Genomic DNA, 257,197 nt, shown 5'->3' on the forward strand with positions numbered 1-257,197 from the left:
AGCAGAGAGGTGAGGGGCAGATAGATCAGAGAGGTGAGGGGCGGACAGAGTGAGCAGAGAGGTGAGGGGCAGATTGACCAGAGAGGTGAAGGGCGGACAGAGCGAGCAGAGAGGTGAAGAGCGGGGGCAGAGCGAGCACAAAGGCGAGGGGCGGGGGCAGAGCAAGCACAGAGGCGAGGGGCGGGGGCAGAGCGAGCAGAGAGTTGAGGGGCAGATAGACCAGAGAGGTGAGGGGTGGACACAGCGAGCAGAGAGGTAAGGGGCGGACAGAGCGAGCAGAGAGGTGAGGGACAGACAGAACGAGCATAGAGGTGAGGGGCAGATAGACCAGAGAGGTGAGGGACAGACAGAGCGAGCAGAGAGGTGAGGGACGGACAGAGAGCAGAGAGGTGAGGGGCGCACAGAGCAAGCAGAGAGGTGAGGGACGGACAGAGCGAGCAGAGAGGTGAGGGGCGGACAGAGCGAGCAGAGAGGTGAGGAGCGGACAGAGCGAGCAGAGAGGTGAGGGGCGGACAGAGCGAGCAGAGAGGTGAGGGGCAGATAGACCAGAGAGGTGAGGGGCGGACAGAGCGAGCAGAGAGGTGAGGGGCGGACAGAGCGAGCAGAGAGGTGAGGGGCAGACAGAGCGAGCAGAGAGGTGAGGGGCAGTTAGACAAAAGAGGTGAGGGGCGGACAGAGCGAGCAGAGAGGTGAGGGGCGGACAGAGCGAGCAGAGAGGTGAGGGGCAGATAGACCAGAGAGCTGAGTGGCGGACAGAGCGAGCAGAGAGGTGAGGGGCAGATTGACCAGAGAGGTGTGGGACGGACAGAGCGAGCAGAGAGGTGAGGGGCGGACAGAGCGAGCAGAGAGGTGAGGAGCGGGGGCAGAGCGAGCACAGAGGCGAGGGGCGGGGCAGAGCAAGCACAGAGGCGAGAGGCGGGGGCAGAGCGAGCAGAGATTTGAGGGGCAGATAGACCAGAGAGGTGAGGGGCGGACACAGGGAGCAGAGAGGTAAGGGGCGGACAGAGCGAGCAGAGAGGTGAGGGACAGACAGAGCGAGCATAGAGGTGAGGGGCAGATAGACCAGAGAGGTGAGGGACGGACAGAGCGAGCAAAGAGGTGAGGGACGGACAGAGAGAGCAGAGAGGTGAGGGGCGCACAGAGCAAGCAGAGAAGTGAGGGACGGACAGAGCGAGCAGAGAGGTGAGGGGCGGACAGAGAAAGCAGAGAGGTGAGGGACGGATAGAGCGAGCAGAGAGGTGAGGGACGGACAGAACGAACAGAGAGGTGAGGGACGGACAGAGCGAGCAGAGAGTTGAGGGACGAGCAGAGCGAGCACAGAGGCGAGGGGCGGGGGCAGAGCAAGCACAGAGGCGAGGGGCGGGGGCAGAGTGAGCACAGAGGCGAGGGGCGGGGGCAGAGCGAGCAGAGAGGTGAGGGGCAGATAGACCAGAGAGGTGAGGGGCGGACACAGCGAGCAGAGAGGTAAGGGGCGGACAGAGCGAGCAGAGAGGTGAGGGACGGACAGTGCGAGCATAGAGGTGAGGGGCAGATAGACCAGAGAGGTGAGGGACGGACAGAGCGAGCATAGAGGTGAGGGACGGACAGAGAGAGCAGAGAGGTGAGGGGCGCACAGAGCAAGCAGAGAGGTGAGGGACGGACAGAGCGAGCAGAGAGGTGAGGGGCGGACAGAGAGAGCAGAGAGGTGAGGGACGGACAGAGCGAGCAGAGAGGTGAGGGGCGGACAGAGCGAGCAGAGAGGTGAGGGGCAGATAGACCAGAGAGGTGAGGAGCGGACAGAGCGAGCAGAGAGGTGAGGGGCGGACAGAGCGAGCAGAGAGGTGAGGGGCAGACAGAGCGAGCAGAGAGGTGAGTTGCAGATAGACAAGAGAGGTGAGGGGCGGACAGAGCGAGCAGAGAGGTGAGGGGTGGACAGAGCGAGCAGAGAGGTGAGGGGCAGATAGACAAGAGAGGTGAGGGGCAGACAGAGCGAGCAGAGAGGTGAGGGGCAGATTGACCAGAGAGGTGTGGGACGGACAGAGCGAGCAGAGAGGTGAGGAGCGGGGGCAGAGCGAGCACAGAGGCGAGGGGCGGGGGCAGATCAAGCACAGAGGCGAGGGGCGGGGGCAGAGCGAGCAGAGAGGTGAGGGGCAGATAGACCAGAGAGGTGAGGGACGGACAGAGCGAGCAGAGAGGCAAGGGAAGGACAGAGCGAGCAGAGAGGTGAGGGGCGCACAGAGCAAGCAGAGAGGTGAGGGACGGACAGAGCGAGCAGAGAGGTGAGGGGCAGACAGAGCGAGCAGAGAGGTGAGGGACGGACAGACAGAGCAGAGAGGTGAGGGGCGGACAGAGCAAGCAGAGAGGTGAGGGGCGGACAGAGCGAGCAGAGAGGTGAGGAGCGGGGGCAGAGCGAGCACAGAGGCGAGGGGCGGGGGCAGAGCAAGCACAGAGGCGAGGGGCGGGGCAGAGCGAGCAGAGATTTGAGGGGCAGATAGACCAGAGAGGTGAGGGGCGGACACAGCGAGCAGAGAGGTAAGGGGCGGACAGAGCGAGCAGAGAGGTGAGGGACAGACAGAACGAGCATACAGGTGAGGGGCAGATAGACCAGAGAGGTGAGGGAGGGACAGAGCGAGCAGAGAGGTGAGGGACGGACAGAGAGAGCAGAGAAGTGAGGGACGCACAGAGCAAGCAGAGAGGTGAGGGACGGACAAAGCGAGCAGAGAGGTGAGGGGCGGACAGAGCGAGCAGAGAGGTGAGGGACGGACAGAGCGAGCAGAGAGGTGAGGGACGGACAGAACGAACAGAGAGGTGAGGGACGGACAGAGCGAGCAGAGAGGTGAGGGACGGACAGAGCGAGCACAGAGGCGAGGGGCGGGGGCAGAGCGAGCACAGAGGCGAGGGGCGGGGGCAGAGTGAGCACAGAGGCGAGGGGCGGGGGCAGAGCGAGCAGAGAGGTGAGGGGCAGATAGACCAGAGAGGTGAGGGGCGGACACAGCGAGCAGAGAGGTAAGGGGCGGACAGAGCGAGCAGAGAGGTGAGGGACAGACAGAGCGAGCATAGAGGTGAGGGGCAGATAGACCAGGGAGGTGAGGGACGGACAGAGCGAGCAGAGAGGTGAGGGACGGACAGAGAAAGCAGAGAGGTGAGGGGCGCACAGAGCAAGCAGAGAGGTGAGGGACGGACAGAGCGAGCAGAGAGGTGAGGGGCAGACAGAGCGAGCAGAGAGGTGAGGGGCAGATAGACAAGAGAGGTGAGGGGCGGACAGAGCGAGCAGAGAGGTGAGGGCTGGACAGAGCGAGCAGAGAGGTGAGGGGCAGATAGACAAGAGAGGTGAGGGGCGGACAGAGCGAGCAGAGAGGTGAGGGGCAGATTGACCAGAGAGGTGTGGGACGGACAGAGCGAGCAGAGAGGTGAGGGGCGGACAGAGCGAGCAGAGAGGTGAGGAGCGGGGGCAGATCGAGCACAGAGGCGAGGGGCGGGGGCAGAGCGAGCAGAGAGGTGAGGGGCAGATAGACCAGAGAGGTGAGGGGCGGACAGAGCGAGCAGAGAGGTGAGGGGCGGACAGAGCGAGCAGAGAGGTGAGGGACAGACAGAGCGAGCAGAGAGGTGAGGGGCAGATAGACCAGAGAGGTGAGGGACGGACAGAGCGAGCAGAGAGGCGAGGGACGGACAGAGCGAGCAGAGAGGTGAGGGGCGGACAGAGCGAGCAGAGAGGTGAGGGACGGACAGACAGAGCAGAGAGGTGAGGGGCGGACAGAGCAAGCAGAGAGGTGAGGGGCGGACAGAGCGAGCAGAGAGGTGAGGAGCGGGGGCAGAGCGAGCACAGAGGCGAGGGGCGGGGGCAGAGCAAGCACAGAGGCGAGGGGCGGGGCAGAGCAAGCAGAGATTTGACGGGCAGATAGACCAGAGAGGTGAGGGGCGGACACAGCGAGCAGAGAGGTAAGGGGCGGACAGAGCGAGCAGAGAGGTGAGGGACAGACAGAGCGAGCATAGAGGTGAGGGGCAGATAGACCAGAGAGGTGAGGGAGGGACAGAGCGAGCAGAGAGGTGAGGGACGGACAGAGAGAGCAGAGAGGTGAGGGGCGCACAGAGCAAGCAGAGAGGTGAGGGACGGACAGAGCGAGCAGAGAGGTGAGGGGCGGACAGAGCGAGCAGAGAGGTGAGGGACGGACAGAGCGAGCAGAGAGGTGAGGGACGGACAGAACGAACAGAGAGGTGAGGGACGGACAGAGCGAGCAGAGAGGTGAGGGACGGACAGAGCGAGCACAGAGGCGAGGGACGGGGGCAGAGCGAGCACAGAGGCGAGGGGCGGGGGCAGAGTGAGCACAGAGGCAAGGGGCGGGGGCAGAGCGAGCAGAGAGGTGAGGGGCAGATAGACCAGAGAGGTGAGGGGCGGACACAGCGAGCAAAGAGGTAAGGGGCGGACAGAGCGAGCAGAGAGGTGAGGGACAGACAGAGCGAGCATAGAGGTGAGGGGCAGATAGACCAGAGAGGTGAGGGACGGACAGAGTGAGCAGAGAGGTGAGGGACGGACAGAGAGAGCAGAGAGGTGAGGGGCACACAGAGCAAGCAGAGAGGTGAGGGACGGACAGAGCGAGCAGAGAGGTGAGGGGCGGACAGAGCGAGCAGAGAGGTGAGGGACGGACAGAGCGAGCAGAGAGGTGAGGGGCGGACAGAGCGAGCAGAGAGGTGAGGGGCAGATAGACCAGAGAGGTGAGGAGCGGACAGAGAGAGCAGAGAGGTGAGGGGCGGACAGAGCGAGCAGAGAGGTGAGGGGCAGACAGAGCGAGCAGAGAGGTGAGGGGCAGATAGACAAGAGAGGTGAGGGGCGGACAGAGCGAGCAGAGAGGTGAGGGGTGGACAGAGCGAGCAGAGAGGTGAGGGGCAGATAGACCAGAGAGGTGAGGGGCGGACAGAGCGAGCAGAGAGGTGAGGGGCAGATTGACCAGAGAGGTGTGGGACGGACAGAGCGAGCAGAGAGGTGAGGGGCGGACAGAGCGAGCAGAGAGGTGAGGAGCGGGGGCAGAGCGAGCACAGAGGCGAGGGGCGGGGGCAGATCAAGCACAGAGGCGAGGGGCGGGGGCAGAGCGAGCAGAGAGGTGAGGGGCAGATAGACCAGAGAGGTGAGGGGCGGACAGAGCGAGCAGAGAGGTAAGGGGCGGACAGAGCGAGCAGAGAGGTGAGGGACAGACAGAGTGAGCAGAGAGGTGAGGGGCAGATAGACCAGAGAGGTGAGGGACGGACAGAGCGAGCAGAGAGGCAAGGGATGGACAGAGCGAGCAGAGAGGTGAGGGGCGCACAGAGCAAGCAGAGAGGTAAGGGACGGACAGAGCGAGCAGAGAGGTGAGGGGCGGACAGAGCGAGCAGAGAGGTGAGGGACGGACAGAGCGAGCAGAGAGGTGAGGGGCGGACAGAGCAAGCAGAGAGGTGAGGGGCAGATACACCAGAGAGGTGAGGGGCGGAAAGAGCGAGCAGAGAGGTGAGGGGCAGATTGACCAGAGAGGTGTGGGACGGAAAGAGCGAGCAGAGAGGTGAGGGGCGGACAGAGCGAGCAGAGAGGTGAGGAGCGGGGGCAAAGCGAGCACAGAGGCGAGGGGCGGGGGCAGAGCAAGCACAGAGGCGAGGGGCGGGGGCAGAGCGAGCAGAGATTTGAGGGGCAGATAGACCAGAGAGGTGAGGGGCGAACAGAGCGAGCAGAGAGGTGAGGGGCAGACAGAGCGAGCAGAGAGGTGAGGGACGGACAGAGCGAGCAGAGAGGTGAGGGGCGGACAGAGCGAGCAGAGAGATGAGGGGCGGACAGAGCGAGCAGAGAGATGAGGGGCGGACAGAGCGAGTAGAGAGGTGAGGGACGGAAAGAGAGAGCAGAGAAGTGAGGGGCAGAAAGACCAGAGAGGTGAGGGGCGGACAGAGCGAGCAGAGAGGTGAGGGGCAGATAGACCTGAGAGGTGAGGGACGGACAGAGTGAGCAGAGAGGTGAGGGGCAGATAGACCAGAGAGGTGAGAGGCGGACAAAGCGAGCAGAGAGGTGAGGGGCGGACAGAGCGAGCAGGGAGGTGAGGGGCGGACAGAGCGAGCAGAGAGGTGAGGGGCGGACAGAGCGAGCAGAGAGGTGAGGGACGGACAGAGTGAGCAGAGAGGTGAGGGACGGACAGAGCGAGCAGAGAGGTGAGGGACGGACAGAGCGAGCAGAGAGGTGAGGGAAGGACAGAGCGAGCAGAGAGGTGAGGGACGGACAGAACGAGCAGAGAGGTGAGGGACGGACAGAGCGAGCAGAGAGGTGAGGGACGGACAGAGCGAGCAGAGAGGTGAGGGACGGACAGAGCGAGCAGAGAGGTGAGGGACAGACAGCGAGCAGAGAGGTGAGGGGCGGACAGAACGAGCAGAGAGGTGAGGGATGGACAGAGCGAGCAGAGAGGTGAGGGGCAGATAGACAAGAGAGGTGAGGGGCGGACAGAGCGAGCAGAGAGGTGAGGGGCGGACAGAGCGAGCAGAGAGGTGAGGGGCAGATAGACCAGAGAGGTGAGGGGCGGCAGAGCGAGCAGAGAGGTGAGGGGCAGATTGACCAGAGAGGTGTGGGACGGACAGAGCGAGCAGAGAGGTGAGGGGCGGACAGAGCGAGCAGAGAGGTGAGGGGCAGATAGACCAGAGAGGTGAGGGGCGGACAGAGAGAGCAGAGAGGTGAGGAGCATATAGACCAGAGAGGTGAGGGACGGACAGAGCGAGTTGAGAGGTGAGGGACGGACAGAGTGAGCAGAGAGTTGAGGGGCGCACAGAGCGGGCAGAGAGGTGAGGGACAGACAGAGCGAGCAGAGAGGTTAGGGGCAGATAGACCAGAGAGGTGAGGGGCAGACAGAGCGAGCACATAGGTGAGGGGAGATAGACCAGAGAGGTGAGGGTCGGACAGAGCGAGCAGAGAGGTGAGGGGCAGATAGACCAGAGAGGTGTGGGATGGACAGAGCGAGCAGAGAGGTAAGGGGCAGACAGAGCGAGCAGAGAGGTGAGGGGCAGATAGACCAGAGAGGTGAGGGGCAGATAGACCAGAGAGGTGAGGGATGAACAGAGTGAGCAGAGAGGTGAGGGGCGCACAGAGCAAGCAGAGAGGTGAGGGACGGACAGAGTGAGCAGAGAGGTTAGGGGCAGATAGACCAGAGAGGTGAGGGGCGGACAGAGCGAGCAGAGAGGTGAGGGGCGGACAGAGCGAGCAGAGAGGTGCGGGGCGGACAGAGCGAGCAGAGAGGTGAGGGGCGGACAGAGTGAGCAGAGAGGTGAGGGGCGGACAGAGCGAGCAGAGAGGTGAGGGACGGACAGAGTGAGCAGAGAGGTGAGGGGCAGACAGAGCGAGCAGAGAGGTGAGGGGCAGATAGACCAGAGAGGTGAGGGGGGGATAGAGCGAGCAGAGAGGTGAGGGGCAGACAGAGCGAGCAGAGAGGTGAGGGGCAGATAGACCAGAGTGGTGAGGGGCGGACAGAGCGAGCAGAGAGGTGAGGGGCAGATAGACCAGAGAGGTGTGGGACGGACAGAGCAAGCAGAGAGGTGAGGGGAGGACAGAGTGAGCAGAGAGGTAAGGGGCAGATAGACCAGAGAGGTGAGGGGCGGACAGAGCGAGCAGAGAGGTGAGGGGCAGATAGACCAGAGAGGTGAGGGATGCACAGAGCAAGCAGAGAGGTGAGGGACGGACAGAGCAAGCAGAGAGGTGAGGGTCGCACATAGCGAGCAGAGAGGTGAGGGACGGACATAGCGAGCAGAGAGGTTAGGGGCAGATAGACCAGAGAGGTGAGGGGCGGACAGAGCGAGCACAGAGGTGAGGGGCGGACAGAGCAAGCAGAGAGGTGAGGGGTGGACAGAGCGAGCAGAGAGGTGAGGGGCAGATAGACCAGAGAGGTGAGGGGCGGACAGAGCGAGCAGAGAGGTGAGGGGCGGACAGAGCGAGCAGAGAGGTGAGGGACGGACAGAGCGAGCAGAGAGGTGAGGGACGGACAGAGCGAGCAGAGAGGTGAGGGGCGGACAGAGCGAGCAGAGAGGTGAGGGGCAGATAGACCAGAGAGGTGAGGAGCGGACAGAGCGAGCAGAGAGGTGAGGGGCGGACAGAGCGAGCAGAGAGGTGAGGGGCAGACAGAGCGAGCAGAGAGGTGAGGGGCAGATAGACAAGAGAGGTGAGGGGCGGACAGAGCGAGCAGAGAGGTGAGGGGTGGACAGAGCGAGCAGAGAGGTGAGGGGCAGATAGACCAGAGAGGTGAGGAGCGGACAGAGCGAGCAGAGAGGTGAGGGGCGGACAGAGCGAGCAGAGAGGTGAGGGGCAGACAGAGCGAGCAGAGAGGTGAGGGGCAGATAGACCAGAGAGGTGAGGAGCGGACAGAGCGAGCAGAGAGGTGAGGGGCGGACAGAGCGAGCAGAGAGGTGAGGGGCAGACAGAGCGAGCAGAGAGGTGAGGGGCAGATAGACCAGAGAGGTGAGGGGCGGACACAGCGAGCAAAGAGGTAAGGGGCGGACAGAGCGAGCAGAGAGGTGAGGGACAGACAGAGCGAGCATAGAGGTGAGGGGCAGATAGACCAGAGAGGTGAGGGACGGACAGAGTGAGCAGAGAGGTGAGGGACGGACAGAGAGAGCAGAGAGGTGAGGGGCACACAGAGCAAGCAGAGAGGTGAGGGACGGACAGAGCGAGCAGAGAGGTGAGGGGCGGACAGAGCGAGCAGAGAGGTGAGGGACGGACAGAGCGAGCAGAGAGGTGAGGGGAGGACAGAGCGAGCAGAGAGGTGAGGGGCAGATAGACCAGAGAGGTGAGGAGCGGACAGAGCGAGCAGAGAGGTGAGGGGCGGACAGAGCGAGCAGAGAGGTGAGGGGCAGACAGAGCGAGCAGAGAGGTGAGGGGCAGATAGACAAGAGAGGTGAGGGGCGGACAGAGCGAGCAGAGAGGTGAGGGGTGGACAGAGCGAGCAGAGAGGTGAGGGGCAGATAGACCAGAGAGGTGAGGGGCGGACAGAGCGAGCAGAGAGGTGAGGGGCAGATTGACCAGAGAGGTGTGGGACGGACAGAGCGAGCAGAGAGGTGAGGGGCGGACAGAGCGAGCAGAGAGGTGAGGAGCGGGGGCAGAGTGAGCACAGAGGCGAGGGGCGGGGGCAGATCAAGCACAGAGGCGAGGGGCGGGGGCAGAGCGAGCAGAGAGGTGAGGGGCAGATAGACCAGAGAGGTGAGGGGCGGACAGAGCGAGCAGAGAGGTAAGGGGCGGACAGAGCGAGCAGAGAGGTGAGGGACAGACAGAGTGAGCAGAGAGGTGAGGGGCAGATAGACCAGAGAGGTGAGGGACGGACAGAGCGAGCAGAGAGGCAAGGGATGGACAGAGCGAGCAGAGAGGTGAGGGGCGCACAGAGCAAGCAGAGAGGTGAGGGACGGACAGAGCGAGCAGAGAGGTGAGGGGCGGACAGAGCGAGCAGAGAGGTGAGGGACGGACAGAGCGAGCAGAGAGGTGAGGGGCGGACAGAGCAAGCAGAGAGGTGAGGGGCAGATACACCAGAGAGGTGAGGGGCGGAAAGAGCGAGCAGAGAGGTGAGGGGCAGATTGACCAGAGAGGTGTGGGACGGAAAGAGCGAGCAGAGAGGTGAGGGGCGGACAGAGCGAGCAGAGAGGTGAGGAGCGGGGGCAAAGCGAGCACAGAGGCGAGGGGCGGGGGCAGAGCAAGCACAGAGGCGAGGGGCGGGGGCAGAGCGAGCAGAGATTTGAGGGGCAGATAGACCAGAGAGGTGAGGGGCGGACAGAGCGAGCAGAGAGGTGAGGGGCAGACAGAGCGAGCAGAGAGGTGAGGGACGGACAGAGCGAGCAGAGAGGTGAGGGGCGGACAGAGCGAGCAGAGAGATGAGGGGCGGACAGAGCGAGCAGAGAGATGAGGGGCGGACAGAGCGAGTAGAGAGGTGAGGGACGGAAAGAGAGAGCAGAGAGGTGAGGGGCAGAAAGACCAGAGAGGTGAGGGGCGGACAGAGCGAGCAGAGAGGTGAGGGGCAGATAGACCTGAGAGGTGAGGGACGGACAGAGTGAGCAGAGAGGTGAGGGGCAGATAGACCAGAGAGGTGAGAGGCGGACAAAGCGAGCAGAGAGGTGAGGGGCGGACAGAGCGAGCAGGGAGGTGAGGGGCGGACAGAGCGAGCAGAGAGGTGAGGGGCGGACAGAGCGAGCAGAGAGGTGAGGGACGGACAGAGTGAGCAGAGAGGTGAGGGACGGACAGAGCGAGCAGAGAGGTGAGGGACGGACAGAGCGAGCAGAGAGGTGAGGGAAGGACAGAGCGAGCAGAGAGGTGAGGGACGGACAGAACGAGCAGAGAGGTGAGGGACGGACAGAGCGAGCAGAGAGGTGAGGGACGGACAGAGCGAGCAGAGAGGTGAGGGACGGACAGAGCGAGCAGAGAGGTGAGGGACAGACAGCGAGCAGAGAGGTGAGGGGCGGACAGAACGAGCAGAGAGGTGAGGGATGGACAGAGCGAGCAGAGAGGTGAGGGGCAGATAGACAAGAGAGGTGAGGGGCGGACAGAGCGAGCAGAGAGGTGAGGGGCGGACAGAGCGAGCAGAGAGGTGAGGGGCAGATAGACCAGAGAGGTGAGGGGCGGCAGAGCGAGCAGAGAGGTGAGGGGCAGATTGACCAGAGAGGTGTGGGACGGACAGAGCGAGCAGAGAGGTGAGGGGCGGACAGAGCGAGCAGAGAGGTGAGGGGCAGATAGACCAGAGAGGTGAGGGGCGGACAGAGAGAGCAGAGAGGTGAGGAGCATATAGACCAGAGAGGTGAGGGACGGACAGAGCGAGCTGAGAGGTGAGGGATGGACAGAGTGAGCAGAGAGTTGAGGGGCGCACAGAGCGAGCAGAGAGGTGAGGGACAGACAGAGCGAGCAGAGAGGTGAGGGGCGGACAGAGCGAGCAGAGAGGTGAGGGACGGACAGAGTGAGCAGAGAGGTGAGGGACGGACAGAGCGAGCAGAGAGGTGAGGGACGGACAGAGCGAGCAGAGAGGTGAGGGAAGGACAGAGCGAGCAGAGAGGTGAGGGACGGACAGAACGAGCAGAGAGGTGAGGGACGGACAGAGCGAGCAGAGAGGTGAGGGACGGACAGAGCGAGCAGAGAGGTGAGGGACGGACAGAGCGAGCAGAGAGGTGAGGGACAGACAGCGAGCAGAGAGGTGAGGGGCGGACAGAACGAGCAGAGAGGTGAGGGATGGACAGAGCGAGCAGAGAGGTGAGGGGCAGATAGACAAGAGAGGTGAGGGGCGGACAGAGCGAGCAGAGAGGTGAGGGGCGGACAGAGCGAGCAGAGAGGTGAGGGGCAGATAGACCAGAGAGGTGAGGGGCGGCAGAGCGAGCAGAGAGGTGAGGGGCAGATTGACCAGAGAGGTGTGGGACGGACAGAGCGAGCAGAGAGGTGAGGGGCGGACAGAGCGAGCAGAGAGGTGAGGGGCAGATAGACCAGAGAGGTGAGGGGCGGACAGAGAGAGCAGAGAGGTGAGGAGCATATAGACCAGAGAGGTGAGGGACGGACAGAGCGAGCTGAGAGGTGAGGGACGGACAGAGTGAGCAGAGAGTTGAGGGGCGCACAGAGCGAGCAGAGAGGTGAGGGACAGACAGAGCGAGCAGAGAGGTTAGGGGCAGATAGACCAGAGAGGTGAGGGGCGGACAGAGCGAGCACATAGGTGAGGGGAGATAGACCAGAGAGGTGAGGGTCGGACAGAGCGAGCAGAGAGGTGAGGGGCAGATAGACCAGAGAGGTGTGGGATGGACAGAGCGAGCAGAGAGGTGAGGGGCGGACAGAGCGAGCAGAGAGGTGAGGGGTAGATAGACCAGAGAGGTGAGGGGCAGATAGACCAGAGAGGTGAGGGATGAACAGAGTGAGCAGAGAGGTGAGGGGCGCACAGAGCAAGCAGAGAGGTGAGGGACGGACAGAGCGAGCAGAGAGGTTAGGGGCAGATAGACCAGAGAGGTGAGGGGCGGACAGAGCGAGCAGAGAGGTGAGGGGCGGACAGAGCGAGCAGAGAGGTGCGGGGCGGACAGAGCGAGCAGAGAGGTGAGGGGCGGACAGAGCGAGCAGAGAGGTGAGGGGCGGACAGAGCGAGCAGAGAGGTGAGGGACGGACAGAGTGAGCAGAGAGGTGAGGGGCAGACAGAGCGAGCAGAGAGGTGAGGGGCAGATAGACCAGAGAGGTGAGGGGCGGATAGAGCGAGCAGAGACGTGAGGGGCAGACAGAGCGAGCAGAGAGGTGAGGGGCAGATAGACCAGAGTGGTGAGGGGCGGACAGAGGGAGCAGAGAGGTGAGGGGCAGATAGACCAGAGAGGTGTGGGACGGACAGAGCAAGCAGAGAGGTGAGGGGAGGACAGAGTGAGCAGAGAGGTAAGGGGCAGATAGACCAGAGAGGTGAGGGGCGGACAGAGCGAGCAGAGAGGTGAGGGGCAGATAGACCAGAGAGGTGAGGGATGCACAGAGCAAGCAGAGAGGTGAGGGACGGACAGAGCAAGCAGAGAGGTGAGGGGCGCACATAGCGAGCAGAGAGGTGAGGGACGGACATAGCGAGCAGAGAGGTTAGGGGCAGATAGACCAGAGAGGTGAGGGGCGGACAGAGCGAGCACAGAGGTGAGGGGCGGACAGAGCAAGCAGAGAGGTGAGGGGTGGACAGAGCGAGCAGAGAGGTGAGGGGCGCACAGAGCGAGCAGAGAGGTGAGGGGCGGACAGAGCGAGCAGAGAGGTGAGGGACGGACAGAGCGTGCAGAGAGGTGAGGGGCGGACAGAGCGAGCAGAGAGATGAGGGGCGGACAGAGTGAGCAGAGAGGTGAGGGACGGACAGAGCGAGCAGAGAGGTGAGGGGCAGATAGACCAGAGAGGTGAGGGGCGGATAGACCACAGAGGTGAGGGACGGACAGAGTGAGCAGAGAGGTGAGGGGCAGATAGACCAGAGAGGTGAGAGGCGGAGAAAGCGAGCAGAGAGGTGAGGGGCGGACAGAGTGAGCAGAGAGGTGAGGGACGGACAGAGCGAGCAGAGAGGTGAGGGGCAGATAGACCAGAGAGGTGAGGGGCGGACAGAGCGAGCAGAGAGGTGAGGGGCGGACAGAGCGAGCAGAGAGGTGAGGGACGGACAGAGCGAGCAGAGAGGTGAGGGACAGACAGCGAGCAGAGAGGTGAGGGACGGACAGAGCGAGCAGAGAGGTGAGGGACGGAGAGAGCGAGCGGAGAGGTGAGGGACGGACAGAGCGAGCAGAGAGGTGAGGGACGGACAGAGCGAGCAGAGGCGAGGGGCGGGGGCAGAGCGAGCACAGAGGCGAGGGGCGGGGGCAGAGCGAGCACAGAGGCGAGGGGCGAGGGCAGAGCGAGCACAGAGGCGAGGGGCAGGGGCAGAGCGAGCACAGAGGCGAGGGGCGCACAGAGTGAGCAGAGAGGCGAGGGGCGGACAGAGCGAGCAGAGAGGTGTGTGGCAGATAGACCAGAGAGGTGAGGGGCGGACAGAGCGAGCAGAGAGGTGAGGGGCAGACAGAGCAAGCAGAGAGGTGAGGGACGGACAGAGCGAGCAGAGAGGTGAGGGACGGACAGAGCGAGCAGAGAGCAATGAGCACAGAGGCGAGGGGCGGGGCAGAGCGAGCACAGAGGCGAGGGGCGGGGGCAGAGCGAGCACAGAGGCGAGGGGCAGAGCGAGCACAGAGGCGAGGGGCGGAGGGTGCACAGAGGCGAGGGGCGGGGGCAGAGCGAGCACAGAGGCGAGGGGCGGGGGCAGAGCGAGCACAGAGGCGAGGGGCAGGGGCACAGCGAGCACAGAGGCGAGGGGCGGGGGCAGAGCAAGCACAGAGGCGAGGGGCGGGGGCAGAGCAAGCACAGAGGCGAGGGGCGGGGGCAGAGCGAGCACAGAGGCAGTGCTGCCACCAGGAATTTCAGGGCCTCATACTGGCAGAATTTTCAGGCCCCATTGAGACTTTGCTCAGACTCCACCCCAGCTCCGCCTTCACCCTGTGAACCTTCCACAGTCCTACCCCCCACTCTTGGAAAAACTCCACTTCTGCACCATGTCCTCACCAATGACACATTAACAGTTGCCATTGAATACCATATCACATACACAGCCCGCAGCTTTTGTTTTGGTCAAAAGATTTTTTAAGCCGCCACCATGACAAGGAGACTCTTCTGGCCGGGCCATACTCTACTCTAACCTAATAAACATTTCTATGATACACAATACTCTTTTTAGGTATATATATATATATATATATTTTTTTTAAGGGAATGTGTCACATACATTTTTTTAAATCACCAATAATACAAGGGAGAAATACAGTCACACTGTGACCAGACCGTCACATAGTAACCAGTAATACATACAAGAGACAAATACCGCCCACCATAACCAGAACACATATTACTGTGGGGGTCGTGATGACATTCCACTCGTCCTCCAGTCACTCCAAATTCAAACTATGAGCATGGGTCAACCATTCAAAGAATGAGTCAGACAACAAGCTGGTTCAAGCTCAGAGCATGCTCAGAAGACTACTACAGTCAACGTCCTCAGCAATGTTCTGAATTTATTTTTTACATGCACAAATCTAAATACACTACATAATGGGAGGGGAAAGAGGTTGTCCGGAGCGGGGTAAGCCATGAAAGTCCAATGTCTGGCCACTCCTGATTGGTCCACATCTCCTTATCTCAGTCTCTGGGCAGATATTGCAGCCGTCAGCTTATAATCTTGTTTCGTTTCTCTGAAATAAGTCTTGGCAACACTGGAACTGTCTTAGTTTAAGTTTCGATTTGAGTATTACGTAGCAAGGAAAGCTTATTGTTATAAGACACAAAATGGTGGTTAGTACTGTTCATCACGACCCCCACAGTACATTAGCAAAAAATCGTATAAAAGTTACAAAAGGATAAAAGTTACAAATATATATATTCTCTTTTACCCCGACATTCCCCCCTAAACACTAAGCTTTCCTTTGCTTCGGGGCCTTTGAGACTGTCCATGTGTGGGGAGAGGGGAGGTGGATTTCTTCACCCAATCATCTTAGAAGCTGCCCCCTTATGGGACGCCCCCAGACAATCGAGCCCTATCCTGAATGACACATGGAGTTCTCCCAACTGATCCTAAACTGAATCTTTCAATTGGACTTTATCATGGGGGGGGTCTGGTCAGGCTTGTTCAAAGGAGTATATTTCTCTATATAAGGGGACTATGCAGCACAGGACCACCAGGCCCAATACTAGTAGGCCTCCCATTACTAGACAAACTTGTTGGAGGAATCCCTTGAGCCCTCCCAACCAACCTGAGAAGAAGGAGGTATCTACCCCTGTGTGGTAGCTGTCCACCCTGGGACAGACAGTAAGCATATGGAAAGGATATAGAAGAAGGTAGTCATCTTTTATAGACTCGTTCTGTCTCTCGTGCAGTGGGAGGCGTGAATCCAGGTGCTCTTGCCCTCAAGCTTCAGAGCCGTCGGGGTGGTGAGAAGCACAGTGTACGGTCCCTCGAACCGCGGCTGGAGGCAGTCTTTCCGGACAAACTTCTTCACATACACTAGATCGCCTGGGGTGAAATCATGTACTGCATCACCTGTAGATTCTGGGAGAGAAGCAGATACTGGAGAGCGGGTGTTAGTCAATTCTCTAGACAAGGCAATCACAAATTTTACCACTCTATCATGTGTTTCAGACAACTCTTGGGGCCTAATCTCTCCTATCTTGGGTGGGGTCCCAAACAAAATTTTATAGGGAGTCAGCCCATGTTTGGCCTGAGGAGTGTGTGTGATATGATACAATACTATGGGGAGTAGGTCGGGCCAGGGGAGGGGATGATCTTGGGTCATTTTCAAGAGCTGGGTCTTGAGTGTGGAATTCATCCTTTCCACTTTGCCTGAACTGGCAGGATGGTATGGAGTGTGGAGGCCCAAATCTGTTCCCAACATGTTCCAGAGTTCTTTGTAGATATTTGCTGTGAAAGCTGGTCCTTGATCCGATTCTATGACTTGGGGAAACTCCAAATCTGCAGGCAATTTCGGTGATCAGTTTCTTGGCTGTGACTTTAGCAGTCATGTTGACAACCGGGTAGGCCTCGGGCCAGGCTGAGAACATATCCACGGCTACCAAAACGTACTCCTATTTTCCTGCTTTAGGCATTTGGATATGGTCGACTTGTATTCTCTGCCAAGGGTAGTCTGGTTTAGCCAGGTGTTGGAGAGGGACCCGTGCCATACACGTTGGGTTGCAGGTAGCGCAGACAGAGCAGGATTTTGAGTACGCAGTCACAGTGGAAGAGATTCCGGGTGCAAAGTACAGTTTCTTGATACATGCCAAGGCTTGATTCTTTCCTCTGTGTGTAGGCCCGTGAGCCCATGCTGCCACAGCTGAGTACATGCGTCTAGGCAAGCAAGGCTTCCCATCCACTTGGTAAAGAGTCGAGTTGACCTTTGAATCTTTGCAACCTGCCAGCACAGCTCCTGCCGCTTTCCATTGCTTGACTTCTTCAGTGGGGGGTCTTCCTTTGTTCTTCACAGAATTTTTCTTTAGGCATCCTGACCCCCCTGGATTCCACTCGTGTCTCCGCTGGACTTGTATGGTCTTCCGCCGGCTGTTCCTTGGCTCTTGCTCTAGTGAGCGCCACAGCTACGGTTTGCAGAGTCTCTCCCATCTCTTCTTCCTTTTCCTGCCACTTTGATGACACATTCTCCACTGCTGCTGTCTTGGCTGCTTGGTCAGCTAGGTGGTTGCCCCTGGCTTCTCTGGATTCTAGTCTTCCATGAGCCTTGACCTTGATAACAGCAACCTGAATGGGTAGTTCCAGGGCCTTCATTAGGGCCTTAATCCATGAGGCATGTTTCACTGGTGTACCTGCAGCTGTGATGAATCCTCTAGACTTCCACAAGAGTCCAAAATCATTGCAAATTCCATGTCCATACCTAGAATCGGTATATATGTTTGCCGTTGTTCCAGCTGCCAGGTGGCAGGCTTCTGTGAGAGCTACAAGTTCAGCTTCTTGTGCAGACATGTATGGTGGTAGAGCTTCAGCCTTGAGGACTGTTAGGTCCGTTGTAACAGCATATCCCGTGTGGAACTTCCCTTGAGGGTCTGCGAAACGGGATCCATCAGTCCATAGGTGCAAGGCAGGGTCTGCGAGCGGATGTGCCACCATATTCTCTGGAGCAGAAGTCTCTTCCTGCAAAATTTTTATACAATCATGAGGTTCCACCAATGGATCTTCACCCTCTTCACCTTCCCCCCTAGAAGGTGGAAGCAAAGTGGCAGGATTGATAGTCAGACATCTGGTAAATGTTATATTGGAGGGCAACAATAGGGAACACTGCAGCCGCAGGTGTCTTTGGTTGGTGAGATGTTTCGGAGATGTTTGTTGCAGAACAGCTGAGAGATCATGGCCAAGGACGATATCAGCTGACTTGTCAAGGAGAATGTGAGCAGCGTGGACCGCCTTAAGGCACATGGGGGCAGTTCGGGCGACAGGGTCCAGGCGGGCTGAGTAGTAGCCCAAAGGCCGATACTTATGATCATAGCGTTGTGCTAGAACTCCAGAGGCATGACCTTCCGATTTCGAGACAAAAAAGTGAAATGGCTGAGTATAGTCTGGTAAGCCCAAGGCCGGGGCAGAGACAACAGCCTGTTTAAGACGGTCAAAACATAGTCTGTGTTGATGAGAAACATGTGGATCTTCAGCATGAAGCCAAACTGAGCCTTCATTCTTGAGACAGTCGTACAGAGGTTGCATGAGCTTTGAGGCATCAGGGATCCATTGCCTGCAGTAAGTGATGAGGCCAAGGAAAGTCTGCATAGCGGGATAGGTGGTTGGGAAGGTGATATCCATGATGGATTGCTTTCTTTCTTCAGTCAGATGTCTAGCACCTTGTGATATACAATGTCCGAGGAAAATGACCTTGGGCAGACACCATTGGACTTCGCCTTTCGAGACTTTACAGTTAGCTGAGTGAAGAAACCAGAGAAGGGATACTGACATCTCTGGCAAATTTTCTTCAGTGCCACAGAGTAAAAGATCATCCACATACTGTAGAAGGGTGACCTGAGGGTTCTCTTGAACCCATGGCTCCAGAATAGACTTCATAGAATGAGTGAATTGGTTAGGAGAGTTCTGGGCTCCTTGCGGAGTCCTGGTCCATGTAAGCTGTGCTCCTTGAAAGGTGAAGGCAGAAAGAAACCACGAATCTTCATGTAAGGGTATACTGAAGAAGGCGTTGGCCAGATCTAACACCGTAAACAAAGTGGCCGTTGGAGGCAGCTGAGACAAGAGGGTGTTTGGGTTGGGTACCACTGGAGTTTCTAAAATGGTAGCTGCATTGACGGCTCTGAGATCCTGAACCAACCGGTATCTTGGAGGCTCTCCCGGAGCGGTTTTCTTTTTTACAGGAAAGAGGGGTGTATTGCATGGAGATACACATCTGACAAGGACTCCTGATTCCAGGAGGGAAGCGACTTGGGTACTCAAGCTTTGTTCTTGTGCAGCCTTGAGGGGGTATTGTGGCAACCGTGGGTACCTGTGTCCAGGCTTGAGGTGTACCTGGACCGGGGGAACCTGCAGGAGGCCAACGTCCTCTGGCCCGCTGGACCACAGAGAGTGAGGGAACTGTGAGGTTGTATGGTCATCATCATGAGAGGGAAGGCTTTAAGAACACCGCGGTCTTCAGTCCCTTGTTTGGAATGAGGGTCCCGCAAAAGAAGCTCCATACCATGGTTTCCGAAGGTAATTGTTGCCTTCATCCGCTCTAAGAGATCGGCTCCCAACAGGTTGACAGGGCAAGTTTCAGAGACCAAGAATCTTGTGAGTACTCCGGTGAACGGTCCTGCAGACACAGGGACTGTGAGTGGAGAAGAAATATGTTGGCCTTCTACCCCAACACAGGTGAGGGTATCCGGTGATAGGGATACAGAAGGAGGGAGCTGTGCAGAGGAAATGACAGATGTGGCCGCCCCAGTGTCCACCTGTAACTCCAGTGGTTGATGGTCCACCTGTAAAGTGACAGTCTCTGAGGATGTGGTCAAGGCTACCACACTCCCAACATAACATTCATCCTTCAGAATCACGAGATTGTCTTCTGTTTCTAGATGATCCCTTGTCATCTCTTCTGTCTTGTTTTCTATATGTGGGAGGAGTATCATCACCTGTGCCTTTAACCATTACCCACTTGATTCCATGTTGGTTGCCAGGGGGTGGGTAGCTTTCTTGAGCTTGATATAGCATGGCAGGTGCGGCTTTCTTCTTTGGCTTAGTATCTTTTTCCATTTTTAGCATTGATTTTTGGAAAGCTTTAACGATGTCCACCGCGTCGTTGAAAGAAGAAGAACGAATCTCGGGCCGTACTCTCAGGACTTCATCTCTGAGAGAGTCTTGTAGGCCATCTACTAGGGCCTGAACCAACAGGGCAGCCTGCGTCCTGACGTGAAGACTGTATCCGAGATGCTCAAAATGCATGCTGAGTCTTGCAGCATATCTTTCCACAGATTCATCAGGGTTTTGTTGAACATCTTGTACAGACCCAGCTTGATCTGACAAGCGATCCTGAGCCCAGGCTTTTAACTGTTTCATGTATTCTAGGCCGGATTCATACGTACTAAGGGGTCCTGCTTTTGTGGAAACCATGGCCTTTTGAAAGCTCTCCGTTTTCGGCTAAGTGAGCCTGGCATTCTGCAGCCAGAGTAGAACCAGCAGCAAGGGAAATTTTGCGAGCCAATCCTCCAACATGGCTCATACAGGTGTTTGCAGGGTTGACTATGGCCCCCACCCGATGTGTAAGGATGTCACCATAGCCTATTGACAGAGTGACAGGGCGTCCTGATGGGTCTACTAGATTACGGGAGCGGCAGGGGTCCCAGACTTCTGAGGGGCTGAGGGGTGGTGCTCTTTCAGCAGTTGCTTGGAGCAAGGGCCGGAGTACGGGTAATGGATATGGGGTGGAGGATGCCATAGGAGACGTATGGGGTAAAGGAGGGGGGGGGGGGCTGGAGTATCTTGAGCCCATCCCTCATCTGGCTCCGTATCGTCTTGAGTAACAGTATGTTGGCGGAGGGAGAGCAGTCTGGCCTGAAATTCTGGGGAGTTGAGGAGGATATCCCCAGGGTTGTGGGTGACTCCCATAGGAAACAGGGGAAGCGTCTCAGCATCGTGGACTGGAGCAGAGGGTGTCACATTAGTTTCAGATGGGTGCTCTGGGACTGCGGGCTTTTCCACCTGTGCTGGTGGCTGGTAATATGCACCGGACGGATCTAGTAGTGGATATAGGCCGGATTGGGGCTTTCCGGGCTTCTCACAACAAGTAAGAGGTGTAGCAAGATGGCCGTGGGAGGGAGGAGTTAGAGTGGAAGTGGGATTGTTCTTGGAGGCAGGAAAAAGGTGTAGTAACAGGCATCAACGGGGTTACGGCCAATTTAGGGTCACATAACAAATCACATTCTGCAGCTTTCATGTATCCGAACAAAGGCTCGGCATTCTCTGTTCCCCCCTGCACCATCTACTCTAAGATGTGCTTGAGTCTGGTGCAAAAATCCTCACCCAACTTTCCCAACTTCTGTATCACACATTCTTTCTACACTGAAAACTAAAGCCTGCCTGTACTGGATAAGCTTATCATATTCTACAAATTCCTAACATTCTTCTTGCCTTCTTGCCTTCCCGTAACTCCACTAATTGGCTTAACTCCTACAGCAGCATTCCACAACTTACGAGATCTTTCAAATTTAAATATACACAACATTTTCTTATAGAATGCAATGATCTGTCGCGACTCAGATCACTGGTGCAGTCTACAGGTCGCCACTCCTCAGCGTAGAGTACTCCTCAATACACTGATAAGACAGAGAGTACACCTCGATCCGTCCCTTCCCTAACCTTGAATGGCGACTTTACAGTACGACTCACCACGGCACCCTGACTGACAGCAGAACCCCTCCTTATGAGGTTTCTCTGTATAAGACGAAGAGTACACCTCAATTCGTCTTCCTTCCTACTACGGCACCACCCGTCAGTGTAGAGTACTCCTCAATACACTGTTTCCTAACCTTGACTTTACAGCAGTCTCTGTGTTAGACGAAGAGTACTCCTCAATTCGTCACAGATTCTGACAGCACAACACCTCCTTTACACTACAATTCAGGAATGCTTTGAAACTTCGACTATCAGTTACGGGAGGCAGCTATCTAAGAAAAGTACAGTGACCGGGGGAGGAGGAGCTGGTGTGCACACGAGCACGCGCAGGCATGCGACGTCACTCGTTTTAACACTTGCTGGTTCAGGACGTGGTGCGGGACGCCCAAGGTCTCACCACTCGACCGGTCACCCACCCAGATCCAACCTGACAATCCCACAGGAACCGCTGCGGCTGACACACAGGCAAGTGAGACATATAAAATACATCTCAACTTACCGTGTTCGATGGAGGTTGATCAGGCCTCAAATTCAGCCACCGCGGTCACCACCAGGGAAGTCAGCAATATGGGTCCGGGAGGGCGGCGTACCGCTAGCCACGCCGCACGTTGAGCGCCATTTGTGGGGGTCGTGATGACATTCCACTCGTCCTCCAGTCACTCCAAATTCAAACTATGAGCATGGGTCAACCATTCAAAGAATGAGTCAGACAACAAGCTGGTTCAAACTCAGAGCATGCTCAGAAGGCTACTACAGACAATGTCCTCAGCAATGTTCTGAATTTATTTTTTACATGCACAAATCTAAATACACTACATAATGGGAGGGGAAAGAGGTTGTCCGGAGCGGGGTAAGCCATGAAAGTCCAATGTCTGGCCACTCCTGATTGGTCCACATCTCCTTATCTCAGTCTCTGGGCAGATATTGCAGCCGTCAGCTTATAATCTTGTTTCGTTTCTCTGAAATAAGTCTTGGCAACACTGGAACTGTCTTAGTTTAAGTTTCGATTTGAGTATTACGTAGCAAGGAAAGCTTATTGTTATATGACACAAAATGGTGGTTAGTACATTAGCAAAAAATCGTATAAAAGTTACAAAAGTATAAAAGTTACAAATATATATATTCTCTTTTACCCCGACATTACCACCACATAGTGACCGAATAATACCACACACAAAGGATAAATACCACCACACCATGACCAGACCACATACTACAATACAGATCATTAATAAAAACCACAATACTAATATTACTATAAGTGCCATTATACACAGGATCTCTGTATATAGTGTACAGTGTATAGTGTCAGTGTACAGGTAATACAGTGATCACCAGTGACATTATACACAGGAGCTCTGTAGATAGTGTATAGTGTACAGGTAATACAGTGATCACCAGTGACATTATACACAGGAGCTCTGTATATAGTGTATAGTGTACAGGTAATACAGTGATCACCAGTGACATTATACACAGGAGCTCTGTATATAGTGTATAGTGTACAGGTAATACAGTGATCACCAGTGACATTATACACAGGAGCTCTGTATATAGTGTCAGTGTACAGGAAATACAGTGATCACCAGTGACATTACATACAGGAGCTCTATATATAGTGTCAGTGTACAGGTAATACAGGGATCACCAGTGAAATTATACACAGGAGCTCTCTACATAGTATACAGTGTATAGTGTCAGTGTACTGGTAATACAGGTATCACCAGTGACATTATACACAGGAGCTCTGTATATAGTGTATAGTGTACAGGTAATACAGTGGTCACCAGTGACATTATACACAGGAGCTCTGTATATAGTGTCAGTTTACAGGTAATACAGTGATCACCAGTGACATTATACACAGGAGCTCTGTATATAGTGTATAGTGTACAGGTAATACAGTGATCACCAGTGACATTATACACAGCAGCTCTGTAGATATGTGGAAGTGAGGTTCAAAAGACCCCAACTCTTTGCTTATCCCTTGCCAAATTAACTTATTCAAGTGTATACGTGAAGCTTTGATATCGGACAGACAGAGTGCAGGAAAGGTGTGTTTATTATTCCAGCATAACATATATACAGTGCTGGCTAAAAGTATTGGCACCCCTGCAATTCTGTCAAATAATACTCAGTTTCTTCCTGATAATGATTGCAATCACAAATTCTTTGGTATTATTCTCTTCATTTAATTTGTCTTCAATGAAAAAAACACAAAAAGAATTGTCCTAAAGCCAAATTGGATATAATTCCACATCAAAGCTAAAAAAGGGGGTGGACAAAAGTATTGGCACCCTTTGAAAAATCATGTGATGCTTCTGTAATTGGTGTAATTAACAGCACCTGTAACTTACCTGTGGCACCTAACAGGTGTTGGCAATAACTAAATCACACTTGCAGCCAGTTAACATGGATTAAAGTTGACTCAACCTCTGTCCTGTGTCCTTGTGTGACCACATTGAGCATGGAGAAAAGAAAGAAGACCAAAGAACTGTCTGAGGACTTGAGAAACTAAATTGTGAGGAAGCATGAGCAATCTCAAGGCTACAAGTCCATCTCCAAAGACCTGAATGTTCCTGTGTCTTCCGTGCGCAGTGTCATCAAGAAGTGTAAAGCCCATGGCACTGTGGCTAACCTCCCTAGATGTGGACGGAAAAGAAAACCTGATGAGAGATTTCAACGCAAGATTGTGCGGATGGTGGATAAAGAACCTCGACTAACATCCAAACAAATTCAAGCTGCCCTGCAGTCCAAGGGTACAACAGTGTCAACCCGTACTATCCGTCAGTGTCTGAATGAAAAGGGACTGTATGGTAGGATACCCAGGAAGACCACGAGACATAAAAAAGCCAGGCTGGAGTTTGCCAAAACTTACCTGAGAAAGCCTAAAACGTTTTGGAAGAATGTTCTCTGGTCAGATGAGACAAAAGTAGATGGGAAAAAGCATCAACATAGAGTGTACAGGAGAAAAAAAGAGGCATTCAAAGAAAAGAACACGGTTCCTACAGTCAAACATGGCGGAGGTTCCCTGATGTTTTGGGGTTGCTTTGCTGCCTCTGGCACTGGACTGCTTGACCGTGTGCATGGCATTATGAAGTCTGAAGACTACCAACACATTTTGCAGCATAATGTAGGGCCCAGTGTGAGAAAGCTGGGTCTCCCTCAGAGGTCATGGGTCTTCCAGCAGGACAATGACCCAAAACACACTTCCAAAAGCACTATAAAATGGTTCGAGAGAAAGCACTGGAGACTTCTAAGGTGGCCAGCAATGGGTCCAGACCTGAATCCCATAGAACACCTGTGGAGAGATCTCAAAATGGCAGTTTGGAGAAGGCGCCCTTCAAATATCAGGGACCTGGAGCAGTTTGCCAAAGAAGAATGGTCTACAATTCCAGCAGAGCATTGTAAGAAACTCATTGATGGTTACCGGAAGCGGTTGTTCACAGTTATTTCGGCTAAAGGTTGTGCAACCAAGTATTAGGCTGAGGGTGCCAATACTTTTGTCCGGCCCATTTTTGGAGTTTTGTGTGAAATGATCAATGATTTGATTTTTGCTTCATTCTCTTTTGAGTTTTTTCCTTGCAAACAAATTAAATGAAGAGAATAAGACCAAAGAACTTGTGATTGCAAGAAACGGAGCATTATCTGACAGAATGGCAGGGGTGCCAATACTTTTGGCCAGCAGTGTATCTACTCAGTATGGAGGAAGGTCCCAATAGGGTGTCGCCCTGAGGCAATTGAGCAATCACAGTGGTCTCTGGCCCATGGTATAGATAAGTCTCATTATCTTGTCCTATGGGGTTAAGTGTTTCCCCCCCAGATATTCTCCTCATTCCTCAGGATATTCTCTTGGGAGGTCTCATGTTGAATCCTTTTGTCTCGTCTCCTTCTTGTAAACAATTTGAAAGTCCACCTCTATAACCAGTTCCAACTAGTTCTTTCAGGGTATATATATATATATATATATATTAGTGACACACGAGTGCAGATATCTGATATATATATCAAGGTTTTCATAATATATATTAAAGTGAAGGGTATATATGACTAAATGATAACCAATATAACAGATATATGCAAAACAAGATTGATAACATGTAACAGAATATAAGTAGAGATATTTAGTATACATCAGTTTCATATAATGTTTTTTAGTAGATTTTAGAATCTTATCTTTAACAGCATCATCTTGTATATAGGCGTTTAATAGTCACACATGGTAACAGTATAATTGGCTCAGCTTATCTCTACACATGTGCTGGCATTAGCATACGTACATCTCATTGGCTAAAACTAACACTATTGACACCCAGCTTTTGGGTCAAGGAATCGCTCTACCTTCTAGCTTAGTTTCTTCCTTATCTCTAAGTCTGTAGACCACACATGTAAAACTCTGGCCCCCGACACCAGAACCACCACCCCTATCTGGGCCATTATACTGTATGGAGGACTATGTGGGGCCATTATACTGTATGGAGGACTATGCGGGGCCATTATTCTGTATGGAGGACTATGTGGGGCCCATTATACTGTATGGAGGACTATGTGATGCCCCATTATACTGTATGGAGGACTATGTGGGGCCCATTATACTGTATGGAGGACTATGTGAGGCCCATTATTCTGTATGGAGGACTATGTGGGGCCCATTATACTGTATGGAGGACTATGTGGGGTCATTATACTGTATGGAGGACTATGTGGGGCCATTATACTGTATGGAGGACTATGTGGGCCCATTATACTGTATGGAGGACTATGTGGTGCCCATTATACTGTATGGAGGACTATGTGGGCCCATTATTCTGTATGGAGGACTATGTGGGGCCCATTATACTGTATGGAGGACTATGTGGGGCCCATTATACTGTATGGAGGACTATGTGGGCCCATTATACTGTATGGAGGACTATGCGGGGCCATTATTCTGTATGGAGAACTATGTGGGGCCCATTATACTGTATGGAGGACTATGTGAGGCCCATTATTCTGTATGGAGGACTATGTGGGGTCATTATACTGTATGGAGGACTATGTGGGGCCATTATACTGTATGGAGGACTATGCGGGGCCATTATTCTGTATGGAGGACTATGTGGGGCCCATTATACTGTATGGAGGACTATGTGAGGCCCATTATACTGTATGGAGGACTATGCGGGGCCATTATTCTGTATGGAGGACTATGTGAGGCCCATTATACTGTATGGAGGACTATGCGGGGCCATTATACTGTATGGAGGACTATGTGGGGCCCATTATACTGTATGGAGGACTATGCGGGGCCATTATTCTGTATGGAGGACTATGTGGGGCCCATTATACTGTATGGAGGACTATGTGAGGCCCATTATTCTGTATGGAGGACTATGTGGGGCCCATTATACTGTATGGAGGACTATGTGGGGTCATTATACTGTATGGAGGACTATGTGGGGCCATTATACTGTATGGAGGACTATGTGGGCCCATTATACTGTATGGAGGACTATGTGGTGCCCATTATACTGTATGGAGGACTATGTGGGCCCATTATTCTGTATGGAGGACTATGTGGGGCCCATTATACTGTATGGAGGACTATGCGGGGCCATTATTCTGTATGGAGGACTATGTGGGGCCCATTATACTGTATGGAGGACTATGTGAGGCCCATTATTCTGTATGGAGGACTATGTGGGGCCCATTATACTGTATGGAGGACTATGTGGGGTCATTATACTGTATGGAGGACTATGTGGGGCCATTATACTGTATGGAGGACTATGTGGGCCCATTATACTGTATGGAGGACTATGTGGGCCCATTATACTGTATGGAGGACTATGTGGTGCCCATTATACTGTATGGAGGACTATGTGGGGACCATTATACTGTATGGAGGACTATGTGGGGCCCATTATACTGTATGGAGGACTATGTGGGGCCCATTATACTGTATGGAGGACTATGTGGGGCCCATTATACTGTATGGAGGACTATGTGGGGCCCATTATACTGTATGGAGGACTATGTGGGCCCATTATACTGTATGGAGGACTATGTGGGGCCATTATACTGTATGGAGGACTATGTGGTGCCCATTATACTGTATGGAGGACTATGTGGGGCCATTATACTGTATGGAGGACTATGTGATGCCCATAATACTGTATGGAGGACTATGTGGGGCCATTATACTGTATGGAGGACTATGTGGGACCATTATACTATATGGAGGACTATGTGGGACCATTATACTGTATGGAGGACTATGTGGGGCCATTATACTGTATGGAGGACTATGTGGGGCCCATTATACTGTATGGAGGACTATGTGGGGCCATTATACTGTATGGAGGACTATGTGGGGCCCATTATACCGTATGGAGGACTATGTGGGGCCCATTATACCGTATGGAGGACTATGTGGGGCCCATTATACCGTATGGAGGACTATGTGGGGCCCATTATACCGTATGGAGGACTATGTGGGGCCCATTATACCGTATGGAGGACTATGTGGGGCCCATTATACTGTATGGAGGACTGTGTGGGGCCCATTATACCGTATGGAGGACTATGTGGGGCCCATTATACCGTATGGAGGACTATGTGGGGCCCATTATACCGTATGGAGGACTATGAGGGGCCATTATACTATATGGAGGACTATGTGGGACCATTATACTGTATGGAGGACTATGTGGGGCCATTATACTGTATGGAGGACTATGTGGGGCCCATTATACCGTATGGAGGACTATGTGGGGCCCATTATACCGTATGGAGGACTATGTGGGGCCCATTATACCGTATGGAGGACTATGTGGGGCCCATTATACCGTATGGAGGACTATGTGGGGCCCATTATACCGTATGGAGGACTATGTGGGGCCCATTATACCGTATGGAGGACTATGTGGGGCCCATTATACCGTATGGAGGACTATGTGGGGCCATTATACTGTGAGGGTCGTGATGACATTCCACTCGTCCTCCAGTCACTCCAAATTCAAACTATGAGCATGGGTCAACCATTCAAAGAATGAGTCAGACAACAAGCTGGTTCAAACTCAGAGCATGCTCAGAAGGCTACTGGCAAGCCACGATCTCAGCAATATTCTGCGTTTATTTTTACATACACAAATCTAAATACACTACATAATGGGGAGGGGATAGGGGTTGTCCGGGGCGGGGTAAACCATGAAAGTCCAGTGTCTGGCCACTCCTGATTGGTCCACATCTCCTTATCTCAGTCTCTGGGCAGATATTGCAGCCGTCAGCTTATAATCTTGTTTCGTTTCTCTGAAATAAGTCCTGGCAACGCTGGAAATGTCTTAGTTTAAGTTTCGATTTGAGTAATAATAGCAAGGAAAGCTTATTGTTATAGGACACAAAATGGTGGTTAGTACATTAGCAAAATAGCGTATAAAAGTTACAAAAGTATAAAAGTTACAAGAAAATATATATATATATTCTCTTTTACCCTGACAATACCGTATGGAGGACTATGTGGGGCCCATCATACCGTATGGAGGACTATGTGGGGCCCATCATACCGTATGGAGGACTATGTGGTGCCCATCATACCGAATGGAGGACTATGTTCTGCCCATTATACCGTATGGAGGACTATGTTCTGCCCATTATACTGTATGGAGGACTATGTGGGGCCATTATACTGTATGGAGGACTATGTGGGGCCCATTATACTGTATGGAGGACTATGTGGGGCCATTATACTGTATGGCGGACGGTGTGGGGCCATTACTCTGTATGGAGCACTATGTGGGGCCCATTATACTGTATGGAGGACTATGTGGGGCCCATTATACTGTATGGAGGACTATGTGGGCCCATTATACTGTACGGAGGACTATGTGGGGCCATTATACTGTATGGAGGACTATGTGGGGCCATTACTCTGTATGGAGGACTATGTGGGGCCATTATACTGTATGGAGGACTATGTGGGGCCATTATACTGTATGGAGGACTATGTGGGGCCCATTATACTGTATGGAGGACTATGTGTGTGGGGGTCGTGATGACATTCCACTCGTCCTCCAGTCACTCCAAATTCAAACTATGAGCATGGGTCAACCATTCAAAGAATGAGTCAGACAACAAGCTGGTTCAAGCTCAGAGCACGCTCAGAAGGCTACTACAGACAACGTCCTCAGCAATGTTCTGAATTTATTTTTTACATGCACAAATCTAAATACACTACATAATGGGAGGGGAAAGAGGTTGTCCGGAGCGGGGTAAGCCATGAAAATCCAATGTCTGGCCACTCCTGATTGGTCCACATCTCCTTATCTCAGTCTCTGGGCAGATATTGCAGCCGTCAGCTTATAATCTTGTTTCGTTTCTCTGAAATAAGTCTTGGCAACACTGGAACTGTCTTAGTTTAAGTTTCGATTTGAATATTACATAGCAAGGAAAGCTTATTGTTATATGACACAAAATGGTGGTTAGTACATTAGCAAAAAAGCGTATAAAAGTTACAAAAAATATAAAAGTTACAAATATATATATTCTCTTTTACCCCGACATGTGGTGCCCATTATACTGTATGGAGGACTATGTGGTGCCCATTATACTGTATGGAGGACTATGTGGGGCCATTATACTGTATGGAAGACTATGTGGGGCCATTATACTGTATGGAGGACTATGCGGGGCCATTATTCTGTATGGAGGACTATGTGGGGCCCATTATACTGTATGGAGGACTATGTGAGGCCCATTATACTGTATGGAGGACTATGTGGGGCCTTTATACTGTATGGAGGACTATGTGGGGCCATTATACTGTATGGAGGACTATGTGGGCCCATTATAGTGTATGGAGGACTATGTGGGGGCCATTATACTGTATGGAGGACTATGTGGGGCCATTATACTGTTTGGAGGAGTATGTGGGGCCCATTATACTGTATGGAGGACTATGTGGGGCCCATTATTTAGTATGGAGGACTGTGTGGGGCCCATTATACTGTATGGAGGACTATGTGGGGCCCATTATTTAGTATGGAGGACTGTGTGGGGCCCATTATCCTATATACTGGTTGGCCCGCGGTTTTGTCCAAGTTTTTCATTTTGTCACTCTGTGTGTTTTGAGTTTGACTTTCCTGCTCTAGCCAAAGACATTCCTAAAATCCTCTCATCTGAACACACACATACTGGCTCAAACTCCATTTCAGAAAGCAAAAAGCTACACATACAAAAATCAAAATGAGTCAGGATAGATAAAGTACCTCCTGCTCTCACATTGGCATAAAGGCAATTTTGTCAGTCTCTTCAGAACAGAGCGGACATGACGACAATGAGAGTCTTAGTCTACGGAGAAGATCAGGATGTCGTCCCGATAGACTGGGATGTATTGGTTCATGACATCACGAAAGATCTCAAAGTACTGGAACAAAGCCATTCCAAGGTACACTCTGAAGGCATCACTAGACATTCACGGGGACCATCGCTGGTAACTAATTCCATCTTACACACATTGCCATCTATGATGCAGATAAGGTTAGAAGCTCCATGCAGTTCTAATTTGGTGATGACGATCACACCTTTAATCCTGACGAAGGGCAATGGAGAACGCTCTCAGTAACTCATCTTTTTAAACAAAGAAAAAGCCACAAGGCTGGTGAATAAGATTTTTTGAAGACTCCCTGATTCAGGTTCTCTTAAATGTGGGCAAATAAAGTCTCCTTCTGGGCTGTTCAGTACCCAAAATGTGTAAAGCTTTTATGGCAAACTAGAGGCAATAGATGAACAGAGTTTTAGAGGAGGTGGTTGTAGAAGAGCTTTGGGGTAAATTGGTAATTACAAGAACAAGACGATCTCCACTGGGCGATCTGGTCGGTCGGTCAATGACTGGATCATGAAGCAACAGAAGTCCCAATAGCTCTGGTGCATCAGGAAAAATAAAAATGAAATGTCCTTAGTGACGCGCCCCTGGGCCTGTGTCGCGCAGCGTTGCGCACGCGGGAGCTTACCCGGAGCCGGATCTCTTGAGGGTTGTAGTCTCGTGGCGGTGATCCGGTCCGTGCCCAGGGAGTCAGACTAAGTGGCGCTGTATCAGCGGTAGATGATGGACGACTACGCCACCCGTTGAATGCAGCTATGGAGCTGCCGCTGCAGGGCAGACCGCTGAGGCCGGTGGAAGGATGGTGCAGCGTGGATGGTATAACCCCCAACGGGAGGGGTATGGCCTCAGGGCAGCCGACGTGGATGATGGGGGTAGCAGGAACCACTCAGAGACGATGCAGTGTAGTTCAGGGTCTTTACTGGTGACAAGGATAGACCCTCCCGGAGTACTGGCTAGCGGTTGGGGCCTGGTCAGTCCTTGAGCAGATGGGATCTCCCCTGGCCAGGCGGAGTTGTAGGCCTCCCAAACTAACGATACTCTTCTGGCTACCTTGCTAGAAGCGAGTATAAGTAGCCCACGTTCCTGAGTGTACCGTGTGGTGCTCACCCGTATGGCCGGTGACTCGGGGCCTTCTAGTAGCTTCCGCTCCACGACGGCGGTGCTGGTCCCATGCGTGTGACCGTGCCTTCGGGTTTCTTGGCCAGAGGACCTGAAATCCCCTGCCTGACGGATTCTGCTGCTGGGTAGGAGTTAGTCCCCACAGCCTCGGACTCCGGGTCCGGTAAGAAATCTTCTCAGTCAGGGCGAGCTCTGCAGCTGCCAGCCCCTGACTCCTTGTAACACTGCTCCCACAGAGCTCCTGTTGTTTCTTCCCATAGCTGCTTCTCTTCTCTGTCTCTACTTCTGGCATGGCCCAGGAGCTGGGCCCAGCCGGAGCCACAGCTCCCTGTCAGCCCTCCTGGCTGCACTCTCCCTCTGAACTCTCTAACCCTGCCTCAGCCCCAGGTTTATATAGGGGAAGTCCTTCCCCTCCCAGGACTGGGCAGGAGGTGTGGCATGCATAGGATTCCTGACCAAGAGACCTCCCACCTGCTCTCAGACATAACACTGCCGTTACTGTGGAAACCAGACCCCTGGGGTGCCACATTCCCCCCTAGTGAAATTTAGTACTCCGGGACTAAACATATTTTTAGAAAAACATAACAAGGTATAAACAATAATAATACAATAAGAAAAACACATAAAGATGGTTACGGCGTGTCCGCAACCGGGTGCAGTCTTTGAAGAAAACAAAGGTGTCCATTTCACCAAAACAGGGAGACGTAACCAGGTAGGGGTCTGTCCTGCCCCGAGTCCTTAACAGTCTTTAGTCCGTCCTGGGTTACGCTCCAACTATACACAAAGGATTCCCGGTAAATCCACCAAGGACTCCTATAAATTACTAGAAACACATAATTATTTACAGGATATGGCCGCTCTCAGTCCTCGGCCAGTGGGGATAAGGAATGGCTGTTCACAGTCCTCAGCCTGTTAAGGGATAGGGACACACGGGTAACAGTTCACTAGTCCCAATGGGGACCATATTTTAATCAGCAGCAGTCCTTGTACCCTTACGGGTAACTATTTACAGCTCTTTATTCACGCTACTTCCCTTCAGTAGCTATGTCCTCTTTGTGCTCCCTCCTGAGGGTAGTCCTCAGACCCGTCCGGGTCCTCTTGGCTTTCCTCGTATTGGTAGTACTGCAGCTCCTCCTCGGTTAGCTGGGTTAGTATCTCTGCGACAGTCCTCCTCCCAGGTGGCCAGGACTTTACCTCCCTTTGGGCTGCCCCGGTTAATTGGGCCACCAGGGTGCTCACTTTTTGCTCCTCTGTGAGGGGATACACCTGGAAGAGGCTATCCAGCTTTTCTCTAAAGTCATGCAGGGTATGTGACTCCCCTGAGTACTGGGGTAGCCAAGCTGCCCCCGGGATATAGGGCATGGTGAAAGGCATGACCGCAACAGCGGTGGCGCTGGCGGGGGTTGAAGCGGTGAAGCTCTCCTCCGTATCCGACATCCTTCTCCCCCCTAGTGGACCGTGGCCTACCTTGCGATGATCCTCTTCCGTAGGCCGCGGCTCCGCAGTGGATCGTCAGGGTTGAGGACCTTCCGTCGCGCTCCTGTGACGTCGGCGTCTGCTGGGCTCCTTCCAGGACCTTACGCAACGTCCGGACGTGAGGCGGGGCTTCAGTTCTCGCGCGCTTTCGGAGTCCACGCCCCTCTTCTTCCCGCGCGGCGTCTTCAAGATGGCGTCCAACGGCGGGAAAACTCCACGGATGGCGGGAAGAAGGCAGAAGATGGCGCCGGATGGCGGGAAAACTTCGCGGATGGCGGGAAGAAGGTAGAAGATGGCGCCGGATGGCGGGAATCTTCACCACTGGTAAGTTTGAACAGTCTTTTTCAGGCACGCAGTACCCGGTGGTTGCGGGCACGAGATCCTGCCGACTACGCCAAAAGTTGACGCGCCCCTGGGCCTGTGTCGCGCAGCGTTGCGCACGCGGGAGCTTACCCGGAGCCGGATCTCTTGAGGGTTGTAGTCTCGTGGCGGTGATCCGGTCCGTGCCCAGGGAGTCAGACTAAGTGGCTCTGTATCAGCGGTAGATGATGGACGACTACGCCATCCGTTGAATGCAGCTATGGAGCTGCCGCTGCAGGGCAGACCGCTGAGGCCGGTGGAAGGATGGTGCAGCGTGGATGGTATAACCCCCAACGGGAGGGGTATGGCCTCAGGGCAGCCGACGTGGATGATGGGGGTAGCAGGAACCACTCAGAGACGATGCGGTGTAGTTCAGGGTCTTTACTGGTGACAAGGATAGACCCTCCCGGAGTACTGGCTAGCGGTTGGGGCCTGGTCAGTCCTTGAGCAGATGGGATCTCCCCTGGCCAGGCGGAGTTGTAGGCCTCCCAAACTAACGATACTCTTCTGGCTACCTTGCTAGAAGCGAGTATAAGTAGCCCACGTCCCTGAGTGTACCGTGTGGTGCTCACCCGTATGGCCGGTGACTCGGGGCCTTCTAGTAGCTTCCGCTCCACGATGGCGGTGCTGGTCCCATGCGTGTGACCGTGCCTTCGGGTTTCTTGGCCAGAGGACCTGAAATCCCCTGCCTGACGGATTCTGCTGCTGGGTAGGAGTTAGTCCCCACAGCCTCAGACTCCGGGTCCGGTAAGAAATCTTCTCAGTCAGGGCGAGCTCTGCAGCTGCCAGCCCCTGACTCCTTGTAACACTGCTCCCACAGAGCTCCTGTTGTTTCTTCCCATAGCTGCTTCTCTTCTCTGTCTCTACTTCTGGCATGGCCCAGGAGCTGGGCCCAGCCGGAGCCACAGCTCCCTGTCAGCCCTCCTGGCTGAACTCTCCCTCTGAACTCTCTAACCCTGCCTCAGCCCCAGGTTTATATAGGGGAAGTCCTTCCCCTCCCAGGACTGGGCAGGAGGTGTGGCATGCATAGGATTCCTGACCAAGAGACCTCCCACCTGCTCTCAGACATAACACTGCCGTTACTGTGGAAACCAGACCCCTAGGGTGCCACACTTAGCATGTAGTGCACCAATGTGAAGAGTGACCTTCTCAGTCTGGAATTGGATGTGATCAAGAGGAATTATGGAGCATTTCACATAACGGAGCAGGAGTCGTCAGCCCTTTGGCCTGATACAAGTTCATAAAATTCTCTGCTGCTCCTCAATCAATGAACACTCGTCCTGTGAACACAGTGAAAACGAAGCAAACAAACATAGGAGCGAACAATTTTGCTTTAGCGGAGGACTGGTGGATACCTCTCTCCTCGCCTAGGGGCTGACAGAGGACTGGTGGATACCTCTCTCCTCGCCTAGGGACAGACAGAGGACTGGTGGATACCTCTCTCCTCGCCTAGGGGCTGACGGAGGACTGGTGGATACCTCTCTCCTCGCCTAGGGGCTGACGGAGGACTGGTGGATACCTCTCTCCTCGCCTAGGGGCTGACGGAGGACTGGTGGATATGACGCGCCCCCTGGGACATATTCCTTTTTGAGGGGAATACCCGGCACCGGATCAGATGGGGGGTTGTAGTCTCCGAGCGGCTGTGACCCGGTCCCGTGCCCAGGGCGTCAAGCTCAGGGTTATGTGGCAGTCTTTACTGATGTTATTAAAGTTCGTTGTGTCGACTACGCCACCCGTTGTGATGCGGTCACTGTGGCCGCCGCTGCAGCAGGGTCCGCTGAGGCTGATGGTGGATGCGCAGCTTGGTGGGATAACCCCCAACGGGAGGGGTATAGCCTCAGAGGGGACAGGCGCAGAGGATGGGGGTTGTGGTGGTGCGGTGCAGCCGGTAATGATGACAGACTCGGGTAGTGCAGTTAAGGGTCTTTACTTACTGCAGATGTTCCTGGTCACTCTAGCTCCAAGTGACCTCCCGAGCCGTGCTGCGTCCACCAGGTCCTGGATCCGGCCAACCCCCAAACAAGTCCGGAGCGTGGCCCTGAGCTCTCCCTCTGTCCTTTCTTCAGCCGTCCCCACCAGTGATTCACCTAAATCCAGCTCCCTCGGGCCTTCTGTTGGGCAACCTTTGGCCTCAGGTTCCCTGACCCTCCATGTGGTGTGCCTTCAGGGTGAATGTAGTGGGTGACCGTGACAGACTCTGCCCACGGTCTCCGGTCTCTGGCTGGGGAATGTCTTTACCCCCACCAGCTTGGGTTCCGGTACCCTTCTGCTGACTCCTCACCCGGTGTTCTTATTTGGGTTCTTGGGTCCCTTCTTTGTCCCCCTCTGGGTCTCCTTCTTTACTCCACTCTCTCTCCAGGGCTGTTGTTTCTTTCTGCAGGCTTGTCCTCTGCATCTGACTTACTCTCTGCGTCTGACCCTGATCCTAGTTGGTGCCCTCCTTATATATCCCTCTATGTGTGAGCTCAGGTGACCAGCACCCAATGAGCTCCTACCACTACCCAGACTGCTCCCCCTATCTGCCCCTACACTACATGGGATGTTCCTCCCCCCTCCCACTCCAGCCAGGAACAGGCTCGGTCGCACCTGCACATTTCTAAGTGGGAGTGCCGTCGGCCTGCTCCTCTGGAATGGGATGTATGTAGTGCATGCAGTCTATCCGAGCTCAGTTCCACACTCCATCCTTACCCGGGAGTGGAATATCACACCTCTGGGTTGAGGTGCAATACCCCTGTAGCAGCCGAATCCTCAGGGTGCTACATTCCCCCCTGGTAAATCACAGCACGTCCTCGGGCTGCAAAGACAAAAACACCAAACATACAAATTTTTATAAACATATAAAACATATAAAATATTATATACATATAAACTTTTTCATATAAACATCATCATAACATTCTCGTCGTCTCTTTCTTTCTTCCTCCTCTGGTCACCGTGCAACTCGTGACCAGGTAAAGTGCGACAGTCTTTTGAAAAGCAGTTTCTCATAAAACCAGTAGGGGGCGCCTTAGGAAGCGCAACTATGTACAGGGAAGTTTTGGCCGTTCTCAGTCCCCGGCCAGGTAAAGGGAAAGGGATGGCTGCTCACAGTCCTCAGCCTGGTATGGAAGGGGTCACACAGGTAAACAGTTCACTGGTCCCAACGGGGACTAAACTTTAAAGCAGCCACGGTTACTTGGGTACCCCGACGGGTAACTATATACAGTTTTTCTTTACTACTGTTCTTAATCGTAGTACCTCCTAGCCTTGAACCCGTCCGGGTCTTCTGGCTCTTCCTCCCTACACCGCAACTCCTCCTCTGTCAGGCGATGCACGTGGAGGGCGTAAGGTCCCTTGGCACTCTTGTGCCGGGTGAACGTTACCTCGTCACCGACGTAGAGGTCACGGCCTTTGTGACCCTCTGGCAGGTGAGACTCGACATCCCGTCGGGTAACGAAGACGTCACCCATGGTGTTCTGGTCCTTTATGAAGCCCCACCCATGCTGCGCATTAAACTTTATTACCGTCCCGATGGTACGGGGACGATCTGCTGCACGGGGGTCCCTTCTGGTCCGGCTCTTTTGCTCCGCGCTGCGGGTCCGGGCCCATTGCTCTCTGGCCCGCCTCTCCTCCCGCTCTCTCTTGAACTCTGCCAGCTGTTGACGGCAACACTCGGTACGCTCTGCTGCAGCTGCCCGAGTCTCTCCGGTGAACCCCATCAAATCTTCTCCCGTGGGGTCCCACACGAACTGGGCTTCCTCGAGTGGAGGCGAGACCCGAGTCACGGGCTTTGGAGCCGGGATCAGGGGCTCACACAAGGGCCCTAGTCTTTGCTGCCGCTCTAGCTCAGGGTACCCTTCGGGCCAGATGAAGGGCCGCCCGTCCGGCCATGTGAGCTGGCCGAAGAGGTCCTCCCCCAGGTGTGGCACCCTTGGTATTACGGGCGCGGGCGCGGTGGTGATGGCGCCCGGGTTGCCCAGGCCTTGCGGCCAGGCCTGGGGCACCTGGAAGGTGAAGGGCACCGTTAGGACGGCGGCGCCCTGGGTTACCTGGCCTTGCGACCAGGCCGGAGGCTCCGCGGAGGTAGATGGCTCTGCTTTGGATGCGGCGCCCGGAAACGCTAGGCCCTGTGACCAGGCCGGAGGCCCTTCTTCCTGCGCCACGCTCCGGGTCACGACGCGTGACGTCACTGGGGTCGCGACGGCGGCTTCCGGTCGGGGCCTAGTCGGTGGCGGTGTCATGGCGGTCTCGGGTACGGCAGGGGGACTTTCGGGCTCTGCGACGGGGAGCTGGGGCAGGTGGGTGGTCTTCCGGTATGGGGTATAGGCATCCCCCTTACCTGCTGCCATACGTCTCGCTCCCTCTTCTGCGCCGTCTCCGGCCTTGGGTCCTCCCGCGTCATCCGCAGAGGTAGTCGGTGTCTTCTTCCAAGGGAGCGGGTTCCGTGGGCGGATTCCAGCTTGCTGGGCCATCTCCCGGCCCCACTCCGCCAGGATCTCCCTCTGCACTCGGGCCATCCTTCCCGCGAGGCCCTCCAGGGCACTCCGCGCGCACTCCCGATCTCGGGGAAGCTGCGCCAGGATCTCCGCTAAGCCTAGCGGGGTTGTTGACTCTAGCAGGCTCCTGACCATCGGGTCGGTGCTGCTCTGCTCTTCTTCCGGCAGGCTCCTGGCCAGCGGGCCGGTGCTGCTCTGCTCTCCTCCTTCTTCCTTCTGCAGGCTCCTGGCCAGCGGGCCGGTGCTGCTCTGCTGCCGCTCCATTCCCGGGTCTACTCTTTCTCTCCTCGACTCCGGGTGCTCTTGCTCTGGACACCTCGCCTCCGGGTGCGCTCGTTCTAGACTGCTCCAAGCGACACCCATCTTTTCTCTTCTCTTTCGTCTCCTCCCACTTCGAGGGCGGTCCCGGGGCAACTCGGTGACTGTCAGCTCCAGGGGGAGTTCTTTCACGCTGACAGACACCTCCAGCATCACAGTCTCTGTTGGTGGGGGCGGTTTCCACTTTTGGCGCCATTTTCTGTCCCGGCCCACGATGGGATGTGGCCTCTTGCCCTCCTTTGGCACGCCCATAATGGCGTCCGCTGCTCTTCCAAGGCGGGAAATCTGCGGTTTTGGCGGGAAGCGTCGCCCAGTGGCGGGAAACTCTGCAGATGGCGGGAACAAGCTGGAAATGGCGGACAATCGGCGGGAAACGACTGGTGATGGAGTCCGATGGCGTGGACCCTCCGGAACCGGCAGGAGTCTTCTTTCTGAGGTAAACTTGCACTTTTCTTCAGGCACGCAGTACCCGGGTGTTGCGGGCACGTAATCCTGCCGACTACGCCAAAGTTGACGCGCCCCCTGGGACATATTCCTTTTTGAGGGGAATACCCGGCACCGGATCAGATGGGGGGTTGTAGTCTCCGAGCGGCTGTGACCCGGTCCCGTGCCCAGGGCGTCAAGCTCAGGGTTATGTGGCAGTCTTTACTGATGTTATTAAAGTTCGTTGTGTCGACTACGCCACCCGTTGTGATGCGGTCACTGTGGCCGCCGCTGCAGCAGGGTCCGCTGAGGCTGATGGTGGATGCGCAGCTTGGTGGGATAACCCCCAACGGGAGGGGTATAGCCTCAGAGGGGACAGGCGCAGAGGATGGGGGTTGTGGTGGTGCGGTGCAGCCGGTAATGATGACAGACTCGGGTAGTGCAGTTAAGGGTCTTTACTTACTGCAGATGTTCCTGGTCACTCTAGCTCCAAGTGACCTCCCGAGCCGTGCTGCGTCCACCAGGTCCTGGATCCGGCCAACCCCCAAACAAGTCCGGAGCGTGGCCCTGAGCTCTCCCTCTGTCCTTTCTTCAGCCGTCCCCACCAGTGATTCACCTAAATCCAGCTCCCTCGGGCCTTCTGTTGGGCAACCTTTGGCCTCAGGTTCCCTGACCCTCCATGTGGTGTGCCTTCAGGGTGAATGTAGTGGGTGACCGTGACAGACTCTGCCCACGGTCTCCGGTCTCTGGCTGGGGAATGTCTTTACCCCCACCAGCTTGGGTTCCGGTACCCTTCTGCTGACTCCTCACCCGGTGTTCTTATTTGGGTTCTTGGGTCCCTTCTTTGTCCCCCTCTGGGTCTCCTTCTTTACTCCACTCTCTCTCCAGGGCTGTTGTTTCTTTCTGCAGGCTTGTCCTCTGCATCTGACTTACTCTCTGCGTCTGACCCTGATCCTAGTTGGTGCCCTCCTTATATATCCCTCTATGTGTGAGCTCAGGTGACCAGCACCCAATGAGCTCCTACCACTACCCAGACTGCTCCCCCTATCTGCCCCTACACTACATGGGATGTTCCTCCCCCCTCCCACTCCAGCCAGGAACAGGCTCGGTCGCACCTGCACATTTCTAAGTGGGAGTGCCGTCGGCCTGCTCCTCTGGAATGGGATGTATGTAGTGCATGCAGTCTATCCGAGCTCAGTTCCACACTCCATCCTTACCCGGGAGTGGAATATCACACCTCTGGGTTGAGGTGCAATACCCCTGTAGCAGCCGAATCCTCAGGGTGCTACAGATACCTCTCTCCTCGCCTAGGGACTGACGGAGGACTGGTGGATACCTCTCTCCTCGCCTAGGGGCTGACAGAGGACTGGTGGATACCTCTCTCCTCGCCTAGGGACAGACAGAGGACTGGTGGATACCTCCCTCCTCGCCTAGAGGCTGACGGAGGACTGGTGGATACCTCCCTCCTTGCCTAGGGGCTGACGGAGGACTGGTGGATACCTCTCTCCTCGCCTAGGGGCTGACAGAGGACTGGTGGATACCTCTCTCCTCGCCTAGGGGCTGACGGAGGACTGGTGGATACCTCTCTCCTCGCCTAGGGGCTGACGGAGGACTGGTGGATACCTCTCTCCTCGCCTAGGGGCTGACAGAGGACTGGTGGATACCTCTCTCCTCGCCTAGGGGCTGACAGAGGACTGGTGGATACCTCTCTCCTCGCCTAGGGGCTGACAGAGGACTAGTGGATACCTCTCTCCTCGCCTAGGGGCTGACAGAGGACTGGTGGATACCTCTCTCCTCGCCTAGGGGCTGACAGAGGACTGGTGGATACCTCTCTCCTCGCCTAGGGGTTGACGGAGGACTGGTGGATACCTCTCTCCTCGCCTAGGGGCTGACGGAGGACTGGTGGATACCTCTCTCCTCGCCTAGGGGCTGACGGAGGACTGGTGGATACCTCTCTCCTCGCCTAGGGGATGACAGAGGACTGGTGGATACCTCTCTCCTCGCCTAGGGGCTGAAGGAGGACTGGTGGATACCTCTCTCCTCGCCTAGGGGCTGACAGAGGACTGGTGGATACCTCTCTCCTCGCCTAGGGGCTGACGGAGGACTGGTGGATACCTCTCTCCTCGCCTAGGGGCTGAAGTTTCCTTGTTTGGCTTTTAGTTTAGATCAGTGATCCCATAATATAAGCAGAGTCCTTCTGTGAGGCGACGGGATCTTTCGGCCGGTGACCATCTCTTCTGACTGATTTGCAGAGGTTCTGGTGCGGCTGCTATCGTAGGAGATTTTGAAGATGCTCTGAGAAGTGAGACACAGGAATCCACTTTCTTGTCTTCAGAACCGTTCTGTAAAGCTAAGTGCACATGAGACGCCAGTGAAATGAAATCATCAAGTGAAGAAGGCAAATCTCTACCCACAAGTCCATCTTTAACAGGACTGGACAAGCTGGTGTAGAGGATAGCTAGGCGTGTGTCCTTGTTCCAGGCCAATTCAGCAACCAGGATAGGGAGCTGGATGTACACTGCTCAAAAAAATAAAGGGACCCCTGAAATCCCCCCTCCTAGATGTGAATGGATGAAATCTTCTCATTGAATACTTTGAAGCTGAATGTGCCGACAACAAAACCACCCAAAAATCATCAATGGAAATCACATTTATTACCCAATGGAGGCCTGGATGTGGAGTCACCCCCAAAATTACAGTGGAAAAACCCACTACAGGCCGATCCAACTCTGATGTAATGTCCTTAAAACAAGTCACAATGAAGCTGAGTATTGTGTGTGGCCTCCACGTGCCTGTATGACCTCCCTACAACGCCTGGGCATGCTCCTGATGAGGCTGAGTATTGTGTGTGGCCTCCACGTGCCTGTATGACCTCCCTACAACGCCTGGACATGCTCCTGATGAGGCTGAGTATTGTGTGTGGCCTCCACGTGTCTGTATGACCTCCCTACAACTCCTGGGCATGCTCCTGATGAGGCTGAGTATTGTGTGTGGCCTCCACGTGTCTGTATGACCTCCCTACAACGCCTGGACATGCTCCTGATGAGGCTGAGTATTGTGTGTGGCCTCCACGTGTCTGTATGACCTCCCTACAACTCCTGGACATGCTCCTGATGAGGCTGAGTATTGTGTGTGGCCTCCACGTGCCTGTATGACCTCCCTACAACTCCTGGGCATGCTCCTGATGAGGCTGAGTATTGTGTGTGGCCTCCACGTGCCTGTATGACCTCCCTACAACGCCTGGACATGCTCCTGATGAGGCTGAGTATTGTGTGTGGCCTCCACGTGCCTGTATGACCTCCCTACAACGCCTGGGCATGCTCCTGATGAGGCTGAGTATTGTGTGTGGCCTCCACGTGCCTGTATGACCTCCCTACAACGCCTGGACATGCTCCTGATGAGGCTGAGTATTGTGTGTGGCCTCCACGTGCCTGTATGACCTCCCTACAACGCCTGGACATGCTCCTGATGAGGCTGAGTATTGTGTGTGGCCTCCACGTGCCTGTATGACCTCCCTACAACGCCTGGGCATGCTCCTGATGAGGCTGAGTATTGTGTGTGGCCTCCACGTGCCTGTATGACCTCCCTACAATGCCTGGGCATGCTACTGATGAGGCTGAGCATTGTGTGTGGCCTCCACGTGCCTGTATGACCTCCCTACAACGCCTGGGCATGCTTCTGATGAGGCTGAATATTGTGTGTGGCCTCCAGGTGCCTGTATGACCTCCCTACAACGCCTGGGCATGCTCCTGATGAGGCTGAGTATTGTGTGTGGCCTCCACGTGCCGGTATGACCTCCCTACAACGCCTGGGCATGCTCCTGATGAGGCTGAGTATTGTGTGTGGTCTCCACGTGCCTGTATGACCTCCCTACAACGCCTGGGCATGCTCCTGATGAGGCTGAGTATTGTGTGTGGCCTCCAGGTGCCTATATGACCTCCCTACAACGCCTGGGCATGCTCCTGATGAGGCTGAGTATTGTGTGTGGCCTCCACACACCTGTAGGACCGCCCTACAACGCCTGGGCATGCTACTGATGAGGCGGAGTATTGTGTGTGGCCTCCACGTCTCTGTATGACCTCCCTACAACGCCTGGGCATGCTCCTGATGAGGCTGAGTATTGTGTGTGGTCTCCACGTGCCTGTATGACCTCCCTACAACACCTGGGCATGCTCCTGATGAGGCTGAGTATTGTGTGTGGCCTCCATGTGCCTGTATGACCTCCCTACAACGCCTGGGCATGCTCCTGATGAGGCTGAGTATTGTGTGTGGCCTCCACGTGCCTGTATGACCTCCCTACAACGCCTGGGCATGCTCCTGATGAGGCTGAGCATTGTGTGTGGCCTCCACACGCCTGTATGACCTCCCTACAATGCCTGGGCATGCTCCCGATGAGGCTGAGTATTGTGTGTGGCCTCCTCGTGCCTGTATGACCTCCCTACAACGCCTGGGCATGCTCCTGATGAGGCTGATTATTGTGTGTGGCCTCCACACGCCTGTATGACCTCCCTACAACGCCTGGGCATGCTCCTGATGAGCCTGAGCATTGTGTGTGGCCTCCACGTGCCTGTATGACCTCCCTACAATGCCTGGGCATGTTCCTGATGAGGCTGAGCATTGTGTGTGGCCTCCAGTTGCCTATATGACCTCCCTACAACGCCTGGGCATGCTCCTGATGAGGCTGAGTATTGTGTGGCCTCCACACGCCTGTATGACCTCCCTACAACGCCTGGGCATGTTCCTGATGAGGCTGAGCATTGTGTGTGGCCTCCACACGCCTGTATGACCTCCCTAAAACGCCTGGGCATGCTCCTGATGAGGCTGAGTATTGTGTGTGGCCTCCACGTGCCTGTATGACCTCCCTACAATGCCTGGGCATGCTCCTGATGAGGCTGAGTATTGTGTGTGGTCTCCACGTCTCTGTATGACCTCCCTACAACGCCTGGGCATGCTCTTGATGAGGCTGAGTATTGTGTGTGGCCTCCACGTGCCTGTATGACCTCCCTACAACGCCTGGGCATGCTCCTGATGAGGCTGAGTATTGTGTGTGGCCTCCACGTGCCTGTATGACCTCCCTACAACGCCTGGGCATGCTCCTGATGAGGCTGAGTATTGTGTGTGGCCTCCACGTGCCTGTATGACCTCCCTACAACGCCTGGGCATGCTCCTGATGAGGCTGAGCATTGTGTGTGGCCTCCACACGCCTGTATGACCTCCCTACACCGCCTGGGCATGCTCCTGATGAGGCTCAGTATTGTGTGTGGCCTCCACCTGCCTGAATGACCTCCTTACAACGCCTGGGCATGCTCCTGATGAGGCTGAGTATTGTGTGTGGCCTCCACGTGCCTGTATGACCTCCCTACAACGCCTGAGCATGCTCCTGATGAGGCTGAGCATTGTGTGTGGCCTCCACGTGCCTGTATGACCTCCCTACAACGCCTGGGCATGCTCCTGATGAGACTGAGCATTGTGTGTGGCCTCCACGTGCCTGTATGACCTCCCTACAACGCCTGGGCATGCTCCTGATGAGGCTGAGCATTGTGTGTGGCCTCCACGTGCCTGTATGACCTCCCTACAACGCCTGGGCATGCTCCTGATGAGGCTGAGTATTGTGTGTGGCCTCCACGTGCCTGTATGACCTCCCTACAACGCCTGGGCATGATCCTGATGAGGCTGAGTATTGTGTGTGGCCTCCACGTGCCTGTATGACCTCCCTACAACGCCTGGGCATGCTCCTGATGAGGCTGAGTATTGTGTGTGGTCTCCACACGCCTGTATAACCTCCCTACAACGCCTGGGCATGCTCCTGATGAGGCTGAGTATTGTGTGTGGCCTCCACGTGCCTGTGTGACCTCCCTACAATGCCTGGGCATGCTCCTGATGAGGCTGAGTATTGTGTGTGGCCCCCACGTCCCTGTATGACCTCCCTACAACGCCTGGGCATGCTCCTGATGAGGCTGAGTATTGTGTGTGGCCTCCATGTGCCTGTATTACATCCCTACAATGCCTGGGCATGCTCCTGATGAGGCTGAGTATTGTGTGTGGCCTCCACGTGCCTGTATGACCTCCCTACAACGCCTGGGCATGCTCCTGATGAGGCTGAGTATTGTGTGTGGCCTCCATGTGCCTGTATTACATCCCTACAATGCCTGGGCATGCTTCTGATGAGGCTGAGTATTGTGTGTGGCCTCCACGTGCCTGTATGACCTCTCTACAACGCCTGGGCATGCTCCTGATGAGGCTGAGTATTGTGTGTGGCCTCCACGTGCCTGTATGACCTCCCTACAACGCCTGGGCATGCTCCTGATGAGGCTGAGTATTGTGTGTGGTCTCCACACGCCTTTATAACCTCCCTACAACGCCTGGGCATGCTCCTGATGAGGCTGAGTATTGTGTGTGGCCTCCACGTGCCTGTGTGACCTCCCTACAATGCCTGGGCATGCTCCTGATGAGGCTGAGTATTGTGTGTGGCCTCCACGTGCCTGTATGACCTCCCTACAATGCCTGGGCATGCTCCTGATGAGGCTGAGTATTGTGTGTGGCCTCCACGTGCCTGTATGACCTCCCTACAATGCCTGGGCATGCTCCTGATGAGGCTGAGTATTGTGTGGCCTCCACGTGCCTGTATGACCTCCCTACAACGCCTGGGCATGCTCCTGATGAGGCTGAGTATTGTGTGTGGCCTCCACGTGCCTGTATGACCTCCCTACAATGCCTGGGCATGCTCCTGATGAGGCTGAGTATTGTGTGTGGCCTCCACGGGCCTGTATGACCTCCCTACAACGCCTGGGCATGCTCCTGATGAGGCTGAGTATTGTGTGTGGCCTCCACACGCCTGTATGACCTCCCTAAAACGCCTGGGCATGCTCCTGATGAGGCTGAGTATTGTGTGTGGCCTCCACGTGCCTGTATGACCTCCCTACAACGCCTGGACATACTCCTGATGAGGCTGAGTATTGTGTGTGGCCTCCACGTGCCTGTATGACCTCCCTACAACGCCTGGGCATGCTCCTGATGAGGCTGAGTATTGTGTGTGGCCTCCACACGCCTGTATGACCTCCCTACAACGCCTGGGCATGCTCCTGATGAGGCTGAGTATTGTGTGTGGCCTCCACGTGCCTGTATGACCTCCCTACAACGCCTGGGCATACTCCTGATGAGGCTGAGTATTGTGTGTGGCCTCCACGTGCCTGTATGATCTCCCTACAACGCCTGGGCATGATCCTGATGAGGCTGAGTATTGTGTGTGGCCTCCACGTGCCTGTATGACCTCCCTACAACGCCTTGGCATGCTCCTGATGAGGCTGAGTATTGTGTGTGGCCTCCACATGCCTGTATGACCTCCCTACAACGCCTGGGCATGCTCCTGATGAGGCTGAGCATTGTGTGTGGCCTCCAGGTGCCTATATGACCTCCCTACAACGCCTGGGCATGATCCTGATGAGGCTGAGTATTGTGTGTGGCCTCCAGGTGCCTATATGACCTCCCTACAACGCCTGGGCATGCTCCTGATGAGGCTGAGTATTGTGTGTGGCCTCCACGTGCCTGTATGACCTCCCTACAACGCCTGGGCATGCTCCTGATGAGGCTGAGTATTGTGTGTGGCCTCCACACGCCTGTATGACCTCCCTACAACGCCTGGGCATGCTCCTGATGAGGCTGAGCATTGTGTGTGGCCTCCACACGCCTGTATGACCTCCCTACAACGCCTGGGCATGCTCCTGATGAGGCTGAGTATTGTGTGTGGCCTCCTCGTGCCTGTATGACCTCCCTACAACGCCTGGGCATGCTCCTGATGAGGCTGAGTATTGTGTGTGGCCTCCACGTCTCTGTATGACCTCCCTACAACGCCTGGGCATGCTCTTGATGAGGCTGAGTATTGTGTGTGGCCTCCACGTGCCTGTATGACCTCCCTACAACGCCTGGGCATGCTCCTGATGAGGCTGAGTATTGTGTGTGGCCTCCACGTGCCTGTATGACCTCCCTACAACGCCTGGGCATGCTCCTGATGAGGCTGAGTATTGTGTGTGGCCTCCACGTGCCTGTATGACCTCCCTACAACGCCTGGGCATGCTCCTGATGAGGCTGAGCATTGTGTGTGGCCTCCACACGCCTGTATGACCTCCCTACACCGCCTGGGCATGCTCCTGATGAGGCTCAGTATTGTGTGTGGCCTCCACCTGCCTGTATGACCTCCTTACAACGCCTGGGCATGCTCCTGATGAGGCTGAGTATTGTGTGTGGCCTCCACGTGCCTGTATGACCTCCCTACAACGCCTGAGCATGCTCCTGATGAGGCTGAGCATTGTGTGTGGCCTCCACGTGCCTGTATGACCTCCCTACAACGCCTGGGCATGCTCCTGATGAGGCTGAGCATTGTGTGTGGCCTCCACGTGCCTGTATGACCTCCCTACAACGCCTGGGCATGCTCCTGATGAGGCTGAGCATTGTGTGTGGCCTCCACGTGCCTGTATGACCTCCCTACAACGCCTGGGCATGCTCCTGATGAGGCTGAGTATTGTGTGTGGCCTCCACGTGCCTGTATGACCTCCCTACAACGCCTGGGCATGATCCTGATGAGGCTGAGTATTGTGTGTGGCCTCCACGTGCCTGTATGACCTCCCTACAACGCCTGGGCATGCTCCTGATGAGGCTGAGTATTGTGTGTGGTCTCCACACGCCTGTATAACCTCCCTACAACGCCTGGGCATGCTCCTGATGAGGCTGAGTATTGTGTGTGGCCTCCACGTGCCTGTGTGACCTCCCTACAATGCCTGGGCATGCTCCTGATGAGGCTGAGTATTGTGTGTGGCCCCCACGTCCCTGTATGACCTCCCTACAACGCCTGGGCATGCTCCTGATGAGGCTGAGTATTGTGTGTGGCCTCCACGTGCCTGTATGACCTCCCTACAACGCCTGGGCATGCTCCTGATGAGGCTGAGTATTGTGTGTGGCCTCCATGTGCCTGTATTACATCCCTACAATGCCTGGGCATGCTTCTGATGAGGCTGAGTATTGTGTGTGGCCTCCAGGTGCCTGTATGACCTCTCTACAACGCCTGGGCATGCTCCTGATGAGGCTGAGTATTGTGTGTGGCCTCCACGTGCCTGTATGACCTCCCTACAACGCCTGGGCATGCTCCTGATGAGGCTGAGTATTGTGTGTGGTCTCCACACGCCTGTATAACCTCCCTACAACGCCTGGGCATGCTCCTGATGAGGCTGAGTATTGTGTGTGGCCTCCACGTGCCTGTGTGACCTCCCTACAATGCCTGGGCATGCTCCTGATGAGGCTGAGTATTGTGTGTGGCCTCCACGTGCCTGTATGACCTCCCTACAATGCCTGGGCATGCTCCTGATGAGGCTGAGTATTGTGTGTGGCCTCCACGTGCCTGTATGACCTCCCTACAATGCCTGGGCATGCTCCTGATGAGGCTGAGTATTGTGTGTGGCCTCCACGTGCCTGTATGACCTCCCTACAATGCCTGGGCATGCTCCTGATGAGGCTGAGTATTGTGTGTGGCCTCCATGTGCCTGTATGACCTCCCTACAACGCCTGGGCATGCTCCTGATGAGGCTGAGTATTGTGTGTGGCCTCCACGTGCCTGTATGACCTCCCTACAACGGCTGGGCATGCTCCTGATGAGGCTGAGTATTGTGTGGCCTCCACGTGCCTGTATGACCTCCCTACAACGCCTGGGCATGCTCCTGATGAGGCTGAGTATTGTGTGTGGCCTCCACGTGCCTGTATGACCTCCCTACAATGCCTGGGCATGCTCCTGATGAGGCTGAGTATTGTGTGTGGCCTCCACGGGCCTGTATGACCTCCCTACAACGCCTGGGCATGCTCCTGATGAGGCTGAGTATTGTGTGTGGCCTCCACACGCCTGTATGACCTCCCTAAAACGCCTGGGCATGCTCCTGATGAGGCTGAGTATTGTGTGTGGCCTCCACGTGCCTGTATGACCTCCCTACAACGCCTGGACATACTCCTGATGAGGCTGAGTATTGTGTGTGGCCTCCACGTGCCTGTATGACCTCCCTACAACGCCTGGGCATGCTCCTGATGAGGCTGAGTATTGTGTGTGGCCTCCACACGCCTGTATGACCTCCCTACAACGCCTGGGCATGCTCCTGATGAGGCTGAGTATTGTGTGTGGCCTCCACGTGCCTGTATGACCTCCCTACAACGCCTGGGCATACTCCTGATGAGGCTGAGTATTGTGTGTGGCCTCCACGTGCCTGTATGATCTCCCTACAACGCCTGGGCATGATCCTGATGAGGCTGAGTATTGTGTGTGGCCTCCACGTGCCGGTATGACCTCCCTACAACGCCTGGGCATGCTCCTGATGAGGCTGAGTATTGTGTGTGGCCTCCACGTGCCTGTATGACCTCCCTACAACACCTGGGCATGCTCCTGATGAGGCTGAGTATTGTGTGTGGCCTCCACGTGCCTGTATGACCTCCCTACAACGCCTGGGCATGCTCCTGATGAGGCTGAGTATTGTGTGTGGCCTCCACGTGCCGGTATGACCTCCCTACAACGCCTGGGCATGCTCCTGATGAGGCTGAGCATTGTGTGTGGCCTCCAGGTGCCTATATGACCTCCCTACAACGCCTGGGCATGCTCCTGATGAGGCTGAGTATTGTGTGTGGCCTCCACGTGCCTGTATGACCTCCCTACAACGCCTGGGCATGCTCCTGATGAGGCTGAGTATTGTGTGTGGCCTCCACACGCCTGTATGACCTCCCTACAACGCCTGGGCATGCTCCTGATGAGGCTGAGCATTGTGTGTGGCCTCCACACGCCTGTATGACCTCCCTACAACGCCTGGGCATGCTCCTGATGAGGCTGAGTATTGTGTGTGGCCTCCTCGTGCCTGTATGACCTCCCTACAACGCCTGGGCATGCTCCTGATGAGGCTGAGTATTGTGTGTGGCCTCCACGTGCCTGTATGACCTCCCTACAACGCCTGGACATACTCCTGATGAGGCTGAGTATTGTGTGTGGCCTCCACGTGCCTGTATGACCTCCCTACAACGCCTGGGCATGCTCCTGATGAGGCTGAGTATTGTGTGTGGCCTCCACACGCCTGTATGACCTCCCTACAACGCCTGGGCATGCTCCTGATGAGGCTGAGTATTGTGTGTGGCCTCCACGTGCCTGTATGACCTCCCTACAACGCCTGGGCATACTCCTGATGAGGCTGAGTATTGTGTGTGGCCTCCACGTGCCTGTATGATCTCCCTACAACGCCTGGGCATGCTCCTGATGAGGCTGAGAATTGTGTGTGGCCTCCACACGCCTGTATGACCTCCCTACAACGCCTGGGCATGCTCCTGATGAGGCTGAGCATTGTGTGTGGCCTCCAGGTGCCTATATGACCTCCCTACAACGCCTGGGCATGATCCTGATGAGGCTGAGTATTGTGTGTGGCCTCCAGGTGCCTATATGACCTCCCTACAACGCCTGGGCATGCTTCTGATGAGGCTGAGCATTGGGTATGGCCTCCAGGTGCCTATATGACCTCCCTACTACGCCTGGGCATGCTCCTGATGAGGCTGAGTATTGTGTGTGGCCTCCACGTGCCTGTATGACCTCCCTACAACGCCTGGGCATGCTCCTGATGAGGCTGAGTATTGTGTGTGGCCTCCACGTGCCTGTATGACCTCCCTACAACGCCTGGGCATGCTCCTGATGAGGCTGAGTATTGTGTGTGGCCTCCACACGCCTGTATGACCTCCCTACAATGCCTGGGCATGCTCCTGATGAGGCTGAGCATTGTGTGTGGCCTCCACACGCCTGTATGACCTCCCTACAACGCCTGGGCATGCTCCTGATGAGGCTGAGTATTGTGTGTGGCCTCCTCGTGCCTGTATGACCTCCCTACAACGCCTGGGCATGCTCCTGATGAGGCTGAGTATTGTGTGTGGCCTCCAGGTGCCTGTATGACCTCTCTACAACGCCTGGGCATGCTCCTGATGAGGCTGAGTATTGTGTGTGGCCTCCACGTGCCTGTATGACCTCCCTACAACGCCTGGGCATGCTCCTGATGAGGCTGAGTATTGTGTGTGGCCTCCATGTGCCTGTATTACATCCCTACAATGCCTGGGCATGCTTCTGATGAGGCTGAGTATTGTGTGTGGCCTCCAGGTGCCTGTATGACCTCTCTACAACGCCTGGGCATGCTCCTGATGAGGCTGAGTATTGTGTGTGGCCTCCACGTGCCTGTATGACCTCCCTACAACGCCTGGGCATGCTCCTGATGAGGCTGAGTATTGTGTGTGGTCTCCACACGCCTGTATAACCTCCCTACAACGCCTGGGCATGCTCCTGATGAGGCTGAGTATTGTGTGTGGCCTCCACGTGCCTGTGTGACCTCCCTACAATGCCTGGGCATGCTCCTGATGAGGCTGAGTATTGTGTGTGGCCTCCACGTGCCTGTATGACCTCCCTACAATGCCTGGGCATGCTCCTGATGAGGCTGAGTATTGTGTGTGGCCTCCACGTGCCTGTATGACCTCCCTACAATGCCTGGGCATGCTCCTGATGAGGCTGAGTATTGTGTGTGGCCTCCACGTGCCTGTATGACCTCCCTACAATGCCTGGGCATGCTCCTGATGAGGCTGAGTATTGTGTGTGGCCTCCATGTGCCTGTATGACCTCCCTACAACGCCTGGGCATGCTCCTGATGAGGCTGAGTATTGTGTGTGGCCTCCACGTGCCTGTATGACCTCCCTACAATGGCTGGGCATGCTCCTGATGAGGCTGAGTATTGTGTGGCCTCCACGTGCCTGTATGACCTCCCTACAACGCCTGGGCATGCTCCTGATGAGGCTGAGTATTGTGTGTGGCCTCCACGTGCCTGTATGACCTCCCTACAATGCCTGGGCATGCTCCTGATGAGGCTGAGTATTGTGTGTGGCCTCCACGGGCCTGTATGACCTCCCTACAACGCCTGGGCATGCTCCTGATGAGGCTGAGTATTGTGTGTGGCCTCCACACGCCTGTATGACCTCCCTAAAACGCCTGGGCATGCTCCTGATGAGGCTGAGTATTGTGTGTGGCCTCCACGTGCCTGTATGACCTCCCTACAACGCCTGGACATACTCCTGATGAGGCTGAGTATTGTGTGTGGCCTCCACGTGCCTGTATGACCTCCCTACAACGCCTGGGCATGCTCCTGATGAGGCTGAGTATTGTGTGTGGCCTCCACACGCCTGTATGACCTCCCTACAACGCCTGGGCATGCTCCTGATGAGGCTGAGTATTGTGTGTGGCCTCCACGTGCCTGTATGACCTCCCTACAACGCCTGGGCATACTCCTGATGAGGCTGAGTATTGTGTGTGGCCTCCACGTGCCTGTATGATCTCCCTACAACGCCTGGGCATGATCCTGATGAGGCTGAGTATTGTGTGTGGCCTCCACGTGCCGGTATGACCTCCCTACAACGCCTGGGCATGCTCCTGATGAGGCTGAGTATTGTGTGTGGCCTCCACGTGCCTGTATGACCTCCCTACAACACCTGGGCATGCTCCTGATGAGGCTGAGTATTGTGTGTGGCCTCCACGTGCCTGTATGACCTCCCTACAACGCCTGGGCATGCTCCTGATGAGGCTGAGTATTGTGTGTGGCCTCCACGTGCCGGTATGACCTCCCTACAACGCCTGGGCATGCTCCTGATGAGGCTGAGCATTGTGTGTGGCCTCCAGGTGCCTATATGACCTCCCTACAACGCCTGGGCATGCTCCTGATGAGGCTGAGTATTGTGTGTGGCCTCCATGTGCCTGTATGACCTCCCTACAACGCCTGGGCATGCTCCTGATGAGGCTGAGTATTGTGTGTGGCCTCCACACGCCTGTATGACCTCCCTACAACGCCTGGGCATGCTCCTGATGAGGCTGAGCATTGTGTGTGGCCTCCACACGCCTGTATGACCTCCCTACAACGCCTGGGCATGCTCCTGATGAGGCTGAGTATTGTGTGTGGCCTCCTCGTGCCTGTATGACCTCCCTACAACGCCTGGGCATGCTCCTGATGAGGCTGAGTATTGTGTGTGGCCTCCACGTGCCTGTATGACCTCCCTACAACGCCTGGACATACTCCTGATGAGGCTGAGTATTGTGTGTGGCCTCCACGTGCCTGTATGACCTCCCTACAACGCCTGGGCATGCTCCTGATGAGGCTGAGTATTGTGTGTGGCCTCCACACGCCTGTATGACCTCCCTACAACGCCTGGGCATGCTCCTGATGAGGCTGAGTATTGTGTGTGGCCTCCACGTGCCTGTATGACCTCCCTACAACGCCTGGGCATACTCCTGATGAGGCTGAGTATTGTGTGTGGCCTCCACGTGCCTGTATGATCTCCCTACAACGCCTGGGCATGCTCCTGATGAGGCTGAGAATTGTGTGTGGCCTCCACACGCCTGTATGACCTCCCTACAACGCCTGGGCATGCTCCTGATGAGGCTGAGCATTGTGTGTGGCCTCCAGGTGCCTATATGACCTCCCTACAACGCCTGGGCATGATCCTGATGAGGCTGAGTATTGTGTGTGGCCTCCAGGTGCCTATATGACCTCCCTACAACGCCTGGGCATGCTTCTGATGAGGCTGAGCATTGGGTATGGCCTCCAGGTGCCTATATGACCTCCCTACTACGCCTGGGCATGCTCCTGATGAGGCTGAGTATTGTGTGTGGCCTCCACGTGCCTGTATGACCTCCCTACAACGCCTGGGCATGCTCCTGATGAGGCTGAGTATTGTGTGTGGCCTCCACGTGCCTGTATGACCTCCCTACAACGCCTGGGCATGCTCCTGATGAGGCTGAGTATTGTGTGTGGCCTCCACACGCCTGTATGACCTCCCTACAATGCCTGGGCATGCTCCTGATGAGGCTGAGCATTGTGTGTGGCCTCCACACGCCTGTATGACCTCCCTACAACGCCTGGGCATGCTCCTGATGAGGCTGAGTATTGTGTGTGGCCTCCTCGTGCCTGTATGACCTCCCTACAACGCCTGGGCATGCTCCTGATGAGGCTGAGTATTGTGTGTGGCCTCCACACGCCTGTATGACCTCCCTACAACGCCTGGGCATGCTCCTGTTGAGGCTGAGTATTGTGTGTGGTCTCCACGTGCCTGTATGACCTCCCTACAATGCCTGGGCATGCTCCTGATGAGGCTGAGTATTGTGTGTGGCCTCCACGTGCCTGTATGACCTCCCTACAACGCCTGGGCATGCTCCTGATGAGGCTGAGTATTGTGTGTGGCCTCCACACGCCTGTATGACCTCCCTACAACGCCTTGGCATGCTCCTGATGAGGCTGAGTATTGTGTGTGGCCTCCACGTGCCTGTATGACCTCCCTACAACGCCTGGGCATGCTCCTGATGAGCCTGAGCATTGTGTGTGGCCTCCACGTGCCTGTATGACCTCCCTACAATGCCTGGGCATGCTCCTGATGAGGCTGAGCATTGTGTGTGGCCTCCAGTTGCCTATCTGACCTCCCTACAACGCCTGGGCATGCTCCTGATGAGGCTGAGTATTGTGTGTGGCCTCCACACGCCTGTATGACCTCTCTACAACGCCTGGGCATGTTCCTGATGAGGCTGAGCATTGTCTGTGGCCTCCACACGCCTGTATGACCTCCCTAAAACGCCTGGGCATGCTCCTGATGAGGCTGAGTATTGTGTGTGGCCTCCACGTGCCTGTATGACCTCCCTACAACGCCTGGGCATGCTCTTGATGAGGCTGAGTATTGTGTGTGGCCTCCACGTGCCTGTATGACCTCCCTACAACGCCTGGGCATGCTCCTGATGAGGCTGAGTTTTGTGTGTGGCCTCCACGTGCCTGTATGACCTCCCTACAACGCCTGGGCATGCTCCTGATGAGGCTGAGTATTGTGTGTGGCCTCCACGTGCCTGTATGACCTCCCTACAACGCCTGGGCATGCTCCTGATGAGGCTGAGCATTGTGTGTGGCCTCCACGTGCCTGTATGACCTCCCTACAACGCCTGGGCATGCTCTTGATGAGGCTGAGTATTGTGTGTGGCCTCCACGTGCCTGTATGACCTCCCTACAACGCCTGGGCATGCTCCTGATGAGGCTGAGTATTGTGTGTGGCCTCCACGTGCCTGTATGACCTCCCTACAACGCCTGGGCATGCTTCTGATGAGGCTGAGTATTGTGTGTGGCCTCCACGTGCCTGTATGACCTCCCTACAACGCCTGGGCATGCTCCTGATGAGGCTGAGTATTGTGTGTGTCCTCCATGTGCCTGTATGACCTCCCTACAACGCCTGGGCATGCTCCTGATGAGGCTGAGTATTGTGTGTGTCCTCCACGTGCCTGTATGACCTCCCTACAACGCCTGGGCATGCTCCTGATGAGGCTGAGTATTGTGTGTGGCCTCCACGTGCCTGTATGACCTCCCTACAACGCCTGGGCATGATCCTGATGAGGCTGAGTATTGTGTGTGGCCTCCACGTGCCTGTATGACCTCCCTACAACGCCTGGGCATGCTCCTGATGAGGCTGAGTATTGTGTGTGGCCTCCACACGCCTGTATGACCTCCCTACAACGCCTGGGCATGCTTCTGATGAGGCTGAGTATTGTGTGTGGCCTCCACGTGCCTGTATGACCTCTCTACAACGCCTGGGCATGCTCCTGATGAGGCTGAGTATTGTGTGTGGCCTCCACGTGCCTGTATGACCTCCCTACAACGCCTGGGCATGCTCCTGATGAGGCTGAGAATTGTGTGTGGCCTCCACACGCCTGTATGACCTCCCTACAACACCTGGGCATGCTCCTGATGAGGCTGAGTATTGTGTGTGTCCTCGACGTGCCTGTATGACCTCCCTACAACGCCTGGGCATGCTCCTGATGAGGCTGAGTATTGTGTGTGGCCTCCACGTGCCTGTATGACCTCCCTACAACGCCTGGGCATGCTCCTGATGAGGCTGAGTATTGTGTGTGGCCTCCACACGCCTGTATGACCTCCCTACAACGCCTGGGCATGCTCCTGATGAGGCTGAGTATTGTGTGTGGCCTCCACACGCCTGTATGACCTCCCTACAACGCCTGGGCATGCTCCTGATGAGGCTGAGTATTGTGTGTGGCCTCCACGTGCCTGTATGACCTCCCTACAACGCCTGGGCATGCTCCTGATGAGGCTGAGTATTGTGTGTGGCCTCCACGTGCCTGTATGACCTCCCTACAACGCCTGGGCATGCTCCTGATGAGGCTGAGTATTGTGTGTGGCCTCCACGTGCCTGTATGACCTCCCTACGACGCCTAGGCATGCTCCTGATGAGGCTGAGCATTGTGTGTGGCCTCCACGTGCCTGTATGACCTCCCTACGACGTCTGGGCATGCTCCTGATGAGGCTGAGTATTGTGTGTGGCCTCCACGTGCCTGTATGACCTCCCTACAACGCCTGGGCATGCTCCTGATGAGGCTGAGTATTGTGTGTGGCCTCCACGTGCCTGTATGACCTCCCTACAATGCCTGGGCATGCTCCTGATGAGGCTGAGTATTGTGTGTGGCCTCCACGTGCCTGTATGACCCCCCTACAACGCCTGGGCATGCTCCTGATGAGGCTGAGTATTGTGTGTGGCCTCCACGTGCCTGTATGACCTCCCTACAACGCCTGGGCATGCTCCTGATGAGCCTGAGTATTGTGTGTGGCCTCCACGTGCCTGTATGACCTCCCTACAACGCCTGGGCATGCTCCTGATGAGGCTGAGTATTGTGTGTGGCCTCCACGTGCCGGTATGACCTCACTACAACGCCTGGGCATACTCCTGATGAGGCTGAGTATTGTGTGTGGCCTCCACGTGCCGGTATGACCTCACTACAACGCCTGGACATGCTCCTGATGAGGCTGAGTATTGTGTGTGGCCTCCACGTGCCTGTATGACCTCCCTACAACGCCTGGGCATGCTCCTGATGAGGCTGAGTATTGTGTGTGGCCTCCACGTGCCTGTATGACCTCCCTACAACGCCTGGGCATACTCCTGATGAGGCTGAGTATTGTGTGTGGCCTCCACGTGCCTGTATGATCTCCCTACAACGCCTGGGCATGCTCCTGATGAGGCTGAGTATTGTGTGTGGCCTCCACACGCCTGTATGACCTCCCTACAACGCCTGGGCATGCTCCTGATGAGGCTGAGCATTGTGTGTGGCCTCCAGGTGCCTATATGACCTCCCTACAACGCCTGGGCATGATCCTGATGAGGCTGTGTATTGTGTGTGGCCTCCAGGTGCCTATATGACCTCCCTACAACGCCTGGGCATGCTCCTGATGAGGCTGAGTATTGTGTGTGGCCTCCACGTCTCTGTATGACCTCCCTACAACGCCTGGGCATGCTCCTGATGAGGCTGAGTATTGTGTGTGGCCTCCACGTGCCTGTATGACCTCCCTACAACACCTGGGCATGCTCCTGATGAGGCTGAGTATTGTGTGTGGCCTCCACGTGCCTGTATGACCTCCCTACAACGCCTGGGCATGCTCCTGATGAGGCTGAGTATTGTGTGTGGCCTCCACACGCCTGTATGACCTCCCTACAACGCCTGGGCATGCTCCTGATGAGGCTGAGCATTGTGTGTGGCCTCCACACGCCTGTATGACCTCCCTACAACGCCTGGGCATGCTCCTGATGAGGCTGAGTATTGTGTGTGGCCTCCTCGTGCCTGTATGACCTCCCTACAACGCCTGGGAATGCTCCTGATGAGGCTGAGTATTGTGTGTGGCCTCCACACGCCTGTATGACCTCCCTACAACGCCTGGGCATGCTCCTGTTGAGGCTGAGTATTGTGTGTGGCCTCCACACGCCTGTATGACCTCCCTACAACGCCTGGGCATGCTCCTGATGAGGCTGAGTATTGTGTGTGGCCTCCACGTGCCTGTATGACCTCCCTACAACGCCTGGGCATGCTCCTGATGAGCCTGAGCATTGTGTGTGGCCTCCACGTGCCTGTATGTCCTCCCTACAATGCCTGGGCATGCTCCTGATGAGGCTGAGCATTGTGTGTGGCCTCCAGTTGCCTATATGACCTCCCTACAACGCCTGGGCATGCTCCTGATGAGGCTGAGTATTGTGTGTGGCCTCCACGTGCCTATATGACCTCCCTACAACGCCTGGGCATGCTCCTGATGAGGCTGAGTATTGTGTGTGGCCTCCACGTGCCTGTATGACCTCCCTACAACGCCTGGGCATGCTCTTGATGAGGCTGAGTATTGTGTGTGGCCTCCACGTGCCTGTATGACCTCCCTACAATGCCTGGGCATGCTCCTGATGAGGCTGAGTATTGTGTGTGGCCTCCACGTGCCTGTATGACCTCCCTACAACGCCTGGGCATGCTCCTGATGAGGCTGAGTATTGTGTGTGGCCTCCACGTGCCTGTATGACCTCCCTACAACGCCTGGGCATGCTTCTGATGAGGCTGAGTATTGTGTGTGGCCTCCACGTGCCTGTATGACCTCCCTACAACGCCTGGGCATGCTCCTGATGAGGCTGAGCATTGTGTGTGGCCTCCACGTGCCTGTATGACCTCCCTACAACGCCTGGGCATGCTCTTGATGAGGCTGAGTATTGTGTGTGGCCTCCACATGCCTGTATGACCTCCCTACAACGCCTGGGCATGCTCCTGATGAGGCTGAGTATTGTGTGTGTCCTCCACGTGCCTGTATGACCTCCCTACAACGCCTGGGCATGCTCCTGATGAGGCTGAGTATTGTGTGTGGCCTCCACGTGCCTGTATGACCTCCCTACAACGCCTGGGCATGCTCCTGATGAGGCTGAGTATTGTGTGTGTCCTCCACGTGCCTGTATGACCTCCCTACAACGCCTGGGCATGCTCCTGATGAGGCTGAGTATTGTGTGTGGCCTCCACGTGCCTGTATGACCTCCCTAAAACGCCTGGGCATGCTCCTGATATCGCTGAGTATTGTGTGTGGCCTCCACGTGCCTGTATGACCTCCCTACAACGCCTGGGCATGCTCCTGATGAGGCTGAGTATTGTGTGTGGCCTCCACATGCCTGTATGACCTCCCTACAACGCCTGGGCATGATCCTGATGAGGCTGAGTATTGTGTGTGGCCTCCACGTGCCTGTATGACCTCCCTACAACGCCTGGGCACGCTCCTGATGAGGCTGAGTATTGTGTGTGGCCTCCACGTGCCTGTATGACCTCCCTACAACGCCTGGGCATGCTCCTGATGAGGCTGAGCATTGTGTGTGGCCTCCACGTGCCTGTATGACCTCCCTACAACGCCTGGGCATGCTCCTGATGAGGCTGAGTATTGTGTGTGGCCTCCACACGCCTGTATGACCTCCCTACAACGCCTGGGCATGCTTTTGATGAGGCTGAGTATTGTGTGTGGTCTCCACGTGCCTGTATGACCTCTCTACAACGCCTGGGCATGCTCCTGATGAGGCTGAGTATTGTGTGTGGCCTCCACGTGCCTGTATGACCTCCCTACAACGCCTGGGCATGCTCCTGATGAGGCTGAGTATTGTGTGTGGCCTCCACACGCCTGTATGACCTCCCTACAACACCTGGGCATGCTCCTGATGAGGCTGAGTATTGTGTGTGTCCTCCACGTGCCTGTATGACCTCCCTACAACGCCTGGGCATGCTCCTGATGAGGCTGAGTATTGTGTGTGGCCTCCACGTGCCTGTATGACCTCCCTACAACGCCTGGGCATGCTCCTGATGAGGCTGAGTATTGTGTGTGGCCTCCACACGCCTGTATGACCTCCCTACAATGCCTGGGCATGCTCCTGATGAGGCTGAGTATTGTGTGTGGCCTCCACACGCCTGTATGACCTCCCTACAACGCCTGGGCATGCTCCTGATGAGGCTGAGTATTGTGTGTGGCCTCCACACGCCTGTATGACCTCCCTACAACGCCTGGGCATGCTCCTGATGAGGCTGAGTATTGTGTGTGGCCTCCACGTGCCTGTATGACCTCCCTACAACGCCTGGGCATGCTCCTGATGAGCCTGAGCATTGTGTGTGGCCTCCACGTGCCTGTATGACCTCCCTACAATGCCTGGGCATGCTCCTGATGAGGCTGAGTATTGTGTGTGGCCTCCACGTGCCTGTATGACCTCCCTACAACGCCTGGGCATGCTCCTGATGAGGCTGAGTATTGTGTGTGGCCTCCACGTGCCTGTATGACCTCCCTACAACGCCTGGGCATGCTCCTGATGAGGCTGAGTATTGTGTGTGGCCTCCACGTGCCTGTATGACCTCCCTACGACGCCTAGGCATGCTCCTGATGAGGCTGAGCATTGTGTGTGGCCTCCACGTGCCTGTATGACCTCCCTACAACGCCTGGGCATGCTCCTGATGAGGCTGAGTATTGTGTGTGGCCTCCACGTGCCTGTATGACCTCCCTACAATGCCTGGGCATGCTCCTGATGAGGCTGAGTATTGTGTGTGGCCTCCACGTGCCTGTATGACCTCCCTACAATGCCTGGGCATGCTCCTGATGAGGCTGAGTATTGTGTGTGGCCTCCACGTGCCTGTATGACCCCCCTACAACGCCTGGGCATGCTCCTGATGAGGCTGAGTATTGTGTGTGGTCTCCACGTGCCTGTATGACCTCCCTACAACGCCTGGGCATGCTCCTGATGAGGCTGAGTATTGTGTGTGGCCTCCACGTGCCTGTATGACCTCCCTACAACGCCTGGGCATGCTCCTGATGAGGCTGAGTATTGTGTGTGGCCTCCACGTGCCGGTATGACCTCACTACAACGCCTGGGCATGCTCCTGATGAGGCTGAGTATTGTGTGTGGCCTCCACGTGCCTGTATGACCTCCCTACAATGCCTGGGCATGCTCCTGATGAGGCTGAGTATTGTGTGTGGCCTCCACGTGCCTGTATGACCTCCCTACAACGCCTGGGCATGCTCCTGATGAGGATGAGTATTGTGTGTGGCCTCCACGTGCCTGTATGACCTCCCTACAATGCCTGGGCATGCTCCTGATGAGGCTGAGTATTGTGTGTGGCCTCCACGTGCCTGTATGACCCCCCTACAACGCCTGGGCATGCTCCTGATGAGGCTGAGTATTGTGTGTGGCCTCCACGTGCCTGTATGACCTCCCTACAACGCCTGGGCATGCTCCTGATGAGGCTGAGTATTGTGTGTGGCCTCCACGTGCCTGTATGACCTCCCTACAACGCCTGGGCATGCTCCTGATGAGGCTGAGTATTGTGTGTGGCCTCCACGTGCCGGTATGACCTCACTACAACGCCTGGGCATGCTCCTGATGAGGCTGAGTATTGTGTGTGGCCTCCACGTGCCTGTATGACCTCCCTACAACGCCTGGGCATGCTCCTGATGAGCCTGAGCATTGTGTGTGGCCTCCACGTGCCTGTATGACCTCCCTACAATGCCTGGGCATGCTCCTGATGAGGCTGAGAATTGTGTGTGGCCTCCACGTGACTGTATGACCTCCCTACAACGCCTGGGCATGCTCCTGATGAGGCTGAGTATTGTGTGTGGCCTCCACGTCTCTGTATGACCTCCCTACAACGCCTGGGCATGCTCCTGATGAGGCTGAGTATTGTGTGTGGCCTCCAGGTGCCTATATGACCTCCCTACAACGCCTGGGCATGCTCCTGATGAGGCTGAGTATTGTGTGTGGCCTCCACACGCCTGAATGACCTCCCTACAACGCCTGGGCATGTTCCTGATGAGGCTGAGCATTGTGTGTGGCCTCCACACGCCTGTATGACCTCCCTACAAAGCCTGGGCATGTTCCTGATGAGGCTGAGCTTTGTGTGTGGCCTCCACACGCCTGTATGACCTCCCTACAACGCCTGGGCATGCTCCTGATGAGGCGGAGTATTGTGTGTGGCCTCCACGTCTCTGTATGACCTCCCTACAACGCCAGGGCATGCTCCTGATGAGGCTGAGTATTGTGTGTGGCCTCCACGTGCCTGTATGACCTCCCTACAACGCCTGGGCATGCTCCTGATGAGGCTGAGCATTGTGTGTGGCCTCCAGTTGCCTATATGACCTCCCTAAAACGCCTGGGCATGCTCCTGATGAGCCTGAGCATTGTGTGTGGCCTCCACGTGCCTGTATGACCTCCCTACAATGCCTGGGCATGCTCCTGATGAGGCTGAGCATTGTGTGTGGCCTCCAGTTGCCTATATGACCTCCCTACAACGCCTGGGCATGCTCCTGATGAGGCTGAGTATTGTGTGGCCTCCACACGCCTGTATGACCTCCCTACAACGCCTGGGCATGTTCCTGATGAGGCTGAGCATTGTGTGTGGCCTCCACATGCCTGTATGACCTCCCTAAAACGCCTGGGCATGCTCCTGATGAGGCTGAGTATTGTGTGTGGCCTCCACGTGCCTGTATGACCTCCCTACAACGTCTGGGCATACTCTTGATGAGGCTGAGTATTGTGTGTGGCCTCCACGTGCCTGTATGACCTCCCTACAACGCCTGGGCATGCTCCTGATGAGCCTGAGTATTGTGTGTGGCCTCCACGTGCCTGTATGACCTCCCAACAACGCCTGGGCATGCTCCTGATGAGGCTGAGTATTGTGTGTGGCCTCCACGTGCCTGTATGACCTCCCTACAACGCCTGGGCATGCTTCTGATGAGGCTGAGTATTGTGTGTGGCCTCCACGTGCCTGTATGACCTCCCTACAACGCCTGGGCATGCTCCTAATGAGGCTGAGTATTGTGTGTGGCCTCCACGTGCCTGTATGACCTCCCTACAACGCCTGGGCATGCTCCTGATGAGGCTGAGTATTGTGTGTGGCCTCCACGTGCCTGTATGACCTCCCTACAACGCCTGGGCATGCTCCTGATGAGGCTGAGTATTGTGTGTGGCCTCCACGTGCCTGTATGACCTCCCAATGTGACACCCCAGGGGTCTGGTTGCCACAGTGATAGAGATATTATGTCTGAGAGCAGGTGGGAGGTCCTTTGGTCAGGGATCCTGTGCATGCCACACCTCCTGCCCAGTCTTGGGAGGGGAAGAACTTCCCCTGTATAAACCCTGGGCTGAGGCAGGGTTAGTCAGTCAAGGAGAGTAGAGACAAGAAACAGCAGAAGCAATACTACTACGAGTCAGGGGCTGGCAGCTGCAGAGCTCGCCCTGACTGAGAAGCTTTCTTACCGGACCCGGCGTCCGAGGCTGTGGGGACTAACTCTTACCCAGCAGCAGAAGCCGACCGGCAGGGGATTTCAGGTCCTCAGGCCCAGAAACCCGAAGGCACGGTCACACGCGTGGGACCAGCACCGCCATCGTGGAGCGGAAGCCATTAGAAGGCCCCGAGTCACCGGCCATACGGGTGAGCACCACACGATACACTCAGGGACGTGGGCTACTTATATCCGCTTCTAGCAAGGTAGCCAGAAGAGTACAGTCAGTTTGGGAGGCCTACAACTCCGCCTGGCCAGGGGAGATCCCATCTGCTCAAGGACTGACCAGGCCCCGTTCACTAGCAAGTACTCCGGGAGGGTCTATCGTTGTTACCAGTAAAGACCCTGAATTACACCGCACCGTCTCTGAGTGGTTCCTGCTACCCCCATCATCCACATCTGCTGCCCTGAGGCCATACCCCTCCCGTTGGGGGTTATACCATCTACGCTGCACCATCCATCCACCGGCCTCAGCAGACTGTCCTGCAGCGGCAGCTCCATAGCTGCATTCAACGGGTGGCGTAGTCGTCCTACATCTAACGCTGTTACATCGCCGCTCAGTTTGACTCCCTGGGCACGGACCGGGTCACCGCCACGAGACTACAACCCTCAAGAGATCCGGCTCCGGGTAAGCTCCCGCGTGCGCAACGCAGCGCGACACAGGCCCAGGGGCGCGTCAACTTTGGCGTAGTCTGCAGGATCTCGTGCCCGCAACCACCGGGTACTGCGTGCCTGAAAAAGAGACTTTTCAAACTTACCTGTGGTGAAGATTCCCGCCATCCGGCGCCATCTTCAGCCTTCTTCCCGCCATCGGTGAAGTTTCCCGCCATCCGGCGCCATCTTCTGCCTTCTTCCCGCCATCCGTGGAGTTTTCCCGCCATTGGACGCCATCTTGAGGACGCCGCGCGGGAAGAAGAGGGGCGTGGACTCCGAAAGCGCGCGAGAACTGAAGCCCCGCCTCACGTCCGGACGTTGCGTAAGGTCCTGGAAGGAGCCCAGCAGACGCCGACGTCACAGGAGCGCGACGGAAGGTCCTCAACCCTGACGATCCACTGCGGAGCCGCGGCCTACGGAACAGGATCATCGCAAGGTAGGCCACGGTCCACTAGGGGGGAGGAAGATGTCGGATACGGAGGAGAGCTTCACTGCCTCAACCCCCGCCAGCGCTACCGCTGCTGCAGTTATGCCCTTCACCATGCCCTATATCCCGGGAGCAGCTTGGCTACCCCAGTACTCAGGGGAGTCACATACCCTGCATGACTTTAAAGAAAAGCTGGATAGCCTCTTCCAGGTGTACCCCCTCACAGAAGAGCAAAAAGTGAGCATCCTGGTGGCCCAACTAACCGGGGCAGCCAAAAGGGAAGTAAAATCCTGGCCACCTGGGAGGAAGACTGTCGCAGGGATACTAACCCGGCTGAAGGACACCTTTGATACCCGCACCTCAGCCGAGATTAAGCTTAGATTCTACGGGTGCAAGCAGCGAGCGCATGAGAGTATAAGGGACTATGCACTAAACCTACAAGAGGCCCTGAGGGCCATTAAGCAGACCGACCCTGATGGAGTGGGAAACGAGGACAGGCTGTTGACCGAACAGTTTATAGAGGGACTGTATTGTAATACCCACCGAACCCAGTTGCGGGCAATGGCCTTACAGGATCCCCATCTGGGCTTTGCACAGTTCAAGGACAGAGCCATCCGGGTGCTCCGAGAACCGGCACCGGGTGGCGTTGTGACCCACAAGCGCCCTGCTATCACTTACCACCAGGAGGCGGCGCCCTTGTCGGCAGGGCCTGTGGGAGCTGATGCGCAGGCTTTGGACAATGACCCGGCTCCAGACCTACACCATCAGGTCCAAGAGCTAGCTAAGAGCGTTGCTGCGCTAACCCGAACTGTGCAGTCTTTACAGGCTTCCACCCCAGGGAAGATCCAGCTGGCATCCGGACCGGAGGACATCCCGTGGCGTCGACCAAGGAGGACCCCACCGGCCAGAGGAAGACCCAGTGACCGATACAGCGAGGACGGACGACCCATCTGCCGCCGCTGCAATCAACCTGGACATATGGCAAGGTACTGTTCTTTAAACGGGCACAACCTGGGGTAGAGGGCCAACCCCCAGGAAAAAGATCACCAGGCCCATCGAACTGGCGCGACAGATATGTGGGAGGACGTCCAGTCTTGCCTGTGGTACTGGATGGCATTCCCATGAGTGCCCTACTTGACACCGGGTCACAGGTCACCACCATCCCGTACGTGCTCTTTAAGCAGTACTGGAATGACTCGGATATTACCCGCTACCCTGACGACGACTTGAGTATCATCGCCAGCAATGGCCAGCCCGTGCCACAGATCGGATTTAAAGAGGTGACCATCAAAATCGGTAGAGTCGAACTGGCAGCACAGGGACTGATCATTGTAGATATTGACAAACATGAGAGTCACCCAAAAATAACTCTAGGAACTAATGTAATTGAAAATTGTCTTGCAGAGGTGATTTTCCTTTTACAGCAGGTTGCCAAGAACGCCAGCTCCGGCGAGCAGCGGGTGCTCCAGAAAGAGATCCGGGCACTGATGCGACGGCAACAGGTGGAACTCTCCGGCGGTGAGATTGGTAGCGTAAGAATGTGTGACCCTTTTCCTATTGCCATGCCCCCAAAAAGTGAAATGATGATTTGGTGCCGGGCAGCTATTGGTCTGAGAGGTAGAGATTACCAGGCAATGGTAGAACCAGTTTACTCGGACAGTAGGCCCACCATTTTGACAGCACGGGGGGTGGTTGATGTACGCCATGGGAGGGTGCCCGTTCGCATAATAAATATCGGGGAGAGGGAAGTGTACCTGCCCCGGTATGCCACGCTAGCCAAATTATATACCATTAACCAAAATTCTATACAATCTGTGGAACCCTTGCCTCCATCTCACCCGGAGGAAGGTAACGGCTCTAAGAAAAACATGGAGGACTGGTGTCAGCAACTACATCTGGGTACTGACTCCACTCCCGCACACCAGAAACAAGGAGTCTATCGGGTGGTTCAGGAGTACGAGAGAGTGTTCAGTAAACACCCGTTAGACTTCGGGCGAGTCAAGGGGGTAGAACACCGCATCCCCACGGGAGATCATCCTCCCATAAAAGAGAGGTATCGACCCGTACCCCCTGCACATTACCAACACGCCAAGGGGATGCTTAGAGACATGAAGGAGGCTGGGGTAATCAGGGATAGCTGTAGCCCCTGGGCAGCCCCACTAGTTTTAGTCAAAAAGAAAGACAACACTATGAGGATGTGTGTAGATTACCGGAAAATCAACCGTATCACACACAAGGATGCGTACCCTTTACCAAGGATAGAGGAGTCTTTGGCTGCTTTAAGATCTGCTAACTTCTTCTCCACCTTGGATCTCACTAGCGGGTACTGGCAGGTTCCTGTAGCAGAGGCGGACCGGGAGAAGACCGCATTCACCACCCCGATGGGACTTAGCGAGTTCACCTGCATGCCGTTCGGACTCTGCAACGCTCCGGGAACCTTCCAACGACTAATGGAGTGTTGTCTGGGCCACAGAAACTTCGAGACGGTCCTGTTGTACCTGGACGATGTCATCGTATATTCCAAGACATATGAGGACCACCTGAAACACCTGGCGGAAGTGTTCGAAGCTCTGGCAAGTTACGGCCTAAAGGTGAAACCCTCCAAGTGTCACCTCCTGAAACCAAAGGTGCAGTACCTGGGACACGTGGTGAGCGCTGACGGAGTGGCTCCCGACCCTGATAAGATCACCGCAATTAAGGAATGGCCAAGCCCCTCCAGCGTAAAAGAAGTGCGGCAGTTCCTCGGGTTGGTAGGCTACTACCGAAGGTTTATTCCCGGTTTCACCAAAAAGGCAGCACCTATGCAGGACCTCCTGATAGGCCAGTCCCGGAAGGCCAAGAACCAGAAGCCGCCCTTCAAATGGGAGGAGCTGGAAGAAGAGTCCTTCCGCCAGCTGAAGATGGCCCTCACGGGGGACGAAATCCTGGCGTACCCGGATTATAGCCAGCCCTTTATTCTCTACACTGACGCCAGTAACATCGGGCTAGGAGCCGTACTGTCCCAGATCCAGCAGGGGAAGGAACGAGTAATCGCCTACGCCAGCCGAAAACTGCGACCCACCGAAAGGAACCCCGAGAATTACAGCTCATTTAAGTTAGAGTTCCTGGCCGTAGTATGGGCAGTCACCGAGCGCTTTAAGCATTACCTCGCTTCTTCCCGGTTCACCGTGTACACGGATAACAACCCGTTGACACACCTGGACACGGCAAGACTCGGTGCCCTGGAGCAGAGGTGGATGGCCCGTCTGTCCAACTACGAGTTCACAATCAAATACCGGGCAGGACGCTCCAATACCAACGCGGACGCCCTGTCCAGGATGCCCAACCTGCCGGACGGAGGAGAAGATCCGGAGGGACTGGAAGAAGTTGAACTCCCTGCGTTCCACCGTCATGGGACTATCCAGTATTCCCACCGGGTAAGGAGTAAGCAGGCTGCTACGTTGAACCCCTTACCCCACTACAACTGGGCGGAAACGCAAGACAGCGACCCTGCCGTCCGACTGGTGAAGGAGATGCTGACTCGGCCGGAGGCTCGCCTTGAACCAGACGCTCCGGAGGAAGCCAAACAACTATGGGCAGAGAAGAGTCGACTGTTCCTTTACAAAGGGAAGTTGTGCCGCAGAATGGTTAACTCCCGGACGCATGAATTACTCTGGCAAGTAGTGGTGCCACGAAGAGACGCAGCCATGGTGATGGAGGCATACCACGACGGAGCTGGACACTTCGGGTGGAAGAAGCTGGAGTTCCTGCTGCGCGAGCGGTTCCACTGGGTAGGCATGAGGGGAACCATCGAGAAGTGGTGCAGAGACTGTGGCCCGTGCAACCTGAGAAGGAAGGACCGTGCCAGCCAGAAGACTCCCCTGCAGTCCATCGTCACCCGGCAACCGTTGGAACTGGTAGCCTTGGATCATGTAAAACTGACCCCAAGCAGAAGTGGCTACGTCTACGCGTTAACCATCGTGGATCATTACTCCCGGTTTCTGGTTGTCGTCCCCGTCAAGGACTTAACGGCTCAAACAGCAGCTAGAGCCTTCCAGCAGCACTTTTGCCGTCCACACGGGTACCCGGACCAAGTGCTGACGGACCAGGGACCTGCCTTTGAAGCGGAGGTCTTCCAGGAATTCTGCAATCTGTATGGCTGCCGGAAGATAAGGACGACACCCTACCATCCGCAAACTAATGGACTTTGTGAGAAAATGAACCAGGTGGTAATGGATCTTCTAAAAACGTTGCCCCTGGAAGAACGCAGTCTGTGGCCTGAGAAGTTGCCCGATCTGGTGGACCTATACAACCACATCCCGGTAGGTTCCACCAATTGTACCCCGGCTTACCTAATGAGGGCAAGACCTGGTAAGTTACCTGTTGACCTGGAAATGGGAGTCCTGACACCCGAGGACACTTCACCAGAAACAGACTGGGACACAGAGAGGCAGCAGCAGTACCGGAGAGTACAGGAGAGCGTGGAGCGAAGTCTCTGTCAGGCTAGGGAAAGACAAGAGAAAACTTACAACCAGTATGCTCCCGCTGTTCCCCTGGTACCCGGAGAGCAGGTCTTGAAGAGGAAGAGACGGCTCCACAAGTTGGATGACCAGTGGGAGAAGGACCCGTACACCGTACTGCCCTCAAGCCACGAGAACCCGAAGGTTTGTACCATCAGTAAAGACGGAGGGGAAACCACAGCCATTGTATCCCGGGACCACCTGAAGAAGTGTCCCGAACAACTGAGGAACCCTGAAGAGGAACAAGAAGACCATCGACCCGTAGAGGAAAGGGAAGATATGGTTAGTACTGTGCTCGGGGACTTCCCTCGGTCTTGGACTCAAGTCAATGGTGCAGTTGTGGTACCCGTACTCACCTTCCTCCAACCAGCATCCCAAGCACCTACGGAGCAACAGGTAGAGCTGGAAGAACAGCCGGTCCAGGAGGCAGAAGACTCCACACAAGCAGGACAGGAGGATCAACCCTCTGCTTATAGTGAGCCTGCCGTACCCCTAGTGAGACAAAGAGCCGGTAGACAGCTGCCCAGTTTACCCTTGACAGCTCCTACACCCTGTAGTTCAGGGCCAGACAGTCAGCTCCGTAGGTCCACTAGGGCCACTAGAGGCCAGTTACCCGCACGCTGGAGGATTTGAAGTGTAGAAATTGTTTTATTTATGTTTATCTGTGTATTGTTGCTTGTGTATAATTTTGTGTTTCCAGTTATTTTTAGGAATCCTTGGTGGATTTACCGGGAATCCTTGTACATAGTTGGAGCGTAACCCAGGATGGACTAGAGACTGTTAAGGACTCGGGGTAGGACAGACCCCTACCTGGTTACGTCTCCATGTTTTGGTGAAATGGACACCTTGCTTTCTTCAAAGACTACACCCGGTTACGGACATGCCGTGACCACCTTTATGTGTTTCTTCTTATTGTACTATTATTGTTGTTATATCTTGTTATGTTTTTTCTAAAATATGTTTAGTCCCGGAGTACTAAATTTCACTAGGGGGGAATGTGACACCCCAGGGGTCTGGTTGCCACAGTGATAGAGATATTATGTCTGAGAGCAGGTGGGAGGTCCTTTGGTCAGGGATCCTGTGCATGCCACACCTCCTGCCCAGTCTTGGGAGGGGAAGAACTTCCCCTGTATAAACCCTGGGCTGAGGCAGGGTTAGTCAGTCAAGGAGAGTAGAGACAAGAAACAGCAGAAGCAATACTACTACGAGTCAGGGGCTGGCAGCTGCAGAGCTCGCCCTGACTGAGAAGCTTTCTTACCGGACCCGGCGTCCGAGGCTGTGGGGACTAACTCTTACCCAGCAGCAGAAGCCGACCGGCAGGGGATTTCAGGTCCTCAGGCCCAGAAACCCGAAGGCACGGTCACACGCGTGGGACCAGCACCGCCATCGTGGAGCGGAAGCCATTAGAAGGCCCCGAGTCACCGGCCATACGGGTGAGCACCACACGGTACACTCAGGGACGTGGGCTACTTATATCCGCTTCTAGCAAGGTAGCCAGAAGAGTACAGTCAGTTTGGGAGGCCTACAACTCCGCCTGGCCAGGGGAGATCCCATCTGCTCAAGGACTGACCAGGCCCCGTTCACTAGCAAGTACTCCGGGAGGGTCTATCGTTGTTACCAGTAAAGACCCTGAATTACACCGCACCGTCTCTGAGTGGTTCCTGCTACCCCCATCATCCACATCTGCTGCCCTGAGGCCATACCCCTCCCGTTGGGGGTTATACCATCTACGCTGCACCATCCATCCACCGGCCTCAGCGGACTGTCCTGCAGCGGCAGCTCCATAGCTGCATTCAACGGGTGGCGTAGTCGTCCTACATCTAACGCTGTTACATCGCCGCTCAGTTTGACTCCCTGGGCACGGACCGGGTCACCGCCACGAGACTACAACCCTCAAGAGATCCGGCTCCGGGTAAGCTCCCGCGTGCGCAACGCAGCGCGACACAGGCCCAGGGGCGCGTCACCTACAACGCCTGGGCATGCTCCTGATGAGGCTGAGTATTGTGTGTGGCCTCCACGTGCCTGTATGACCTCCCTACAACGCCTGGGCATGATCTTGATGAGGCTGAGTATTGTGTGTGGCCTCCACGTGCCTGTATGACCTCCCTACAACGCCTGTGTGACACCCCAGGGGTCTGGTTGCCACAGTGATAGAGATATTACGTCTGAGAGCAGGTGGGAGGTCCTTTGGTCAGGGATCCTATGCATGCCACACCTCCTGCCCAGTCTTGGGAGGGGAAGGACTTCCCCTATATAAACCTGGGGCTGAGGCAGGGTAGGGAGTTCTGAGAGGAGAAGACAGGGAGCAGAGCTGCTCTATGGGCTCTGCTCCACAGGCAGGCCCTGTCCTGGGGTCTGAGCCTGGAGTCAAGGAGAGTAGAGACAAGAAACAGCAGAAGCAATACTACTACGAGTCAGGGGCTGGCAGCTGCAGAGCTCGCCCTGACTGAGAAGCTTTCTTACCGGACCCGGCGTCCGAGGCTGTGGGGACTAACTCTTACCCAGCAGCAGAAGCCGACCGGCAGGGGATTTCAGGTCCTCAGGCCCAGAAACCCGAAGGCACGGTCACACGCGTGGGACCAGCACCGCCATCGTGGAGCGGAAGCCATTAGAAGGCCCCGAGTCACCGGCCATACGGGTGAGCACCACACGTTAATCTCAGGGACGTGGGCTACTTATATCCGCTTCTAGCAAGGTAGCCAGAAGAGTACAGTCAGTTTGGGAGGCCTACAACTCCGCCTGGCCAGGGGAGATCCCATCTGCTCAAGGATTGACCAGGCCCCGTTCACTAGCAAGTACTCCGGGAGGGTCTATCGTTGTTACCAGTAAAGACCCTGAATTACACCGCACCGTCTCTGAGTGGTTCCTGCTACCCCCATCATCCACATCTGCTGCCCTGAGGCCATACCCCTCCCGTTGGGGGTTATACCATCTACGCTGCACCATCCATCCACCGGCCTCAGCGGACTGTCCTGCAGCGGCAGCTCCATAGCTGCATTCAACGGGTGGCGTAGTCGTCCTACATCTACCGCTGTTACATCGCCGCTCAGTTTGACTCCCTGGGCACGGACCGGGTCACCGCCACGAGACTACAACCCTCAAGAGATCCGGCTCCGGGTAAGCTCCCGCGTGCGCAACGCAGCGCGACACAGGCCCAGGGGCGCGTCAACTTTGGCGTAGTCGGCAGGATTTCGTGCCCGCAACCACCGGGTACTGCGTGCCTGAAAAAGAGACTTTTCAAACTTACCAGTGGTGAAGATTCCCGCCATCTGTGAAGATTCCCGCCATCCGTGGAGTTTTCCCGCCATCCGGCGCCATCTTCTGCCTTCTTCCCGCCATCCGAGGAGTTTTCCCGCCATCCGGCGCCATCTTCTGCCTTCTTCCCGCCATCCGAGGAGTTTTCCCGCCATCCGGCGCCATCTTGGAGACGCCGCGCGGGAAGAAGAGGGGCGTGGACTCCGAAAGTGCGCGAGAACTGAAGCCCCGCCTCACGTCCGGACGTTGCGTAAGGTCCTGGAAGGAGCCCAGCAGACGCCGACGTCACAGGAGCGCGACGCCAGGTCCTCTACCCCGACGATTGACTGCGGAGCCGCGGCCTACGGAAGAGGATCTCCGGAAGGTAGGCCACGGTCCACTAGGGGGGAGGAGGACACCAGGAACGGACAGCAAGATGGCGGACCGGCAGCAGACTAAGCTGCCCAGCATCGGCAGTGCCCCAGTCGTCGCCGGCCCCGACCAGTGCCGGGAGAAGACGCGTGACGCAGGAGCGGTCGCGGGAGCAGGTAAGAGGAGTCTCCCTGTCCCGGACGCTGCCAGCGTCAGCCTGCTCCCGGGCCCCCTGGTGGAGCCGCCGATTCCGGGCGCTGCAGACACCGACCTGCTCCAGCCCCCGCAACAAGCCCTGCGGCCAAGCCCTCCAGCCCTGGGCACTACCACCACCAGCCCGCGCCCAGGCCCAAAGTCGCACTCTCTGACCCCGGGCGTCATCAACGGCGACCCTCTCCAGGCCCGGTCGCAAGGCCTAGTGAACCAGGGCGCCGCTGTTCCAACAGTGCCCTCTACTTCCAAAGCACCCCCGGCCTGGTCGCAAGGCCGAGTACCCCCGGGCGCTGCCGCCCCTACGGCGCCCTCAACCTCCACAGTGCCACCCCTGGGCGCAGATCTTTTCGCACAACATGCCAGCCCGGACGGGCACCGCAGACGTGATCTCTATCCGGGTGATGTGGTTACTTTCACCCGGCATAAGGGTGCCAAAGGACTGTACGCCCTCCATGTACACCGTCTGACTGAGGAGGAGCTGCAGTACTACCAATACGAGGAAGGCCAAGAGGACCCGGACGGGTCTGAAGCCTACACACAAGAAGGAGCAGGAGGATGCCGTTACTGAAGTACGGTAAAGTGGAACTGTACATAGTTACCCGTAGGGGTACTTGTGTTGCTAATTAAAATATGGTCCCCGTTGGGACAAGTGTGAACTGTTCCCGTGTGTCCCCTATCCTTAACCAGGCTGAGGACTGTGAGCAGCCATCCCATCTCCCCACAGGCTGAGGACTGTGAGCAGCCAATCCTTATCCCCACTGGCCGAGGACTGAGAGCGGCCATATCTTGTAAATATTATGTGTTTCCAGTTATTTATAGGAGTCCTTGGTGGATTTACCGGGAATCCTTTGTACAGTTAGTGGAGCGTAACCCAGGATGGACTAAAAGACTGTTAAGGACTCGGGGTAGGACAGACCCCTACCTGGTTACGTCTCCCTGTTTTGGTGAAATGGACACCTTGCTTTTCAAAACTGCACCCGGTTGCGGACACGCCGTAACCATCTTATGTGTTTTTCTTATTGTATTGTTATTGTTATACCTTGTTATGTTTTTCTAAAAAAATATGTTTAGTCCCGGAGTACTAAATTTCACTAGGGGGGAATGTGACACTCCAGGGGTCTGGTTGCCACAGTGATAGAGATATTACGTCTGAGAGCAGGTGGGAGGTCCTTTGGTCAGGGATCCTGTGCATGCCACACCTCCTGCCCAGTCTTGGGAGGGGAAGGACTTCCCCTATATAAACCTGGGGCTGAGGCAGGGTAGGGAGTTCTGAGAGGAGAAGACAGGGAGCAGAGCTGCTCTATGGGCTCTGCTCCACAGGCAGGCCCTGTCCTGGGGCCTGAGCCTGGAGTCAAGGAGAGTAGAGACAAGAAACAGCAGAAGCAATACTACTACGAGTCAGGGGCTGGCAGCTGCAGAGCTCGCCCTGACTGAGAAGCTTTCTTACCGGACCCGGCGTCCGAGGCTGTGGGGACTAACTCTTACCCAGCAGCAGAAGCCGACCGGCAGGGGATTTCAGGTCCTCAGGCCCAGAAACCCGAAGGCACGGTCACACGCGTGGGACCAGCACCGCCATCGTGGAGCGGAAGCCATTAGAAGGCCCCGAGTCACCGGCCATACGGGTGAGCACCACACGGTACACTCAGGGACGTGGGCTACTTATATCCGCTTCTAGCAAGGTAGCCAGAAGAGTACAGTCAGTTTGGGAGGCCTACAACTCCGCCTGGCCAGGGGAGATCCCATCTGCTCAAGGACTGACCAGGCCCCGTTCACTAGCAAGTACTCCGGGAGGGTCTATCGTTGTTACCAGTAAAGACCCTGAATTACACCGCACCGTCTCTGAGTGGTTCCTGCTACCCCCATCATCCACATCTGCTGCCCTGAGGCCATACCCCTCCCGTTGGGGGTTATACCATCTACGCTGCACCATCCATCCACCGGCCTCAGCGGACTGTCCTGCAGCGGCAGCTCCATAGCTGCATTCAACGGGTGGCGTAGTCGTCCTACATCTACCGCTGTTACATCGCCGCTCAGTTTGACTCCCTGGGCACGGACCGGGTCACCGCCACGAGACTACAACCCTCAAGAGATCCGGCTCCGGGTAAGCTCCCGCGTGCGCAACGCAGCGCGACACAGGCCCAGGGGCGCGTCACCTGGGCATGCTTCTGATGAGGCTGAGTATTGTGTGTGGCCTCCACGTGCCTGTATGACCTCTCTACAACGCCTGGGCATGCTCCTGATGAGGCTGAGTATTGTGTGTGGCCTCCACGTGCCTGTATGACCTCCCTACAACGCCTGGGCATGCTCCTGATGAGGCTGAGTATTGTGTGTGGCCTCCACACGCCTGTTTGACCTCCCTACAACGCCTGGGCATGCTCCTGATGAGGCTGAGTATTGTGTGTGGCCTCCACGTGCCTGTGTGACCTCCCTACAATGCCTGGGCATGCTCCTGATGAGGCTGAGTATTGTGTGTGGCCTCCACGTGCCTGTATGACCTCCCTACAATGCCTGGGCATGCTCCTGATGAGGCTGAGCATTGTGTGTGGCCTCCACACGCCTGTATGACCTCCCTACAACGCCTGGGCATGCTCCTGATGAGGCTGAGTATTGTGTGTGGCCTCCACATGCCTGTATGACCTCACTACAACACCTGGGCATGCTCCTGATGAGGCTGAGTATTGTGTGTGGCCTCCACGTGCCTGTATGACCTCCCTACAACGCCTGGGCATGCTCCTGATGAGGCTGAGTATTGTGTGTGGCCTCCATGTGCCTGTATGACCTCCCTACAACACCTGGGCATGCTCCTGATGAGGCTGAGCATTGTGTGTGGCCTCCACATGCCTGTATGACCTCCCTACAACACCTGGGCATGCTTCTGATGAGGCTGAGTATTGTGTGTGGCCTCCACGTGCCTGTATGACCCCTCTACAACGCCTGGGCATGCTCCTGATGAGGCTGAGTATTGTGTGTGGCCTCCACGTGCCTGTATGACCTCCCTACAACGCCTGGGCATGCTCCTGATGAGGCTGAGTATTGTGTGTGGCCTCCACACGCCTGTTTGACCTCCCTACAACGCCTGGGCATGCTCCTGATGAGGCTGAGTATTGTGTGTGGCCTCCACGTGCCTGTGTGACCTCCCTACAATGCCTGGGCATGCTCCTGATGAGGCTGAGTATTGTGTGTGGCCTCCACGTGCCTGTATGACCTCCCTACAATGCCTGGGCATGCTCCTGATGAGGCTGAGCATTGTGTGTGGCCTCCACACGCCTGTATGACCTCCCTACAACGCCTGGGCATGCTCCTGATGAGGCTGAGTATTGTGTGTGGCCTCCACATGCCTGTATGACCTCCCTACAACACCTGGGCATGCTCCTGATGAGGCTGAGTATTGTGTGTGGCCTCCACGTGCCTGTATGACCTCCCTACAACGCCTGGGCATGCTCCTGATGAGGCTGAGTATTGTGTGTGGCCTCCATGTGCCTGTATGACCTCCCTACAACACCTGGGCATGCTCCTGATGAGGCTGAGCATTGTGTGTGGCCTCCACACGCCTGTATGACCTCCCTACAACACCTGGGCATGCTCCTGATGAGGCTGAGTATTGTGTGTGGCCTCCACGTCTCTGTATGACCTCCCTACAACGCCTGGGCATGCTCCTGATGAGGCTGAGTATTGTGTGTGGCCTCCACGTGCCTGTATGACCTCCCTACAACACCTGGGCATGCTCCTGATGAGGCTGAGTATTGTGTGTGGCCTCCACGTGCCTGTATGACCTCCCTACAACACCTGGGCATGCTCCTGATGAGGCTGAGTATTGTGTGTGGCCTCCACGTGCCTGTATGACCTCCCTACAACGCCTGGGCATGCTCCTGATGAGGCTGAGTATTGTGTGTGGCCTCCACACGCCTGTATGACCTCCCTACAACGCCTGGGCATGCTCCTGATGAGGCTGAGCATTGTGTGTGGCCTCCACACGCCTGTATGACCTCCCTACAACGCCTGGGCATGCTCCTGATGAGGCTGAGTATTGTGTGTGGCCTCCTCGTGCCTGTATGACCTCCCTACAACGCCTGGGCATGCTCCTGATGAGGCTGAGTATTGTGTGTGGCCTCCACACGCCTGTATGACCTCCCTACAACGCCTGGGCATGCTCCTGATGAGGCTGAGTATTGTGTGTGGCCTCCACACGCCTGTATGACCTCCCTACAACGCCTGGGCATGCTCCTGATGAGGCTGAGTATTGTGTGTGGCCTCCACGTGCCTGTATGACCTCCCTACAACGCCTGGGCATGCTCCTGATGAGCCTGAGCATTGTGTGTGGCCTCCACGTGCCTGTATGACCTCCCTACAATGCCTGGGCATGCTCCTGATGAGGCTGAGCATTGTGTGTGGCCTCCAGTTGCCTATATGACCTCCCTACAACGCCTGGGCATGCTCCTGATGAGGCTGAGTATTGTGTGTGGCCTCCACACGCCTGTATGACCTCCCTACAACGCCTGGGCATGTTCCTGATGAGGCTGAGCATTGTGTGTGGCCTCCACACGCCTGTATGACCTCCCTACAACGCCTGGGCATGCTCCTGATGAGGCTGAGTATTGTGTGTGGCCTCCACGTGCCTGTATGACCTCCCTACAACGCCTGGGCATGCTCCTGATGAGGCTGAGTATTGTGTGTGGCCTCCACGTGCCTGTATAACCTCCCTACAACGCCTGGGCATGCTCCTGATGAGGCTGAGTATTGTGTGTGGCCTCCACGTGCCTGTATGACCTCCCTACAACGCCTGGGCATGCTCTTGATGAGGCTGAGTATTGTGTGTGGCCTCCACGTGCCTGTATGACCTCCCTACAACGCCTGGGCATGCTCCTGATGAGGCTGAGTATTGTGTGTGGCCTCCACGTGCCTGTATGACCTCCCTACAACGCCTGGGCATGATCCAGATGAGGCTGAGTATTGTGTGTGGCCTCCACGTGCCTGTATGACCTCCCTACAACGCCTGGGCATGCTTCTGATGAGGCTGAGTATTGTGTGTGGCCTCCACGTGCCTGTATGACCTCTCCACAACGCCTGGGCATGCTCCTGATGAGGCTGAGTATTGTGTGTGGCCTCCACGTGCCTGTGTGACCTCCCTACAATGCCTGGGCATGCTCCTGATGAGGCTGAGTATTGTGTGTGGCCTCCACGTGCCTGTATGACCTCCCTACAATGCCTGGGCATGCTCCTGATGAGGCTGAGTATTGTGTGTGGCCTCCATGTGCCTGTATGACCTCCCTACAACGCCTGGGCATGCTCCTGATGAGGCTGAGCATTGTGTGTGGCCTCCACACGCCTGTATGACCTCCCTACAACGCCTGGGCATGCTCCTGATGAGGCTGAGTATTGTGCGTGGCCTCCTCGTGCCTGTATGACCTCCCTACAACGCCTGGGCATGCTCCTGATGAGGCTGAGTATTGTGTGTGGCCTCCACGTGCCTGTATGACCTCTCCACAACGCCTGGGCATGCTCCTGATGAGGCTGAGTATTGTGTGTGGCCTCCACGTGCCTGTGTGACCTCCCTACAATGCCTGGGATGCTCCTGATGAGGCTGAGTATTGTGTGTGGCCTCCACGTGCCTGTATGACCTCCCTACAATGCCTGGGCATGCTCCTGATGAGGCTGAGTATTGTGTGTGGCCTCCATGTGCCTGTATGACCTCCCTACAACGCCTGGGCATGCTCCTGATGAGGCTGAGCATTGTGTGTGGCCTCCACACGCCTGTATGACCTCCCTACAACGCCTGGGCATGCTCCTGATGAGGCTGAGTATTGTGTGTGGCCTCCACGTGCCTGTATGACCTCCCTACAACGCCTGGGCATGCTCCTGATGAGGCTGAGTATTATGTGTGGCCTCCACGTGCCTGTATGACCTCCCTACAACGCCTGGGCATGCTCCTGATGAGGCTGAGTATTGTGTGTGGCCTCCACGTGCCTGTATGACCTCCCTACAACGCCTGGGCATGCTCCTGATGAGGCTGAGTATTGTGTGTGGCCTCCACGTGCCTGTATGACCTCCCTACAACGCCTGGCCATGCTCCTGATGAGGCTGAGTATTGTGTGTGGCCTCCACACGCCTGTATGACCTCCCTACAACGCCTGGGCATGCTCCTGATGAGGCTGAATATTGTGTGTGGCCTCCACACGCCTGTATGACCTCCCTACAACGCCTGGGCATGCTCCTGATGAGGCTGAGTATTGTGTGTGGCCTCCACGTGCCTGTATGACCTCCCTACAACGCCTGGGCATGCTCCTGATGAGCCTGAGCATTGTGTGTGGCCTCCACGTGCCTGTATGACCTCCCTACAATGCCTGGGCATGCTCCTGATGAGGCTGAGCATTGTGTGTGGCCTCCAGTTGCCTATATGACCTCCCTACAACGCCTGGGCATGCTCCTGATGAGGCTGAGTATTGTGTGTGGCCTCCACACGCCTGTATGACCTCCCTACAACGCCTGGGCATGTTCCTGATGAGGCTGAGCATTGTGTGTGGCCTCCACACGCCTGTATGACCTCCCTAAAATGCCTGGGCATGCTCCTGATGAGGCTGAGTATTGTGTGTGGCCTCCACGTGCCTGTATGACCTCCCTACAACGCCTGGGCATGCTCCTGATGAGGCTGAGTATTGTGTGTGGCCTCCACGTGCCTGTATGACCTCCCTACAACGCCTGGGCATGCTCTTGATGAGGCTGAGTATTGTGTGTGGCCTTCACGTGCCTGTATGACCTCCCTACAACGCCTGGGCATGCTCCTGATGAGGCTGAGTATTGTGTGTGGCCTCCACGTGCCTGTATAACCTCCCTACAACGCCTGGGCATGCTCCTGATGAGGCTGAGTATTGTTTGTGGCCTCCACGTGCCTGTATGACCTCCCTACAACGCCTGGGCATGCTTCTGATGAGGCTGAGTATTGTGTGTGGCCTCCACGTGCCTGTATGACCTCCCTACAACGCCTGGGCATGCTCTTGATGAGGCTGAGTATTGTGTGTGGCCTCCACGTGCCTGTATGACCTCCCTACAACGCCTGGGCATGCTCCTGATGAGGCTGAGTATTGTGTGTGGCCTCCACGTGCCTGTATGACCTCCCTACAACGCCTGGGCATGCTTCTGATGAGGCTGAGTATTGTGTGTGGCCTCCACGTGCCTGTATGACCTCCCTACAACGCCTGGGCATGCTCTTGATGAGGCTGAGTATTGTGTGTGGCCTCCACGTGCCTGTATGACCTCCCTACAACGCCTGGGCATGCTCCTGATGAGGCTGAGTATTGTGTGTGTCCTCCACGTGCCTGTATGACCTCCCTACAACGCCTGGGCATGCTCCTGATGAGGCTGAGTATTGTGTGTGGCCTCCACGTGCCTGTATGACCTCCCTACAACGCCTGGGCATGATCCTGATGAGGCTGAGTATTGTGTGTGGCCTCCACGTGCCTGTATGACCTCCCTACAACGCCTGGGCATGCTTCTGATGAGGCTGAGTATTGTGTGTGGCCTCCACGTGCCTGTATGACCTCTCCACAACGCCTGGGCATGCTCCTGATGAGGCTGAGTATTGTGTGTGGCCTCCACGTGCCTGTATGACCTCCCTACAACGCCTGGGGATGCTCCTGATGAGGCTGAGTATTGTGTGTGGCCTCCACGTGCCTGTGTGACCTCCCTACAATGCCTGGGCATGCTCCTGATGAGGCTGAGTATTGTGTGTGGCCTCCACGTGCCTGTATGACCTCCCTACAATGCCTGGGCATGCTCCTGATGAGGCTGAGTATTGTGTGTGGCCTCCATGTGCCTGTATGACCTCCCTACAACGCCTGGGCATGCTCCTGATGAGGCTGAGTATTGTGTGTGGCCTCCATGTGCCTGTATGACCTCCCTACAACGCCTGGGCATGCTCCTGATGAGGCTGAGCATTGTGTGTGGCCTCCACACGCCTGTATGACCTCCCTACAACGCCTGGGCATGCTCCTGATGAGGCTGAGTATTGTGCGTGGCCTCCTCGTGCCTGTATGACCTCCCTACAACGCCTGGGCATGCTCCTGATGAGGCTGAGTATTATGTGTGGCCTCCACGTGCCTGTATGACCTCCCTACAACGCCTGGGCATGCTCCTGATGAGGCTGAGTATTGTGTGTGGCCTCCACGTGCCTGTATGATCTCCCTACAACGCCTGGGCATGCTCCTGATGAGGCTGAGTATTGTGTGTGGCCTCCACGTGCCTGTATGACCTCCCTACAACGCCTGGGCATGCTCCTGATGAGGCTGAGTATTGTGTGTGGCCTCCACGTGCCTGTATGATCTCCCTACAACGCCTGGGCATGCTCCTGATGAGGCTGAGTATTGTGTGTGGCCTCCACACGCCTGTATGACCTCCCTACAACGCCTGGGCATGCTCCTGATGAGGCTGAGTATTGTGTGTGGCCTCCACACGCCTGTATGACCTCCCTACAACGCCTGGGCATGCTCCTGATGAGGCTGAGCATTGTGTGTGGCCTCCACACGCCTGTATGACCTCCCTACAACGCCTGGGCATGCTCCTGATGAGGCTGAGTATTGTGTGTGGCCTCCTCGTGCCTGTATGACCTCCCTACAACGCCTGGGCATGCTCCTGATGAGGCTGAGTATTGTGTGTGGCGTCCACGTGCCTGTATGACCTCCCTACAACGCCTGGGCATGATCATGATGAGGCTGAGTATTGTGTGTGGCCTCCACGTGCCTGTATGACCTCCCTACAATGCCTGGGCATGCTCCTGATGAGGCTGAGTATTGTGTGTGGCCTCCACGTGCCTGTATGACCTCCCTACAACGCCTGGGCATGCTCCTGATGAGGCTGAGTATTGTGTGTGGCCTCCACGTGCCTGTATGACCTCCCTACAATGCCTGAGCATGCTCCTGATGAGGCTGAGTATTGTGTGTGGCCTCCACGTGCCTGTATGACCTCACTACAACGCCTGGGCATGCTCCTGATGAGGCTGAGTATTGTGTGTGGCCTCCCCACGCCTGTATGACCTCCTTACAACGCCTGGGCATGCTCCTGATGAGGCTGAGCATTGTGTGTGGCCTCCACACGCCTGTATGACCTCCCTAAAATGCCTGGGCATGCTCCTGATGAGTCTGAGTATTGTGTGTGGCCTCCACGTGCCTGTATGACCTCCCTGCATTGCCTGGACATGCTCCTGATGAGGCTGAGTATTGTGTGTGGCCTCCACGTGCCTGTATGACCTCCCTACAACGCCTGGGCATGCTCCTGATGAGGCTGAGTATTGTGTGTGGCCTCCACGTGCCTGTATGACCTCCCTACAACGCCTGGACATGCTCCTGATGAGGCTGAGTATTGTCTGTGGCCTCCACGTGCCTGTATGACCTCCCTACAACGCCTGCGCATGCTCCTGATGAGGCTGAGTATTGTGTGTGGCCTCCACGTGCCTGTATGACCTCCCTACAACGCCTGGGCATGCTCCTGATGAGGCTGAGTATTGTGTGTGGCCTCCACGTGCCTGTATGTCCTCCCTACAACGCCTGGGCACGCTCTGATGAGGCTGAGTATTGTGTGTGGCCTCCACGTGCCTGTATGACCTCCCTACAACGCCTGGGCATTCTCCTGATGAGGCTGAGTATTGTGTGTGGCCTCCACGTGCCTGTATGACCTCCCTACAACGCCTGGGCATGCTCCTGATGAGGCTGAGTATTGTGTGTGGCCTCCACGTGCCTGTATGACCTCCCTACAACGCCTGGGCATGCTCCTGATGAGGCTCAGTATTGTGTGTGGCCTCCACGTGCCTGTATGACCTCCCTACAACGCCTGGGCATGCTCCTGATGAGGCTGAGTATTGTGTGTGGCCTCGACGTGCCTGTTTGACCTCCCTACAACGCCTGGGCATGCTCCTGATGAGGCTGAGTATTGTGTGTGGCCTCCACGTGCCTGTATGACCTCCCTACAATGCCTGGGCATGCTCCTGATGAGGTTGCGGATGGTATCTTGTGGGATCTCCTCCCAGACCTGGACTAAAGCATCCGCCAACTCCTGGACAGTCTGTGGTGCAACGTTGGTGGATGGAGCGAGACATGATATCCCAGATGTGCTCAATCGGATTCAGGTCTGGGCAACGGGCGGCCAGTCCATCAATGCCTTCATCTTGCAGGAACTGCTGCCACACTCCAGCCACATGAGGTCTGGCATTGTCCTGCATTAGGAGGAACCCAGGGCCAACCGCACCAGCATATGGTCTCACAAGGGGTCTGAGGATCTCATCTCAGTACCTAATGGCAGTCAGGCTACCTGTGGCGAGCACATGAAGGGCTGTGCGGCCCTCCATAGAAATGCCACCCCACACCATTACTGACCCACTGCCAAACCGGTCACGCAGAAGGATGTTGCAGGCAGCAGATCGCTCTCCACGGCGTCTCCAGACTCGGTCACGTCTGTCACATGTGCTCAGTGTGAACCTGCTTTCATCTGTGAAGAGCACAGGGCGCCAGAGGCCACTTTGTCAATCCTGGTGTTCTGTGGCAAATGCCAAGCGTCCTGCACGGTGTTGGGCTGTGAGCACAACCCCCATCTGTGGACGTCGGGCCCTCATACCACCCTCATGGAGTCGGTTTCTAACCGTTTGTGCAGACACGTGCACATTTGTGGCCTGCTGGAGGTCATTTTGCAGGGCTCTGGCAGTGCTCCTCCTGTTCCTCCTTGCACAAAGGCGGAGGCAGCGGTCCTGCTGCTGGGTTGTTGCCCTCTTATGGCCCCCTCCACATCTCCTGGTAGCGCCTCCAGCCTCTGGACACTACGCTGACAGACACAGCAAACCTTCTTGCCACAGCTCGCATTGATGTGCCATCCTGGATGAGCTGCACTACCTGAGCAACTTTTGTGGGTTGAACTGTAGACACCGCCTCATGCTACTGTACCCGTAGGGGTGAAAGCAATGACAAAATGAAAAAGTGACCAAAACAACAGCCAAAAAGGATGAGAACAGAGAAATGGTCTGTGGTCACCACCTGCAGAACCGCTCTTTTATCGGGGGTATCGTGCTAATCGCCGATCATTTCTACCAGTTGTCTGTTCCATTACACAACAGCAGGAGAAATGGATTCACAATCAGCGTCGCTTCATAACTGGACAGGTAGATTTCACAGACGTGTTATTGACTTGGAGTTACAGTGTTGTTTGTGTTCCCTTTATTTTTTTGAGCAGTGTATAATGTGCCACTGAGTTGTCTGTTTTCTGAGCCGCAGTATGGAATCAGCAGCCGGTTGAACGTGACAGGGATCATCAGACACTCGACAGACTGCGGTCAGGAAGGAGGGCAGAGAATGCATCATAGGGCCGTCCACTCCCCCAATAGCGCAGCCCATGCCAAGGGATCTCCAGGCAGCAAGGACAAAAACAGAGGCTACTACGGACCAGTCAGAAGAAAATAGCTCAGGACGTTACCCGTGTACAGATCATTGGTTCTCAAATCCTGGCCCGCTTCAGATCACCATCAAAACGGGGAGGAGGAGGAGGAGAAGGCGAATGTGGAGATGTTCCTCAAGAAAAATGTCCCAGGTGAGTACAAGGCTGTGGCAGGAGGAGCCGGTGGGGAAATGGCAGAGCATAGAGTCTCCATACAGGGAGAGCGTCCGTACCGGCACAGTCTCCATACAGGGAGAGCGTCCGTACCGGCACAGTCTCCATACAGGGAGAGCGTCCGTACCGGCACAGTCTCCATACAGGGAGAGCGTCCGTACCGGCACAGTCTCCATACAGGGAGAGCGTCCGTACCGGCACAGTCTCCATACAGGGAGAGCGTCCGTACCGGCACAGTCTCCATACAGGGAGAGCGTCCGTACCGGCACAGTCTCCATACAGGGAGAGCGTCCGTACCGGCACAGTCTCCATACAGGGAGAGCGTCCGTACCGGCACAGTCTCCATACAGGGAGAGCGTCCGTACCGGCACAGTCTCCATACAGGGAGAGCGTCCGTACCGGCACAGTCTCCATACAGGGAGAGCGTCCGTACCGGCACAGTCTCCATACAGGGAGAGCGACCATGTAGGGAGAGCGTCCATATAGGCAGAGCGTCCATATAGAGAGAGCGTCCATATAGAGAGAGAGCATCCATATAGGGAGAGTCTCCATATAGAGAGAGCAGCCACACAGGGAGAGCGTCCATGTAGGGAGAGCGTCCATGTAGGCAGAGTCTCCATATAGGGAGAGCGACCATACAGGCAGAGTCTCCATATAGAGAGAGCGTCCATATAGAGAGAGCGTCCATATAGGGAGAGCGTCCATATAGGGAGAGCAGCCACACAGGGAGAGCGTCCATATAGGCAGAGTCTCCATATAGGGAGAGCGACCATACAGGCAGAGTCTCCATATAGGCAGAGCGTCCATATAGAGAGAGCGTCCATATAGGGAGAGCGTCCATGTAGGGAAAGCATCCATACTGGCAGAGTCTCCATATAGGCAGAGCGTCCATGTAGGGAGAGTCTCCATATAGAGAGAGCATCCACACAGGGAGAGCGTCCATGTAGGGAAAGTGTCCATACAGGCAGAGCGTTCATACTGGCAGAGCGTCCATATACGGAGAGCATCCATATATGCAGAGCGTCCATGTAGGGAGAGCGTCCATACAGGTAGAGCAGTCCTGCTTGGCTCAGACAAGTTCACGTCGGCTCACAGCAGGTTACACAACCAGTCCAGACAAATCCTCCATATCCAGCAGCAATGCTGGTGTGGTCGCTGCTCCTCTGCCATCACGGCCTCAGTGCTCTGTTAGGGGCTCACCTTATGAGGAGGAACCACAAAGCCATAGGTCAGGGTGGACACACGGATCCACCTTGTCGGCACAAGGACTTGGATAACGGGCAACAGCCAACGCAGCACACATTGGAGGCCACAGAATCAGGAGATGTAGGAAATGAAAGGTGTGAAGAAGCACAGAGGTGAAGGTAATGTGAACACACTCCTATAACAGCTCAGAATGTTCACAGTACTCAATGGGTTAAACGACAACAGTTGTAGGTAATGTGAACAGTCTCCTGTAAGTGTTAACGAGGCTTAAGGAGGAGTTAGCCGGCAGGTATTGTGCAGAGGTCAGTCTGAGGAGGTATCAGCATCCCAGGATGTGGTCAGAGCAAACTCAGGTCAGTCACAAGAGTATTGTCACACAGGCATAAAAGGACTGGGGAAATTATGTCTGTCAGGAACGACACTGGCAGGACCATATAATATCCCACCGCTGCCACCAATTTGTCAGAATTGTCAGGGATTCGGCACATGCACGATCCCGATTACTCACTACGTAGCTATCAGCAAGCGGGCAGTGAGCGTATGGCGTACACACCTCCGGATTCCAATGCATGGAATATGTGTATATACCCCCGTATGGTCACTGCCAGCTTCACGATAGCCAAATACGATTATTTGCTGCCACCACCGAACAGTTTTAAAATATAATACAGGCCTGATCGGACGCCTGCTTTTTGATAGCATATGGCTTCGGGGAAGGAACACTTACAGAGTAAAAAAAAAAACTAGAACTATTAAATTTTATATTTAATCCTAGAGGGAGGTAGGGTTTATGAATGGTTTATCTCCCCCTCTTTGAGGTAGCAAAGGGGCCAATTTACAGATCGCCCCTCAACCCTTCCACGCGGCCCACCCTTCCTGCTAATCCGACAAGCCGTGGACCCAACTCGCCCACCACCCTGACCGACTGGGGATCCAGCTTTCCGATCATCCTGACCGGTTAAGTGTACATTTTTTCCCACCCCTCTGACAGGCTATGGCTACCTTCTTCCCATACTACTGACAGACAGTGGGACACACATTTCTTTTATCTTGCCCGTTTGTGGGACCTACTTTCCCACCCCTCATTGTTACCCGGGGAGCCGTGCTAACTATGGGGCAATTACGACCGGCCATGTCACAGTCTGTTGCGACACTGGTCAGTGGCACAGGACACTTTCCCTATGATCCCCATGTTTTTCCCTGTCCTTTCCTGTTACCTCTGGAGCCGTGCTAGTTATAGGGCAGCTACCACCGCCCTTGTGACCATCTGGAGTATCCCTGGTCAGCTGCACGGGACGACCTGCTCCCTGGTGTCCGTGCCTGCTCCCATCGCCCATATCACTTATACTGGCTCGTTTTAGGGGATCCTCAGCAGCATCACCTCGAGGGGTGGGGTGGCTGAGTTCCCCTCTACCACAAAACACATTTTTATTATGCATTATATTGACATTATTGACAGCGGCATTACATGACATATTAGATCTGGGAGGGCTGTCAGGGATGTATCGGGCAACCAACCGTCCCAGATCAGTTCCCAATAGCACATTAGTGGGGAGATTCTCCGACACCCCCACTTCCCTTAACCCCCTCCCCACACCCCAGTCCAGGAAAACTCGGGCCATCAGTATAGGATGGCGAACACCCCCAAACCCGGTGACAGTCAGGGTCTTCCCAGGAATGAGTTCCTCTGGTAACACAAACTCTGGGCGGATGAGGGTGTGTTCTGCGCCAGTGTCCTTAAGGCCAACAGTGACTGTGTTGCCTACAGCAACCGGTTGTAAGTTCTCACGGGTCCTGCCGACCGTCCCACCCACAAAAAGAATGGCTGCAGTAGGCCCTGGGGCCTCAGGTGAGGGGTTCATCTTCTGCCAGACAAGGCTGATGTGACCCGTTTGGTCACAAGTATAACACCTGCAGGAGTCAAAGGCCGGTCGGGTGCTGGAAGATGGAGCAGAACCCACTGAGGGCCGGCTGGCTGGAACACTGGGGGTGGCTGGTGGCTTACCCCCTCTCCAGCTGGCGGCGGCTGACTTCCGCACCTCTGGTGTGTGGTTGGCCTCATAGGTATCCGCGATCTGGGCTGCTTTGGCGGCCTCCTTTGGCTCCCGGTCCAGCACAAACTGTCTCACCTCCACAGGGTAAAGATGGAGAAACTGGTCCTTCACCTCAGATCCTTCAGGTCCTCGAAGGTGGTGACTGACAGTCCTTGGACCCACTGCTCAAAGTTGGTCCTGAGTGTGACAGCATTCCTTTGAAGCTTAAAGGGGCTGTTTCCTCTGTCTTTCCATCCCATATGCTCAGGTGTCTATTTATCACAGGCCTGTGCTACTAGGAACTACAAGTGTATGTTAATTAGAATGGACACTTGGTGGCTCCTGCTATTTGCATAGAAGCCACTTCTCTAGAGCATCAGCTCTTGTTCCCTTGACAGATAGTGTAGGGGAGGGGGTGGAGAATTTTTGAGGGGAAAGAGAAATTATTAATATAATATTTGACAATGCCATAGAGACAAGCCGGGCCATGTGTAAAACCTGACAGATCACAGCAAAGGGCAGCGGCCATAGTGGACGATGCGGGAACCATAGTGGACGGGGCAGAGCGCAGCCGAGACAGGAGCGTAACAGGTCTGGTAGTCGATATCGAAGGTTTGCCGACCCGGAAATAGACCTGCACACTGGCGGGGAGCAGGCACATGACGGGCTCGTCCAGAAGGCAGAGAATCCCTCATGACCTAGGCCTCGTTACAATAGATCTGTGCTGTGAAGAAACAATGAAAACTGAGACAATGAAACAAAAAATTCTTACAAATTTATTACAAAAACGCAACTCCTTCCCAACTGGAGAAAAAATCCGATGTGTAGTACAAAACAGGAGCGTCCATGTGACCGGTCACTCCGGGCTGGCCTCCTGCATTCGGCTGGATAACGTGGCCAGACACTGGAGGAGGCTCTCCCGGCCTCTGTAAACGCACTTCAAGCCCCGGGGGACATTACGACATGAGGAGAGGTCCAGGTGAGTGAGCGCCCGGCAGCCAGACAGCAAGTCTCTACAGGGTAAGAACAGTGTCAGCACCAGGTGTGGCGGCACAGAGCGCAACACAAGTAATGGTGCTCACCTGACAGTGGCCCCCGAGACTTTAGTTCCTGAGAGGACCAGGGACTTCAGGGTGTCATTGGTCCCGTTTCCAGAGAGGATGCCCAGGGCTTCGCTGAGTTCACTTGTGCTGAAGCGCAGTCCTGTCAGGTCCAGTTCCTGCAGACTGTGACGCCATCGTCTGGTGATGGTGGAACAGCCGGTATAGTACAGCACAGTGCTGGATGCGAAGCAGTACATTCCCAGATAAAGGCTCTCCAGATCTGCAAGGACACAACACATGGGGTCCGGAGACCCAACGGCACCTAGTAACGGAGGAACAAGAGCACTGTGCCCACCCAACGCCCATCCTCCTCCAGCAGGAACAAGAGTAGGCAGAGACTATATCAGCTGAAGAACACAGAGCGGATTCATTGTCAGGGGACCGCCATGTCACACAACAACCATGGGGGGTGTGAGACCGCACGCTGGTGTATGGGGGGCTGGGAGACGACATGCTGGTGTATGGGGGGGTGTAAGACCGCACACTGGTGTATGGGGGGCTGGGAGACCGCACACTGGTGTATGGGGGGCTGGGAGACCGCACACTGGTGTATGGGGGGCTGGGAGACCGCACACTGGTGTATGGGGGGGGGGGGTGAGACCGCACACTGGTGTATGGGGGGCTGGGAGAGCACATGCTGGTGTATGGGGGGGGGGGTGAGACCGCACACTGGTGTATGGGGGGCTGGGAGACGACATGCTGGTGTATGGGGGGGTGTGAGACCGCACACTGGTGTATGGGGGGCTGGGAGACCACATGCTGGTGTATGGGGGGGTGTGAGACCGCACACTGGTGTATGGGGGGCTGGGAGACCACATGCTGGTGTATGGGGGGGGGTGAGACCGCACACTGGTGTATGGGGGGCTGGGAGACCACATGCTGGTGTATGGGGGGGGGTGAGACCGCACACTGGTGTATGGGGGGCTGGGAGACGACATGCTGGTGTATGGGGGGGTGTGAGACCGCACACTGGTGTATGGGGGGCTGGGAGACCGCACACTGGTGTATGGGGGGGGGGGGGTGAGACCGCACACTGGTGTATGGGGGGCTGGGAGACCACATGCTGGTGTATGGGGGGGTGTGAGACCGCACACTGGTGTATGGGGGGGGGGGGTGAGACCGCACACTGGTGTATGGGGGGCTGGGAGACCGCACACTGGTGTATGGGGGGGGGGGGTGAGACCGCACACTGGTGTATGGGGGGCTGGGAGACCACATGCTGGTGTATGGGGGTGTGTGAGACCGCACACTGGTGTATGGGGGGCTGGGAGACCGCACACTGGTGTATGGGGGGAGGGGGTGAGACCGCACACTGGTGTATGGGGGGGGGGTGTAAGACCGCACACTGGTGTATGGGGGGGTGGTGAGACCGCACACTGGTGTATGGGGGGCTGGGAGACCGCACACTGGTGTATGGGGGGCTGGGAGACCGCACACTGGTGTATGTGGAGCGGTTATGGGGGGTGTAGACTGCACACTGGTGTATGAGGAGCGGTTATGGGGGGTGTGAGGCTGCACACTGGTGTATGAGGAGCGGTTATGGGGGGTGTAGACTGCACACTGGTGTATGGGGAGCGGTTATGGGGGGGTGTAGACTGCACACTGGTGTATGAGGAGCGGTTATGGGGGGTGTAGGCTGCACACTGGTGTATGAGGAGCGGTTATGGGGGGTGTAGACTGCACACTGGTGTATGTGGAGCGGTTATGGGGGGTGTAGACTGCACACTGGTGTATGGGGAGCGGTTATGGGGGGTGTAGACTGCACACTGGTGTATGAGGAGCGGTTATGGGGGGTGTAGACTGCACACTGGTGTATGAGGAGCGGTTATGGGGGGTGTAGACTGCACACTGGTGTATGGGGAGCGGTTATGGGGGGTGTAGACTGCACACTGGTGTATGAGGAGCGGTTATGGGGGGTGTGAGGCTGCACACTGGTGTATGAGGAGCGGTTATGGGGGGTGTAGACTGCACACTGGTGTATGGGGAGCGGTTATGGGGGGGTGTAGACTGCACACTGGTGTATGAGGAGCGGTTATGGGGGGTGTAGGCTGCACACTGGTGTATGAGGAGCGGTTATGGGGGGTGTAGACTGCACACTGGTGTATGGGGAGCGGTTATGGGGGGTGTAGACTGCACACTGGTGTATGAGGAGCGGTTATGGGGGGTGTAGACTGCACACTGGTGTATGTGGAGCGGTTATGGGGGGTGTAGACTGCACACTGGTGTATGGGGAGCGGTTATGGGGGGTGTAGACTGCACACTGGTGTATGGGGAGCGGTTATGGGGGGGTGTAGGCTGCACACTGGTGTATGGGGAGCGGTTATGGGGGGTGTAGACTGCACACTGGTGTATGGGGAGCGGTTATGGGGGGGTGTAGACTGCACACTGGTGTATGAGGAGCGGTTATGGGGGGTGTAGGCTGCACACTGGTGTATGAGGAGCGGTTATGGGGGGTGTAGACTGCACACTGGTGTATGAGGAGCGGTTATGGGGGGTGTAGACTGCACACTGGTGTATGGGGAGCGGTTATGGGGGGTGTAGACTGCACACTGGTGTATGAGGAGCGGTTATGGGGAGTGTAGACTGCACACTGGTGTATGGGGAGCGGTTATGGGGGGTGTAGACTGCACACTGGTGTATGAGGAGCGGTTATGGGGGGTGTGAGGCTGCACACTGGTGTATGAGGAGCGGTTATGGGGAGTGTGAGGCTGCACACTGGTGTATGTGGAGCGGTTATGGGGGGTGTAGGCTGCACACTGGTGTATGGGGAGCGGTTATGGGGGGTGTAGACTGCACACTGGTGTATGAGGAGCGGTTATGGGGGGTGTAGACTGCACACTGGTGTATGAGGAGCGGTTATGGGGGGTGTAGACTGCACACTGGTGTATGTGGAGCGGTTATGGGGGGTGTGAGGCTGCACACTGGTGTATGAGGAGCGGTTATGGGGGGTGTGAGGCTGCACGCTGGTGTATGAGGAGCGGTTATGGGGGGTGTAGGCTGCACACTGGTGTATGGGGAGCGGTTATGGGGGGTGTAGACTGCACACTGGTGTATGAGGAGCGGTTATGGGGGGTGTAGGCTGCACACTGGTGTATGTGGAGCGGTTATGGGGGGTGTAGACTGCACACTGGTGTATGTGGAGCGGTTATGGGGGGTGTAGACTGCACACTGGTGTATTGTCGGGGTAAAAGAGAATATATATTTGTAACTTTTATACTTTTGTAACTTTTATACGCTTTTTTGCTAATGTACTAACCACCATTTTGTATCATATAACAATAAGCTTTCCTTGCTACGTAATACTCAAATCGAAACTTAAACTAAGACATTTCCAGTGTTGCCAGGACTTATTTCAGAGAAACGAAACAAGATTATAAGCTGACGGCTGCAATATCTGCCCAGAGACTGAGATAAGGAGATGTGGACCAATCAGGAGTGGCCAGACACTGGACTTTCATGGTTTACCCCGCCCCGGACAACCCCTTTTCCCTCCCATTATGTAGTGTATTTAGATTTGTGTATGTAAAAATAAACGCAGAACAATGCTGAGGACGTTGACTGTAGTAGTCTTCTGAGCATGCTCTGAGCTTGAACCAGCTTGTTGTCTGACTCATTCTTTGAATGGTTGACCCATGCTCATAGTTTGAATTTGGAGTGACTGGAGGACGAGTGGAATGTCATCACGACCCCCACAAATGGCGCCCAACGTGGGGCGTGGCTAGCGGTACGCCGCCCTCCCGGACCCATATTGCTGACTTCCCTGGTGGTGACCGCGGTGGCTGAATTTGAGGCCTGATCAACCTCCATCGAACACGGTAAGTTGAGATGTATTTTATATGTCTCACTTGCCTGTGTGTCAGCCGCAGCGGTTTCTGTGGGATTGTCAGGTTGGATCTGGGTGGGTGACCGGTCGAGTGGTGAGACCTTGGGCGTCCCGCACCACGTCCTGAACCAGCAAGTGTTAAACCGAGTGACGTCGCATGCCTGCGCGTGCTCGTGTGCACACCACCTCCTCCTCCCCCGGTCACTGTACTTTTCTTAGATAGCTGCCTCCCGTAACTGATAGTCGAAGTTTCAAAGCATTCCTGAATTGTAGTGTAAGGTGTTGTGCTGTCAGAATCTGTGACGAATTGAGGAGTATTCTTCGTCTAATACAGAGACTGCTGTAAAGTCAAGGTTAGGAAACAGTGTATTGAGAGGTGACTCTACACTGACGGGTGATGCCGTGTTAGGAAAGGAGACAGATTGAGAGGTTACTCTCTGTCTTGTCAGTGTATTGAGAGGTGTACTCTACACTGACGGGTGGTGCCGTAGTAGGAAAGAAGACGAATTGAGAGGTGCTCTTCGTCTTATACAGAGAAACCTCATAAGGAGGGGTTCTGCTGTCAGGGTGCCGTGGTGAGTCGTACTGTAAAGTCGCCATTCAAGGTTAGGGAAGGGACAGATTGAGAGGTTACTCTCTGTCTTATCAGTGTATTGAGAGGTGTACTCTACACTGACGAGTGGCGACCTGTCGGCTGCACCAGTGATCTGAGTCGCGACAGATCATTGCATTCTATAAGAAAATGTTGTGTATATTCAAATTTGAAAGATCTCGTAAGTTGCGGAATGCTGCTGTAGGAGTTAAGCCAATTAGTGGAGTTACGGGAAGGCAAGAAGGCAAGAAGAATGTTAGGAATTTGTATAACATGATAAGCTTATCCAGTACAGGCAGGCTTTAGTCTTCAGTTTGGAAAGAATGTGTTACACAGAAGTTGGGAAAGTTGGGTGACGACTTTTGCATCAGGCTCAGGCACATCTTAGAGTAGATGGTGCAGGGGGGAACAGAGAATGCCGAGCCTTTGTTCGGATACATGAAAGCTGCAGATTGTGATTTGTTATGTGCCCTCAAATTGGCCGTAACCCCGTTGATGCCTGTTACTACACCTTTCCCTGCCCCCAAGAACAATCCCACCCCCACTCCCACCTCCTCCCTCCAACGGCCATCTTACTACACCTTTTCCTGCCTCCAAGAATAATCCCACTTCCATTTTAACTCCTCCCTCCCACGGCCATCTTGCTACACCTCTTACTTGTTGTGGGAGGCCCGGAAAGCCCCAATCCAGCCTATATCCACTACTAGATCCGTCCGGTGCATATTACCAGCCACCAGCACAGGTGGAAAAGCCCGTAGTCCCAGAGTACCCATCTGAAACTAATGTGATACCCTCTGCTCCAGTCCACGATGCTGAGACGCTTCCCCTGTTTCCTATGGGAGTCACCCACAACCCTGGGGATATCCTCCTCAACCCCCCCAGAATTTCAGGCCAGACTGCTCTCCCTCCGCCAACATACTGTTACTCAAGACGATACGGAGCCAGATGAGGGATGGGCTCAAGATACTCCAGCCCTCCCCCCTTTACCCCATATGTTTCCTATGGCATCCTCCGCCCCACATTCATTGCCCATACTCCGGCCCTTGCTCCAAGCAACTGCTGAAAGAGCACCACCCCCCCAGCCCCTCAGAAGTCTGGGACCCCTGCCGCTCCCGGAATCTAGTAGACCCATCAGGACGCCCTGTCACTCTGTCAATAGGCTATGGTGACATCCTTACACATCGGGTGGGGGCCATAGTCAACCCTGCAAACACCTGTATGAGCCATGCTGGAGGATTGGTTCGTAAAATTGCCTTGGCTGCTGGTTCTACTCTGGCTGCAGAATGCCAGGCTCACTTAGCCGAAAACGGAGAGCTTTCAAAAGGCTATGGATTCCACAAAAGCAGGACCCCTTAGTACGTATGAATCCGGCCTAGAATACATGAAACAGTTAAAAGTCTGGGCTCAGGATCGCTTGTCAGATCAAGCTGGGTCTGTACAAGATGTTCAAAAAGACCCTGATGAATCTGTGGAAAGATATGCTGCAAGACTCAGCATGCATTTTGAGGATCTCGGATACAGTCCTCACGTCAAGATGCAGGCCGCCCTGTTGGTTCAGGCCCTAGTAGATGGCCTACAAGACGCTCTCAGAGATGACGTTCTGAGGGTACGCCCCGAGATTCGTTCTTCTTCTTTTAACGACGTAGTGAACATTGTCAAAGCTTTCCAAAAAGCCATGCTAAAAATGGAAAAGGATACTAAGCCAAAGAAGAAAACCGCTCCTGCCATGCTATATCAAGCTCAAGAAAGCTACCCACCCCCTGGCAACCAACATGGAATCAAGTGGGTAATGGTTAAAGGCACAGGTGATGATACTCCTCCCACATATAGAAGACAAGACAGAAGAGATGACAAGGGATCATCTAGAAACAGAAGACAACCTCGTGATTCTGAAGGATGAATGTTATGTTGGGAGTGTGGTAGCCTTGACCACATCCTCAGAGACTGTCATTTTACAGGTGAACCATCAACCACTGGAGTTCCTGGTGGACACTGGGGCGGCCACATCTGTCATTTCCTCTGCACAGCTCCCTCCTTCTGTATCCCTATCACCGGATACCCTCACCTGTGTTGGGGTGGAAGGCCAACATATTTCCTCTCCACTCACAGTCCCTGTGTCTGCAGGACCGTTCACCGGAGTACTCACAAGATTCTTGGTCTCTGAAACTTGTCCTGTCAATCTGTTGGGAACCAATCTCCTAGAGCGGATGAAGGCAATAATTACCTTCGGAAACCATGGTATGGAGCTTCTTTTGCGGGACCCTCATTCCGAACAAGGGACTGAAGACCGCTGTGTTCTTAAAGCCTTCCCTCTCATGATGATGACCATACAACCTAACTCTCTGTGGTCCAGTGGGCCAGAGGACGTCGGCCTCCTGCAGGTTCCCCCGGTCCGAGTACACCTCAAGCCTGGACACAGGTATCCACGGTTGCCACAATACCCCCTCAAGGCTGCACAAGAACAACACTTGGGTACCCAAATCGTTTCCCTCCTGGAATCAGGAGTCCTTGTCAGATGTGTATCTCCATGCAATACACCCCTCTTTCCTGTAAAAAGGAAAACCGCTTCAGGAGAGCCTCCAAAATACCGGTTGGTTCAGGATCTCAGAGCCGTCAATGCAGCTACCATTTTAGAAACTCCAGTGGTACCCAACCCAAACACCCTCTTGTCTCAGCTGCCTCCAACGGCCACTTTGTTTACGGTGTTAGATCTGGCCAACGCCTTCTTCAGTATACCCTTACATGAAGATTCGTGGTTTCTTTTTGTTTTCACCTTTCAAAGAGCCCAGAACTCTCCTAACCAATTCACTCATTCTATAAAGTCTATTCTGGAGCCATGGGTTCAAGAGAACCCTCAGGTCACCCTTCTACAGTATGTGGATGATCTTTTACTCTGTGGCACTGAAGAAAATTTGCCAGAGATGTCAGTATCCCTTCTCTGGTTTCTTCACTCAGCTAACTGTAAAGTCTCGAAAGGCGAAGTCCAATGGTGTCTGCCCAAGGTCATTTTCCTCGGACATTGTATATCACAAGGTGCTAGACATCTGACTGAAGAAAGAAAACAAGCCATCATGGATATCACCTTCCCAACCACCTATTCCGCTATGCAGACTTTCCTTGGCCTCATCACTTACTGCAGACAATGGATCCCTGATGCCTCAAAGCTCATGCAACCTCTGTACGACTGTCTCAGGGATGAAGGCTCAGTTTGGTTTCATGCTGAAAATCCACGTGTTTCTCATCAACACAGACTATGTTTTGACCGCCTTAAACAGGCTGTTGTCTCTGCCCCGGCCTTGGGCTTACCAGACTATACTCAGACATTTCACCTTTTTGTCTCGGAATCGGAAGGTCATGCCTCTGGAGTTCTAGCATAACGCTATGATCATAAGTATCGGCCTTTGGGCTACTACTCAGCCCGCCTGGACCCTGTCGCCCGAACTGCCCCCACGTGCCTTAAGGCGGTCCACGCTGCTCACATCCTTTTTGACAAGTCAGCTGATATCGTCCTTGGACATGGTCTAGTTATACAGGCCGGCCATGATCTCTCAGCTGTTCTGCAACAAACATCTCCGAAACATCTAACCAACCAAAGACACCTGCGGCTGCAGTGTTCCCTATTGTTGCCCTCCAATATAACATTTACCAGATGTCTGACTATCAATCCTGCCACTTTGTTTCCACCTTCTAGGGGGGAAGGTGAAGAGGGTGAAGGTCCATTGGTGGAACCTCATGATTGTATAAAAATTTTGCAGGAAGAGACTTCTGCTCCAGAGAATATGGTGGCACATCCGCTCGCACACCCTGCCTTGCACCTATGGACTGATGGATCCCGTTTCGCAGACCCTCAAGGGAAGTTCCACACGGGATATGCTGTCACAACAGACCTAACAGTTCTGAAGGCTGAAGCTCTACCACCATACATGTCTGCACAAGAAGCTGAACTTGTGGCTCTCACAGAGGCCTGCCACCTGGCAGCAGGAACAAAGGCGAATATATATATATACCGATTCCAGGTATGAATATGGAATTTGCAATGATTCTGGACTCTTGTGGAAGTCTAGAGGATTCATCACAGCTGCAGGTACACCAGTGAAACATGTCTCATGGATTAAGGCCCTAATGAAGGCCCTGGAACTACCCATTCAGGTTGCTGTTATGAAGGTCAAGGTTCATGGAAGACTAGAATCCAGAGAAGCCAGGGGCAACCACCTAGCTGACCAAGCAGCCAAGACTGCAGCAGTGGAGAATGTGTCATCAAAGTGGCAGGAAAAGGAAGAAGAGATGGGAGAGACCCTGCAAACCGTAGCTGTGACGCTCACTAGAGCAAGGGCCAAAGAACAGCCGGCGGAAGACCATACAAGTCCAGCGGAGACACGAGTGGAATCCAGGGGGGTCAGGATGCCTGAAGAAAAATTGTGTGAGGAACAAAGGGAGACCCCCACTGAAGAAGTCAAGCAATGGAAAGCGGCAGGAACCGTGCTGGCAGGTCGCAAAGATTCAAAGGTCAACTCGACTCTTTACCAAGTGGATGGGAAGCCTTGCTTGCCTAGACGCATGTACTCAGCTGTGGCAGCATGGGCTCACGGGCCTACACACAGAGGAAAGAATCAAGCTTTGGCATGGATCAAGAAACTGTACTTTGCACCTGGAATCTCTTCCACTGTGACTGCGTACTCAAAATCCTGCTCTGTCTGCGCTACCTGCAACCCAACGTGTACGGCACGGGTCCCTCTCCAACACCTGGCTAAACCAGACTACCCTTGGCAGAGAATACAAGTCGACCATATCCAAATGTCTAAAGCAAGAAAATAGGAGTACGTTTTGGTAGCCGTGGATATGTTCTCAGCCTGGCCCGAGGCCTACCCGGTTGTCAACATGACTGCTAAAGTCACAGCCAAGAAACTGATCACCGAAATTGCCTGCAGATTTGGAGTTCCCCAAATCATAGAATCGGATCAAGGACCAGCTTTCACAACAAATATCTACGAAGAACTCTGGAACATGTTGGGAACAGATTTGGGCCTCCACACTCCATACCATCCTGCCAGTTCAGGCAAAGTGGAAAGGATGAATTCCACACTCAAGACCCAGCTCTTGAAAATGACCCAAGATCATCCCCTCCCCTGGCCCGACCTACTCCCTATAGTATTGTATCATATCACACACACTCCTCAGGCCAAACATGGGCTGACTCCCTATAAAATTCTGTTTAGGACCCCACCCAAGATAGGAGAGATTAGGCCCCAAGAGTTGTCTGAAACACATGATAGAGTAGTAAAATTTGTGATTGCCTTGTCTAAAGAATTGACTAACACCCGCTCTCCAGTATCTGCTTCTCTCCCAGAATCTACAGGTGATGCAGTACATGATTTCACCCCAGGCGATCTAGTGTATGTGAAGAAGTTTGTCCGGAAAGACTGCCTCCAGCCGCGGTTCGAGGGACCGTACACTGTGCTTCTCACCACCCCGACGGCCCTGAAGCTTGAGGGCAGGAGCACCTGGATTCACACCTCCCACTGCACGAGAGACAGAACGAGCCTATAAAAGATGACTACCTTCTTCTATATCCTTTCCATATGCTTACTGTCTGTCCCAGGGTGGACAGCTACCACACAGGGGTAGATACCTCCTTCTTCTCAGGTTGGTTGGGAGGGCTCAAGGGATTCCTCCAACAAGTTTGTCTAGTAATGGGAGGTCTACTAGTATTGGGCCTGGTGGTCCTGTGCTGCATAGTCCCCTTATATAGAGAAATACACTCCTTTGAACAAGTCTGACCAGACCCCCCCATAACAAAGTCCAATTGAAAGATTCAGTTTAGGATCAGTTGGGAGAACTCCATGTGTCATCCAGGATAGGGCTCGATTGTCTGGGGGCGTCCCATAAGGGGGCAGCTTCTAAGATGATTGGGTGAAGAAATCCACCTCCCCTCTCCCCACACATGGACAGTCTCAAAGGCCCCGAAGCAAGGGAAAGCTTAGTGTTTAGGGGGGAATGTCGGGGTAAAAGAGAATATATATTTGTAACTTTTATACTTTTGTAACTTTTATACGCTTTTTTGCTAATGTACTAACCACCATTTTGTATCATATAACAATAAGCTTTCCTTGCTACGTAATACTCAAATCGAAACTTAAACTAAGACATTTCCAGTGTTGCCAGGACTTATTTCAGAGAAACGAAACAAGATTATAAGCTGACGGCTGCAATATCTGCCCAGAGACTGAGATAAGGAGATGTGGACCAATCAGGAGTGGCCAGACACTGGACTTTCATGGTTTACCCCGCCCCGGACAACCCCTTTTCCCTCCCATTATGTAGTGTATTTAGATTTGTGTATGTAAAAATAAACGCAGAACAATGCTGAGGACGTTGACTGTAGTAGTCTTCTGAGCATGCTCTGAGCTTGAACCAGCTTGTTGTCTGACTCATTCTTTGAATGGTTGACCCATGCTCATAGCTTGAATTTGGAGTGACTGGAGGACGAGTGGAATGTCATCACGACCCCCACAGTATGAGGAGCGGTTATGGGGGGTGTGAGGCTGCACACTGGTGTATGAGGAGCGGTTATGGGGGGTGTAGGCTGCACACTGGTGTATGTGGAGCGGTTATGGGGGGTGTAGACTGCACACTGGTGTATGTGGAGCGGTTATGGGGGGTGTAGACTGCACACTGGTGTATGAGGAGCGGTTATGGGGGGTGTGAGGCTGCACACTGGTGTATGAGGAGCGGTTATGGGGGGTGTGAGGCTGCACACTGGTGTATGTGGAGCGGTTATGGGGGGGTGTAGGCTGCACGCTGGTGTATGAGGAGCGGTTATGGGGGGTGTAGACTGCACACTGGTGTATGAGGAGCGGTTATGGGGGGTGTAGGCTGCACACTGGTGTATGAGGAGCGGTTATGGGGGGTGTAGACTGCACACTGGTGTATGAGGAGCAGTTATGGGGGGTGTAGACTGCACACTGGTGTATGAGGAGCAGTTATGGGGGGTGTAGACTGCACACTGGTGTATGAGGAGCGGTTATGGGGGGTGTAGACTGCACACTGGTGTATGAGAAGCGGTTATGGGGGGTGTAGACTGCACACTGGTGTATGTGGAGCGGTTATGGGGGGTGTAGACTGCACACTGGTGTATGAGGAGCAGTTATGGGGGGTGTAGACTGCACACTGGTGTATGTGGAGCGGTTATGGGGGGTGTGAGGCTGCACACTGGTGTATGAGGAGCGGTTATGGGGGGTGTAGACTGCACACTGGTGTATGAGGAGCGGTTATGGGGGGTGTAGACTGCACACTGGTGTATGTGGAGCGGTTATGGGGGGTGTGAGGCTGCACACTGGTGTATGAGGAGCGGTTATGGGGGGTGTGAGGCTGCACACTGGTGTATGAGGAGCGGTTATGGGGGGTGTAGACTGCACACTGGTGTATGAGGAGCGGTTATGGGGGGTGTGAGGCTGCACACTGGTGTATGAGGAGCGGTTATGGGGGGTGTAGACTGCACACTGGTGTATGAGGAGCGGTTATGGGGGGTGTAGGCTGCACACTGGTGTATGTGGAGCGGTTATGGGGGGGTGTAGGCTGCACGCTGGTGTATGAGGAGCGGTTATGGGGGGTGTAGACTGCACACTGGTGTATGAGGAGCGGTTATGGGGGGTGTAGACTGCACACTGGTGTATGAGAAGCGGTTATGGGGGGTGTAGACTGCACACTGGTGTATGAGGAGCAGTTATGGGGGGTGTAGACTGCACACTGGTGTATGTGGAGCGGTTATGGGGGGTGTAGGCTGCACACTGGTGTATGTGGAGCGGTTATGGGGGGTGTAGACTGCACACTGGTGTATGAGGAGCGGTTATGGGGGGTGTGAGGCTGCACACTGGTGTATGTGGAGCGGTTATGGGGGGTGTAGACTGCACACTGGTGTATGTGGAGCGGTTATGGGGGGTGTAGACTGCACACTGGTGTATGTGGAGCGGTTATGGGGGGTGTAGACTGCACACTGGTGTATGAGGAGCGGTTATGGGGGGTGTAGACTGCACACTGGTGTATGAGGAGCGGTTATGGGGGGTGTAGACTGCACACTGGTGTATGAGGAGCGGTTATGGGGGGTGTGAGGCTGCACACTGGTGTATGAGGAGCGGTTATGGGGGGTGTAGACTGCACACTGGTGTATGAGGAGCGGTTATGGGGGGTGTAGACTGCACACTGGTGTATGAGGAGCGGTTATGGGGGGTGTAGGCTGCACACTGGTGTATGAGGAGCGGTTATGGGGGGTGTGAGGCTGCACACTGGTGTATGAGGAGCGGTTATGGGGGGTGTGAGGCTGCACACTGGTGTATGAGGAGCGGTTATGGGGGGTGTAGACTGCACACTGGTGTATGAGGAGCGGTTATGGGGGGTGTAGACTGCACACTGGTGTATGGGGAGCGGTTATGAGGGGTGTGAGGCTGCACACTGGTGTATGAGGAGCGGTTATGGGGGGGTGTAGGCTGCACACTGGTGTATGAGGAGCGGTTATGGGGAGTGTAGACTGCACACTGGTGTATGGGGAGCGGTTATGGGGGGTGTAGGCTGCACACTGGTGTATGTGGAGCGGTTATGGGGGGTGTAGACTGCACACTGGTGTATGAGGAGCGGTTATGGGGGGTGTAGGCTGCACACTGGTGTATGTGGAGCGGTTATGGGGGGTGTAGACTGCACACTGGTGTATGAGGAGCGGTTATGAGGGGTGTGAGGCTGCACACTGGTGTATGAGGAGCGGTTATGGGGGGGTGTAGGCTGCACACTGGTGTATGAGGAGCGGTTATGGGGAGTGTAGACTGCACACTGGTGTATGGGGAGCGGTTATGGGGGGTGTAGACTGCACACTGGTGTATGAGGAGCGGTTATGGGGGGTGTAGACTGCACACTGGTGTATGAGGAGCGGTTATGGGGGGTGTAGGCTGCACACTGGTGTATGAGGAGCGGTTATGGGGGGTGTAGACTGCACACTGGTGTATGTGGAGCGGTTATGGGGGGTGTGAGGCTGCACAGTGGTGTATGTGGAGCGGTTATGGGGGGTGTAGACTGCACACTGGTGTATGGGGAGCGGTTATGGGGGGTGTAGACTGCACACTGGTGTATGTGGAGCGGTTATGGGGGGTGTAGACTGCACACTGGTGTATGAGGAGCGGTTATGGGGGGTGTGAGGCTGCACACTGGTGTATGAGGAGCGGTTATGGGGGGTGTAGACTGCACACTGGTGTATGTGGAGCGGTTATGGGGGGTGTAGGCTGCACACTGGTGTATGTGGAGCGGTTATGGGGGGTGTAGACTGCACACTGGTGTATGAGGAGCGGTTATGGGGGGTGTAGACTGCACACTGGTGTATGTGGAGCGGTTATGGGGGGTGTAGACTGCACACTGGTGTATGAGGAGCGGTTATGGGGGGTGTGAGGCTGCACACTGGTGTATGTGGAGCGGTTATGGGGGGTGTGAGGCTGCACACTGGTGTATGTGGAGCGGTTATGGGGGGTGTAGACTGCACACTGGTGTATGTGGAGCGGTTATGGGGGGTGTAGACTGCACACTGGTGTATGGGGAGCGGTTATGGGGGGTGTAGACTGCACACTGGTGTATGAGGAGCAGTTATGGGGGGTGTAGGCTGCACACTGGTGTATGAGGAGCGGTTATGGGGGGTGTGAGGCTGCACACTGGTGTATGAGGAGCGGTTATGGGGGGTGTGAGGCTGCACACTGGTGTATGTGGAGCGGTTATGGGGGGTGTGAGGCTGCACACTGGTGTATGTGGAGCGGTTATGGGGGGTGTAGACTGCACACTGGTGTATGTGGAGCGGTTATGGGGGGTGTAGACTGCACACTGGTGTATGGGGAGCGGTTATGGGGGGTGTAGACTGCACACTGGTGTATGTGGAGCGGTTATGGGGGGTGTGAGGCTGCACACTGGTGTATGAGGAGCGGTTATGGGGGGTGTAGACTGCACACTGGTGTATGAGGAGCGGTTATGGGGGGTGTAGACTGCACACTGGTGTATGTGGAGCGGTTATGGGGGGTGTGAGGCTGCACACTGGTGTATGAGGAGCGGTTATGGGGGGTGTAGGCTGCACACTGGTGTATGAGGAGCGGTTATGGGGGGTGTAGGCTGCACACTGGTGTATGAGGAGCGGTTATGGGGGGTGTAGACTGCACACTGGTGTATGAGGAGCGGTTATGGGGGGTGTAGACTGCACACTGGTGTATGAGGAGCGGTTATGGGGGGTGTAGACTGCACACTGGTGTATGAGGAGCGGTTATGGGGGGTGTAGACTGCACACTGGTGTATGAGGAGCGGTTATGGGGAGTGTAGACTGCACACTGGTGTATGAGGAGCGGTTATGGGGGGTGTAGACTGCACACTGGTGTATGAGGAGCGGTTATGGGGGGTGTAGACTGCACACTGGTGTATGGGGAGCGGTTATGGGGGGTGTAGGCTGCACACTGGTGTATGAGGAGCGGTTATGGGGGGTGTAGACTGCACACTGGTGTATGAGGAGCGGTTATGGGGGGGTGTAGACTGCACACTGGTGTATGAGGAGCGGTTATGGGGGGTGTAGACTGCACACTGGTGTATGAGGAGCGGTTATGGGGGGTGTAGACTGCACACTGGTGTATGAGGAGCGGTTATGGGGGGTGTAGACTGCACACTGGTGTATGTGGAGCGGTTATGGGGGGTGTAGGCTGCACACTGGTGTATGAGGAGCGGTTATGGGGGGTGTAGGCTGCACACTGGTGTATGGGGAGCGGTTATGGGGGGTGTAGGCTGCACACTGGTGTATGTGGAGCGGTTATGGGGGGTGTAGACTGCACACTGGTGTATGAGGAGCGGTTATGGGGGGTGTAGACTGCACACTGGTGTATGAGGAGCGGTTATGGGGGGTGTAGACTGCACACTGGTGTATGAGGAGCGGTTATGGGGGGTGTGAGGCTGCACACTGGTGTATGAGGAGCGGTTATGGGGGGTGTAGGCTGCACACTGGTGTATGTGGAGCGGTTATGGGGGGTGTAGGCTGCACACTGGTGTATGTGGAGCGGTTATGGGGGGTGTAGACTGCACACTGGTGTATGAGGAGCGGTTATGGGGGGTGTAGACTGCACACTGGTGTATGAGGAGCGGTTATGGGGGGTGTAGACTGCACACTGGTGTATGAGGAGCGGTTATGGGGGGTGTAGACTGCACACTGGTGTATGTGGAGCGGTTATGGGGGGTGTAGGCTGCACACTGGTGTATGAGGAGCGGTTATGGGGGGTGTAGACTGCACACTGGTGTATGAGGAGCGGTTATGGGGGGTGTAGACTGCACACTGGTGTATGAGGAGCGGTTATGGGGGGTGTAGACTGCACACTGGTGTATGAGGAGCGGTTATGGGGGGTGTGAGGCTGCACACTGGTGTATGAGGAGCGGTTATGGGGGGTGTAGACTGCACACTGGTGTATGAGGAGCGGTTATGGGGGGTGTAGACTGCACACTGGTGTATGAGGAGCGGTTATGGGGGGTGTAGACTGCACACTGGTGTATGGGTAGCGGTTATGGGGGGTGTAGACTGCACACTGGTGTATGAGGAGCGGTTATGGGGGGTGTAGACTGCACACTGGTGTATGGGTAGCGGTTATGGGGGGTGTAGACTGCACACTGGTGTATGAGGAGCGGTTATGGGGGCTTTAGACTGCACACTGGTGTATGAGGAGCGGTTATGGGGGGTGTGAGGCTGCACACTGGTGTATGAGGAGCGGTTATGGGGGGTGTGAGGCTGCACACTGGTGTATGAGGAGCGGTTATGGGGGGTGTAGACTGCACACTGGTGTATGAGGAGCGGTTATGGGGGGTGTAGACTGCACACTGGTGTATGAGGAGCGGTTATGGGGGGTGTAGACTGCACACTGGTGTATGTGGAGCGGTTATGGGGGGTGTAGACTGCACACTGGTGTATGAGGAGCGGTTATGGGGGGTGTAGACTGCACACTGGTGTATGAGGAGCGGTTATGGGGGGTGTAGACTGCACACTGGTGTATGAGGAGCGGTTATGGGGGGTGTAGACTGCACACTGGTGTATGAGGAGCGGTTATGGGGGGTGTAGACTGCACACTGGTGTATGAGGAGCGGTTATGGGGGGTGTAGACTGCACACTGGTGTATGAGGAGCGGTTATGGGGGGTGTAGACTGCACACTGGTGTATGAGGAGCGGTTATGGGGGGTGTAGACTGCACACTGGTGTATGTGGAGCGGTTATGGGGGGTGTAGACTGCACACTGGTGTATGTGGAGCGGTTATGGGGGGTGTGAGGCTGCACACTGGTGTATGAGGAGCGGTTATGGGGGGTGTAGACTGCACACTTGTGTATGAGGAGCGGTTATGGGGGGTGTAGACTGCACACTGGTGTATGAGGAGCGGTTATGGGGGGGTGTAGACTGCACACTGGTGTATGTGGAGCGGTTATGGGGGGTGTAGACTGCACACTGGTGTATGAGGAGCGGTTATGGGGGGTGTGAGGCTGCACACTGGTGTATGAGGAGCGGTTATGGGGGGTGTAGGCTGCACACTGGTGTATGGGGAGCGGTTATGGGGGGTGTAGACTGCACACTGGTGTATGAGGAGCGGTTATGGGGGGTGTGAGGCTGCACACTGGTGTATGAGGAGCGGTTATGGGGGGTGTGAGGCTGCACACTGGTGTATGAGGAGCGGTTATGGGGGGTGTAGACTGCACACTGGTGTATGAGGAGCGGTTATGGGGGGTGTAGGCTGCACACTGGTGTATGAGGAGCGGTTATGGGGGGTGTAGACTGCACACTGGTGTATGAGGAGCGGTTATGGGGGGTGTGAGGCTGCACACTGGTGTATGAGGAGCGGTTATGGGGGGTGTAGACTGCACACTGGTGTATGAGGAGCGGTTATGGGGGGTGTAGGCTGCACACTGGTGTATGTGGAGCGGTTATGGGGGGTGTAGACTGCACACTGGTGTATGAGGAGCGGTTATGGGGGGTGTAGACTGCACACTGGTGTATGAGGAGCGGTTATGGGGGGTGTAGACTGCACACTGGTGTATGTGGAGCGGTTATGGGGGGTGTAGACTGCACACTGGTGTATGAGGAGCGGTTATGGGGGGTGTAGACTGCACACTGGTGTATGAGGAGCGGTTATGGGGGGTGTAGACTGCACACTGGTGTATGAGGAGCGGTTATGGGGGGTGTGAGACTGCACACTGGTGTATGAGGAGCGGTTATGGGGGGTGTAGGCTGCACGCTGGTGTATGAGGAGCGGTTATGGGGGGTGTAGACTGCACACTGGTGTATGTGGAGCGGTTATGGGGGGTGTGAGGCTGCACACTGGTGTATGTGGAGCGGTTATGGGGGGTGTAGACTGCACACTGGTGTATGAGGAGCGGTTATGGGGAGTGTAGACTGCACACTGGTGTATGAGGAGCGGTTATGGGGGGTGTGAGGCTGCACACTGGTGTATGGGGAGCGGTTATGGGGGGTGTAGACTGCACACTGGTGTATGAGGAGCGGTTATGGGGGGTGTAGACTGCACACTGGTGTATGGGGAGCGGTTATGGAGGGTGTAGACTGCACACTGGTGTATGAGGAGCGGTTATGGGGAGTGTAGACTGCACACTGGTGTATGGGGAGCGGTTATGGGGGGTGTAGACTGCACACTGGTGTATGAGGAGCGGTTATGGGGGGTGTAGACTGCACACTGGTGTATGGGGAGCGGTTATGGGGGGTGTAGACTGCACACTGGTGTATGAGGAGCGGTTATGGGGGGTGTAGACTGCACACTGGTGTATGAGGAGCGGTTATGGGGGGTGTAGGCTGCACACTGGTGTATGAGGAGCGGTTATGGGGGGTGTAGACTGCACACTGGTGTATGAGGAGCGGTTATGGGGGGTGTGAGGCTGCACACTGGTGTATGAGGAGCGGTTATGGGGGGTGTGAGGCTGCACACTGGTGTATGAGGAGCGGTTATGGGGGGTGTGAGGCTGCACACTGGTGTATGAGGAGCGGTTATGGGGGGTGTAGACTGCACACTGGTGTATGAGGAGCGGTTATGGGGGGTGTGAGGCTGCACACTGGTGTATGTGGAGCGGTTATGGGGGGTGTGAGGCTGCACACTGGTGTATGAGGAGCGGTTATGGGGGGTGTAGACTGCACACTGGTGTATGAGGAGCGGTTATGGGGGGTGTAGACTGCACACTGGTGTATGTGGAGCGGTTATGGGGGGTGTGAGGCTGCACACTGGTGTATGAGGAGCGGTTATGGGGGGTGTGAGGCTGCACACTGGTGTATGAGGAGCGGTTATGGGGGGTGTGAGGCTGCACACTGGTGTATGAGGAGCGGTTATGGGGGGTGTAGACTGCACACTGGTGTATGAGGAGCGGTTATGGGGGGTGTAGACTGCACACTGGTGTATGAGGAGCGGTTATGGGGGGTGTAGACTGCACACTGGTGTATGAGGAGCGGTTATGGGGGGTGTAGGCTGCACACTGGTGTATGAGGAGCGGTTATGGGGGGTGTGAGGCTGCACACTGGTGTATGAGGAGCGGTTATGGGGGGTGTAGACTGCACACTGGTGTATGGGGAACGGTTATGGGGGGTGTAGGCTGCACACTGGTGTATGAGGAGCGGTTATGGGGGGTGTAGACTGCACACTGGTGTATGGGGAGCGGTTATGGGGGGTGTAGGCTGCACACTGGTGTATGAGGAGCGGTTATGGGGGGTGTGAGGCTGCACACTGGTGTATGAGGAGCGGTTATGGGGGGTGTAGACTGCACACTGGTGTATGTGGAGCGGTTATGGGGGGTGTGAGGCTGCACACTGGTGTATGAGGAGCGGTTATGGGGGGTGTAGACTGCACACTGGTGTATGGGGAGCGGTTATGGGGGGTGTAGACTGCACACTGGTGTATGTGGAGCGGTTATGGGGGATGTAGACTGCACACTGGTGTATGGGGAGCGGTTATGGGGGGGTGTAGACTGCACACTGGTGTATGAGGAGCAGTTATGGGGTGTGAGGCTGCACACTGGTGTATGAGGAGCGGTTATGGGGGGTGTAGACTGCACACTGGTGTATGAGGAGCGGTTATGGGGGGGTGTAGACTGCACACTGGTGTATGAGGAGCAGTTATGGGGGGTGTAGACTGCACACTGGTGTATGAGGAGCAGTTATGGGGGGTGTAGACTGCACACTGGTGTATGAGGAGCGGTTATGGGGGGTGTAGGCTGCACACTGGTGTATGAGGAGCGGTTATGGGGGGTGTAGACTGCACACTGGTGTATGAGGAGCGGTTATGGGGGGTGTAGACTGCACACTGGTGTATGAGGAGCGGTTATGGGGGGTGTAGACTGCACACTGGTGTATGAGGAGCGGTTATGGGGGGTGTAGACTGCACACTGGTGTATGAGGAGCGGTTATGGGGGGTGTAGACTGCACACTGGTGTATGGGGAGCGGTTATGGGGGGTGTAGGCTGCACACTGGTGTATGAGGAGCGGTTATGGGGGGTGTGAGGCTGCACACTGGTGTATGAGGAGCGGTTATGGGGGGTGTGAGGCTGCACACTGGTGTATGAGGAGCGGTTATGGGGGGTGTAGACTGCACACTGGTGTATGAGGAGCGGTTATGGGGGGTGTAGACTGCACACTGGTGTATGGGGAGCGGTTATGGGGGGTGTAGGCTGCACACTGGTGTATGAGGAGCGGTTATGGGGGGTGTAGACTGCACACTGGTGTATGAGGAGCGGTTATGGGGGGTGTAGACTGCACACTGGTGTATGGGGAGCGGTTATGGGGAGTGTAGGCTGCACACTGGTGTATGAGGAGCGGTTATGGGGGGTGTAGACTGCACACTGGTGTATGGGGAACGGTTATGGGGGGTGTAGGCTGCACACTGGTGTATGGGGAGCGGTTATGGGGGGTGTAGGCTGCACACTGGTGTATGAGGAGCAGTTATGGGGGGTGTGAGGCTGCACACTGGTGTATGAGGAGCGGTTATGGGGGGTGTAGACTGCACACTGGTGTATGAGGAGCGGTTATGGGGGGTGTAGACTGCACACTGGTGTATGAGGAGCGGTTATGGGGGGTGTAGACTGCACACTGGTGTATGAGGAGCGGTTATGGGGGGTGTAGACTGCACACTGGTGTATGAGGAGCGGTTATGGGGGGTGTGAGGCTGCACACTGGTGTATGAGGAGCAGTTATGGGGGGTGTAGGCTGCACACTGGTGTATGAGGAGCAGTTATGGGGGGTGTAGGCTGCACACTGGTGTATGAGGAGCGGTTATGGGGGGTGTAGGCTGCACACTGGTGTATGTGGAGCGGTTATGGGGGGTGTAGACTGCACACTGGTGTATGTGGAGCGGTTATGGGGGGTGTAGACTGCACACTGGTGTATGAGGAGCGGTTATGGGGGGTGTAGACTGCACACTGGTGTATGGGGAACGGTTATGGGGGGTGTAGGCTGCACACTGGTGTATGAGGAGCGGTTATGGGGGGTGTAGACTGCACACTGGTGTATGGGGAACGGTTATGGGGGGTGTAGGCTGCACACTGGTGTATGAGGAGCGGTTATGGGGGGTGTAGACTGCACACTGGTGTATGGGGAACGGTTATGGGGGGTGTAGGCTGCACACTGGTGTATGAGGAGCGGTTATGGGGGGTGTAGACTGCACACTGGTGTATGGGGAACGGTTATGGGGGGTGTAGGCTGCACACTGGTGTATGAGGAGCGGTTATGGGGGGTGTAGACTGCACACTGGTGTATGAGGAGCGGTTATGGGGGGTGTGAGGCTGCACACTGGTGTATGAGGAGTGGTTATGGGGGGTGTAGACTGCACACTGGTGTATGAGGAGCGGTTATGGGGGGGTGTAGACTGCACACTGGTGTATGTGGAGCGGTTATGGGGGGTGTAGACTGCACACTGGTGTATGAGGAGCGGTTATGGGGGGGTGTAGACTGCACACTGGTGTATGTGGAGCGGTTATGGGGGGTGTAGACTGCACACTGGTGTATGTGGAGCGGTTATGGGGGGTGTAGACTGCACACTGGTGTATGAGGAGCGGTTATGGGGGGGTGTAGACTGCACACTGGTGTATGAGGAGCGGTTATGGGGGGTGTAGACTGCACACTGGTGTATGAGGAGCAGTTATGGGGGGTGTAGACTGCACACTGGTGTATGTGGAGCGGTTATGGGGGGTGTAGACTGCACACTGGTGTATGTGGAGCGGTTATGGGGGGTGTGAGGCTGCACACTGGTGTATGAGGAGTGGTTATGGGGGGTGTAGACTGCACACTGGTGTATGAGGAGCGGTTATGGGGGGTGTAGACTGCACACTGGTGTATGAGGAGCGGTTATGGGGGGTGTAGACTGCACACTGGTGTATGAGGAGCGGTTATGGGGGGTGTAGACTGCACACTGGTGTATGGGGAACGGTTATGGGGGGTGTAGGCTGCACACTGGTGTATGAGGAGCGGTTATGGGGGGTGTAGACTGCACACTGGTGTATGTGGAGCGGTTATGGGGGGTGTGAGGCTGCACACTGGTGTATGTGGAGCGGTTATGGGGGGTGTAGACTGCACACTGGTGTATGAGGAGCGGTTATGGGGGGTGTGAGGCTGCACACTGGTGTATGTGTAGCGGTTATGGGGGGTGTAGACTGCACACTGGTGTATGGGGAGCGGTTATGGGGGGTGTAGACTGCACACTGGTGTATGAGGAGCGGTTATGGGGGGTGTAGACTGCACACTGGTGTATGAGGAGCGGTTATGGGGGGTGTGAGGCTGCACACTGGTGTATGAGGAGCGGTTATGGGGGGTGTAGACTGCACACTGGTGTATGGGGAGCGGTTATGGGGGGTGTAGACTGCACACTGGTGTATGAGGAGCGGTTATGGGGGGTGTAGACTGCACACTGGTGTATGAGGAGCGGTTATGGGGGGTGTAGACTGCACACTGGTGTATGTGGAGCGGTTATGGGGGGTGTAGACTGCACACTGGTGTATGAGGAGCGGTTATGGGGGGTGTAGACTGCACACTGGTGTATGAGGAGCGGTTATGGGGGGTGTAGGCTGCACACTGGTGTATGAGGAGCGGTTATGGGGGGTGTAGACTGCACACTGGTGTATGAGGAGCGGTTATGGGGGGTGTAGACTGCACACTGGTGTATGAGGAGCGGTTATGGGGGGTGTAGGCTGCACACTGGTGTATGAGGAGCGGTTATGGGGGGTGTGAGGCTGCACACTGGTGTATGAGGAGCGGTTATGGGGGGTGTAGGCTGCACACTGGTGTATGAGGAGCGGTTATGGGGGGTGTGAGGCTGCACACTGGTGTATGAGGAGCGGTTATGGGGGGTGTAGATTGCACACTGGTGTATGAGGAGCGGTTATGGGGGGTGTGAGGCTGCACACTGGTGTATGAGGAGCGGTTATGGGGGGTGTAGACTGCACACTGGTGTATGAGGAGCGGTTATGGGGGGTGTAGACTGCACACTGGTGTATGAGGAGCGGTTATGGGGGGTGTGAGGCTGCACACTGGTGTATGGGGAGCGGTTATGGGGGGTGTAGACTGCACACTGGTGTATGAGGAGCGGTTATGGGGGGTGTAGACTGCACACTGGTGTATGAGGAGCGGTTATGGGGGGTGTAGACTGCACACTGGTGTATGAGGAGCGGTTATGGGGGGTGTAGGCTGCACACTGGTGTATGAGGAGCGGTTATGGGGGGTGTAGGCTGCACACTGGTGTATGAGGAGCGGTTATAGGGGGTGTAGATTGCACACTGGTGTATGAGGAGCGGTTATGGGGGGTGTAGGCTGCACACTGGTGTATGAGGAGCGGTTATAGGGGGTGTAGATTGCACACTGGTGTATGGGGAGCGGTTATGGGGGGTGTGAGGCTGCACACTGGTGTATGAGGAGCGGTTATGGGGGGTGTGAGGCTGCACACTGGTGTATGAGGAGCGGTTATGGGGGGTGTAGACTGCACACTGGTGTATGAGGAGCGGTTATGGGGGGTGTGAGGCTGCACACTGGTGTATGAGGAGCGGTTATGGGGGGTGTAGACTGCACACTGGTGTATGGGGAGCGGTTATGGGGGGTGTAGACTGCACACTGGTGTATGAGGAGCGGTTATGGGGGGTGTAGACTGCACACTGGTGTATGAGGAGCGGTTATGGGGGGTGTAGGCTGCACACTGGTGTATGAGGAGCGGTTATGGGGGGTGTAGACTGCACACTGGTGTATGAGGAGCGGTTATGGGGGGTGTAGACTGCACACTGGTGTATGAGGAGCGGTTATGGGGGGTGTAGACTGCACACTGGTGTATGAGGAGCGGTTATGGGGGGTGTAGACTGCACACTGGTGTATGAGGAGCGGTTATGGGGGGTGTGAGGCTGCACACTGGTGTATGGGGAGCGGTTATGGGGGGTGTAGGCTGCACACTGGTGTATGAGGAGCGGTTATGGGGGGTGTAGACTGCACACTGGTGTATGAGGAGCGGTTATGGGGGGTGTAGACTGCACACTGGTGTATGAGGAGCGGTTATGGGGGGTGTAGACTGCACACTGGTGTATGAGGAGCGGTTATGGGGGGTGTAGATTGCACACTGGTGTATGAGGAGCGGTTATGGAGGGTGTGAGGCTGCACACTGGTGTATGAGGAGCGGTTATGGGGGGTGTAGGCTGCACACTGGTGTATGAGGAGCGGTTATGGGGGGTGTAGACTGCACACTGGTGTATGAGGAGCGGTTATGGGGGGTGTGAGGCTGCACACTGGTGTATGTGGTGCGGTTATGGGGGGTGTAGACTGCACACTGGTGTATGAGGAGCGGTTATGGGGGGTGTAGACTGCACACTGGTGTATGAGGAGCGGTTATGGGGGGTGTGAGGCTGCACACTGGTGTATGAGGAGCGGTTATGGGGGGTGTAGACTGCACACTGGTGTATGAGGAGCGGTTATGGGGGGTGTAGACTGCACACTGGTGTATGTGGAGCGGTTATGGGGGGTGTAGACTGCACACTGGTGTATGTGGAGCGGTTATGGGGGGTGTAGACTGCACACTGGTGTATGAGGAGCGGTTATGGGGGGTGTAGACCGCACACTGGTGTATGAGGAGCGGTTATGGGGGGTGTAGACTGCACACTGGTGTATGAGGAGCGGTTATGGGGGGTGTAGACTGCACACTGGTGTATGGGGAGCGGTTATGGGGGGTGTAGACTGCACACTGGTGTATGAGGAGCGGTTATGGGGGGTGTAGACTGCACACTGGTGTATGTGGAGCGGTTATGGGGGGTGTAGACTGCACACTGGTGTATGAGGAGCGGTTATGGGGGGTGTAGACTGCACACTGGTGTATGAGGAGCGGTTATGGGGGGTGTGAGGCTGCACACTGGTGTATGAGGAGCGGTTATGGGGGGTGTGAGGCTGCACACTGGTGTATGTGGAGCGGTTATGGGGGGTGTGAGGCTGCACACTGGTGTATGTGGTGCGGTTATGGGGGGTGTGAGGCTGCACACTGGTGTATGAGGAGCGGTTATGGGGGGTGTGAGGCTGCACACTGGTGTATGAGGAGCGGTTATGGGGGGTGTAGACTGCACACTGGTGTATGTGGAGCGGTTATGGGGGGTGTGAGGCTGCACACTGGTGTATGAGGAGCGGTTATGGGGGGTGTGAGGCTGCACACTGGTGTATGTGGAGCGGTTATGGGGGGTGTGAGGCTGCACACTGGTGTATGAGGAGCGGTTATGGGGGGTGTAGACTGCACACTGGTGTATGTGGAGCGGTTATGGGGGGTGTAGACTGCACACTGGTGTATGTGGAGCGGTTATGGGGGGTGTGAGGCTGCACACTGGTGTATGAGGAGCGGTTATGGGGGGTGTGAGGCTGCACACTGGTGTATGTGGAGCGGTTATGGGGGGTGTGAGGCTGCACACTGGTGTATGGGGAGCGGTTATGGGGGGTGTGAGGCTGCACACTGGTGTATGAGGAGCGGTTATGGGGGGTGTAGACTGCACACTGGTGTATGTGGAGCGGTTATGGGGGGTGTAGACTGCACACTGGTGTATGTGGAGCGGTTATGGGGGGTGTAGACTGCACACTGGTGTATGGGGAGCGGTTATGGGGGATGTAGACTGCACACTGGTGTATGGGGAGCGGTTATGGGGGGTGTAGACTGCACACTGGTGTATGAGGAGCGGTTATGGGGGGGTGTAGACTGCACACTGGTGTATGGGGAGCGGTTATGGGGGGTGTAGACTGCACACTGGTGTATGAGGAGCGGTTATGGGGGGTGTGAGGCTGCACACTGGTGTATGAGGAGCGGTTATGGGGGGTGTAGGCTGCACACTGGTGTATGGGGAGCGGTTATGGGGAGTGTAGACTGCACACTGGTGTATGAGGAGCGGTTATGGGGGGTGTAGGCTGCACACTGGTGTATGAGGAGCGGTTATGGGGGGTGTAGACTGCACACTGGTGTATGAGGAGCGGTTATGGGGGGTGTAGACTGCACACTGGTGTATGAGGAGCGGTTATGGGGGGTGTAGGCTGCACACTGGTGTATGAGGAGCGGTTATGGGGGGTGTAGACTGCACACTGGTGTATGTGGAGCGGTTATGGGGGGTGTAGACTGCACACTGGTGTATGAGGAGCGGTTATGGGGGGTGTAGACTGCACACTGGTGTATGGGGAGCGGTTATGGGGGGTGTAGACTGCACACTGGTGTATGTGGAGCGGTTATGGGGGGTGTAGGCTGCACACTGGTGTATGAGGAGCGGTTATGGGGGGTGTAGGCTGCACACTGGTGTATGAGGAGCGGTTATGGGGGGTGTAGGCTGCACACTGGTGTATGAGGAGCGGTTATGGGGGGTGTAGACTGCACACTGGTGTATGAGGAGCGGTTATGGGGGGTGTAGACTGCACACTGGTGTATGGGGAGCGGTTATGGGGGGTGTAGGCTGCACACTGGTGTATGAGGAGCGGTTATGGGGGGTGTAGACTGCACACTGGTGTATGAGGAGCGGTTATGGGGGGTGTAGACTGCACACTGGTGTATGGGGAGCGGTTATGGGGGGTGTAGACTGCACACTGGTGTATGGGGAGCGGTTATGGGGGGTGTGAGGCTGCACACTGGTGTATGAGGAGCGGTTATGGGGGGTGTAGGCTGCACACTGGTGTATGGGGAGCGGTTATGGGGGGTGTAGACTGCACACTGGTGTATGTGGAGCGGTTATGGGGAGTGTAGACTGCACACTGGTGTATGTGGAGCGGTTATGGGGAGTGTAGACTGCACACTGGTGTATGAGGAGCGGTTATGGGGGGTGTAGACTGCACACTGGTGTATGAGGAGCGGTTATGGGGGGTGTAGACTGCACACTGGTGTATGAGGAGCGGTTATGGGGGGTGTAGACTGCACACTGGTGTATGAGGAGCGGTTATGGGGGGTGTAGACTGCACACTGGTGTATGAGGAGCGGTTATGGGGAGTGTAGACTGCACACTGGTGTATGAGGAGCGGTTATGGGGGGTGTGAGGCTGCACACTGGTGTATGGGGAGCGGTTATGGGGAGTGTAGGCTGCACACTGGTGTATGGGGAGCGGTTATGGGGGGTGTGAGGCTGCACACTGGTGTATGGGGAGCGGTTATGGGGAGTGTAGGCTGCACACTGGTGTATGGGGAGCGGTTATGGGGAGTGTAGACTGCACACTGGTGTATGAGGAGCGGTTATGGGGGGTGTGAGGCTGCACACTGGTGTATGAGGAGCGGTTATGGGGGGTGTAGACTGCACACTGGTGTATGAGGAGCGGTTATGGGGGGTGTGAGGCTGCACACTGGTGTATGAGGAGCGGTTATGGGGGGTGTAGTCTGCACACTGGTGTATGGGGAGCGGTTATGGGGGGTGTAGACTGCACACTGGTGTATGTGGAGCGGTTATGGGGGGTGTAGACTGCACACTGGTGTATGGGGAGCGGTTATGGGGGGTGTGAGGCTGCACACTGGTGTATGAGGAGCGGTTATGGGGAGTGTAGACTGCACACTGGTGTATGAGGAGCGGTTATGGGGGGTGTAGACTGCACACTGGTGTATGAGGAGCGGTTATGGGGGGTGTAGACTGCACACTGGTGTATGAGGAGCGGTTATGGGGGGTGTGAGGCTGCACACTGGTGTATGAGGAGCGGTTATGGGGGGTGTGAGGCTGCACACTGGTGTATGGGGAGCGGTTATGGGGGGTCTAGACTGCACACTGGTGTATGAGGAGCGGTTATGGGGGGTGTAGACTGCACACTGGTGTATGAGGAGCGGTTATGGGGGGTGTAGACTGCACACTGGTGTATGAGGAGCGGTTATGGGGGGTGTAGACTGCACACTGGTGTATGAGGAGCGGTTATGGGGGGTGTAGACTGCACACTGGTGTATGAGGAGCGGTTATGGGGGGTGTAGACTGCACACTGGTGTATGAGGAGCGGTTATGGGGAGTGTAGACTGCACACTGGTGTATGAGGAGCGGTTATGGGGGGTGTAGGCTGCACACTGGTGTATGAGGAGCGGTTATGGGGGGTGTAGACTGCACACTGGTGTATGAGGAGCGGTTATGGGGGGTGTAGGCTGCACACTGGTGTATGAGGAGCGGTTATGGGGGGTGTAGACTGCACACTGGTGTATGAGGAGCGGTTATGGGGGGTGTAGGCTGCACACTGGTGTATGAGGAGCGGTTATGGGGGGTGTAGACTGCACACTGGTGTATGTGGAGCGGTTATGGGGGGTGTGAGGCTGCACACTGGTGTATGGGGAGCGGTTATGGGGGGTGTAGACTGCACACTGGTGTATGAGGAGCGGTTATGGGGAGTGTAGACTGCACACTGGTGTATGAGGAGCGGTTATGGGGGGTGTGAGGCTGCACACTGGTGTATGGGGAGCGGTTATGGGGGGTGTAGACTGCACACTGGTGTATGAGGAGCGGTTATGGGGGGTGTAGACTGCACACTGGTGTATGAGGAGCGGTTATGGGGGGTGTAGACTGCACACTGGTGTATGAGGAGCGGTTATGGGGGGTGTAGACTGCACACTGGTGTATGGGGAGCGGTTATGGGGGGTGTAGACTGCACACTGGTGTATGTGGAGCGGTTATGGGGGGTGTGAGGCTGCACACTGGTGTATGAGGAGCGGTTATGGGGGGTGTGAGGCTGCACACTGGTGTATGTGGAGCGGTTATGGGGGGTGTAGACTGCACACTGGTGTATGAGGAGCGGTTATGGGGGGTGTAGACTGCACACTGGTGTATGAGGAGCGGTTATGGGGGGTGTAGACTGCACACTGGTGTATGTGGAGCGGTTATGGGGGGGTGTGAGGCTGCACGCTGGTGTATGAGGAGCGGTTATGGGGGGTGTAGACTGCACACTGGTGTATGGGGAGCGGTTATGGGGGGTGTAGACTGCACACTGGTGTATGTGGAGCGGTTATGGGGAGTGTAGACTGCACACTGGTGTATGAGGAGCGGTTATGGGGAGTGTAGACTGCACACTGGTGTATGGGGAGCAGTTATGGGGGATGTAGACTGCACACTGGTGTATGAGGAGCGGTTATGGGGGGTGTAGACTGCACACTGGTGTATGAGGAGCGGTTATGGGGGGTGTAGACTGCACACTGGTGTATGAGGAGCGGTTATGGGGGGTGTAGACTGCACACTGGTGTATGAGGAGCGGTTATGGGGGGGTGTAGACTGCACACTGGTGTATGAGGAGCGGTTATGGGGGGTGTAGACTGCACACTGGTGTATGAGGAGCGGTTATGGGGGGTGTAGACTGCACACTGGTGTATGGGGAGCGGTTATGGGGGGTGTGAGGCTGCACACTGGTGTATGGGGAGCAGTTATGGGGGATGTAGACTGCACACTGGTGTATGAGGAGCGGTTATGGGGGGTGTAGACTGCACACTGGTGTATGAGGAGCGGTTATGGGGGGTGTAGACTGCACACTGGTGTATGGGGAGCGGTTATGGGGGGTGTAGGCTGCACACTGGTGTATGAGGAGCGGTTATGGGGGGTGTAGGCTGCACACTGGTGTATGTGGAGCGGTTATGGGGGGTGTAGACTGCACACTGGTGTATGAGGAGCGGTTATGGGGGGTGTAGACTGCACACTGGTGTATGTGGAGCGGTTATGGGGGGTGTGAGGCTGCACACTGGTGTATGAGGAGCGGTTATGGGGGATGTAGACTGCACACTGGTGTATGAGGAGCGGTTATGGGGGTGTAGACTGCACACTGGTGTATGTGGAGCGGTTATGGGGGGTGTGAGGCTGCACACTGGTGTATGAGGAGCGGTTATGGGGGGTGTAGGCTGCACACTGGTGTATGAGGAGCGGTTATGGGGGGTGTAGACTGCACACTGGTGTATGAGGAGCGGTTATGGGGGGTGTAGACTGCACACTGGTGTATGAGGAGCGGTTATGGGGGGTGTAGACTGCACACTGGTGTATGAGGAGCGGTTATGGGGGGTGTGAGGCTGCACACTGGTGTATGGGGAGCGGTTATGGGGGGTGTAGGCTGCACACTGGTGTATGAGGAGCGGTTATGGGGGGTGTAGACTGCACACTGGTGTATGGGGAGCGGTTATGGGGGGTGTGAGGCTGCACACTGGTGTATGAGGAGCGGTTATGGGGGGTGTGAGGCTGCACACTGGTGTATGGGGAGCGGTTATGGGGGGTGTAGACTGCACACTGGTGTATGTGGAGCGGTTATGGGGGGTGTAGACTGCACACTGGTGTATGTGGAGCGGTTATGGGGGGTGTAGACTGCACACTGGTGTATGTGGAGCGGTTATGGGGGGTGTAGACTGCACACTGGTGTATGAGGAGCGGTTATGGGGGGTGTAGACTGCACACTGGTGTATGAGGAGCGGTTATGGGGGGTGTGAGGCTGCACACTGGTGTATGGGGAGCGGTTATGGGGGGTGTAGGCTGCACACTGGTGTATGAGGAGCGGTTATGGGGGGTGTAGGCTGCACACTGGTGTATGAGGAGCGGTTATGGGGGGTGTAGACTGCACACTGGTGTATGAGGAGCGGTTATGGGGGGTGTGAGGCTGCACACTGGTGTATGGGGAGCGGTTATGGGGGGTGTAGACTGCACACTGGTGTATGAGGAGCGGTTATGGGGGGTGTAGACTGCACACTGGTGTATGAGGAGCGGTTATGGGGGGTGTAGACTGCACACTGGTGTATGAGGAGCGGTTATGGGGGGTGTGAGGCTGCACACTGGTGTATGTGGAGCGGTTATGGGGGGTGTGAGGCTGCACACTGGTGTATGTGGAGCGGTTATGGGGGGTGTGAGGCTGCACACTGGTGTATGAGGAGCGGTTATGGGGGGTGTAGACTGCACACTGGTGTATGAGGAGCGGTTATGGGGGGTGTAGACTGCACACTGGTGTATGAGGAGCGGTTATGGGGGGTGTGAGGCTGCACACTGGTGTATGAGGAGCGGTTATGGGGGGTGTAGACTGCACACTGGTGTATGAGGAGCGGTTATGGGGGGTGTGAGGCTGCACACTGGTGTATGAGGAGCGGTTATGGGGGGTGTAGACTGCACACTGGTGTATGAGGAGCGGTTATGGGGGGTGTAGACTGCACACTGGTGTATGTGGAGCGGTTATGGGGGGTGTAGGCTGCACACTGGTGTATGAGGAGCGGTTATGGGGGGTGTGAGGCTGCACACTGGTGTATGAGGAGCGGTTATGGGGGATGTAGACTGCACACTGGTGTATGAGGAGCGGTTATGGGGGGTGTAGGCTGCACACTGGTGTATGAGGAGCGGTTATGGGGGGTGTGAGGCTGCACACTGGTGTATGAGGAGCGGTTATGGGGGGTGTAGGCTGCACACTGGTGTATGAGGAGCGGTTATGGGGGGTGTGAGGCTGCACACTGGTGTATGGGGAGCAGTTATGGGGGATGTAGACTGCACACTGGTGTATGGGGAGCGGTTATGGGGGGTGTAGACTGCACACTGGTGTATGAGGAGCGGTTATGGGGGGTGTGAGGCTGCACACTGGTGTATGAGGAGCGGTTATGGGGGGTGTGAGGCTGCACACTGGTGTATGGGGAGCGGTTATGGGGGGTGTGAGGCTGCACACTGGTGTATGAGGAGCGGTTATGGGGGGTGTAGACTGCACACTGGTGTATGAGGAGCGGTTATGGGGGGTGTGAGGCTGCACACTGGTGTATGAGGAGCGGTTATGGGGGGTGTAGACTGCACACTGGTGTATGAGGAGCGGTTATGGGGGGTGTAGACTGCACACTGGTGTATGAGGAGCGGTTATGGGGGGTGTAGACTGCACACTGGTGTATGTGGAGCGGTTATGGGGGGTGTGAGGCTGCACACTGGTGTATGAGGAGCGGTTATGGGGGGTGTAGACTGCACACTGGTGTATGAGGAGCGGTTATGGGGGGTGTAGACTGCACACTGGTGTATGAGGAGCGGTTATGGGGGGTGTGAGGCTGCACACTGGTGTATGAGGAGCGGTTATGGGGGGTGTAGACTGCACACTGGTGTATGTGGAGCGGTTATGGGGGGTGTAGACTGCACACTGGTGTATGAGGAGCAGTTATGGGGGGTGTAGACTGCACACTGGTGTATGGGGAGCGGTTATGGGGGGTGTAGGCTGCACACTGGTGTATGAGGAGCGGTTATGGGGGGTGTAGACTGCACACTGGTGTATGGGGAGCGGTTATGGGGGGTGTGAGGCTGCACACTGGTGTATGAGGAGCGGTTATGGGGGGTGTGAGGCTGCACACTGGTGTATGGGGAGCAGTTATGGGGGGTGTGAGGCTGCACACTGGTGTATGAGGAGCGGTTATGGGGGGTGTAGACTGCACACTGGTGTATGTGGAGCGGTTATGGGGGGTGTAGACTGCACACTGGTGTATGAGGAGCGGTTATGGGGGGTGTGAGGCTGCACACTGGTGTATGGGGAGCGGTTATGGGGGGTGTAGGCTGCACACTGGTGTATGAGGAGCGGTTATGGGGGGTGTAGACTGCACACTGGTGTATGGGGAGCGGTTATGGGGGGTGTGAGGCTGCACACTGGTGTATGAGGAGCGGTTATGGGGGGTGTGAGGCTGCACACTGGTGTATGGGGAGCGGTTATGGGGGGTGTAGACTGCACACTGGTGTATGAGGAGCGGTTATGGGGGGTGTAGACTGCACACTGGTGTATGAGGAGCGGTTATGGGGGGTGTGAGGCTGCACACTGGTGTATGAGGAGCGGTTATGGGGGGTGTAGACTGCACACTGGTGTATGTGGAGCGGTTATGGGGGGTGTAGACTGCACACTGGTGTATGGGGAGCGGTTATGGGGGGTGTAGGCTGCACACTGGTGTATGAGGAGCGGTTATGGGGGGTGTAGACTGCACACTGGTGTATGAGGAGCGGTTATGGGGGGTGTGAGGCTGCACACTGGTGTATGGGGAGCGGTTATGGGGGGTGTAGACTGCACACTTGTGTATGAGGAGCGGTTATGGGGGGTGTAGACTGCACACTGGTGTATGTGGAGCGGTTATGGGGGGTGTAGACTGCACACTGGTGTATGAGGAGCGGTTATGGGGGGTGTAGACTGCACACTGGTGTATGTGGAGCGGTTATGGGGGGTGTAGACTGCACACTGGTGTATGAGGAGCGGTTATGGGGGGTGTAGACTGCACACTGGTGTATGAGGAGCGGTTATGGGGGGTGTGAGGCTGCACACTGGTGTATGAGGAGCGGTTATGGGGGGTGTAGACTGCACACTGGTGTATGTGGAGCGGTTATGGGGGGTGTGAGGCTGCACACTGGTGTATGAGGAGCGGTTATGGGGGGTGTAGACTGCACACTGGTGTATGAGGAGCGGTTATGGGGGGTGTAGACTGCACACTGGTGTATGAGGAGCGGTTATGGGGGGTGTGAGGCTGCACACTGGTGTATGAGGAGCGGTTATGGGGGGTGTAGGCTGCACACTGGTGTATGTGGAGCGGTTATGGGGGGTGTAGACTGCACACTGGTGTATGTGGAGCGGTTATGGGGGGTGTGAGGCTGCACACTGGTGTATGAGGAGTGGTTATGGGGGGTGTAGACTGCACACTGGTGTATGAGGAGCGGTTATGGGGGGTGTGAGGCTGCACACTGGTGTATGAGGAGCGGTTATGGGGGGTGTAGACTGCACACTGGTGTATGAGGAGCGGTTATGGGGGGTGTAGACTGCACACTGGTGTATGAGGAGCGGTTATGGGGGGTGTAGACTGCACACTGGTGTATGTGGAGCGGTTATGGGGGGTGTAGACTGCACACTGGTGTATGAGGAGCGGTTATGGGGGGTGTAGGCTGCACACTGGTGTATGAGGAGCGGTTATGGGGGGTGTAGGCTGCACACTGGTGTATGAGGAGCGGTTATGGGGGGTGTAGACTGCACACTGGTGTATGAGGAGCGGTTATGGGGAGTGTAGACTGCACACTGGTGTATGTGGAGCGGTTATGGGGGGTGTAGACTGCACATTGGTGTATGAGGAGCGGTTATGGGGGGTGTAGACTGCACACTGGTGTATGGGGAGCGGTTATGGGGGGTGTAGACTGCACACTGGTGTATGAGGAGCGGTTATGGGGGGTGTAGACTGCACACTGGTGTATGAGGAGCGGTTATGGGGGGTGTAGGCTGCACACTGGTGTATGAGGAGCGGTTATGGGGGGTGTGAGGCTGCACACTGGTGTATGAGGAGCGGTTATGGGGGGTGTAGGCTGCACACTGGTGTATGAGGAGCGGTTATGGGGGGTGTAGACTGCACACTGGTGTATGGGGAGCGGTTATGGGGGGTGTGAGGCTGCACACTGGTGTATGAGGAGCGGTTATGGGGGGTGTAGGCTGCACACTGGTGTATGAGGAGCGGTTATGGGGGGTGTGAGGCTGCACACTGGTGTATGAGGAGCGGTTATGGGGGGTGTAGACTGCACACTGGTGTATGAGGAGCGGTTATGGGGGGTGTAGACTGCACACTGGTGTATGAGGAGCGGTTATGGGGGGTGTAGACTGCACACTGGTGTATGGGGAGCGGTTATGGGGGGTGTAGACTGCACACTGGTGTATGTGGAGCGGTTATGGGGGGTGTAGACTGCACACTGGTGTATGAGGAGCGGTTATGGGGGGTGTGAGGCTGCACACTGGTGTATGAGGAGCGGTTATGGGGGGTGTAGACTGCACACTGGTGTATGGGGAGCGGTTATGGGGGGTGTAGACTGCACACTGGTGTATGTGGAGCGGTTATGGGGGGTGTAGGCTGCACACTGGTGTATGAGGAGCGGTTATGGGGGGTGTAGGCTGCACACTGGTGTATGAGGAGCGGTTATGGGGGGTGTGAGGCTGCACACTGGTGTATGTGGAGCGGTTATGGGGGGTGTAGACTGCACACTGGTGTATGAGGAGCGGTTATGGGGGGTGTAGACTGCACACTGGTGTATGAGGAGCGGTTATGGGGGGTGTGAGGCTGCACACTGGTGTATGAGGAGCGGTTATGGGGGGTGTGAGGCTGCACACTGGTGTATGTGGAGCGGTTATGGGGAGTGTAGGCTGCACACTGGTGTATGAGGAGCGGTTATGGGGGGTGTAGGCTGCACACTGGTGTATGAGGAGCAGTTATGGGGGGTGTAGGCTGCACACTGGTGTATGAGGAGCGGTTATGGGGGGTGTGAGGCTGCACACTGGTGTATGAGGAGCGGTTATGGGGGGTGTAGACTGCACACTGGTGTATGGGGAGCGGTTATGGGGGGTGTAGACTGCACACTGGTGTATGTAGAGCGGTTATGGGGGGTGTAGACTGCACACTGGTGTATGAGGAGCGGTTATGGGGGGTGTGAGGCTGCACACTGGTATATGAGGAGCGGTTATGGGGGGTGTAGGCTGCACACTGGTGTATGTGGAGCGGTTATGGGGGGTGTAGGCTGCACACTGGTGTATGAGGAGCGGTTATGGGGGGTGTGAGGCTGCACACTGGTGTATGAGGAGCGGTTATGGGGGGTGTGAGGCTGCACACTGGTGTATGAGGAGCGGTTATGGGGGGTGTGAGGCTGCACACTGGTGTATGAGGAGCGGTTATGGGGGGTGTAGACTGCACACTGGTGTATGAGGAGCGGTTATGGGGGGTGTGAGGCTGCACACTGGTGTATGAGGAGCGGTTATGGGGGGTGTAGACTGCACACTGGTGTATGAGGAGCGGTTATGGGGGGTGTAGACTGCACACTGGTGTATGAGGAGCGGTTATGGGGGGTGTAGACTGCACACTGGTGTATGTGGAGCGGTTATGGGGGGTGTAGACTGCACACTGGTGTATGAGGAGCGGTTATGGGGGGTGTAGGCTGCACACTGGTGTATGAGGAGCGGTTATGGGGGGTGTAGGCTGCACACTGGTGTATGAGGAGCGGTTATGGGGGGTGTAGACTGCACACTGGTGTATGAGGAGCGGTTATGGGGGGTGTAGACTGCACACTGGTGTATGAGGAGCGGTTATGGGGGGTGTAGACTGCACACTGGTGTATGAGGAGCGGTTATGGGGGGTGTAGGCTGCACACTGGTGTATGAGGAGCGGTTATGGGGGGTGTAGACTGCACACTGGTGTATGGGGAGCGGTTATGGGGGGTGTAGACTGCACACTGGTGTATGAGGAGCGGTTATGGGGGGTGTAGACTGCACACTGGTGTATGAGGAGCGGTTATGGGGGGTGTAGGCTGCACACTGGTGTATGAGGAGCGGTTATGGGGGGTGTGAGGCTGCACACTGGTGTATGAGGAGCGGTTATGGGGGGTGTAGGCTGCACACTGGTGTATGAGGAGCGGTTATGGGGGGTGTAGACTGCACACTGGTGTATGGGGAGCGGTTATGGGGGGTGTAGACTGCACACTGGTGTATGAGGAGCGGTTATGGGGGGTGTAGACTGCACACTGGTGTATGAGGAGCGGTTATGGGGGGTGTAGGCTGCACACTGGTGTATGAGGAGCGGTTATGGGGGGTGTGAGGCTGCACACTGGTGTATGAGGAGCGGTTATGGGGGGTGTAGGCTGCACACTGGTGTATGAGGAGCGGTTATGGGGGGTGTAGACTGCACACTGGTGTATGGGGAGCGGTTATGGGGGGTGTAGACTGCACACTGGTGTATGTGGAGCGGTTATGGGGGGTGTAGACTGCACACTGGTGTATGAGGAGCGGTTATGGGGGGTGTGAGGCTGCACACTGGTGTATGAGGAGCGGTTATGGGGGGTGTAGACTGCACACTGGTGTATGGGGAGCGGTTATGGGGGGTGTAGACTGCACACTGGTGTATGTGGAGCGGTTATGGGGGGTGTAGGCTGCACACTGGTGTATGAGGAGCGGTTATGGGGGGTGTAGACTGCACACTGGTGTATGTGGAGCGGTTATGGGGGGTGTAGACTGCACACTGGTGTATGAGGAGCGGTTATGGGGGGTGTAGACTGCACACTGGTGTATGAGGAGCGGTTATGGGGGGTGTAGACTGCACACTGGTGTATGGGGAGCGGTTATGGGGGGTGTGAGGCTGCACACTGGTGTATGTGGAGCGGTTATGGGGAGTGTAGACTGCACACTGGTGTATGGGGAGCGGTTATGGGGGGTGTAGACTGCACACTGGTGTATGGGGAGCGGTTATGGGGGGTGTAGTCTGCACACTGGTGTATGAGGAGCGGTTATGGGGGGTGTGAGGCTGCACACTGGTGTATGAGGAGCGGTTATGGGGGGTGTAGGCTGCACACTGGTGTATGAGGAGCAGTTATGGGGGGTGTAGGCTGCACACTGGTGTATGAGGAGCGGTTATGGGGGGTGTAGACTGCACACTGGTGTATGGGGAGCGGTTATGGGGGGTGTAGACTGCACACTGGTGTATGTAGAGCGGTTATGGGGGGTGTAGACTGCACACTGGTGTATGAGGAGCGGTTATGGGGGGTGTGAGGCTGCACACTGGTGTATGAGGAGCGGTTATGGGGGGTGTGAGGCTGCACACTGGTGTATGAGGAGCGGTTATGGGGGGTGTAGGCTGCACACTGGTGTATGAGGAGCAGTTATGGGGGGTGTAGGCTGCACACTGGTGTATGAGGAGCGGTTATGGGGGGTGTAGACTGCACACTGGTGTATGGGGAGCGGTTATGGGGGGTGTAGACTGCACACTGGTGTATGTAGAGCGGTTATGGGGGGTGTAGACTGCACACTGGTGTATGAGGAGCGGTTATGGGGGGTGTGAGGCTGCACACTGGTGTATGAGGAGCGGTTATGGGGGGTGTGAGGCTGCACACTGGTATATGAGGAGCGGTTATGGGGGGTGTAGGCTGCACACTGGTGTATGTGGAGCGGTTATGGGGGGTGTAGGCTGCACACTGGTGTATGAGGAGCGGTTATGGGGGGTGTGAGGCTGCACACTGGTGTATGTGGAGCGGTTATGGGGGGTGTAGGCTGCACACTGGTGTATGAGGAGCGGTTATGGGGGGTGTAGACTGCACACTGGTGTATGAGGAGCGGTTATGGGGGGTGTGAGGCTGCACACTGGTGTATGAGGAGCGGTTATGGGGGGTGTAGGCTGCACACTGGTGTATGAGGAGCGGTTATGGGGGGTGTAGACTGCACACTGGTGTATGAGGAGCGGTTATGGGGGGTGTGAGGCTGCACACTGGTGTATGAGGAGCGGTTATGGGGGGTGTAGACTGCACACTGGTGTATGAGGAGCGGTTATGGGGGGTGTGAGGCTGCACACTGGTGTATGGGGAGCGGTTATGGGGGGTGTGAGGCTGCACACTGGTGTATGAGGAGCGGTTATGGGGGGTGTAGACTGCACACTGGTGTATGAGGAGCGGTTATGGGGGGTGTAGGCTGCACGCTGGTGTATGAGGAGCGGTTATGGGGGGTGTGAGGCTGCACACTGGTGTATGGGGAGCGGTTATGGGGGGTGTAGGCTGCACGCTGGTGTATGAGGAGCGGTTATGGGGGGTGTAGACTGCACACTGGTGTATGAGGAGCGGTTATGGGGGGTGTAGACTGCACACTGGTGTATGAGGAGCGGTTATGGGGGGTGTGAGGCTGCACACTGGTGTATGTGGAGCGGTTATGGGGGGTGTGAGGCTGCACACTGGTGTATGAGGAGCGGTTATGGGGGGTGTGAGGCTGCACACTGGTGTATGAGGAGCAGTTATGGGGGGTGTAGACTGCACACTGGTGTATGAGGAGCAGTTATGGGGGGTGTAGACTGCACACTGGTGTATGAGGAGCAGTTATGGGGGGTGTAGACTGCACACTGGTGTATGAGGAGCAGTTATGGGGGGTGTAGACTGCACACTGGTGTATGAGGAGCGGTTATGGGGGGTGTAGACTGCACACTGGTGTATGAGGAGCGGTTATGGGGGGTGTGAGGCTGCACACTGGTGTATGAGGAGCGGTTATGGGGGGTGTAGACTGCACACTGGTGTATGAGGAGCGGTTATGGGGGGTGTAGACTGCACACTGGTGTATGAGGAGCGGTTATGGGGGGTGTAGACTGCACACTGGTGTATGAGGAGCGGTTATGGGGGGTGTAGACTGCACACTGGTGTATGAGGAGCGGTTATGGGGGGTGTAGACTGCACACTGGTGTATGAGGAGCGGTTATGGGGGGTGTGAGGCTGCACACTGGTGTATGAGGAGCGGTTATGGGGGGTGTGAGGCTGCACACTGGTGTATGTGGAGCGGTTATGGGGGGTGTAGACTGCACACTGGTGTATGAGGAGCGGTTATGGGGGGTGTAGACTGCACACTGGTGTATGAGGAGCGGTTATGGGGGGTGTAGACTGCACACTGGTGTATGAGGAGCGGTTATGGGGGGTGTGAGGCTGCACACTGGTGTATGAGGAGCGGTTATGGGGGGTGTAGACTGCACACTGGTGTATGGGGAGCGGTTATGGGGGGTGTAGACTGCACACTGGTGTATGGGGAGCGGTTATGGGGGGTGTAGACTGCACACTGGTGTATGTGGAGCGGTTATGGGGGGTGTGAGGCTGCACACTGGTGTATGGGTAGCGGTTATGGGGGGTGTAGACTGCACACTGGTGTATGTGGAGCGGTTATGGGGGGTGTAGACTGCACACTGGTGTATGAGGAGCGGTTATGGGGGGTGTAGACTGCACACTGGTGTATGAGGAGCGGTTATGGGGGGTGTAGACTGCACACTGGTGTATGAGGAGCGGTTATGGGGGGTGTAGGCTGCACACTGGTGTATGAGGAGCGGTTATGGGGGGTGTAGGCTGCACACTGGTGTATGGGGAGCGGTTATGGGGGGTGTAGACTGCACACTGGTGTATGAGGAGCGGTTATGGGGGGTGTGAGGCTGCACACTGGTGTATGTGGAGCGGTTATGGGGGGTGTGAGGCTGCACACTGGTGTATGTGGAGCGGTTATGGGGGGTGTGAGGCTGCACACTGGTGTATGTGGAGCGGTTATGGGGGGTGTAGACTGCACACTGGTGTATGGGGAGCGGTTATGGGGGGTGTAGGCTGCACACTGGTGTATGTGGAGCGGTTATGGGGGGTGTGAGGCTGCACACTGGTGTATGTGGAGCGGTTATGGGGGGTGTGAGGCTGCACACTGGTGTATGTGGAGCAGTTATGGGGGGTGTAGACTGCACACTGGTGTATGAGGAGCGGTTATGGGGGGTGTAGGCTGCACACTGGTGTATGTGGAGCGGTTATGGGGGGTGTAGACTGCACACTGGTGTATGAGGAGCGGTTATGGGGGGTGTGAGGCTGCACACTGGTGTATGGGGAGCGGTTATGGGGGGTGTAGACTGCACACTGGTGTATGAGGAGCGGTTATGGGGGGTGTAGACTGCACACTGGTGTATGAGGAGCGGTTATGGGGGGTGTGAGGCTGCACACTGGTGTATGTGGAGCGGTTATGGGGGGTGTGAGGCTGCACACTGGTGTATGGGGAGCGGTTATGGGGGGTGTAGGCTGCACACTGGTGTATGAGGAGCGGTTATGGGGGGTGTGAGGCTGCACACTGGTGTATGAGGAGCGGTTATGGGGGGTGTAGGCTGCACACTGGTGTATGAGGAGCGGTTATGGGGGGTGTGAGGCTGCACACTGGTGTATGGGGAGCGGTTATGGGGGGTGTAGACTGCACACTGGTGTATGAGGAGCGGTTATGGGGGGTGTGAGGCTGCACACTGGTGTATGGGGAGCGGTTATGGGGGGTGTAGGCTGCACACTGGTGTATGAGGAGCGGTTATGGGGGGTGTGAGGCTGCACACTGGTGTATGAGGAGCGGTTATGGGGGGTGTAGACTGCACACTGGTGTATGGGGAGCGGTTATGGGGGGTGTAGACTGCACACTGGTGTATGGGGAGCGGTTATGGGGGGTGTAGGCTGCACACTGGTGTATGGGGAGCGGTTATGGGGGGTGTAGACTGCACACTGGTGTATGAGGAGCGGTTATGGGGGGTGTAGGCTGCACACTGGTGTATGAGGAGCGGTTATGGGGGGTGTAGACTGCACACTGGTGTATGAGGAGCGGTTATGGGGGGTGTAGACTGCACACTGGTGTATGAGGAGCGGTTATGGGGGGTGTAGACTGCACACTGGTGTATGAGGAGCGGTTATGGGGGGTGTAGACTGCACACTGGTGTATGAGGAGCGGTTATGGGGGGTGTAGGCTGCACACTGGTGTATGGGGAGCGGTTATGGGGGGTGTAGGCTGCACACTGGTGTATGAGGAGCGGTTATGGGGGGTGTAGACTGCACACTGGTGTATGAGGAGCGGTTATGGGGGGTGTAGACTACACACTGGTGTATGAGGAGCGGTTATGGGGGGTGTAGACTGCACACTGGTGTATGGGGAGCGGTTATGGGGGGTGTAGACTGCACACTGGTGTATGAGGAGCGGTTATGGGGGGTGTAGACTACACACTGGTGTATGAGGAGCGGTTATGGGGGGTGTAGACTGCACACTGGTGTATGGGGAGCGGTTATGGGGGGTGTAGACTGCACACTGGTGTATGTGGAGCGGTTATGGGGGGTGTAGACTGCACACTGGTGTATGGGGAGCGGTTATGGGGGGTGTAGACTGCACACTGGTGTATGAGGAGCGGTTATGGGGGGTGTAGACTGCACACTGGTGTATGGGGAGCGGTTATGGGGGGTGTAGACTGCACACTGGTGTATGGGGAGCGGTTATGGGGGGTGTAGACTGCACACTGGTGTATGAGGAGCGGTTATGGGGGGTGTAGACTGCACACTGGTGTATGTGGAGCGGTTATGGGGGGTGTAGACTGCACACTGGTGTATGTGGAGCGGTTATGGGGGGTGTAGACTGCACACTGGTGTATGTGGAGCGGTTATGGGGGGTGTAGACTGCACACTGGTGTATGAGGAGCGGTTATGGGGGGTGTGAGGCTGCACACTGGTGTATGTGGAGCGGTTATGGGGGGTGTAGACTGCACACTGGTGTATGAGGAGCGGTTATGGGGGGTGTAGACTGCACACTGGTGTATGAGGAGCGGTTATGGGGGGTGTAGACTGCACACTGGTGTATGTGGAGCGGTTATGGGGGGTGTAGACTGCACACTGGTGTATGAGGAGCGGTTATGGGGGGTGTAGACTGCACACTGGTGTATGGGGAGCGGTTATGGGGGGTGTAGACTGCACACTGGTGTATGTGGAGCGGTTATGGGGGGTGTAGACTGCACACTGGTGTATGAGGAGCGGTTATGGGGGGTGTAGACTGCACACTGGTGTATGTGGAGCGGTTATGGGGGGTGTAGACTGCACACTGGTGTATGTGGAGCAGTTATGGGGGGTGTGAGGCTGCACACTGGTGTATGTGGAGCGGTTATGGGGGGTGTAGACTGCACACTGGTGTATGAGGAGCGGTTATGGGGGGTGTAGACTGCACACTGGTGTATGTGGAGCGGTTATGGGGGGTGTAGACTGCACACTGGTGTATGAGGAGCGGTTATGGGGGGTGTGAGGCTGCACACTGGTGTATGAGGAGCGGTTATGGGGGGTGTAGACTGCACACTGGTGTATGGGGAGCGGTTATGGGGGGTGTAGACTGCACACTGGTGTATGAGGAGCGGTTATGGGGGGTGTAGACTGCACACTGGTGTATGTGGAGCGGTTATGGGGGGTGTGAGGCTGCACACTGGTGTATGAGGAGCGGTTATGGGGGGTGTAGACTGCACACTGGTGTATGTGGAGCGGTTATGGGGGGTGTGAGGCTGCACACTGGTGTATGTGGAGCGGTTATGGGGGGTGTAGACTGCACACTGGTGTATGGGGAGCGGTTATGGGGGGTGTGAGGCTGCACACTGGTGTATGAGGAGCGGTTATGGGGGGGTGTAGACTGCACACTGGTGTATGAGGAGCGGTTATGGGGGGTGTAGACTGCACACTGGTGTATGAGGAGCGGTTATGGGGGGTGTAGACTGCACACTGGTGTATGTGGAGCGGTTATGGGGGGTGTAGACTGCACACTGGTGTATGAGGAGCGGTTATGGGGGGTGTAGACTGCACACTGGTGTATGTGGAGCGGTTATGGGGGGTGTAGACTGCACACTGGTGTATGAGGAGCGGTTATGGGGGGTGTAGACTGCACACTGGTGTATGTGGAGCGGTTATGGGGGGTGTAGACTGCACACTGGTGTATGAGGAGCGGTTATGGGGGGTGTAGACTGCACACTGGTGTATGAGGAGCGGTTATGGGGGGTGTAGACTGCACACTGGTGTATGGGGAGCGGTTATGGGGGGTGTAGACTGCACACTGGTGTATGGGGAGCGGTTATGGGGGGTGTAGACTGCACACTGGTGTATGGGGAGCGGTTATGGGGGGTGTAGGCTGCACACTGGTGTATGAGGAGCGGTTATGGGGGGTGTAGACTGCACACTGGTGTATGGGGAGCGGTTATGGGGGGTGTAGACTGCACACTGGTGTATGGGGAGCGGTTATGGGGGGTGTGAGGCTGCACACTGGTGTATGAGGAGCGGTTATGGGGGGTGTAGACTACACACTGGTGTATGAGGAGCGGTTATGGGGGGTGTAGACTGCACACTGGTGTATGTGGAGCGGTTATGGGGGGTGTAGGCTGCACACTGGTGTATGAGGAGCGGTTATGGGGGGTGTAGACTGCACACTGGTGTATGAGGAGCGGTTATGGGGGGTGTAGACTGCACACTGGTGTATGAGGAGCGGTTATGGGGGGTGTAGGCTGCACACTGGTGTATGAGGAGCGGTTATGGGGGGTGTAGGCTGCACGCTGGTGTATGTGGAGCGGTTATGGGGGGTGTGAGGCTGCACACTGGTGTATGAGGAGCGGTTATGGGGGGTGTAGACTGCACACTGGTGTATGTGGAGCGGTTATGGGGGGTGTGAGGCTGCACACTGGTGTATGAGGAGCGGTTATGGGGGGTGTAGACTGCACACTGGTGTATGAGGAGCGGTTATGGGGGGTGTGAGGCTGCACACTGGTGTATGGGGAGCGGTTATGGGGGGTGTAGACTGCACACTGGTGTATGAGGAGCGGTTATGGGGGGTGTAGACTGCACACTGGTGTATGTGGAGCGGTTATGGGGGGTGTGAGGCTGCACACTGGTGTATGAGGAGCGGTTATGGGGGGTGTGAGGCTGCACACTGGTGTATGAGGAGCGGTTATGGGGGGTGTAGACTGCACACTGGTGTATGTGGAGCGGTTATGGGGGGTGTAGACTGCACACTGGTGTATGTGGAGCGGTTATGGGGGGTGTGAGGCTGCACACTGGTGTATGTGGAGCGGTTATGGGGGGTGTAGACTGCACACTGGTGTATGTGGAGCGGTTATGGGGGGTGTGAGGCTGCACACTGGTGTATGTGGAGCGGTTATGGGGGGTGTAGACTGCACACTGGTGTATGGGGAGCGGTTATGGGGGGTGTGAGGCTGCACACTGGTGTATGAGGAGCGGTTATGGGGGGGTGTAGACTGCACACTGGTGTATGAGGAGCGGTTATGGGGGGTGTAGACTGCACACTGGTGTATGAGGAGCGGTTATGGGGGGTGTAGACTGCACACTGGTGTATGTGGAGCGGTTATGGGGGGTGTGAGGCTGCACACTGGTGTATGGGGAGCGGTTATGGGGGGTGTAGACTGCACACTGGTGTATGAGGAGCGGTTATGGGGGGTGTAGACTGCACACTGGTGTATGTGGAGCGGTTATGGGGGGTGTAGACTGCACACTGGTGTATGAGGAGCGGTTATGGGGGGTGTAGACTGCACACTGGTGTATGTGGAGCGGTTATGGGGGGTGTAGACTGCACACTGGTGTATGAGGAGCGGTTATGGGGGGTGTAGACTGCACACTGGTGTATGAGGAGCGGTTATGGGGGGTGTAGACTGCACACTGGTGTATGAGGAGCGGTTATGGGGGGTGTAGGCTGCACACTGGTGTATGAGGAGCGGTTATGGGGGGTGTAGACTGCACACTGGTGTATGAGGAGCGGTTATGGGGGGTGTAGACTGCACACTGGTGTATGGGGAGCGGTTATGGGGGGTGTAGACTGCACACTGGTGTATGGGGAGCGGTTATGGGGGGTGTAGACTGCACACTGGTGTATGAGGAGCGGTTATGGGGGGTGTAGACTACACACTGGTGTATGTGGAGCGGTTATGGGGGGTGTAGACTGCACACTGGTGTATGTGGAGCGGTTATGGGGGGTGCAGGCTGCACACTGGTGTATGAGGAGCGGTTATGGGGGGTGTAGACTACACACTGGTGTATGAGGAGCGGTTATGGGGGGTGTAGACTGCACACTGGTGTATGTGGAGCGGTTATGGGGGGTGTGAGGCTGCACACTGGTGTATGAGGAGCGGTTATGGGGGGTGTAGACTGCACACTGGTGTATGAGGAGCGGTTATGGGGGGTGTAGACTACACACTGGTGTATGAGGAGCGGTTATGGGGAGTGTAGACTGCACACTGGTGTATGAGGAGCGGTTATGGGGGGTGTAGACTGCACACTGGTGTATGAGGAGCGGTTATGGGGGGTGTAGACTGCACACTGGTGTATGAGGAGCGGTTATGGGGGGTGTAGGCTGCACACTGGTGTATGAGGAGCGGTTATGGGGGGTGTAGGCTGCACACTGGTGTATGAGGAGCGGTTATGGGGGGTGTAGACTGCACACTGGTGTATGGGGAGCGGTTATGGGGGGTGTAGACTGCACACTGGTGTATATGGAGCAGTTATGGGGGGTGTAGACTGCACACTGGTGTATGAGGAGCAGTTATGGGGGGTGTAGACTGCACACTGGTGTATGAGGAGCGGTTATGGGGGGTGTAGACTGCACACTGGTGTATGAGGAGCGGTTATGGGGGGTGTAGGCTGCACACTGGTGTATGAGGAGCGGTTATGGGGGGTGTAGGCTGCACACTGGTGTATGAGGAGCGGTTATGGGGGGTGTAGACTGCACACTGGTGTATGGGGAGCGGTTATGGGGGGTGTAGACTGCACACTGGTGTATGAGGAGCGGTTATGGGGGGTGTAGACTGCACACTGGTGTATGAGGAGCGGTTATGGGGGGTGTGAGGCTGCACACTGGTGTATGTGGAGCGGTTATGGGGGGTGTGAGGCTGCACACTGGTGTATGAGGAGCGGTTATGGGGGGTGTAGACTGCACACTGGTGTATGTGGAGCGGTTATGGGGGGTGTGAGGCTGCACACTGGTGTATGTGGAGCGGTTATGGGGGGTGTGAGGCTGCACACTGGTGTATGTGGAGCGGTTATGGGGGGTGTGAGGCTGCACACTGGTGTATGAGGAGCGGTTATGGGGGGTGTAGACTGCACACTGGTGTATGAGGAGCGGTTATGGGGGGTGTGAGGCTGCACACTGGTGTATGTGGAGCGGTTATGGGGGGTGTGAGGCTGCACACTGGTGTATGAGGAGCGGTTATGGGGGGTGTAGACTGCACACTGGTGTATGTGGAGCGGTTATGGGGGGTGTGAGGCTGCACACTGGTGTATGAGGAGCGGTTATGGGGGGTGTAGGCTGCACACTGGTGTATGGGTAGCGGTTATGGGGGGTGTAGACTGCACACTGGTGTATGTGGAGCGGTTATGGGGGGTGTAGACTGCACACTGGTGTATGAGGAGCGGTTATGGGGGGTGTAGACTGCACACTGGTGTATGGGGAGCGGTTATGGGGGGTGTAGACTGCACACTGGTGTATGAGGAGCGGTTATGGGGGGGTGTAGACTGCACACTGGTGTATGAGGAGCGGTTATGGGGGGTGTAGGCTGCACACTGGTGTATGTGGAGCGGTTATGGGGAGTGTAGGCTGCACACTGGTGTATGAGGAGCGGTTATGGGGGGGTGTAGACTGCACACTGGTGTATGTGGAGCGGTTATGGGGGGTGTAGACTGCACACTGGTGTATGTGGAGCGGTTATGGGGGGGTGTAGACTGCACACTGGTGTATGTGGAGCGGTTATGGGGGGTGTAGACTGCACACTGGTGTATGTGGAGCGGTTATGGGGGGTGTAGACTGCACACTGGTGTATGTGGAGCGGTTATGGGGGGGTGTAGACTGCACACTGGTGTATGAGGAGCGGTTATGGGGGGGTGTAGACTGCACACTGGTGTATGTGGAGCGGTTATGGGGGGTGTAGACTGCACACTGGTGTATGTGGAGCGGTTATGGGGGGGTGTAGACTGCACACTGGTGTATGAGGAGCGGTTATGGGGAGTGTAGACTGCACACTGGTGTATGTGGAGCGGTTATGGGGGGTGTAGACTGCACACTGGTGTATGTGGAGCGGTTATGGGGGGTGTAGACTGCACACTGGTGTATGTGGAGCGGTTATGGGGGGGTGTAGACTGCACACTGGTGTATGAGGAGCGGTTATGGGGAGTGTAGGCTGCACACTGGTGTATGAGGAGCGGTTATGGGGGGTGTGAGGCTGCACACTGGTGTATGAGGAGCGGTTATGGGGGGTGTAGGCTGCACACTGGTGTATGTGGAGCGGTTATGGGGGGTGTAGACTGCACACTGGTGTATGAGGAGCGGTTATGGGGGGTGTAGACTGCACACTGGTGTATGAGGAGCGGTTATGGGGGGTGTAGGCTGCACACTGGTGTATGAGGAGCGGTTATGGGGGGTGTAGACTGCACACTGGTGTATGAGGAGCGGTTATGGGGGGTGTGAGGCTGCACACTGGTGTATGAGGAGCGGTTATGGGGGGTGTAGGCTGCACACTGGTGTATGTGGAGCGGTTATGGGGGGTGTAGACTGCACACTGGTGTATGAGGAGCGGTTATGGGGGGTGTAGACTGCACACTGGTGTATGAGGAGCGGTTATGGGGGGTGTAGACTGCACACTGGTGTATGAGGAGCGGTTATGGGGGGTGTAGACTGCACACTGGTGTATGAGGAGCGGTTATGGGGGGTGTAGACTGCACACTGGTGTATGAGGAGCGGTTATGGGGGGTGTAGACTGCACACTGGTGTATGTGGAGCGGTTATGGGGGGTGTAGACTGCACACTGGTGTATGAGGAGCGGTTATGGGGGGTGTAGACTGCACACTGGTGTATGAGGAGCGGTTATGGGGGGTGTGAGGCTGCACACTGGTGTATGTGGAGCGGTTATGGGGGGTGTAGACTGCACACTGGTGTATGGGGAGCGGTTATGGGGGGTGTAGACTGCACACTGGTGTATGGGGAGCGGTTATGGGGGGTGTGAGGCTGCACACTGGTGTATGAGGAGCGGTTATGGGGGGTGTAGACTGCACACTGGTGTATGGGGAGCGGTTATGGGGGGTGTGAGGCTGCACACTGGTGTATGAGGAGCGGTTATGGGGGGTGTAGACTGCACACTGGTGTATGGGGAGCGGTTATGGGGGGTGTAGACTGCACACTGGTGTATGGGGAGCGGTTATGGGGGGTGTAGACTGCACACTGGTGTATGTGGAGCGGTTATGGGGGGTGTAGACTGCACACTGGTGTATGGGGAGCGGTTATGGGGGGTGTAGACTGCACACTGGTGTATGAGGAGCGGTTATGGGGGGTGTAGACTGCACACTGGTGTATGAGGAGCGGTTATGGGGGGTGTGAGGCTGCACACTGGTGTATGTGGAGCGGTTATGGGGGGTGTGAGGCTGCACACTGGTGTATGTGGAGCGGTTATGGGGGGTGTAGGCTGCACACTGGTGTATGTGGAGCGGTTATGGGGGGTGTGAGGCTGCACACTGGTGTATGTGGAGCGGTTATGGGGGGTGTGAGGCTGCACACTGATGTATGAGGAGCGGTTATGGGGGGGTGTAGACTGCACACTGGTGTATGGGGAGCGGTTATGGGGGGTGTGAGGCTGCACACTGATGTATGAGGAGCGGTTATGGGGGGTGTAGACTGCACACTGGTGTATGAGGAGCGGTTATGGGGGGTGTGAGGCTGCACACTGGTGTATGAGGAGCGGTTATGGGGGGGTGTAGACTGCACACTGGTGTATGGGGAGCGGTTATGGGGGGTGTAGACTGCACACTGGTGTATGTGGAGCGGTTATGGGGGGTGTAGACTGCACACTGGTGTATGTGGAGCGGTTATGGGGGGTGTAGACTGCACACTGGTGTATGAGGAGCGGTTATGGGGGGTGTAGACTGCACACTGGTGTATGAGGAGCGGTTATGGGGGGTGTGAGACTGCACACTGGTGTATGAGGAGCAGTTATGGGGGGTGTAGACTGCACACTGGTGTATGAGGAGCAGTTATGGGGGGTGTAGACTGCACACTGGTGTATGAGGAGCGGTTATGGGGGGTGTGAGGCTGCACACTGGTGTATGAGGAGCGGTTATGGGGGGTGTAGACTGCACACTGGTGTCAGGGTAAAAGAGAATATATATATTTGTAACTTTTATATTTTTGTAACTTTTATACGCTTTTTTGCTAATGTACTAACCACCATTTTGTATCATATAACAATAAGCTTTCCTTGCTACGTAATACTCAAATCGAAACTTAAACTAAGACATTTCCAGTGTTGCCAAGACATTTCAGAGAAACGAAACAAGATTATAAGCTGACGGCTGCAATATCTGCCCAGAGACTGAGATAAGGAGATGTGGACCAATCAGGAGTGGCCAGACACTGGACTTTCATTGTTTAACCCGCCCCGGACAACCCCTTTTCCCTCCCATTATGTAGTGTATTTAGATTTGTGTATGTAAAAATAAACGCAGAACATTGCTGAGGACGTTGACTGTAGTAGTCTTCTGAGCATGCTCTGAGCTTGAACCAGCTTGTTGTCTGACTCATTCTTTGAATGGTTGACCCATGCTCATAGTTTGAATTTGGAGTGACTGGAGGACGAGTGGAATGTCATCACGACCCCCACAAATGGCGCCCAACGTGGGGCGTGGCTAGCGGTACGCCGCCCTCCCGGACCCATATTGCTGATTTCCCTGGTGGTGACCGCGGTGGCTGAATTTGAGGCCTGATCAACCTCCATCGAACACGGTAAGTTGAGATGTATTTTATATGTCTCACTTGCCTGTGTGTCAGCCGCAGCGGTTTCTGTGGGATTGTCAGGTTGGATCTGGGTGGGTGACCGGTCGAGTGGTGAGACCTTGGGCGTCCCGCACCACGTCCTGAACCAGCAAGTGTTAAACCGAGTGACGTCGCATGCCTGCGCGTGCTCGTGTGCACACCACCTCCTCCTCCCCCGGTCACTGTACTTTTCTTAGATAGCTGCCTCCCGTAACTGATAGTCGAAGTTTCAAAGCATTCCTGAATTGTAGTGTAAGGTGTTGTGCTGTCAGAATCTGTGACGAATTGAGGAGTATTCTTCGTCTAATACAGAGACTGCTGTAAAGTCAAGGTTAGGAAACAGTGTATTGAGAGGTGACTCTACACTGACGGGTGGTGCCGTAGTAGGAAAGAAGACGAATTGAGAGGTGCTCTTCGTCTTATACAGAGAAACCTCATAAGGAGGGGTTCTGCTGTCAGTCAGGGTGCCGTGGTGAGTCGTACTGTAAAGTCGCCATTCAAGGTTAGGGAAGAGACAGATTGAGAGGTTACTCTCTGTCTTATCGGTGTATTGAGAGGTGCCTCTACACTGAGGAGTGGCGACCTGTCGGCTGCACCAGTGATCTGAGTCGCGACAGATCATTGCATTCTATAAGAAAATGTTGTGTATATTCAAATTTGAAAGATCTCGTAAGTTGCGGAATGCTGCTGTAGGAGTTAAGCCAATTAGTGGAGTTACGGGAAGGCAAGAAGAATGTTAGGAATTTGTAGAATATGATAAGCTTATGAATGTGTTACACAGAAGTTGGGAAAGTTGGGTGAGGATTTCTGCAAGCACATCTTAGAGTAGATGGTGCAGGGGGGGGGACAGAGAATGCCGAGCCTTTGTTCGGATACATGAAAGCTACAGAATGTGATTTGTTATGTGACCCTAAATTGGCCGTAACCCCGTTGATGCCTGTCACTACACCGAGCCTTCAGCCACCGCCCTATAATGGTGCCAACAACAAATTACCGGAGGGGTGGACGTGTCGGGTGTGTGGAGAGCAAAACCCACTCTGGGCGGGCCGCCCATGGCACGATGCCCAGCCTGCCCCCAAGAACAATCCCACCCCCACTCCCCCCTCCTCCCTCCAACGGCCATCTTACTACACCTTTTCCTGCCTCCAAGAATAATCCCACTTCCATTTTAACTCCTCCCTCCCACGGCCATCTTGCTACACCTCTTACTTGTTGTGGGAGGCCCGTAAAGCCCCAATCCAGCCTATATCCACTACTAGATCCGTCCAGTGCATATTACCAGCCACCAGCACAGGTGGAAAAGCCCGTAGTCCCAGAGTACCCATCTGAAACTAATGTGACACCCTCTGCTCCAGTTCACGATGCTGAGACGCTTCCCCTGTTTCCTATGGGAGTCACCCACAACCCTGGGGATATCCTCCTCAACCCCCCCAGAATTTCAGGCCAGACTGCTCTCCCTCCGCCAACATACTGTTACTCAAGACGATACGGAGCCAGATGAGGGATGGGCTCAAGATACTCCAGCCCCCCCCCCTTTACCCCATACGTTTCCTATGGCATCCTCCGCCCCACATTCATTGCCCATACTCCGGCCCTTGCTCCAAGCAACTGCTGAAAGAGCACCACCCCCCCAGCCCCTCAGAAGTCTGGGACCCCTGCCGCTCCCGGAACCTAGTAGACCCATCAGGACGCCCTGTCACTCTGTCAATAGGCTATGGTGACATCCTTACACATCGGGTGGGGGCCATAGTCAACCCTGCAAACACCTGTATGAGCCATGCTGGAGGATTGGTTCGTAAAATTGCCCTTGCTGCTGGTTCTACTCTGGCTGCAGAATGCCAGGCTCACTTAGCCGAAAACGGAGAGCTTTCAAAAGGCTATGAATTCCACAAAAGCAGGATCCCTTAGTACGTATGAATCCGGCCTAGAATACATGAAACAGTTAAAAGCCTGGGCTCAGGATCGCTTGTCAGATCAAGCTGGGTCTGTACAAGATGTTCAACAAGACCCTGATGAATCTGTGGAAAGATATGCTGCAAGACTCAGCATGCATTTTGAGGATCTTGGATACAGTCCTCATGTCAAGACGCAGGCCGCCCTGTTGGTTCAGGCCCTAATAGATGGCCTACAAGACGCTCTCAGAGATGAAGTCCTGAGAGTACGGCCCGAGATTCGTTCTTCTTCTTTCAACGACGCGGTGGACATCGTTAAAGCTTTCCAAAAATCAATGCTAAAAATGGAAAAGGATACTAAGCCAAAGAAGAAAACCGCTCCGGGAGAGTCTCCAAGATACCGGTTGGTTCAGGATCTCAGAGCCGTCAATGCAGCTACCATTTTAGAAACTCCAGTGGTACCTAACCCAAACACCCTCTTGTCTCAGCTGCCTCCAACGGCCACCTTGTTTACGGTGTTAGATCTGGCCAACGCCTTCTTCAGTATACCCTTACATGAAGATTCGTGGTTTCTTTTTGTTTTCACCTTTCAAAGAGCCCAGAACTCTCCTAACCAATTCACTCATTCTATGAAGTCTATTCTGGAGCCATGGGTTCAAGAGAACCCTCAGGTCACTCTTCTACAATATGTGGATGATCTTTTACTCTGCGGCACTGAAGAAAATTTGTCAGAGATGTCAGCATCCCTTCTCTGGTTTCTTCACTCAGCTAACTGTAAAGTCTCGAAAGGCAAAGTCCAATGGTGTCTGCCCAAGGTCATTTTCCTCGGACATTGTATATCACAAGGTGCTAGACATCTGACTGAAGAAAGAAAGCAAGCGATCATGGATATCACCTTCCCAACCACCTACTCCGCTATGCAGACTTTCCTTGGCCTCATCACTTACTGCAGGCAATGGATCCCTGATGCCTCAAAGCTCATGCAACCTCTGTACGACTGTCTCAAGAATGAAGGCTCAGTTTGGCTTCATGCTGAAGATCCACGTGTTTCTCATCAACACAGACTATGTTTTGACCGCCTTAAACAGGCTGTTGTCTCTGCCCCGGCCTTGGGCTTACCAGACTATACTCAGCCATTTCATCTTTTTGCCTCGGAATCGGAAGGTCATGCCTCTGGAGTTCTAGCACAACGCTATGATCATAAGTATCGGCCTTTAGGCTACTACTCAGCCCGCCTGGACCCTGTCGCCCGAACTGCCCCTATGTGCCTTAAGGCGGTCCACGCTGCTCACATCCTCCTTGACAAGTCAGCTGATATCGTCCTTGGACATGATCTAGTTATACAGGCCGGTCATGATCTCTCAGCTGTTCTGCAACAAACATTTCCGAAACATCTCACCAACCAAAGACACCTGCGTCTGCAGTGTTCCCTATTGTTGCCCTCCAATATAACATTTACCAGATGTCTGACTATCAATCCTGCCACTTTGCTTCCACCTTCTAGGGGGGAAGGTGAAGAGGGTGAAGGTCCATTGGTGGAACCTCATGATTGTATAAAAATTTTGCAGGAAGAGACTTCTGCTCCAGAGAATATGGTGGCACATCCGCTCGCACACCCTGCCTTGCACCTATGGACTGATGGATCCCGTTTCGCAGACCCTCAAGGGAAGTTCCACACGGGATATGCTGTCACAACAGACCTAACAGTTCTGAAGGCTGAAGCTCTACCACCATACATGTCTGCACAAGAAGCTGAACTTGTGGCTCTCACAGAGGCCTGCCACCTGGCAGCAGGAACAAAGGCGAATATATATATATACCGATTCCAGGTATGAATATGGAATTTGCAATGATTCTGGACTCTTGTGGAAGTCTAGAGGATTCATCACAGCTGCAGGTACACCAGTGAAACATGTCTCATGGATTAAGGCCCTAATGAAGGCCCTGGAACTACCCATTCAGGTTGCTGTTATGAAGGTCAAGGTTCATGGAAGACTAGAATCCAGAGAAGCCAGGGGCAACCACCTAGCTGACCAAGCAGCCAAGACTGCAGCAGTGGAGAATGTGTCATCAAAGTGGCAGGAAAAGGAAGAAGAGATGGGAGAGACTCTGCAAACCGTAGCTGTGACGCTCACTAGAGCAAGAGCCAAAGAACAGCCGGCGGAAGACCATACAAGTCCAGCGGAGACACGAATGGAATCCAGGGGGGTCAGGATGCCTGAAGAAAAATTGTGTGAGGAACAAAGGGAGACCCCCACTGAAGAAGTCAAGCAATGGAAAGCGGCAGGAACCGTGCTGGCAGGTCGCAAAGATTCAAAGGTCAACTCGACTCTTTACCAAGTGGATGGGAAGCCTTGCTTGCCTAGACGCATGTACTCAGCTGTGGCAGCATGGGCTCACGGGCCTACACACAGAGGAAAGAATCAAGCCTTGGCATGTATCAAGAAACTGTACTTTGCACCTGGAATCTCTTCCACTGTGACTGCATACTCAAAATCCTGCTCTGTCTGCGCTACCTGCAACCCAACGTGTACGGCACGGGTCCCTCTCCAACATCTGGCTAAACCAGACTACCCTTGGCAGAGAATACAAGTCGACCATATCCAAATGTCTAAAGCAAGAAAATAGGAGTACGTTTTGGTAGCCGTGGATATGTTCTCAGCCTGGCCCGAGGCCTACCCGGTTGTCAACATGACTGCTAAAGTCACAGCCAAGAAACTGATCACCGAAATTGCCTGCAGATTTGGAGTTTCCCCAAGTCATAGAATCGGATCAAGGACCAGCTTTCACAGCAAATATCTACGAAGAACTCTGGAACATGTTGGGAACAGATTTGGGCCTCCACACTCCATACCATCCTGCCAGTTCAGGCAAAGTGGAAAGGATGAATTCCACACTCAAGACCCAGCTCTTGAAAATGACCTAAGATCATCCCCTCCCCTGGCCCGACCTACTCCCCATAGTATTGTATCATATCACACACACTCCTCAGGCCAAACATGGGCTGACTCCCTATAAAATTTTGTTTGGGACCCCACCCAAGATAGGAGAGATTAGGCCCCAAGAGTTGTCTGAAACACATGATAGAGTGGTAAAATTTGTAATTGTTTTGTCTAAAGAATTGACTAACACCCGCTCTCCAGTATCTGCTTCTCTCCCAGAATCTACAGGTGATGCAGTACATGATTTCACCCCAGGCGATCTAGTGTATGTGAAGAAGTTTGTCCGGAAAGACTGCCTCCAGCCGCGGTTCGAGGGACCGTACACTGTGCTTCTCACCACCCCGACGGCCCTGAAGCTTGAGGGCAGGAGCACCTGGATTCACACCTCCCACTGCAAGAGAGACAGAACGAGCCTATAAAAGATGACTACCTTCTTCTATATCCTTTCCATATGCTTACTGTCTGTCCCAGGGTGGACAGCTACCACACAGGGGTAGATACCTCCTTCTTCTCAGGTTGGTTGGGAGGGCTCAAGGGATTCTTCCAACAAGTTTGTCTAGTAATGGGAGGTCTACTAGTATTGGGCCTGGTGGTCCTGTGCTGCATAGTCCCCTTATATAGAGAAATACACTCCTTTGAACAAGTCTGACCAGACCCCCCCATAACAAAGTCCAATTGAAAGATTCAGTTTAGGATCAGTTGGGAGAACTCCATGTGTCATCCAGGATAGGACTCAATTGTTTGGGGGCGTCCCATAAGGGGGCAGCTTCTAAGATGATTGGGTGAAGAAATCCACCTCCCCTCTCCCCACACATGGACAGTCTCAAAGGCCCCAAAGCAAAGGAAAGCTTAGTGTTTAGGGGGGAATGTCGGGGTAAAAGAGAATATATATTTGTAACTTTTATATTTTTGTAACTTTTATACGCTTTTTTGCTAATGTACTAACCACCATTTTGTATCATATAACAATAAGCTTTCCTTGCTACGTAATACTCAAATCGAAACTTAAACTAAGACATTTCCAGTGTTGCCAGGACTTATTTCAGAGAAACGAAACAAGATTATAAGCTGACGGCTGCAATATCTGCCCAGAGACTGAGATAAGGAGATGTGGACCAATCAGGAGTGGCCAGACACTGGACTTTCATTGTTTAACCCGCCCCGGACAACCCCTTTTCCCTCCCATTATGTAGTGTATTTAGATTTGTGTATGTAAAAATAAACGCAGAACAATGCTGAGGACGTTGACTGTAGTAGTCTTCTGAGCATGCTCTGAGCTTGAACCAGCTTGTTGTCTGACTCATTCTTTGAATGGTTGACCCATGCTCATAGTTTGAATTTGGAGTGACTGGAGGACGAGTGGAATGTCATCACGACCCCCACACTGGTGTATGGGGAGCGGTTATGGGGGGTGTAGACTGCACACTGGTGTATGAGGAGCGGTTATGGGGGGTGTAGGCTGCACACTGGTGTATGAGGAGCGGTTATGGGGGGTGTAGACTGCACACTGGTGTATGGGGAGCGGTTATGGGGGGTGTAGACTGCACACTGGTGTATGTGGAGCGGTTATGGGGGGTGTGAGGCTGCACACTGGTGTATGAGGAGCGGTTATGGGGAGTGTAGACTGCACACTGGTGTATGTGGAGCGGTTATGGGGGGTGTAGGCTGCACACTGGTGTATGAGGAGCGGTTATGGGGGGTGTAGACTGCACACTGGTGTATGGGGAGCGGTTATGGGGGGTGTGAGGCTGCACACTGGTGTATGAGGAGCGGTTATGGGGAGTGTAGACTGCACACTGGTGTATGTGGAGCGGTTATGGGGGGTGTAGGCTGCACACTGGTGTATGAGGAGCGGTTATGGGGGGTGTAGACTGCACACTGGTGTATGAGGAGCGGTTATGGGGAGTGTAGACTGCACACTGGTGTATGTGGAGCGGTTATGGGGGGTGTAGACTGCACACTGGTGTATGGGGAGCGGTTATGGGGGGTGTAGACTGCACACTGGTGTATGAGGAGCGGTTATGGGGGGTGTAGGCTGCACACTGGTGTATGGGGAGCGGTTATGGGGAGTGTAGACTGCACACTGGTGTATGAGGAGCGGTTATGGGGGGTGTAGGCTGCACACTGGTGTATGAGGAGCGGTTATGGGGGGTGTAGACTGCACACTGGTGTATGTGGAGCGGTTATGGGGGGTGTAGACTGCACACTGGTGTATGTGGAGCGGTTATGGGGGGTGTAGACTGCACACTGGTGTATGAGGAGCGGTTATGGGGGGTGTAGACTGCACACTGGTGTATGTGGAGCGGTTATGGGGGGTGTAGACTGCACACTGGTGTATGAGGAGCGGTTATGGGGGGTGTAGACTGCACACTGGTGTATGAGGAGCGGTTATGGGGGGTGTAGACTGCACACTGGTGTATGAGGAGCGGTTATGGGGGGTGTAGGCTGCACACTGGTGTATGAGGAGCGGTTATGGGGGGTGTAGACTGCACACTGGTGTATGAGGAGCGGTTATGGGGGGTGTGAGGCTGCACACTGGTGTATGAGGAGCGGTTATGGGGGGTGTAGACTGCACACTGGTGTATGTGGAGCGGTTATGGGGGGTGTAGACTGCACACTGGTGTATGAGGAGCGGTTATGGGGGGTGTAGACTGCACACTGGTGTATGGGGAGCGGTTATGGGGGGTGTAGACTGCACACTGGTGTATGAGGAGCGGTTATGGGGGGTGTGAGGCTGCACACTGGTGTATGAGGAGCGGTTATGGGGGGTGTAGACTGCACACTGGTGTATGAGGAGCGGTTATGGGGGGTGTAGGCTGCACACTGGTGTATGAGGAGCGGTTATGGGGGGTGTGAGGCTGCACACTGGTGTATGAGGAGCGGTTATGGGGGGTGTAGACTGCACACTGGTGTATGAGGAGCGGTTATGGGGGGTGTAGGCTGCACACTGGTGTATGTGGAGCGGTTATGGGGAGTGTAGACTGCACACTGGTGTATGAGGAGCGGTTATGGGGGGTGTAGGCTGCACACTGGTGTATGAGGAGCGGTTATGGGGGGTGTAGACTGCACACTGGTGTATGAGGAGCGGTTATGGGGGGTGTGAGGCTGCACACTGGTGTATGAGGAGCGGTTATGGGGGGTGTAGGCTGCACACTGGTGTATGAGGAGCGGTTATGGGGGGTGTGAGGCTGCACACTGGTGTATGAGGAGCGGTTATGGGGGGTGTGAGGCTGCACACTGGTGTATGAGGAGCGGTTATGGGGGGTGTAGACTGCACACTGGTGTATGAGGAGCGGTTATGGGGGGTGTAGACTGCACACTGGTGTATGTGGAGCGGTTATGGGGGGTGTAGACTGCACACTGGTGTATGAGGAGCGGTTATGGGGGGTGTAGACTGCACACTGGTGTATGGGGAGCGGTTATGGGGGGTGTAGACTGCACACTGGTGTATGAGGAGCGGTTATGGGGGGTGTGAGGCTGCACACTGGTGTATGAGGAGCGGTTATGGGGGGTGTAGACTGCACACTGGTGTATGAGGAGCGGTTATGGGGGGTGTAGACTGCACACTGGTGTATGGGGAGCGGTTATGGGGGGTGTAGACTGCACACTGGTGTATGAGGAGAGGTTATGGGGGGTGTAGACTGCACACTGGTGTATGGGGAGCGGTTATGGGGGGTGTAGACTACACACTGGTGTATGAGGAGCGGTTATGGGGGGTGTAGACTGCACACTGGTGTATGAGGAGCGGTTATGGGGGGTGTAGACTGCACACTGGTGTATGAGGAGCGGTTATGGGGGGTGTAGACTGCACACTGGTGTATGAGGAGCGGTTATGGGGGGTGTAGACTGCACACTGGTGTATGAGGAGCGGTTATGGGGGGTGTGAGGCTGCACACTGGTGTATGAGGAGCGGTTATGGGGGGTGTAGACTGCACACTGGTGTATGTGGAGCGGTTATGGGGGGTGTGAGGCTGCACACTGGTGTATGAGGAGCGGTTATGGGGGGTGTAGGCTGCACACTGGTGTATGAGGAGAGGTTATGGGGGGTGTAGACTGCACACTGGTGTATGAGGAGCGGTTATGGGGGGTGTAGACTGCACACTGGTGTATGGGGAGCGGTTATGGGGGGTGTAGACTGCACACTGGTGTATGAGGAGCGGTTATGGGGGGTGTAGACTGCACACTGGTGTATGGGGAGCGGTTATGGGGGGTGTAGACTGCACACTGGTGTATGAGGAGCGGTTATGGGGGGTGTAGACTGCACACTGGTGTATGAGGAGCGGTTATGGGGGGTGTAGACTGCACACTGGTGTATGAGGAGCGGTTATGGGGGGTGTGAGGCTGCACACTGGTGTATGAGGAGCGGTTATGGGGGGTGTAGACTGCACACTGGTGTATGAGGAGCGGTTATGGGGGGTGTAGACTGCACACTGGTGTATGAGGAGCGGTTATGGGGAGTGTAGACTGCACACTGGTGTATGAGGAGCGGTTATGGGGGGTGTAGACTGCACACTGGTGTATGGGGAGCGGTTATGGGGAGTGTAGACTGCACACTGGTGTATGAGGAGCGGTTATGGGGGGTGTAGACTGCACACTGGTGTATGGGGAGCGGTTATGGGGGGTGTGAGGCTGCACACTGGTGTATGAGGAGCGGTTATGGGGGGTGTAGACTGCACACTGGTGTATGGGGAGCGGTTATGGGGGGTGTAGACTGCACACTGGTGTATGAGGAGCGGTTATGGGGGGTGTGAGGCTGCACACTGGTGTATGGGGAGCGGTTATGGGGGGTGTGAGGCTGCACGCTGGTGTATGTGGAGCGGTTATGGGGGGTGTGAGGCTGCACACTGGTGTATGAGGAGCGGTTATGGGGGGTGTAGACTGCACACTGGTGTATGAGGAGCGGTTATGGGGGGTGTGAGGCTGCACACTGGTGTATGAGGAGCGGTTATGGGGGGTGTGAGGCTGCACACTGGTGTATGGGGAGCGGTTATGGGGGGGTGTAGGCTGCACACTGGTGTATGAGGAGCGGTTATGGGGGGTGTAGACTGCACACTGGTGTATGGGGAGCGGTTATGGGGGGTGTAGACTGCACACTGGTGTATGAGGAGCGGTTATGGGGGGTGTAGGCTGCACACTGGTGTATGTGGAGCGGTTATGGGGGGTGTGAGGCTGCACACTGGTGTATGAGGAGCGGTTATGGGGGGTGTAGACTGCACACTGGTGTATGGGGAGCGGTTATGGGGGGTGTAGACTGCACACTGGTGTATGAGGAGCGGTTATGGGGGGTGTAGACTGCACACTGGTGTATGAGGAGCGGTTATGGGGGGTGTAGACTGCACACTGGTGTATGAGGAGCGGTTATGGGGGGTGTGAGGCTGCACACTGGTGTATGAGGAGCGGTTATGGGGGGTGTGAGGCTGCACGCTGGTGTATGTGGAGCGGTTATGGGGGGTGTGAGGCTGCACACTGGTGTATGTGGAGCGGTTATGGGGGGTGTGAGGCTGCACACTGGTGTATGAGGAGCGGTTATGGGGGGTGTAGACTGCACACTGGTGTATGAGGAGCGGTTATGGGGGGTGTAGACTGCACACTGGTGTATGAGGAGCGGTTATGGGGGGTGTAGACTGCACACTGGTGTATGGGGAGCGGTTATGGGGGGTGTAGACTGCACACTGGTGTATGAGGAGCGGTTATGGGGGGTGTAGACTGCACACTGGTGTATGGGGAGCGGTTATGGGGGGTGTAGACTGCACACTGGTGTATGAGGAGCGGTTATGGGGGGTGTAGACTGCACACTGGTGTATGGGGAGCGGTTATGGGGGGTGTGAGGCTGCACACTGGTGTATGAGGAGCGGTTATGGGGGGTGTAGACTGCACACTGGTGTATGGGGAGCGGTTATGGGGGGTGTAGACTGCACACTGGTGTATGAGGAGCGGTTATGGGGGGTTTGAGGCTGCACACTGGTGTATGAGGAGCGGTTATGGGGGGTGTGAGGCTGCACGCTGGTGTATGTGGAGCGGTTATGGGGGGTGTGAGGCTGCACACTGGTGTATGTGGAGCGGTTATGGGGGGTGTAGACTGCACACTGGTGTATGAGGAGCGGTTATGGGGGGTTTGAGGCTGCACACTGGTGTATGAGGAGCGGTTATGGGGGGTGTGAGGCTGCACACTGGTGTATGAGGAGCGGTTATGGGGGGTGTAGACTGCACACTGGTGTATGGGGAGCGGTTATGGGGGGTGTAGACTGCACACTGGTGTATGAGGAGCGGTTATGGGGGGTGTAGACTGCACACTGGTGTATGAGGAGCGGTTATGGGGGGTGTAGGCTGCACACTGGTGTATGGGGAGCGGTTATGGGGGGTGTAGGCTGCACACTGGTGTATGAGGAGCGGTTATGGGGGGTGTGAGGCTGCACACTGGTGTATGGGGAGCGGTTATGGGGGGGTGTAGACTGCACACTGGTGTATGAGGAGCGGTTATGGGGGGTGTAGACTGCACACTGGTGTATGAGGAGCGGTTATGGGGGGTGTAGACTGCACACTGGTGTATGAGGAGCGGTTATGGGGGGTGTGAGGCTGCACACTGGTGTATGTGGAGCGGTTATGGGGGGTGTAGACTGCACACTGGTGTATGTGGAGCGGTTATGGGGGGTGTAGACTGCACACTGGTGTATGAGGAGCGGTTATGGGGGGTGTAGACTGCACACTGGTGTATGAGGAGCGGTTATGGGGGGTGTAGACTGCACACTGGTGTATGAGGAGCGGTTATGGGGAGTGTAGACTGCACACTGGTGTATGGGGAGCGGTTATGGGGGGTGTAGACTGCACACTGGTGCATGAGGAGCGGTTATGGGGAGTGTAGACTGCACACTGGTGTATGGGGAGCGGTTATGGGGGGTGTAGACTGCACACTGGTGCATGAGGAGCGGTTATGGGGAGTGTAGACTGCACACTGGTGTATGTGGAGCGGTTATGGGGGGTGTGAGGCTGCACACTGGTGTATGTGGAGCGGTTATGGGGGGTGTGAGGCTGCACACTGGTGTATGAGGAGCGGTTATGGGGGGTGTAGACTGCACACTGGTGTATGGGGAGCGGTTATGGGGGGTGTAGACTGCACACTGGTGTATGGGGAGCGGTTATGGGGGGTGTAGACTGCACACTGGTGTATGGGGAGCGGTTATGGGGAGTGTAGACTGCACACTGGTGTATGTGGAGCGGTTATGGGGGGTGTGAGGCTGCACACTGGTGTATGTGGAGCGGTTATGGGGGGTGTGAGGCTGCACACTGGTGTATGGGGAGCGGTTATGGGGGGTGTAGACTGCACACTGGTGTATGAGGAGCGGTTATGGGGGGTGTGAGACTGCACACTGGTGTATGGGGAGCGGTTATGGGGGGTGTGAGGCTGCACACTGGTGTATGGGGAGCGGTTATGGGGGGTGTAGACTGCACACTGGTGTATGAGGAGCGGTTATGGGGGGTGTAGACTGCACACTGGTGTATGTGGAGCGGTTATGGGGAGTGTAGACTGCACACTGGTGTATGGGGAGCGGTTATGGGGGGTGTGAGGCTGCACACTGGTGTATGGGGAGCGGTTATGGGGGGTGTAGACTGCACACTGGTGTATGAGGAGCGGTTATGGGGAGTGTAGACTGCACACTGGTGTATGTGGAGCGGTTATGGGGAGTGTAGACTGCACACTGGTGTATGAGGAGCGGTTATGGGGAGTGTAGACTGCACACTGGTGTATGAGGAGCGGTTATGGGGGGTGTAGACTGCACACTGGTGTATGAGGAGCGGTTATGGGGGGTGTAGACTGCACACTGGTGTATGAGGAGCGGTTATGGGGGGTGTAGACTGCACGCTGGTGTATGAGGAGCGGTTATGGGGAGTGTAGACTGCACGCTGGTGTATGAGGAGCGGTTATGGGGGGTGTAGACTGCACACTGGTGTATGAGGAGCGGTTATGGGGAGTGTAGGCTGCACACTGGTGTATGGGGAGCGGTTATGGGGGGTGTAGACTGCACACTGGTGTATGAGGAGCGGTTATGGGGGGTGTAGACTGCACACTGGTGTATGAGGAGCGGTTATGGGGAGTGTAGGCTGCACACTGGTGTATGGGGAGCGGTTATGGGGGGTGTAGACTGCACACTGGTGTATGAGGAGCGGTTATGGGGGGTGTAGACTGCACACTGGTGTATGAGGAGCGGTTATGGGGGGTGTAGACTGCACACTGGTGTATGAGGAGCGGTTATGGGGAGTGTAGACTGCACACTGGTGTATGTGGAGCGGTTATGGGGAGTGTAGACTGCACACTGGTGTATGAGGAGCGGTTATGGGGAGTGTAGACTGCACACTGGTGTATGAGGAGCGGTTATGGGGGGTGTAGACTGCACACTGGTGTATGAGGAGCGGTTATGGGGGGTGTAGACTGCACACTGGTGTATGAGGAGCGGTTATGGGGGGTGTAGACTGCACGCTGGTGTATGAGGAGCGGTTATGGGGAGTGTAGACTGCACGCTGGTGTATGAGGAGCGGTTATGGGGGGTGTAGACTGCACACTGGTGTATGTGGAGCGGTTATGGGGAGTGTAGGCTGCACACTGGTGTATGGGGAGCGGTTATGGGGGGTGTGAGACTGCACACTGGTGTATGAGGAGCGGTTATGGGGGGTGTAGGCTGCACACTGGTGTATGAGGAGCGGTTATGGGGGGTGTAGACTGCACACTGGTGTATGAGGAGCGGTTATGGGGGGTGTGAGGCTGCACACTGGTGTATGAGGAGCGGTTATGGGGGGTGTAGACTGCACACTGGTGTATGAGGAGCGGTTATGGGGGGTGTAGACTGCACACTGGTGTATGAGGAGCGGTTATGGGGGGTGTAGGCTGCACACTGGTGTATGGGGAGCGGTTATGGGGAGTGTAGACTGCACACTGGTGTATGAGGAGCGGTTATGGGGGGTGTAGACTGCACACTGGTGTATGAGGAGCGGTTATGGGGGGTGTAGACTGCACACTGGTGTATGAGGAGCGGTTATGGGGGGTGTAGACTGCACACTGGTGTATGAGGAGCGGTTATGGGGGGTGTAGACTGCACACTGGTGTATGGGGAGCGGTTATAGGGGGTGTAGACTGCACACTGGTGTATGAGGAGCGGTTATGGGGGGTGTAGGCTGCACACTGGTGTATGTGGAGCGGTTATGGGGGGTGTAGACTGCACACTGGTGTATGGGGAGCGGTTATGGGGGGTGTAGACTGCACACTGGTGTATGAGGAGCGGTTATGGGGGGTGTAGACTGCACACTGGTGTATGAGGAGCGGTTATGGGGGGTGTGAGGCTGCACACTGGTGTATGTGGAGCGGTTATGGGGGGTGTGAGGCTGCACACTGGTGTATGTGGAGCGGTTATGGGGGGTGTAGGCTGCACACTGGTGTATGTGGAGCGGTTATGGGGGGTGTGAGGCTGCCCACTGGTGTATGTGGAGCGGTTATGGGGGGTGTGAGGCTGCACACTGGTGTATGAGGAGCGGTTATGGGGGGTGTAGACTGCACACTGGTGTATGAGGAGCGGTTATGGGGGGTGTAGACTGCACACTGGTGTATGAGGAGCGGTTATGGGGGGTGTGAGACTGCACACTGGTGTATGAGGAGCAGTTATGGGGGGTGTAGACTGCACACTGGTGTATGAGGAGCAGTTATGGGGGGTGTAGACTGCACACTGGTGTATGAGGAGCGGTTATGGGGGGTGTGAGGCTGCACACTGGTGTATGAGGAGCGGTTATGGGGGGTGTAGACTGCACACTGGTGTATGGGGAGCGGTTATGGGGGGTGTAGACTGCACACTGGTGTATGAGGAGCGGTTATGGGGGGTGTAGGCTGCACACTGGTGTATGAGGAGCGGTTATGGGGGGTGTAGACTGCACACTGGTGTATGGGGAGCGGTTATGGGGGGTGTGAGGCTGCACACTGGTGTATGAGGAGCGGTTATGGGGGGTGTGAGGCTGCACACTGGTGTATGAGGAGCGGTTATGGGGGGTGTAGACTGCACACTGGTGTATGGGGAGCGGTTATGGGGGGTGTAGACTGCACACTGGTGTATGAGGAGCGGTTATGGGGGGTGTAGGCTGCACACTGGTGTATGAGGAGCGGTTATGGGGGGTGTAGACTGCACACTGGTGTATGGGGAGCGGTTATGGGGGGTGTGAGGCTGCACACTGGTGTATGAGGAGCGGTTATGGGGGGTGTAGACTGCACACTGGTGTATGGGGAGCGGTTATGGGGGGTGTGAGGCTGCACACTGGTGTATGAGGAGCGGTTATGGGGAGTGTAGACTGCACACTGGTGTATGTGGAGCGGTTATGGGGGGTGTAGACTGCACACTGGTGTATGAGGAGCGGTTATGGGGGGTGTAGACTGCACACTGGTGTATGAGGAGCGGTTATGGGGGGTGTAGACTGCACACTGGTGTATGTGGAGCGGTTATGGGGGGTGTAGACTGCACACTGGTGTATGGGGAGCGGTTATGGGGAGTGTAGACTGCACACTGGTGTATGAGGAGCGGTTATGGGGGGTGTAGACTGCACACTGGTGTATGTGGAGCGGTTATGGGGGGTGTAGGCTGCACACTGGTGTATGAGGAGCGGTTATGGGGGGTGTAGACTGCACACTGGTGTATGTGGAGCGGTTATGGGGGGTGTAGGCTGCACACTGGTGTATGTGGAGCGGTTATGGGGAGTGTAGACTGCACACTGGTGTATGTGGAGCGGTTATGGGGGGTGTAGACTGCACACTGGTGTATGTGGAGCGGTTATGGGGGGTGTAGACTGCACACTGGTGTATGTGGAGCGGTTATGGGGGGTGTAGACTGCACACTGGTGTATGAGGAGCGGTTATGGGGGGTGTAGACTGCACACTGGTGTATGTGGAGCGGTTATGGGGGGTGTAGACTGCACACTGGTGTATGAGGAGCGGTTATGGGGGGTGTAGACTGCACACTGGTGTATGAGGAGCGGTTATGGGGGGTGTAGACTGCACACTGGTGTATGAGGAGCGGTTATGGGGGGTGTAGGCTGCACACTGGTGTATGTGGAGCGGTTATGGGGGGTGTAGACTGCACACTGGTGTATGAGGAGCGGTTATGGGGGGTGTAGGCTGCACACTGGTGTATGTGGAGCGGTTATGGGGGGTGTAGACTGCACACTGGTGTATGAGGAGCGGTTATGGGGGGTGTAGACTGCACACTGGTGTATGAGGAGCGGTTATGGGGGGTGTGAGGCTGCACACTGGTGTATGAGGAGCGGTTATGGGGGGTGTAGACTGCACACTGGTGTATGAGGAGCGGTTATGGGGGGTGTGAGGCTGCACACTGGTGTATGAGGAGCGGTTATGGGGGGTGTAGACTGCACACTGGTGTATGAGGAGCGGTTATGGGGGGTGTAGACTGCACACTGGTGTATGTGGAGCGGTTATGGGGGGTGTGAGGCTGCACACTGGTGTATGAGGAGCGGTTATGGGGGGTGTAGACTGCACACTGGTGTATGGGGAGCGGTTATGGGGGGTGTAGACTGCACACTGGTGTATGAGGAGCGGTTATGGGGGGTGTAGACTGCACACTGGTGTATGAGGAGCGGTTATGGGGGGTGTAGACTGCACACTGGTGTATGTGGAGCGGTTATGGGGGGGTGTAGGCTGCACACTGGTGTATGAGGAGCGGTTATGGGGGGTGTAGACTGCACACTGGTGTATGAGGAGCGGTTATGGGGGGTGTAGACTGCACACTGGTGTATGAGGAGCGGTTATGGGGGGTGTAGACTGCACACTGGTGTATGGGGAGCGGTTATGGGGGGTGTAGACTGCACACTGGTGTATGAGGAGCGGTTATGGGGGGTGTAGACTGCACACTGGTGTATGAGGAGCGGTTATGGGGGGTGTGAGGCTGCACACTGGTGTATGAGGAGCGGTTATGGGGGGTGTAGACTGCACACTGGTGTATGGGGAGCGGTTATGGGGGGTGTAGACTGCACACTGGTGTATGAGGAGCGGTTATGGGGGGTGTAGACTGCACACTGGTGTATGAGGAGCGGTTATGGGGGGTGTGAGGCTGCACACTGGTGTATGAGGAGCGGTTATGGGGGGTGTAGACTGCACACTGGTGTATGGGGAGCGGTTATGGGGGGTGTAGACTGCACACTGGTGTATGAGGAGCGGTTATGGGGGGTGTAGACTGCACACTGGTGTATGAGGAGCGGTTATGGGGGGTGTGAGGCTGCACACTGGTGTATGAGGAGCGGTTATGGGGGGTGTGAGGCTGCACACTGGTGTATGAGGAGCGGTTATGGGGGGTGTAGACTGCACACTGGTGTATGGGGAGCGGTTATGGGGGGTGTAGACTGCACACTGGTGTATGAGGAGCGGTTATGGGGGGTGTAGACTGCACACTGGTGTATGAGGAGCGGTTATGGGGGGTGTGAGGCTGCACACTGGTGTATGAGGAGAGGTTATGGGGGGTGTAGACTGCACACTGGTGTATGAGGAGCGGTTATGGGGGGTGTGAGGCTGCACACTGGTGTATGAGGAGAGGTTATGGGGGGTGTAGACTGCACACTGGTGTATGAGGAGCGGTTATGGGGGGTGTGAGGCTGCACACTGGTGTATGAGGAGCGGTTATGGGGGGTGTGAGGCTGCACACTGGTGTATGAGGAGCGGTTATGGGGGGTGTAGGCTGCACACTGGTGTATGTGGAGCGGTTATGGGGGGTGTGAGGCTGCACACTGGTGTATGAGGAGCGGTTATGGGGGGTGTAGGCTGCACACTGGTGTATGAGGAGCGGTTATGGGGGGTGTAGACTGCACACTGGTGTATGAGGAGCGGTTATGGGGGGTGTAGACTGCACACTGGTGTATGAGGAGCGGTTATGGGGGGTGTAGACTGCACACTGGTGTATGAGGAGCGGTTATGGGGGGTGTAGACTGCACACTGGTGTATGAGGAGCGGTTATGGGGGGTGTAGACTGCACGCTGGTGTATGAGGAGCGGTTATGGGGGGTGTAGACTGCACACTGGTGTATGGGGAGCGGTTATGGGGGGTGTAGACTGCACACTGGTGTATGAGGAGCGGTTATGGGGGGTGTAGACTGCACACTGGTGTATGAGGAGCGGTTATGGGGGGTGTAGACTGCACACTGGTGTATGAGGAGCGGTTATGGGGAGTGTAGACTGCACACTGGTGTATGAGGAGCGGTTATGGGGGGTGTAGACTGCACACTGGTGTATGGGGAGCGGTTATGGGGGGTGTGAGGCTGCACACTGGTGTATGAGGAGCGGTTATGGGGGGTGTAGACTGCACACTGGTGTATGGGGAGCGGTTATGGGGGGTGTAGACTGCACACTGGTGTATGAGGAGCGGTTATGGGGGGTGTGAGGCTGCACACTGGTGTATGGGGAGCGGTTATGGGGGGTGTGAGGCTGCACGCTGGTGTATGTGGAGCGGTTATGGGGGGTGTGAGGCTGCACACTGGTGTATGAGGAGCGGTTATGGGGGGTGTAGACTGCACACTGGTGTATGAGGAGCGGTTATGGGGGGTGTGAGGCTGCACACTGGTGTATGAGGAGCGGTTATGGGGGGTGTGAGGCTGCACACTGGTGTATGGGGAGCGGTTATGGGGGGGTGTAGGCTGCACACTGGTGTATGTGGAGCGGTTATGGGGGGTGTGAGGCTGCACACTGGTGTATGAGGAGCGGTTATGGGGGGTGTGAGGCTGCACACTGGTGTATGAGGAGCGGTTATGGGGGGTGTGAGGCTGCACACTGGTGTATGAGGAGCGGTTATGGGGGGTGTAGACTGCACACTGGTGTATGGGGAGCGGTTATGGGGGGTGTAGACTGCACACTGGTGTATGAGGAGCGGTTATGGGGGGTGTAGACTGCACACTGGTGTATGAGGAGCGGTTATGGGGGGTGTGAGGCTGCACACTGGTGTATGAGGAGCGGTTATGGGGGGTGTAGACTGCACACTGGTGTATGAGGAGCGGTTATGGGGGGTGTAGGCTGCACACTGGTGTATGTGGAGCGGTTATGGGGGGTGTGAGGCTGCACACTGGTGTATGAGGAGCGGTTATGGGGGGTGTGAGGCTGCACACTGGTGTATGAGGAGCGGTTATGGGGGGTGTAGACTGCACACTGGTGTATGGGGAGCGGTTATGGGGGGTGTAGACTGCACACTGGTGTATGAGGAGCGGTTATGGGGGGTGTAGGCTGCACACTGGTGTATGTGGAGCGGTTATGGGGGGTGTGAGGCTGCACACTGGTGTATGTGGAGCGGTTATGGGGGGTGTGAGGCTGCACACTGGTGTATGAGGAGCGGTTATGGGGGGTGTGAGGCTGCACACTGGTGTATGAGGAGCGGTTATGGGGGGTGTGAGGCTGCACACTGGTGTATGAGGAGCGGTTATGGGGGGTGTAGACTGCACACTGGTGTATGGGGAGCGGTTATGGGGGGTGTAGACTGCACACTGGTGTATGAGGAGCGGTTATGGGGGGTGTAGACTGCACACTGGTGTATGAGGAGCGGTTATGGGGGGTGTAGACTGCACACTGGTGTATGAGGAGCGGTTATGGGGGGTGTGAGGCTGCACACTGGTGTATGAGGAGCGGTTATGGGGGGTGTGAGGCTGCACGCTGGTGTATGTGGAGCGGTTATGGGGGGTGTGAGGCTGCACACTGGTGTATGTGGAGCGGTTATGGGGGGTGTAGACTGCACACTGGTGTATGAGGAGCGGTTATGGGGGGTGTAGACTGCACACTGGTGTATGAGGAGCGGTTATGGGGGGTGTAGACTGCACACTGGTGTATGGGGAGCGGTTATGGGGGGTGTAGACTGCACACTGGTGTATGAGGAGCGGTTATGGGGGGTGTAGACTGCACACTGGTGTATGGGGAGCGGTTATGGGGGGTGTAGACTGCACACTGGTGTATGAGGAGCGGTTATGGGGGGTGTAGACTGCACACTGGTGTATGGGGAGCGGTTATGGGGGGTGTAGACTGCACACTGGTGTATGAGGAGCGGTTATGGGGGGTGTAGACTGCACACTGGTGTATGAGGAGCGGTTATGGGGGGTGTAGACTGCACACTGGTGTATGAGGAGCGGTTATGGGGGGTGTGAGGCTGCACACTGGTGTATGAGGAGCGGTTATGGGGGGTGTAGACTGCACACTGGTGTATGGGGAGCGGTTATGGGGGGTGTAGACTGCACACTGGTGTATGAGGAGCGGTTATGGGGGGTTTGAGGCTGCACACTGGTGTATGAGGAGCGGTTATGGGGGGTGTGAGGCTGCACGCTGGTGTATGTGGAGCGGTTATGGGGGGTGTGAGGCTGCACACTGGTGTATGTGGAGCGGTTATGGGGGGTGTAGACTGCACACTGGTGTATGAGGAGCGGTTATGGGGGGTGTAGACTGCACACTGGTGTATGAGGAGCGGTTATGGGGGGTTTGAGGCTGCACACTGGTGTATGAGGAGCGGTTATGGGGGGTGTGAGGCTGCACACTGGTGTATGAGGAGCGGTTATGGGGGGTGTAGACTGCACACTGGTGTATGGGGAGCGGTTATGGGGGGTGTAGACTGCACACTGGTGTATGAGGAGCGGTTATGGGGGGTGTAGACTGCACACTGGTGTATGAGGAGCGGTTATGGGGGGTGTGAGGCTGCACACTGGTGTATGGGGAGCGGTTATGGGGGGTGTAGACTGCACACTGGTGTATGAGGAGCGGTTATGGGGGGTTTGAGGCTGCACACTGGTGTATGAGGAGCGGTTATGGGGGGTGTGAGGCTGCACACTGGTGTATGAGGAGCGGTTATGGGGGGTGTAGACTGCACACTGGTGTATGGGGAGCGGTTATGGGGGGTGTAGACTGCACACTGGTGTATGAGGAGCGGTTATGGGGGGTGTAGACTGCACACTGGTGTATGAGGAGCGGTTATGGGGGGTGTAGGCTGCACACTGGTGTATGAGGAGCGGTTATGGGGGGTGTGAGGCTGCACACTGGTGTATGGGGAGCGGTTATGGGGGGTGTAGACTGCACACTGGTGTATGGGGAGCGGTTATGGGGGGTGTAGACTGCACACTGGTGTATGAGGAGCGGTTATGGGGGGTGTAGACTGCACACTGGTGTATGAGGAGCGGTTATGGGGGGTGTAGACTGCACACTGGTGTATGAGGAGCGGTTATGGGGGGTGTAGACTGCACACTGGTGTATGGGGAGCGGTTATGGGGGGTGTAGACTGCACACTGGTGTATGAGGAGCGGTTATGGGGGGTGTGAGGCTGCACACTGGTGTATGTGGAGCGGTTATGGGGGGTGTAGACTGCACACTGGTGTATGAGGAGCGGTTATGGGGGGTGTAGACTGCACACTGGTGTATGGGGAGCGGTTATGGGGGGTGTAGACTGCACACTGGTGTATGAGGAGCGGTTATGGGGGGTGTAGACTGCACACTGGTGTATGTGGAGCGGTTATGGGGGGTGTGAGGCTGCACACTGGTGTATGGGGAGCGGTTATGGGGGGTGTGAGGCTGCACACTGGTGTATGGGGAGCGGTTATGGGGGGTGTAGACTGCACACTGGTGTATGGGGAGCGGTTATGGGGGGTGTGAGGCTGCACACTGGTGTATGAGGAGCGGTTATGGGGGGTGTAGACTGCACACTGGTGTATGGGGAGCGGTTATGGGGGGTGTAGACTGCACACTGGTGTATGAGGAGCGGTTATGGGGGGTGTGAGACTGCACACTGGTGTATGTGGAGCGGTTATGGGGGGTGTAGACTGCACACTGGTGTATGGGGAGCGGTTATGGGGGGTGTAGACTGCACACTGGTGTATGGGGAGCGGTTATGGGGGGTGTAGACTGCACACTGGTGTATGAGGAGCGGTTATGGGGGGTGTGAGACTGCACACTGGTGTATGTGGAGCGGTTATGGGGGGTGTAGACTGCACACTGGTGTATGAGGAGCGGTTATGGGGGGTGTGAGACTGCACACTGGTGTATGTGGAGCGGTTATGGGGGGTGTAGACTGCACACTGGTGTATGGGGAGCGGTTATGGGGAGTGTAGACTGCACACTGGTGTATGAGGAGCGGTTATGGGGGGTGTAGACTGCACACTGGTGTATGGGGAGCGGTTATGGGGGGTGTAGGCTGCACACTGGTGTATGTGGAGCAGTTATGGGGGGTGTAGACTGCACACTGGTGTATGGGGAGCGGTTATGGGGAGTGTAGACTGCACACTGGTGTATGTGGAGCGGTTATGGGGGGTGTAGACTGCACACTGGTGTATGAGGAGCGGTTATGGGGAGTGTAGACTGCACACTGGTGTATGAGGAGCGGTTATGGGGGGTGTAGACTGCACACTGGTGTATGAGGAGCGGTTATGGGGGGTGTAGACTGCACACTGGTGTATGGGGAGCGGTTATGGGGGGTGTAGACTGCACACTGGTGTATGAGGAGCGGTTATGGGGGGTGTAGGCTGCACACTGGTGTATGAGGAGCGGTTATGGGGAGTGTAGACTGCACACTGGTGTATGAGGAGCGGTTATGGGGAGTGTAGACTGCACACTGGTGTATGAGGAGCGGTTATGGGGGGTGTAGACTGCACACTGGTGTATGAGGAGCGGTTATGGGGGGTGTGAGGCTGCACACTGGTGTATGAGGAGCGGTTATGGGGGGTGTGAGGCTGCACACTGGTGTATGAGGAGCGGTTATGGGGGGTGTAGACTGCACACTGGTGTATGAGGAGCGGTTATGGGGGGTGTAGACTGCACACTGGTGTATGAGGAGCGGTTATGGGGGGTGTAGGCTGCACACTGGTGTATGGGGAGCGGTTATGGGGGGTGTAGACTGCACACTGGTGTATGAGGAGCGGTTATGGGGGGTGTAGACTGCACACTGGTGTATGAGGAGCGGTTATGGGGGGTGTAGGCTGCACACTGGTGTATGGGGAGCGGTTATGGGGAGTGTAGACTGCACACTGGTGTATGTGGAGCGGTTATGGGGGGTGTGAGGCTGCACACTGGTGTATGAGGAGCGGTTATGGGGGGTGTGAGGCTGCACACTGGTGTATGAGGAGCGGTTATGGGGAGTGTAGACTGCACACTGGTGTATGAGGAGCGGTTATGGGGGGTGTAGACTGCACACTGGTGTATGAGGAGCGGTTATGGGGGGTGTAGACTGCACACTGGTGTATGAGGAGCGGTTATGGGGGGTGTAGACTGCACACTGGTGTATGTGGAGCGGTTATGGGGGGTGTAGACTGCACACTGGTGTATGAGGAGCGGTTATGGGGGGTGTAGACTGCACACTGGTGTATGGGGAGCGGTTATGGGGGGTGTAGACTGCACACTGGTGTATGAGGAGCGGTTATGGGGGGTGTAGACTGCACACTGGTGTATGAGGAGCGGTTATGGGGGGTGTAGACTGCACACTGGTGTATGAGGAGCGGTTATGGGGGGTGTAGACTGCACACTGGTGTATGGGGAGCGGTTATGGGGGGTGTAGGCTGCACACTGGTGTATGGGGAGCGGTTATGGGGGGTGTAGACTGCACACTGGTGTATGAGGAGCGGTTATGGGGGGTGTAGACTGCACACTGGTGTATGAGGAGCGGTTATGGGGAGTGTAGACTGCACACTGGTGTATGAGGAGCGGTTATGGGGGGTGTAGACTGCACACTGGTGTATGTGGAGCGGTTATGGGGGGTGTAGACTGCACACTGGTGTATGAGGAGCGGTTATGGGGGGTGTAGACTGCACACTGGTGTATGGGGAGCGGTTATGGGGGGTGTAGACTGCACACTGGTGTATGAGGAGCGGTTATGGGGGGTGTAGACTGCACACTGGTGTATGAGGAGCGGTTATGGGGGGTGTAGACTGCACACTGGTGTATGTGGAGCGGTTATGGGGGGTGTAGACTGCACACTGGTGTATGAGGAGCGGTTATGGGGGGTGTAGACTGCACACTGGTGTATGGGGAGCGGTTATGGGGGGTGTAGACTGCACACTGGTGTATGTGGAGCGGTTATGGGGGGTGTAGACTGCACACTGGTGTATGAGGAGCGGTTATGGGGGGTGTAGACTGCACACTGGTGTATGAGGAGCGGTTATGGGGGGTGTAGACTGCACACTGGTGTATGTGGAGCGGTTATGGGGGGTGTAGACTGCACACTGGTGTATGAGGAGCGGTTATGGGGGGTGTAGACTGCACACTGGTGTATGGGGAGCGGTTATGGGGGGTGTAGACTGCACACTGGTGTATGAGGAGCGGTTATGGGGGGTGTAGACTGCACACTGGTGTATGAGGAGCGGTTATGGGGGGTGTAGACTGCACACTGGTGTATGTGGAGCGGTTATGGGGGGTGTAGACTGCACACTGGTGTATGTGGAGCGGTTATGGGGGGTGTAGACTGCACACTGGTGTATGTGGAGCGGTTATGGGGGGTGTGAGGCTGCACACTGGTGTATGAGGAGCGGTTATGGGGGGTGTAGACTGCACACTGGTGTATGGGGAGCGGTTATGGGGGGTGTAGACTGCACACTGGTGTATGAGGAGCGGTTATGGGGGGTGTGAGGCTGCACACTGGTGTATGGGGAGCGGTTATGGGGGGTGTGAGGCTGCACGCTGGTGTATGTGGAGCGGTTATGGGGGGTGTGAGGCTGCACACTGGTGTATGAGGAGCGGTTATGGGGGGTGTAGACTGCACACTGGTGTATGAGGAGCGGTTATGGGGGGTGTGAGGCTGCACACTGGTGTATGAGGAGCGGTTATGGGGGGTGTGAGGCTGCACACTGGTGTATGGGGAGCGGTTATGGGGGGGTGTAGGCTGCACACTGGTGTATGAGGAGCGGTTATGGGGGGTGTAGACTGCACACTGGTGTATGGGGAGCGGTTATGGGGGGTGTAGACTGCACACTGGTGTATGAGGAGCGGTTATGGGGGGTGTAGGCTGCACACTGGTGTATGTGGAGCGGTTATGGGGGGTGTGAGGCTGCACACTGGTGTATGAGGAGCGGTTATGGGGGGTGTAGACTGCACACTGGTGTATGTGGAGCGGTTATGGGGGGTGTAGACTGCACACTGGTGTATGAGGAGCGGTTATGGGGGGTGTAGACTGCACACTGGTGTATGGGGAGCGGTTATGGGGGGTGTAGACTGCACACTGGTGTATGAGGAGCGGTTATGGGGGGTGTAGACTGCACACTGGTGTATGAGGAGCGGTTATGGGGGGTGTAGACTGCACACTGGTGTATGAGGAGCGGTTATGGGGGGTGTAGACTGCACACTGGTGTATGAGGAGCGGTTATGGGGGGTGTAGACTGCACACTGGTGTATGAGGAGCGGTTATGGGGGGTGTGAGGCTGCACACTGGTGTATGAGGAGCGGTTATGGGGGGTGTGAGGCTGCACGCTGGTGTATGTGGAGCGGTTATGGGGGGTGTGAGGCTGCACACTGGTGTATGAGGAGCGGTTATGGGGGGTGTAGACTGCACACTGGTGTATGAGGAGCGGTTATGGGGGGTGTGAGGCTGCACACTGGTGTATGTGGAGCGGTTATGGGGGGTGTAGACTGCACACTGGTGTATGAGGAGCGGTTATGGGGGGTTTGAGGCTGCACACTGGTGTATGAGGAGCGGTTATGGGGGGTGTGAGGCTGCACGCTGGTGTATGTGGAGCGGTTATGGGGGGTGTAGACTGCACACTGGTGTATGGGGAGCGGTTATGGGGGGTGTAGACTGCACACTGGTGTATGAGGAGCGGTTATGGGGGGTGTAGACTGCACACTGGTGTATGAGGAGCGGTTATGGGGGGTGTGAGGCTGCACACTGGTGTATGGGGAGCGGTTATGGGGGGGTGTAGACTGCACACTGGTGTATGAGGAGCGGTTATGGGGGGTGTAGACTGCACACTGGTGTATGTGGAGCGGTTATGGGGGGTGTAGACTACACACTGGTGTATGAGGAGCGGTTATGGGGGGTGTAGACTGCACACTGGTGTATGTGGAGCGGTTATGGGGGGTGTAGACTGCACACTGGTGTATGAGGAGCGGTTATGGGGGGTGTAGACTGCACACTGGTGTATGGGGAGCGGTTATGGGGGGGTGTAGACTGCACACTGGTGTATGAGGAGCGGTTATGGGGGGTGTAGACTGCACACTGGTGTATGGGGAGCGGTTATGGGGGGTGTAGACTGCACACTGGTGTATGAGGAGCGGTTATGGGGGGTGTAGACTGCACACTGGTGTATGGGGAGCGGTTATGGGGGGGTGTAGACTGCACACTGGTGTATGAGGAGCGGTTATGGGGGGTGTAGACTGCACACTGGTGTATGGGGAGCGGTTATGGGGGGTGTAGACTGCACACTGGTGTATGGGGAGCGGTTATGGGGGGTGTAGACTGCACACTGGTGTATGAGGAGCGGTTATGGGGAGTGTAGACTGCACACTGGTGTATGAGGAGCGGTTATGGGGGGTGTAGACTGCACACTGGTGTATGAGGAGCGGTTATGGGGGGTGTAGACTGCACACTGGTGTATGGGGAGGGGTTATGGGGGGTGTAGACTGCACACTGGTGTATGAGGAGCGGTTATGGGGGGTGTGAGGCTGCACACTGGTGTATGAGGAGCGGTTATGGGGGGTGTAGACTGCACACTGGTGTATGGGGAGCGGTTATGGGGGGGTGTAGACTGCACACTGGTGTATGAGGAGCGGTTATGGGGGGTGTAGACTGCACACTGGTGTATGGGGAGCGGTTATGGGGGGTGTAGACTGCACACTGGTGTATGAGGAGCGGTTATGGGGGGTGTGAGGCTGCACACTGGTGTATGAGGAGCGGTTATGGGGGGTGTAGACTGCACACTGGTGTATGGGGAGCGGTTATGGGGGGTGTGAGGCTGCACACTGGTGTATGAGGAGCGGTTATGGGGGGTGTGAGGCTGCACACTGGTGTATGTGGAGCGGTTATGGGGAGTGTAGACTGCACACTGGTGTATGAGGAGCGGTTATGGGGAGTGTAGACTGCACACTGGTGTATGAGGAGCGGTTATGGGGGGTGTAGACTGCACACTGGTGTATGAGGAGCGGTTATGGGGGGTGTAGACTGCACACTGGTGTATGAGGAGCGGTTATGGGGGGTGTAGACTGCACACTGGTGTATGTGGAGCGGTTATGGGGGGTGTAGACTGCACACTGGTGTATGGGGAGCGGTTATAGGGGGTGTAGACTGCACACTGGTGTATGAGGAGCGGTTATGGGGGGTGTAGACTGCACACTGGTGTATGGGGAGCAGTTATGGGGAGTGTAGACTGCACACTGGTGTATGAGGAGCGGTTATGGGGAGTGTAGACTGCACACTGGTGTATGGGGAGCGGTTATGGGGAGTGTAGACTGCACACTGGTGTATGTGGAGCGGTTATGGGGGGTGTAGACTGCACACTGGTGTATGTGGAGCGGTTATGGGGGGTGTGAGGCTGCACACTGGTGTATGGGGAGCGGTTATGGGGAGTGTAGACTGCACACTGGTGTATGTGGAGCGGTTATGGGGGGTGTAGGCTGCACACTGGTGTATGTGGAGCGGTTATGGGGGGTGTGAGGCTGCACACTGGTGTATGAGGAGCGGTTATGGGGGGGTGTAGACTGCACACTGGTGTATGAGGAGCGGTTATGGGGGGTGTAGGCTGCACACTGGTGTATGTGGAGCGGTTATGGGGGGTGTGAGGCTGCACACTGGTGTATGAGGAGCGGTTATGGGGAGTGTAGACTGCACACTGGTGTATGAGGAGCGGTTATGGGGGGTGTAGACTGCACACTGGTGTATGAGGAGCGGTTATGGGGGGGTGTAGACTGCACACTGGTGTATGAGGAGCGGTTATGGGGGGGTGTAGACTGCACACTGGTGTATGGGGAGCGGTTATAGGGGGTGTAGACTGCACACTGGTGTATGAGGAGCGGTTATGGGGAGTGTAGGCTGCACACTGGTGTATGGGGAGCGGTTATGGGGGGTGTGAGGCTGCACACTGGTGTATGGGGAGCGGTTATGGGGGGTGTAGGCTGCACACTGGTGTATGGGGAGCGGTTATGGGGAGTGTAGGCTGCACACTGGTGTATGGGGAGCGGTTATGGGGGGTGTAGACTGCACACTGGTGTATGTGGAGCGGTTATGGGGAGTGTAGGCTGCACACTGGTGTATGGGGAGCGGTTATGGGGGGTGTGAGGCTGCACACTGTTGTATGTGGAGCGGTTATGGGGGGTGTAGACTGCACACTGGTGTATGAGGAGCGGTTATGGGGGGTGTAGACTGCACACTGGTGTATGGGGAGCGGTTATGGGGGGTGTGAGGCTGCACACTGGTGTATGTGGAGCGGTTATGGGGGGTGTGAGGCTGCACACTGGTGTATGTGGAGCGGTTATGGGGGGTGTAGACTGCACACTGGTGTATGAGGAGCGGTTATGGGGGGTGTAGACTGCACACTGGTGTATGAGGAGCGGTTATGGGGGGTGTAGACTGCACACTGGTGTATGTGGAGCGGTTATGGGGGGTGTGAGGCTGCACACTGGTGTATGTGGAGCGGTTATGGGGGGTGTGAGGCTGCACACTGGTGTATGTGGAGCGGTTATGGGGGGTGTAGACTGCACACTGGTGTATGAGGAGCGGTTATGGGGGGTGTAGACTGCACACTGGTGTATGAGGAGCGGTTATGGGGGGTGTAGACTGCACACTGGTGTATGAGGAGCGGTTATGGGGGGTGTAGACTGCACACTGGTGTATGGGGAGCGGTTATGGGGGGTGTAGACTGCACACTGGTGTATGGGGAGCGGTTATGGGGGGTGTAGACTGCACACTGGTGTATGAGGAGCGGTTATGGGGGGTGTAGGCTGCACACTGGTGTATGTGGAGCGGTTATGGGGGGTGTAGACTGCACACTGGTGTATGGGGAGCGGTTATGGGGGGTGTAGACTGCACACTGGTGTATGGGGAGCGGTTATGGGGGGTGTAGACTGCACACTGGTGTATGGGGAGCGGTTATGGGGGGTGTAGACTGCACACTGGTGTATGAGGAGCGGTTATGGGGGGTGTAGGCTGCACACTGGTGTATGTGGAGCGGTTATGGGGGGGTGTAGGCTGCACACTGGTGTATGGGGAGCGGTTATGGGGGGTGTAGGCTGCACACTGGTGTATGAGGAGCGGTTATGGGGGGTGTGAGGCTGCACACTGGTGTATGAGGAGCGGTTATGGGGGGGTGTAGGCTGCACACTGGTGTATGGGGAGCGGTTATGGGGGGTGTAGACTGCACACTGGTGTATGGGGAGCGGTTATGGGGGGTGTGAGGCTGCACACTGGTGTATGAGGAGCGGTTATGGGGGGTGTAGACTGCACACTGGTGTATGGGGAGCGGTTATGGGGGGTGTGAGGCTGCACACTGGTGTATGGGGAGCGGTTATGGGGGGTGTAGACTGCACACTGGTGTATGAGGAGCGGTTATGGGGGGTGTAGACTGCACACTGGTGTATGTGGAGCGGATATGGGGGGTGTAGACTGCACACTGGTGTATGAGGAGCGGTTATGGGGGGTGTAGACTGCACACTGGTGTATGAGGAGCGGTTATGGGGGGTGTAGACTGCACACTGGTGTATGAGGAGCGGTTATGGGGGGTGTAGACTGCACACTGGTGTATGAGGAGCGGTTATGGGGGGTGTAGACTGCACACTGGTGTATGGGGAGCGGTTATGGGGGGTGTAGACTGCACACTGGTGTATGAGGAGCGGTTATGGGGGGTGTAGACTGCACACTGGTGTATGAGGAGCGGTTATGGGGGGTGTAGACTGCACAATGGTGTATGAGGAGCGGTTATGGGGGGTGTAGACTGCACACTGGTGTATGAGGAGCGGTTATGGGGGGTGTAGACTGCACACTGGTGTATGAGGAGCGGTTATGGGGGGTGTAGACTGCACACTGGTGTATGAGGAGCGGTTATGGGGGGTGTAGACTGCACACTGGTGTATGTGGAGCGGTTATGGGGGGTGTAGACTGCACACTGGTGTATGTGGAGCGGTTATGGGGGGTGTAGACTGCACACTGGTGTATGGGGAGCGGTTATGGGGGGTGTAGACTGCACACTGATGTATGAGGAGCGGTTATGGGGGGTGTAGACTGCACACTGGTGTATGTGGAGCGGTTATGGGGGGTGTAGACTGCACACTGGTGTATGTGGAGCGGTTATGGGGGGTGTAGACTGCACACTGGTGTATGAGGAGCGGTTATGGGGGGTGTGAGGCTGCACACTGGTGTATGTGGAGCGGTTATGGGGGGTGTGAGGCTGCACACTGGTGTATGTGGAGCGGTAATGGGGGGTGTGAGGCTGCACACTGGTGTATGTGGAGCGGTTATGGGGGGTGTGAGGCTGCACACTGGTGTATGAGGAGCGGTTATGGGGGGTGTAGACTGCACACTGGTGTATGAGGAGCGGTTATGGGGGGTGTGAGACTGCACACTGGTGTATGAGGAGCGGTTATGGGGGGTGTGAGGCTGCACACTGGTGTATGAGGAGCGGTTATGGGGGGTGTAGACTGCACACTGGTGTATGAGGAGCGGTTATGGGGGGTGTAGACTGCACACTGGTGTATGGGGAGCGGTTATGGGGGGTGTAGACTGCACACTGGTGTATGAGGAGCGGTTATGGGGGGTGTAGACTGCACACTGGTGTATGAGGAGCGGTTATGGGGGGTGTAGACTGCACACTGGTGTATGAGGAGCGGTTATGGGGGGTGTAGACTGCACACTGGTGTATGGGGAGCGGTTATGGGGGGTGTAGACTGCACACTGGTGTATGAGGAGCGGTTATGGGGGGTGTAGACTGCACACTGGTGTATGAGGAGCGGTTATGGGGGGTGTAGACTGCACACTGGTGTATGAGGAGCGGTTATGGGGGGTGTAGACTGCACACTGGTGTATGGGGAGCGGTTATGGGGGGTGTGAGGCTGCACACTGGTGTATGAGGAGCGGTTATGGGGGGTGTAGACTGCACACTGGTGTATGAGGAGCGGTTATGGGGGGTGTAGACTGCACACTGGTGTATGTGGAGCGGTTATGGGGGGTGTAGACTGCACACTGGTGTATGGGGAGCGGTTATGGGGGGTGTGAGGCTGCACACTGGTGTATGAGGAGCGGTTATGGGGGGTGTGAGGCTGCACACTGGTGTATGAGGAGCGGTTATGGGGGGTGTGAGGCTGCACACTGGTGTATGTGGAGCGGTAATGGGGGGTGTAGACTGCACACTGGTGTATGAGGAGCGGTTATGGGGGGTGTAGACTGCACACTGGTGTATGGGGAGCGGTTATGGGGGGTGTAGACTGCACACTGGTGTATGAGGAGCGGTTATGGGGGGTGTGAGGCTGCACACTGGTGTATGAGGAGCGGTTATGGGGGGTGTAGACTGCACACTGGTGTATGAGGAGCGGTTATGGGGAGTGTAGACTGCACACTGGTGTATGGGGAGCGGTTATGGGGGGTGTGAGGCTGCACACTGGTGTATGGGGAGCGGTTATGGGGGGTGTAGGCTGCACACTGGTGTATGAGGAGCGGTTATGGGGGGTGTAGACTGCACACTGGTGTATGGGGAGCGGTTATGGGGGGTGTGAGGCTGCACACTGGTGTATGAGGAGCGGTTATGGGGGGTGTGAGGCTGCACACTGGTGTATGAGGAGCGGTTATGGGGGGTGTAGACTGCACACTGGTGTATGAGGAGCGGTTATGGGGGGTGTAGACTGCACACTGGTGTATGAGGAGCGGTTATGGGGGGTGTAGACTGCACACTGGTGTATGAGGAGCGGTTATGGGGGGTGTAGACTGCACACTGGTGTATGAGGAGCGGTTATGGGGGGTGTAGACTGCACACTGGTGTATGAGGAGCGGTTATGGGGGGTGTGAGGCTGCACACTGGTGTATGAGGAGCGGTTATGGGGGGTGTGAGGCTGCACACTGGTGTATGAGGAGCGGTTATGGGGGGTGTGAGGCTGCACACTGGTGTATGAGGAGCGGTTATGGGGGGTGTGAGGCTGCACACTGGTGTATGAGGAGCGGTTATGGGGGGTGTAGGCTGCACACTGGTGTATGGGGAGCGGTTATGGGGGGTGTAGACTGCACACTGGTGTATGAGGAGCGGTTATGGGGGGTGTAGACTGCACACTGGTGTATGAGGAGCGGTTATGGGGAGTGTAGACTGCACACTGGTGTATGAGGAGCGGTTATGGGGGGTGTAGACTGCACACTGGTGTATGTGGAGCGGTTATGGGGGGTGTAGACTGCACACTGGTGTATGTGGAGCGGTTATGGGGGGTGTAGGCTGCACACTGGTGTATGTGGAGCGGTTATGGGGGGTGTGAGGCTGCACACTGGTGTATGGGGAGCGGTTATGGGGGGTGTAGACTGCACACTGGTGTATGGGGAGCGGTTATGGGGGGTGTAGACTGCACACTGGTGTATGAGGAGCAGTTATGGGGGGTGTAGACTGCACACTGGTGTATGGGGAGCGGTTATGGGGGGTGTAGACTGCACACTGGTGTATGAGGAGCGGTTATGGGGGGTGTGAGGCTGCACGCTGGTGTATGTGGAGCGGTTATGGGGGGTGTAGACTGCACACTGGTGTATGAGGAGCGGTTATGGGGGGTGTAGACTGCACACTGGTGTATGAGGAGCGGTTATGGGGGGTGTAGACTGCACACTGGTGTATGAGGAGCGGTTATGGGGGGTGTAGACTGCACACTGGTGTATGGGGAGCGGTTATGGGGGGTGTAGACTGCACACTGGTGTATGAGGAGCGGTTATGGGGGGTGTGAGGCTGCACGCTGGTGTATGTGGAGCGGTTATGGGGGGTGTGAGGCTGCACACTGGTGTATGAGGAGCGGTTATGGGGGGTGTAGACTGCACACTGGTGTATGTGGAGCGGTTATGGGGGGTGTGAGGCTGCACACTGGTGTATGAGGAGCGGTTATGGGGGGTGTAGACTGCACACTGGTGTATGGGGAGCGGTTATGGGGGGTGTAGACTGCACACTGGTGTATGGGGAGCGGTTATGGGGGGTGTAGACTGCACACTGGTGTATGTGGAGCGGTTATGGGGGGTGTGAGGCTGCACACTGGTGTATGAGGAGCGGTTATGGGGGGTGTAGACTGCACACTGGTGTATGTGGAGCGGTTATGGGGGGTGTGAGGCTGCACACTGGTGTATGAGGAGCGGTTATGGGGGGTGTAGACTGCACACTGGTGTATGTGGAGCGGTTATGGGGAGTGTAGACTGCACACTGGTGTATGGGGAGCGGTTATGGGGGGTGTGAGGCTGCACACTGGTGTATGAGGAGCGGTTATGGGGGGTGTGAGGCTGCACACTGGTGTATGTGGAGCGGTTATGGGGGGTGTAGGCTGCACACTGGTGTATGAGGAGCGGTTATGGGGGGTGTGAGGCTGCACACTGGTGTATGTGGAGCGGTTATGGGGGGTGTAGGCTGCACACTGGTGTATGAGGAGCGGTTATGGGGGGTGTAGACTGCACACTGGTGTATGGGGAGCGGTTATGGGGGGTGTGAGGCTGCACACTGGTGTATGGGGAGCGGTTATGGGGGGTGTAGGCTGCACACTGGTGTATGAGGAGCGGTTATGGGGGGTGTAGACTGCACACTGGTGTATGAGGAGCGGTTATGGGGGGTGTAGACTGCACACTGGTGTATGAGGAGCGGTTATGGGGGGTGTAGACTGCACACTGGTGTATGAGGAGCGGTTATGGGGGGTGTAGGCTGCACACTGGTGTATGAGGAGCGGTTATGGGGGGTGTAGACTGCACACTGGTGTATGTGGAGCGGTTATGGGGGGTGTGAGGCTGCACACTGGTGTATGAGGAGCGGTTATGGGGGGTGTAGGCTGCACACTGGTGTATGAGGAGCGGTTATGGGGAGTGTAGACTGCACACTGGTGTATGAGGAGCGGTTATGGGGGGTGTAGACTGCACACTGGTGTATGAGGAGCGGTTATGGGGGGTGTAGACTGCACACTGGTGTATGAGGAGCGGTTATGGGGGGGTGTGAGGCTGCACACTGGTGTATGAGGAGCGGTTATGGGGGGTGTAGACTGCACACTGGTGTATGGGGAGCGGTTATGGGGGGTGTAGACTGCACACTGGTGTATGAGGAGCGGTTATGGGGGGTGTAGACTGCACACTGGTGTATGTGGAGCGGTTATGGGGGGTATAGACTGCACACTGGTGTATGAGGAGCGGTTATGGGGGGTATAGACTGCACACTGGTGTATGAGGAGCGGTTATGGGGGGTGTAGACTGCACACTGGTGTATGAGGAGCGGTTATGGGGGGTGTAGGCTGCACACTGGTGTATGAGGAGCGGTTATGGGGGGTGTAGACTGCACACTGGTGTATGAGGAGCGGTTATGGGGGGTGTAGGCTGCACACTGGTGTATGAGGAGCGGTTATGGGGGGGTGTAGGCTGCACACTGGTGTATGAGGAGCGGTTATGGGGGGTGTAGGCTGCACACTGGTGTATGAGGAGCGGTTATGGGGGGTGTGAGGCTGCACACTGGTGTATGTGGAGCGGTTATGGGGGGTGTAGACTGCACACTGGTGTATGAGGAGCGGTTATGGGGGGTGTGAGGCTGCACACTGGTGTATGAGGAGCGGTTATGGGGGGTGTAGGCTGCACACTGGTGTATGAGGAGCGGTTATGGGGGGTGTGAGGCTGCACACTGGTGTATGAGGAGCGGTTATGGGGGGTGTAGGCTGCACACTGGTGTATGAGGAGCGGTTATGGGGGGTGTAGATTGCACACTGGTGTATGGGGAGCGGTTATGGGGGGTGTGAGGCTGCACACTGGTGTATGAGGAGCGGTTATGGGGGGTGTAGGCTGCACACTGGTGTATGAGGAGCGGTTATGGGGGGTGTAGACTGCACACTGGTGTATGGGGAGCGGTTATGGGGGGTGTAGACTGCACACTGGTGTATGAGGAGCGGTTATGGGGGGTGTAGGCTGCACACTGGTGTATGAGGAGCGGTTATGGGGGGTGTGAGGCTGCACACTGGTGTATGAGGAGCGGTTATGGGGGGTGTAGACTGCACACTGGTGTATGAGGAGCGGTTATGGGGGGTGTGAGGCTGCACACTGGTGTATGAGGAGCGGTTATGGGGGGTGTAGACTGCACACTGGTGTATGAGGAGCGGTTATGGGGGGTGTAGACTGCACACTGGTGTATGTGGAGCGGTTATGGGGGGTGTAGACTGCACACTGGTGTATGTGGAGCGGTTATGGGGGGTGTAGACTGCACACTGGTGTATGGGGAGCGGTTATGGGGGGTGTGAGGCTGCACACTGGTGTATGGGGAGCAGTTATGGGGGGTGTAGACTGCACACTGGTGTATGAGGAGCGGTTATGGGGGGTGTGAGGCTGCACACTGGTGTATGGGGAGCGGTTATGGGGGGTGTAGACTGCACACTGGTGTATGGGGAGCGGTTATGGGGGGTGTGAGGCTGCACACTGGTGTATGTGGAGCGGTTATGGGGGGTGTAGACTGCACACTGGTGTATGGGGAGCGGTTATGGGGGGTGTAGACTGCACACTGGTGTATGGGGAGCGGTTATGGGGGGTGTAGACTGCACACTGGTGTATGTGGAGCGGTTATGGGAGGTGTAGGCTGCACACTGGTGTATGAGGAGCGGTTATGGGGGGTGTAGACTGCACACTGGTGTATGAGGAGCGGTTATGGGGGGTGTAGACTGCACACTGGTGTATGGGGAGCGGTTATGGGGGGTGTAGACTGCACACTGGTGTATGAGGAGCGGTTATGGGGGGTGTAGACTGCACACTGGTGTATGAGGAGCGGTTATGGGGGGTGTAGACTGCACACTGGTGTATGAGGAGCGGTTATGGGGGGTGTAGACTGCACACTGGTGTATGGGGAGCGGTTATGGGGGGTGTAGACTGCACACTGGTGTATGAGGAGCGGTTATGGGGGGTGTGAGGCTGCACACTGGTGTATGAGGAGCGGTTATGGGGGGTGTGAGGCTGCACACTGGTGTATGGGGAGCGGTTATGGGGGGTGTAGACTGCACACTGGTGTATGAGGAGCGGTTATGGGGGGTGTAGACTGCACACTGGTGTATGAGGAGCGGTTATGGGGGGTGTAGGCTGCACACTGGTGTATGAGGAGCGGTTATGGGGGGTGTAGACTGCACACTGGTGTATGGGGAGCGGTTATGGGGGGTGTAGACTGCACACTGGTGTATGAGGAGCGGTTATGGGGGGTGTAGACTGCACACTGGTGTATGAGGAGCGGTTATGGGGGGTGTGAGGCTGCACACTGGTGTATGAGGAGCGGTTATGGGGGGTGTAGACTGCACACTGGTGTATGAGGAGCGGTTATGGGGGGTGTAGACTGCACACTGGTGTATGAGGAGCGGTTATGGGGGGTGTGAGGCTGCACACTGGTGTATGAGGAGCGGTTATGGGGGGTGTAGGCTGCACACTGGTGTATGAGGAGCGGTTATGGGGGGGTGTGAGGCTGCACGCTGGTGTATGTGGAGCGGTTATGGGGGGTGTGAGGCTGCACACTGGTGTATGGGGAGCGGTTATGGGGGGTGTAGACTGCACACTGGTGTATGGGGAGCGGTTATGGGGGGTGTAGACTGCACACTGGTGTATGAGGAGCGGTTATGGGGGGTGTAGACTGCACACTGGTGTATGTGGAGCGGTTATGGGGGGGTGTGAGGCTGCACGCTGGTGTATGTGGAGCGGTTATGGGGGGTGTGAGGCTGCACACTGGTGTATGGGGAGCGGTTATGGGGGGTGTGAGACTGCACACTGGTGTATGAGGAGCGGTTATGGGGGGTGTAGACTGCACACTGGTGTATGAGGAGCGGTTATGGGGGGTGTAGACTGCACACTGGTGTATGGGGAGCGGTTATGGGGGGTGTAGACTGCACACTGGTGTATGAGGAGCGGTTATGGGGGGGGTGTAGACTGCACACTGGTGTATGAGGAGCGGTTATGGGGAGTGTAGACTGCACACTGGTGTATGAGGAGCGGTTATGGGGGGTGTGAGGCTGCACACTGGTGTATGTGGAGCGGTTATGGGGGGTGTAGGCTGCACACTGGTGTATGGGGAGCGGTTATGGGGGGTGTAGACTGCACACTGGTGTATGAGGAGCGGTTATGGGGGGTGTGAGGCTGCACACTGGTGTATGTGGAGCGGTTATGGGGGGTGTAGGCTGCACACTGGTGTATGTGGAGCGGTTATGGGGGGTGTAGGCTGCACACTGGTGTATGAGGAGCGGTTATGGGGGGTGTGAGGCTGCACACTGGTGTATGGGGAGCGGTTATGGGGGGTGTAGACTGCACACTTGTGTATGTGGAGCGGTTATGGGGGGTGTGAGGCTGCACACTGGTGTATGAGGAGCGGTTATGGGGGGTGTAGACTGCACACTGGTGTATGAGGAGCGGTTATGGGGGGTGTAGACTGCACACTGGTGTATGAGGAGCGGTTATGGGGGGTGTAGGCTGCACACTGGTGTATGGGGAGCGGTTATGGGGGGTGTAGGCTGCACACTGGTGTATGAGGAGCGGTTATGGGGGGTGTAGACTGCACACTGGTGTATGAGGAGCGGTTATGGGGGGTGTGAGGCTGCACACTGGTGTATGAGGAGCGGTTATGGGGGGTGTGAGGCTGCACACTGGTGTATGTGGAGCGGTTATGGGGGGTGTGAGGCTGCACACTGGTGTATGGGGAGCGGTTATGGGGGGTGTGAGGCTGCACACTGGTGTATGAGGAGCGGTTATGGGGGGTGTAGACTGCACACTGGTGTATGGGGAGCGGTTATGGGGGGTGTAGACTGCACACTGGTGTATGAGGAGCGGTTATGGGGGGTGTAGACTGCACACTGGTGTATGTGGAGCGGTTATGGGGGGTGTAGACTGCACACTGGTGTATGGGGAGCGGTTATGGGGGGTGTAGACTGCACACTGGTGTATGGGGAGCGGTTATGGGGGGGTGTAGACTGCACACTGGTGTATGAGGAGCGGTTATGGGGGGTGTAGACTGCACACTGGTGTATGAGGAGCGGTTATGGGGGGTGTAGGCTGCACACTGGTGTATGAGGAGCGGTTATGGGGGGTGTAGACTGCACACTGGTGTATGAGGAGCGGTTATGGGGGGTGTAGACTGCACACTGGTGTATGAGGATCGGTTATGGGGGGTGTAGACTGCACACTGGTGTATGTGGAGCGGTTATGGGGGGTGTAGACTGCACACTGGTGTATGTGGAGCGGTTATGGGGGGTGTAGACTGCACACTGGTGTATGAAGAGCGGTTATGGGGGGGTGTGAGGCTGCACGCTGGTGTATGTGGAGCGGTTATGGGGGGTGTGAGGCTGCACACTGGTGTATGGGGAGCGGTTATGGGGGGTGTAGACTGCACACTGGTGTATGGGGAGCGGTTATGGGGGGTGTAGACTGCACACTGGTGTATGAGGAGCGGTTATGGGGGGGTGTAGACTGCACACTGGTGTATGTGGAGCGGTTATGGGGGGTGTAGACTGCACACTGGTGTATGGGGAGCGGTTATGGGGGGTGTAGACTGCACACTGGTGTATGAGGAGCGGTTATGGGGGGTGTAGACTGCACACTGGTGTATGGGGAGCGGTTATGGGGGGTGTAGACTGCACACTGGTGTATGGGGAGCGGTTATGGGGGGTGTAGACTGCACACTGGTGTATGAGGAGCGGTTATGGGGGGTGTGAGGCTGCACACTGGTGTATGGGGAGCGGTTATGGGGGGTGTAGGCTGCACACTGGTGTATGAGGAGCGGTTATGGGGGGTGTAGGCTGCACACTGGTGTATGAGGAGCGGTTATGGGGGGTGTAGACTGCACACTGGTGTATGAGGAGCGGTTATGGGGGGTGTAGACTGCACACTGGTGTATGAGGAGCGGTTATGGGGGGTGTAGACTGCACACTGGTGTATGAGGAGCGGTTATGGGGGGTGTAGACTGCACACTGGTGTATGAGGAGCGGTTATGGGGGGTGTAGACTGCACACTGGTGTATGAGGAGCGGTTATGGGGGGTGTAGACTGCACACTGGTGTATGGGGAGCGGTTATGGGGGGTGTAGACTGCACACTGGTGTATGAGGAGCGGTTATGGGGGGTGTAGACTGCACACTGGTGTATGAGGAGCGGTTATGGGGGGTGTAGACTGCACACTGGTGTATGAGGAGCGGTTATGGGGGGTGTAGACTGCACACTGGTGTATGAGGAGCGGTTATGGGGGGTGTGAGGCTGCACACTGGTGTATGAGGAGCGGTTATGGGGGGTGTAGGCTGCACACTGGTGTATGAGGAGCGGTTATGGGGGGTGTAGGCTGCACACTGGTGTATGAGGAGCGGTTATGGGGGGTGTAGACTGCACACTGGTGTATGTGGAGCGGTTATGGGGGGTGTAGACTGCACACTGGTGTATGAGGAGCGGTTATGGGGGGTGTGAGGCTGCACACTGGTGTATGGGGAGCGGTTATGGGGGGTGTAGACTGCACACTGGTGTATGTGGAGCGGTTATGGGGGGTGTAGACTGCACACTGGTGTATGTGGAGCGGTTATGGGGGGTGTAGACTGCACACTGGTGTATGAGGAGCGGTTATGGGGGGTGTAGACTGCACACTGGTGTATGGGGAGCGGTTATGGGGGGTGTAGGCTGCACACTGGTGTATGTGGAGCGGTTATGGGGGGTGTAGACTGCACACTGGTGTATGAGGAGCGGTTATGGGGGGTGTGAGGCTGCACACTGGTGTATGGGGAGCGGTTATGGGGGGTGTAGACTGCACACTGGTGTATGAGGAGCGGTTATGGGGGGTGTAGACTGCACACTGGTGTATGAGGAGCGGTTATGGGGGGTGTAGACTGCACACTGGTGTATGAGGAGCGGTTATGGGGGGTGTAGACTGCACACTGGTGTATGTGGAGCGGTTATGGGGGGTGTGAGGCTGCACACTGGTGTATGAGGAGCGGTTATGGGGGGTGTGAGGCTGCACACTGGTGTATGTGGAGCGGTTATGGGGGGTGTGAGGCTGCACACTGGTGTATGGGGAGCGGTTATGGGGGGTGTAGACTGCACACTGGTGTATGAGGAGCGGTTATGGGGGGTGTAGACTGCACACTGGTGTATGAGGAGCGGTTATGGGGGGTGTGAGGCTGCACACTGGTGTATGAGGAGCGGTTATGGGGGGTGTAGACTGCACACTGGTGTATGAGGAGCGGTTATGGGGGGTGTAGACTGCACACTGGTGTATGTGGAGCGGTTATGGGGGGTGTGAGGCTGCACACTGGTGTATGAGGAGCGGTTATGGGGGGTGTGAGGCTGCACACTGGTGTATGTGGAGCGGTTATGGGGGGTGTGAGGCTGCACACTGGTGTATGGGGAGCGGTTATGGGGGGTGTAGACTGCACACTGGTGTATGAGGAGCGGTTATGGGGGGTGTAGACTGCACACTGGTGTATGTGGAGCGGTTATGGGGGGTGTGAGGCTGCACACTGGTGTATGGGGAGCGGTTATGGGGGGTGTAGACTGCACACTGGTGTATGTGGAGCGGTTATGGGGGGTGTAGACTGCACACTGGTGTATGAGGAGCGGTTATGGGGGGTGTAGACTGCACACTGGTGTATGAGGAGCGGTTATGGGGGGTGTAGGCTGCACACTGGTGTATGAGGAGCGGTTATGGGGGGTGTAGACTGCACACTGGTGTATGTGGAGCGGTTATGGGGGGTGTAGACTGCACACTGGTGTATGTGGAGCGGTTATGGGGGGTGTAGACTGCACACTGGTGTATGTGGAGCGGTTATGGGGGGTGTAGGCTGCACACTGGTGTATGAGGAGCGGTTATGGGGGGTGTAGGCTGCACACTGGTGTATGGGGAGCGGTTATGGGGGGTGTAGACTGCACACTGGTGTATGAGGAGCGGTTATGGGGGGTGTAGACTGCACACTGGTGTATGAGGAGCGGTTATGGGGGGTGTAGGCTGCACACTGGTGTATGGGGAGCGGTTATGGGGGGTGTAGACTGCACACTGGTGTATGAGGAGCGGTTATGGGGGGTGTAGACTGCACACTGGTGTATGAGGAGCGGTTATGGGGGGTGTAGACTGCACACTGGTGTATGAGGAGCGGTTATGGGGGGTGTAGACTGCACACTGGTGTATGAGGAGCGGTTATGGGGGGTGTAGACTGCACACTGGTGTATATGGAGCAGTTATGGGGGGTGTAGACTGCACACTGGTGTATGTGGAGCGGTTATGGGGGGTGTAGACTGCACACTGGTGTATGAGGAGCGGTTATGGGGGGTGTAGACTGCACACTGGTGTATGAGGAGCGGTTATGGGGGGTGTAGACTGCACACTGGTGTATGAGGAGCGGTTATGGGGGGTGTAGACTGCACACTGGTGTATGAGGAGCGGTTATGGGGGGTGTAGACTGCACACTGGTGTATGTGGAGCGGTTATGGGGGGTGTAGACTGCACACTGGTGTATGGGGAGCGGTTATGGGGGGTGTAGACTGCACACTGGTGTATGAGGAGCAGTTATGGGGGGTGTAGACTGCACACTGGTGTATGTGGAGCGGTTATGGGGGGTGTAGACTGCACACTGGTGTATGTGGAGCGGTTATGGGGGGTGTGAGGCTGCACACTGGTGTATGAGGAGCAGTTATGGGGGGTGTAGACTGCACACTGGTGTATGTGGAGCGGTTATGGGGGGTGTAGACTGCACACTGGTGTATGTGGAGCGGTTATGGGGGGTGTGAGGCTGCACACTGGTGTATGAGGAGCGGTTATGGGGGGTGTAGACTGCACACTGGTGTATGTGGAGCGGTTATGGGGGGTGTAGACTGCACACTGGTGTATGAGGAGCGGTTATGGGGGGTGTGAGGCTGCACACTGGTGTATGTGGAGCGGTTATGGGGGGTGTAGACTGCACACTGGTGTATGGGGAGCGGTTATGGGGGGTGTAGACTGCACACTGGTGTATGAGGAGCGGTTATGGGGGGTGTAGACTGCACACTGGTGTATGAGGAGCGGTTATGGGGGGTGTAGACTGCACACTGGTGTATGAGGAGCGGTTATGGGGGGTGTAGACTGCACACTGGTGTATGTGGAGCGGTTATGGGGGGTGTAGACTGCACACTGGTGTATGGGGAGCGGTTATGGGGGGTGTAGACTGCACACTGGTGTATGAGGAGCGGTTATGGGGGGTGTGAGGCTGCACACTGGTGTATGAGGAGCGGTTATGGGGGGTGTAGACTGCACACTGGTGTATGAGGAGCGGTTATGGGGGGTGTGAGGCTGCACACTGGTGTATGGGGAGCGGTTATGGGGGGTGTAGACTGCACACTGGTGTATGAGGAGCGGTTATGGGGGGTGTAGACTGCACACTGGTGTATGAGGAGCGGTTATGGGGGGTGTAGGCTGCACACTGGTGTATGAGGAGCGGTTATCGGGGGTGTAGGCTGCACACTGGTGTATGAGGAGCGGTTATGGGGGGTGTAGACTGCACACTGGTGTATGTGGAGCGGTTATGGGGGGTGTAGACTGCACACTGGTGTATGTGGAGCGGTTATGGGGGGTGTGAGGCTGCACACTGGTGTATGAGGAGCGGTTATGGGGGGTGTAGTCTGCACACTGGTGTATGAGGAGCGGTTATGGGGGGTGTAGACTGCACACTGGTGTATGTGGAGCGGTTATGGGGGGTGTGAGGCTGCACACTGGTGTATGAGGAGCGGTTATGGGGGGTGTAGACTGCACACTGGTGTATGAGGAGCGGTTATGGGGGGTGTAGACTGCACACTGGTGTATGTGGAGCGGTTATGGGGGGTGTAGACTGCACACTGGTGTATGTGGAGCGGTTATGGGGGGTGTGAGGCTGCACACTGGTGTATGAGGAGCGGTTATGGGGGGTGTAGACTGCACACTGGTGTATGTGGAGCGGTTATGGGGGGTGTAGACTGCACACTGGTGTATGAGGAGCGGTTATGGGGGGTGTAGACTGCACACTGGTGTATGAGGAGCGGTTATGGGGGGTGTAGACTGCACACTGGTGTATGAGGAGCGGTTATGGGGGGTGTAGACTGCACACTGGTGTATGAGGAGCGGTTATCGGGGGTGTAGGCTGCACACTGGTGTATGAGGAGCGGTTATGGGGGGTGTAGGCTGCACACTGGTGTATGAGGAGCGGTTATCGGGGGTGTAGGCTGCACACTGGTGTATGAGGAGCGGTTATGGGGGGTGTAGACTGCACACTGGTGTATGTGGAGCGGTTATGGGGGGTGTAGACTGCACACTGGTGTATGGGGAGCGGTTATGGGGGGTGTAGACTGCACACTGGTGTATGTGGAGCGGTTATGGGGGGTGTGAGGCTGCACACTGGTGTATGTGGAGCGGTTATGGGGGGTGTGAGGCTGCACACTGGTGTATGAGGAGCGGTTATGGGGGGTGTAGTCTGCACACTGGTGTATGAGGAGCGGTTATGGGGGGTGTAGACTGCACACTGGTGTATGAGGAGTGGTTATGGGGGGTGTAGACTGCACACTGGTGTATGAGGAGCGGTTATGGGGGGTGTAGACTGCACACTGGTGTATGAGGAGCGGTTATGGGGGGTGTAGACTGCACACTGGTGTATGGGGAGCGGTTATGGGGGGTGTGAGGCTGCACACTGGTGTATGAGGAGCGGTTATGGGGGGTGTAGACTGCACACTGGTGTATGGGGAGCGGTTATGGGGGGTGTAGGCTGCACACTGGTGTATGTGGAGCGGTTATGGGGGGTGTAGACTGCACACTGGTGTATGTGGAGCGGTTATGGGGGGTGTAGACTGCACACTGGTGTATGAGGAGCGGTTATGGGGGGTGTAGGCTGCACACTGGTGTATGTGGAGCGGTTATGGGGGGTGTAGACTGCACACTGGTGTATGAGGAGCGGTTATGGGGGGTGTAGACTGCACACTGGTGTATGAGGAGCGGTTATGGGGGGTGTAGACTGCACACTGGTGTATGAGGAGCGGTTATGGGGGGTGTAGACTGCACACTGGTGTATGTGGAATCATAGAATCATAGAATGGTAGAGTTGGAGGAGACCTCCTGGGTCATCTGGTCCAATCCCCCTGCTCAAAGCAGGATTCACTAGATCATCTCAGACAGATGTCTGTCCAGCCTCTGTTTGAAGACGTCCATTGAAGGAGACCTCACCACCTCTCGTGGCCGCCTGTTCCACTCATTGATCTCCTCACTGTCATACAGTGTCTTCTAATATCTAATCTGTGTCTCCTCCCATTTAGTTTCATCCCGTTGCTTCTAGTCTTTCCTTGTGCAAATGAGAATAAAGATGATCCTTCTACAATGTGACAGCCCTTGACATATTTGTAGACAGCTATTAAGTCTCCTCTCAGTCTTCTTTTTTGCAAGCTAAACATTCCCAAATCCTGCAACCGTTCCTCATAGGACATGGTTTGCAGACCAGTCACCATTCTGGTCGCTCTTCTCTGAACTTGCTCCAGTTTGTCTATGTCTTTTTTAAAATGTGCCCAAAACTGTACACAGTATTCCAGATGAGGTCTGACCAAAGAGGAGTAAAGACCGATAATGACTTCACGTGATCTAGACTCTATGCTTCTCCTAATACCTCCCAGAACTGGACACAGTATCCAGATGAGGTCTGACCAAGGAGGAGTAAAGACCGATAATGACTTCACGTGATCTAGACTGTATGCTTCTGTTAATACCTCCCAGAATTGTATTTGCCTTTTTTGCTGCTGCATCACACTGTTGACTCATGTTCAGTCTATGATCTATTAGTATACCTAAGTCTTTTTCACATGTACTGTTGCTTAGCTCTATTCCTCCCATTCTGTATATGCTTTTTTCATTTTTATTGCCCAGATGTAGTACTTTGCATTTTTCCCTGTTAAAAACCATTCTGTTGGTTGCTGCCCACTGCTCCAGTTTATTTAGGTCTTTTTGAATCCTCTCTCTCTCTTCTCTAGTATTAGCTATCCCTCCTAGCTTTGTGCTAGTTATGGGGGGTGTAGACTGCACACTGGTGTATGAGGAGCGGTTATGGGGGGTGTGAGGCTGCACACTGGTGTATGAGGAGCGGTTATGGGGGGTGTAGACTGCACACTGGTGTATGTGGAGCGGTTATGGGGGGTGTAGACTGCACACTGGTGTATGAGGAGCGGTTATGGGGGGTGTGAGGCTGCACACTGGTGTATGTGGAGCGGTTATGGGGGGTGTGAGGCTGCACACTGGTGTATGAGGAGCGGTTATGGGGGGTGTAGACTGCACACTGGTGTATGAGGAGCGGTTATGGGGGGTGTAGACTGCACACTGGTGTATGAGGAGCGGTTATGGGGGGTGTAGACTGCACACTGGTGTATGAGGAGCGGTTATGGGGGGTGTGAGGCTGCACACTGGTGTATGAGGAGCGGTTATGGGGGGTGTAGGCTGCACACTGGTGTATGTGTAGCGGTTATGGGGGGTGTAGGCTGCACACTGGTGTATGTGTAGCGGTTATGGGGGGTGTAGACTGCACACTGGTGTATGTGGAGCGGTTATGGGGGGTGTAGGCTGCACACTGGTGTATGAGGAGCGGTTATGGGGGGTGTGAGGCTGCACACTGGTGTATGGGGAGCGGTTATGGGGAGTGTAGACTGCACACTGGTGTATGAGGAGCGGTTATGGGGGGTGTGAGGCTGCACACTGGTGTATGTGGAGCGGTTATGGGGGTGTAGACTGCACACTGGTGTATGAGGAGCGGTTATGGGGGGTGTGAGGCTGCACACTGGTGTATGTGGAGCGGTTATGGGGGGTGTGAGGCTGCACACTGGTGTATGAGGAGCGGTTATGGGGGGTGTAGACTGCACACTGGTGTATGTGGAGCAGTTATGGGGGGTGTGAGGCTGCACACTGGTGTATGTGGAGCGGTTATGGGGGGTGTAGACTGCACACTGGTGTATGTGGAGCAGTTATGGGGGGTGTGAGGCTGCACACTGGTGTATGAGGAGCGGTTATGGGGGGTGTAGACTGCACACTGGTGTATGAGGAGCGGTTATGGGGGGTGTAGACTGCACACTGGTGTATGTGGAGCGGTTATGGGGGGTGTGAGGCTGCACACTGGTGTATGTGGAGCGGTTATGGGGGGTGTAGACTGCACACTGGTGTATGTGGAGCAGTTATGGGGGGTGTGAGGCTGCACACTGGTGTATGAGGAGCGGTTATGGGGGGTGTAGACTGCACACTGGTGTATGAGGAGCGGTTATGGGGGGTGTAGACTGCACACTGGTGTATGAGGAGCGGTTATGGGGGGTGTAGGCTGCACACTGGTGTATGTGTAGCGGTTATGGGGGGTGTAGGCTGCACACTGGTGTATGTGTAGCGGTTATGGGGGGTGTAGACTGCACACTGGTGTATGTGTAGCGGTTATGGGGGGTGTAGGCTGCACACTGGTGTATGAGGAGCGGTTATGGGGGGTGTAGACTGCACACTGGTGTATGAGGAGCGGTTATGGGGGGTGTAGGCTGCACACTGGTGTATGTGTAGCGGTTATGGGGGGTGTAGACTGCACACTGGTGTATGTGGAGCGGTTATGGGGGGTGTAGACTGCACACTGGTGTATGTGGAGCGGTTATGGGGGGTGTAGACTGCACACTGGTGTATGTGGAGCGGTTATGGGGAGTGTAGACTGCACACTGGTGTATGGGGAGCGGTTATGGGGGGTGTGAGGCTGCACACTGGTGTATGAGGAGCGGTTATGGGGGGTGTAGACTGCACACTGGTGTATGTGGAGCGGTTATGGGGGGTGTAGACTGCACACTGGTGTATGTGGAGCGGTTATGGGGGGTGTAGACTGCACACTGGTGTATGTGGAGCGGTTATGGGGGGTGTAGACTGCACACTGGTGTATGTGGAGCGGTTATGGGGAGTGTAGACTGCACACTGGTGTATGGGGAGCGGTTATGGGGGGTGTGAGGCTGCACACTGGTGTATGAGGAGCGGTTATGGGGGGTGTAGACTGCACACTGGTGTATGTGGAGCGGTTATGGGGGGTGTAGACTGCACACTGGTGTATGTGGAGCGGTTATGGGGTGTGAGGCTGCACACTGGTGTATGAGGAGCGGTTATGGGGAGTGTAGACTGCACACTGGTGTATGTGGAGCGGTTATGGGGGGTGTAGACTGCACACTGGTGTATGTGGAGCGGTTATGGGGGGTGTAGACTGCACACTGGTGTATGTGGAGCGGTTATGGGGGGTGTAGACTGCACACTGGTGTATGGGGAGCGGTTATGGGGGGTGTGAGGCTGCACACTGGTGTATGAGGAGCGGTTATGGGGGGTGTAGGCTGCACACTGGTGTATGTGGAGCGGTTATGGGGGGTGTAGACTGCACACTGGTGTATGAGGAGCGGTTATGGGGGGTGTAGGCTGCACACTGGTGTATGTGGAGCGGTTATGGGGGGTGTAGACTGCACACTGGTGTATGAGGAGCGGTTATGGGGGGTGTAGGCTGCACACTGGTGTATGAGGAGCGGTTATGGGGGGTGTAGGCTGCACACTGGTGTATGTGGAGCGGTTATGGGGGGTGTAGACTGCACACTGGTGTATGTGGAGCGGTTATGGGGGGTGTAGGCTGCACACTGGTGTATGAGGAGCGGTTATGGGGAGTGTAGACTGCACACTGGTGTATGAGGAGCGGTTATGGGGGGTGTAGACTGCACACTGGTGTATGAGGAGCGGTTATGGGGGGTGTAGACTGCACACTGGTGTATGAGGAGCAGTTATGGGGGGTGTAGGCTGCACACTGGTGTATGGGGAGCGGTTATGGGGGGTGTGAGGCTGCACACTGGTGTATGAGGAGCGGTTATGGGGGGTGTAGACTGCACACTGGTGTATGAGGAGCAGTTATGGGGGGTGTAGACTGCACACTGGTGTATGAGGAGCGGTTATGGGGGGTGTAGGCTGCACACTGGTGTATGAGGAGCAGTTATGGGGGGTGTAGACTGCACACTGGTGTATGAGGAGCGGTTATGGGGGGTGTGAGGCTGCACACTGGTGTATGAGGAGCGGTTATGGGGGGTGTAGGCTGCACACTGGTGTATGAGGAGCGGTTATGGGGGGTGTAGACTGCACACTGGTGTATGAGGAGCGGTTATGGGGGGTGTAGACTGCACACTGGTGTATGGGGAGCAGTTATGGGGGGTGTAGACTGCACACTGGTGTATGTGGAGCGGTTATGGGGGGTGTGAGGCTGCACACTGGTGTATGTGGAGCGGTTATGGGGGGTGTGAGGCTGCACACTGGTGTATGAGGAGCGGTTATGGGGGGTGTAGACTGCACACTGGTGTATGTGTAGCGGTTATGGGGGGTGTAGACTGCACACTGGTGTATGTGGAGCGGTTATGGGGGGTGTAGGCTGCACACTGGTGTATGTGGAGCGGTTATGGGGGGTGTAGACTGCACATTGGTGTATGAGGAGCGGTTATGGGGGGTGTAGACTGCACACTGGTGTATGAGGAGCGGTTATGGGGGGTGTAGACTGCACACTGGTGTATGAGGAGCGGTTATGGGGGGTGTAGACTGCACACTGGTGTATGGGGAGCGGTTATGGGGGGTGTGAGGCTGCACACTGGTGTATGAGGAGCGGTTATGGGGGGTGTAGACTGCACACTGGTGTATGAGGAGCAGTTATGGGGGGTGTAGACTGCACACTGGTGTATGAGGAGCGGTTATGGGGGGTGTGAGGCTGCACACTGGTGTATGAGGAGCGGTTATGGGGGGTGTAGGCTGCACACTGGTGTATGTGGAGCGGTTATGGGGGGTGTAGACTGCACACTGGTGTATGAGGAGCGGTTATGGGGGGTGTAGGCTGCACACTGGTGTATGTGGAGCGGTTATGGGGGGTGTAGACTGCACACTGGTGTATGAGGAGCGGTTATGGGGGGTGTAGACTGCACACTGGTGTATGAGGAGCGGTTATGGGGGGTGTAGACTGCACACTGGTGTATGAGGAGCGGTTATGGGGGGTGTAGACTGCACACTGGTGTATGAGGAGCGGTTATGGGGGGTGTGAGGCTGCACACTGGTGTATGAGGAGCGGTTATGGGGGGTGTAGGCTGCACACTGGTGTATGTGGAGCGGTTATGGGGGGTGTAGACTGCACACTGGTGTATGGGGAGCGGTTATGGGGGGTGTAGACTGCACACTGGTGTATGAGGAGCGGTTATGGGGGGTGTAGACTGCACACTGGTGTATGGGGAGCGGTTATGGGGGGTGTAGACTGCACACTGGTGTATGTGGAGCGGTTATGGGGGGTGTAGACTGCACACTGGTGTATGGGGAGCGGTTATGGGGGGTGTAGACTGCACACTGGTGTATGAGGAGCGGTTATGGGGGGTGTAGACTGCACACTGGTGTATGAGGAGCGGTTATGGGGGGTGTAGACTGCACACTGGTGTATGTGGAGCGGTTATGGGGGGTGTAGACTGCACACTGGTGTATGTGGAGCGGTTATGGGGGGTGTAGACTGCACACTGGTGTATGGGGAGCGGTTATGGGGGGTGTAGACTGCACACTGGTGTATGTGGAGCGGTTATGGGGGGTGTAGACTGCACACTGGTGTATGAGGAGCGGTTATGGGGGGTGTGAGGCTGCACACTGGTGTATGAGGAGCGGTTATGGGGGGTGTAGACTGCACACTGGTGTATGAGGAGCGGTTATGGGGGGTGTAGACTGCACACTGGTGTATGAGGAGCGGTTATGGGGGGTGTAGACTGCACACTGGTGTATGGGGAGCGGTTATGGGGGGTGTAGACTGCACACTGGTGTATGAGGAGCGGTTATGGGGGGTGTGAGGCTGCACACTGGTGTATGAGGAGCGGTTATGGGGGGTGTAGACTGCACACTGGTGTATGGGGAGCGGTTATGGGGGGTGTAGACTGCACACTGGTGTATGAGGAGCGGTTATGGGGGGTGTAGACTGCACACTGGTGTATGAGGAGCGGTTATGGGGGGTGTAGGCTGCACACTGGTGTATGAGGAGCGGTTATGGGGGGTGTAGACTGCACACTGGTGTATGAGGAGCGGTTATGGGGGGTGTAGACTGCACACTGGTGTATGAGGAGCGGTTATGGGGGGTGTAGACTGCACACTGGTGTATGGGGAGCGGTTATGGGGGGTGTAGACTGCACACTGGTGTATGAGGAGCGGTTATGGGGGGTGTAGACTGCACACTGGTGTATGTGGAGCGGTTATGGGGGGTGTGAGGCTGCACACTGGTGTATGAGGAGCGGTTATGGGGGGTGTGAGGCTGCACACTGGTGTATGAGGAGCGGTTATGGGGGGTGTGAGGCTGCACACTGGTGTATGAGGAGCGGTTATGGGGGGTGTAGACTGCACACTGGTGTATGAGGAGCGGTTATGGGGGGTGTGAGGCTGCACACTGGTGTATGAGGAGCGGTTATGGGGGGTGTGAGGCTGCACACTGGTGTATGGGGAGCGGTTATGGGGGGTGTAGACTGCACACTGGTGTATGTGGAGCGGTTATGGGGGGGTGTGAGGCTGCACACTGGTGTATGAGGAGCGGTTATGGGGGGTGTAGACTGCACACTGGTGTATGGGGAGCGGTTATGGGGGGTGTGAGACTGCACACTGGTGTATGAGGAGCGGTTATGGGGGGTGTAGACTGCACACTGGTGTATGGGGAGCGGTTATGGGGGGTGTAGACTGCACACTGGTGTATGAGGAGCGGTTATGGGGGGGTGTAGACTGCACACTGGTGTATTTGGAGCGGTTATGGGGGGTGTAGGCTGCACACTGGTGTATGGGGAGCGGTTATGGGGGGTGTAGACTGCACACTGGTGTATGAGGAGCGGTTATGGGGGGTGTGAGGCTGCACACTGGTGTATGAGGAGCGGTTATGGGGGGTGTAGACTGCACACTGGTGTATGGGGAGCGGTTATGGGGGGTGTAGACTGCACACTGGTGTATGGGGAGCGGTTATGGGGGGTGTAGGCTGCACACTGGTGTATGAGGAGCGGTTATGGGGGGTGTGAGGCTGCACACTGGTGTATGAGGAGCGGTTATGGGGGGTGTAGACTGCACACTGGTGTATGAGGAGCGGTTATGGGGGGTGTAGGCTGCACACTGGTGTATGAGGAGCGGTTATGGGGGGTGTAGACTGCACACTGGTGTATGAGGAGCGGTTATGGGGGGGTGTAGACTGCACACTGGTGTATGAGGAGCGGTTATGGGGGGTGTAGACTGCACACTGGTGTATGAGGAGCGGTTATGGGGGGTGTAGACTGCACACTGGTGTATGTGGAGCGGTTATGGGGGGTGTAGACTGCACACTGGTGTATGAACAGCGGTTATGGGGGGGTGTGAGGCTGCACACTGGTGTATGGGGAGCGGTTATGGGGGGTGTGAGGCTGCACACTGGTGTATGGGGAGCGGTTATGGGGGGTGTAGACTGCACACTGGTGTATGAGGAGCGGTTATGGGGAGTGTAGACTGCACACTGGTGTATGAGGAGCGGTTATGGGGGGTGTAGACTGCACACTGGTGTATGAGGAGCGGTTATGGGGGGTGTAGACTGCACACTGGTGTATGAGGAGCGGTTATGGGGGGTGTAGACTGCACACTGGTGTATGGGGAGCGGTTATGGGGGGTGTAGACTGCACACTGGTGTATGAGGAGCGGTTATGGGGGGGTGTAGACTGCACACTGGTGTATGTGGAGCGGTTATGGGGGGTGTAGACTGCACACTGGTGTATGGGGAGCGGTTATGGGGGGTGTAGACTGCACACTGGTGTATGAGGAGCGGTTATGGGGGGTGTAGACTGCACACTGGTGTATGTGGAGCGGTTATGGGGGGTGTAGACTGCACACTGGTGTATATGGAGCAGTTATGGGGGGTGTAGAATGCACACTGGTGTATGTGGAGCGGTTATGGGGGGTGTAGACTGCACACTGGTGTATGGGGAGCGGTTATGGGGGGTGTAGACTGCACACTGGTGTATGAGGAGCGGTTACGGGGGGTGTAGGCTGCACACTGGTGTATGAGGAGCGGTTATGGGGGGTGTAGGCTGCACACTGGTGTATGAGGAGCGGTTATGGGGGGTGTAGACTGCACACTGGTGTATGTGGAGCGGTTATGGGGGGTGTAGACTGCACACTGGTGTATGGGGAGCGGTTATGGGGGGTGTAGACTGCACACTGGTGTATGAGGAGCGGTTATGGGGGGTGTAGACTGCACACTGGTGTATGAGGAGCGGTTATGGGGGGGTGTAGACTGCACACTGGTGTATGAGGAGCGGTTATGGGGGGTGTAGACTGCACACTGGTGTATGAGGAGCGGTTATGGGGGGTGTAGACTGCACACTGGTGTATGGGGAGCGGTTATGGGGGGTGTAGACTGCACACTGGTGTATGAGGAGCGGTTATGGGGGGTGTAGACTGCACACTGGTGTATGAGGAGCGGTTATGGGGGGTGTAGACTGCACACTGGTGTATGTGGAGCGGTTATGGGGGGTGTAGACTGCACACTGGTGTATGAGGAGCGGTTATGGGGGGTGTAGACTGCACACTGGTGTATGAGGACCGGTTATGGGGGGTGTGAGGCTGCACACTGGTGTATGAGGAGCGGTTATGGGGGGTGTAGACTGCACACTGGTGTATGTGGAGCGGTTATGGGGGGTGTAGACTGCACACTGGTGTATGAGGAGCAGTTATGGGGGGTGTAGACTGCACACTGGTGTATGTGGAGCGGTTATGAGGGGTGTGAGGCTGCACACTGGTGTATGAGGAGCGGTTATGGGGGGTGTAGACTGCACACTGGTGTATGGGGAGCGGTTATGGGGGGTGTAGGCTGCACACTGGTGTATGTGGAGCGGTTATGGGGGGTGTAGACTGCACACTGGTGTATGGGGAGCGGTTATGGGGGGTGTAGACTGCACACTGGTGTATGGGGAGCGGTTATGGGGGGTGTAGGCTGCACACTGGTGTATGTGGAGCGGTTATGGGGGGTGTAGACTGCACACTGGTGTATGTGGAGCGGTTATGGGGGGTGTGAGGCTGCACACTGGTGTATGGGGAGCGGTTATGGGGGGTGTAGACTGCAAACTGGTGTATGTGGAGCGGTTATGGGGGGTGTAGACTGCACACTGGTGTATGTGGAGCGGTTATGGGGGGTGTGAGGCTGCACACTGGTGTATGGGGAGCGGTTATGGGGGGTGTAGACTGCACACTGGTGTATGTGGAGCGGTTATGGGGGGTGTGAGGCTGCACACTGGTGTATGGGGAGCGGTTATGGGGGGTGTAGACTGCACACTGGTGTATGAGGAGCGGTTATGGGGGGTGTAGACTGCACACTGGTGTATGAGGAGCGGTTATGGGGGGTGTGAGGCTGCACACTGGTGTATGTGGAGCGGTTATGGGGGGTGTAGACTGCACACTGGTGTATGAGGAGCGGTTATGGGGGGTGTAGACTGCACACTGGTGTATGAGGAGCGGTTATGGGGGGTGTAGACTGCACACTGGTGTATGAGGAGCGGTTATGGGGGGTGTAGGCTGCACACTGGTGTATGAGGAGCAGTTATGGGGGGTGTAGACTGCACACTGGTGTATGTGGAGCGGTTATGGGGGGTGTAGACTGCACACTGGTGTATGTGGAGCGGTTATGGGGGGGTGTAGGCTGCACACTGGTGTATGGGGAGCGGTTATGGGGGGTGTAGACTGCACACTGGTGTATGAGGAGCGGTTATGGGGGGTGTAGACTGCACACTGGTGTATGAGGAGCGGTTATGGGGGGTGTAGACTGCACACTGGTGTATGAGGAGCGGTTATGGGGGGTGTAGGCTGCACACTGGTGTATATGGAGCAGTTATGGGGGGTGTAGACTGCACACTGGTGTATGTGGAGCGGTTATGGGGGGTGTAGACTGCACACTGGTGTATGTGGAGCGGTTATGGGGGGTGTAGACTGCACACTGGTGTATGAGGAGCGGTTATGGGGGGTGTAGGCTGCACACTGGTGTATGAGGAGCGGTTATGGAGGGTGTAGACTGCACACTGGTGTATGAGGAGCGGTTATGGGGGGTGTAGGCTGCACGCTGGTGTATGAGGAGCGGTTATGGGGGGTGTAGACTGCACACTGGTGTATGTGGAGCGGTTATGGGGGGTGTAGACTGCACACTGGTGTATGAGGAGCGGTTATGGGGAGTGTAGACTGCACACTGGTGTATGGGGAGCGGTTATGGGGGGTGTAGACTGCACACTGGTGTATGAGGAGCGGTTATGGGGGGTGTGAGGCTGCACACTGGTGTATGAGGAGCGGTTATGGGGGGGTGTAGACTGCACACTGGTGTATGAGGAGCGGTTATGGGGGGTGTAGACTGCACACTGGTGTATGAGGAGCAGTTATGGGGGGTGTAGACTGCACACTGGTGTATGAGGAGCGGTTATGGGGGGTGTGAGGCTGCACACTGGTGTATGAGGAGCGGTTATGGGGGGGTGTAGACTGCACACTGGTGTATGAGGAGCGGTTATGGGGGGTGTAGACTGCACACTGGTGTATGGGGAGCGGTTATGGGGGGTGTAGACTGCACACTGGTGTATGAGGAGCGGTTATGGGGGGTGTGAGGCTGCACACTGGTGTATGAGGAGCGGTTATGGGGGGTGTGAGGCTGCACACTGGTGTATGTGGAGCGGTTATGGGGGGTGTGAGGCTGCACACTGGTGTATGGGGAGCGGTTATGGGGGGTGTGAGGCTGCACACTGGTGTATGAGGAGCGGTTATGGGGGGTGTAGACTGCACACTGGTGTATGGGGAGCGGTTATGGGGGGTGTAGACTGCACACTGGTGTATGAGGAGCGGTTATGGGGGGTGTAGGCTGCACACTGGTGTATGAGGAGCGGTTATGGGGGGTGTAGACTGCACACTGGTGTATGAGGAGCGGTTATGGGGGGGTGTAGACTGCACACTGGTGTATGAGGAGCGGTTATGGGGGGTGTAGACTGCACACTGGTGTATGAGGAGCGGTTATGGGGGGGTGTAGACTGCACACTGGTGTATGAGGAGCGGTTATGGGGGGTGTAGACTGCACACTGGTGTATGAGGAGCGGTTATGGGGGGTGTAGACTGCACACTGGTGTATGAAGAGCGGTTATGGGGGGGTGTGAGGCTGCACGCTGGTGTATGTGGAGCGGTTATGGGGGGTGTGAGGCTGCACACTGGTGTATGGGGAGCGGTTATGGGGGGTGTAGACTGCACACTGGTGTATGGGGAGCGGTTATGGGGGGTGTGAGGCTGCACACTGGTGTATGGGGAGCGGTTATGGGGGGTGTAGACTGCACACTGGTGTATGAGGAGCGGTTATGGGGGGTGTAGACTGCACACTGGTGTATGTGGAGCGGTTATGGGGGGTGTAGACTGCACACTGGTGTATGTGGAGCGGTTATGGGGGGTGTAGACTGCACACTGGTGTATGGGGAGCGGTTATGGGGGGTGTAGACTGCACACTGGTGTATGAGGAGCGGTTATGGGGGGTGTAGACTGCACACTGGTGTATGAGGAGCGGTTATGGGGGGTGTAGACTGCACACTGGTGTATGAGGAGCGGTTATGGGGGGTGTAGACTGCACACTGGTGTATGGGGAGCGGTTATGGGGGGTGTAGACTGCACACTGGTGTATGAGGAGCGGTTATGGGGGGTGTGAGGCTGCACACTGGTGTATGAGGAGCGGTTATGGGGGGTGTAGACTGCACACTGGTGTATGGGGAGCGGTTATGGGGGGTGTAGACTGCACACTGGTGTATGAGGAGCGGTTATGGGGGGTGTAGACTGCACACTGGTGTATGAGGAGCGGTTATGGGGGGTGTAGGCTGCACACTGGTGTATGAGGAGCGGTTATGGGGGGTGTAGACTGCACACTGGTGTATGAGGAGCGGTTATGGGGGGTGTAGACTGCACACTGGTGTATGAGGAGCGGTTATGGGGGGTGTAGACTGCACACTGGTGTATGGGGAGCGGTTATGGGGGGTGTAGACTGCACACTGGTGTATGAGGAGCGGTTATGGGGGGTGTAGACTGCACACTGGTGTATGTGGAGCGGTTATGGGGGGTGTGAGGCTGCACACTGGTGTATGAGGAGCGGTTATGGGGGGTGTGAGGCTGCACACTGGTGTATGAGGAGCGGTTATGGGGGGTGTGAGGCTGCACACTGGTGTATGAGGAGCGGTTATGGGGGGTGTAGACTGCACACTGGTGTATGAGGAGCGGTTATGGGGGGTGTGAGGCTGCACACTGGTGTATGGGGAGCGGTTATGGGGGGTGTAGACTGCACACTGGTGTATGTGGAGCGGTTATGGGGGGGTGTGAGGCTGCACACTGGTGTATGAGGAGCGGTTATGGGGGGTGTAGACTGCACACTGGTGTATGGGGAGCGGTTATGGGGGGTGTGAGACTGCACACTGGTGTATGAGGAGCGGTTATGGGGGGTGTAGACTGCACACTGGTGTATGGGGAGCGGTTATGGGGGGTGTAGACTGCACACTGGTGTATGAGGAGCGGTTATGGGGGGGTGTAGACTGCACACTGGTGTATTTGGAGCGGTTATGGGGGGTGTAGGCTGCACACTGGTGTATGGGGAGCGGTTATGGGGGGTGTAGACTGCACACTGGTGTATGAGGAGCGGTTATGGGGGGTGTGAGGCTGCACACTGGTGTATGAGGAGCGGTTATGGGGGGTGTAGACTGCACACTGGTGTATGGGGAGCGGTTATGGGGGGTGTAGACTGCACACTGGTGTATGGGGAGCGGTTATGGGGGGTGTAGGCTGCACACTGGTGTATGAGGAGCGGTTATGGGGGGTGTGAGGCTGCACACTGGTGTATGAGGAGCGGTTATGGGGGGTGTAGACTGCACACTGGTGTATGAGGAGCGGTTATGGGGGGTGTAGGCTGCACACTGGTGTATGAGGAGCGGTTATGGGGGGTGTAGACTGCACACTGGTGTATGAGGAGCGGTTATGGGGGGTGTAGACTGCACACTGGTGTATGAGGAGCGGTTATGGGGGGGTGTAGACTGCACACTGGTGTATGAGGAGCGGTTATGGGGGGTGTAGACTGCACACTGGTGTATGAGGAGCGGTTATGGGGGGTGTAGACTGCACACTGGTGTATGTGGAGCGGTTATGGGGGGTGTAGACTGCACACTGGTGTATGGGGAGCGGTTATGGGGGGTGTAGACTGCACACTGGTGTATGAGGAGCGGTTATGGGGGGTGTAGACTGCACACTGGTGTATGAGGAGCGGTTATGGGGGGTGTGAGGCTGCACACTGGTGTATGGGGAGCGGTTATGGGGGGTGTAGACTGCACACTGGTGTATGAGGAGCGGTTATGGGGAGTGTAGACTGCACACTGGTGTATGTGGAGCGGTTATGGGGGGTGTGAGGCTGCACACTGGTGTATGAGGAGCGGTTATGGGGGGTGTGAGGCTGCACACTGGTGTATGAGGAGCGGTTATGGGGGGTGTAGGCTGCACACTGGTGTATGAGGAGCGGTTATGGGGGGGTGTAGACTGCACACTGGTGTATGGGGAGCGGTTATGGGGGGTGTAGACTGCACACTGGTGTATGAGGAGCGGTTATGGGGGGTGTAGACTGCACACTGGTGTATGAGGAGCGGTTATGGGGGGTGTGAGGCTGCACACTGGTGTATGGGGAGCGGTTATGGGGGGTGTAGACTGCACACTGGTGTATGAGGAGCGGTTATGGGGAGTGTAGACTGCACACTGGTGTATGTGGAGCGGTTATGGGGGGTGTGAGGCTGCACACTGGTGTATGAGGAGCGGTTATGGGGGGTGTGAGGCTGCACACTGGTGTATGTGGAGCGGTTATGGGGAGTGTAGACTGCACACTGGTGTATGTGGAGCGGTTATGGGGGGTGTAGGCTGCACACTGGTGTATGTGGAGCGGTTATGGGGGGTGTGAGGCTGCACACTGGTGTATGAGGAGCGGTTATGGGGGGTGTAGACTGCACACTGGTGTATGTGGAGCGGTTATGGGGAGTGTAGACTGCACACTGGTGTATGAGGAGCGGTTATGGGGGGTGTAGACTGCACACTGGTGTATGAGGAGCGGTTATGGGGGGTGTGAGGCTGCACACTGGTGTATGAGGAGCGGTTATGGGGGGTGTAGACTGCACACTGGTGTATGGGGAGCGGTTATGGGGGGTGTGAGGCTGCACACTGGTGTATGAGGAGCGGTTATGGGGGGTGTAGACTGCACACTGGTGTATGAGGAGCGGTTATGGGGGGTGTAGGCTGCACACTGGTGTATGTGGAGCGGTTATGGGGGGTGTGAGACTGCACACTGGTGTATGAGGAGCGGTTATGGGGGGTGTAGACTGCACACTGGTGTATGAGGAGCGGTTATGGGGGGTGTGAGACTGCACACTGGTGTATGAGGAGCGGTTATGGGGGGTGTAGACTGCACACTGGTGTATGAGGAGCGGTTATGGGGGGTGTAGACTGCACACTGGTGTATGAGGAGCGGTTATGGGGGGTGTGAGGCTGCACACTGGTGTATGAGGAGCGGTTATGGGGGGTGTAGACTGCACACTGGTGTATGTGGAGCGGTTATGGGGGGTGTGAGACTGCACACTGGTGTATGAGGAGCGGTTATGGGGGGTGTAGACTGCACACTGGTGTATGAGGAGCGGTTATGGGGGGTGTGAGGCTGCACACTGGTGTATGAGGAGCGGTTATGGGGGGTGTGAGGCTGCACACTGGTGTATGAGGAGCGGTTATGGGGGGTGTAGACTGCACACTGGTGTATGAGGAGCGGTTATGGGGGGTGTGAGGCTGCACACTGGTGTATGAGGAGCGGTTATGGGGGGTGTAGACTGCACACTGGTGTATGTGGAGCGGTTATGGGGGGTGTAGACTGCACACTGGTGTATGGGGAGCGGTTATGGGGGGTGTAGACTGCACACTGGTGTATGGGGAGCGGTTATGGGGGGTGTAGACTGCACACTGGTGTATGGGGAGCGGTTATGGGGGGTGTAGACTGCACACTGGTGTATGAGGAGCGGTTATGGGGAGTGTAGACTGCACACTGGTGTATGTGGAGCGGTTATGGGGGGTGTGAGACTGCACACTGGTGTATGTGGAGCGGTTATGGGGGGTGTGAGGCTGCACACTGGTGTATGAGGAGCGGTTATGGGGGGTGTAGACTGCACACTGGTGTATGAGGAGCGGTTATGGGGGGTGTAGACTGCACACTGGTGTATGAGGAGCGGTTATGGGGGGTGTAGGCTGCACACTGGTGTATGAGGAGCGGTTATGGGGGGTGTAGGCTGCACACTGGTGTATGAGGAGCGGTTATAGGGGGTGTAGATTGCACACTGGTGTATGAGGAGCGGTTATGGGGGGTGTGAGGCTGCACACTGGTGTATGAGGAGCGGTTATGGGGGGTGTAGACTGCACACTGGTGTATGAGGAGCGGTTATGGGGGGTGTAGACTGCACACTGGTGTATGAGGAGCGGTTATGGGGGGTGTGAGGCTGCACACTGGTGTAAGAGGAGCGGTTATGGGGGGTGTGAGGCTGCACACTGGTGTACGAGGAGCGGTTATGGGGGGTGTAGACTGCACACTGGTGTATGAGGAGCGGTTATGGGGGGTGTGAGGCTGCACACTGGTGTATGAGGAGCGGTTATGGGGGGTGTAGACTGCACACTGGTGTATGAGGAGCGGTTATGGGGGGTGTAGACTGCACACTGGTGTATGTGGAGCGGTTATGGGGGGTGTGAGGCTGCACACTGGTGTATGAGGAGCGGTTATGGGGGGGTGTAGACTGCACACTGGTGTATGAGGAGCGGTTATGGGGGGGTGTAGACTGCACACTGGTGTATGTGGAGCGGTTATGGGGGGTGTGAGGCTGCACACTGGTGTATGAGGAGCGGTTATGGGGGGGTGTAGACTGCACACTGGTGTATGTGGAGCGGTTATGGGGGGTGTGAGGCTGCACACTGGTGTATGAGGAGCGGTTATGGGGGGTGTAGACTGCACACTGGTGTATGAGGAGCGGTTATGGGGGGTGTAGACTGCACACTGGTGTATGTGGAGCGGTTATGGGGGGTGTAGACTGCACACTGGTGTATGTGGAGCGGTTATGGGGAGTGTAGACTGCACACTGGTGTATGTGGAGCGGTTATGGGGGGTGTAGACTGCACACTGGTGTATGTGTAGCGGTTATGGGGGGTGTAGACTGCACACTGGTGTATGTGGAGCGGTTATGGGGGGTGTGAGGCTGCACACTGGTGTATGTGGAGCGGTTATGGGGGGTGTAGACTGCACACTGGTGTATGTGGAGCGGTTATGGGGGGTGTGAGGCTGCACACTGGTGTATGTGGAGCGGTTATGGGGGGTGTAGGCTGCACACTGGTGTATGAGGAGCGGTTATGGGGGGTGTAGACTGCACACTGGTGTATGAGGAGCGGTTATGGGGGGTGTAGACTGCACACTGGTGTATGTGGAGCGGTTATGGGGGGTGTGAGGCTGCACACTGGTGTATGAGGAGCGGTTATGGGGGGTGTAGGCTGCACACTGGTGTATGTGGAGCGGTTATGGGGGGTGTGAGGCTGCACACTGGTGTATGAGGAGCGGTTATGGGGGGTGTAGACTGCACACTGGTGTATGAGGAGCGGTTATGGGGGGTGTAGACTGCACACTGGTGTATGAGGTGCGGTTATGGGGGGTGTAGGCTGCACACTGGTGTATGTGGAGCGGTTATGGGGGATGTAGACTGCACACTGGTGTATGAGGAGCGGTTATGGGGGGTGTAGGCTGCACACTGGTGTATGAGGAGCGGTTATGGGGGGTGTAGGCTGCACACTGGTGTATGAGGAGCGGTTATGGGGGGGTGTGAGGCTGCACACTGGTGTATGTGGAGCGGTTATGGGGGGTGTAGGCTGCACACTGGTGTATGAGGAGCGGTTATGGGGGGTGTGAGGCTGCACACTGGTGTATGAGGAGCGGTTATGGGGGGTGTAGGCTGCACACTGGTGTATGTGGAGCGGTTATGGGGGGTGTGAGACTGCACACTGGTGTATGAGGAGCGGTTATGGGGGGTGTAGGCTGCACACTGGTGTATGTGGAGCGGTTATGGGGGGTGTGAGACTGCACACTGGTGTATGAGGAGCGGTTATGGGGGGTGTGAGGCTGCACACTGGTGTATGAGGAGCGGTTATGGGGGGTGTGAGGCTGCACACTGGTGTATGAGGAGCGGTTATGGGGAGTGTAGGCTGCACACTGGTGTATGTGGAGCGGTTATGGGGGGTGTAGACTGCACACTGGTGTATGGGGAGCGGTTATGGGGGGTGTAGACTGCACACTGGTGTATGAGGAGCGGTTATGGGGGGGTGTAGACTGCACACTGGTGTATGAGGAGCGGTTATGGGGGGTGTAGACTGCACACTGGTGTATGAGGAGCGGTTATGGGGGGTGTAGACTGCACACTGGTGTATGTGGAGCGGTTATGGGGGGTGTGAGGCTGCACACTGGTGTATGAGGAGCGGTTATGGGGGGTGTAGACTGCACACTGGTGTATGAGGAGCGGTTATGGGGGGGTGTAGACTGCACACTGGTGTATGAGGAGCGGTTATGGGGGGTGTAGACTGCACACTGGTGTATGTGGAGCGGTTATGGGGGGTGTGAGGCTGCACACTGGTGTATGGGGAGCGGTTATGGGGGGTGTAGACTGCACACTGGTGTATGGGGAGCGGTTATGGGGGGTGTAGGCTGCACACTGGTGTATGAGGAGCGGTTATGGGGGGTGTGAGGCTGCACACTGGTGTATGAGGAGCGGTTATGGGGGGTGTAGACTGCACACTGGTGTATGAGGAGCGGTTATGGGGGGTGTAGACTGCACACTGGTGTATGTGGAGCGGTTATAGGGGGTGTAGACTGCACACTGGTGTATGAGGAGCGGTTATGGGGGGTGTAGACTGCACACTGGTGTATGAGGAGCGGTTATGGGGGGTGTGAGGCTGCACACTGGTGTATGAGGAGCGGTTATGGGGGGTGTGAGACTGCACACTGGTGTATGAGGAGCGGTTATGGGGGGTGTAGACTGCACACTGGTGTATGAGGAGCGGTTATGGGGGGTGTAGACTGCACACTGGTGTATGAGGAGCGGTTATGGGGGGTGTGAGGCTGCACACTGGTGTATGAGGAGCGGTTATGGGGGGTGTGAGGCTGCACACTAGTGTATGAGGAGCGGTTATGGGGGGTGTAGACTGCACACTGGTGTATGAGGAGCGGTTATGGGGGGTGTAGACTGCACACTGGTGTATGTGGAGCGGTTATGGGGGGGTGTAGACTGCACACTGGTGTATGAGGAGCGGTTATGGGGGGGTGTAGACTGCACACTGGTGTATGAGGAGCGGTTATGGGGAGTGTAGACTGCACACTGGTGTATGTGGAGCGGTTATGGGGGGTGTGAGGCTGCACACTGGTGTATGAGGAGCGGTTATGGGGAGTGTAGGCTGCACACTGGTGTATGTGGAGCGGTTATGGGGGGTGTAGACTGCACACTGGTGTATGAGGAGCGGTTATGGGGGGTGTAGGCTGCACACTGGTGTATGTGGAGCGGTTATGGGGGGTGTAGACTGCACACTGGTGTATGAGGAGCGGTTATGGGGGGTGTAGACTGCACACTGGTGTATGAGGAGCGGTTATGGGGGGTGTAGACTGCACACTGGTGTATGAGGAGCGGTTATGGGGGGTGTAGGCTGCACACTGGTGTATGTGGAGCGGTTATGGGGGGTGTAGACTGCACACTGGTGTATGTGGAGCGGTTATGGGGGGTGTGAGGCTGCACACTGGTGTATGAGGAGCGGTTATGGGGGGTGTGAGGCTGCACACTGGTGTATGTGGAGCGGTTATGGGGGGTGTGAGACTGCACACTGGTGTATGAGGAGCGGTTATGGGGGGTGTAGGCTGCACACTGGTGTATGTGGAGCGGTTATGGGGGGTGTGAGACTGCACACTGGTGTATGAGGAGCGGTTATGGGGGGTGTAGACTGCACACTGGTGTATGAGGAGCGGTTATGGGGGGTGTGAGACTGCACACTGGTGTATGAGGAGCGGTTATGGGGGGTGTAGGCTGCACACTGGTGTATGGGGAGCGGTTATGGGGGGTGTGAGGCTGCACACTGGTGTATGAGGAGCGGTTATGGGGGGTGTGAGGCTGCACACTGGTGTATGAGGAGCGGTTATGGGGGGTGTAGACTGCACACTGGTGTATGTGGAGCGGTTATGGGGGGTGTGAGGCTGCACACTGGTGTATGAGGAGCGGTTATGGGGGGTGTGAGACTGCACACTGGTGTATGTGGAGCGGTTATGGGGGGTGTGAGACTGCACACTGGTGTATGTGGAGCGGTTATGGGGGGTGTAGACTGCACACTGGTGTATGGGGAGCGGTTATGGGGGGTGTAGACTGCACACTGGTGTATGAGGAGCGGTTATGGGGGGTGTAGACTGCACACTGGTGTATGAGGAGCGGTTATGGGGGGTGTAGACTGCACACTGGTGTATGAGGAGCGGTTATGGGGGGTGTAGACTGCACACTGGTGTATGTGGAGCGGTTATGGGGGGTGTAGACTGCACACTGGTGTATGAGGAGCGGTTATGGGGGGTGTAGACTGCACACTGGTGTATGGGGAGCGGTTATGGGGGGTGTAGACTGCACACTGGTGTATGAGGAGCGGTTATGGGGGGTGTGAGGCTGCACACTGGTGTATGAGGAGCGGTTATGGGGGGTGTAGACTGCACACTGGTGTATGAGGAGCGGTTATGGGGGGTGTAGACTGCACACTGGTGTATGAGGAGCGGTTATGGGGGGTGTGAGGCTGCACACTGGTGTATGGGGAGCGGTTATGGGGGGTGTAGACTGCACACTGGTGTATGAGGAGCGGTTATGGGGGGTGTAGACTGCACACTGGTGTATGAGGAGCGGTTATGGGGGGTGTGAGGCTGCACACTGGTGTATGAGGAGCAGTTATGGGGGGTGTAGACTGCACACTGGTGTATGAGGAGCGGTTATGGGGGGTGTGAGGCTGCACACTGGTGTATGAGGAGCGGTTATGGGGGGTGTAGACTGCACACTGGTGTATGAGGAGCGGTTATGGGGGGTGTGAGGCTGCACACTGGTGTATGGGGAGCGGTTATGGGGGGTCTAGACTGCACACTGGTGTATGAGGAGCGGTTATGGGGGGTGTAGACTGCACACTGGTGTATGAGGAGCAGTTATGGGGGGTGTAGACTGCACACTGGTGTATGAGGAGCGGTTATGGGGGGTGTAGGCTGCACACTGGTGTATGAGGAGCGGTTATGGGGGGTGTAGACTGCACACTGGTGTATGAGGAGCGGTTATGGGGGGTGTAGACTGCACACTGGTGTATGAGGAGCGGTTATGGGGGGTGTAGACTGCACACTGGTGTATGAGGAGCGGTTATGGGGGGTGTGAGGCTGCACACTGGTGTATGAGGAGCGGTTATGGGGAGTGTAGAGTGCACACTGGTGTATGAGGAGCGGTTATGGGGGGTGTATACTGCACACTGGTGTATGAGGAGCGGTTATGGGGGGTGTATACTGCACACTGGTGTATGTGGAATCATAGAATCATAGAATGGTAGAGTTGGAGGAGACCTCCTGGGTCATCTGGTCCAACCCCCTGCTCAAAGCAGGATTCACTAGATCATCTCAGACAGATGTCTGTCCAGCCTCTGTTTGAAGACGTCCATTGAAGGAGACCTCACCACCTCTCGTGGCCGCCTGTTCCACTCATTGATCTCCTCACTGTCATACAGTGTCTTCTAATATCTAATCTGTGTCTCCTCCCATTTAGTTTCATCCCGTTGCTTCTAGTCTTTCCTTGTGCAAATGAGAATAAAGATGATCCTTCTACAATGTGACAGCCCTTGACATATTTGTAGACAGCTATTAAGTCTCCTCTCAGTCTTCTTTTTTGCAAGCTAAACATTCCCAGATCCTGTAACCATTCCTCATAGGACATGGTTTGCAGACCAGTCACCATTCTGGTCGCTCTTCTCTGAACTTGCTCCAGTTTGTCTATGTCTTTTTTAAAATGTGGTGCCCAAAACTGTACACAGTATTCCAGATGAGGTCTGACCAAAGAGGAGTAAAGACCAATAATTATTTCACGTGATCTAGACTCTATGCTTCTCCTAATACCTCCCAGAACTGGACACAGTATCCAGATGAGGTCTGACCAAGGAGGAGTAGAGGGGATAATTACTTCACGTGATCTAGACTCTGAGCTTCTCCTAATACCTCCCAGAACTGGACACAGTATCCAGATGAGGTCTGACCAAGGAGGAGTAGAGGAGGATAATTACTTCACGTGATCTAGACTCTATGCTTCTCCTAATACCTCCCAGAACTGGACACAGTATCCAGATGAGGTCTGACCAAGGAGGAGTAGAGTGGGATAATGACTTCACGTGATCTAGATTCTATGCTTCTCCTAATACCTCCCAGAACTGGACACAGTATCCAGATGAGGTCTGACCAAGGAGGAGTAGAGGAGGATAATGACTTCACGTGATCTAGATTCTATGCTTCTCCTAATACCTCCCAGAACTGGACACAGTATCCAGATGAGGTCTGACCAAGGAGGAGTAGAGGAGGATAATTACTTCACGTGATCTAGACTCTATGCTTCTCCTAATACCTCCCAGAACTGGACACAGTATCCAGATGAGGTCTGACCAAGGAGGAGTAGAGGAGGATAATTACTTCACGTGATCTAGACTCTATGCTTCTCCTAATACCTCCCAGAACTGGACACAGTATCCAGATGAGGTCTGACCAAGGAGGAGTAGAGGGGGATAATGACTTCACGTGATCTAGACTCTATGCTTCTCCTAATACCTCCCAGAACTGGACACAGTATCCAGATGAGGTCTGACCAAGGAGGAGTAGAGGAGGATAATGACTTCACGTGATCTAGACTCTATGCTTCTCCTAATACCTCCCAGAACTGGACACAGTATCCAGATGAGGTCTGACCAAGGAGGAGTAGAGGAGGATAATTACTTCACGTGATCTAGATTCTATGCTTCTCCTAATACCTCCCAGAACTGGACACAGTATCCAGATGAGGTCTGACCAAGGAGGAGTAGAGGAGGATAATTACTTCACGTGATCTAGACTCTATGCTTCTCCTAATACCTCCCAGAACTGGACACAGTATCCAGATGAGGTCTGACCAAGGAGGAGTAGAGGAGGATAATTACTTCACGTGATCTAGACTCTATGCTTCTCCTAATACCTCCCAGAACTGGACACAGTATCCAGATGAGGTCTGACCAAGGAGGAGTAGAGGAGGATAATGACTTCACGTGATCTAGACTCTATGCTTCTCCTAATACCTCCCAGAACTGGACACAGTATCCAGATGAGGTCTGACCAAGGAGGAGTAGAGGAGGATAATTACTTCACGTGATCTAGACTCTATGCTTCTCCTAATACCTCCCAGAACTGGACACAGTATCCAGATGAGATCTGACCAAGGAGGAGTAGAGGGGGATAATGACTTCACGTGATCTAGACTCTATGCTTCTCCTAATACCTCCCAGAACTGGACACAGTATCCAGATGAGATCTGACCAAGGAGGAGTAGAGGGGGATAATGACTTCACGTGATCTAGACTCTATGCTTCTCCTAATACCTCCCAGAACTGGACACAGTATCCAGATGAGATCTGACCAAGGAGGAGTAGAGGGGGATAATGACTTCACGTGATCTACACTCTATGCTTCTCCTAATACCTCCCAGAACTGGACACAGTATCCAGATGAGATCTGACCAAGGAGAAGTAGAGGGGATAATTACTTCACGTGATCTAGACTCTATGCTTCTCCTAATACCTCCCAGAGCTGGACACAGTATCCAGATGAGGTCTGACCAAGGAGGAGTAGAGGGGGATAATGACTTCACGTGATCTAGACTGTATGCTTCTCCTAATACCTCCCAGAACTGGACACAGTATCCAGATGAGATCTGACCAAGGAGGAGTAGAGGGAGATAATTACTTCACGTGATCTACACTCTATGCTTCTCCTAATACCTCCCAGAACTGGACACAGTATCCAGATGAGATCTGACCAAGGAGAAGTAGAGGGGATAATTACTTCACGTGATCTAGACTCTATGCTTCTCCTAATACCTCCCAGAGCTGGACACAGTATCCAGATGAGGTCTGACCAAGGAGGAGTAGAGGGGGATAATGACTTCACGTGATCTAGACTCTATGCTTCTCCTAATACCTCCCAGAACTGGACACAGTATCCAGATGAGATCTGACCAAGGAGAAGTAGAGGGGATAATTACTTCACGTGATCTAGACTCTATGCTTCTCCTAATACCTCCCAGAACTGGACACAGTATCCAGATGAGGTCTGACCAAGGAGGAGTAGAGGGGATAATGACTTCACGTGATCTAGACTCTATGCTTCTCCTAATACCTCCCAGAGCTGGACACAGTATCCAGATGAGGTCTGACCAAGGAGGAGTAGAGGGGATAATTACTTCACGTGATCTAGACTCTATGCTTCTCCTAATACCTCCCAGAACTGGGCACAGTATCCAGATGAGGTCTGACCAAGGAGGAGTAGAGGGTGATAATTACTTCACGTGATCTAGACTCTATGCTTCTCCTAATACCTCCCAGAACTGGGCACAGTATCCAGATGAGGTCTGACCAAGGAGGAGTAGAGGGTGATAATTACTTCACGTGATCTAGACTCTATGCTTCTCCTAATACCTCCCAGAACTGGACGCAGTATCCAGATGAGGTCTGACCAAGGAGGAGTAGAGGGGATAATTACTTCACGTGATCTAGATTCTATGCTTCTCCTAATACCTCCCAGAACTGGACACAGTATCCAGATGAGGTCTGACCAAAGAGGAGTAGAGGGGATAATTACTTCACGTGATCTAGACTCTATGCTTCTCCTAATACCTCCCAGAGCTGGACACAGTATCCAGATGAGGTCTGACCAAGGAGGAGTAGAGGGGATAATTACTTCACGTGATCTAGACTCTATGCTTCTCCTAATACCTCCCAGAACTGGACACAGTATCCAGATGAGGTCTGACCAAGGAGGAGTAGAGGGGATAATTACTTCACGTGATCTAGACTCTATGCTTCTCCTAATACCTCCCAGAGCTGGACACAGTATCCAGATGAGGTCTGACCAAGGAGGAGTAGAGGGGATAATTACTTCACGTGATCTAGACTCTATGCTTCTCCTAATACCTCCCAGAACTGGACACAGTATCCAGATGAGATCTGACCAAGGAGGAGTAGAGGGAGATAATTACTTCACGTGATCTAGACTGTATGCTTCTCCTAATACCTCCCAGAACTGGACACAGTATCCAGATGAGGTCTGACCAAGGAGGAGTAGAGGGGGATAATGACTTCACGTGATCTAGACTCTATGCTTCTCCTAATACCTCCCAGAACTGGACACAGTATCCAGATGAGATCTGACCAAGGAGGAGTAGAGGGTGTAATTACTTCACGTGATCTAGACTCTATGCTTCTCCTAATACCTCCCAGAACTGGACACAGTATCCAGATGAGGTCTGACCAAGGAGGAGTAGAGGGGGATAATGACTTCACGTGATCTAGACTCTATGCTTCTCCTAATACCTCCCAGAACTGGACACAGTATCCAGATGAGATCTGACCAAGGAGGAGTAGAGGGTGTAATTACTTCACGTGATCTAGACTCTATGCTTCTCCTAATACCTCCCAGAACTGGACACAGTATCCAGATGAGATCTGACCAAGGAGGAGTAGAGGGGATAATTACTTCACGTGATCTAGACTCTATGCTTCTCCTAATACCTCCCAGAACTGGACACAGTATCCAGATGAGGTCTGACCAAGGAGGAGTAAAGACCGATAATGACTTCACGTGATCTAGACTGTATGCTTCTGTTAATACCTCCCAGAATTGTATTTGCCTTTTTTGCTGCTGCATCACACTGTTGACTCATGTTCAGTCTATGATCTATTAGTATACCTAAGTCTTTTTCACATGTACTGTTGCTTAGCTCTATTCCTCCCATTCTGTATATGCTTTTTTCATTTTTATTGCCCAGATGTAGTACTTTGCATTTTTCCCTGTTAAAAACCATTCTGTTGGTTGCTGCCCACTGCTCCAGTTTATTTAGGTCTTTTTGAATCCTCTCTCTCTCTTCTCTAGTATTAGCTATCCCTCCTAGCTTTGTGCTAGTTATGGGGGGTGTAGACTGCACACTGGTGTATGAGGAGCGGTTATGGGGGGTGTGAGGCTGCACACTGGTGTATGTGGAGCGGTTATGGGGGGTGTGAGGCTGCACACTGGTGTATGAGGAGCGGTTATGGGGGGTGTAGACTGCACACTGGTGTATGAGGAGCGGTTATGGGGGGTGTAGACTGCACACTGGTGTATGTGGAGCGGTTATGGGGGGTGTAGGCTGCACACTGGTGTATGTGGAGCGGTTATGGGGGGTGTAGGCTGCACACTGGTGTATGTGGAGCGGTTATGGGGGGTGTAGACTGCACACTGGTGTATGAGGAGCGGTTATGGGGGGTGTAGACTGCACACTGGTGTATGAGGAGCGGTTATGGGGGGTGTAGACTGCACACTGGTGTATGAGGAGCAGTTATGGGGGGTGTAGACTGCACACTGGTGTATGAGGAGCGGTTATGGGGGGTGTGAGGCTGCACACTGGTGTATGAGGAGCGGTTATGGGGGGTGTAGGCTGCACACTGGTGTATGTGGAGCGGTTATGGGGGGTGTAGACTGCACACTGGTGTATGAGGAGCGGTTATGGGGGGTGTAGGCTGCACACTGGTGTATGTGGAGCGGTTATGGGGGGTGTAGACTGCACACTGGTGTATGTGGAGCGGTTATGGGGGGTGTAGACTGCACACTGGTGTATGTGGAGCGGTTATGGGGGGTGTAGACTGCACACTGGTGTATGAGGAGCGGTTATGGGGGGTGTAGACTGCACACTGGTGTATGAGGAGCGGTTATGGGGGGTGTGAGGCTGCACACTGGTGTATGGGGAGCGGTTATGGGGGGTGTAGACTGCACACTGGTGTATGAGGAGCGGTTATGGGGGGTGTGAGGCTGCACACTGGTGTATGTGGAGCGGTTATGGGGGGTGTAGACTGCACACTGGTGTATGAGGAGCGGTTATGGGGGGTGTGAGGTTACACACTGGTCTATGAGGAGCGTGTATTAAACTCCTAACCACCAGCTCTTCTGCTGTTCCCAGCTCCTCCTTACAACCTCTGACCCCAGAGATGACGCAGCGGAGCCCCTCACCTGTGCATGGCAGGTCAGAGATGCCCTCTGGGGAGACCAGGTAGCAGCCGCGCAGGTCCAGCACTCTCAGACTGGTGCAGTCTCTCAGGAGTCTCTTAACATCAGTGTTGGTAATGGTTGAGAAGATGGAGGTGGCGAGACTCAGCTCTTGGAGATGGCAGAACCCAGGACCCCCTTGAGACGAGCGGGACTTCAGAGCAAAGGTGAGATTGAGCAACCGCAGCACCTGAGGGTGGAGAGGACAAGTCAAAGATTCACCGGGCGCAGGGACAGGAAAGCAGCCGGACCCTCCTTACCTCCAGCTTCGGACATGACCCTTGGAGCCCCTCGGCAGAGACCTGCACCTTCATCAACCCCCGAGTCACCTCCAGCACTCTGAGCTCAGGGCAGGAGCCGCTCTGACAGGAGACAAGACACCGTCAGTAATAAAGGGGCCGGGGGTATACTCACCGGGAAAAGGGAGCAGAATGGGGGTGACGGCAGGAGAATGGGGGTGATGGTCCAAGAGGCCTCACCACGAGCAGGCTCAGGATGTTATTAGTCTGGTGGCTCGTGGTCAGAAACAAGCAGCGGAGACTGGAGCCACGGACCCCCAAAAAGAGAGACACGGCCTTACTGTCCACCTGCAGAGACAGTCACATGTCAGCGAAAACCTACTGCACCGAGCCACGTGTGCGACTGTAACTGACCCCTGAAAGCCTTCACCCACTGATCCATGTCCTGTGCACCCACCTGAGAGTCCTGTAGATTGAGGGAGGTGAGATGAGGGCAGTGTTCACCCACAGACACCAGAGCGTCCGCCGTCACCTTACTGCAGTGAGACAGTGTGAGAGCACTGAGCAGCGGGCAGAAGGAGGCAAGACTCTGCAAGACAGAGGAGAGAGGCACGTGGTGGAGGCGAGAGACACTGCGGGCGAGAGGCACCGAGGGCGAGAGACACCGAGAGTGAGAGACACCGAGAGTGAGAGGCACGTGGTGGAGGCGAGAGACACTGCGGGCGAGAGGCACCGAGGGCGAGAGACACCGAGGGCGAGAGACACCGAGAGTGAGAGGCACGTGGTGGAGGCGAGAGACACTGCGGGCGAGAGGCACCGAGGGCGAGAGACACCGAGAGTGAGAGACACCGAGAGTGAGAGGCACGTGGTGGAGGCAAGAGACACTGCGGGCGAGAGGCACCGAGGGCGAGAGACACCGAGAGTGAGAGACACCGAGAGTGAGAGACACCGAGAGTGAGAGGCACGTGGTGGAGGCAAGAGACACTGCGGGCGAGAGGCACCGAGGGCGAGAGACACCGAGAGTGAGAGACACCGAGAGTGAGAGACACGGGGCGGAGGCGAGAGACACAGAGAGTGAGAGACACGGGGCGGAGGCGAGAGACACAGAGAGTGAGAGACACGGGGCGGAGGCGAGAGACACAGAGAGTGAGAGACACGGGGCGGAGGCGAGAGACACAGAGAGTGAGAGACGAGGGGCGGAGGTGGCAGGATGGGAAGACACTGGGGAGGTGAAATGAGAAGGGGGCGGAATGAGAAGGCGCTGTGGGGTGCGATCAGGAGGGGCGGGATGAGAAGGTGCTGGGGAGGGGAGATGAAGAGGGGGCGGGATGAGAAGGTGCAATCAGGAGGGGGCAGAATGAGAAGATGCGATCAGGAGGGGGCGGGGTGAGAAGGCGCTGTGGGGTGCGATCAGGAGGGGGCGGGGGAGGTGCGATCAGGAGGGGGCGAGGGAGGTGTGATTAGGAGGGGGCGGGATGAGAAGGCGCTGGGGAGGTGCGATTAGGAGGGGGCGGGATGAGAAGGCGCTGTGGGGTGCGATCAGGAGGGGGTGGGATGAGAAGGCGCTGGGGAGGTGCGATCAGGAGGGGGTGGGATGAGAAGGCGCTGGGGAGGTGCGATCAGGAGGGGGTGGGATGAGAAGGCGCTGTGGGGTGCGATCAGGAGGGGGTGGGATGAGAAGGCGCTGGGGAGGTGCGATCAGGAGGGGGTGGGATGAGAAGGCGCTGGGGAGGTGCGATCAGGAGGGGGTGGGATGAGAAGGCGCTGGGGAGGTGCGATCAGGAGGGGGTGGGATGAGAAGGCGCTGTGGGGTGCGATCAGGAGGGGGCGGGGTGAGAAGGCGCTGTGGGGTGCGATCAGGAGGGGGTGGGATGAGAAGGCGCTGGGGAGGTGCGATCAGGAGGGGGTGGGATGAGAAGGCGCTGTGGGGTGCGATCAGGAGGGGGTGGGATGAGAAGGCGCTGTGGGGTGCGATCAGGAGGGGGTGGGATGAGAAGGCGCTGGGGAGGTGCGATCAGGAGGGGCAGGATGATAAGGCGCTGGGGAGGGGAGATGAAGAGGGGGCGGGATGAGAAGGTGCGATCAGGAGGGGGCAGAATGAGAAGATGCGATCAGGAGGGGGCGGGGTGAGAAGGCGCTGTGGGGTGCGATCAGGAGGGGGCGGGATGAGAAGGCGCTGGGGAGGTGCGATCAGGAGGGGCAGGATGATAAGGCGCTGGGGAGGGGAGATGAAGAGGGGGCGGGATGAGAAGGTGCGATCAGGAGGGGGCAGAATGAGAAGATGCGATCAGGAGGGGGCGGGGTGAGAAGGCGCTGTGGGGTGCGATCAGGAGGGGGCGGGGGAGGTGCGATCAGGAGGGGGTGGGAAGAGAAGGCGCTGGGGAGGTGCGATCAGGAGGGGGCGGGGGAGGTGCGATCAGGAGGGGGCGGGAAGAGAAGGCGCTGGGGAGGTGCGATCAGGAGGGGGTGGGATGAGAAGGCGCTGTGGGGTGCGATCAGGAGGGGGTGGGATGAGAAGGCGCTGTGGGGTGCGATCAGGAGGGGGTGGGATGAGAAGGCGCTGGGGAGGTGCGATCAGGAGGGGGCGGTGCGATCAGGAGGGGGTGGGATGAGAAGGCGCTGTGGGGTGCGATCAGGAGGGGGTGGGATGAGAAGGCGCTGTGGGGTGCGATCAGGAGGGGGTGGGATGAGAAGGCGCTGGGGAGGTGCGATTAGGAGGGGGCGGGATGAGAAGGCGCTGTGGGGTGCGATCAGGAGGGGGTGGGATGAGAAGGCGCTGGGGAGGTGCGATCAGGAGGGGGCGGTGCGATCAGGAGGGGGTGGGATGAGAAGGCGCTGTGGGGTGCGATCAGGAGGGGGTGGGATGAGAAGGCGCTGTGGGGTGCGATCAGGAGGGGGTGGGATGAGAAGGCGCTGGGGAGGTGCGATCAGGAGGGGCAGGATGATAAGGCGCTGGGGAGGGGAGATGAAGAGGGGGCGGGATGAGAAGGTGCGATCAGGAGGGGGCAGAATGAGAAGATGCGATCAGGAGGGGGCGGGATGAGAAGGCGCTGTGGGGTGCGATCAGGAGGGGGCGGGATGAGAAGGCACTGGGGAGATGCGATCAGGAGGGGGCGGGATGAGAAGGCGCTGGGGAGGTGCGATCAGGAGGGGGTGGGATGAGAAGGCGCTGGGGAGGTGCGATTAGGAGGGGGCAGGATGAGAAGGCGCTGTGGGGTGCGATCAGGAGGGGGTGGGATGAGAAGGCGCTGTGGGGTGCGATCAGGAGGGGGCGGGATGAGAAGGTGCTGGGGAGGTGCGATCAGGAGGGGGCGGGATGAGAAGGCGCTGTGGGGTGCGATCAGGAGGGGGTGGGATGAGAAGGCGCTGGGGAGGTGCGATTAGGAGGGGGCGGGATGAGAAGGCGCTGTGGGGTGCGATCAGGAGGGGGTGGGATGAGAAGGCGCTGTGGGGTGCGATCAGGAGGGGCAGGATGATAAGGCGCTGGGGAGGGGAGATGAAGAAGGGGCGGGATGAGAAGATGCGATCAGGAGGGGGCGGGGTGAGAAGGCGCTGTGGGGTGCGATCAGGAGGGGGCGGGATGAGAAGGCGCTGGGGAGGTGCGATTAGGAGGGGGCGGGATGAGAAGGCGCTGGGGAGGTGCGATCAGGAGGGGACGGGATGAGAAGGCGCTGGGGAGGTGCGATCAGGAGGGGCAGGATGATAAGGCGCTGGGGAGGGGAGATGAAGAAGGGGCGGGATGAGAAGATGCGATCAGGAGGGGGCGGGGTGAGAAGGCGCTGTGGGGTGCGATCAGGAGGGGGCGGGATGAGAAGGCGCTGGGGAGGTGCGATCAGGAGGGGGTGGGATGAGAAGGCGCTGGGGAGGTGCGATCAGGAGGGGGCGGGATGAGAAGGCGCTGGGGAGGTGCGATCAGGAGGGGGCGGGATGAGAAGGCGCTGGGGAGGTGCGATCAGGAGGGGGCGGGGGAGGTGCGATCAGTAGGGGGCGAGGGAGGTGCGATCAGGAGGGGGCGAGGGAGGTGCGATCAGGAGGGGGCGGGATGAGAAGGCGCTGGGGAGGTGCGATCAGGAGGGGGCGGGATGAGAAGGCGCTGGGGAGGTGCGATCAGGAGGGGGCGGGGGAGGTGCGATCAGGAGGGGGCGGGATGAGAAGGTGCTGGGGAGGTGGCGGGATACAGCGTTACCTGAAGAACTAATGGGATGTGATCATTCCAATGATGCAGGGAGAAGTCAGCGACCTGAGAAAGTCTGAAAAACAGAAGTGAGGAGGATCACAATCACAGAAATTATGGTGCGGACCTAAGATTAGGACACCTGTAATAATATATAACAGGATAGCCCTACAGTGTTCATTAAAAGTCTACACGTTCCTGAAAAAATGCCAGATTTTGAAAATAATAAAGAACTATTTTAGAACTTTTTCCCCATTTTTGCCGCTCAATCTGTACGCTCTTCTAATCGGGGAGGTGGTTGTGCTCAGAATCAGCGATCACATCCCCCCCCATGTTACATAGTAGTCAGCGCTCGGCCGCCGTCATTTACAGCGATTCTGATTAACCCCAGAGAAAGTGTCGCTGCTCTAGGAGGATTTTCCTGACATTTTCTGGTCTATAAAAAGCTGACAACACAGCAAAGGATCTCAGTGTGGAAAGTTATCAGATAGGAGAGGGACAAAACATTTCCCAGGCATTAGATCTACCATGGACACTGAAGGTGTCATCAAGAAGGGCCTGAAATCTGGCACTACAGCGATATTACCGAGAACTGAACGTCCCTCAGAAATTAAGGAAAGACCAGAAGAGAATTGTTCCTCGTGGCCGACTGCAACATTAAAGGAGCTGTAGGGATTCCTGGCCAGACCTGGTTGCGTCCTGCATGTGACCACAAGCTCCTGTATTCTTCATATGTCCAGCCTGTGGGGTCAAGGTGAGAGGCAGAAGCACTTTCTTACAAAGAAAGACATCTAGGCCGACGATGTTCTGCCATATCCTCCATCACGTCTGCCAGAAGCAGGAAACGTGTTCTGTCTGATGAGACCGGGAAAGGGGGGGGTGGGGGGTAAAGGCGACGCCGGTCATCACCAGAAGATGACCATCCCCACAGTTAGGCATGATGGAGCAACATTGTGCTCTGGGGATGGTTTTCAGCAGCTAGATCTGTGGCTTTAACCCCTTTAAAGCCCAAGATGTACTAATACGCGTCAGTGCCCTGGGCTTTAAGAGCCTGACCCGTATTAGTACGTCATCGCGATCGCGCGTGCACACAGGCTGTGCAGGCGCGATCGCCGCCGGGTGTCAGCTGTGACAATGTGCAGGGAGTGGTCCTGACCCGCTCCCGGCACATTAACCCCCACAATGCTGCGATCGAAGTAGATTGCAGCATTGCGGTGGCTAAGAGGAGGTGATCGGTATACTCACCTCCTCTTCCGGCTTCCAGCGCTGTCTGCCGTGGCTTCCAGGGTGTTGCCATGACGACCCGATGTCGTCATGACAACATCCGGGTCACCAGACAGCAGGAAGATTTTTTGGACATGAGCAGTGCATCTCCAAATTATTTTCTCCCTGTCCAGCGCTGACAGCCTGCATGGCACAGGGATGGTGCTGCATTCCTATGCCATGCAGGCGATCAGAAAAAAAGTGAAAGTCCCATAGTGGGACAAAGTAATAAAGTATAAAAACTATCAGAAAGTGAAAAAAAAAATAAATAAATAATCCACTAAAAATAAAAATATAATGTACCCATCAATAAATATTATGAAAAAAAAAGCAAAAAAACAATAAAAGTACACATATTTGGTATCGCCGCGTCCGGAACGACCTGACCTATAAAACTGTCCCACTAGTTAACCCCTTTAGTGAACACGGTAAAAAAATAAAAAAAAACGAAGCAAAGAACGATGCTTTATCATCATACCGCCAAACAAAAAATGGAACAAAACGCGATCAAAAAGACGAATGTAAATAAAAATGGTACCGCTGAAAATGTCATCTCGTCCCGCAAAAAACAAGCCGCCATACAGCTCCATCAGCCGAAAAATAAAAAAGTTATAGCTCTCAGAATAAAGCGATGCAAAAATATACCGTATATTCCGGCGTATAAGACGACTTTTGAAGACTGAAAAATCTTCTGTCTAGTCTGGGGTCGTCTTATACGCCGGTAATGCTTTTAAACTTTCAGAAATTGACATGCGGGGATACTCTGGGGGTGTTAATAAGCTGCCGTGGCCGTATCCCTGCCATGTCGGAGTTAATATAAGGTGGAGGGAGTTAAAATACGGCGGCGGTAGGTCCAGACAGTCAGCGCTTCTGTGCTGAAACTGACACATCGCTGCGTATTCCCAGCTCCGGACACAGCGCAGGACTTCTGTGCCGACAGCTTTCACTTGTCACAGAAGCGCTGCGCTGTGTCCGGAGCAGGGAAGTTCGCATCGCTTCTGTGACAATATATGAAAAGCCGGCAATTCAGCAGCGGCATAAGCCGGCACCCGACAATTTAGAATAGAAAGAATAGAGCTTCACACATAGATTAGATAGATAGAAACATGTCAGTCACATATATATGAAGTACAGTGATAGTGTTGGTTACTGTACTTGTCATTTAGTGTAAAGGATTTATTAAAACAAATATTAGTGTTTTCATGCACCGTCTCTTTAAAAAAGCCGGCCGGCAATTCAGCATCGGTACCCGACAATTTATAACAGACAGAATAGAGCTTGACACATAGATTAGATAGATAGAAACATGTCAGTCACATATATATGAAGTACAGTGACAGTGTTGATTACTGTACTTGTCATTTAGTGTAAAGGATTTATTAAAACAAATAATAGTGTTTTCATGCACCGTCTCTTTAAAAAAGCCGGCCGGCAATTCAGCATCGGTACCCGACAATTTATAACAGACAGAATAGAGCTTGACACATAGATTAGATAGATAGAAACATGTCAGTCACATATATATGAAGTACAGTGATAGTGTTGGTTACTGTACTTGTCATTTAGTATTAAAATAAAGGATTTATTATTAAAAAAATTGGCGTGGGGTTCCCCTTAATTTTAGGCTCTAGCGGAGGTTAAGCAGACGGCTGGGGCAGATGTTTGAAGCCTGGGAAGGGGGTAATACCCACGGAGCTTCCCAGGCTACTAATATCAGCCCCCAGCTGAATACCTAGCCTTTACTAGCTATTAAAATGGGGGACCCCCCCAAAAAAATGACGTGGGGTCCCCCCTAATTTAATAGCTAGCAAAGGCTAGGCAGACAGCTGGGGGCTGATATTAATAGCCAAGGAAGGGTGCCATGAATATTGGCCTCCTCCCAGGCTAGAAACACCAGCCGTCAGCCGCCCCAGAAATGGCGCATATAGGATGCGCCAATTCTGGCACTTAGCCTCGCTCTTCCCACTGCCCTGTAGCGGTGGCAGGGGGTAATAGGGTTGGGGTTGATGTCAGCTTATAATGCCAGCTGACATCAAGCCCAGGTTAGTAATGGAGAGGCGTCTATAAGACACCCCCATTACTAACCCCATAGTCAAAGTTACAAAAAAACACAAACACCCAGAATAAAGTCCTTTAATTGAAATAAAGACACAATTCTTTATTGTTCTAAATTAAACCATACTTACCATCACGCCCATTCCAGCTGAAGCCAACGATCTCCTGCAATAAAAGTAAAATAATAAAGCAACCTCATCCTTACCTTTCCATGGTTCCCAGGACCGGTTCAGCTCTGCTACATTCACATGACAGGCTGGACCGCAGCAGAACGCTGCCATCCAGCCTGTCATCCCGCAGACACTGAGAAGCGCAGGCATGCTTGCGCTCCTCAGTGTCTCGCTGTGACGGCATCCAGATGAGCCGACAATGAACTCAGCTCACGTCCTGGACGTCCGTCACTGACAGCGTGGGAAACTTCTACTGCGCATGCGGGGAGCAGGAGAATTTTCCCACGCTGTCAGTGACGTGCATGAGGTGAGCCGAGTTCATTGGACATGATCTCGGCTCATCTGGATGTCGTCACAGTCAGACACTGAGGAGCACAAGCAAGCCTGCTCTTCTCAGTGTCTGCGGGATGACAGGCTGGATGGCAGCGTTCTGCTGCGATCCAGCCTGTCATGTGAATGTAGCAGAGCTGAACCGGTCCTGGGAACCATGGAAAGGTAAGGATGAGGTTGCTTTATTATTTTACTTTTATTGCAGGAGATCGTTGGCTTCAGCTGGAATGGGCGTGATGGTAAGTATGGTTTAATTTAGAACAATAAAGAATTGTGTCTTTATTTCAATTAAAGGACTTTATTCTGGGTGTTTGTGTTTTTTTTAAATACTTTACTAGAAATTCATGGTGGTCATGTCTAATATTGGCGTGACCCCATGAATTTTGGGCTTGGGGCCAGCTGATAATGCCAAGCTGGCCCTAACCCCTTTATTACCCAGTGAGCCACCGCACCAGGGCCCTGGATGAGTTGGGTACAGCGCCAGAAGATGGCGCTTCTATGAACGCGCCATTTTCCGGGGTGGCTGCGGACTGCAATTTGCAGCGGGGGGGGGGGGCAGAAAGCTTGGGCCTCCCTGCGCTGCAGATTCCAGCCCCCAGCTGCCTAGTTGTACCTGGCTGGACACAAAAATAGGGCGAAGCCCCACGTATTTTTTTTTAAATTATTTCATGAAATAATTAAAAAAAAAAAGGGCTTCCCTATATTGTTGTGTCCGGCCAGGTACAAATAGGCAGCTGGTGGTTGGGGGCAGCCCGTTCCTGCCTGCTGTACCTGGCTGGACACAAAAATATGGCGAAGCCCACGTCAACATTTTTGGGAAAAATTAATTACAAAATTAATAATAATTTAGGGACTGCATCTTTATTAACCCCTCAATTGTCATTTAGTGTTAAAATAAAGGATTTTTTAAAAAGAAAATTGGCGTGGGATCCACCATCATTATAGTCTCTAGCGGAGGTTAAGCAGACGGCTGGGGCAGATGTTTGAAGTCTGGGAAGGGGGTAATACCATGGAGCTTCCCAGGCTACTAATATCAGCCCCCAGCTGAATACCTAGCCTTTACTAGCTATTAGAATGGGGGACCCCCCCAAAAAATGACGTGGGGTCCCCCCTATTTTAATATGTTTATGAGTGACAGTTTTCCTGCTATATACCTGCATGTCATAAGAATTTAAATTAAAAAAGGACCATGTTAAATTCAAATCTGTTTTTTTTAAATTTTTACCGGTGTTTGGTATGCGTTGGAAAAGGGGTAGTCTTATACGGTGAATATATCCTAAACTCTATATTTTAACAGGAAAGTAGGGGGGTCGTCTTATACACCAGGTCGTCTTATACGCCGGAATATACGGTATTTTTTTCTATAAAATAGCTTTTATTGTGTAAAAGCGGCAAAACACAAAAAAAACAACATAAATGTGGTACTGCTGTAAATGTTCTGACCCGAAGAATAACGCTGCCTTATCAATTTTACCACACGCGGAACAGAATAAAAAAAAAAAAAAACAATTCCTGAATTGTTGTTTTTTGTTTATTCTGCCTTCTAAAAATCGGAATAGAAAGCGATCAAAAAATGTCACGTGCCCAAAAATGGCACCAATAACAACGCCAACTCATCCCGCAAAAAACAAGCCGTCACATGACTGTCGGCCAAAATCTGGAAAAATTATAGCCCTCAAAATATGGCGATGCAAAAACTAGATTTCACAAAAATGCGTCTTTTAGTGTGTGACAGGTGTCAGTCATAAAAACCCCATATGATTCTGGTATCGCTGTAATCGCACCGACCCGAAGAATAAAGCCGTCTAATCACTTATACCGCACGAGGAACGGCGTAAAAAATAAACTCTCGGGTTGTGCTAATGTTAGGGCTGGGGTTGTTTTTTTTTCACTTTTTCATTTTTATGAATCAATTTGTGTAGCACCTGGGGGTTCCAAGTGCTCACTATGCATCTAGATAGGTGCCTTGGAGGGTCTAGTTTCCAAAATGGTGTCACTTGTGGGGGGTTTCCACTATTTAGGCACATCAGGGTCTCTCCAAACGCAACATGGCGTCCGCTAATTATTCAAGCAAATTTTACAATCAAAAAGTCAAATGGCGCTCCTTCCCTTCCGAGCCCTGCCGTGCGCCCAAACAGTGGTTTTTCCCCACATATGGGGTATGTGCGTGCCCAGGGGAAATTGCACAACAAATTTTGGGGTCCATTTTTTCCTGTTACCCCTGCAAAAATAAAAAAATTGGATCTAAAGTAACATTTTTGTGAAAAAAGTTAAATGTTCATTTTTTTTCTTCCCCATTCCAAAAATTCCTGTGAAGCACCTGAAGGGTTAATAAAGTTCTTGAATGTGGTATTGGGCTCCTTGAGGGGTGCAGTTTTTAGAATGGTGTCACTTTTGGGTATTTTCTGTCATAAAGACCCCTCAAAGTCACTTCAAATGTGATGTGGTCCCTAAAAAAATGGTTTTGTAAATTTTGTTGGAAAAATGAGAAATCGCTGGGGAACTTTTAACCCTTATAGCTCCCCAATAAAAAAAAATGTTGGTTCCAAAATTGTGCTGATGTAAAGTAGACATGTGGGAAATGTGATTTAGTAACTATTTTGTGTGACAGATCTCTCTGATTTAAGGGCATAAAAATTAAAATTTTGAAAATTCTGAAATTTTCGCCAAATTTCCTTTTTTTTCACAAATAAGCGCAAGTGATATAGAAGAAATGTTACCACAATCATGAAGTACAATATGTCACGAAGAAACAATCTCAGAATCGGGGGGATCCGGTGAAGCTCCAGAGTTAAGTTATTACCTCATAAAGGGACAGTGGTCAGAATTGTAAAAATTGTCTGATCATTAACGTGCAGACCACCCTCGGGGGTAAAGGGGGTAACTAGGGGTGAGAGAATTATGGACAGAACAAATTTCATACAGACAATTAGAACCTCCTGGCATCTGCTTAAAAGCTGAAGATAAGAAGGAATTTCACCTTTCAGCGACAATGACCCTAAGCGACCTCCAAACCACCAAAAGAACGGCTTCACCAGGAGAAGATGGAATTACTTATTATGCTTTGCTTATATAGCACCATTAATTCTGCAGCTTTACAGACATTATCGGCACTGTTCCCATTGGGGCTCACAATCTACATTCCCTATCAGTCTTTGGAGTGTGGGAGGAAACTGGAAAACCCGGAGGAAACCCACAAAAACACAGAACATAAAAACTCCTTACAGATGTTGTCCTTGATGGGATTTGAACTGCAGTGCTCAACCACTGTGCTACCATGCCCCAGCGCTGCCAGGCTGCAGTGCTCAACCACTGTGCTACCATGCCCCAGCGCTGCCAGGCTGCAGTGCTCAACCACTGTGCTACCATGCCCCAGATCTGCCAGGCTGCAGTGCTCAACCACTGTGCTACCATGCCCCAGAGCTGCCAGGCTGCAGTGCTCAACCACTGTGCTACCATGCCCCAGCGCTGCCAGGCTGCAGTGCTCAACCACTGTGCTACCATGCCCCAGCGCTGCCAGGCTGCAGTGCTCAACCACTGTGCTACCATGCCCCAGCGCTGCCAGGCTGCAGTGCTCAACCACTGTGCTACCATGCCCCAGCGCTGCCAGGCTGCAGTACTCAACCACTGTGCTACCATGCCCCAGATCTGCCAGGCTGCAGTGCTCAACCACTGTGCTACCATGCCCCAGATCTGCCAGGCTGCAGTGCTCAACCACTGTGCTACCATGCCCCAGATCTGCCAGGCTGCAGTGCTTAACCACTGTGCTACCATGCCCCAGCGCTGCCAGGCTGCAGTGCTCAACCACTGTGCTACCATGCCCCAGCGCTGCCAGGCTGCAGTGCTCAACCACTGTGCTACCATGCCCCAGCGCTGCCAGGCTGCAGTGCTCAACCACTGTGCTACCATGCCCCAGCGCTGCCAGGCTGCAGTGCTCAACCACTGTGCTACCATGCCCCAGATCTGCCAGGCTGCAGTGCTTAACCACTGTGCTACCATGCCCCAGAGCTGCCAGGCTGCAGTGCTCAACCACTGTGCTACCATGCCCCAGCGCTGCCAGGCTGCAGTGCTCAACCACTGTGCTACCATGCCCCAGCGCTGCCAGGCTGCAGTGCTCAACCACTGTGCTACCATGCCCCAGATCTGCCAGGCTGCAGTGCTTAACCACTGTGCTACCATGCCCCAGAGCTGCCAGGCTGCAGTGCTCAACCACTGTGCTACCATGCCCCAGCGCTGCCAGGCTGCAGTACTCAACCACTGTGCTACCATGCCCCAGCGCTGCCAGGCTGCAGTGCTCAACCACTGTGCTACCATGCCCCAGATCTGCCAGGCTGCAGTGCTCAACCACTGTGCTACCATGCCCCAGAGCTGCCAGGCTGCAGTGCTCAACCACTGTGCTACCATGCCCCAGCGCTGCCAGGCTGCAGTGCTCAACCACTGTGCTACCATGCCCCAGCGCTGCCAGGCTGCAGTGCTCAACCACTGTGCTACCATGCCCCAGATCTGCCAGGCTGCAGTGCTCAACCACTGTGCTACCATGCCCCAGAGCTGCCAGGCTGCAGTGCTCAACCACTGTGCTACCATGCCCCAGCGCTGCCAGGCTGCAGTGCTCAACCACTGTGCTACCATGCCCCAGCGCTGCCAGGCTGCAGTGCTCAACCACTGTGCTACCATGCCCCAGAGCTGCCAGGCTGCAGTGCTCAACCACTGTGCTACCATGCCCCAGATCTGCCAGGCTGCAGTGCTCAACCACTGTGCTACCATGCCCCAGCGCTGCCAGGCTGCAGTGCTCAACCACTGTGCTACCATGCCCCAGCGCTGCCAGGCTGCAGTGCTCAACCACTGTGCTACCATGCCCCAGCGCTGCCAGGCTGCAGTGCTCAACCACTGTGCTACCATGCCCCAGATCTGCCAGGCTGCAGTGCTTAACCACTGTGCTACCATGCCCCAGAGCTGCCAGGCTGCAGTGCTCAACCACTGTGCTACCATGCCCCAGCGCTGCCAGGCTGCAGTGCTCAACCACTGTGCTACCATGCCCCAGCGCTGCCAGGCTGCAGTGCTCAACCACTGTGCTACCATGCCCCAGCGCTGCCAGGCTGCAGTGCTCAACCACTGTGCTACCATGCCCCAGATCTGCCAGGCTGCAGTGCTCAACCACTGTGCTACCATGCCCCAGCGCTGCCAGGCTGCAGTGCTCAACCACTGTGCTACCATGCCCCAGCGCTGCCAGGCTGCAGTGCTCAACCACTGTGCTACCATGCCCCAGCGCTGCCAGGCTGCAGTGCTCAACCACTGTGCTACCATGCCCCAGAGCTGCCAGGCTGCAGTGCTCAACCACTGTGCTACCATGCCCCAGCGCTGCCAGGCTGCAGTGCTCAACCACTGTGCTACCATGCCCCAGCGCTGCCAGGCTGCAGTGCTCAACCACTGTGCTACCATGCCCCAGCGCTGCCAGGCTGCAGTGCTCAACCACTGTGCTACCATGCCCCAGCGCTGCCAGGCTGCAGTACTCAACCACTGTGCTACCATGCCCCAGATCTGCCAGGCTGCAGTGCTCAACCACTGTGCTACCATGCCCCAGATCTGCAAGGCTGCAGTGCTCAACCACTGTGCTACCATGCCCCAGATCTGCCAGGCTGCAGTGCTTAACCACTGTGCTACCATGCCCCAGCGCTGCCAGGCTGCAGTGCTCAACCACTGTGCTACCATGCCCCAGCGCTGCCAGGCTGCAGTGCTCAACCACTGTGCTACCATGCCCCAGCGCTGCCAGGCTGCAGTGCTCAACCACTGTGCTACCATGCCCCAGCGCTGCCAGGCTGCAGTGCTCAACCACTGTGCTACCATGCCCCAGATCTGCCAGGCTGCAGTGCTTAACCACTGTGCTACCATGCCCCAGAGCTGCCAGGCTGCAGTGCTCAACCACTGTGCTACCATGCCCCAGCGCTGCCAGGCTGCAGTGCTCAACCACTGTGCTACCATGCCCCAGATCTGCCAGGCTGCAGTGCTTAACCACTGTGCTACCATGCCCCAGAGCTGCCAGGCTGCAGTGCTCAACCACTGTGCTACCATGCCCCAGCGCTGCCAGGCTGCAGTACTCAACCACTGTGCTACCATGCCCCAGCGCTGCCAGGCTGCAGTGCTCAACCACTGTGCTACCATGCCCCAGATCTGCCAGGCTGCAGTGCTCAACCACTGTGCTACCATGCCCCAGAGCTGCCAGGCTGCAGTGCTCAACCACTGTGCTACCATGCCCCAGCGCTGCCAGGCTGCAGTGCTCAACCACTGTGCTACCATGCCCCAGCGCTGCCAGGCTGCAGTGCTCAACCACTGTGCTACCATGCCCCAGATCTGCCAGGCTGCAGTGCTCAACCACTGTGCTACCATGCCCCAGATCTGCCAGGCTGCAGTGCTCAACCACTGTGCTACCATGCCCCAGCGCTGCCAGGCTGCAGTGCTCAACCACTGTGCTACCATGCCCCAGCGCTGCCAGGCTGCAGTGCTCAACCACTGTGCTACCATGCCCCAGCGCTGCCAGGCTGCAAAGCTCAACCACTGTGCTACCATGCCCCAGCGCTGCCAGGCTGCAGTGCTCAACCACTGTGCTACCATGCCCCAGCGCTGCCAGGCTGCAGTGCTTAGCCACTGTGCTACCATGCTTCCCAAAAACTCACAAGACTGCTTTAAAGTATTAGTATAAGGGCGTGCAGATTTATGCAACCGCATTATTTTATTTTTCTATTTTTCATTTTCCTCCTGGAAAAATTTCAGTTTATTTTTCAATTGAATAGTACAGGAAATGGGCGACATTAACCACTTCGCGCCAGAGCCTGTTTTTGCCTTCGTGACCGGGCCAATTTTTTCAATTCTGACCACTGTCACTTTATGAGGTAATTACTCTGGAGCTTCAACGGATCCCCCTGATTCTGAGATTGTTTTTTTGTGACATATTGTACTTCATGACAGTGGTAAAATTTCTTTGATATCACTTGCGTTTGATTGTGAAAAAATCGGAAATTTGGCGAAAATTTTGCAATTTTCAAACTTTGAATTTTCATGCCCTTTAATCAGAGAGATGTCACACAAAATAGTTAATAAATAACATTTCCCACATGTCTACTTCACATCAGCACAATTTTGGAACCAAAATTTTTTTTTGTTAGGGAGCTATAAGGGTTAAAAGTTGACCAGCGATTTCTCATTTTTACAACAAAATTTACAAAAACATTTTTTTAGGGACCACATCTTATTTGAAGTGACTTTGAGGGGTCTTTATGACAGAAAATACCCAAAAGTGACACCATTCTAAAAACTGCACCCCTCAAGGTGCTCAAAACCACATTCAAGAAGATTATTAACCCTTCAGGTGCTTCACAGGAATTTTTGGAATGTGGAAGAAAACAATGAACATTTAACTTTTTTTCACAAAACTGCTACTTTAACCTCAAATTTTTAATTTTCACAAGGGCAGCCAGAAAAAATGGACCCCAAAATGTGTTGTGCAATTTCTCCTGAGCACGCTGATACCCCATATGTGGTGCAAAGCCACTGTTTGGGCGCACGGCATGGCTTGGAAGGTAAGGAGCGCCATTTGACTTTTGGAATGGAAATTTGACTGGAATGGATAGCGGACGCCATGTTGCATTTGGAGAGCCCCTGAGGTGCCTAAACAGAGGAAACCCACAACAAGTGACCGAATTTTACAATCTACTCCTCTGTATAAATTAATCTAGTGGTGGGAAAATAAGTAGATCGGTAAATGGTCACTAAACCCATAGATGAATTCCCACAGAGGTGTCATTTCTATAATGGGGTCACTTCAGGGGGGATTATGCTGTTCTGGCACTTTTCAGAGTACCAGAGCTAAAGAATCCCCCCTGAAGTGACCCCATTTTGGAAATGAAACCCCTCTGGGAATTCATCTATGGGTTTAGTGACCATTTTAACTCAATGGATGATTTCCAGAAACAAGCACGCAATGGAAGGTTTAGATTCTGGAGAACCCCCCCTGGAAATGAAGTGAGCTCTACTCGAATGTGTCATTCACTAAATGAACCAAATGTTTGAATGACATAATGAGATACATTATTACAGTTTAAAAACGTGGTTCTGTGTGGAAGATTTTAAAGCAGTCAGTGACGCATAAGGCTGGCAATGATGGGCATTGTGGGCAATAGTAGCGGGTATCACGCCTCATTCCTCTCTTAGTACATACACGACATCTTTTCTGGGGGTTCCTTCTTGTTTCCGTTGCTGGAATAAGTGCAATAAAATGTCGCTCAGTGAGTCTTTTCACATCCTCAGATTCTAATGGATGAGCGGGGCCAACACTTTGAAAGACAAGATTTTCAATTACCTTTTCTTGATAATCAAGAAAAGGATCTGAATTTCCTGCTTTTTTGTACAACACAAAAGGATTGTATGTGGCCACCTGAAACAAATAGATAACCAACTTTTTATACCAGGTCTAGGACTTTCTTGATACCTGGTATGGCTGTAGAACCTGGTCTGCAAGGTCCACACCCCCCATGTGTTTGTTGTAGTCAATGACTGACACAGGTTTTTGCTTCGGAGTGGTGGATCCTAGTTCTACAGTGGCCCTTGTGGCATCTGTGTGGATCGAGCTGAGGACAAAAATATCCCTCTTATCCCTATATTTCAGGGCAAGCAGCTCTCCGTTGCGTACAGCCCCTGACTGCCCCTTTTGGAACTTTTGGTTGACCAATGGTTGTGGAAACCCCTGACGGTTTTTACGGATGGTCCCACAAGCCCCGATGTTGTGTTCAACCAGACTTTTAAATAGGGGTCTGCTGGTGTAATAATTGTCCACATATAGATTGTAGCCTTTTTGAAAAAATGGACTTATCAGCACCCAAACAATTTTTCCAGATGTCCCCAGATAAGTAGGGCATCCTGGTGGGTTTAGTTGGCTATCTTTCCCCTCATATATGCGAAAAGCGGATGTGTATCCGGTTGAACTTTCGCACATTTTATAGATCTTTATTCCAAACCTTGCCCTTTTAGATGGGATAAATTGCTTGAGGTGCAGTCTTCCTTTGAATTTTACAAGGGACTCATCTATAGAAATATTTTGTGTTGGGGTGTAGAGGCTTAAGAATTTTTCTGACAAATTTTCAATGATGGGTCTAATTTTATATAACCTGTCATGTTCTGGGGCATTTCTGGGCAGGCATTGACTATTGTCGTTAAAATGCCAAAACCGCATGAGCATTTCATAACGGGTCCTAGGCAGAATGACTGAAAACATAGGGGTGGCTTGAACAGGGTGGTTGGACCAGTAGGATCGAATGCTCGGTTTTTTAACAAGCCCCATGGCAAATGTAAGTCCTAAAAAATTTTTTATTTCCGGGACATTAGTTGGTGTCCATAAATTTGCCCTAGCATAGTAAGATCGGGGATTCTGGCTTATTAATTGGGACGCGTATAAATTTGTTTGCACGACAATATGCTCTAGCAAGCTGTCTGTAAAAAACTAATTAAAAAAATGAATTGGTCCAAAATCTTCCACCTCCACATTTATACCAGGAATGGCGTTGAAATCAGGGCTGAATGGAGCAGCCGAATCCGAAGCCCCCCATCTGGGAAATGCTAGATCACGTGGCAAAGCCCCTTGTACACTGGCGTGCGCCAATTCACTAGTAGCAGGGGCAGCGCTTGTACTGGGCAGTGGTCCCTGATTTGGAGACGTTTCTCCAGTAGCGCTATTTGCCCCTATTGTTGTACTGGTCCTTGGGCTTGAGGATGGACCAGAATCACTGCTCATTTCTGAGCTCTCAGTGTCGCCGCTACTAAAGCCCTCAAAATCCACATCTCCATCTGAGATTGCGCTGTCATCAGTGTCAGAACACAGCAGGGCATACACCTCCTCTGCGGTATAAGTCTGACCGGACATTTTATTTTTAGATTTTTTGACTGGACTGAACGGACCGGACTGAAAGGACGGGACCGGACAGGAGTGACCGGACTGATCTGACAGGACTGACTGACTGACAGGACTGACTGACTGACAGGACTGACTGACAGATCTGACAGGACTGACTGACTGACAGGACTGACAGATCTGACTGACAGGACTGACAGATCTGACAGGACTGACTGACTGGACTGACTGATCTGACAGACTCACTAACCTTAACTCTTACTTTCTTTTTTATTTTTTTTTTTTTTTACTTTCACAGTGGCAAGGCTGACAGCTCTTGTCACACTGTTTCTCCTCTACTCTCTCACTGAGATCGGAGGAGAAACTGCATTTATCAGGCAGATCGCCCGGGAAAGTTTGTTGCTAAAACAAACTTCCCTGGTGATCTCTCTGATTGGCTGGTGTGACGCTGACATCATCGAGACCTGAGCCAATCAGGTCTCGATGATGTCAGAGGTCACAGCACCGGGATCCCCGCCGCTGACAGGTATGTGGGGGGGTCCCGATCGCCGACCACCGGCTGTCCCTATCTTTTAAATGCCGCGATCGCTATGGATCGCGGCATCTAGAAGATAGGAACAGGTTAACATCATGGGGACCTGATCCAATCAGGTCCCCATGATGCCACATGTCAGAGCTATCGCTCTGAACCGGTACCGCAGCGCTAGCAGGACCCTGGGGGTCCTGAGCGCTGCGGGACCACCCACCGTTTTTAAACGTCGGCGCTGCACAGAGCCCAGGCAGCGCCGACGTTTATGTACAGTGGGCGGTCCTGAACCGGTTAATGAGGACCTTTCACCAAGTTTTCATGTTGAAGAGGACACACGATGTAATGGTGGCTGCAGAGCAGAAGAAAGCTTTTTTTTTTTCTTCTAATCTCACCTCTCGCTTGCGCAGATCTTAGCAATCAAAGAATTTGGCACCTAATGAGTTAACTCTTGGTAAATGCAAGTGGGTGCCATCAGACAGTTTTCACTGGGGGTGTGTACTTCTCCCTGTATGATGCCGACCAATCATGTGTAGGCAGCCACACTTAAAGGAAAGAAGAGCCCACTCCCACCAGAGTAGGAGCACACTCATGTCTGCTGTGCGGAGGCGACCTGTACTCTGCAGGGAGATCAGGCTGTCGCACATCGACACTGGAGTCGCCTGTCTGCACTGCACTCCTCCTGTGTGAGACGTAATCACACCCTGATCTCCCTCCAGGGCAGAAGTGTGATCAGGACACATCTCCAGACAGGACCGGCAGTGGGGGAGGGGCTGTACATATATACATTGTAAGGTGGCTAATGGCCGCATAGTCGATGAGAGGTATGTGTCCCAGAGATGGCTGGTCTCTGTGATGTAACCCGGAGTGTTTCTCTAGGGCATGTAAGCACTAAGAGGATCATTTGGTGCACCTGGGACCGGGTAGAGAGTGGCGGGTCCATCTACCTGCATACCTCACCTCTGGGTTAACAGTCTATATAATGATGGTTGTTGTTTGGCACATGGTTTTGTCGGGGTCGTAGCGACATTCCACTCGTCCTCCAGTCACTCCAAATTAAGGCTATGAGCATGGGTCAACCATTCAAAGAATGAGTCAGACAACAAGCTGGTTCAAACTCAGAGCATGCTCAGAAGGCTACTGGCAAGCCACGATCTCAGCAATGTTCCCCCTTTATTTCCGCATGCACAAACCTAAATACACTACATAATGGGGAGGGGAAAGGGGTTGTTCGGGGCGGGGTAAGCCATAAATGGATTGCTCGGGGCGGGGTAAGCCATAAATGTCTTGTATCCGGCCACTCCTGATTGGTCCACGTCTCCTTAACTCAGTCTCTGGGCAGACAACCGTCAGTTGATGTTTCGGTTTCATTTCTCTGAAACAGGTGCTGGCTGATACCGGCGCCATCTTACCATAAGTAACACGTAGCAAGGAAAGCTTATTGTTATAAGACACAAAATGGTGGTTAGTACATAAGCAAAGCGTATAAAAGTATAAAAGTGGAGAAAATATATATTCTTTTTTACCCTGACATTCCCCCCTAAACACTAAGCTTTCCTTTGCTTCGGGGCCTTTGAGACTGTCCATGTGTGGGGAGAGGGGAGGTGGATTTCTTCACCCAATCATCTTAGAAGCTGCCCCCTTATGGGACGCCCCCAAACAATTGAGCCCTACCCTAAATGACACATGGAGTTCTCCCAACTGACTCTAAACTAAATCTCTCAATTGGACTCTGTCATGGGGGGTTGGAACAGCATTGTTTATAGCTTTCCTGTATGAGGGGACTATGCAGCATACCATGTCATTCCTGCACAATCCACTATGTCACAGTAATCAAATCGATACGTCTGGATTTTTGCGTGAGTATCTACCCAGAATGTGGTAGCTGTCCACCCTGGGACAGACAGTAAGCATATGGAAAGGATATAGAAGAAGGTAGTCATCTTTTATAGGCTCGTTCTGTCTCTCTTGCAGTGGGAGGCGTGAATCCAGGTGCTCCTGCCCTCAAGCTTCAGAGCTGTAGGAGTAGTCAGGATCACAGTGTAGGGGCCCTCAAATCTGGGTTGGAGACAGTCTTTCCGGACAAACTTCTTTACGTACACCAGGTCGCCTGGGGTGAAATCATGTACCGCATCACCTGTGGATTCTGGGAGAGAAGCAGATACTGTAGAGCGGGTGTTAGTCAATTCTTTAGACAGAGCAATCACAAATTTTACTACTCTATCATGTGTTTCAGACAACTCTTGGGGCCTAATTTCTCCTATTTTAGGTGGGGTCCCAAACAAAATTTCATAGGGAGTCAGCCCATGTTTAGCTTGTGGGGTGTGTGTGATATGATACAATACTATAGGGAGTAGGTCGGGCCAGGGGAGGGGATGATCTTGGGTCATTTTCAAGAGCTGGGTCTTGAGTGTGGAATTCATTCTTTCCACTTTGCCTGAACTGGCAGGATGGTATGGAGTGTGGAGGCCCAAATCTGTTCCCAACATGTTCCAAAGTTCTTTGTAGATATTTGCTGTGAAAGCTGGTCCTTGATCCGATTCTATGACTTGGGGAACTCCAAATCTGCAGGCAATTTCACTGATCAGTTTCTTGGCTGTGACTTTAGCAGTCATGTTGACAACCAGGTAGGCCTCGGGCCAGGCTGAGAACATATCCACGGCTACCAAAACGTACTCATATTTTCCTGCTTTAGGCATTTGGATATGGTCGACTTGTATTCTCTGCCAAGGGTAGTCTGGTTTAGCCAGGTGTTGGAGAGGGACCCGTGCCGTACACGTTGGGTTGCAGGTAGCGCAGACAGAGCAGGATTTTGAGTATGCAGTCACAGTGGAAGAGATTCCGGGTGCAAAGTACAGTTTCTTGATACATGCCAAGGCTTGATTCTTTCCTCTGTGTGTAGGCCCGTGAGCCCATGCTGCCACGGCTGAGTACATGCGCCTAGGCAAGCAAGGTTTTCCGTCCACTTGGTAAAGAGTCGAGTTGACCTTTAAATCTTTGCGACCTGCCAGCACGGCTCCCGCCGCTTTCCATTGCTTGACTTCTTCAGTGGGGGTCTTCCTTTGTTCCTCACACAATTTTTCTTCAGGCATCCTGACCCCCCTGGATTCCACTCGTGTCTCCGCTGGACTTGTATGGTCTTCCGCCGGCTGTTCCTTGGTTCTTGCTCTAGTGAGCGCCACAGCTACGGTTTGCAGGGTCTCCCCCATCTCTTCTTCCTTTTCCTGCCACTTTGATGACACATTCTCCACTGCTGCAGTCTTGGCTGCTTGGTCAGCTAGGTGGTTGCCCCTGGCTTCCCTGGAATCTAGTCTTCCACGAGCCTTGACCTTGATAACAGCAACCTGAATGGGTAGTTCCAGGGCCTTCATTAGGGCCTTAATCCATGAGGCATGTTTCACTGGTGTACCTGCAGCTGTGATGAATCCTCTAGACTTCCACAAGAGTCCAAAATCATTGCAAATTCCATGTCCATACCTAGAATCGGTATATATGTTTGCCGTTGTTCCAGCTGCCAGGTGGCAGGCTTCTGTGAGAGCTACAAGTTCAGCTTCTTGTGCAGACATGTATGGTGGTAGAGCTTCAGCCTTCAGAACTGTTAGGTCTGTTGTGACAGCATATCCCGTGTGGAACTTCCCTTGAGGGTCTGCGAAACGGGATCCATCAGTCCATAGGTGCAAGGCAGGGTGTGCGAGCGGATGTGCCACCATATTCTCTGGAGCAGAAGTCTCTTCCTGCAAAAATTTTTATACAATCATGAGGTTCCACCAATGGACCTTCACCCTGTTCATCTTCCCCCCTAGAAGGTGGAAGCAAAGTGGCAGGGTTGATAGTCAGACATCTGAGAAATGTTATATTGGAGGGCAACAATAGGGAACACTGCAGCCGCAGGTGTCTTTGGTTGGTTAGATGTTTCGGAGAGGTTTGTTGCAGAACAGCCGAGAGATCATGGCCGGCCTGTATAACTAGATCATGTCCAAGGACGATATCAGCTGACTTGTCAAGGAGGATGTGAGCAGCGTGGACCGCTTTAAGGCACGTGGGGGCAGTTCGGGCGACAGGGTCCAGGCGGGCTGAGTAGTAAACACAAGCAGGTGTAGTGCTATAGAAATATAAAACTTAACATTTATTATCACTGAATAAAATATATGCAATATACAAGGACCTAAAAAAACACAGATATACTGTCTGTGATATTAGATAGCCAAAATACTTCCATGTATTGTTGCGTCCAAAGATATAAATATATGTCATATAAGCATATTGTATCTCCGACGCCACCAAGAAAGTGTGGCAGAAAGAAAATGATGGAGCCTACAGGACACTATACAACTTATTGTGTCTCAGAATGTGAGAACGCAGAAACATTAACCCAATCAATGGTAACCATTTAAACTATGCTATATATAGAAATGGAACATCCTCACCAATTTTGATATCCGTTCCTGCTCTCAGACTTCAAGGATAGCTCCATATAATGGGGGCAGACCAAGTCTCATTGGGTCACCAGCCCATCACAAAATACCGCTCCCGACGCGTTTCTTTGCCTTAGCTAGTCATCAGGGGAAAAAAAGCCATGGCGCTGTCTGGTGAATGAGCTGCGCGATTGTGGGCAGCGTGCATACCGCATGTCTTCTCTTTTTTTCCCCTGATGACTAGCTAAGGCAAAGAAACGCGTCGGGAGCGGTATTTTGTGATGGGCTGGTGACCCAATGAGACTTGGTCTGCCCCCATTATATGGAGCTATCCTTGAAGTCTGAGAGCAGGAACGGATATCAAAATTGGTGAGGATGTTCCATTTCTATATATAGCATAGTTTAAATGGTTACCATTGATTGGGTTAATGTTTCTGCGTTCTCACATTCTGAGACACAATAAGTTGTATAGTGTCCTGTAGGCTCCATCATTTTCTTTCTGCCACACTTTCTTGGTGGCGTCGGAGATACAATATGCTTATATGACATATATTTATATCTTTGGACGCAACAATACATGGAAGTATTTTGGCTATCTAATATCACAGACAGTATATCTGTGTTTTTTTAGGTCCTTGTATATTGCATATATTTTATTCAGTGATAATAAATGTTAAGTTTTATATTTCTATAGCACTACACCTGCTTGTGTTTACATTTATCTATTTGTGTAGTTATTTCTAAAACTCCTGCTGCTGCATTCGGGCTGAGTAGTAGCCTAAAGGCCGATACTTATGATCATAGCGTTGTGCTAGAACTCCAGAGGCATGACCTTCCGATTCCGAGACAAAGAGGTGAAATGGCTGAGTATAGTCTGGTAAGCCCAAGGCCGGGGCAGAGACAACAGCCTGTTTAAGGCTGTCAAAACATAGTCTGCGTTGGTGAGAGATACGTGAATCTTCAGCATGAAGCCAGACGGAGCCTTCGTCCTTAAGACAGTCATACAGGGGTTGCATAAGCTTTGAGGCATCCGGGATCCATTGCCTGCAGTAAGTGATGAGACCAAGGAAAGTCTGCATAGCGGAGTAGGTGGTTGGGAAGGTGATATCCATGATGGCTTGTTTTCTTTCTTCAGTCAGATGTCTAGCACCTTGTGATATACAATGTCCGAGGAAAATGACCTTGGGCAGACACCATTGGACTTTGCCTTTCGAGACTTTACAGTTAGCTGAGTGAAGAAACCAGAGAAGGGATACTGACATCTCTGGCAAATTTTCTTCAGTGCCGCAGAGTAAAAGATCATCCACATATTGTAGAAGAGTGACCTGAGGGTTCTCTTGAACCCATGGCTCCAGAATAGACTTCATAGAATGAGTGAATTGGTTAGGAGAGTTCTGGGCTCCTTGTGGAGTCCTGGTCCATGTAAGCTGTGCTCCTTGAAAGGTAAAGGCAAAAAGAAACCACGAATCTTCATGCAAGGGTATACTGAAGAAGGCGTTGGCCAGATCTAACACCGTAAACAAGGTGGCCGTTGGAGGCACCTGAGACAAGAGGGTGTTTGGGTTGGGTACCACTGGAGTTTCTAAAATGGTAGCTGCATTGACGGCTCTGAGATCCTGAACCAACCGGTATCTTGGAGGCTCTCCCGGTGCGGTTTTCTTTTTTACAGGAAAGAGGGGTGTATTGAATGGAGATACACATCTGACAAGGACTCCTGACTCCTGGAGGGAAGCGATTTGGGTACCCAAGCTTTGTTCTTGTGCCGCCTTGAGGGGGTATTGTGGCAACCGTGGGTACCTGTGTCCAGGCTTGAGGTGTACTTGGACCGGGGGAACCTGCAGGAGGCCAACGTCCTCTGGCCCGCTGGACCACAAAGAGTGAGGGAACTGTGAGGTTTCAAGAAGAGTGTGAGGTTGTATGGTCATCATCATGAGAGGGAAGGCTTTGAGAACGCAGCGATCTTCAGTCCCTTGTTCGGAATGAGGATCTCGCAGAAGAAGCTCCATACCATGGTTTCCAAAGGTAATAGTTGCCTTCATCCGCTCTAAGAGATCGGCTCCCAACAAATTAACGGGGCAAGTTTCTGAGACCAAGAATCTTGTGAGTACTCCGGTGAACGGTCCTGCAGACACAGGGACTGTGAGTGGAGAGGAAATATGTTGGCCTTCCACCCCAACACAGGTGAGGGTATCCGGTGATAGGGATACCGAGGGAGGGAGCTGTGTGGAAGAAATGACAGATGTGGCCGCCCCAGTGTCCACCAGAAACTTCAATGGTTGATGGTCCACCTGTAAAGTGACAGTCCCACAGGCGGCCGTGGGGTGCGTAGCCGGGAAAGTGGACACTGGTTGACCGGGCCGTCATTGGCGTGGGTGAGATGGTTCACGGGAAGGTCCATGATTGCGTGGACCGTCATGAAACGAGCGGTCATGGTACTGTCTGCGGGTTGGACAGTCTCTGAGAATGTGATTAGGGCTACCACATTTCCAACACAGTATGCGTCCTTCAGAATCACGAGATTGTCTCCTGTCTCTAGGTGGCCCCCTGTCATCTCTTCAGTCTTGTTTTCTATATGTGGGAGGAGTATCATCACCTGTGCCTTTAACCATTGCCCACTTGATTCCATATTGGTTGCCAGGGGGTGGGTAGCTTTCTTGAGCTTGATATACCATGGCAGGAGCGGCTTTCTTCTTTGGCTTAGTATCCTTTTCCATTTTTAGCATGGCTTTTTGGAAAGCTTTGACAATGTCCACCGCGTCGTTAAAAGAAGAAGAACGGATCTCGGGGCGTACCCTCAGAACCTCATCTCTGAGGGCGTCTTGTAGGCCATCTACTAGGGCCTGAACCAACAGGGCGGCCTGCGTCTTGACGTGAGGACTGTATCCGAGATCCTCAAAATGCATGCTGAGTCTTGCAGCATATCTTTCCACAGATTCATCAGGGTCTTGTTGAACATCTTGTACAGACCCAGCTTGATCTGACAAGCGATCCTGAGCCCAGGCTTTTAACTGTTTCATGTATTCTAGGCCGTATTCATACGTACTAAGGGATCCTGCTTTTGTGGAATCCATGGCCTTTTGAAAGCTCTCCGTTTTCGGCTAAGTGAGCCTGGCATTCTGCAGCCAGAGTGGAACCAGCAGCAAGGGCAATTTTACGAGCCAATTCTCCAGCATGGCTCATACGGGTGTTTGCAGGGTTGACTATGGCCCCCACCCGATGTGTAAGGATGTCACCATAGCCTATTGACAGAGTGACAGGGCATCCTGATGGGTCTACTAGATTCCGGGAGCGGCAGGGGTCCCAGACTTCTGAGGGGCTGGTGCTCTTTCAGCAGTTGCTTGGAGCAAGGGCCAGAGTATGGGCAATGAATGTGGGGTGGAGGATGCCATAGGAGACGTATGGGGTAAAGGGGGGGGGGCGCTGGAGTATCTTGAGCCCAACCCTCATCTGGCTCCGTATCGTCTTGAGTAACAGTATGTTGGCGGAGCGAGAGCAGTCTGGCCTGAAATTCTGGGGAGTTGAGGAGGATATCCCCAGAGTTATGGGCGACCCCCATGGGGAACAGAGGGAGCGCCTCAGCATCGTGGACTGGAGCAGAGGGTATCACATTAGTTTCAGATGGGTGCTCTGGGACTGCGGGCTTTTCCACCCGTGCTGGCGGCTGGTAATAAGCACCGGACGGATCTAGTAGTGGATATAGGCCAGATTGGGGTTTCCCGGGCCTCCCACAACAAGTAAAAGGTGAAGTAAGATGTCCGTTGGAGGGAGGAGTTGGAGTGGGAGTGGGATTGTTCTTGGAGGCAGGCTGGGCATCGTGCCATGGGCGGCCCGCCCCACAGACACAGCAGAACTTCGCCCAGGGCGGGTTCTGCTCTTCGCACATACGACACGTCCATCCTTCCGATGATTTGGCGTCGGCACCATTATAGGGTGGTGGCTGAGGGCTCGGTGTAGTGACAGGCATCAACGGGGTTACGGCCAATTTAGGGTCACATAACAAATCACATTCTGCAGCTTTCATGTATCCGAACAAAGGCTCGGCATTCTCTGTTCCCCCTGTACCATCTACTCTAAGATGTGTCTGAGCCTGGTGCAGGTGTCCTTCATCACTCAACTTCCCTTATTTTGTATAACGCATTCCTTCTACACTGAAGGCTGAAGTCTGCCCGTACTGGGTAGTCTTATCATTTAATACAGATTCCTAACATTCTTAACAGCCTCCTTGCCTTCCCGTGACTCTAGTAGCTGGATAACTCCCACAGCACCATCCGGCAACTTGCCAGGTCTTTCAGATTTAAACATACGCAACATTTTCTTATAGAATGCAATGATCTGTCGCGACTCAGATCACTGATGCAGTCCACAGGTCGCCACCGGTCAGTGTAGAGCACACCTCAATACACTGGTGAGATAGAGAGACACCTCAATCTATCCCCTTCCCTAACCTTGAATGGCGACTTTACAGTGCGACTCACCACGGCACCCTGATTACAGGTCACCACCCGTCAGTGTAGAGCACTCCTCAATACACTGGTGAGATAGAGAGACACCTCAATCTATCTCCTTTCCTAACCTTGACTTTACAGCAGTCTCTGTGGTAGACGAAGAGCACTCCTCAATTCGTCACAGATTCTTTCTTCCTTACACTACAATCTAGGGATGGCTTGGAATCGACCATCAGTCACGGGAGGCAACTATCTAAGAAAAGAACAGTGACCGGGGGAGGAGGAGGTGGTGTTCACACGAGCACGCGCAGGCATGCGACGTCACTCGGTCTCACAGTTGCTGGTACGGGACGTGGCGCGGGACGCTTGAGGTCTCACCACTCGACCGGTCACCCACCCAGATCCAAACTGACAACCCCACAGGAACCGCTGCGGCTGACACACAGGCAAGTGAGACATATAAAATACATCTCGACTTACCGTGTTCGGTGGAGGTTGATCAGGCCTCAAATTCAGCCGCCGCGGTCACCACCAGGGAAGTCAGCAATATGGGTCCGAGAGGGCGGCGTACCGCTAGCCACGCCCCACGTTGGGCGCCATTTGTCGGGGTCGTAGCGACATTCCACTCGTCCTCCAGTCACTCCAAATTAAGGCTATGAGCATGGGTCAACCATTCAAAGAATGAATCAGACAACAAGCTGGTTCAAACTCAGAGCATGCTCAGAAGGCTACTGGCAAGCCACGATCTCAGCAATGTTCTGCTTTTATTTCCGCATGCACAAACCCCTACATAATGGGGAGGGGAAAGGGGTTGTTCGGGGCGGGGTAAGCCATAAATGTCTAGTATCCGGCCACTCCTGATTGGTCCATGTCTCCTTAACTCAGTCTCTGGGCAGACAACAGTCAGTTGATGATTCAGTTTCATTTCTCTGAAATAGATGTTGGCTGATACCGGCGCCATCTTAACATAAATTTCGATCTAAGTAACACGTAGCAAGGAAAGCTTATTGTTATAAGACACAAAATGGTGGTTAGTACATAAGCAAAGCGTATAAAAGTATAAAAGTGGAGAAAATATATATTCTTTTTTACCCTGACAGTTTGTGTGTCTGGAGGGAGAAGGCCTCCTATGTGTGGTTGTCTCCAGACTGGGCCATGTACTGGATGCTATCCAGCCTGTGTGACCACAGCACTGGCTAACCAGAGACTTTGATAGAAGGACTGTTTTCTTTGCTTTTTGCCTGCAGTGAAGACTGTTCGCATTTTACTTTCTGGCCGGTTTATGAAGCCAATAAATCGTACTGGACACTTAAAGGAATGTGCCTCCTGTTTGCCTCACATCGCACCTGAGAACAATCCCTACAACACACAGATGTGGACAAAATTGTTGGTCCGTTCCTGTAAAATAAGAACCCCCCCCCCCCCAATGGGTCGCTGGAAGAACCGGACACCGACAGAAGAATGATCAGTGTAAACCTCCTGGATATCACTGGAGAGGAGCTGACTTTAGCTTTTTTTTTTATTTTAAATTTTGGTTCAACAGAAAATTTAAAAGAAAAAAAACAATGAATGAATGAAAAGTCCTGGACATAAATGATGTCCCTAGAAAAACTGAAAATAACGTGACTGTAGGGGCAAGTGACAATGAGGGGTCTTCAGTATTTATCATCACAGGGTTCTGCAGACTTGTGATCAGTCCGTGACTATTTACAGGGTGAAAAGTAGCCATTATGCTGTTAGTTATCATGAGGGGGGGGACGACGAAAGCCGCCTAAATGATAGATCAGAAACGTCCATCAATACAAATAACGAAAAAAACTTTATTATTAAAATGAGTACAGGCAGATGTGGGATAAAAAACAGCTACAATAAATTACTATGTGAGAACAAGACAGGGAGACAGAGTCTACATATGTATACAAGTGCTATCAAAACCCCCTATATCATGTGTAATCACATCCATCTCAATCACATGTGCATAGTGCGGAAACTCCAAAAAGAGACAATCAAGCCTACATATAGACCATCACAGCTGACATGGTGCAGCACATGGAGAGTCTCCACCCTGTGTGCGGCAACCCCAACTGGGGTGGTCTCAGCTGTGATCCTCATTTTACCCCCGAGGGTGGTCTGCACGTTAATGATCAGACAATTTTTACAATTCTGACCACTGTCCCTTTATGAGGTAATAACTCTGGAGCTTCACCGGATCCCGCTGATTCTGAGACTGTTTCTTCGTGACATCTTGTTCTTCATGATTGTGGTAACATTTCTTTCATATCACTTGTGTTCATTTGTGAAAAAATCTGAAATTTGGCAAAAATTTAGCAATTTTCAAACTTTGAATTTTCATGCCCTTAAATCAGAGCGATATGTCCCACAAAATAGTTACTAAATCACATTTCCCACATGTCTACTTTACATCAGAACCATTTTGGAACCAATATTTTTTTTTTATTAGGGAGCTATAAGGGTTAAAAGTTGACCAGCGATTTCTCATTTTTCCAACAAAATTTACAAAACCATTTTTTTAGGGTCCACATCACATTTGAAGTGACTTTGAGGGGTCTTTATGACAGAAAATACCCAAAAGTGACACCATTCTAAAAACTGCACCCCTCAAGAAGCTCAAAACCACATTCAAGAAGATTATTAACCCTTCAGGAGCTTCACAGGAATTTTTGGAATGTGGAAGAAAAAATAACATCTTCCTTTTTTTCACAAAAATTTTATTTTAGACCCAAATTTTTTCTTATTCTTGCAAAAAAATAACAGAAAAAATGGACCCCAAAATTTTTTGTGCAATCTCTCCTGCTCGGGCGCACGGCAGAGTTCAGAAGGGAAGGAGCGCCATTTGACTTTTTGAATGTAAAATGTGCTGGAATAATTAGCGGACGCCATGTTGTGTTTGGAGAGCCCCTGATGTGCCTAAACAGTGGAAACCCCCCACAAGTGACCCCATTTTGGAAACTAGACCCCTCGGGGAACTTATCTAGATGTGTGATGAGCACCTTGAACCTTCAGGTGCTTCACAGATTTTCACAAGGGTAAGAGGAGAAAATGGACCCCAAAAACTGTTGTGCAATTTCTCCTGAGTACGCCGATACCCCGTATGTGGGGAAAATACAGTGTTTGGGCGCACGGCAGAGTTCAGAAGGGAAGGAGCACTGTGTGAATTCTTGAACACAAAATTTGCTGAAATCGAGACAGGCAATTTGGAGAGCCCCTGATGGGCTTAAACAGTGAAAAACCCCCACAAGTGACTCCATTTGGAAACTAGACCCCCTCAAGGATTTTATCAAAGGGTATAGTGAACATTGTGAACCCAGAGGTACGACACAGAATTTGATAACATTAGGTCATCATATTGAATAAGTTGTCATTAGTCTTGAGCGCAAGTGCTCGCTACTTGAGTTTGCATCGGGTACTCGGGTATGCACCAAGTATGGCGGGTGCTGGAGAGACATGCTCGAGTCCCCACCCGCATGTTTCATGGTTATTAGACACCCAAAAAAACATGCGGGGATCACTCGTGCATGGCAGGCAATCCCCGCAAGATTTTTTTGGCTGTATAACACCAGCAAAACATATGGGGCAGAGACTCGAGCATGTCACTCCAGCACCCGCGATACTTGGTGCATACCCGAGCACCCGATGCAAACTCAAGTAGCGAGCACTTGCGCTCAACACTAGTCGACATATCGTAATTTTTTTTCTTTACTTTTGAAAAAATCCCAACCCTAATCCCAACCCAAACCTAAACCCTAGCCCAACCCCAACGTTTATTTTTTTTTACGCCGTTCCTCGCGCGGTATAAGTGATTAGACGACTTTATTCTTCGGGTCGGTGCGATTACAGGTGTTAAAGATAAGATTCTAAAATCTACTAAAAAACATTATATGAAACTGATGTATACTAAATATCTCTACTTATATTCTGTTATATGTTATCAATCTTGTTTTGCATATATCTGTTATATTGGATATCATTTAGTCATATATACCCTTCACTTTAATATATATTATGAAAACCTTGATATATATATCAGATATCTGCACTCGTGTGTCACTATATATATATATATACCCTGAAAGGACTAGTTGGAACTGGTTATAGAGGTGGACTTTCAAATTGTTTACAAGAAGGAGACGAGACAAAGGATTCAACATGAGACCTCCCAAGAGAATATCCTGAGGAATGAGGAGAATATCTGGGGGGGAAACACTTAACCCCATAGGACAAGATAATGAGACTTATCTATACCATGGGCCAGAGACCACTGTGATTGCTCAATTGCCTCAGGGCGACACCCTATTGGGACCTTCCTTTATACTGAACATATATATGTTATGCTGGAATAATAAACACATCTTTCCTGCGCCATTTCTCTTCAAGAGACGTTCAGTATCTGACTCTGTCTGATATCAAAGCTTCACGTATACACTTGAATAAGTTAATTTGGCAAGGGATAAGCAAAGGGTTGGGGTCCTTTGAACCTCACTTCCACACAGCGATGCCAGATTCATATCGGGATTTTATGTTTGGCAGCTGTCACACACTAAAAAAAACTTTTTTTTTTTTTTTTGCAAAGACTAGTTTTTGCAATAATTTTTGCACATTTTGGCCGACAGTCATGTGACGGCTTGTTTTTTGCGGGATGAGTTGATGTTTTTATTGGTATCATTTTTAGGCACGTGACATTTTTTGATCGCTTTCTATTCCGATTTTTGGGAGGCAGAATAAACAAAAAACAATTCAGAAATAGTTTTATATGTTTTTTATGCCGTTCCGCATGTGGTAAAATTGATAAGACAGCGTTGTTCTTCGGGTCGGTACGTTTACAGCGATACTACATTTACATCTTTGTTTCATGTTTTGGCGCTTTTACACAATAAAAACTAGTTTATAGAAAAAATAATTCTGAGAGCTTTAACTTTATTTTTTGGCTGATGGAGCTGCATGGCGGCTTGTGATTTTTTTTCACTTTGACACTTTTTCTTACTTTTACACTTTGTCCCACTATGGGACTTTCATTTTTTGCAGGCTGATAACTGGCATAGCATAAGGATGCAGCAGCAGCATCCCTGTGCTATACAGCCTGTCAGCGCTGCACAGCACAAGTTACTTTGATCGTGCACTACACATGATCAGAGTAACTTCCTGATGTCATGATGACATCGGGTCACCATGGCAATGACCAGGACCCAGCAGACCCAGCGCGGGACCCCGGAAAAAAGGTAAGAGGAGCGCGCTTGCGCCCAGAATGCTGCGATCGACGTCGATCGCACTTCAGGCGTTAATGTGCAGGGAGTGGGACTGCTCCTGGCACATAGCACCGGTTGTCAGCTGTGAGAATCAGCTGACACCCAGCGGCGATCGCCCAGCACCACTTGTTTGCGAGCGCGATCACATTGTGCGTAATAGAACGTACTTGGTCCAATAGGTCCAAGGAACAGGGACGTACTATTGCTGACAATGTCAGAAAGGGGTTAATAGTAAAGTTTTTTTTCATTATTTGTATTCATGGACATTTCTGATCTGTCCTTAAAGATAGTCCTTGACAGGCAGTTAATAACAATATGAACATGAATAGATATTATATATACTGCTGCTTTCTGTGAGCTGTTCTTCTGTTTGTTATCATGGCTCACGACACGGAGCAGAGAAAGCTGATGTGGTCTCAGGAGATTAGAAAGAACATGTTACCGGTAAAGGCTATGAGACGTCGCCTACAGCCGGACGTTCCTCTAACTACAGCTACACATAATGCTCAGAAGTGTAAGGTCTACGGGGCTGTAGACGACCTCCCTACAAAACTGTAGATAAATACAGGAGACTGATAATTCAAATGGGAACCACAAAGCACAGAACAACTTCCAAAGAGATCAGAGGTGAACTCCGGGGTCCATCAGTGTCAGGTTGCACCATCCAGCACTATCAGGGACAAAGTGGACTTCATGGAGGATGGCCGAGGAGAAAACCACTGAAAGCAAATCACAAAAAGCCAGACTAGAATTTGCCACAACGCATATTGATAAGCCACGAAGCTTCTGGGGGAACGTCCTGTGGACAGACGAGACAAGACTGGACGTTTTTGACGTCACATCAGCTCTATGTTCACAGATGGAAACATGGAGCAATGAAAAGAACATTGCACCTGCTGTGACACATGGAGGGGCTCGGGGACGTTCTGGGGAGGCTCCTCAGTGCCCGGGGGCCAGCAGAGTCCTCAGTGCCCGGGCCGGGGGCCAGCAGAGTCCTCAGTGCCCGGGCCGGGGGCCAGCAGAGTCAATTTTTTTTTGATTTTTCTGTTGAACAAAAATTCACAAGAAAAACAGCACAAACCTGCTCCTCCTCTCTGATATACAGAGGGTCTCACTGATGGTTCTTCTATCAGAGACGGGTTATGTTCACGAGCAGTGGGGTGAGATCAGTGTACACCACACACACACACACACACACACACACACACACACACACCAGTGCACACCACACACACACACACACACACACCAGTGGACACCACAACGCCTCACCCACCGGTTCTGGATCAGATCCTCCATGGTGTTCCTGATCTTGCTCTGCAGTTTGGGTGGGTAATTCTTTACTGGGGTGGTCCAGCATCTGCTCACTGACACTTGCCGCCAGAGGTCCGGAGTAAAGCTCACCTGGCGCCAGAGACGACACACCTGCGCCAGCCTAGTAATGGAGAACACTTTAGCTTCTGCAGGGAACACTGGGGCCATCAGAACAGATTCACCGTCACAGGAGGGCGCCGCAGCCTTCACCGTCACAGGAGGGCGCCGCAGCCTTCACCGTCACAGGAGGGCGCCGCAGCCTTCACCGTCACAGGAGGGCGCCGCAGCCTTCACCGTCACAGGAGGGCGCCGCAGCCTTCACCGTCACAGGAGGGCGCCGCAGCCTTCACCGTCACAGGAGGGCGCCGCAGCCTTCACCGTCACAGGAGGGCGCCGCAGCCTTCACCGTCACAGGAGGGCGCCGCAGCCTTCACCGTCACAGGAGGGCGCCGCAGCCTTCACCGTCACAGGAGGGCGCCGCAGCCTTCACCGTCACAGGAGGGCGCCGCAGCCTTCACCGTCACAGGAGGGCGCCGCAGCCTTCACTGCCATCAGACATGGACTCCGCCGTACACAATATATCTCGCATTGCATTTTATTGAAAAAATTCTGTCTTAATTTTTTTTATTACTTTTCTAACATTATTGTCACGATTATCTTTTTAGTTCATAACAGCAACTTCAAGGTAGAGAGTCAGAGTCAGAGAGTGACCCCGAACCTGAGCCGCACACTGGCAACCAAAGGGGACGCCCAACAACGGGGGCAGCCAGAAATGGTAACAATACCGGGGAAATCACTGACAACAGGTGGGGACAGATCAGATGATCTCCGCACAGGACACAGAGCATGTCCACTACAATCTCCTATAGAAGACTACAATGATGAGGACGGAGCAGCTCCACCTGTACAATCATCACCACACAGGGCACAGAGCATGTCCACTACAATCTCCTATAGAAGACTACAATGATGAGGACGGGGCAGCTCCACCTGTACAATCATCACCGCACAGGACACAGAGCATGTCCACTACAATCTCCTATAGAAGACTACAATGATGAGGACGGAGCAGCTCCACCTGTACAATCATCACCACACAGGACACAGAGCATGTCCACTACAATCTCCTATAGAAGACTACAATGAGGAGGACGGAGCAGCTCCACCTGTACAATCATCATCACACAGGACACAGAGCATGTCCACTACAATCTCCTATAGAAGACTACAATGATGAGGACGGGGCAGCTCCACCTGTACAATCATCACCACACAGGGCACAGAGCATGTCCACTACAATCTCCTATAGAAGACTACAATGATGAGGACGGAGCAGCTCCACCTGTACAATCATCACCACACAGAGCACAGAGCATGTCCACTACAATCTCCTATAGAAGACTACAATGATGAGGACGGAGCAGCTCCTCCTGTACAATCATCATCACACAGGACACAGAGCATGTCCACTACAATCTCCTATAGAAGACTACAATGATGAGGACGGAGCAGCTCCACCTGTACAATCATCACCACACAGGACACAGAGCATGTCCACTACAATCTCCTATAGAAGACTACAATGATGAGGACGGAGCAGCTCCACCTGTACAATCATCACCACACAGGACACAGAGCATGTCCACTACAATCTCCTATAGAAGACTACAATGATGAGGACGGAGCAGCTCCACCTGTACAATCATCACCACACAGGGCACAGAGCATGTCCACTACAATCTCCTATAGAAGACTACAATGATGAGGACGGAGCAGCTCCTCCTGTACAATCATCACCACACAGGACACAGAGCATGTCCACTACAATCTCCTATAGAAGACTACAATGATGAGGACGGAGCAGCTCCTCCTGTACAATCATCACCACACAGGACACAGAGCATGTCCACTACAATCTCCTATAGAAGACTACAATGATGAGGACGGGGCAGCTCCACCTGTACAATCATCACCGCACAGGACACAGAGCATGTCCACTACAATCTCCTATAGAAGACTACAATGATGAGGACGGAGCAGCTCCACCTGTACAATCATCACCACACAGGGCACAGAGCATGTCCACTACAATCTCCTATAGAAGACTACAATGATGAGGACGGAGCAGCTCCACCTGTACAATCATCACCGCACAGGACACAGAGCATGTCCACTACAATCTCCTATAGAAGACTACAATGATGAGGACGGGGCAGCTCCACCTGTACAATCATCACCACACAGAGCACAGAGCATGCCCACTACAATCTCCTATAGAAGACTACAATGATGAGGACGGAGCAGCTCCTCCTGTACAATCATCACCACACAGGGCACAGAGCATGTCCACTACAATCTCCTATAGAAGACTACAATGATGAGGACGGAGCAGCTCCACCTGTACAATCATCACCACACAGGGCACAGAGCATGTCCACTACAATCTCCTATAGAAGACTACAATGATGAGGACGGAGCAGCTCCTCCTGTACAATCATCACCACACAGAGCACAGAGCATGCCCACTACAATCTCCTATAGAAGACTACAATGATGAGGACGGAGCAGCTCCTCCTGTACAATCATCACCACACAGAGCACAGAGCATGCCCACTACAATCTCCTATAGAAGACTACAATGATGAAGACGGAGCAGCTCCACCTGTACAATCATCACCACACAGGGCACAGAGCATGTCCACTACAATCTCCTATAGAAGACTACAATGATGAGGACGGAGCAGCTCCTCCTGTACAATCATCACCACACAGGACACAGAGCATGTCCACTACAATCTCCTATAGAAGACTACAATGATGAGGACGGGGCAGCTCCACCTGTACAATCATCACCACACAGGGCACAGAGCATGTCCACTACAATCTGCTATAGACTACAATGATGAGGACGGAGCAGCTCCACCTGTACAATCATCACCACACAGGGCACAGAGCATGTCCACTACAATCTCCTATAGAAGACTACAATGATGAGGACGGAGCAGCTCCTCCTGTACAATCATCATCACACAGAGCACAGAGCATGCCCACTACAATCTCCTATAGAAGACTACAATGATGAGGACGGAGCAGCTCCTCCTGTACAATCATCACCACACAGAGCACAGAGCATGTCCACTACAATCTCCTATAGAAGACTACAATGATGAGGACGGGGCAGCTCCACCTGTACAATCATCACCACACAGGGCACAGAGCATGTCCACTACAATCTCCTATAGAAGACTACAATGATGAGGACGGAGCAGCTCCACCTGTACAATCATCACCACACAGGGCACAGAGCATGTCCACTACAATCTCCTATAGAAGACTACAATGATGAGGACGGAGCAGCTCCACCTGTACAATCATCACCACACAGGGCACAGAGCATGTCCACTACAATCTCCTATAGAAGACTACAATGATGAGGACGGGGCAGCTCCACCTGTACAATCATCACCACACAGGGCACAGAGCATGTCCACTACAATCTGCTATAGACTACAATGATGAGGACGGAGCAGCTCCACCTGTACAATCATCACCACACAGGGCACAGAGCATGTCCACTACAATCTCCTATAGAAGACTACAATGATGAGGACGGAGCAGCTCCTCCTGTACAATCATCACCACACAGAGCACAGAGCATGTCCACTACAATCTCCTATAGAAGACTACAATGATGAGGACGGAGCAGCTCCACCTGTACAATCATCACCACACAGGGCACAGAGCATGTCCACTACAATCTGCTATAGAAGACTACAATGATGAGGACGGAGCAGCTCCACCTGTACAATCATCACCACACAGAGCATGTCCACTACAATCTCCTATAGAAGACTACAATGATGAGGACGGAGCAGCTCCACCTGTACAATCATCACCACACAGGGCACAGAGCATGTCCACTACAATCTCCTATAGAAGACTACAATGATGAGGACGGAGCAGCTCCTCCTGTACAATCATCACCACACAGGGCACAGAGCATGTCCACTACAATCTCTTATAGAAGACTACAATGAGGAGGACGGAGCAGCTCCACCTGTACAATCATCACCACACAGGACACAGAGCATGTCCACTACAATCTCCTATAGAAGACTACAATGATGAGGACGGGGCAGCTCCACCTGTACAATCATCACCACACAGAGCACAGAGCATGTCCACTACAATCTCCTATAGAAGACTACAATGATGAGGACGGAGCAGCTCCACCTGTACAATCATCACCACACAGGACACAGAGCATGTCCACTACAATCTCCTATAGAAGACTACAATGATGAGGACGGGGCAGCTCCACCTGTACAATCATCACCACACAGGGCACAGAGCATGTCCACTACAATCTCCTATAGAAGACTACAATGATGAGGACGGAGCAGCTCCACCTGTACAATCATCACCACACAGGACACAGAGCATGTCCACTACAATCTCCTATAGAAGACTACAATGATGAGGACGGAGCAGCTCCACCTGTACAATCATCACCGCACAGGACACAGAGCATGCCCACTACAATCTCCTATAGAAGACAACAATGATGAGGACGGAGCAGCTCCTCCTGTACAATCATCACCACACAGGGCACAGAGCATGTCCACTACAATCTCTTATAGAAGACTACAATGATGAGGACGGAGCAGCTCCACCTGTACAATCATCACCACACAGAGCACAGAGCATGTCCACTACAATCTCCTATAGAAGACTACAATGATGAGGACGGAGCAGCTCCACCTGTACAATCATCACCACACAGGGCACAGAGCATGTCCACTACAATCTCCTATAGAAGACTACAATGATGAGGACGGAGCAGCTCCTCCTGTACAATCATCACCACACAGGACACAGAGCATGTCCACTACAATCTCCTATAGAAGACTACAATGATGAGGACGGAGCAGCTCCACCTGTACAATCATCACCACACAGAGCACAGAGCATGTCCACTACAATCTCCTATAGAAGACTACAATGATGAGGACGGAGCAGCTCCACCTGTACAATCATCACCACACAGGGCACAGAGCATGTCCACTACAATCTCCTATAGAAGACTACAATGATGAGGACGGAGCAGCTCCTCCTGTACAATCATCACCACACAGGACACAGAGCATGTCCACTACAATCTCCTATAGAAGACTACAATGATGAGGACGGAGCAGCTCCACCTGTACAATCATCACCACACAGGACACAGAGCATGTCCACTACAATCTCCTATAGAAGACTACAATGATGAGGACGGAGCAGCTCCTCCTGTACAATCATCACCACACAGGACACAGAGCATGTCCACTACAATCTCCTATAGAAGACTACAATGAGGAGGACGGGGCAGCTCCACCTGTACAATCATCACCACACAGGGCACAGAGCATGTCCACTACAATCTCCTATAGAAGACTACAATGATGAGGACGGAGCAGCTCCACCTGTACAATCATCACCACACAGGACACAGAGCATGTCCACTACAATCTCCTATAGAAGACTACAATGATGAGGACGGAGCAGCTCCACCTGTACAATCATCACCACACAGGACACAGAGCATGTCCACTACAATCTCCTATAGAAGACTACAATGATGAGGACGGGGCAGCTCCACCTGTACAATCATCACCACACAGGACACAGAGCATGTCCACTACAATCTCCTATAGAAGACTACAATGATGAGGACGGAGCAGCTCCACCTGTACAATCATCACCACACAGGGCACAGAGCATGCCCACTACAATCTCCTATAGAAGACTACAATGATGAGGACGGGGCAGCTCCTCCTGTACAATCATCACCACACAGGACACAGAGCATGTCCACTACAATCTCCTATAGAAGACTACAATGATGAGGACGGGGCAGCTCCTCCTGTACAATCATCACCACACAGAGCACAGAGCATGTCCACTACAATCTCCTATAGAAGACTACAATGATGAGGACGGGGCAGCTCCTCCTGTACAATCATCACCACACAGAGCACAGAGCATGTCCACTACAATCTCCTATAGAAGACTACAATGATGAGGACGGAGCAGCTCCACCTGTACAATCATCACCACACAGGACACAGAGCATGTCCACTACAATCTCCTATAGAAGACTACAATGATGAGGACGGAGCAGCTCCTCCTGTACAATCATCACCACACAGGACACAGAGCATGTCCACTACAATCTCCTATAGAAGACTACAATGATGAGGACGGAGCAGCTCCTCCTGTACAATCATCACCACACAGGACACAGAGCATGTCCACTACAATCTCCTATAGAAGACTACAATGATGAGGACGGAGCAGCTCCTCCTGTACAATCATCACCACACAGAGCACAGAGCATGCCCACTACAATCTCCTATAGAAGACTACAATGATGAGGACGGGGCAGCTCCACCTGTACAATCATCACCACACAGGACACAGAGCATGTCCACTACAATCTCCTATAGAAGACTACAATGATGAGGACGGAGCAGCTCCTCCTGTACAATCATCACCACACAGGACACAGAGCATGTCCACTACAATCTCCTATAGAAGACTACAATGATGAGGACGGGGCAGCTCCACCTGTACAATCATCACCACACAGGGCACAGAGCATGTCCACTACAATCTCCTATAGAAGACTACAATGATGAGGACGGAGCAGCTCCTCCTGTACAATCATCACCACACAGGACACAGAGCATGTCCACTACAATCTCCTATAGAAGACTACAATGATGAGGACGGAGCAGCTCCACCTGTACAATCATCACCACACAGAGCACAGAGCATGTCCACTACAATCTGCTATAGAAGACTACAATGATGAGGACGGAGCAGCTCCACCTGTACAATCATCACCACACAGGACACAGAGCATGTCCACTACAATCTCCTATAGAAGACTACAATGATGAAGACGGGGCAGCTCCACCTGTACAATCATCACCACACAGGACACAGAGCATGTCCACTACAATCTCCTATAGAAGACTACAATGATGAGGACGGAGCAGCTCCACCTGTACAATCATCACCACACAGGACACAGAGCATGTCCACTACAATCTCCTATAGAAGACTACAATGATGAGGACGGGGCAGCTCCACCTGTACAATCATCACCACACAGAGCACAGAGCATGTCCACTACAATCTCCTATAGAAGACTACAATGATGAGGACGGAGCAGCTCCACCTGTACAATCATCACCACACAGAGCACAGAGCATGTCCACTACAATCTCCTATAGAAGACTACAATGATGAGGACGGAGCAGCTCCACCTGTACAATCATCACCACACAGAGCACAGAGCATGTCCACTACAATCTGCTATAGAAGACTACAATGATGAGGACGGAGCAGCTCCACCTGTACAATCATCACCACACAGAGCACAGAGCATGTCCACTACAATCTCCTATAGAAGACTACAATGATGAGGACGGAGCAGCTCCTCCTGTACAATCATCACCACACAGGACACAGAGCATGTCCACTACAATCTCCTATAGAAGACTACAATGATGAAGACGGGGCAGCTCCACCTGTACAATCATCACCACACAGGACACAGAGCATGTCCACTACAATCTCCTATAGAAGACTACAATGATGAGGACGGAGCAGCTCCTCCTGTACAATCATCACCACACAGGGCACAGAGCATGTCCACTACAATCTCCTATAGAAGACTACAATGATGAGGACGGAGCAGCTCCACCTGTACAATCATCACCACACAGGACACAGAGCATGCCCACTACAATCTACTATAGAAGACTACAATGATGAGGACGGAGCAGCTCCACCTGTACAATCATCACCACACAGGACACAGAGCATGTCCACTACAATCTCCTATAGAAGACTACAATGATGAGGACGGAGCAGCTCCTCCTGTACAATCATCACCACACAGGGCACAGAGCATGCCCACTACAATCTCCTATAGAAGACTACAATGATGAAGACGGGGCAGCTCCACCTGTACAATCATCACCACACAGGGCACAGAGCATGTCCACTACAATCTCCTATAGAAGACTACAATGATGAAGACGGGGCAGCTCCACCTGTACAATCATCACCACACAGGGCACAGAGCATGTCCACTACAATCTCCTATAGAAGACTACAATGATGAGGACGGAGCAGCTCCTCCTGTACAATCATCACCACACAGAGCACAGAGCATGTCCACTACAATCTGCTATAGACTACAATGATGAGGACGGAGCAGCTCCACCTGTACAATCATCACCACACAGGGCACAGAGCATGTCCACTACAATCTCCTATAGAAGACTACAATGATGAAGACGGAGCAGCTCCACCTGTACAATCATCACCACACAGGGCACAGAGCATGTCCACTACAATCTCCTATAGAAGACTACAATGATGAGGACGGAGCAGCTCCTCCTGTACAATCATCACCACACAGAGCACAGAGCATGTCCACTATAATCTGCTATAGACTACAATGATGAGGACGGAGCAGCTCCACCTGTACAATCATCACCACACAGGACACAGAGCATGTCCACTACAATCTCCTATAGAAGACTACAATGATGAGGATGGAGCAGCTCCACCTGTACAATCATCACCACACAGGACACAGAGCATGTCCACTACAATCTCCTATAGAAGACTACAATGATGAGGACGGAGCAGCTCCACCTGTACAATCATCACCACACAGGGCACAGAGCATGTCCACTACAATCTGCTATAGACTACAATGATGAGGACGGAGCAGCTCCACCTGTACAATCATCACCACACAGAGCACAGAGCATGTCCACTACAATCTCCTATAGAAGACTACAATGATGAGGACGGAGCAGCTCCACCTGTACAATCATCACCACACAGGGCACAGAGCATGTCCACTACAATCTGCTATAGACTACAATGATGAGGACGGAGCAGCTCCACCTGTACAATCATCACCACACAGAGCACAGAGCATGTCCACTACAATCTCCTATAGAAGACTACAATGATGAGGACGGAGCAGCTCCACCTGTACAATCATCACCACACAGGACACAGAGCATGTCCACTACAATCTCCTATAGAAGACTACAATGATGAGGACGGAGCAGCTCCACCTGTACAATCATCACCACACAGGGCACAGAGCATGTCCACTACAATCTCCTATAGAAGACTACAATGATGAGGATGGAGCAGCTCCACCTGTACAATCATCACCACACAGGGCACAGAGCATGTCCACTACAATCTCCTATAGAAGACTACAATGATGAGGATGGAGCAGCTCCACCTGTACAATCATCACCACACAGGACACAGAGCATGTCCACTACAATCTCCTATAGAAGACTACAATGATGAGGACGGAGCAGCTCCACCTGTACAATCATCACCACACAGGGCACAGAGCATGTCCACTACAATCTCCTATAGACTACAATCAATGATGAGGACGGAGCAGCTCCACCTGTACAATCATCACCACACAGGACACAGAGCATGTCCACTACAATCTCCTATAGAAGACTACAATGATGAGGATGGAGCAGCTCCACCTGTACAATCATCACCACACAGGACACAGAGCATGTCCACTACAATCTCCTATAGAAGACTACAATGATGAGGACGGAGCAGCTCCACCTGTACAATCATCACCACACAGGGCACAGAGCATGTCCACTACAATCTCCTATAGAAGACTACAATGATGAGGATGGAGCAGCTCCACCTGTACAATCATCACCACACAGGACACAGAGCATGTCCACTACAATCTCCTATAGAAGACTACAATGATGAGGACGGAGCAGCTCCACCTGTACAATCATCACCACACAGGGCACAGAGCATGTCCACTACAATCTCCTATAGAAGACTACAATGATGAGGATGGAGCAGCTCCACCTGTACAATCATCACCACACAGGACACAGAGCATGTCCACTACAATCTCCTATAGAAGACTACAATGATGAGGACGGAGCAGCTCCACCTGTACAATCATCACCACACAGGGCACAGAGCATGTCCACTACAATCTCCTATAGAAGACTACAATGATGAGGATGGAGCAGCTCCACCTGTACAATCATCACCACACAGGACACAGAGCATGTCCACTACAATCTCCTATAGAAGACTACAATGATGAGGACGGGGCAGCTCCACCTGTACAATCATCACCACACAGGACACAGAGCATGTCCACTACAATCTCCTATAGAAGACTACAATGATGAGGACGGAGCAGCTCCACCTGTACAATCATCACCACACAGGGCACAGAGCATGTCCACTACAATCTCCTATAGAAGACTACAATGATGAGGATGGAGCAGCTCCACCTGTACAATCATCACCACACAGGACACAGAGCATGTCCACTACAATCTCCTATAGAAGACTACAATGAGGAGGACGGAGCAGCTCCACCTGTACAATCATCACCACACAGGACACAGAGCATGTCCACTACAATCTCCTATAGAAGACTACAATGATGAGGACGGAGCAGCTCCACCTGTACAATCATCACCACACAGGGCACAGAGCATGTCCACTACAATCTCCTATAGAAGACTACAATGATGAGGACGGAGCAGCTCCACCTGTACAATCATCACCACACAGGACACAGAGCATGTCCACTACAATCTCCTATAGAAGACTACAATGATGAGGACGGAGCAGCTCCACCTGTACAATCATCACCACACAGGACACAGAGCATGTCCACTACAATCTCCTATAGAAGACTACAATGATGAGGACGGAGCAGCTCCACCTGTACAATCATCACCACACAGGACACAGAGCATGTCCACTACAATCTCCTATAGAAGACTACAATGATGAGGACGGAGCAGCTCCTCCTGTACAATCATCACCACACAGGACACAGAGCATGTCCACTACAATCTCCTATAGAAGACTACAATGAGGAGGATGGAGCAGCTCCACCTGTACAATCATCACCACACAGGGCACAGAGCATGTCCACTACAATCTCCTATAGAAGACTACAATGATGAGGATGGAGCAGCTCCACCTGTACAATCATCACCACACAGGACACAGAGCATGTCCACTACAATCTCCTATAGAAGACTACAATGATGAGGATGGAGCAGCTCCACCTGTACAATCATCACCACACAGGGCACAGAGCATGTCCACTACAATCTCCTATAGAAGACTACAATGAGGAGGACGGAGCAGCTCCACCTGTACAATCATCACCACACAGGACACAGAGCATGTCCACTACAATCTCCTATAGAAGACTACAATGATGAGGACGGAGCAGCTCCACCTGTACAATCATCACCACACAGGACACAGAGCATGTCCACTACAATCTCCTATAGAAGACTACAATGATGAGGACGGGGCAGCTCCACCTGTACAATCATCACCACACAGGGCACAGAGCATGTCCACTACAATCTCCTATAGAAGACTACAATGATGAGGACGGAGCAGCTCCACCTGTACAATCATCACCACACAGGGCACAGAGCATGTCCACTACAATCTCCTATAGAAGACTACAATGATGAGGACGGGGCAGCTCCACCTGTACAATCATCACCACACAGGGCACAGAGCATGTCCACTACAATCTCCTATAGAAGACTACAATGAGAGGACGGAGCAGCTCCACCTGTACAATCATCACCACACAGGGCACAGAGCATGTCCACTACAATCTCCTATAGAAGACTACAATGATGAGGACGGAGCAGCTCCACCTGTACAATCATCACCACACAGGACACAGAGCATGTCCACTACAATCTCCTATAGAAGACTACAATGATGAGGACGGAGCAGCTCCACCTGTACAATCATCACCACACAGGACACAGAGCATGTCCACTACAATCTCCTATAGAAGACTACAATGATGAGGACGGAGCAGCTCCACCTGTACAATCATCACCACACAGAGCACAGAGCATGTCCACTACAATCTCCTATAGAAGACTACAATGATGAGGACGGAGCAGCTCCACCTGTACAATCATCACCACACAGAGCACAGAGCATGTCCACTACAATCTCCTATAGAAGACTACAATGATGAGGACGGGGCAGCTCCTCCTGTACAATCATCACCACACAGAGCACAGAGCATGTCCACTACAATCTCCTATAGAAGACTACAATGATGAGGACGGAGCAGCTCCACCTGTACAATCATCACCGCACAGAGCATGTCCACTACAATCTCCTATAGAAGACTACAATGATGAGGACGGAGCAGCTCCTCCTGTACAATCATCACCACACAGAGCACAGAGCATGTCCACTACAATCTCCTATAGAAGACTACAATGATGAGGACGGAGCAGCTCCACCTGTACAATCATCACCACACAGGACACAGAGCATGTCCACTACAATCTGCTATAGAAGACTACAATGATGAGGACGGAGCAGCTCCTCCTGTACAATCATCACCACACAGAGCACAGAGCATGTCCACTACAATCTCCTATAGAAGACTACAATGATGAGGACGGAGCAGCTCCACCTGTACAATCATCACCACACAGGACACAGAGCATGCCCACTACAATCTCCTATAGAAGACTACAATGATGAGGACGGAGCAGCTCCTCCTGTACAATCATCACCACACAGGACACAGAGCATGCCCACTACAATCTGCTATAGAAGACTACAATGATGAGGACGGGGCAGCTCCACCTGTACAATCATCACCACACAGAGCATGTCCACTACAATCTCCTATAGAAGACTACAATGATGAGGACGGGGCAGCTCCACCTGTACAATCATCACCACACAGGACACAGAGCATGTCCACTACAATCTCCTATAGAAGACTACAATGATGAGGACGGAGCAGCTCCACCTGTACAATCATCACCACACAGGACACAGAGCATGTCCACTACAATCTCCTATAGAAGACTACAATGATGAGGACGGGGCAGCTCCTCCTGTACAATCATCACCACACAGGACACAGAGCATGTCCACTACAATCTGCTATAGAAGACTACAATGATGAGGACGGGGCAGCTCCACCTGTACAATCATCACCACACAGAGCATGTCCACTACAATCTCCTATAGAAGACTACAATGATGAGGACGGGGCAGCTCCACCTGTACAATCATCACCACACAGGACACAGAGCATGTCCACTACAATCTCCTATAGAAGACTACAATGATGAGGACGGAGCAGCTCCACCTGTACAATCATCACCACACAGGACACAGAGCATGTCCACTACAATCTCCTATAGAAGACTACAATGATGAGGACGGGGCAGCTCCACCTGTACAATCATCACCACACAGGACACAGAGCATGTCCACTACAATCTCCTATAGAAGACTACAATGATGAGGACGGAGCAGCTCCACCTGTACAATCATCACCGCACAGAGCATGTCCACTACAATCTCCTATAGAAGACTACAATGATGAGGACGGAGCAGCTCCACCTGTACAATCATCACCACACAGGGCACAGAGCATGTCCACTACAATCTCCTATAGAAGACTACAATGATGAGGACGGAGCAGCTCCACCTGTACAATCATCACCACACAGGACACAGAGCATGTCCACTACAATCTCCTATAGAAGACTACAATGATGAGGACGGAGCAACTCCACCTGTACAATCATCACCGCACAGAGCATGTCCACTACAATCTCCTATAGAAGACTACAATGATGAGGACGGAGCAGCTCCTCCTGTACAATCATCACCACACAGAGCACAGAGCATGTCCACTACAATCTCCTATAGAAGACTACAATGATGAGGACGGAGCAGCTCCACCTGTACAATCATCACCACACAGGGCACAGAGCATGTCCACTACAATCTCCTATAGAAGACTACAATGATGAGGATGGAGCAGCTCCACCTGTACAATCATCACCACACAGGGCACAGAGCATGTCCACTACAATCTCCTATAGAAGACTACAATGAGGAGGACGGAGCAGCTCCACCTGTACAATCATCACCACACAGGGCACAGAGCATGTCCACTACAATCTCCTATAGAAGACTACAATGATGAGGACGGAGCAGCTCCACCTGTACAATCATCACCACACAGGACACAGAGCATGTCCACTACAATCTCCTATAGAAGACTACAATGATGAGGACGGAGCAGCTCCACCTGTACAATCATCACCACACAGGGCACAGAGCATGTCCACTACAATCTCCTATAGAAGACTACAATGAGGAGGACGGAGCAGCTCCACCTGTACAATCATCACCACACAGGACACAGAGCATGTCCACTACAATCTCCTATAGAAGACTACAATGATGAGGACGGAGCAGCTCCACCTGTACAATCATCACCACACAGGGCACAGAGCATGTCCACTACAATCTCCTATAGAAGACTACAATGAGGAGGACGGAGCAGCTCCACCTGTACAATCATCACCACACAGGGCACAGAGCATGTCCACTACAATCTCCTATAGAAGACTACAATGAGGAGGACGGAGCAGCTCCACCTGTACAATCATCACCACACAGGACACAGAGCATGTCCACTACAATCTCCTATAGAAGACTACAATGATGAGGACGGAGCAGCTCCACCTGTACAATCATCACCACACAGGACACAGAGCATGTCCACTACAATCTCCTATAGAAGACTACAATGAGGAGGACGGAGCAGCTCCACCTGTACAATCATCACCGCACAGAGCATGTCCACTACAATCTCCTATAGAAGACTACAATGATGAGGACGGAGCAGCTCCTCCTGTACAATCATCACCACACAGGGCACAGAGCATGCCCACTACAAT

General features: G+C 54.5%; 2 protein-coding genes across 3 annotated transcripts; one reads left to right on the plus strand and one right to left on the minus strand.

The window, feature by feature from the left end:
- Positions 1-87,560: 87,560 nt before the first annotated feature.
- On the minus strand, positions 87,561-242,441 carry FBXL6 (F-box and leucine rich repeat protein 6). Its single transcript, XM_073680099.1, has 8 exons — positions 242,287-242,441; positions 212,657-212,720; positions 208,928-209,059; positions 208,711-208,818; positions 208,492-208,593; positions 208,196-208,421; positions 87,870-88,110; positions 87,561-87,800 (listed from the first exon to the last, which is right to left on the minus strand). The coding sequence occupies exons 1-8, from the start codon at positions 242,307-242,309 to the stop codon at positions 87,644-87,646; spliced, it is 1,053 nt and encodes a 350-aa protein (XP_073536200.1). The 5' UTR covers positions 242,310-242,441; the 3' UTR covers positions 87,561-87,643.
- Positions 91,396-144,058, plus strand: LOC141266135 (uncharacterized). 2 transcript variants are annotated; one of them, XM_073680097.1, is made up of 2 exons: positions 91,396-92,373; positions 138,204-144,058. In XM_073680097.1, exon 2 carries the CDS (start codon positions 139,729-139,731, stop codon positions 141,574-141,576), a length of 1,848 nt encoding a protein of 615 aa, XP_073536198.1. In that variant the 5' UTR covers positions 91,396-92,373; positions 138,204-139,728; the 3' UTR covers positions 141,577-144,058. The 2 variants fall into 2 exon arrangements, with proteins under 2 accessions (XP_073536198.1, XP_073536199.1); XM_073680098.1 differs by having other exon boundaries at positions 91,396-92,173.
- Positions 242,442-257,197: the final 14,756 nt, after the last annotated feature.

This window comes from Phyllobates terribilis, unplaced genomic scaffold (genome assembly GCF_046119375.1).
Source record: "Phyllobates terribilis strain yellow unplaced genomic scaffold, ASM4611937v1 Scaffold_4__5_contigs__length_816908805, whole genome shotgun sequence".
Taxonomy (NCBI): Eukaryota; Metazoa; Chordata; class Amphibia; order Anura; family Dendrobatidae; genus Phyllobates; species Phyllobates terribilis.

Coding starts and splice junctions, on each gene's coding strand:
- FBXL6 (XM_073680099.1), bottom strand. CDS start 242,309: ATGGAGGATCTGATCCAGAACCG. Junction 212,721..242,286: donor GAGGATCTGATCCAGAACCG/GTGGGTGAGGCG, acceptor TCTGTTTTTCAG/ACTTTCTCAGGTCGCTGACT. Junction 208,422..208,491: donor GGTCATGTCCGAAGCTGGAG/GTAAGGAGGGTC, acceptor CTCCACCCTCAG/GTGCTGCGGTTGCTCAATCT.
- LOC141266135 (XM_073680097.1), top strand. CDS start 139,729: ATGAATTCCACAAAAGCAGGATCCCTTAGTACGTATGAATCCGGCCTA.